This window comes from Oreochromis niloticus, linkage group LG18, assembly GCF_001858045.2.
Source record: "Oreochromis niloticus isolate F11D_XX linkage group LG18, O_niloticus_UMD_NMBU, whole genome shotgun sequence".
NCBI lineage: Eukaryota > Metazoa > Chordata > Actinopteri > Cichliformes > Cichlidae > Oreochromis > Oreochromis niloticus.
In genome coordinates this window covers 13,912,311-14,156,103 of record NC_031982.2, presented here as the reverse complement: position 1 = coordinate 14,156,103, position 243,793 = coordinate 13,912,311, and the positions used below count along the sequence as shown (strand labels likewise).

Below are 243,793 nucleotides of genomic sequence, written 5' to 3'. Positions count from 1 at the left end.
GGACAGAGACAATATAGTTTAACATTTAAAAAATGTTTTAAATAGCGTTATTGTTTTTCCCTGTTGCATATGCTACGCCTCTCTGTCCTCATCTTGTCCTCAGAGCATATGGTATCTTAGAGAGAGCTACAACAGTGATCTGACAGAAGGATTATTTTTGCACCAAACCTGTTTCAGCAACTCGGGCCAGCTGACCTATCTATAAAGAGCCAATAACCTTTCATCTTTTTTTAGCAGCCTGTCTGCATAACTGACCAGTTTGAGGTGCCAGCTGACAGTCTTGAGGTGAGTGGTGCTGGCGAGGCACCTTTGGGGATAAGACGTGGAATGACCACAGAGTGAAAATTAGCTCAGAGCGTCTGGCAGGACCACATAACCACATGCAAAATATATTACTGAGCTCTGAGAACATTTCTTTATACTAATAAAACATGCAGCCAAGCTCTTTGGAGCCAGATTCAATCCAAACACTCGTCTTTCCCTGATGGCAAAAAAAGCAGTCACAAAGGCCCCGGGAAAAAGTTGCAAGTGACCGAGAAGACATACAGTGCAGCATGCATATCTGCAAGTAATTATCCTCAAATATGTGATTGTGATTTTTCTCTTGCACTCTGTGAATCAGAGATCATAAATCTGCCGCTCGGTCGCGATGTAATTCCTCAGGGATGACTCACAAAGCTCCTCCTGCCCAATAAACTGCAGCCTCCAGCTGTCAACAGGCAGAGTTGTTAATTCACGGGTTCAAGCGAGGGCCAGGGATTTCACATGATGTCATCAGTTGGCGACAGATTTGGAGGCTTTAGGGGAAAATCTGGCCTGCTAACCCACATAGTACCAGGTGATGCTTCATGTTCTCAATTTAGGGCAGGAACATGCATATGTTTTACAAACTGGCACGCTTCCCTTTATTGCTTTCCCCCCTTATTGATGCACTGCCTTGTACGCACCATTAAACCCTTCTCAGTTATGTGCAGAAACTCTTCATTTGACCTATCTCTGTTTAACGCAATTGATCTTTGTCTGTGGTGTGGTGTCTCCTCCCCCTGCCCCGTTCTTTCCCTCTTCTCGGGCTTGTTAGGAGGCAGCGGTTCTCAGTGATTTGGCTCACTCAGTCAGTCTCATTTCTGACAAGTGTGCCCACCCTTAAGAAGCACTGCTCCAAATTACAAATGAATCACCGTGCTGAGTCACTCACCCCCTCCCCATCTTTCCCCTTGAGGAGACTGAGCTCTGCTGAACTTGCGCGCACACACACACACACAAAGTATATACACACTTTGTTCACTAGGAACACTAGCTGAGGAAAAACAGCAATAACAAGCCTAGAGCTGAGAGCTAGGATCAATTCAGCTCTTAGGATTTGTGTTTGTGTGTGTGTGTGTACTCGCCTCCTAGCTGGGGACAAATTGTTCCCATCATGTAAAGCACTACATTTAAGGTGTAAGACTTTGTGTGAGGTCAGGATGGACAACAGCAATGATCTTTGTGATCTTTAGAGTAGATTTTTTAAAAGAAATAATATAAGTCAATGAAAGTGAAGTGATGGAAATATGACTCCCTGCATGTGTGTGAGGGAGCAGGTGCATCTTTCAGGAAAGCTTAAAATGTAGCTTCGAGGACCAGCAGAAAGAAAAGCCATACACACACCATCTGCACTCGCTGACCGAGGGAAACCGCTGTGTGTCCCTGCACTCCTCATCATGAAGATTAATGCTGTTTGTTTTCCTGCATAAATATGCTCCAGTAGATTGCAGGAGCATTGGCAGGGCTCCTGCCCTTGGATCAGCGAGTACACAGCTGAAACAGAAAGGTTCACAGCTGTCGAGTGCAGCACGCTGGAGCCACAGATGCAGCGCTGCACTCCTTGCCGCCACCACACCTCATCTACATACAGAGGTGAAAGCTTAATCACAAGTCTATGTTTCATGTTGTTTAGTACTGTGTGTTGTTTCATAATCATTACTTCATCTAATGTTGAGTGTGTGCCCCCTTACCAAACATCTTCTTGGAATCTAGCACACTCTTACTACGCTCAACAACGTCATTTCTGATCTTAACAGTTTTAAAATTATTTTCATGTTCAAGAAAACAGTTTGAGATGATTTGAGCTTTGTGATGTGGTGTGTTGTCCTGCTGGATGCAGTCATTAGAAGATGGGTACACTGTGGTCATAACGAGATGAACGTGGCCAGCACCGATACTACGATTAAACGATGCTCAGCTGGAACTAAGGGGCCTAAAGCGTGCTAAGAAAATATTCCCCCAAACATTACACACATTACATCACCGCCAGCATCCTCAACCTTTGATACACGGCAGGTATAATGCTTTCATGTTGTTTACGCCAAATTCTGACCCTGCCATCCAAATTTAGCAGCAGAAAGTGAGACTATCAGGAGATCTTTTCCAGTCTTGTGGTGAGCCTATGTGAAAAGTAGCCTCAGTTTCCGGTTCTTAGCGGACAGGAGTGCCACCTAGTGTGTGGTCTTCTCACGCTGTAGCCCATCTGCATTAAGTGTGAAAACTGTGTTGTGCAATCAGAGATGCTCCTCTTCTCAGATGGTTGTGTGTGAAAATTCCAATAGTTCAGCATTTTTCTCCCCATTCTGATGCTCAGTTTGAACTTCACCAGGTCATCTTCACCAACGGTGATGAGACGGCCTACAGGGAGGAGGTCAGCGCCCTGACCCACTGGTGTCAAGACAACCATCTCACCCTCAACGTCGCAAAGACAAAGGAGCTGATAGTGGACTTCCGGAGGTGCAGAGGAGTACACACCCCCATCACCATCAACGGCGCCGCTGTGGAGAGAGTGAGCAGCTTCCGCTTCCTTGGTGTACATCTGGCTGAGGATCTTACGTGGTCAGTACACATAAATAAAACAGTGAAGAAGGCGCAGCAGCGCCTCTTCTTTCTCAGGAGACTGAAAAGATTCGGCATGAGCCCCCGCATCCTCAGGACTTTCTATCGCTGTGCCATTGAGAGCATCCTCACTGGATGCATCACCACCTGGTATGGCAACAGCACCGCTTACAACCGCAAAGCTCTCCAGAGAGTAGTGCGGTGTGCTGAACGGATAATTGGAGGTGAGCTTCCCTCCCTCCAAGACATCTACAGGAAGCGGTGCCTGAGGAAAGCGGGGAGGATCATCAAGGACTCCAGTCACCCCAGCCATAAACTCTTCAGACTACTTCCATCAGGAAGGAGGTTCTGCAGCATCCGGTCCCGAACCAGCAGACTGAGAGACAGCTTTTTCCACCAGGCCATCAGACTGCTGAACACGTCATAGACACCTCACCCTCACTACTGGAACTTCAACATTATGCACTCCATACTGTACATTAATGCCACTGTTTTGCACATACCAACCTCTGTACATTTTATATTTTATATATCTTATTTTATTGTTTACTCTATTTCATTTGTAAAACATGTATATACACACTCACACACACACGTAGAAAAACATATTTAGTATACACATTCAGTAATGTATATACCTTTATATATGGTACATATATTTATTACTTTTTAGATTAACCATTTTTATATTTTGCTTGTTGCACGTTATTGTATTTTGCACAACTCTGTTGCTTGTGAAGCTTGCACACAAGAATTTCACTCGCATGTACTGTACCAGTGTACCTGCACATGTGACGTGACAATAAAGGTGATTTGATTTGATTTGATTTGATTTTGACCATGTCTACATACCTAAATGCATTTAGTTCCTGCCATGTGATTGGCTGGTTGCATTAACAAGCAGCTGATCATTTGACAGAACAGTAAATGGCTTTATAATGTTTAATTTGCTGCGGTATTTATTTTCGATTGTACTGTAATGACCAGCAGGACTCTCACAGAAATATTTATTAAACCTGAGGAAAATGCAACTACAGGTAACAAAGTTAGCATAAAAAAAACAAAGAAAATGGGAATGCAGTACTTTACTCTTATGTGAATGAGTTCGGTTAAACCAGTGTTAAATACCCTAACTCTTTAATCTTTGGGCTGAAGGAAGAACAACACTCGGTGTTTAATGCTCAATCAACAATCTCTTTATTCCATACAACAGTTTGAGCATTACGTCCGGACGGGAGATTTGCACAGGAGGGTGTCCGGCAAAATCTCGAAGTGCCTGACCGTTTCTCACATTCTTATAGCTTTGGCCCCCCTCCAAACTAAGCATTCACATTCTTTCTCTCTCTCAGTGAGCGTAAGTTATGACCTTGGCTTCCTGTGCAGTATGTTTTGTTCTGTCTACAATCAGAAAAGGAAGGCCATGATTCTCTGCAATTAATCAGGAGTAGAATGCAACCTAAAACTATATGATGGTTTCACAATCTTTAATCAGAGGTATAATGTGGCCTATGGCCGTATAATGATTCAACAACTCTTTGATTAGAAGTATAATGTAGCATAAGATAGTGTAGCATAAGACAGTGTAATAATCTCACACCAGACAGCAAAGTTACACTTTATCCATATCTGTTTCATCAGAGAAGATCAAATGATCTCACTTCAGTTATTTATTTATTTTTTTTGCTGCAAAATAAGATTGTCAAACATAATGTTTCCATAAGACAGTCAGTCTGCTATCAGTCTTGATATTGTCTTAAATTGAATGAGGTCAAGTTGGCAATTACATGCAGTCTGTTTCTGATAATGTAGCAATCAACTTTGATAAATCATTGAAAATTGCACATCGGTTGATGTCTACATAGACAGAAATTAACTTGACTCAGCTGACAGCCAGTCAGTTTTATATTAGGAGGACGCTTTGTCATGCTGAGTGTTCAGTGTTGGATGTTTTTTTGACTGAGTTGATTTATTTTAAATCTTTCAGTTAACATTATCTCAGGCTGCTGGTGCATGAGATGAGCCCCCTTGTTCATAGTATTCTTAGAGTACTTTAATGCATTTTAATCACTATTTCGCTGGGCAAGATATCATGACACTTTTTTTACCCCTCTAAAAACCAGTGTAATCCTCTCAAACTAAAACTTTAAAGTAAACCAGTGTTTTCTATCGGCCCAGTTTGTATTTTCCTATGATACCATCCCTGTCCTCCTCTCCTCGGGGAGAGAGCACTCGGTTTGTTGATGTGAGGAGAAGTTCTGCAGTCACACTACTGTCAGAAAATAGGTCACTTATCCCACGTTTCACTGCATGCCCAAAGCAGATGGGTGACAGCAGTAATTGGCATCAGGGACTACAGCATGCTGTGGTGGCTCTCTCTCTCCTGAGATACTGCATCTCTACCGTTCCCCTGCTGTCTGTTGGAGTGTCTGCTAAAATCTCGCTGGCACCACTAAAACAGAAATAATTTTTTTTTTTTAAAACAGCCCCCAACCCTACCTGTTCTTATGTGAAGCACAGCCACATAAGGTCATAGTGTATTGGGATTTTTAAAGATCTATCAAAACTTTGGTCTTCAGAGCTGGAGGTTTGCCATTTTACATTCTATTGTGCTCAATGCAGCACTTGTCTCCATCTGCTGTGGTCTGAACGCTTTCTGAGAGAAATCCAAAGCATTTCATTGTACAAACGAACGATGAATGCGAACCACAAAGAAAACCCAACACTGGTATGCTGCATACCACAAACTGCAAGGCTGGTGCTGTATTACCTTGTAAGGTTCTTCACTGTAAATCAAACACAAACACTGAATGAACCGAAGATTTGACATGAAGGTGTTAGATGAGAAGTCAGGTGGACACTCTGAGTGAAGTCATCACATCTGCTCCTAGGTGGGAGACACATCTGAGCTCCAAATTTGAAAGCAGCTGTGAAGTCATTTCCCTCAAGACCACGTATGTCAACCTCATTTGGCTGGATCGTCTGCCCTCTGTGAAAGTCTGAAGCAAATTTGACAGAAATCCATTTTTATAGTAAAATAATTTTGGCCTGTAGTGGATCAACAGGATGGATGATTGTTTGATTATATATAGTCATGATAGCTGAGATAATGCTGAAAAGGGTTTCACTTGCCTGAACCACCTCCATGTACCACCCTCACCATCGCCACCAACCGACATTAACACCCATGAAGAAGAGCCAATTAGAGAACAATAATATGATGTAAATTGTTTGTCAGCTATCAGAATGGATTAAACAGGATCTTGCAGTGTACAATAATTGCATTTGACTTGGAAAGCCTCTACTAAAATGAGTGTCTCGGGCAGCACCTCAAATGAAGAAAGAGTGACACCTAGTGGTCGAAGCAATGACTGGAAATAAAAGAAACCAAAATGACTCGTATTGACAGGTGGGTGAGCTCTGCACAACTTGCAGCAAATGAATATATTTTCATACAATAAATGACAGTTTTCCTATCAACAATTTCGCTCTGAAGTCTTGCTATCCTCTGTTAAACATCTGGTTCTATTGAACCACAGCTGCCATTCTGCTGAGAGAGCTTTTTATTTGTCCAGCTTATGACCACTGAAGAAGATTTATGGGATCCACCTGCCCTGTTTCTTCTTTGACTTGAGCCTGATGCTGCACTTTTCATCTTGCACATGCCCTCCTCCACCTCTTTATTCAAACACACACTTGTTAACATTTCTCTTTCTGTGGCAATGCTTGGGAAAAAAGAAAAAGGTTGGAGGTGGCGTGTCACAGACGCTGCTGGTTAGGGGTGACAGAAGTAGTGTGCTTGATGACTCACTATATGCGAGTCTTTTCAGACACCAGGTGCTGTCAAAAAGCATTTATGTTTTTAAAAAAACCCAACATGAACCTCTACCCAGGGCAGGGCAATATGGCCAAAAATATTTATCACGATATACATTTGATAATTTGCGATAATGATATAACTGACGATATTATTGACATTAGACAAAATACTTTACAACTCCACAAGTTTATTAGTGCAAAAATCCCATCGATGCATTTTCACTTAAACAAGCAGCTGTTTTTTATGTGCATTAAAGCTATATAAAAATTTAACAGTGCAAATTCCTTGCTGACAGTTTAACCAAAAGGCATTTCCAGTGGAAATTGGCGGACTTATCCTGAGCATAACCATGTATAATATCCACAAAACACCTGGACACAGTTGTAGCATGATGACTGGCAGGAGGAGATCTCACCTGTGTTTCTCTGCCGGTGGTAGAGGTGGAACCAGATCAAGTGGCGCTGATTCTTGAACAGTCTCAAGTCAGAGCTGGATTGACTTTTTGTCACCAGGTACTGATGAGCCCGCTGTCGAGAAAGATCACTGATGATGTTCATGAATTCCAACCTGACTCTGGTAACCTTAATACAGTACAGAAAAAAATGTCACATTAATAATGTTATGTTGTTATTATTATGATAATAACATAAACCAGGCGTCGGCAACCCTGGGCACGCGTGGCACAGCTGGCACGCGAAGGCTTAACTGATGGCACTACCATAGCTAGACTGGCCATCAGTCAGCTACCAGTCCCAGAGACCACATATCAATAGGGATGGGTATTGATAAGATTTTCACGATTCCGATTCCATTTTCGATTCTGTTTAACGATTCGATTCTTTATCGATTCTTTTTTAAAAAGGAGAACACACAGGTCGATTAGCTTAGAACTTTGTTTTATATTTTCTCTTTGAACAAGATAGAAATTTAGGAGTAACATGGCCTTACAAACCCAACAGTGAGATCTTAAGAGATCCACAGCCTACGGCTCTTCAATGGGGTGTCACAGGGTCCCCAGGAAAAAAAAATTGTAAATGTAAAATAATAAAATAAATATTCTTAACATAACATACATTATTCTGTAGCAATTACACAAGAATATCCAGTAATGTCCCTGCCTACAATTAAACACATTCACTTACCGAAAATTGGGGGCATCTGCTGTGGCAAATGGGTGCAAGCCTTTGACCACAAACTTAGTCACTGCTCGGTGACATTTGTCTATCCTGGCCTGAAAGGAGACACTACCGGTAGACTGCAGCGAGAACTGCCAGCATCTGAACCAGCCAGACTCTGTCTGTCTCTCTCATCACGGTCACCTAAATGCAGCGCACAGTAATGGCAGGTTTTGTAATAAGGCAGATCGCGCTAACATAATATGCACTGTTAGTTGATTATTTACCTGCCGTATTAACGGGAGAGGACGTGCAAATGTTACCGCTGCTGCTGTGTTGAGATTCACGAGTCCGGAGCGGAATTAAAAACACGACATTCATTTAAGGTTATCGCCTGTTTTGTGAGCAAATGCTTTTGCATATTCGTAGTGTTTCCTCCCTTAAATGAAATATCTATTTTGCAAGTATTGCAAGTTGCCCTGTTGTCATCCGTTCTCGTAAAGTATAACCAAACTTTTGAGCGTTTGAGCCGCTTAGGCGCCCTGCCAGGTAAATGACGCTCCGCAACGTGGTGACGTCATTCGGGGCGACTGGAATCGATAAGGGAATCGTTTGCAAAAATGGCAAACAATTCCAAAGAATTGAAGCAGTGGGAACCGGTTCTCAACAAGAACCGGGTTTCGATACCCATCCCTACATATCAATGTCCAGCAAAACCTCTGGAGTCGTGTCTGTCTGGTAGAGAGTAGAATTCAAAAGGGCCAGAGCCTCATTTTAAGAAATATCACTTGACATCTGCAGCATTCATTCTGCTGTGGCTAGTGTGCTGCTCCAGTCTGTTACGAGGGTGGGGGGCATCATCAGAAACAACACGCGCACGCGCACGCGCACACACACACACACACACACACACACACAAACACAGGACTCAGATCAACACATGATCTGCTCTACAATCTGTGCCACAGTTAATCTCATGCAGTGCTAATTTGAAAACTCTCACATATTTGGACAATCTATAATCTTCTATAACAAAAACATACAAGTGATCACTGAAGTAAATACACAGAGCAGTAGTGGATTTTTTTTAAATGTGTATTCTTTATTTTGATTTGCCACTAACTGCAGGGTTTTTATTTGTAGTTTTTGTAGTAGGAAACACTACAAAAACTACAAATAAAAAAGTGCAGTTACCAAATGTAGTGCTCTCCACTATGTGAACCCATCACCTGAATTTTTAGGTTTTTCAGTTCAAGCCAATTAAATCAAATCCAAAAATTCAACCCCAACAATCAAGTGACCCCCTATGAGCAAGCACTAAGCAACGATGGAAAGGAAAACTCCCTTTTAACAGGAAGAAACCTTTGACAGAACCAGGCTCAGGGAGGGGCAAGTCTTCTGCCATGACTGGTTGGGGGGTGAGGGGCAAAATAAAACTGAACATAAAGGAGAGCACAGCATATTTATGACAAGTTGGTGGACCGTGGCTGGAAAACATTATTACTGTTTTTAAAAGGTAACTGGTCCACATCCACAATTACAGTAGGGCTGAAGTAGATAATAAGCATGATCCCACAGAGAACAGCGGGACATTCACTTCAGCCGAAAAGCTTTGAGATGGCCCAGCAAGCTGCAGGAACAACAATGGCCGCTGTGGCAAGACCTAAACCTGCCTGAAGTAGGCGTTTGACATCATGATACCATGAACCATGGGTCTCAACCTCCTCAGGTTCAGGAGCATTTCTAGTTATTACATTATCTGCCAGTTCCACTTTTGGCTGATGATTTTCCAAAGTTTTCCTGAGTTCTGCAATCTCTTCTCTAATAATTTCATACCCTCTTGTGCTGGTGTGCAGGGGCTTTATATGTCTTGTGGGGGATGCTGACATATTATAAACTGTTATGTCTATATAAAGCTTTTAGCCAAATATAAGCAGAGATATTTGTATCTTTCTTAAAAATTCAGATCCTTAGAGATTATTTGAGAAATGCGTCAACAGCTACTTGCTTCACTACTTGAAGCACTCTAAATCATGCAGTGGAAACATATCCCTTATTTCACCTTTGATCACACTTTGGTTTTCCAGTGCAGAGCAATGGCCAAGAAAAGGAAAGACTTCCCCGAGTGAAAAAAAGATGAAGATACAAGTTGGTGATGATCCAGAGCAGCTGGTCTCAGGAAATGAAGAAAAACCCTGATCGCCTTATCTACAAAAACAAGGTGAGTTTAATGTTGTGATTGATTTAGTTTTTCAAGGTATGTATGGTACTTTGATTATAAACTGCTTTTGTTGCAACAGAATGCTGATGATATGATTCTTGTGTAGGTGGTTAAAGAGGTTTTTGAGTGGTGGTGGGGACCAGTTTGTGGCATAATTTGCATAGTACAGTTTTCTGGGCCGTGTCAGACTTTTCATAACCAAACCATGTCCATGCTACAGAGGTAGCCCCTCGTTTAGCAATAAGGTCCTCGATTTGTTTTGACTGGTCCTTCTGTTTGGAGCTAGCTGGTTCTGCCTCATCCTTGCTGGCCATGCTGGTATTCTCTGTGCATTCATCCGCGTGGTGACTGTAAGCACCATTAATAGTTACTTGAGGTTTTCATTTGAGGTCATTTGTTTGATGCATATTCAGAAGTTTTATGATTGAGAATAATGTATATCATTTCAGTTTATTTTGAAAAGTCTCAACAGAAGCTTGAGCTTTATTGTGAAAGGTTTATGTGGAAAATAAACAAGTGGACAGCAGAGCCACACAATGGTTTTGCCGTCATTGTTGGTAACGAAAGTAGGCGTAAAAACAGTCGCTTGTCCGTCCATAGTGTGGTTATTTTAAGTATAACAAAAGGAAAGGAGAGAACTTTAAGAAATTAACATAGCAACTACAGTGACCATCAAAACCATGAAAAAAATATTGCCGTAAACAGTTTATTTTGCAACACCACAAAACAAACAATAGCGTAGTATGAAACGATAGACATTTTTATATCGTCATCTGATATATATCGTCATATCGCACAGCCCTAATCCTTTTTTTGTTTCTGTTGTTTATGTTCAAGATTAAAAAAATTATAAAAATACAAACTTTTTAAAAATGTCTTGTTGTTTTTCTTTTTTTCCTCAGAATAAATTGCGTCTAGTCTCAATGGCTGAGACGGAGGAGCAACACAGCGACACGTTAACCAGACTGCTGCAGTTCCTGTATGAACTGAGCAACTCTGAAAATCCAAGGAAAAGCTGAGTGTATTTTATTTAAAGCTCAGATGGACCTTGATGGACTAACATGCAGGCTGCATTCAGGACTTTGTCACACTGGTATATGAAGAGTGGTAACAAGAGAAATTGTGCACACACAACGTGTCACTTTATGCTTGCTCTTCTCCAGCCTCTGGTGTCACTTCATAATCATTTGTCTTACTATTGTCTAATTATTTGTGATTTAGGGTCTGTGCGCACAAGCAGAGGTTTTTGTTTGGGAAGAAACCATGACCTCGTTTTCAGAGCCTTGTCTAACATTTAATGGCTGTAAAATATGTCAGACTTTTTACTCTACTTAAACACCTAAGAGCATTTGAACACAGTGGAGAGAAAGGTGTGCATTAAGGATTTTGAGCTACGATCTTTAAGTGTTGTCACTGCTGAGGATTCGTGGACACAGATCCTTATTCACCACGCTGCTGTTTACAGTTTAACTTTTCATCAGAACAAGCACTTCTAATTGTACTTTGCTCCTCTCTGACAAAACAAGTCCAGTAAATGCACTTTTATCTTTAAGTTTGGGACAGTAATCTGTCTTAATTTATTTTGTGTTTTAGTTATCATATGGGGAAAATTCCTGTGGTTATCTAACCGTCCTGTTCGCATAAATCCAAAGTTCAGAAACACCTTCTTTAGATCTGTTCAGTTTTATTCATGTAGCACCACTTAAACAGTCAACAAATTTTGACTCAAAGTATGTCATACTGTAAGGTAAAGACCCCAAAGAGTTAATCTCGGACAAATGTTCACACAAATGTGAATTACATTCACTTCATTAATGAAGTAAATGCAATTCAGTAATCAAAGGTGTTTGGCTATAACTGACTACATGTGTATACTGTATCATAAGTGGACAGACATGGATGTAAACCACACCTTAACCATTTGGCTGAGGCAAAACTACCACAAGGCAGTGATTCTAACTTAAAGGTACTCTGGATATTATTAAATGTGAACATATCGTTAAATATGACATTTTTTTTGTCAGGTGTCCTGTTTGAAGAAAACACTTGGGAGCCAATTGAATGAATGTAAATAAACACATTTACATGAGGGCAACCTGATTTCAAGGAAATAAAAATCCTCAAATTCGAAAGCTTGTGAGTTATTTTGTTCATGTATCAGCTGTTTAGTCGTTTTATGACAAGATGGATGCTGTCGTTGTATTTTAGTATAGTTTTTGAGTTGAGGAGAAAAACAGAATATTTAACATTAATTGTACCAATGTTGTTGTGTACGAAGCACAAATTAATTTTAAAAGTTTTAATTTATGAATTTTTGAGCACATGGTGTACTGGTTCTTCTTCCTGTTAAAAGGGAGTTTTTCCTTCCCACTGTCGCCAAAGTGCTTGCTCATAGGGGGTCATATGATTGTTGGGTTTTTCTCTGTATTTATTATTGTGCTATCTACTGTACAATATAAAGCGCCTTGAGGCGACTTTTGTTGTGATTTGGCGCTATATAAATAAAATTGAATTGAATTGAATTGAATTGAATTGAATTGAATTGAATTGGTTATAATTGCACAGAAATGTACGTTTAAGGGTATAAAGAACTATATTTAATGAGTTACAGTGAAAAGAAGTGCTTGGAAATAGTAATATAAACAGAAATTTACATTTTTCTATTAACGGAAAATATCAGTTAATGATACAGAAAATATACTGTGAATAAACTGAATTTTCTGTTTTATAGCTGAAGGAAATGTCCGTAAATAGTACAGAGAGTATGCTGTAAATCTACAGAATTTTCCATTTTATCTTTTACAGAAAAGTCTGTCAAACTTCCGTAAAAAACAGAAAATGTAGTGGCAGAAAATTACCAGGACATTTTCCATTTTTCTTTTTACAGTGAACAAAGACGTCTGGAACAATGTCCTTTGGACAGACAAAACCAAAGTGGACATGTTTGTCCATAAAGCACCGCAGCACGTTTGGACAAAACGAAACACCTCAGACCAGCTGTCAGCACGTTGGTGGAGGGAGGATGATCTGGGCTCCGTGCAGTGACTCAGTAAACCATTAACTCCTCTATATATAAATGTATTCTAGAGTCAGATGTGAGGCCATCAGCCCCACAGCTAAAGCTCAGACCAAACTAGGTCACCCACAGGACAATGATACAAAGAACAGTGCCAAATCTCAAAAAGAATGGCTGAAAAAGAAAAGAATCAAAGTGGTGCAATGGTCCAGTCAGTCCAGACCTCAGCCGAACTGAGAAGCTGTGGTGGGACCTTCAGAGAACGGTGCTGTAACTGAGAGGGAGGAAATTCCAACACAGTGATGTGACTCATAACATCTACAGGCCACACACATTGACAGCGACGTGACCATGAGCAGAGACAAACTGAGGAAGTGTGCTTACCAACTCTCACCACCTGGGGCCTGTTTGTGAGGAAGTAGAGAATCCATCTGCCGATAGATGTTCCCACACCAAGGACAGATTCAGTGTGAAGCCTGTCTGTATTATATTTTCTGATCTATCACACTGGTTAAACTTATTCCTGGTTATATTCTGCTCAGTGCTGAGCAGTTAAACATAATTAACTATCAGTAAAATCATATATGAATTAGGATTCTGTGATTAACAATAAATACACTTAATACCACTTCTCTTATTCAAAATCATGTTGTTTAGCTTTGAGATCTCTGCATTTTTAAATAAAACATTTTCTTAGTAATCTATCTGAGACAATAACCAGGGCCGGACCGTTTCTGACACCTCCATCATTTTTATTGTGCAACAACATGATCTGATCTATGATCTGTGCCCCAGTTAATCTCATGCAGTGCTAATTTGAAAACTCTCACATATTTGGACAATCTTCTGTAACAAAAACATACAAGTTTTCATTGAAGTAAACCCACAGAGCATTTTTCCCCCATGCCCTGAGAGATCGCAGTAATAATCTGGTCCTGTTGAACCACAGCTGCCATCTGCTGAGAGAGCTGTGTTTTTGTCCAGCTTATGACCACTGAAGAAGATTTATGGGATCCACCTGCCCTGTTTCTTCTTTGACCTGAGCCTGATGCTGCACTTTTCATCTTGCACATGCCGTCTTCCACCTCAAACACACACTAGTTAACATTTCTCTTTCTGTGGCAATGCTTGGGAAAAAAGAAAAAGGTTGGAGGTGGCATGTCACAGACGCTGCTGGTTAGGGGTGACAGAAGTAGTGTGCTTGATAACTCACTATATGCGAGTCTTTTCAGACACCAGGTGCTGTCAAAAAGCATTTATGTTTTTAGAAAACCCAGCATGAACCCCTACCATCTTTAGAGTTCTGTGAAATGTGTGCCTGTTCAGGCCAACACAAAACTACTTTCCTGATGTTTAAGACGAGCAGGTGGTCACCAAGTCTTATATAAGATGATGCGATCTGTACATACTTGAGCTTAATCCCGTGTGTCCCAGAGCTTTGAATCAGTCAACTTGATCAAGTGGAAATATGTAATGGGAAACTCCTATAGGAGGCTTAATTCAGCATGTGGTTGACCGAAGCCTCCAGGGGAATAACTCTTAGTTTTCCTGTAGCACTGACTTGGATCCCCTTTAGCTTTCAGAGCTACTTCAATTCTACATGGCATAGATTCAACACGGTGCTGGAAACATTCCTTAGAGATTTTGGTCTAATGATGTGAGAGGATCCTGCAGGTGCTGCAGATTTATATTCCCCACACTATTATAGCATCAGCAGGAGCCTGAGTAGCTGATATAAGGCAGGGTGGATCCACGCTTTCATGTTGTTTACACCAAATTCTGACCCTACCATCTGAATGTCGCAGCAAATATCACAGCTCATCAGATTAACTCTTTTTCCTTCTCTTGTCCTGCGTTGGTTGTTTCCTGCTCCCTTGTTATTTGTTCATAGAAGGTGCACCCAGTGTGGTCTTCTGCCGCTGTAGCCCATCTGCTTCAAGGTTGGATGTGTCCATTCAGATGCTCTTCTGTATAATTTGGTTCTAAGGAGTTGTTTTACAAGTTACTTTGGCCTTCCTATCAGCTCCAAGCAGTACGGCCATGTATGAACATCTAAATGCATTGAGTGTCTGTCATGTAATCAGCTGATAAGATATTTGCATTAAGGAGAAGTCAAACAAACATAATACATAATAAACTGGGTGTGAGTGTACACGCTGTGAGTGTGCATGCACACATTAAAAGTGACACTACGGAATCTCAAATATGTGTTAAATACACTTAAATACACTTTAAGGGTAAAACTTCTCGACATTAGATTTATTTGGGTTTCAGTAAATTTCCGATACAAACAAGAATGGAAATTAAACTGTCTGAACTCTGCTCCAGTCTGCATGCCAAATATCCCCGAGCAAGATACTAACCCCAAGTTCCTCTGATTCATCCATCAGAGTACGAATGACTGTAACTGTTAGGTAGAAAGAACCTATGTAGAAAAATCACAGCAAAAAAGTGCTTGAACCAGTGAATGAAAGAAGTTGTGTAATAGGGCTGTTCGATATAACGATATATATCGGATGACGATATAAAAACGTCTATCGTTTCATTTTACGCTATCGTTTGTTTCGTGGTGTCGCAAAATAAACTGTTTACGGCAATATTTTTTCATTATTTTGATGGTCACTGTAGTGGCTATATTAATTTCCTAAAGTTCTCTCTTTCTCTTATAGTTAATATAACCACACTACAGACGGACAAGCGCTTGTTTTTATGCGTTGTCGTTAGCAACAACGACGGTAAAACCACCGCATGTCTGCTTGTTTATTTTCCACATAAACCTTTCACAATAAAGCTCAAGATCCTGTTGAGACTTTTCAAAATAAACTGAATCACGTGAAAGATGCAGAGTATTTACGGATGAGAAGCAAAAATGAGCCATCAGGTGCTAAAAAATAAACCTTAGACTCAAACGTTAGAACAGGCTTTTCCCCGCAGCACGCTGTGTAATAAATACTCACAAAGAAAACAGCGGCCGTTACAACCTATGTCTAAAAATGTATAGTTTCATGCATCAGTTAAAACACTCGACTCCAGGTACGCGACGCCCAGCTGGAAACACTTCACGCAAGTCGAGCTGCCCGAGATTCACAGAATTTACAGAAAATGTTACATTTTTGTGATTTATATCGTTATCGGACGATAGATGTCTTAATATCGGGATATGAGATTTTGGTCATATCGCACAGCCCTATTGTGTAAAGTGCTTTGAGTGCTCAGGTAGGGTAGGAAAGCACTATAAAATAATCACTCTATTTACTTTAAAGTACCATCACTCGGCAGAAAATGCTAAAATAAGGCACATGAGCACTGAGCAAAACAAACATCTGTATTGCACAAGTTTACACATTTTTTCGAATTGCTTTATATCCCCATATTTCCCACAACAAATCTCCGTTACGGACAAAATGTTTTCACAACATGACTCACATTTAATTTTGAATTTAATAAGTCAAGCCATTTAGATGTGAAGCTTCTACTGAAGTGACCTGCTTCCACAAATACGTCAGACTTGATATAGAGGTAGCACTCTTACAATCCTCTGTCTACAAATAGGGCAATATTGCTGTGGCAGAGCCTGGTAGCAGGTGTGGCAGCAGCACACGTGTCCACAGTCCAACAGGACACAGTTACGGGGCTGACTGAGGCAAATAACACACATGGCCACGTCTTGAAGGTTGTCCTGGTCTGGTACATTATTTTGCAGTCTGTTAAATTCCCTTCTTTCCCATTCCTGCTCCCTGAGAGCCTTAAGGTGGCGGTAGTAGCGTAACCCGGCCCAGAAAATGATTGCTGCCCCTGCCAAAGCAGAAGTAATGGCCAACACTTTCCACCAAAAAGCAATGTTTTCATTCTCCCCTTGCAGGGTGTCGAAGTCCGCTGGGGTCAGGAAGTACTGTGAACCGTTAGAAGGGGGTCGGAGACTCAGAGTGCCATCTGCATCCAGATTCAACTCGCCTACACCTGTAAGATTTGTCCCCACCTTGAAAAAAAAGGTGCGGCACTTATCAATAAGAATATATTTTTAATATTGACAACAAATTGGGCTTTATGAAGTGAACACTAATTCATTCAAGTTTGAATAGAATGACTTACTTTGAGCATTTCCTCGATCTCCAGTTGACCTTTTGGCTTCTCCCCAGTAAAGTACTGTCCCATGAGGTCACCCAAACTGTGACTGATCTGGTGAAATTTCTCATATGTGACCTCCATGTCCAGCCCAGCGGCCTGTAAAGGCGACAAGACTCTGATTTCGGTATTATCCAGTCCCACTAATAAAAAGGGCACCGCCTCTATGTTTTCGTGCAAGAGTCGTTCATTATCTGTCCTGCAAAGGTAACGTGAGAAACAGTTTGCATATCTGATAATAAGGAGAAAATGTTAGATGTACTGGAACTTCAGCTTGATCTGATGATGTTCTCACCATGTACGTAAAAATCCGTTCCACAACAGCCTGTGTTCTTTCACCATGAATCTACGCAGCACACCAACATTTTCTTTGTTGTACCAACTAATGAGAGGCTTTCCAGCTGGTTTTACACCACCTAAAATGTATACGAGCACACATACAGTAACAGGTAATGAGAGGCAGGCCGGTATACAACTTTTCAGATTAAAAAAATAAATAAATCTACTAGTCCTTATCAAAAACAAACAAAAGACCGATTACCTTCAATGACGACATACCGTAGACACGCTCCTGGAGTAACTTTCAAGATGTCCTTGAGTTTTTTATCTATGGTTAACCGTGGAGCATTCTGGAAATGTGGGGCACACACAGTAAATAAGACTGACTAATTAATAAGTCATGCATTTGCTTTTCCAGTGGTTTTATGTCTTTGGTGTGTGTTAATCAGCTCGCTGTAAATGGGTACTTTTCTGTGCAGTGCTAGCAATCACAGTGTTGCTATTAATTCTATAAATGACTGGTTGTAATAGTAAATCTTTCAAAAGAACCAGTTTAGTTTGAGAAAAAGAAAAAATATGTCCCTAAAAGATCCTCATGGATTTACATCAAGACAGATGCAAATGGCATGAGCTAAAAGAACAATCAGGATGTAATCAAGAAACACAGAAAGACTAAAAGTGCACAACATAAACAGCTAAAAACTGAATAAATTGTCACTATTTCTTCTTGCACAAATGGAGCCAACACTTCCAAGTTTGATTTTTTTCCTTCAAAATACTATTTCAGTTTTATTCTTGACATTTTGTTTTTATTCTCAGAATGCCAAATTTTTGCATTTTTGTCCAAATTCTTCATCTTAACTTTTTAGTGTAATATATCCACAGATGTGGTCACTGTTCTCACCTACAGCTTTATAACAGCGATGCAAGTTTGTTTTTACAGTGTGTAATGCAATATGGTGAAGATAAACTAAATGTTACTGTGATATATGGCTCACCTTATACATTTAAACACATCCTGTTGTGTTATTTCTCTACCCAGATTAATTCTTCACATCTCTGAAAAAATTACTAACATCTGAGAAGGGACCTTAACTCTTCCATCAAAAACATATGAGCCGTAATCTCTAATGAGGGGTTTGAAGTAGAAGCTTCTTAGAGGTTTAGTCTTCCAATAAAGCTAATTACACAAAATTAACAACTCACGTTGAGTTTGTCTATTGTTGTTCGGCTCTTCTTATATAGGTAGAAGGAGAAGCCTGAGAGAGCAAGGCTCACTCCAAGACACGCTGCCTCTGAAATTGTCACAGAGAATCCTTCCATTGGCCCTGTGTCTCCTGTAACGGCTCCAAGAGCACCTGCACAAACATAAAAGAAGAATAATAATAATCACCTGTTTGTAAACCCACAGCTGCGGGGCTCATGGCTATGTTGTGACATGCTTTGATGTGCCTACACTATGTGGCAGTGATTACTGGCTGATTTGAGGTACGTGTGGGACATAACAAAGGAACTGATAATATAGCCTCTAACTATGTACAGTGTTAATTATCTGCCATACATTTTGCACTGCAGCCTTTTGTGATAAAGAGGAACATTATTTTTCTTCTAATACAGACTTACCAGCATGTCTTTTGTTTTCACACTGCAAAATAAAAAATATGGGATTAATGTTGATAAAAAGCTAGCAACAGATAGTCTTCCTCGTTTTTCAGCTTCTCCCTTTAGGGGTTACCACAGCAGATTAGCTACCTCCCTAGATCCTTATCTGTTACATCAGCCCTGTGCATGTCCTCCTTTACTACACCTGTGCATCTTTACTGTGTGCTTCCTCTACATATTTTTTACATAGGACGAAGTGTGTTACATAAACCAGGCATTCATAGCCCAAGCTGGTTAGCAATGCCCATCCCAATGACATACACAATCTATATCATACATACACAAATTATAATACAAAAATCAAACACAACAAAATGCCACCAGGCACAGACTAGAGTATGTTGAAATACCATAACAAACAACAAATTATTAACAGCTGCATAACTGCTTCGATTGAATTTTAAAATGTTGCCAATGAGACTGCTAAATTTCTCTCAGGTCTGATCAAAGACACAGGACAACAATTTCTCTGTGAAATTTATTTCTGGCGTCCAGCAGCAAAAACATCAAGATGCAGAGTACAGCAAAGTGACTCAGGAGCTCAAAAAATATAATAGAATATGACAGAAAAGACAAACCAGCTTATTAAGGTAAGAGTTAGAGAAGGTTGGAGAACAAATAAAAAATGGGAAAAGCAAACAAACAAATGTGACTCTATAATATGAAGGAAAATGATTTTGGGCACTTAAGCTGTTCTTGATCACTCTGACATTAAAATCAAAACTTCAACAAGCTGCAGTCACGCGTTATTTGTTGGAAAGCTTGAATAAAATGTATTTCCATTGTCTGAAGTTTCATTTCTTTGTTGTGCCTTTTAAAACACAGTGTGTTTACATGCTGTTATTCTCCTGATCGTTTTCCCTACAGCAAAGTTAGCTGCTAGCCAGCTAGCGTTGCCATGGCTCCAGTGACCTCTAAAGATTTTTTTTAAACAGTCATATAAGAAACACTTATAAGTTTATAAAACACATATATTTCAACAAGAATTAGAACTAATAATAAGTTTGTTTTTTATACCTGTAAAGGAAACGAAACCTTCCCAGTATTCACTCTGCAGCACCGTGTTTCTGACGTGCGGTGACAGAATTGTCACGTGACGAAGTCTGTGCGCATGCGTCAGTTACGGCCTCCGTGTACACGTCGCTACGCCGCGGACATGGCAGGAGTTGGAGGTGTGCGGAGAAAGTCTCCCGTTTCCCCGTCCCCGCTGTGGGGGAAACTCCATACGCTTTGGCAGGACAAGCATTTGCTCTTGTTCAAGACGGAATACACCTTGCTGGTGGTTTCAGTTTTGTGGTTCCTGGAGATCGGCATCAATGTGTGGGTCATACAGAAAGTAGCCTGTAAGTAGCTGGTCGACTAGTTAGCACGCTATTGTATTTTGACGTTTATCTGAACGCGGCTGAAGGCTAAGTAGCTAGCGCCAGAAAAGTATTAGCTTAGCCTCCCACCTGTCAAAGGGAATTTACTGTCACTGCATGACCAAATACAATGGTTTACTCTCTCCCAACATCAAATAACGTCCATTACTTATAAGACTATATACAACCAAAGGTAGCTGTTTCAATAGTAAATACAAGAAGTAAACTTCTAAAGGCATAGTAACTGCTCACTTTTTACACGTCCACATACAAGACTTATGGAACTGCAACAGAAAAATACCAATAATATTTTCTCCTTCTTAACCTGATTGTTTGTTCTGGGTGAGTTGTCTTTTCCAGAACCTATAGTCATCACTGAGCATGACTATTGAGCATGCATCAAGATCATCATTATTATTAATATTATTATGTACTGCAGACACTGAGATCGACTGGAAAGCATACATGGATGAAGTGGAAGGAGTTATCAATGGCACCTATGACTACACCCAGCTGAAAGGGGACACAGGCCCTTTGGTGTGAGTTTCAAAATGATGTAGTTCTCTCCATACCACGCTTTTCAGAGCAGGTCTCCTAGATAATTTGGAACACTGTTGTTGTAGGTACCCAGCTGGGTTCGTCTACATCTTCACAGCTCTCTACTACATTACCGGCCATGGGGTGAACATCCGTCTGGGCCAGTACATTTTTGCTTTTTTCTACCTCGTCACACTGCTGCTTGTCTTCAGAATATACTATCGCACCAAAAAGGTGAGCCTAATGTTAATACTAATGTGCCAGGAATCCCATATATTAAGCAGCATGTCATTTTGCTAAAACGCACATTGAAACATGGGCGTGTCCTTGTGTGCAATTCAACTTTTATACCCTACAGAAACAAAATTTAATGTTATTTTCAGAATATTCTCACACATTAATTCATTAGTTTTCTGTTGCATATCTGGTTCTGGGTTGCAGGGCCAGTCTAACAGAAATACTGAGACCTCCCTTTTCCTCTGCTTGCAGCTCTTCTTTTTCTGAGCCACTTGCAGAATTATTCTCTTTAGCGTTTCTTCTAATAATTAATCTCACAAATAATTAAATCTCCTTTTTTTCTCCAGGTTCCTCCCTATGTGTTCTTCTTTGTGTGCTGTGCATCCTATCGGATCCACTCCATCTTTGTGCTCCGTCTCTTTAATGACCCAGTGGCCATGATGCTGCTGTTTGCAGCTGTCAATCTCTTCATAGATGGATACTGGACTCTGGGCTGTGGCCTCTACAGGCAAGTGTGCACTCTTCTTTAAAGCGGATACTCATTTATTGGCTTTCCCTAAATCAACAAGTGGCACCTGTACATCTTTAATGTGTTACATACCTTGTACATTGTCATTGTTAATTTTTCCTGAGAGTAGCAAGATGAAATTACAACTCAATCTTTTCCTCTTTCTGACAGTTTAGCAGTATCTGTGAAAATGAACGTGCTTCTCTTTGCCCCTGGATTACTTTTCCTCCTCCTGTCAGAGTTTGGTCTAATGAAGACGATCCCCAAGTTATCGCTGTGTGCAGGCATACAGGTAAATATACACATAAAGACAGGTACAGCTTGACTGTAGTACTCTGTCCAAAGTAAATTTTAGCAAATGACTGTATTTTGCTGACATCATCTCTTTCTTTATCTTATGTGGCAGGTTGTGTTGGGGCTCCCTTTCCTCCTAGAGAATCCGATTGGTTACATGAGCCGTGCCTTTGATCTTGGCCGCCAGTTCATGTTCAAGTGGACGGTCAACTGGCGCTTCCTGCCAGAATGGCTCTTTTTGAATCGCTACTTCCACTTACTCCTGCTGGCCGCTCATCTGCTCACCCTGCTGCTCTTTGCCTTCCGCCGCTGGAAGAGGTGAGATAGACTTTGAATGTGCCAGGGATACACTGGGAACAAAACCAGGGATTCTGGGGGGAAAAAACAAAACTGAGGGTTACAGTCACAGTACCACATGCTTTAGCTTGTAAGCAACTAGAGGACCCTTGAAAAAACAGTTTGTTTTCTTTTTACATTTATAAATGCTTTGCATGATAACATACTGATCAAAACCACATCATTATGACAATGCAACAAGGGGTCATGAAAAAATGGGAGGCGATTTCAGCAGGATTGTCACTACTTTATAATCTGCAGAGACATTTAGGCCGCAAGGAAATGCAATTGATTTCTAGTAACAGCACTAAATGGTTTTTGGTATTTCAGGGTTTTCATCAGTCAGCAGCAGAAACCTTTTTTTAAAGTTATATGTTTTACTAATACACACGTACCTCCTAGATCTCTAAAATGGCAAATAACCATATTCTCTCTGTGGCACCAGACCAGGAGAAAGCATCTTTGAACTTCTAAAGGAACCAGGCAAGAGGAAAATCCCAGCTCAGAAAAGCACTGTGGATCATATCCTTTTGTTCCATTTCAATCTACTCCTGTCTTTAGTGTGAAAAATATTTTTCTGTAAGTCTGTTATTAGATGTTAATATGAATCTGCAGGCCTTGTTGACAGAATGAAAAAAAAATTCATACAGAAAACTCCTCTCAGCAAGATTCGTGAATCTTAATTATTTTGAGTAACTGGGTCAAGATTTCTGGACAGAGAACCAAAAACTTAGCGCTTAAAGTTCCACTGTATTCAAGAGGAGACGGACAAAGAGTCACAGGAAAAAGAAGGGTTTCTCTTCCAAAACTGTGCAAAATCAAAAAAACTTGTGGTGATACCTGTTGTGGGAAACCTGGTGACAAGTGAGCACCTGAAATTAGCTTTGCTTTGAACATTCTCTTTGCAGGACACAGGACATGGTAAAACAATGCTTAGCAGATTTTTTCATATGATCTTCCAGATATGCCTTTTTTTGTCCTTATCTGAAAATCACAGATTGTGCTGATTCTGTTCACCTCTAACTTCATCGGCATGTGCTTCAGTCGCTCATTGCACTACCAGTTTTACGTCTGGTACTTCCATTCACTGCCTTACCTGCTGTGGAGTGGAGGTGTCAAGAAGCTGGCCCATCTGCTCAGGTGAGACAGAATCATAAGTCCTGAAGCATAGCACCTCCCTGAACACTCTGCCACATCTTAATGAAAAACTGTTTTATTTTTGCATGCAGGGTCCTGATCCTGGGTCTGATCGAGCTTTCGTGGAACACCTATCCCTCTACTAACAGCAGCTCAGCTGCCCTTCACGTCTGTCACCTCATCATCCTCTTATGTCTCTGGCTAGCTTCACCTTTGCTTTCAGCTGCAGCAGAAACACAAGAGCAGAAAGCTGTTAAGGACAAACGCCACTGAGCCCCGGCCTGATCGGACCAGAAGTATTATTCGGCCGAATCAGCTGACGACAAGCCCGCTCCATCCTCCTGTCTTTGATCCTGACAGCACCGGTGCAAAGGGCGGTCGCTGTGGTGGACTGTTTATAAGTGAATTAAAGGAGCCATTTAAAGCTTCTCACTGCTTAAAGTGAAGAAAGCATCGTGTGTGCAGACTGATGCCCACATGATGGAATAATATGCAGTTGCAGAGATAAGAAGAGAAAATAAGAATTCTCAGGTTTAGTTTTAGATAGAAAATAAGAAGAGTGGAGGCTATGAGAATGTCATGAATGTTATGCTGTGTGGAAAGAATTGATTACATGGGCTATATTCCTACTTACTGTGGTACAACTACACTCAGTTCATAATTCCTCTGGTCTAGTCATGTAGGCTGATATCATCTCAAGTTTTTATTTACTGGTGCTCAGATGATCGTATATTGAAAGTGTCAATAATGTGCATAAGAACTTGAACACCAAGCTTTAAAATAACTGCATAGCAAGCATAAGCTTGTGGCATTTCCTCTGCCACAGTTATGAAACATAAGTATTCTCTATCGAAGGGGATTTTTTTTTGTATTGTTACACAAATGTGTAAAAGTCAGCTGTGGACAATCAGTCTGTTTGTCTGATTTCTGTAACTTGTCATCCTCTGGTGTGAGTGGCCGCACTCATAGATGGATTTAATGTGAGAAACATGCAGTAGACTGAAACTGCAAATGGATTTTACTAAACGCGTGTGGTCTTCATTGTTACACAATACAACAAATGGTTGAATTTTAGTGTGTTTTTTATTATTTTTAACCAATAATCATTTCACTGTTTAAAGCTCATCTTTGTTTAATTTATCAAATAATCATCTTGATAATCAAAATCTTCATTTGACAGTAACTGTGATTACATATTTGGTATAGTAGTATATTATACTGGCTGCAAACTAAAAGCTAGACTACAAAAAGCCCATTCAGATGGTAAAGGCATATTTGTGATTGCATAAAGCACACAGATCATAAAAGGCCCCCTGGTCTATGCCATGTAGTATTAGAATGAACTTGGCACTGCCTAAGTTAATAAAACAGGATTTTTCCATGTAAAGGCATTTAGAGTCACTATCATTGGGAAATGGTGAGAATGCTAACAATCAGAGTTGGCTTGGTTTCCTCTGAGATGATTGTCTCACATATTATTGGGGTTATAACACAGCATGTTCAGCTGAATGTTCTCATCCCAGTGGCGCAGCAGCAGGAACAGCTGTCTGGCTGCTCCCTTAAGCCCTGCCATGTCCAGTCCCTCGGGCAGCTTCTGACAGCGCAGCCATGAGTCTGCTTTTGCTGCTACCAGTTCCCACTCCATAAAGTAGCCAGCACACCGGTGCTCTAGCCACGCTAGGGCCACAGCTGTGGCCCAAGTTGAGCCCTCCAGATCCTCTTGTGCCAACTGGCTGCTCCCTTGGAGGTAAGCTTGCTCAGGTGTAGCGCCTTCATATATATCTGTCTCTGACCCACGGCCACTGTCTGCTTGGCCGAGGTTCTGGTTCTGAAAGGGGCTGACGGATAACTCCAAAGAACCCTCTTCAGAGCTGGGGAGGTCAGTGGGAGAGGTGACAGGGTCTTGGTCAGAGAGGTATCTTCGGCGAAGCTTCGATTCCAAAATTAGGGGAGTATCATCTGGAGTGTGGTGGAAAGGTGGAATGGCTGGTCTGACAAAGGAGCAAGCGGAAGGAGAGAAGGTAACGTGGTGACCAGAGGGAGCACCAGGAGGTTTGGCAGTAGTGGACAAGGATGGAGCACTGGGAGATGTGCAGCGTAAGGCTGGGCTGAGACTACGGCGGTGGAGACTGTATGGCGATGCTCTTTTAAGGCGGTCCAGAGGAATCTGGACACAGTCAGAGTAGATCTCAGTCAGAAGAAAAGCTCCTGATGCCAGCTGCAGACGAACCTGAGGAGCCATAACAGACATGGGTAATGAGCACACTTGAAGATGAGTGCACAGTATTACGATGCTGCAAATGCACTTTGCCTTTAACATGGCTGTGTTTCTCTTTTGCACACTATTTATCATAGCACATGGTTTAACTTTCCAAAGTTGTTCTGCCTTTAAATGTCGACTGACTCCAGGAGTTTGCAGAATGAATTTGGGAGCTGATGGTATGTATTGTGTGCTGGGTAAACAAATAAAGTGGACACAACTTTAGCACTTCACTGTTTTCCATGTTGGCACAGCTCACCAGGGGCAGGTAGTCTGGAGCTTCACTTTCAGGTTGTTTCTCGGTCTCGGCAGATAAGCAGTGGGACTTGAGAGGCACCTGCTTTCCTGATGAAATGGAGGACCTGAGCCTGCCCAGGGGGAACCTGGAATTTAAAAAAAACAAAACAAAACAGGTATGCTAAAAAATATATATCTAACATTTAAAGAGAGTGCAATTTGCCAGTGGAGATGTGGGAGTTGTGTGTACACTCTTCTGGTCTACATGTCATTATAACACTGTTGTTTCAGTGTGAAAACTACAGCTAACTAAAGAAAAGACAAATTACATGGATTCAGAGTGTCAGATTTAACAGGAGCCTCACAAAAAACAAATCCTATGAATACTTCCTTATCATCTACATCAGAATGTAGATGATGAGTTTTGCAACAACTTTTGACAATTTGCGGTTAGAAACCTTTGTTGTGAAGAGAGTCTCTAAAGAAATGTCACGTGTAAGGGTTGCTGGGTTTGCATTAGCGTGCAGCTGCGGTGAACAGCCATATGCCTGCGTGGAAAGATGAACCCTGACCTGATTCACTGCATCAATCACAGTTAGAACCCACGGTCTGTGCCGTATGAGTTCCAGGGCCGAGTTGTTTTCACATATTTATTAACTCTTAAACTTCAGTAAATGGACCATCATTCACTCTCAGGGCATTTACAGATGTGGGTAAACAGAGTGGCGATGCTGTGGCTCATTTCTTACATTTAAGTAACATGTGCACAAACAGGAGTGTATACATGAACAACTTTAAAGTAGGAGCTTTTCAAGAAACTACAGTATTTGTTTTTGTGTCTTACTTCTTGAGGGTTTTTAGTAGGGCTGTTCGATATAACGATATATATCGGATGACGATAGAAAAACATCTATCGTTTCATTTTACGCTATCGTTTGTTTCGTGGTGTCGCAAAATAAACTGTTTACGGCAATATTTTTTCATTATTTTGATGGTCACTGTAGTGGCTATATTAATTTCCTAAAGTTCTCTCTTTCTCTTATATTTAATATAACCACACTACAGACGGACAAGCGCTTGTTTTTATGCGTTGTCGTTAGCAACAACGACGGTAAAACCACCTCGTGTCCACTTGTTTATTTTCCACATAAACCTTTCACAATAAAGCTCAAGATCCTGTTGAGACTTTTCAAAATAAACTGAATCACGTGAAAGATGCAGAGTATTTACGGATGAGAAGCAAAAATGAGCCATCAGGTGCTAAAAAATAAACCTTAGACTCAAACGTTAGAACAGGCTTTTCCCCGCAGCACGCTGTGTAATAAATACTCACAAAGAAAACGGCGCTGTTACAACCTATGTCTAAAAATGTATCGTTTCATGCATCAGTTAAAACACTCGACTCCAGGTACGCGACGCCCAGCTGGAAACACTTCACGCAAGTCGAGCTGCCCGAGATTCACAGAATTTACAGAAAATGTTACATTTTTGTGATTTATATCGTTATCGGACGATAGATGTCTTAATATCGGGATATGTGATTTTGGTCATATCGCACAGCCCTAGTTTTTAGCGCCTTTTAGTCCTTTCATGCTGTTTATTTTATTGCATCTTTGTCAGTCTCACACAAACTGTTGAAAGAGTTTAATATGAAAGTCTTACCTGGTGCCAAAGAAGCTCTCCATTGACTTGCTCTCTATAGATCGCTGTGAGCGAGTGCTCGAGGTGCCTGTTGCCATGGCTGTAGTGTAGTAGGAGCTGCCCCCTACACCTGGGATGACATTAAAACATTAAATCGTATTGTTTTATCAGCTCAGTGATAAAAGTGGTGTTTTCTGATTGTGCTTAAAGGCTCAGCTCATCCAGATTAAACATAACTGGTCACAGGTCTTTTACATGGATCTGGAACTAAATGAATAAAAGCAAATATGTCTGTGTGATTGGATACCAATAAAGTTAAGGAAGATTTATTTAGATGAACTGATCCTTTAAGAGCTTCTTCACAAGTTGTGTGTGTAGTGGCGTCGGGGGAGAGGGGTCCTCCTTTTTCTCCTTCTCACCACAGCTTTCTCTTCAGAAGCCTCGATCCTCGAGACTACTTACACCAGAGTTTTCACTGAGCGAACGGACAGCAGTACTTACTAGAGTCCCAGGATGTTACACTACAGGGTGAGGCAGGAGTGTCATCTCTGTCTGAGAGATACAAAGATTGTTGATGACCTAAAGTCTTGATAACAGAAATGGGTGCTGGCATCATTCGGTCGTTCTTACCTGTAGAGTTCCAGGTGTCTTCCACCTCTGCACTGCCTCCAGTGGTGTGCCGTCTGCCCAGACCTACAGAATAAGTCCTCTGCCTACGAATGCCTGACTGAAAAGTCTGCCTGTTTCCCAAATGTAGCCCTGCAGACACACACAAATAAACAGAACACAATGTGGACCTTTAAAAATATCGACTGAATCCAACAATAAATAAAAATCACATTTAAAATGGTGCTTCTGTAATTCACTTAGCACTGTTTTCCTTAAGTTAGAGAATTCAGAAGAGCTATTGATTTTCCTTCCGTCTGTCCGTCCATCCCTACTTTATCCAATTCAAGGTCAGGGGGATCAGACACAAATACAGAATTATACAGACCTGTTACTGCCAAAGTCTTTCAAGCTGCACGCTCTAAACTTACATACACATAAAACCAGGCTTCAAAGAGAAGACAAATTCTAATGCTTGATTCCTCATAACACCAATGAAAAGATCAGGATTGTTCTTTACAGATATCTTATTATCATTGACAAGTAAACAAAACTTCCTGGATGAAAGTTGAGCTGAGAGTTTATTCTGTGTATGTGTGTTGGTGGGTGGCACACCTGTGGTTTGCACATCCGTGTCAGCCAAGCCTTTGTTGGGATTGCTGTCAGTGGTAGTGAAGGCTGTGTACATACAGATGATGTTACAGTGCTTACTTGTCTGGATAGCCTTTGTACGATATCGCTTCGCTGAGCCTAAGAAGCCATCAAACAGAGGAATAGTAAGAGATGCACAGTAGTTGGGAGATAACGGCACATTAATCAGTAAGAAAAAGGAACCTGTAAACCGCCCACCATGTCCAATGTCGCTCTCTTTCTCTGCCATTTTCTCAAAGTCTCTTATAACTGAGCGAGCGGTCAGTTGGTGAATGATCTCCTGCCACGATTTCCCTCCTCTTCCTTCTTCACCTCCCCTTCCATATACCCCACTTACTTCAATGTCCTGACTCTCAGGGGTCCAGAGGTGCCCCAGGTCTACAGTGACCTCCCAGGACACAGGCCTGCCACCCAGGACACCATGAATAAGGGAACGGCACTGGCCTGGGGGAGGACTGTCAGGTGGGACAGCAGTGAAGAGATACTCTGGATCTGTGAAGCTGTCCCAGTCCAGAGGGGAGGCAGGAAACAAGAGTCCATCTAAGGGGCAGAGAGAAAAATAGGATAGAAATTTTACAGAACTGAATAAATAAAGATGATCCTATTTTCTTCGCAGTGAAACTTACTGGAGTCGGTGAGGCTTCTGTGGGACACTGTTCCTCGTGGTGTTGGCTTTGTCTCCCCGTCACTTTCTTCCAGCTTCCCTCCCAGTGTTTGGTCAAAGGAGACCCTCTCCAGAGCCCTTCTCAGCCGATGCATCTCTAATTCACCCTGGGGGGACGAAAAACTTCGCGCTGCCATCGTCGAACGTGCTAGAGCTTTTTGTCTCCTACGAGACTCCTCAGCTCCATCCAGACACCCGTTCTGGTTGTAAAAGGGGGACAAGCAAAGAGAAGTAGGTTTGGGTATCATTTTGCTTTTCTCTGCAGTATATATAAAAATGTTCAGTATGTTTTTTTTATTAGATTGAAATGTATCTGCCATGTTGCAAGAATAACTTTGCAGCGACTTCCTGTGATATACTGACTGTGTGCTTCAGCTGTACATGACTCAAATAAGCAGTCTTTTAAATGAATGTGACCTTTTTTCCAAAGGAAAGATAGAAGTTTATAGCTATATAAAGTTGTTATATTATTATGTCTTGTTTTGTCTGTGTGTTCCCAATTACTTACTAAATTACAAAAAACCCATCTTTCAGGCTTTAGTCTTACTTTTTTGGTCCCACTGTCTGGGGTTTTGCCTGAAAGGTCTTGCTGCCATGATGAGTCTGCCCAGCGAGACAGGGATGATCTCTGTTCTGGAGGGGGCATCTTCTCGAGGCCTTGGGGCAGAGACCCTGTATCGAGCACTGGACCAGAACAGTGAGAGCTGGAGAGAAAGGCCCCGTCAGAATTTGAGGCATGTATGTGTGAGTGGGACTGCGTTTGTAGACTTCGTTCACTGCTGAGTGAGCAGCGAGTGAGGACGTACTGCTCCTGAATGTAAGAGCTCTCCTGGATCCTCTTCCTCACATCGCTGGACCAGTCCAACTCCACACCTATAGTGGACAAAAGCCTGTTGTTAGCCACTGTGGTTTAAAGTGTGCTGGCAAATGTAAATGTTCGTGATGAGTGACCAACCTGGACTGGTGCCTGTGTCTGTGTCTTTGGCACAGGAGAACTCAGAGGAGATCTCTCTAGAAATTTCCCTCAGTGCTTCCTCCAACTCAGTGCCATCTGCACATGTCACCACAGGCATGAGCTCAGAGGCAGGGGGAGGTGAAAGCTCATCGTTCGACTGGCCAAAAACTGAACCCGTAGAACCACGAAGTAAATCTTTGTAGCTCTGTTCCTGACGCAACAAAATAAAATGCAAAGATCACATAAAATTGGTTAAAAACACAAAGTATGGGGCCAACCCTCCCTTCTGCATATTTTGGTTGAAAAACAGGAAATGGGTTCAGCAATGTATTGAAATATCCATGCACAAAAATACAGCATATAAAGCAAAAAGAAAGAGTTTGTAAAATTCTAATGAGCTTCAAAGTCAATATTTGCGATGACGATCTTTTTTCTCCAACATAGCCTGAACTGTCTTAGGCAGCGTTCTCATAAGTTCTCTAAGTAATCTTCAGGAATAGGTTTCCAGGTGCAAAAATAATACTTTATCCCTGCCAAACTGTGTTATCTTTGACATTTCTCATAGACTCAATTAAAGGAATGGGAACAAAGTGCCTAAAGATACAATTTAAAATTAGTTCTTTGCTAAGTTGTCTGTTATGTGGAGACATAAGACTGGTTCATCCATTTAGTTTGGTGTGTTATTTATGATTGAATGATTCATTAATCAGTTATAGCTCTAAAGTTGGTCAGCTACAAGGACTGGACTAACAATGAGCGAAAAATCAGCAAATGTCCAAAGATGAACTTTGCAAGAGTTTCAGAAACCCTGGAGAACTCTTGCTCAAGACCACTGGAAAAATTACAATAATATTTGACTCACTTGAAGCAAAATAAACAAAAAAGTGGTGACTTAATATTTTGCATGGTAATGTACACAGAGTAATACCTCTGCCTTTTTTGCTTTGAAACTGGTCATGTCGTAAAGCGTGCAGTATCCTATGAGGCGATTCCCGGGGTAGAGTGGAGGGATTTCATTGGGCGTAAGAAGAGCCTCCATGTTTTCTGGCAGATACCAGTCGATCCGTACGTCAGTCAGAACAGGTTCAAAGGCCTTCTTCAGGGACTTGATTAACTGTTGCAGAAATGGGGAGAAGTAAACTTATCAGACTAATTAAAAAACACTTTTTCAGTGATTTGTCATAAGCTGAAAAACTTGGTAAACTTAAACTTATACATGTATATCTTCAATGGCTAACAGTTGTTAAACTAACTATAAAAGCCATACTATGAAACTAGTTAAATAAATAGTTAAGTTAAATAACTCTAAATTATACTTAAATGCTTGAGTAATTATTACACTTTATGACTGCTAGTTGCTTTTCTCTATGCTGAAATGCTAATGTAATGCCCCAAGGTTTCCATATGTATTCTTTCAAGACTTTGCCTTTAATTAATTTGCAATTCTTTTTACTCCAATAGGTGGCAGTGCTGCAGCGCTGCTGACCTTGGGCTGGAGTCTCTCCTCATCATCCAAGAACTCTGTAGTCCCTCCTGTCAGTTTGGCAACGCCCTGCAGGAGTCTCCTGCAGGCTCGTGGACCAAGGCCTAGGCCAAAGCATCTGCAAAGGTGATACAGTGTGTACATTACATTTTTATCACGTCACAAGAGAAAATTTAATTATGATATCAAATTGTGGATGATTTTCACTGTTTGTGTTATAATAGTTTATTTTTTATGTATATTGTGGAGATCACCAGCCATTTGGCTAGCTAAGAGTTTAAATGGCTCAGGGGACGGAATAATTGAAAAAGGCTGAATTCTTGAGCAGCAGTCTGGCTGGCTAAATATGGAAACAGAAGCTCAAAATGATGTACAACACCTTCTCAGCCGCAGACTGCAGTAAGATGGCAATCTAATTAACATTAGCAGAATTAGATGTTTTTCATAAGAATAAAGAAACGAACAAACATGTTCTTAGTTTGCTAAAGGACAGACAAAAATTACAGTGGAGAAAGTCAGTCCGACAGGCGAATACTAATAAGGCATAAATGGAGTCATTCTGCATCTGGGGAAAACCAGAGGGGCGTGACTCTTACTGCAGAGGAGAGCACTTAACGGGATTACTGGGCGGGGCTGAAAAATACTTCAAGCCTTTCTTTTCTTTCTTCCACAGAGCTTTGCTCTCAGGTCTTTATGATCAGTGTTTGCTTGGGTCCACGCTCTGTTTCTCTTGCTGTCCTCCCCCATATACTGTCTCTGTCATGTTATTCACCTGGTTCTGCCTCCATTCACTCTCCTTTACTTATCTCCTGCTTCCTAACCTCACTGATTTAATGGTTTATTTAATAATGCATTTTTATTAACCAGCTGTTGCAACTATTGTCAGTTTTATCTGTTTCTTGTCATGATAGATAACCAGCTGCTCCCTCTGTACCCTCCTTCGCACATGATATCCATACCTGCCAGCACACGCGTTTCTGCGTACTAGCTCCAGCATTCTAGCTACATTGCTGATGGATCCATCTGTAATAATAAAGACCTGGCGAGGGTACGAGCGCTGCATGGGCTGTTGATAGACCCAGAAGAGCGCCCCCAGCAGGTTGGTGCCTCGCATGTCAGCTCTCATCCTCTGGACGTACTCGTAGGCCTGAGTTAGTGTGACCTGCACGCAAACACACAAGTGATTAAAGTGGGGATGCAATCAGATCCTGGGTAAAGGAGGGAGAAGCAAACAACACCTGTCGAACCGCAGCGCCTGTGCAAACATGTTGCCAGGATAAATTTACTGTTTGTTATCAGATGCACTAATTAGCCTGTGAGGGAAGCAACAAATTAAATCAACCCTTCTCTAATAAAGACAGCACAAACAAACACACATTAGCACCTGCCTTAAAATGACCTCAGTTCACACGGTGGACAAACATAGCTGTCATAGCAGGAGATGGAGGGACACGTCCTGCCTAAGTGAAAATGCATGAAAGGCCACCATATGGCGAGGAGAATGTGGAAAGACTGTTTGTGCTTGCAGCCCCAGGTCTGGATAAAACCTGATACTCTGCTACTAAGGCAACCCAAGAACTGACCTATTGCCTGATTAGAGAGTAGAAAACAGAACAGATAGTCCTGAACGACTGAATGACATTTTGTGTTCAGAAAAACATCATCCAAAAGCTCCGTGTGTTCTCGTTTACTGGAAGGAATTCACAGATATCATGAAAAACACTGAAAATCTTTTAAAAGTGCTCAATTCAGGGACTTTCCTAATCTAACAAAGCTCACTAGGTAATACTGACATCAGTGCAAAGCTTGCTGGAGGTGAACAGGGGCTTGATGGTGGTACCAAATCCCACAATGTTGAGCATTGTGCCAGAAGGTAGACTCTTGAGTGCCACCACCATGGCTTCCTGTCAGAATAAGAAAGCATATACAGGATGGAGCCAGAGTCATATACATATATATACATTCTCAAATCTTAACTTCATGTTTTATTTGCATGTTTCTGACTACTGCTCACTTTCACACGCTGGATGTTGGCGCCACTCATGCTGCCACTGCGATCAATGAGAAACAGCAGCTCCCTGGTGGCTTTGTGCACTTCCAGAGGTTCACGCAGCAAGTCGGGGCAGAAATTGAGCATCAACACTGGGCTGCACAGAATGTCTTTGTGGTATCGCTTCCTGACAAACTCCAGCTGCAGGCCAAGAAGGAAAATCAGCAATGAAAGCTTAACGTCTTGAGAAAGATGTATTTAAATGCTTGACAGCAGGAAAAAAAACCCCAAACCTTTCTTTCAGGTTCTGAATCCTTGCGGGTGCATCGGATGAAATCTCGACGGGAGCAGATTTGCTGTTCATATTGGCTGAAGGAGAGCCTGCCTCTCTCTAAGATGACCAATGGGCTGTGAGGTTCTGAGGAAGGGTTTAAAAGTCAGAACAACAAAAAAAAAAAAATCACAGCAATGAAAAGTTCAAACCTTCTCAAACCACTTTGTCATTGCTCACCGCTGAGGTGCAAAATAATCTCTATGTGTCTGTCATAGGGATGCTCCTGTGCCAAGGTGATGTAGGTGGCAGAGGCACTTTGGGCACTTGGATCTGCATCTGCCCTCAGAGCGTGAGTAGGGCTCTCCAGTCCTATCAATAAAGAGAGGCAAAAAATGAAAATCAGTAAACATATTGCAATACTTTGAATGAGTTAATTTTTCTTTACAGCACACACTAGTGAAGATTAAATCTGTTTCATCGTCTGGCTGTGTTTGGACTGAGATTGCCTATGAAGCTATTCATTTTATTCAGTAATGAGATTGCCTGCTGTTCTCATATATCATAATGGTTGAGATGAAAACCACTGAATCAGCCTTATTTGAGGAGACGGGCAGTACCAGCCAGCAGACAGGCCCCTTTGACCAGCAGCTGGAAGTTCAGCTCATAAGGTGCCAGGTTGACAGCTGGGCTGGTGAAGATGGCGTGCGCACACTGCTGCTGAGAGTGCACGATCCGATCTTGTTTTCCTGAGGTGGCACCAAAACAACTGGTCGCCCTACAAAAACAATGGGGAGTTTTTTAGGAAAATAATATGAAAGAAGTGGGGGAAAAAATAAGGAGTCCACTTCTGACAAATACCCAGTTTCATCAGACTTCCCCCCACTTTCACTCTTGCTTGGAGTCATTTTCCCAGTGACAAGCGGGGTAAGGAGTGTGGGGTAGACGATCCGAATGGCTCCGTTTTCTAATGTGGGAAGTTCTAGTGTCGTGCTTATGATGATCGACACTATATCCATGGGGCCAATGACTCCGGTGCCCACGATGAAAGTGGTTCTCTCCAGGTCCTCATCCAGGATCAGATGTCCTAAAGCCCAAAATACAACATTGTGTTAGAACCTTATGTAAAATTTTAAAGACTGTCTGTGACATCATTAATAAATATGAAAATACATGTAGATGAATGTGAAAAGAACACATGATTAAAAACCTAGCACACAAACGCACATTAATTGCTGGTATTTACTCAGAATAATCCATCACCATCAGCTGAATTGAATAAACCGTTCTGTGGCCTGCAGTTAAGTAGATATGTTTCTACTAAGTGAATGCCGTTACAGCATTAGGCAGGGATCCAGATCAGATGGCCTTCCTCATCTGACTCCGAAGGGACTTACTGTACTGAAGCCACATTGTTACTGCAGCATCAGTGCACAAATGTTTTGCAGTTATATAAAACATTTTTATTATAAGCTAAATGCAGATTTTATTGCTGTAGTGTCATGCATCATCAGCATCAGCATCAAGGGCTGTTCAAAATAAATATGCATTTCACAAGTGTAAAGATGGCTTTTTCAGATAGCCCTCTCTACGTCTGAGCTAGACTGTCTGGAAGGAGAGAAGCAATGAATCATGTCTGCAGCAGTATCCATAAATAATATTATATATTATTTATAATATTATATATATTTAAATGCAAGCTGGTATAACTCTAATGTTTAATTCCTTACAATTCTGAAATTGTATCAGAGAAAAATGTAACAACTTCGACATAACATTTTTTTCTTCACAGCATTCTTCCATCCTCCCCCTCACCGTTGGTGCATTGCATGTCTAGACTGGGGCTCCCACAGCAGCCCCACTCCAGGCCATTCCCTTCAAGACCGACTCCAGGGCAGCAATCCAAACAGCAGTCCTTTAACTTTCCTCGGCTTTGGATCTGGACCCCAACCAACCGGCCTGCGATCACGGCTTCAAAGCCCACCACAACCTCCTTTTCACCGAGAGGGTATATGAACACACCTGGATGAAGGTTGCAGACACACAAGCTGCTAAGACACATAAAACTGAAACACGCTTTTGCTAAAGAAATGTTCATAAGTAAAATAAGTACAGTAGATATTTCTAAGATTGGGGGATCTGGAGCCAGTTGCATACCTTAAGTTCTCTTCTTAGGTAAGACATAATATGGAAAACCTTAATACGTTTCCTTTGTCAGGGTGCTAGTGTAGCTTGCTGGGTTGAATAGGTGACTGGGCTGTTGTAAGGCTTATGGAAGAGCCTGGGTTCAAATCTACCCTTGAGATTGGTCACTGTGTGTCTTTCTCCCAAATTTCCTTCAAATAACAGGCTATTTTTTTTTTCACTGAAAGATATTTTTCAGCAGTAAAATAAACAACAATTGCTTTGCTTTTTACCTTACATTTTGTGCTAAGTTTACTCTGTCGTTAAGGACTGAATCCCACAAACACATTTGGTTTTTTTTAATTTCCTCACTTATTGTAATAAATCTGGCTATATTGTTAAGTCAGAGTCAGGGTTACCTTAGGTCTTTTCTTCTTCTTACTTGGTAAGTTAGGTCTTTTGTGCATCACTTTGACTGGCTGTAAGGTATTCATTAAGTAGAAGATAAGCAGAAAAGTAAACACTTCAAGGAAACCTTAGGGAGAAGACTTAAAGTTGTTTTGTGCCATCAGCTCCTGCTGCGCTGCCTTCGTGGCATAGAATGTGTAAGACAGTGGCAGCTTTCTGAACAAATTTAATCGGGGCAAAGCAAATACTATGTTCAGTCTTCTGGAACATTCATACAGGGGCTCCTGATTATTAAAGGAAGTAAAAAACTTGTCAGTTATTCTGAACATACAGAAAATTAATAGTCATACAACTATTGTATGTTTGCTTGTTTATTTCATCAAATGGCCAGTTTTGGTCATGTTGGTTTTAGATGTCTTTGATAATGATAAAGTGCAAATAAACATGAAAGAGATTTGTTGATTTTTACTCTTCAGCTTTACTTCAAAGTATCTGGTGTTCCTCACGGGCCAAGTCTTGTCCCACTCCCATTTTTAATCTGGGATTATCATTATCTTTTGCACTCAAAAACTCTTTTTCTTATGTCTCGTGGTATATTATGATATCACAGTTTAGCTACACTAAACTTGGCAGTTAGTACTCACCTTCTACAGACTCTATGTCAGCATTGGCATAGGTAAGGTGCGCAGTGACGCCCATGGAGCAACCATTAGCACAAGATTTGATGCAGGAGGCTTTGAGTAGCAGTGGTTCCCATGTAGAGCGGTTTCTCAGCCCCACCATCTTTTCTGTAAAATTAAGCCTCTGCCCTGCTGGTTGGATCAAAACACAGGTACACAGGTCAGAGAAATGGCCAGCACAGACAGGAAGGGGAACATGTGAGTGTGCATTTAAATTCTCTCATTTTCTATTCAGAGCACAATCACAATGATCCTTGTAAATCAGACCTGATTTTTGCTGCACAAATTAACACAAAACAAAAACACATAAGTTCACAATTTTATGTGTATACACAATGCAGGCCATATATTTCTTGTTTATATGTGCAGGCATATCAGTTATTGGCAATCTAACATCCTATCGTGTCTCCTCAAGCTCTTAGCAACCAACTGTGATAGCTGGAGTATAACAGGCTTGGTCAATCATTAGCACTGCAGGTCAGCACTTGCTCCATTATGCATCATGCCTGGCATTTGCAATCAGCTGCTAATCTCTATGCAAAGCCACATGTTCTTAAAACTGCGGTGCCATACTTACTTCAGTCTTTTCTAACTGCAGAAAGAAATAATACAGTATTAAAACTTGTTAGGATATTTCCCAATTTTCATGTATGTAATTAAAACTGTACTCAATAAGTCTTCATGACTGATCACTTAATAACTGTAAGTGCAACAGGTGCTGAAACCTGTGTATAGCTCACTTAGTGAGTGGTAGGGTGAACTAAACTCTCTGTGTGTGTATGTACGTGTGTTTGAGTATGCACACATGGGTGCATTTGTGTGCGTGCGTCTGTGTGTGTGTGTGTGTTTGCTGTGATCAAGGTAATGGTCTTTTCACATCTACCTTTCTAACAAGATCAACAGCCTCCATCTGGCTACTGTGCTCTCAGAGCATAACAAGCAAATAAATGCCTGGTTTGTCAAAGTAGGGCAAAGTAATACTGCTAGAACACACGTGAAAGTACAACAGCGGCCCTCTTTGGGCTATTCAGAACAAGATCTCTGACAAAGCTAATGAATAATCTTGATAGAAGATCTGTTTAGGTTTATTGCTGACAAAAAAATTAAGACACAGGTAATGACATCTTTACACAGTAAGTGTGTGCATGCATATAATACATATTGTAGAATAAAGATGAAAATTATGTATGCATGTACATATTAACCTTCAACAGTTTTGCCTGAAACAACTTTATATATATAATATATAAAAAATATTATATCCATATATCTATATCTATATATATATCAATATCTATCTATCTATCTATCTATCTATCTATCTATCTATCTATCTATATATCTATATATATATAACAAATACTGCAACATCCAGTACCATATTCAGATATTCAGGTGCATGAAAAGGTCGTCATGGCAGCCACTATTCAAACTGTATGCATTAAAAGTAGACTGAAATCTTAGAAAGTGATGATTCTGTGTTTGTTTGGCAAGATTTAATCAAGCAGTCCGGTGTTTGCAGTAGCAGAGGTGGTTACGAGTTGGCTCTGGGCAACACTGCAGTCTCCTCATGACAGTTACAATCCCCAGATAACAAGCAAAATAATCGTCCAGGAACACTTACTGTGCTGTGTCTGCTAATTTGCCTCTCTGTCCAGTCCCTGCATCACTCCGCCACCACATCTGCTTGCGGGTTTCCCAAGTGATACGTTAGGAGTTTTCCTGTTAACAGATACTGCTTTCTGCTCTCCCTCCCTCCCTCTCTGTCTCTCTCTCTCCCTCCTTCTGTCTCTCCTTGCCTCTGTCCATAAATCCACCAGTTGCCCTATAAAGAAAGTCAAGTCACAAAGCAGTGTCATAAATGCATATGCATGAATGAACAACAAATATGGTACAAAGCTAATTGCTGATAAAAACATCTTCATGTACAACTGATTATTTGGCCCATTCATGTATCTACTGTAGCTACATAAAGTCTGTACAAATTTGTTTTCATTGCCTGGCAACGCATTAAAATGACTCTTTCAGATTAACAACAGGTCTCACTGCTGCTATCAATCACCAGCATGCATCTCCACACGAACCCACATTTCCTGTTATGTGAAATGTCATTTGCTTACCTGCTTTGACCTGAGCCAAGGGGATGATCGGAAACTATGATCGGGAACCTGCTGTTGAGGCAAAAGCTCAGATCGGTAAGTGAGGCAGAGCCTGCTTTTCATCCAGACAATTGGCCGTGATGGTAGCAGCACCATAATTCATGGCTAATGGTTTGGCTAGGGAGAGGAAAGGGGGGGTGATGTGTTCTGCCTCTCCCAACAGGTCAGTCAGAAGCAGCAGCAGCAGCAGCAGCAGCAGTAGGCATGGGGAGGTGACACCAAGGAAGGAACAGGTTTTTGTCCTCCAGTCTACATTTCAGTGGGTCTAACACCGCAAAGAATTAAAAAATTAATTCAATCTGTCATCTGAGACCATGGTTTGAAATATGAATTTTACAGAATTTGAAAAAGTATTAAAAATGTGTTAAAACAGCATCATAGTTGGGTTCATATCTAGTTAAGACAGTTACATCCACCAGAGTGGATTTATGGTGAAGCAGTAAAAGTTCTGGAGTTTTGAATTTGACAGAAACTCTAGCTATGCAAATTAAGCTCATTGTTAGATAAGTATGAGAGGCGTCTTCATGAATGTAAAGAGGTTTTAGTTCAGGATGCAAACCTGTAACTCAAGAACAGAAAGGCCTGATTAAACTGCCAGGTGAAAACGGATGAACTTTAACTAAAAATAGTGAGAAGAGTGTGCAGAGTGAAAGAATGACTGCAAATGGAACTGGGTCACTAATGTTTACTAATGATGCAAATTCTAATATTCATGAAACTAAATTTAGGGCATTAATCGCTGATCAGATTCAGTCAACTGCTGCAAAAGTGATAGTGTGGTGCCACACAACACAGGGGGATAGTGACAAACTGAACCAGGGGCTTCCTGAAGCAAAGAAATGTAACAATCTTAAAGGTCTTAAAGGTCTCACTAACAAGCAGCAAAAAAACAGCTGCAGAAAAGGCCTGGCAGAGCATCACAAAGAAAACACGTTGATTAAAGAAACTTAAACAATGAAAACATTTCTGTCACTGCTAAACTTAATGTCACATATGTAAGCAGATATATAGATAGAACATTTTGCAAGACAAGTAACTGTATTCGTTTTATTGATTATTTGTTTATTTGCTTAGTTTAATCCACTACTTTTTGGCAGTTCAATGTGCTACAGGTGTATGTGTGTGTGTTTGTGTGTGTTTGTGTGTATGAGACAGAAAAGCAGATACAAACAAAGAGAAAGGAAGCAGGTAAGGTCAGCATAGTAGAGTACCATCTCCTGATAGTTCACCTGAAGAGCACTCTGTTTGTTTTTGATGTTCGTGGGAAGACATGAGACACTGTACAATACTGTCTGTTTTTCATATTGCATCAGATTCTTTATCATTAAATTAATTAACTGGTGCATCCAATAAGCACATATTAAACTGCCGTATTTGGATATATTTATGATGAATACGAGTACATCACTAAAACTCATTTTTTGTTTGTGAATTGTTGTACAACAGAAACACAAAGGCAGATATAGGGAGAGAGCATGGGGTGATCTGGCTGACCTTTCTTCCCTGTGCCTTTAAATCCAGTATAACTGTAATTGTGTAAAAATGTAAATGTAAAAATGTTATTTATATGTTGCATTTGAAATAAATGGTCACACTTGACCAACCAAACAGTAATTAAAAAATCCCTATGATGTTCCTGCAGCTAGCTAGCATATTAGCTAGGCTAGCTTAGCTACTTAGCTGTGATGATTCTCGTTGTTCCTTTAGCTGACCGATATAGACTATATTCAGCCATTCAAATAAGATATTGAGTCCACCTAAACTGAATTAGAAAAAGAATTATTTTATTGAAATTGAAAAACATGAAGTATGAAATGTCTGAATATAATAACCCTTTCATATTAACTGTCAAGCTAAGTCCATTTTATTAATACAGCAGATCTAAAACAACAGAAGTTAATCCAGCCTAAAGTGCTGGATCAGAAGAAGCTGAAAGCTTTGTGGAGTCCAAAGATGGCCGAAGCTGGAGGAAAGCATACAAGCTACCAGCTTAAGCTAGTTAGCTTTAGAAGTAAAGCTGGATTTCTTTGGAGAAGCTTAAAATAAGAATAATGACACTGGCCAGTTAAGTAACTTTGTATTAACAATTTACAGCAAAAGCAGTGTCTTTCTTTATTATTTTTATCAATATAGTCTAAGGAACACAGTCACTTACTACAGGCTTTAAATATCTAACATGATCTTATATAAGTAGTTTTTTCAGTTTCTGTTATATAAAAACTGAAGATTATAAATTGAATTGAGGGAAGGTTAATACTCTACCAGACTGAACTGCAGAGCTATTAAAACAGGAGGTTTCACTGCTGTGACACTAGATGTCAGTCTTTACAAAGCTGCTGCTTGTGGATTCTCTTCATGCAGCCTGTCTCCTTTTTCAGCTGGCTGCTAGTCTTTTTTTGTTTTTGATGCAACAAAGTGTGTGGCCTTATCTCAGTGATCAGGAGCCCAAAGCATGCAGCACAGAGAAATACACATTTTAGAGACAGACTGCCCATTCCCTGCAGGTACATGAACCAGAAGTAGTTTCAAAACATTTAGCAAGTGGTGACTGAAAGAAAAAGCTTTTCACCCTCCACATGTGGCTCCAAAGTCAAAGATACAGATTCAGAGTATCCAATTTCAAACCATAGCTAAGAACAGTTTTATATCTCCGTGCCACTCTTTTAACAACTCCATTTATTTCCCTAAAAATGCAATATTTTATGAAAAGATCATGGGTGCGTGGTTGAATTATTATCAGGAAAAATGATCAGAGCTGTGTTTCCACATAAACTTAATCAGCCATGTCATCATTCTCACTCCATTTACGTAAATTGGAGATTTCATTATCGAACAGTTGGTGGTTAATGTGAACTTAATGGCAGTTAATGTGATTGTTGAGGTCATAATAGATCTAATTAACAACATGTCTAACAATGACAGGCCTGTGCAGACGAGCTGCTTCTGCTTGACTATTGTCATGAGGTTCAAGTGTCTGTCTGTGCTGAAATGTTGGGAACCTCTTCTCCCTTGCGTACCCCACTGACCTAGATTTCAATTGTTTTCGGCCCGAGACAATGGGGGGGAAATGGTTTCATAACTGAACACAATACCTGGGTGTTTTTCAACACGATTGTTGTTAATGTCGCATTGTAGTGTGAGTTGGTGCTGTGCATTGTGCGTCTTCTCGATGTAACCTGCTCAAGCAGCCAGCCGCAGACAAGCCTGTGGACCCCTCAGTAAATCATTTGTGAACCGTTCAGCAGAGGATGTGCATCCATGTGAATTTCTGCAGAGAAGCTAGTATATTCCTTGCTGCTTCTAACAGACCTCTCATATTTCCTCAATAAAACATTACTCTCCTGAGGAGTGTGGTGCTTTTAGTATCGATGGCAGAGAAATATATTTTAGTCAGTGCTTCACTGAAGGCCTCAGACAGAGACGTAGACCACTGAATAACCTTAGATGCCAACAGGTCCTAAAACTGTACCAGCTACACTGATCTGTCCTGAAAACTGGGGAAGCTGACAATCTTGAAGTGGTCATTTATTCACTAGATCACAATCTGATCTTAATTTTGTTTGTTAGGTGAGAAGAAAAGTAGTTTTAAAAATACTGTTTAAATCCTGTCTTTATTGTGTCACAGAAAAGTGAACTTTCTGTGCACTGTCTGTTTGAGTGCTGGAGTTTTAATTTAATTAAATTAATTTAATTAAAGCCAGGAGCTGCTAGTCAAATGCTCTTGATTCACTGTTCATCAGCTTAGGTGAACACCTCTATAAAAGCAGAGGCAGTTTGCTGGTCTGAAATATTCAAGTGTGTGTTAACACAACACCGAGTAGGAAATACATCATGAAGGATCTTAAATAGGAAGGGTTATAAGGCCATTTCCAAGCCATCTGAAGGCCATGATTCTATAGTGAGAAATATTATTCACAAATGGAAAACATTCAAGAGAGTGGCCAGTTTTTCCAGGAGTGGACATCTCAGCAAATTCACCCACGCGGTGTTCAGAGAAACTTCAAAACATGAGCCATATCTCAGACTCTACATGCCTCAGTTAGAATGTTAAACGATAAAGTTCATGACAGCAGTTAGAAAAAGCCTGAACAAGCATGGCCTGTTTGGAAGGATTGTCAGCAGAAAGCCTCTTAAAGAGAAAAAAACGTCTTATAGATAGATGAGATCAAAGTGAAGATGTTTGGTCATGGTGCACAGTGCCACATTTGGAAAAGAAATCAAATACAGCGTACCAGCACAAATCATATCAGCTGTCAAGCACAGTAGTGGAGGGATGTTGATTTGGGCTTATTTGCAGCCACAGCACTTTACAGTCATTGAGTCTTAAACGAAAATATTCTAGAGTCAAATGTGAGGCGTTCTGTCTGAGAGCTAAAGTTTGGCCCAAATTAAAATATAAAGGACAACGATCCCATGCACAGAAGCAAATCAGACCTCAGCCTGATTGAAATACTGTTGTGGGACCGGAGATCTGTACATCGGTGAAACTCAATGCAAAGAAGCAACACTGAAAGGCTCAGTGGGAAAAATTTCTACACAACCATGTGAGAGACTGATAGACACACAGTGAATGATTACTTCAAGTTGCTCATGAAGCTGGGGTGTGCTTAGTTTCTCACATGACTACACAGAGTCCTGCAAAGCTTCTGTCTGTCTTTCTTTCACACTTTCACACTCCCAGTAACAACAAGCAGAATGACAAAACCTTTTGCCTTAAACTGAAGATCCTGAAATGTGTCAAAGGAACCGTCGGAGAACAGAACATCACAGATGTAGAAGTTGGCAGGGGGAAAAAAGAGAGTGCTCCATGTTTGGTAGATAGATGCAGGAAGATTCATCAAAAGGCAAATTAATCAAAGGACATCAACAGCAAATGGGGAAGGGATGAAAGAGTGCCGCCCGTTTGTTCACTCCCGCTCTGCTCCTCCCGAACCTGCTCTCTGATCTCATCATGCCGCACGAGTGCATACAGGGGGCTGGAGCACAATGAGTACCACAAAACATATGCACATTAACAAATCTCTAAGCAAAGCTTGAAAAAGAAGAAATGCAATTAACGCGGTTTGTTTAACTCAGAGTGGTTTTTAAAGTCTCATGTTTTCATATTTGACTGTTTGCGGTTTTCCAGTATCAAAGTGTTTGAACTTACGTGAGCAGAAGCTTTGAAACATAAACACACAGTCACACACTAACACATACTGTATGATGCTGTTAGTGTGAACTGTCAGGGCTGGGTTGTGGCAGCAGTGGACGGCCCTCTTTGATAATGCTCTGCTAGATTGGGCAGCCGCTCTTTTTATCGTTCAGCCGGTTAGTTGGCTCAGAGTTGACTCCAATTTGTACTCTTCCTTTGGGTTTGTCAGCACAGACCACTTTGTCCGTCCATCTAGACTGTGGCCCCATGTTGTCAGAACATGTTGAATTTTGTTTTTATTCAATATAATCACTCTTAAAAACTGCTAAAGTTGGTTGTTATACCCCAGGAAGCTAAGGTAATGGGGGGAAAGCAACACAACTTGTTCAGTTTGAAAAAGGACACATGAGGGTAAATTAGCCAATTAAATACATTTTTCTTACTAAGTAATCAAACAAAAGGAAAGAGCTGAGCTGCTATGACGATCAAAAGAAGAAAAGCCCAACAAAACCTAGAAGCTGATCAAAAGAATAAGTCAAAACAGTTGAAAATTGCCAAAACACCCTCCTTGCCAAAACACACACACAGCTCACAAGCTGCAACACAAAGGCTCTCTAGTACTGGAGCTCGCCTCTCTGTGGCCTTAAGTACTCTGGCCTAATGGCTGTGTAGTCAGCTGTATAGTCACTGGTGGCACCTAAGGCTGGAAAGGCCTCATTCACAACCAGAAGTTAAAGCAGGCAACTCAGGCGGTAGGCTACATGTGCAGTAGCTGGGGGTGGGTGAGAAATTAGCTCAATCAGTGGACCTTAACAGATTTGAGGTAAAAGGTTAATAAATAAATAAATGACTAAAATAAAACACAGACCACTAAAATAAATACATATCTGATTTAAAATGATCGGCAACGGTCAAGACAAGTTATAGAAACAGCTGAAACAGCCCACTTAAAGTGTGGCAATCAGTTGAAATTGTTGATGGGATGGAAACTGCTATAAGCATTTAAACTAGCTTAACAGCTAGCTGTTAAATTGATTAGCCTAGTAACAACAATTAGTAGACAAATGGTTTAAATCAAGCCAGTAGTTATGGATAAGTGGTTGAAGCAGTTTTCTAACCACAACTGATAAATTGTAAGCTGATTATTTATTTCTAAACATAAAGTGTAAGTTAAAAGTAGACCAGATCCATCTTAAAAATAGATTAAATTAGCGAGCATGTTAGCTCCACTACAGGAATTTGGGACTAGGCCTACATCAGATGAAACAGTATAGCTGCTTTTTCCAGATTTTAACAGCTGTAATAGCCTTAAAATGATTGTTCACATCTTTAGATATCAGTTAGCCCACAGTTAACATTTATTTTTTATGCTCCTGAGTCTACACTGTACAACTGCAACTAATGACATCACTCAACCGCTAGCTTTATGCTGCATTAACCTTGTTTTTTTAATAGGGGGCATAGTCCTATTGATTTATTCATCTAATATTTTTAAATAACAGTTTTATCCCTTACATTTCACAAAATCTTATTGCTTGCCCTGTGTGGCATTTTCTCAAAAAACCTATAAATATTCATTTTAAAAAAAAAGTTTATAATGAAACATTTCTGTGTAGTAGGAAATTGTCCTGACTTAACGTGCCCGTCTTGTTTTGGCAGGTGAGAATATCACCAAAATCTACAACAAAATTCAAGTTGTGGTCTCAATCAAGGATTTCTCTTTTTCTTTAAAAAATACATCATGTTCCTGAGCAGTCTTTTACTGTATCTTTATGTAACAAAAGCAAAGTTCAGCAGAGAAAGACAAAAGTGATGTGAACTGACAATATTTTAATGGGGGGGATAAAAGACTGTAAGTGATCAATGGAGGCGGCATCCAAGTGATGCCCGGAGGACGGCTTTGATGTGGCCATCCTCAGAGGGACGCCTGGGACAATGCCCTCTTTGAGGGGCATGGGCAATGGCAGACACTTCCCTCTCCCTCGCTCCTGCTCTCTCACACTCAGCCTCCCTCCGTTTCCTGCTTCCTCCTGCAGTCCTATGACTCTTTGGTTTAGATGTTTACACTCTGCATCATTTACTATCCTTAACTGTATAACTTTCTCCCTCTTTCTATCGCATTAATTCAGACAACACCCCCTTCCTCAAAGCCCAGCCAATCGTTCTTCTTCCCCCCCCTCCTCTGTATCTCTCTCTCGCTCCCTCACTCGGTCTTCTTTCATAGAACCAAGCCTCTTTGTAATGTCCAGCCTTGGCAAGTTGCGCCCGATTTGCTGTCACAGTCTTAATGAATTCATCTGTTTGTGTATTGGCCATGGGAGCATTTCTCCCTCCCTCTCCCTCTCTCTTTCCTATCCTCCACCCCCTCCCTCTTGCTTGTGGTCCCCTGAGGGCTCTATATATACCAGGGACCACTCCAGGCATCTATTGTTCCTCTAAGTAAACTTACAGACAGATGCCCTGCACCACAGTTTGGGAGAGAGCCCAGAGAGTCAGGAGGAGGGAGACAGTTAGTGAATGCATAGAGCTGCCAGACAACAAGGACCTGGAAACACTGCAGACTCATCTCCAGCTCATCTGCATCCTCTTCAGTCATTCTGTGTGTCTCTTGCCTGCCTGCTTCTTGCCACTGTGGAGTGGAGGTCTGATGCTCTGACAGCATGCCGCTGCTGGTGTCACTGCTGCTTATGGGGCTGGACTGCTTGCTGGGAGCCCCAACAGGAAGAGAGGTCTACAGGATGCCCCAGAGTGCTCTTAAAGGTAAAACTGACCCATCATTTCTCATTTATGGCAGTTTATGTTAAGACTGGTCACAGCTGTAGCTATCTGTGACTATATTTGGGAGAGCTTATGTCAAATGTCTTCAGTAGCAAATGAGTCTCTTGCAGAAAACAAATAGTAATGCTTAAAGCATCAATACCTCTAAGTGAGTCAAACACCAGAAGAAACATCTGGTGATATTGCAAGTCTGAGTGAGATTCACCTACAGTTTGGCACATATACACAGCTAATAAAAAAATCTAAAGTTTTGCTTTCATGGATTTTTAACTTTAATGCTTGAAAACAACACATTGTAAAAGAGCCGAAACACAAATGTAAACAATGAGTACTGACCAATTTCAGCACTACTCCTCAGGACCTGTTTGAAGCAGCAAACAGTTGTTTAAATTAATTTCATTTAGTGCTGTGTGACCTTTAAATCCTACAGTAGAGCACAGTGTTGAGGGGCCTCTGGCCTTCTCTGGTTGAGGTGCTGAGTACAGCAGAGCCTTCATGCAAGTGACTGGTGATGGCAGTGTGTTTGGAACAAGGGACTATGGGTCCCAGCCGCCCCGGGGCTGCCAGCCTGTGCCCTTAGGGCCTGTCCCTGCCCACCAGCCTCTGCCCGCTCAGCCTTGGCCTTCTAATTAAATCTTCAATCAGTATTGTTGTTGTTACTGGCGTATCCTGTGATGTTTTGCGGCACAGAGGGGGGCAGCAGGGTCGGCGGCCCGATTGAAGCGTGTCTGTAGAAGACTCACCAGGGCGCTGAGCGTGAGCTAGCTTCCCCAAAATGCTGCCAATGAGCTCAAAGAGCAGCATGAGAAAAAAGGGGGCTACGCACACACATACCAGAAAGCTGCACCAATTCATGTTAATGCTTACATACACTGTGTTCCCACAGCAAATGACTGTCTTCCTTATTATGACCTAGATGTCCTTCTTTTTTAAATCACTGCCACAAATTTCTCCTCAAAACAAAAATTGGGTCATTTTATTGATAATAATTCAAACAAGTCTCTGCATATGTGTTCAGGAAACAAAATCTCACAGTAGAACTGATTGAGTTTGAATTTCATCCCAGTGCAGTGCTGGAGCTTGGAGGCAAATATCAGCGTATGTCATTCTGTACTGCAGTTTCTGCACATCGGCTTGGCTGATTTATATTGCTCATCTGTGTTTTCTTCTCTTTTCTTGCACCTTTCCTTTCTCTTCTTTTCTTTTTCTTCCTGTCATTCCTGCAGCTCTGTCTGATCGGGGCACTGTTGTGCTGGAAGCAGCCATGGCCAGTGCTCTGTCCACTCTTGAGCGTGCAACGTCTGAGAGAAGCCGGGCTGAAGCCAGCTGCTGGGGTTGTGTTCCCTGTCTGTTTCAGAACTGCGGACAGCTGTCAGGGTCCTGCTGTGAGTGCAACATCGTGCTTACTTGCCTGTTCAATCCTGATCACCTTTTAGTCACATCGAATCACTGCTCCACCACCGCTACATCTTGGTGTGTCTTAGATGTCCCCTTCTTGTCAACAGCGTCTTCTTCCAATGCTCTATCAGAGCCCAGCTGTGAGGTCATCGGTAAGGCCCAGAAGCTTCAGGGTGAGGCGGAGAGGAGCTGGGCTCTGAGTCAGGCCTGTGCGTACTATCAGCATCGCTGCCCACCTGGTGAGGTGGACACGGAGAACTGCATCAGGATCATGGGGGAGAGCTGCAGCGCTCGCGTCCTCCAGTGCAGCCTGCTCAACACAATGCAGAACCTGGAACCGGCTATGCAGACGCACGCACAGGGTGAGGGGAGACATCTTTTTACACATGCAGAGGCATTGGATTTAATTGCTTTGCATCGTTTTTCACCAGCGGTGCCTGTTCTCTGTCCCAGCAGCAGTGTGCGGTCAGAGGTCAGCCACAGTGCAAAATGTTACGCAGCCTCGCTCCAGGATTGTGGGCGGCTCTCCTGCACCTCCAGGCAGCTGGCCCTGGCTGGTTAACCTGCAGCTGGATGGTGCCTTGATGTGTGGAGGGGTTCTGGTGGACAGCTCCTGGGTGGTTACCGCCGCACATTGTTTTGCTGGGTTAGTGTGCATGTGTGACTATTTTCTTTGCAAAGACAGATGAGATAGTAGTCAAATTCACAGCATTTAGCATTTGTTAAAACTGTCTTTTGACCTCCGCAGCAGCCGTAGCGAGAGCTACTGGACGGCCGTCGTAGGCGAGTTCGACATCACCAAGACTGACCCCGACGAACAGGTTCTCAAAGTGAATCGCGTCATCCCCCATCCGAAGGTAAAAACCCAAAACCTTTTAGTATTTTAATTAATCACCGATTTATTGATCAGAGGCAATAACAGTTCTGTCATCTGTCTGCAGTTCAACCCAAAGACATTTAACAATGATATAGCGCTGGTGGAGCTCACTTCTCCAGTGGTCCTGTCTCAACACGTCACCCCAGTGTGTCTTCCTTCTGGTATGGAGCCCCCCACTGGCAGCCCGTGTCTGGTGGCAGGCTGGGGCTCCCTCTATGAAGGTGAGTTCAGTATCCTATAGACACACACGGTGTCATGCTAGCCTCATGAAAATCCAACTTATTTATTATCCTACCAAATCAATAATGGTGTATTTTTCTCCACAGATGGCCCATCTGCTGATGTGGTGATGGAGGCCAAGGTGCCCCTGCTGCCTCAAAGCACCTGTAAGAGTGCTCTGGGCAAAGAACTGGTCACCAACACTATGCTTTGTGCTGGTTATCTTTCTGGAGGCATAGACTCTTGTCAGGTGGGCACATTAGAATTTCTGGATTTATTTTTGAATGATCTTTATCAGTTACTGAAGTGGCACCACTTTAATTCATTGCAAACCATGAACTATCACCTGCAGGGAGATTCTGGCGGCCCCCTGATCTACCAGGACCGAATATCTGGTCGATTTCAGCTCCATGGCATCACCTCCTGGGGAGACGGCTGTGGAGAGAAAGGCAAGCCTGGCGTTTATACGCGGGTGTCTGCTTTCTCTGACTGGATTCAGGCAGAGATACAAAGTAAGTTGTGTATTTATATCGATATAAAGTAATCTGACATAACCTCGCTTTACCGTAAAAGTAAACTCATCTGAGTAATCTGAAAAATATTATCAGTGGCTACTCCGTAATACTGACATACTGCACTTCATCATGAAATCATCACTTCTACTTCTTCTTTTTAGAGTCATTTGGGAGCCGTGAGCCTACATGTCCAGAGCTTCTAAAGACAACTGAAATGACAGAAGAAGAACAGAGGTCAGAGTTCGGCTCTCTGTGTCGCTTCTATAAACTGACCTGTCCTTCTGGTCAGTCTGCCGGTGCTTGCAGCCGACTGGCCGAGGAGAAATGCCTCACCCGCTTCAAGAAATGCCGTGAGTACTTTTATTTGAAACGCCTGGCTTCATGAATGTACAACAAATACCTGATATATTGTTTACGCTGAGTTTTCTGATCTTTCGTTCTCTCCATCATCTAGAGTTGCACTCATTCTTGCAGACCCTGCTGGACTTGCTCCAGAGGGCCGAGGACTACATCAGGGACAAAGTGGACTTGACTTTCTTCACCCAGACTCTGCCTCAGCTTGTGGAGCATATCTACAGCACAGCTTTCACTCACACCAGAGAGAGGCGGGACCTAGGCCTGAGCCACAGTCTTAAACAGATTGAAGGTACATGACTGACAGAGGATGCTTTTCATCATTTGTCCAAGCTCAAACTGTCATGTTTTGCTGCTTGCTGCTGTAACAGGTGTTTTATTACTTGCAGAACAGCTAGGTGGTGCTGTGGTGCCAGCAGAGGAAGGCCCTTCTCCAGTTCCCCCAGCCTTATTCACAGATGTCGGGGCCTTGGTGGATGACTGGGAGAAATATCTGAGAAGCATGGCGGATGATGTGGATGAACAAAACCCTGACACATCCACAGACATCTCCTCCAAAACCAGGAGGCAGGAGGACAACCTTTTCTTGCAGGTGCGCTGTTTAATGCTTAAGAATGAAGTGATGCATGGTTTATCTTACACATTTGAATTGTATTTGTGTTTAATTTAATGAATAACTGCATGTGTACAAAGTAAACTGTGGTTAAATACAGCACAAAACAAATCCTAGTAAGATAAAACAATGAAAATCAAAACTAGGGAGGGTTAATGTGAGTTTCTTTCAGTTACAGAGACGGTTTCACTTTGTTTCCATGTGTTTTTATTTCAGCTTGATCTGAACATCAAAATCTATTTTTAATGTCTCCAGACACAGGACTCCTTTCTGCAGCAGCTTGAGGGAGAATATCAATCCATCATCTCAGCTCTGCGTTCCAAACTGGACTCCAGAGCTGCTCCTCCCATCCTGCACTTGGACACAGTCTACCTTCAGGAGGAGTCTCCCAGAAGTCCGTCTGTCTTTACTCCATCCACTGGAGCACCGGACCACACCCACTCACCCTCCTCTTCCTGGGTATCACAGAAGCCTTGGTCACTTCTGACAGCGTTCATAAATGATGTTAAGAATTTAAAGGCGCAAAGTAGGATTGCCACAGACGCAGGATCGCAGAGTGAAAGCTCATTTAGTGAAGGAGCTACTGCTAATGAAAGACAGAGAGCCGCGTCAGAGGGTTTGACATTTTCTGAGAATGGAGACGGCACAGAGTCAACAACTGTTCTCCAGCCAGTCACTGAGAGCGCGCCCACAGAGACTGCTGACCTCAGACAGGCTGCTGTCAAGCCTTTAATTCTTCACAGAAAATACAGGAGCCTTGTTCACAGGAGGCAAACGACCGGCGCCAACATGAAAAGTGTGTGCCACGTCTTTATTCAGACAAGTTTCATTACATATATTCCAAAATAATGCATGTGCTCAAGTGTGTTTGTTTCCCCCCTGTAGTTTGTCCTGGAGTGAGAGAGTCTTCACAGAAAGTCAGCCAAGTCAGAGACTCTTACAGCTGGGTGTTAAACATCCCGAGCAAGAATCTCCACATGAACTTCCAGGAGGTAAGTCCCAGTAACATGCATGCAATATTCTTTTTGAAACAGCCTTTTTAATGAGCTCTCTTTTCTTTAGGTGTTAGTTGATCTGGGCTCCAAGAATGACCGAGGACTTTACCAAGCGCGGGTCAGAGCTGTAGTTGGAGGACGACCTTTGACCTTCTACAGTCTTGTGGGCCTAGAAAACGATTCTTTCTACCGCAGCGTGCCGAGGATCATCGCTTTGGCACTGGAGGCTTTCAAGTCATAACTGCTAACAACGCTAAAAAGGAGAGATGATGGCAGAAAGCCTCTCCAAGTCAACTGAGAAACTTTTAACAGACAGATGCGTTGAAAGCGCGCACAGACTTTACTTCTTGCCTCTGCTGTTTCCTGACTCTAAACGAAAAACATGAATGTATCAACCCACTTACAGACCACCAGTCACACCACAAGCTTTTGTATGTGGTTGTAGATGCAGCCTTGTCTAACTTATGAACCCGAACAAAAATGATAAGTTATTCATATTGTCTTTTACAAAGGTTGAGCCTCTTGTAAAGCACATACGCGATATATATATTATGTTTATTCTTGTAATATTTATTTGTATAGAGAAAAGTATTTGTATTTTTGTAAAAAACAAAAACTAAGGTCTATAAATAAAAAAGTTATTAATGTTATGGGATGCTGTGTTTATTGTAAGGAAAGACTGAGTTAGCAGTAATGCAGCTTCTGATCTTCCCGTCTTTGTGACCCCACATTCATTGGTTTCACCCTTTGAGCAGAGCTTTACGGTCAGTGCAGCAGCTGTTACTGTGATGACAAGAACCTCCATGATTTCTTTTCTTAAGATGGGTAATTTTAACAGGATCCAGAAATACACCACCCTCTAGAGTCTCTTATTGTCTGTCATTATCCACAACTGGCAAATTTAAAGGAGGTGGCACTCTTTGAGCAGCAAACAAGCCCTCATTATTGCTTTGTGTTGACTTTTGCTTCTCTAGTCCTGTATTTGAGTCTTTAAATGATCGGCTGAATTAAGCCAGTACTTAACGTTGTGATCACAGACAGGTAATTTCCCAGAAAAGGAACACACAGGGGCAAGACAGCTGAGTAAACACAGATACATACCTCTGTTACATCACATTAACTCCTGCTTTTGGCTTGCGTGCTTAAGTGTGTGTATTTTTGTGACAAACATGCACGTACACACACACACACACACACACACACACACACACACACACACACACACAAGTAATGACAGGACACAAATGTGCTGGCATCCAGGGCCTGGCCACTCATCACAGACGCTGTGCTGTAAATGGACAAGACTTCCCACCTGTTGTCTTCTCTGCTGTTTGTCAGTTTTTTTTAGTTTCTGGCTTGTTGTGCTCTTTCTCTCTTTAACACCAGATCTGTCTAATCCCTCTGTTGTAAAGAATATATTTAACTGAGACTATAAAACTGAGAGTTTTAGATATCAGTGGTGTGCTGAGTGTGGTCTGAGTTCATTACAGAGAATTACATTCATGTAACTGAGCAACAATAGACAGGTGCACCGAACAGAATTATAATGTGACATGTTTAACACTGGAGGGCAGCCATGGACAGAGTACAATGCTCAGACTATGGGTGTGTGTCTGTGTGACAGCTGGCTATGCCGTGCTGGAAATCCACTTTTGGATTTTACCCTAACAATCACCCAGTCACCAACCCCCAACCTTCAGCCTTCCCGTCAACCCGAGCTTCGACCTCTGGTGGGAAGCACACACGGGTGCCCGAGTCCATGCGTGTCACATTAGTGGTTGAGGGATTGTCTCGGACAGCACTGCTCAAAGACACGCTGATGGATTTTGGACCTCCGTGCACTCTGCCACTCTTTATAGGAGTGTTGGTGTTTTGTGCCACAGGTAGGAACACTAAGGAGCCACTGCACAGTTTGAGTGAAGCAGTTTGGGTTTCTTGTTGATATTAAGTGATTTGCATGCTGTTGTTTTTGAAGACCAAAGATGCTGAGTGTTGCTTAGAAACAATATGCTTTTTTTTAGCAGTCTATTATTTTCACTAATTCTTACTGTATTTGCATTCAAACAAAATGCAGTACACTGAAAAGCACTGATCACCAGACTGTACAAAACATGTGTTGTTGGCATTTTCACCGGTAAATCTCAAAACATCTCTTCTATCTAAAAGATCTAATATATATTTGTATATATATTTTAGTGGAGACATTACTAGACATTACTAAACAAATATTTTTATAATGTAGTTGTCTCTTCATTGTTTATTTGATTATTATGACAAAGTTTCTCTGGGAAATTAAACTCAAATTTTATTTCAAAGTATTCATGAGAGACTGTTTTTACCCGTGCACATCAGCAGTTTTCACTTAGGCTTCCATAACTTTGGGGAGATGAAAGAAGTAAGTAGAGAAACCTAATCTTCTGGCTTAACAAGTTCTGAAGCCTACATTTCCCATCATGCAGCTCAATAGCATTTTTAATCAAATGCCCATACCTCCTATATACTAACTTCTTTCATCCAGTTTTTAAAGCAGGCTATTTGTTAATAATTTTGCCACAAATCGAAACCATGGTAACCATGTTGTAATCTCAAACGTCACAGTAGAGCTGATGCAACTCCTTTTCACAACTGGAGCAAATATTCCTTATGACGAGCAGACTATGCAAGAGATACGATCGAAAAGCTGCGGGGATCGTCGCATAAACATACAAATCTATGCAAGACTTCTGGACTTATTTCAGCACGGATGCTATATCTGCTTCACTTCATAGAAGTTCCATTGTGTCCCCTGTCATGTGTCTCTAACAAGTTAAAAAAAATCAGATGTACTGGAAGACATCTGAACGTGTCTGAGAGGATCTTGACCAGAAGATCAGTCGAATTCAAATCTTTTACAACTTAATATCTTTATTTGCTGATTCCCACAGCTTTTTGGATTGTCTGGGTATTTTACCTGCTATAAAAATGCACAGATCGACCCTTTAAATCAAACTGCTTTGCCGTGGCTGTTCATGTTCTTGTGCGCAGCCTCGGCAGCCAACCTTGAAAGGGAGCTGTTTAAGGATTTGATGAAGGGCTACAACAAGAACGTTCGGCCCATGGAGAAGAGTGGAGACATTACTAAAGTCTCCATCAAGATGACACTCACCAACCTCATCTCTCTGGTGAGTAGAGCTTGTCCTGGTGCGTATGATTAGCCAGTGATGACCCTCACCAAAATCATAATTCTCACATTAGACAATCAGAATACATCATTTTTATTTTTATTAAATTATTCTCGCAAGCTATGAGCAAAGTCTAACTGACACACATCAAAAATGTAATATTTTTGCCTTCTTCAAAACATAGGACAGGCTGGGGTTAGAGTTGGGTTATCATCTATAATGACCTCAGAGGGTTATTGTCTATGGTTGCAATGTTTACCAAACTGTGTCCTCAGAATGAAAAGGAGGAGGCCCTGACCACCAACGTCTGGATAGAAATGGTAACTTTTGGAGGTCTTTTTTTAGCTTCTTTCTTTGTAAACTTTACCCAGTTTACACATTTGAAAGGAAGTCAAACCTGCAGTGTGTCTGTGTGTAGCAATGGTGCGACTACAGGCTGAGATGGGACCAGCCACCCAGGTCAGCTCTGTATGGGAACATCACCTCTAGTCTGCGTGTCCCCTCCAAAAGCATCTGGTTGCCTGACATTGTACTGGAGAACAAGTGAGTGAATCCACCTTCAGATATGAATTTTCCATTGAGATATGAGTTTCATGGTTAGGCAGCCATCATGATACGTCTCTGAGGACTTTTTTGGGCTGTTAGTTGAAGCATTCTAAAATATTAATTAACAATAAATTCATTTTCAGGATAAATGGGAACACAAAAAGTGCATTTCTACAATCATCCATCAAATCATAGTTGATTCTGATATTTGTTTATTCAGAAGACCAGTGGATTAAATCAGGTTTCTCTGGACTAACTAGTCTGCTTAAAGCGTTGTAAATGCACCTAAAGTACTTTGAAAGTAAACCAAACAATGTGTGTGAAGCAAAGAAAGCATTCACCAAAGATAAAGATGTAGCAGGCTTTTTTTCCAATCAAAACTTTGGTTCTGTTTTCTTTGAGCTGCACCAACCCTAGTGAAAGGTAAACATTACATAGTGTTTCTAAAATCTCCTTTCCTCTGTGCTCGCTGAGGAGGAGCACAGTGCTGCAAAAATGGAAGCAAAGGGCAGAGTTTAGGTAAAAGAAGTCATGAGTGAACTTCAGATAGCGCTTTCAGGTTCTGCACTCTCACACTGTTAGAGGCAGATTTAGTTTTTAATACTATTGCAACCTGCCACCATTTAAAAACACATATTATCACATTATGACGACAGATGCATTTGTTTCCAGGTAAAGTTTCTCCTATCTAAGCTAAATCTACAAGTCTGTACGTGTGAAATTTACATGAATGAGGCCTGATGTGTGCATGCATGCACGAATGTATGCAATAAACTGCAGATGAACCATACACCATCTTTCTCATCTTTCTTCTGGTCCGTAGCATTGATGGACAATTTGAGGTAGCTCTTTACTGCAATGCACTGGTGTCTCCTGATGGCTGTGTGTACTGGCTGCCTCCTGCTATTTACCACAGCGCCTGTGCCATCACTGTGAACTATTTTCCCTTCGACTGGCAGAACTGCACCATGGTCTTCCGGTAAGAGATCAGATGGGACTTGGTGATCTGTACAAAACACAAGCAATCACAAGTCTGTCACCCCCAATCGGTCAAGGGAGATGGTTGTCCCTCCCTCAGCCTGGTGCTGCTGGAGGTATTTTCCTGTTAAAAGGGAGTTTTGCCTTCGAACTGTCACCAAGTGCTTGCTCATTGGGGGTTTTCTCATTGCTGGGGTTTACTCTGTATTATTGTAGGATCAACTGTTGTTGTAATTTCTTCTGATATGAATAAAATTGAATTGAATTGAACTGTAAATGAATTTGGAGGAAATGTGTAGGCCTCTGTGATCCCTGGCATGTTGTCTGGGATTGTTCCATGTTAAAGAGAAGCATGAATGATTCAAGTTGATGTTTAAAAGGCCGATGCACGACATGTAAAAAGAATCCAGAGTGTCTAAATCAACAGCAATCAGCTTCCTTCAGTCATGTTACCTTCTTGCCCTTCCGATGAAAGTGTTGACTGGTCGACTCTGACCGCATGTTTTCTGCCATGTGTTCAGCTCGCAGACTTACAGCGCCAATGAGATCGAGCTGGTTCTCACAAAAGAAGATGACATCACATTAGAGTGGGTGGATATCGACCCAGAGGCCTTTACAGGTATTTGAAGAATAGATTTGAAATTAGTGAACATCCACAAGACATCCATTGGTTCATATAAAGAACAAGAAACTGTTTTTCTTGTGATAAAAGACTATTAAAGACTTTTATTTTGTGTTTTTTAGAGAATGGAGAGTGGGTTATCAGACACAGACCAGCCAAGAAGGTGATCAACACTCAGTACACCAAAGATGACCTGGAGTATCAGGAGCTGGTCTTCTTTCTTATCATTCAGAGGAAGCCTGTCTTCTACATTATTAACATTATTGCTCCCTGTGTCCTCTTCTCCTCCCTCGGGCTGCTAGTCTACTACTTACCTGCCAAAGGTTCTTCTTCTTACTTTGTGTAAAGTGTGATCATAAACCCATCAGGCATAACATCATGACTATCTGCCTAGTACTGTGGTGGTGCATCTTTTGCTGGACTCCACTAGAGCCCTGAAGGTGGTGCTCTGGTATCTGGCACCAAGATGTTAGCAACAGATCCTTCAAGTCCTGTAAGTTTCATGGCAGGGCCTCCATGAATTGGACTTGTTTGTCCAGTACATCCTGCAGATCCTCGACTGGACTGAGATCTGGGGAATTTGGAGGCCAAGTCAACACCTCAAACCTGTTCTTGTGCTCCTCAAACTATTCCTGAAACATTTTTACTTTGTGTCAGGAAGCACTATCCTGCTGAACGAGGCCACAGCCATCAGGGGATACTGTTTCCATGAAAGCTTTTTCATGGTCTGCAACAATCTTTACATAGGCGGTATATGTCAAAGTAACATCCACATGGATGGCAGGTCCCAAAGTTTCCCAGCAGAACGTTGCTCAAAGCATAACAATGCCTCCACTGGCTCACCTTCTTCCCATAGTGCATCTTGGTGCCAGGTGTTTCCCAGGTAAATGATGCACACACACCCGGCCATCCACGTGATGCAAAAGTAAAAGTGATTCAACACACCTGGCAACCTTTTTCTATTGCTCTGTGGTCCAGTTCTGATGTGCATCATCCCATTAGACTGGGGGCATCATGCAGCTATGCAATGCTTCTTCCTGTTAAAAGGGAGTTTTGCCTTCCCACTGGCACCAAGTGCTCGCTCATTGGGCGTTGTCTGATTGTTGGGGTTTTCTTTGTATTATTGCAGGACCTTTACAATTAAAGCACATTGAGGCGACTGTTGCTGTAATTGCAATATAAATAAAATTTATTTGAATTGAACTGTAAGGAATTTTGGAGTGAATATGTAGGACTGAAGCTCCATATGCAACAAGCTACAATAGACTGTGCATTCTAAGACTTTTTTTTATCAGAACCAACATGAACTTTTTCTGCAATTTGAACTCCAGGAGCTCGTCTGCTGGATCGGACCCCATGAGCTAGCCTTTGCTACCCATGTGTCAGTGAGCCTTGGCTGCCTATGACCTTGTTGCTGGTTCACCACTGTTTCTTCCCTGGACCACTTTTGGTTTGCAGACCAGTAACAACCCATAAGAGCTGCAAAATATGAGATGCTCTGACCCAGCTGTCTAGCCATCACAATTTGGCCCTTGTCAAACTTGCTCAAATCCTCATGCTTGCACATTTTTCCTGCTTCTAACCTCAACTTTGAGGACAAAAAGTTTACTTGGTCCCTAATATAGCCCATCCACTAACAGGTGCCATGATGAAGAGATAATCAGTGTTATTCACTTTACCTGTCATAATGTTGTGCCTGTTGATGTATGTAGACAGTGAGTCAGGGTTTTATTCATACTTTGACCTATGATCATGGCAATACAGTGACGATCTAGCCGTTGATGCATACATTAGGTCAAAACTGCACCACCCTGAGTGAGTACTGGTTTTGGTTTTACAGCTGGTGGTCAGAAGTGCACCATGTCTATTGTGACTCTTCTGGGCCAGACTGTGTTCCTCTTCCTCATTGCTAAGAAGGTTCCAGAGACTTCGCAAGCGGTGCCTCTTATTGGAAAGTAAGCAGCTCACTTTCAGATTTTGGCTCAGAGTTTTAGGTTTGTGTTGAAAATGATACGAACATTTGACTGCAGGTATCTTATGTTTGTGATGTCGGTGACCACCATGGTAGTGATGAACAGTGTCGTAGTCCTCAACGTATCCCTGAGAACCCCAAACACTCACAAAATGGCAGACAAAGTTCGGAAGGTGAGGCTGTGTCTGAATCATTTGAATATCTTTTAAAGCTGCTCAATGAAGGGAACACAAGTCTATTCAGCTGTGATGTCATCTTAAACCCTGTGTCACCCTCAGATCTTCCTAAACATCCTGCCTCGCCTACTTAGGATGCAGATGCAACCCTGGACACAAAACGCCAGCAATGCATCAGAAATGAGAAATGGAACTGTGTCTGCAGGCAGGAATGGTGTCCACCTGGTTCCCTGCCGTCGCCGCAGCTCTATCACTGTCATCACTAAGGCGGAGGAATACGTAATGAAAACAGCTCGGTCTGAGCTCATGTTTGACAAACTCAGAGGGAGAAATGGATTGATGAAATCAGTGCTGGAGAAGCTGCGTAAGTATTTGAAAGAGTTTGTTACACATGTTAAAAAAACAAACAACTTTTGACAGTTTAGGTTATCCTTTGAAATGCATCAATATAACACATAAATATATGGCTTTTTTTTTTGAATATATGACTCCAGATGACGGGCTGGAGGGGGGTACAGCACACCACCTTGTTAATAGTCTAGCAAAGGCCAGTCCAGAGCTGAAGCAGTGTGTGGCCTCCTGCAAACACATCGCTGAGACTACAAGACAGCAGAATGACTTCCAGAGTGTATGCTTAACCATTTTACTCTTTGCACATTTACAATGGACATTTTAATGAGTTCTTAGTTGGGAATGCCAGAGCTAATAGCAATGTATCATCTCACTCAACCTCAGGAAAATGAAGAATGGTTCCTGGTTGCCCGTGTCATCGACAGGGTCTGCTTTATTGTCATGGTGTTGGTTTTTTTTATCGGCACTATTGGCATCTTCTTGATGGGCCACTTCAACCAGCCGCCCGCTACACCTTTTCCTGGGGATCCAAAGAAGTATCTCCCTCCACTACACAACATTACTGCTGTAGCAGGAATGGAAACAAACGCCTTGGGGTGAACCAGGGGGAAATGTTTAATGTTATCACTTTACCTAGAGTGAGAATCTGACAGCCTTCATTAGTGATCTTTCACTAATGACTACGATACAAAGAATGGAGAAGATGCAGCTGTATGTGTTTTGTGCACAGGTGTCTGCTGTGGGGCTGCGGACTATCACAGAAGCAATCCGCTGCACTGTTCTGTGAATGCATACTGTATCAGCTGTCCTGGCTGTTGAGATTGTTTGTGTTGCATTTAATGCTGTAGAAGAAGGTCTCCTTACTTACGTCTCAGTGTTTGCTCTAAGTGCGTTTCATTTTTAACAAAACTATGGGCACAAGCCACGAGACATGGCGTTGACCACAGATTTCATTCGTTGTAATCTACGAGAATCAATAAAAGCATTTTAATTGCATGATTTTTGTGACTGAGTCATTTTTGAGGCCAGTGGAAAGTTTCTGCCCCCACCCCTCCACTCCCAACCCTACCACTGAAGCACAAATATCCTGCACAGCCCCCCTCCTCTGGAAGCATTTCAATTACATGACTGAGTGGTGCCTTTCTACCCCAACAAAAGGCAGATCCGGCTGGTTGGGATGGAAACAGAGTCGTTTTGAGATGGAGCTGAAGTGAGAAGTCCGAAAACACTCACAAAGCCAAACACTGCTATGTGAATAGCCACACAAGCACGCGGGGGGTAAGAAGGCTTAGCCCCTCCAGATAATGATAACTCATGAAGGCTCGCCTGGTTTCTTGCTCGTAACACTTAGATGATTCGAGTCTGTGGAGGGTGAACACTGATGGTAAGCAGGCCTGTGATGGTCTTTTGTGCTGTTTTCTTTCTTTCTAATCTCTTATTGGAAATACATGATAAGTAAAGGCTCCAGGAAGATTTTAGCCAGTTTAGAAACTCTTGAGCTATCAATGTTTATACAAGGGAGCTTCGGATTAATGCTGTGAGCTGCTACATGCAGCTGCAGGCTGGGTGAGACAGGAATATTAGCGTGTGATCTAAATGTGAAAAAGTATTATGCTGGCTACTATTGCAAGGAGGATGTTAATATTGATACCAGGGAAGAAACGCAGTACAGGAGAAGGAAAGCTCCTTTTTTTCCCCATCAAACTTTTGATCACAACATAAAAATTAATTACACTTTAAATTACAAGCTTACATGATCTATTTGTAGTTTTATTTATGCACTTTTTGCAATGATTTTGAGACTGTTTTAGTGGATGTTTTATCATTTTTTTTGTCAGATTAATATTTAGTATTTAAGGCACAACACCAGTTCCAAAAAGTTGTGATGCAATTGTTTGAAAATCTGATAAACCTACATTTTCTTAACAATAGAACACTGAAAACATATCAAATGCTTAAACTGAGAAAATGGCTCAGAAAATTGGGGTTGGCAAAAGGCTGGGAAAGTAAGTGGTACTCAAAGGAAACAGCTGGAGGAACATTTTACAACTAATTAGGTTAATTGCACCATTAAACAAAAATATGACAAAGATCCAGCAGTGCTGAGCAGATATAATCGTAGCTTTTCTAAAAGTGCAGCAGGTGGTCTTCTCAGTACCCAGATGTCTACAGGCTGTTATTAAAAGAAGGGGGGATGCTACACAGGGTAAACATGGCCCTGCTCACAGCTTTTTTAATACATACGGCCGCTATGTTCTGTTTTTATTTACATTTTACACACTTTCACAACTTTTGGGGGAATTTGGTTTGTAAATAATGAAAGATGTGTGTGGATTTTCTTCTTTAAGCACCTACTATACTTTATTTAAGTAAGTTGCTTGCAGCCTATAGACCGGGTGTGAGTTAAAGCATCCATCCTTCAAATGTTTTCTTGAAGGTTTTGGTATGATTCATTTTTCAGTTTGAGACCATGTCAGCGGTGATCAATCAGCCTCTTCCCTTTGGACGACTTGAGCGAGAGAAGCACATTCACATGGTCTTCAGGGCTTTTCACAACCGCTGTGGGCCCTCCTGTGAGTGCCAGACTAAAAGCACTCCACCCAAATCCCACCAAACGCCTCCTGACCTGGAATTTGAAGAACAGCTTTCGGGCCAGACTGCTGAGAATGGCTTGATGCAGCCACCGGTGATCATGAACAGGTCAGAGAAGAAGTGGGAGAAGACTGGTAGAGCAGTGAGATCATGCTTTATGTCTGTGCTGGAAACTGCTAGTGAGATTCATATCACTGCCAAGCCAGAGCTGCAAGGTGAGGAGGACTACTTATTTCTTTTATATAAAACAGGACTCTTGCTTAGATGTGTGTGTGTTAAGAAAATACCACATCCTGACTGCAGGTCCTCAGTGTGTTTCTAGGAGGATCTATAACATCACTACAGAAGGCAACAGGTCACTGTCATTTGTAGCTGTGGAAGGTATTTGTCCTGTTCCATCACGTGTCTTACTCTTATAACTACTGATGTTTTTCAGCATATTCTCAGCATTTGTTGGCTTCTCCCTCCTTTTAGAGAGCTCCTGTGTGTGTCTGCAGTGCTGTGGTCCAGCTCGGGCCTACACCCTGAAAGGCTTTGACAGTGAGGGCAGTCAGGTCTTTTATTTTGAAAGGCCCCTTAGGGTGGACGCCTGTTGCCTCGGCTGCTGCCTGATGGAGATGAGAGCGTACACACCTCAAAACCATCTCATGGGCACCGTACATCAGAGGTAGGAAAATTGTTCATTCCTTGGTGTATATGTTCCTACTAAACGCTGATGAGTTTGTTTCCTTATGTTGCTCAGTAGTTATAAATTACATGTGATCAAGCCACACTGAAGCTTATATAGCTCACTTCTGTTGTTATAAGTAGAGTGAATATATAAAGTAGGTAAAGTTAGTGGTGAAGATTTATATTAAGGAGACATACTTCATACATCAACCTCTACTAATTTGACCAATTAATTGCCTTTGGTTAATGGGTTAACAAAAATTATAAACATAAATATAATTATGTCTGAAGGAGTCCACAGAGGTCTTTAGTCTGCACTCATTCATTTCAGTTTTATTTATATAGTGCCAATTTACAACCACAGTCACCTCAAAGCACTTTACACTGTAGGGTAAAGACCCAACAATATTAGAAAGAAACCCTAACGAACAGATGACCCCCTTGTGACGAAAAGCTCTCTCCAAAAGGAAGAAACCTCTGGCAAAACCCGGCTCAGGGTCCAGCCCTGACTATAAGTTGATTAGAAAGGAAAGTTTTAAACTTCAATCTGCTCTATTAGGGTTATATGGTACTATGAGGTCTTTCAGATAAAAGGGGGCCTGATTATTCAAGATCTTGTATGTGATCAGAAAGATTTTAAATTTGATTCAGAATTTAACAGGGAGCCAATGGAGAGAAACCAGCATGGGAGAAATACGGTTTCTCTTTCTAGTCCCTGTCATCATTTTAGATCAACTGAAGACTTTTCTGGGAACTTTTAGAAGAATCTGATAATAATGGGTTACAGCAGTCCAGCCTAGAGTTAAGGAACTAGTCTGGATAACCTTCATATAGCATATTTTTTCTAATTATTATTGCTATAATTTTACATTTTTAATTTGGGTGAATAAACACCAGTAGCATTTTATACTGTCAGGCAAAACACTTCACGTGTGAGCCTTTTTCCATGTCACTCAAGGCCTGGGACCACACTGGCCCACCCTAGATGCTCAGGCCTGTCTGTAAATAGCAGTCGGGGCCTTTACTGTTCTGAACAGCCTGAGTGTAATATAAACCTGGGATGGTTAATGCACAGCACAGCTGTCTGCACACCAGAACACACCAACAGAGCTGGCGTGGGCTCATAGGGGAAGGAATGCGACATCCTTCCTAATGGGAATGTTGGCCAATGGGAGGCATGGCAGGCTCACGGCTCTTCTGTCGTCAACCCAAAATACCCAAAATCTGACTCCAGGGTTAGCGAGGGTGTCTTTGTGTGTCGAATTTAGTTTCCAGAAGCAACAGTCGGCGAAGTTGTGCCCAATTAGGACTGGCCTGGCAGAGGTTTCAGTGACCAGAGTTCGACTTGGTATAAATATTCTCTCAGTTGTGCTCTAATAAAGCATGCCCCAAATTGAACTCTTCTGACACCGAGCAAACAATTGCTTTGGTGCTGCAGAATCATGACAGCTGAAAATGCAATCATCCAACCATCAAGACTGGGCTGCGCCTCTGTGTGAAGCACTGGCCAGTCTATTTGCCAGGAGGCTTAGTGCACGGTTACTGAGTTGCTGTGTGTTGGTGACCATGTTTTCAGGTGGAGTATGTTTACACCCCTCCTGGAGGTCTGCACTTCAGCAGGAGCGTCTACCGTCAGAATCCAGGGCTCCTGCTGTCCATGCCGTTGCTTCTCCAACCAACAATTCCAGGTAGGAATATTTATAACTCATAAAAGTATATGTGTGACTGAAAAGTGTAACATTGCAGCAGTGCTTTCATGTGGTTTTAAATTATACACTAGATTGTCTCCAACATTGGTGAGGAAATAGGCACGATATGGAAGAAATGGCCTGGCTTCAACGAAGAACACAACATGGACCATGAATATTTTGGACTGGAGGGTGAGTTCTACCTCAGTAAATTACATTCCTCATTTCTCTTTGACAGGATGCTAGAGAACATTTACCTTTCCCAAAGTTTAGTTTTGGACCAAGTTTAATTTAATCGACCTCTTCAGATCTGATACTTTTATTTACTGAACAGATAAGAAAAGTGACAAAGAAAAACAACAGACCAATATAATAAAGCACACTCACCGGATACCTTATTAGGTACACCTTGCTAGTGCTAAACTGCAGTATATTTTGCCTTCAGAGCTGCTTTAAGTCTTTGTGCCATTTGACAAGTTGCTGCAAACACCCCTCAGAGACTTTGGTCTATCGTGACATGACAGTATCACACAGATGCAAAGAAGTTTTGGCTGCACATTCATGATGTGAATCTCCTTTTCCATTACATCCTGAAGTTACTCCATTACATTGAGGCCTGGTGACTGGAGGCCATTGGAGCACAGTGAGCTCACTGTCACATTAAAAAAAAACAACAAAAAAACAGTTTGAGCTTCCAGACATGGTGCCATCAGAAGATGTGTACACTGTGATTATAAAGGGATGGACGCAGTCAGAAACAATACTCAGGCAGGCTGTGGTGTTTAAATGCTGTTCATACTAAGACCAAAGAGTGCCAAGAAAATCTGACACACCATTACACCACCAGGAGCCTGAACCATTTATACAAGGCAAGATGGATCGATGACTCCATGCTTCAATTTCTGAAACTATTAACTGAATGTTGCAGCAGAAATCGACAACATTCAGTTTTATTCATAGCACCAAACCTCAACAACAGTCACCTCAGTGCGCTTCTGGTTCATAGCTGACAGGAGTGGTACCCAGTGTGGTCTGCTGTAGCTCTGCTAGGTATGCAAGAGCATGCCTGATGTATTGTGCATTGAGACACGCTCTTCTGCATACTTGGCTGAAACTCCGTTTAGAAAAGTGCTACATAACTTCAATAATAAAGTTAGTATCATCTGACTTGGTGCTGCCTTCCTATCAGCTTGAAGCAATCTGCTCATTCTCCTCTGACATCTTGCATCAACAAGGCACTTTTACCTTTAACTTCAGTGGGTTGTCTTCATCACAGCCACATGCCTTAAAGCTTCGAGCTGCTGGCATGTGATTAGCTGGTCAGATTTGTGTTAACAAGCAGCCAAACAGGTGTAACTAATAAAGTCACCAGTGAATGCTTTTAATTTATAAAAAATAAATGAAAAAAGACTGTTCCATGATATTTACAGGGACATCAACTAACACAATTAGATCGTTTCTAAAAAAAAGAAAAAAAATAGTTGCCAAACATTAACTGCATCTCTCTGGCTAGTGTCAGACTTTAACATTTCTAAGTATACCAAAGTCATAAACATAGTTTATTATTTAATCACAGCTTTGTTCCGGCAGTTAAAGCACAGAAAAGTACAACTGTATGTATTCTATTTTCATCTTCTAGTTCCACTCAGTATGGAGTCACACACCAAACTCCTTCTCCTGGCAGCCACTTTCCTGTTGGTAAGCACATATGTTTCTAGTGTCCATCGGTGGGAAGATGTTTTGTCATACACAATATAATTAAACTTTTCCCAAAGCTTCTACCTCAGCACATTAGACTTTGAAGACTTAGTTGCAACTATGTGTTACGAGTAAATTAACTTACTAATGAATAAACCTTCAGCAACAGTTTTATCTGTTCATTCATACTTTTACATAATCATTTCAAACAGCGGCTAACAATTTTAATTTCACTCCATAATTTCAGTGAATAACTTTTATGTTTGTAATTTTAGGTAACGATTTCAACTGTTAATCATATTAATATAAAAGTACATTTAGCTGACAGTATCATTAGTCCATCTGTACTGGTGGTTGCTTTGAAGACAAGGACCAGGTCTGCAACCACTTGCAGTCAGCTGCTGATGTCAAAATGACTTTTGTGCATTAATACATAAATAAAACCGCAATAAGACGGAATCTGCATATTCTCTGTTTGTGACTGAATGGAGGTCAAATTGGCAATGAGATGCAATATTTCTATAAGACAAGTTCCTTCCCACCCGGCAATCTTTGCAATCGTCTCATGATCACGGACACGCTCCATCTCTTGGTAACCAGCTGGTCATTACAACTACCTTTAATCCTTTTTTTAAATGCTTTGAAAAAGGTTTAAAAAAAAAAAAAAAAAAAAAAAAATGTTGCAAGGAGGTTTCTGTCCTATTTTCACTCTAGTTTGACTAAGCAATTATTAAACATATTTTAAGTTCATGCCCTCCTTATTTGATGTTTTTTTCTTTTTAATTTTCCTAATTGCACTTGGTCTGGATTGGATCCTTTGGTAGGCCCAATCTGGCCCCCAGGTATGCATGTTTGACATCCCTGCCTTGGGATCATTGTACACTAACTGGAAATCAGCGGTTCAGTATAAAAAAAAATAATAATTAAAAAAAAAATAAAAAAAAAAATCAGGACACGATATTAAGATGATCCCAGATAGTTGCACTGTAATATTAGAATATAATTTTTGATGTATTGGCTCGTAAGGAGCCTTTCACGAGTTGGTTTAATTGGAACTTGCATTACATCTGGAGATCATAACTTATATTGAGGTTTTTGTATATAAAAAAAACCCAAAATGTTTGTTTACATGTAACAAAAGCAACATTTTGATGTGTGGGATCTTCCTCAGGTATCAATCGCAAGCATCAAAAATCTGCTTATGTAAAAATTCTTTAAGGAGTAAATTACTACTTTGAGCCAAAAAGTGTTCAGACCGTTCCTCCTTTCTTTTGTTTTTCCCTTGTTTGCCAGGGACACTTGTGTGCACACTTGCTTTCTTTCTCTAAAAAAAAAGCCATAAAAAGCATACATGAAGAAGACATTTTAATAGAAAGAAAAACTAACATCGTTTCTAACCTGTCTGAATGATTTCTCTGCAGAATCATATGTTCTTTGAAATGAGCTGACCAGCATCATCACATGATTTACAGACCAACGGGCACCAAAGCTTCCCGGTCCGGGAAGAAAGAAGAGCGGATAAAGAGGAATCTCGGCTTCTTGCAAACTCCACAGCTTCAGTTCCAGCGTTTATGAAAGAAAAATGGCACTAAACCATCTTTAGCAGCAGATGCATATTTACCATTTATTGCTATAATCCATCAGGTGTACATCCAACAGTGTTTCCTCGCTTTCCACACACTCACACACACCTGCATCCATTGTCACACTAACAAATAAGGGCAGCATTACAGTTTTTCAACAAACTGTAGGCTCTTTCTTAACATATTTAAAAAAACAAAACAAAACAAAAAAAGCTCCCCAGGATAAAAACTGTAACAGACCCTGGGCCCCGTTTTCTTTCGTGGACTACAAAATGGAAAAGGAGTGAATATCAGTGTTTCAGGACTCCTATACACCTTTGACATTAAAGCAGAGCCCTTCCCTTGGATTCTTTAAAGGTGGGGTAAAAAAAGGAAAAGGCAGGGAAGGGAAACCCGGTTCAGGTCGAACTTGAGGCCAGGCACAGTGATTTAGGCAGCTTGGCAGTTCATTCTAAAGATGCCGGTTATAGAAACCTGCCCAATACAGGATCCTCATCCTTTGGGATACAACTTAATTTTTTTTTATCCTATTAAGTGATCTTTGATGTGGATTGCATTTAAACAACATTAATATTTGTTCTAGTTCAAAATGACCAGAGGAATTGTAGTTAAAATACAGCACTGTGTTATAATAACCCTGTTTGAGTCCCAATAAAACTGATTAGCACACCTATTTTAACAGCAGGTGAAATGTCACGTTAAGCAATAAAATCATATAGAGTACAACTGATTCTGTTGTATTTAAAGCACACTTTGTCGAGCGTTCATGACCAGAACAGCCCACACCAGTCACTCACTGGTTAAAAGATGTTACAACTTGCATTACTAAAAAAACCCAAAACTGTAATTTCCTCTTCCAGTTGATTAAAATCACCTCTTTCATAGACCTGTTTCAGTGTTCTGTTGAAAGACTTTTCTGTTCATTTCCATTTTGACACAAAGACCCAACGGTCTCCTGGCCTCGGTCCCCGACTTTTGCTCTGTCTTCGCATTACGCAGTGCCAATCCACGCAGAGCTGCCCTTCTCTGGACTCGGCTTCCCCCAACACATCCCGTATGCACACACCTGCACACCGCAAACAGAGACCACATCAGTAGAGCCTAACTACATCACAGAGGTTGTGTTGTTGTTCATGTGAAATCCCACAGCAGGAGTTCTTACTCTTCGCTGAGCATCTCTGTGAGGGGGGGGCTAACGTCCTCCGCTAGCATTCACCAGACCATGGAAGTCTTCCCATGCTCTGCAAACAGAGGAGGATGCAGTAAATTATAATTCGCAGTAAAATGCATTAAAAAAATATAATTATTTTCCTGGAAGAATTGTAAGTCCATTAGTTAACTGAATGAGAGCTTTAGTAATAGTTGTACTCACAGTTACCAAAAACTAATGATGAAAATAAAAAAAATTTATTTTTAGCTTTATGAGCTAAAGCTGCCAAAATAAAGAAATAAGCAACTGTAAAATACTAACAGAGGTCATTTCAATATTATAAAGATGTATACAGGCCATTTTAGAATGAATGATATTGGTATTTTTAGACTTTACTAGAGAAGCTTTGCACGATTCAGAGCTCAAAATAATCCCTATGCATCTTTTCTGTGCCTTTGTGCATAAGAAGTTGGTCTTTTAGCTCTTTATGCTTTCTTTGGACTGGCTGGCCATTATAAACGGACGTTTTTAACAACATGTGTGTCAAGAACATCCCATCTCATTAATATCAAGCGCCATTAGTAAAAAACAAAAGAAAAAAAAAATGGAGCAACAACATCTACATGATGATATACAGATTGTGTAAAAGGACTTGAAAGCCATCACACTAGGCATTCAAAGCTACAAAGGACAACCATGGACACAGAACTAGTCGTTTTTTTCCCCCACTTGGTTTTTGAAAAGCATGAAAATGGGAACAAAAGGCAGAATTGAGTTCTCGTATACTGAAGGAATACTGACTCAAGGTTAAGACTGCAATGGAAAACCATTATAATCAGTTAAATGGGCATTTGTTTCACACTCTTTTTAATAATGAACTAATAGAAAAATATGGGAGTTTGTAAAATTATATTAGCATATAGATATGCACAAGGGATATGTGGTTGTGTGTACAGTTATACATTTCAATTTGGAATAATACTTCAAACAATAAAATAAAATATTTTGATAACTGTGTTTTCTGTTATTTCTCCCTTAAAATCCAAACATACTGTCAAAATAAAAATCTAACTTATAAAAAAAACCCCATCATCTTTCACCTGAGCATGTTAAAAACAAGCCATTGAAAAGGCAACATGTAAGTGTACTCTCTCATCGCCTCTTTGGTTGGAAAATATGTGTGAGCATGCAGGTTTATGGAAGAGCTGAAGAGAAAGAAAAGCTGGAGAAGAAAATAAAAAAAGGAGAAGACATACATACTTAATGCTGTCTGTGTGTGTCTTGTACTCCATGATGGTGTTGGGGGGCAGGTTGAGGACTCTGCGCAGGGTGTCTCTGATGCGGGCGGTGGTCGCCTGGTCACTGGCCGTTTTGTTCCAGATGGAGATGATGTCCTCCTGGGGAGAAGCAGCATGAAGAGGAGGCATGTGTGAGCATTAGGTCAGGCAGTTGGTGACCATGTGCAGCCAGTGTGTGTCTGCTTTTGGCTTTACCTGGAAACGTACTGACACCACAGCCCCACAGATCTCCTCTCCTACCATGAACTGTTCTCCCAGCATAGCCAGGATCAGGTTCTCCCAGCATCGAGACGCCAGGCCTTTCCTTAGACGAATGATCCACTTCCCACCCATCTTATTGGCATCATCCTAAACATACATGATTTCAGATCAGGCCTTTAACGCATAACCAAACAACCAGAGCAAATAGAAGATATCAGCCAGTTTGCTCACCTCCCACATGGGTTTAATGCCTTCTTTGAAGAGGTGGAAGTCACTATGACCTGTCAAATCGCCAGGTCGGATCATGTGACTATAGAAACGCCAGAATTGCTCCACCTATGATGGACAAATGTAATAATTAGTTGAAAACGAGTCAAACTGCGGAGTGTGCAGTTCTGCATGGGCAGATAAACAAAAGGAAAAGTGCACTAGCTCCTGTTTTAAGCCATATAAAGATGTGATGAGGAGCAACAGACCGAAGCAAAGCTGCCAATTTGTTTGATGTTCTGTTCGTAGCTCTGAGTGCTGGCTGGTCTCCCTGGGGTGCGTCTCGAGTACCAAAAGGTGTAATTGTACTGGAGAGGGTGTTCTCCTGCTCCTGGCACCACCATCTGCCGGAAACGAGAGAGTAACTTGTACAGCTCATTGACATATTAACTTCATACAAACTCAGAGCCATAATTGCCATATTGTCATTTTTCCTCAGTACACCACCAAATTGGATTTTAAATCTAATAATCAACATGTGATTAAAGTGCAGACTTTTTGCTTTAATTTAAGAGGTTCTTCAAAAATTATATTTACTGTTTAATTCATTTCCAGAGGTTCAAAATTTTATAGTTTAACAAACAAAACAAAACTAAAGAAACTGTACCTTTGTTCAACAAATAGTAGCACAATCTGCAAATACATCTGTGTAAGACTTTAGCGGCCTCACTTTTTTCTTGGAAGTGTTCTGCTCCTTCTCTTCATCTTCGTTTTTTTCCTTCTCACCGTCTTTCGGTGAGCCTTGGTCCTGGTCGTGGTCTCCGCTGTCATCATCTTTCAGACTACAATCGAGGGAAATGCAGAATACATTTGTATCATGCAATCAATAGTTGAAATCAAAAGGGACTTTACACCTGTTGTAAAGGGCTGTTACCTGACAGAGTGTTTTAAATCAAATCTTTTGTCATTTTGTTACCCATTCTGTTGGCGTTATACTGTCTTACAGCAACCAGTATCTAAATTATTTAGGTGTGCCCTCATCCTGGTCAAAACAACAGAAATACAAGGAAAAAAAAGAACACAAACTATAACCTCGACAAATGGAAGATTTGCAGCATGGCTGCTGTATTCATTTAAGGCAAGTTAACCCAATAAACCTGCAACTGATGCATTTGAAAGTTGTGGCCTGCAAACATGCGCTCTGACTATTGTGCTAATCTTAAACTACGCTCGCTATTAATATGAGCTCTCTGCGTGTCACAGTCTCTCTCCAGCTTCCCGTATTTAAATGCCACGCGAGTCTAATTAGTGACCAGCCTCTACGCGCCTCTCCCCGCCTCTCAGTTAACTACCACACCGAGGATTCGAGGCCTATCCGCCTTCCTCCAGGCTAAGCTAACAGCTAACAGCACTGAAATTCTTCATCAAAACGCACCATTTATTCGCAGATATTGCTCCCTTTCTTTTTAAAAGCGCTTCTACGTGGTGCACTCGCACTCATGTGAGCTAATAAAAGCACATAATTCATGCAAAAACATATATAATAAAGCTGACACACCTCTCACACACGCAAACCACGGTCAGCTTACGTTACCCTCCCCGGTGAATTCACAGCAGCGACCGAGGAGACCGCTCTCTGCACATTCAGCTAAATGTTTTAAATACTCACGCGTCAAATTTGTTGTTCATTATTTTGTAGGTAGGAGTCTTTTCGGAGTCCGACCACAGCCTCCTGAATTCCGCAGCAAGTGACGGCGACGCGCACGGCAGCGGTTTAGTGGACGCGCATGCCGTGTATTGATCTTGGTGATGAGCACGAAAAGGTCAGAGGTGAGCCACGTCTTTGCTATCCAGCATGCTCATTATACTTAATTGAAATGTGCATTAAGTAAAAATAAATACACAAAATAAGTAAATAAGAAATATGCATACATGAAGCAAAAGTCCCAATAATTTTATTTTATTCTCCACATTTCAGAACTTTCAGATATAATAAATACACAGTAGTACCACTGTGATCTGTTAATTGTAGTTTTTCAGAGTCTGATGACTCTGTTGATTAATCAGAAACCCTGTGACTTCAGCGCAGACGTATGTGCAGGCCGACATACACCGTCACACAAGAACAGCCTCACACAGGCTCAACACAGCGGCTTCATCAGAGCAAGCGGCTTCCTCTGATACGCCGCAACCCTCGTTTCATCGCTTTCCATCCCTCTGCTTGTAATCTGTTCTCGCGGCGCCTTCAAACAGTAGCTGTGCTCAGGTCCAAGCAGAGCTGTGGACCGAGTTTTGAGGGGGGGCGGCAAAAAAAAATCACAAACAAAGGGAGCTGGAGGGTGAGGATGGAGTTGGGACTTCTTTTGGTCCAAATCGGTTTAGGCATTATACAGAATTATGGGAGCTTATTGGCTACAAGACCATGAAAACCCCTGTGTTTGTGTATTTGAAACAAACAATTAAAGCCAGATAAAAAGCAGAATGTCTGGGGGTGAGGGACAGCAGGAAAGCTCCGGGGTGGTATATCACGGTATGGTGTGGTGTGGTTCGGTTGGCGCTGCTTCTGCAGACCATCCCCTCGCCCCTTGCCCCCTGTGCCTCCGCGAGGACCTTCATGAGAGGGCCCTTTGTTCTGGGCCGGCAGGCGCACCAGTGAGTGAATGAGCAAGAGCAGCGGCGGCCTTCTTCAGTGGCGGCTGTTTGTTTACACCAGCCAGTCCCGTCATACTTCATTAGCAGCCCAGCCCACCGACAACCTCTGATGTCCTAATCGCCGACAAGCATGTAGCTGCCCATCAACCCAGAGCCTCGGCGGTTCAGGATAAAGGCTTTTTTTTGGGATTCCCACTAAGCCTGCTTGCCTTCTCATCCACAGGGAGCGTGTACATGTATGCTCACACAAACACACACACGATATCTGTGGTCTGGCTGGTTCTTTCATCGCGGGCCAAGAGGCAAATGGAGGTAAGTCGATGTTAGTGGAGCAGCAACGGTCCCAGAGATCTAGCTCTGCATCACAGAGACGTGAGAAACCTGCCGTCCAGACAGAGACAGACAAGACAGAGGGATTATTGAGTGCTGCCATCTTCTGACCACAATCATTACACAGTTAACTACGCAGTAAGTCACGCAAATATGCGGCATGCTAACAAGTCATAATTGTACTAGCGTGTGTTCCAGTGCGAGTTGTCAGGCCTTCATAATTGGCACAGACACTTACCTGAACCTCGGGACAAATGATTAGAATTTGGTGGTTAAAGGTCACCTTTATTTTACAAAAAGCTCACAATGCAAGAATTCATGTCAATTATAAGAAAATTATCACAAAAGTCTAATAGGATAAAATGGAGAAGCAATGACATCAAACAATTAAAATAGTCAAAGGTCAACATCACTGTGATGTCATAATGTTCGTCAGTAACTACATTTGTGGCCATTATTCAAGTTCATAACACAGGAAAGGATGGAGAGGACTGGGACAATATTACACGTTCACCCGGACACTAAATCCCTTGGTTCCACCTGATGAATTCCTCGTGTTACATAGTACAATGCATAATTCAAATTCACTAACCTCCTGAACGGCTTTCCCGAGTCTTTCCTGGCTTTTCACTACTTTCCTGAAAGACACACACAGATCCACCATCATTAGCACCAAGAAATTGTCACCTATTAAAAAAAACATCCGCTTGATGACAGAGCTAACCTTTGTATTCTGCGAGCGAGGCTTAGAGTGAAGCCTGCAGAGCAGTCGGGCTGATAAGTGGACGGCACTATGGAGTAAACCCCGGGAGGAAGTGAACAGGCCAGACTGACGTCCTGCGTGTAACAGTGAGGGACACAGCTGGCCACAGGCTCCTCATCCCTGGATAGCATCTGCTCAGATTGCCCTTCTAGTACCTAGTTATATTGTTAAAAGCAGATATTTTGACTTAAAGCAATACCGGATAAAGAGAAGCAAAATAATGTTAAGCTACTCAGAGGCGATGTGAAATCTATCCTAGTGTATAGACTGAACTGCAGAAGGACGGATGTCACATAATCTAAGCTAACAGTGATGCTCTCGCTTTGTATTTTACTGACCTTATAAATGTGGAAGCCAATAGGGTGCAAATCCGTGTCAGGCCGGCTCTGGTGCAGGGTAACCCTGACGTTAACTCCTGATGTCACTGCTGGATCATCAGAAACTGTAAAAGGGAAGCAGGGGTTCTGCCAGTGAGACAGGAAGTTCCTGCTTCCTCCGGCCGTCTTTCCCTCAACCCACGAGCCGCAGAAGTAGCTGGTCTCCCACTCACTGTCTGCTGTTAAAGGCAGTGGGGGTGCTGGGCTTTTCATGGCACTGAGGATGAGATTTTTTTTTTTTATTGGCGCAAATAAAATCAGAAACATTGAATAACTTTGTGAAAAATTTGATCATTTTACCTGAGGGAGATGGAAGAGGAGGAAAAGACCCTGATGAGAAAGCGGGCCTCGGCTCCTGGCTGGTAGGTGCTGGGGATGAGAAGGTAGAATCCGGGCTCCAGCTGCCCGTGGAGAACCACCTCTCTCTCGTAGGCATGGCAGTGAGTAGAAGCGCGAGGAGGTTTGTTCAACATCCGGCTCAGATTGAAACGCTTCTTTTCCACCTGGTGCAAACATACTTTCAGTAAAGCGATGGAAAGCCACACGAGCGCACACCAACACTAAAAGAGAGAACAAACCTTCCACAAGTGCAGCGCGATGGCCTGGTAATGCTGGTGCTTCGTGTTGTTGCTGTCCTCGACTGGGGTTTGTGCATATTTCTCTGTGTTTCTCCATTTCCGGCACTGCAGCAGGGACACCACCACCTCTCCTCTCTCGCACACTTTAAGCCAAAACTTGGGGTTGCTGCCGTAGCTGCCGCAGTTTCGGCTGCCGCCAGCAGAGTGCCCTTTTACCCAGCGACCAGCCAGCTGATGACTGTGTGTCAGCAGGTTTCCTGTCAGAGCAGAGAGGCGTCAAGTTAAAACAAGGGTACCAAAAAAGTAACACCTGAAACAAGAAAACCTCTTTAACAAAATAAGGCAATACCAGTATAAATGCTCTTCAAGTATCCTTCCTCACTGATGGGATAGCCCACTGTGACGTCATCAAACTGGGACATAAATTCAGCCTCGTCCAACCAGAATTCGCCCTCTGCCACCCTGGCTTGTAGCTCCGAAGCACAATCAGGGGCAACAGAATCCCAACCTGCACCTCTGCAGAGAGAAGCAAAGAAACATCATCTGGATTTCCCTAAATTTACAAATTTCTTGATGTAGGCGTGAATTCCAGAAATGCACTCCAAATTCCGTATAATAACTGTGAGTGTGAGATAAAATCATAACTTCATAACAAAGACATCAGTTATACTTAATGGCTGCAACTAAAGTCTGAAATCTTAAAGCCAGTGCTGTCAAACCTAATGAATCTCTTTATAGATTGAGTAACTTTTGAGTAGAGCCTGGCCAATTTATTTATTGACAGGCTGATATGAGCTAGTTGCCAATCTATCAACCAAAACTAAGAGATATAGAAGAGGTGAGGCTGTGTTGATGTTGCATAGTTCGTCCACCAGATGGCACTCTGCAACTTCCCTGTTGGGAACACTAACACTCCAAACACAATAAAGCAGCTGATCCAAACAGAGTCGAACATAAATGAGTAAATAAATAACTAAACAACGAAGACAAAATATTGGTTGATATATCAGAATATCTGACTTTTAAGTCACCAAATATCAGCAGAACTCTACCTTTAAGAGCTGTCACCAGAACTATGTGAATATGCTCCTGTGTGGAGCATCAATTAACAGCTAACAGATTAGCAGCTAACAGATCAGCTGTTTCGTTTTGCCTTCTTTTTTTTGTTGTGACTTATTTAACTTTACAATTTAAATCAATGTTCAAATGCATTATCTGATACATCTGATCAAATACATCAAAATGCCCACAAGAGTCATCAAAGTGTTACTAATGCCATCCAGAATATTAGGTAAATAAAAAGTAAATGGACTGGTTCTTGTATAGTACTTTTCTGAGCACTCAAAAAGCTTTAATCTTAAGAACATTTGTAATCTGTAATTTGAAGCATCTGGTTTAACAACCTTCAACTCCACACATCTGGGTGTCAGATATACTCCACAATAGACAAGTCTGACACACACCTCCATACCCAGGCTCCTCCCCAGTAGCGTCTTCCCCAAGGATTTCTGATCCTTAGCAGTCGTACTTCACCCCCTGACACCGTCTTCACATCCAGCCACTCCATGACAGTCAGAGCGTGGTACTGATCCAGTTCAGTGAGTCCTGAAACAGAGAAGGCCAGCAATGGATGTGGCACAGCATCACTCACTGTATTATCTGTGAGCAGACACTTTTCTGACCTCCGGGCGTGCTGTGAGTGGAGCAGCTGAGCGCGCAGTCATCCTTCACAGGGTCCAGAAGGTTCAGGTCCAGCCTTTTCCTTCTGACTTGGTCACTGTCCTGTGCTGTTCGCTGCTCCTCCTCTGAGCCAAAGTCACCCAGGCTCCATCGCTCGGCTAGACCACCTGTCAAGTCCACCAGGGCCTCGGACACCTGACCTGCCCACAGTCGCTCGTATGAACCATGAAGCCTGCAGAAGATCAAAGGGAAAGGAAAGGGGGGGTTCAAACTTTTCCTTATGATTAGGTCTTGTTTGAAAAATACATGTTAATCTCAAGGAATCAACTGACTTGGCATAGGCCTTCTCCAAGAGGGCAACCCAAAAGGCAGTGGGGGAGTGGCAGCGTGAGAAGCAGAGAGCTGAATTAATGCAGGGCAGGCGATCGTCAATGGTCACCTCTGTCCAGTGTCCCTGCTGCCAAAAGCGAAAATGAAAGCAGCCTCTGTACCTGCTGTCACCCCACTGTGGCTGGTCTTCAGGCAGAACCTACACAGGATCCAACGACAATGCGAGTGACAACAGGAAACACACGATGAACATTCTCCACATTTAGAACAAAACCAGCGCTGGGGCTCACACAATCAAACTGATGAGACAACCAGCCTGTGTTACCTTGTTTAAAAGCTGTTTGTTCTTGAGCAGGAAGGTGCACGCACAGAGGAACCAGCAGTCTCCTAACAGGCCTTGCTTTGCATGCCCCAGGCTGATGTTGCTTGGGAAGAGAGCTGGTGACGGGCAGATCTCCTTGAGATGTGAAATGGAAATAATAATTGGGACTGAGACAGTGATATGGCTGGAAACAGCAGAGCAGATTAATTTAATTGCACATATTTATTTTTGTGAGATACAGAGCAGTAACTTTAAGAGTCCTTCATAATCAGGTCAACCACCAGAAAAGGGAAATCCCCTCATCTTGTGAGAGGCGGCACAAGCTAATAGGCCACAAATGTTAAGCCCTATGTGGCAGGATCTTAACAATAACAACACCCGATCAATGGGAAGATAACCAATATGGAATTTTCTGGGCATTTCCACTTGACAGGCTTACTTGGGGCCGTAGCCAGGTGATGTCTCCCTGCAGTCTGGCCAGAGGCGTGGAGCTGCCAGAGAACAGGGAGGCGTCCACACAGCGGAAGTCCGGGTCCTCATACAGAGCAGGACCTCCGCACTCTGCCCTGCCCTCTTCTTTCATGGCTCCTGCTGCTTTCAGCCTGGAAACCTGCTGGACCAAAGGCCACCTTCACTGCATGTACCTACATATAACACTTGCATTACACCTTAACTACGTTATGCATTCGTGAAGTCTGCACGGATCTGAGAGAAAGCTGCCGTTACAGAGCATCACTGACTTTTATGGCATATTCACCTTCACGTTTTAGCTTTCACTTACTCAATAACAATGACATACTAACATAAATATACAAAGAGATGTTGGAAACATAATGTCAGAAACAGCATGCGTGTATTTATCTTACCTTGCTCCTCTTTTAAGCTCATTTCGCCACGTAGCTGTCACTGTATATAATAGCATCGTTAGCTCGAGCTAGCTTGCACAGCACAGACACACACAGCAGGTACGCTAGCATCTCCATATCGCTTCATCTTATCGTGGTTTTAAATCCATAACCACAGCGGTTTTCTCTCACTGTGACATATTTAGCGATGAGTAAAAGTTATATCGACAGCAGACATAGCGTGATGGTGAAAATAAAACAGACACGGGGTCTTCCGGTGATGCAGTGAATCCTTCCTGTGCTGCGGGCACTGCCGCCCACTGCTGGGATCTCTGAACTGCAGGAACACCGTGTTTCAGATTTCATGGATACATCAAGCTTAAAGCAGAAAAAAAATCTAAACGTGTAGAATGTTTTTGTAGAGATTTACTAAAATACATTATGAATTAGGTAAAGGTTTTACCAGTTGATTACAGAAAAAATGTATATAATTATTTTTTGCTGTCATTGAGGGAAACAATGTAAATAATAGTCTATTCTCTGCAAATCAGCCAGACTTGCGGCTCCCAGAGACTGGCTGTGTGCCATGTGACATTCAGTCAGTCTCAAACCTCCTTTCCTCAGCCACAACCCTGAAGATGGGTGATTCCAGCATGACAGCGACCCAAACATACCACCAAGGAAACAAAGGAAAAAGCACATGGAGGTCATGGAGTGGTCTGGCAACTCTGCAGATCTAAGTCCTGCAGAAAATCTGTGCAGGGAGCTGAAGTTTTGTGAGACAACCAAGAAATCTAAAGGGTTTATGTAAAGAGGAGTGGACCAAAATCCCTCCTGAGATGTGTGCAAACCTGGTGACTACAAGAGAAACGTCTTACCAACAAGGGTTTCTCCACCAAATACTAAATTGTGTTTTGCTTAGGGATCAAATACTTCTTTCACTCAGCAGCGTACAAATATTTTTATAACTTTTTTTCTTTGGTTGTTTTTTGATTTTTGGTTGATATTCTGTCTCTCTCTGTTAAACTGAAACTACCATAAAAATTACACTGTTCATTTTCTGTAAGTGCTCAAACTTACAAAATCAGCAGGAGCTCAAATAATTATTTCCCTCACTGTAAATGTAGAAGCAGTAAATGCGGAATACCACCTTCTCTGTGTGAATTGATAATTATGTAGAAATCTGTAGGTTATTAATCTGCCTTTTTTTAATCTGATGGTTATCTGCACTGTGTGGACTGTGTGGGTGCTGTAATAAATTTCTTCATTTCTTTTGTTGGTTTGAGTGCCTGGCTGTGGGCATGCAGGACACGCCACACTCCTAGGAAGGAGAAAGACACCTACTTGTGGTTGTCTGTCTCTCTCACATCACTCATTAGTCATTTTACATTTTTGTTTTACCTTTATACACAGTTCATGAGGACATTTGGCATCATTTTTGTCTATACCAGTCATCCTGCACCCCTTTGTGACCAAATCTTTGGCTCTCTTTAACATTTGTTTGAAATGCAGTCCTTTTGTACTTTACACTTTGGTTGTATTATGCATCTTTATTGTGTCTCTTGTAATTAGTTTTTGCTGTATTTATATCTATTGTTGCTTTTAGTATCATCCTATTTCCACATTTTATTGTTTTAAGTCTCTGTCTTACTTCTATCTCATAAAATGAAATTCTTGTTTATGTTTACTCCATTACTGTATTGAAGTGCTATTTTTTTAAAGTGTTAGTTTCTCACTTTTAATCTTTCGCTGTTTTCTGATACTCCCTTCTGTTTGTAAAATGGATTTCTTTTCTTGCTGTAAACGTGTACTCATGCTGTGTCAGTAAGCTTTACTGCTAAACAGTAATGCAGAATAGTAGTGTTTTTTCATGAGGTCAATAAAAAGCAACGGATGCAATTATTAATATATTTTTAAAAAAATATACTGTATTTATTAGCTTTGAATCATGTTATACAAATGAAGTATAAAAAATATAAAAAAGAACATAAAATACAATACTATGCTATTTAACTCTTACAGAACTAGTCAATAAACTGATGCCCTCAAGTGAGCTCCGTGAATGCCGATTGTCCTCAGTGTCCTCTGTTTAAAAAGAAAAAAAAGGAAAGGATTAGAAATCAGAAACACAAGACTAATCTTGAATCAGTGTTTTTTTTTCTTCTGGTGTTTGATAGCTACAGATAGGGCAAGGAATTGATCTTACCGTGGCAGTAACGGAATGGCAATATTCACCCACTTGTCTTCAGGATTGGCACAGATATGTCTGTTTTTCACAGTCTTGAAACTGATGATTAAAAAAGTTTGGACATTAGTATCACATCAGAGCTGGCAGTCAGTGTTGATTATGTGTTTTAGTTGCAGTTATGATTTTTTTCCTTACATTATTGCCCTGAGTTTGCAGTTATCATCTTGGACTGTGTAGCTTTTCAGCCATTTTACTGGGACAGGTTTTTGTTGGTACCGTGTGCAGCAATATTTCTTGGAACCTTTAAAGGAAAGAATGAGACATTTCAGTGAAAACAGCATTTTATATGACAATATGACAAAAAAACAGTATAATAACGTCTCAGTGAATAATCGTGGAAGCCATACTCACTGCTTTCATTCAGTGCCACCAGCAGCAACACCAGCAGTACGGAGACACGCACGGCGAACTTTGCCATCCTCAGTAAATGAGCAGTGAATCAGTTTTCTGATCAGGATTCTCAGGGAGTCAGTGATGAAATGATTGTAACCGCCTGTGGCAGTGAAGTTTAAATACTGTGAGATGGAAGGGAAATGTCCCACGAGAGGTCAGGGAGGTGGAAAACCCTGTCTGAGTCATACGGGAAATGTGACTCGTCTTTTTTTCTACCACCGAAACCCCCTCCTCTATGTGTACATTATGCAAAATTGCTTACTTTCATGATACTAAGATTTTAAAATAATAATGTGAACATGTAACACCTTTTAAAAGTTGCTATGTAATAATAGTTAGCATATGTTTGTTATTCTACTTGTGTTAAAACATTTAATCACATAGCCAGCTGTATGTTGTAGTCCATGACTGAATGGTACAAAAGTCCCCTCCTCCATCTCCATTTCCTTGGAGTTTGGTGGCGAGGTCACTGAGGCAGTTAAACAACTCCTTGGTAGCAGGACCCCTGGGGTGGACGAGGTTTGCCTTGAGTTCCTGAAGGCTCTGGATACTGTAGGGCCGTTAGCTGATACACCTCTGCAACATCGCATGGAGATCTGGGGCGGTGCCTCTGGATTGGCAGACTGGATTGGTTCTCATCTTTAAGAAGGGGGACTAGAAGGTATGCTCAAAATACAGAGGGGTCACACTCCATGGTTTCCCTGAGAAGGTCTATGGTACTGAAAAAGAGAGCGACTGTGGTTGAACCTCAGATACAGGAGGAACAATTCGGTTTTCGTCCTGGTCGTGCAACAGTGGACGAAAGATCCTACCAAAGATATTTGAGGGTGCGTGGGAGTTTGCCCAACCAGTCTACATGTGTTTTGTGGACTGAGAAAAGGAAACCATGTTCCTCAGAATGTCCTGTGGGCGGTGCTTCGGTGGTATGTGGTGTCTGGCCCTTTGCTACGAACCATTCGCTCCCTATGTAACTGTTGAAGAAGCTTGGTCCGCATTGCCGGTAATAAGTCGGTCTCATTCCTGATCTCAGTTTTTTTGCATCCTCTGCAAAAAAACTGAGAAAAAGAAACCCAAAACAAAACAATGCAACACTGATGCATAATGAATATTCTACTTTGACTTTGGGTGCTTTATTATGATGCTGGAAATTTTACCCCGTAAATACTAAATAGAAGATGTTCTGTCATAATATTTCTAAAATGTACAATATCTAGCTAGGTCATCACTGTAAATAAGTTAGATCTAATTGAGAAGATGGGACATGATGTACAGAAACCCCAAACCTCATAACTAAACATCCTGCTGATGTTACTGCTAGACAGATAACATCAGAAACCCATGTAAACAAGACATGGGCTTCTATCTCTAAGTATAACCGCAAGCTGTTTTCATCTTAGCTGTTGACCTTCACTGAAAGTTCTCAGCGCTTGTTTTGTAATTTGAAAGTCTTTATTGTAGATGTATTGCCATGTCTTACTCGAATATGATTAGAAAGCAAACAGTGTCATTAGTTACACTTGATCCTCTCCTGCTATGACAGACATCGCACTGTTCTCTTTTGTAGTACCGGTAGATTCAACAACATACAGTGCTAGCTGTACAGTTTAATACTAAAGCAAAGTTCCAGTCTGTAAAAAATGGCTGTTTTTTTCTTTCATGTGATTTATTTGACATGTAGCTGAAGAGCATCTGTTTGATCTATGATGTCACAAGGACAGATAGAGGAGCTTCACCACCTGATGCAACAATAGTTGAAATTGTTTTAGATTGTAGCTCATTATTTTGTCACATTCATATTAAGATTTATTGAGATCTTCACATTTCTGTATTTTCTGTTTAATCTTTCTATTTAATTAAACAGTTTATCTTATGTCATCTCATCTTATGTAATGTTATGTTATGTTATCTAATCTCATCTAATCTCATTTTATCTTATGTTATCGCTTATCATTTTATCTCATCTCATCTCCTCTCAGTCTCATCTCTTCTTATCTTATCTTATCTTATCTCTGCTCATTTTATGTAATCTTATTTTATCTAATCTCATTTAATCTCATTTTATCTTATGTTATCTCTTCTCATCTCATCTCATCTCATCTCTTCTTATCTTCTTATCTCATCTCTTCTTATCTTATCTTAGATAAGATATCTTATCTTATCTGATCTTATCTTATCTCTGCTCATTTTATGTAATCTTATTTTATCTAATCTCATTTTATCTTATGTTATCTCTTCTCTTCTCTTCTCATCTCATCTCTTATCTTATCTTTTCTTATCTTATCTCTGCTCATTTTATGTAATCTTATTTTATCTAATCTCATTTAATCTCATTTTATCTTATGTTATCTCTTCTCATCTCATCTCATCTCTTCTTATCTTCTTATCTCATCTCATCTCTTCTTATCTTATCTTAGATAAGATATCTTATCTTATCTGATCTTATCTTATCTTATCTCTGCTCATTTTATGTAATCTTATTTTATCTAATCTCATTTTATCTTATGTTATCTCTTCTCATCTCATCTCATCTCATCTCTTCTTATCTTATCTTAGATAAGATATCTTATCTTATCTTATCTGATCTTATCTTATCTTATCTCTGCTCATTTTATGTAATCTTATTTTATCTAATCTCATTTTATCTTATGTTATCTCATCTCATCTCATCTTATTTGAACAGGGTTGAACAGGGACTCTTTCATCTGGGGAACATGAGGGACATTTACAATGACACTCTCTCACAGAATTTCGTTGAATTAAGATCGTCTTGAAAAATCAGAAAATATATTTACTTTTTTTGTATTTTCTGTTTAAATGAGTTTGTTTTATTGATTTTTTTCAGTTTCCCCATCCATTTTCTTTTGTGATATCACATTTATTTTATTGAATTGATAAGCTGATTTTTAATTTTTTGGCTTCTGTAAGTAACGCAGTAATCTCCCATTTTTTGGGGGATGAATAAAGTATATCTTATCTAAAGATATCATTGTTGAGAATATTATAAGTAAAGTAAAAGCATTAGAAAGATATATATATATATATATGGTTTTCAATGATGTTTGACTATGAGATTGCAAAGTGCAGGAAATCGGTGATGTGGTTTTGTTGGAAACTTCATGATAAGCAATTACACTTACAATAAGCGCATCATGACCTATTTCAGTGCTCCAGATGCACAGCTTTTCCTTTGTTGCATGGGTCTTGGGTATAAAATAAGTTCCTCTGACCTAGAAAAGAACCTTAGTACAACCTCAAAGCAACCCACTTGTAGCGGCCCACATGAATTCAGAGCACGGAGGTCTTCAGTGAAACTTTCATCCTTTTTTAACTCTTATCTCCACTTGTATTTAAATGTCACATACTTTATATATATCTATATATATATAATTATTTTTATGTCTCTTATCTTTTAAGTTTATTCCAAGAGTCACAAAGAGGAATAACGCTTTATAAAACTATAAAACGTCCCATGTTGCACGGCTGGCTCTGTAAGGGTTTTGTCTTATCGGGGTATGTTAACGCAGGTCACACTGGTCACATGCCTAACATGTGTGACCCAATATGTCTCTTTTCAGTTTTCCTATAATTACAACTTCTTGTTTATATTTGGTCAACATATGGCGTAATGAGCACTGAATAATATAAAAAGCTTTTCCAAAAAGCATCTGTATTTTGCCTTTATATAAATTCAGTTCAGCGAGCAATACTTTTTAACCACACAGTTTTTTATGTGAGTTTTAATAATTTTGTACTTTACACATTTCTTTGTCTAAATACAATATATAATATGATGCTTAATTATTGTGCCCGAAATACAAGCAAAGTTGTAACAACTTTATTTGATTTATAGAAAGTACATTTTTAATTAGCCTTTTAATTAAAAAGGGTTTCCCCCCCTTGTGTAAGGATTTACCATTAAGAAGTTTCCTTGGTTGGACAGAACTTTGGGTTCTTTAAAAAAAAAAAAAATTAGGGCTGTTTTCGTGACAGTCTAGCACCACTGATGTGGGCAGAGCTGAGGTATAAATGAAGCTGCTTAACAGTGCACCCCCTTTCACTCCACTTGAAGATAGGCGAGACCACTTTATCATCAGAATCACTGTTGTCAACGGAAACAAAGACATGGTGACAATCAAGGCCGTGGTGATAGTGATCACACTCACTATTTGTCTGACTGCAAACACTTCTGACGGTATGTACTTGCTGCCTTTCTGTTTTTCGTCTTTAATTTTAATTATTTATACACAAGTTTTGCTCCTCAGCTGTCGAATCAAAATTTCTTTCCTTTTTTCACAGGTTATCGTTACTGCTGTCGAAGGTATATGATAGGCCGATTACGAGATTTTGAAATCAAGGGGTACTCAGTCCAGACTATTAAGGAGATGTGTCCCATCGATGCCATCATGTGAGCATCATTAAAATCATTTTAAAGGTTAAAGACAGCATTGATGATTACCGTGGGTGTATAAACATTTACATATTGCTTTCTTTTATTGCAGTTTCCACACAAAGAAGGGGAAAGCATGCACCAATCCAGCTCTGAAGTGGGTGATGGACGCTGTTGATCGTTTAAGGTGAGATTTTTAGAAAGAAAATAAAGAACAAATGTTCTGATTTGAAACAAACAACAAGAGAAGTAACTCCATCTATCCTCATTTTAGGACTAAAGCGCAGAAGGTCCACCAGAACAACTCACAGTAGCAGAAATAGAGGATCATCTAAGCTGTTAAGGATGCCAGCAACAGCAAACTGTTTTCTATGTGAGCTTTGCAGCCTGCAGCGTGCAGCCAGCAACCAGCAATGCATCACCAGTTTTAAATCCAGTGAACTCCAGCTTGAAGAGCCTGCTGTAAATGGCAAATGTGTTGTTCAACAATGCACATCTCAGCCTACTTGTAAGAGCTTGTATCATATTATGTCTTTATCCTCTTTGTAAATATTGTTTTTTTGCTTTTGTATGTTTATAAAATATTTTATAAAAAGAGTCATTTGTTTTATTAATGGTTTTGTAGTTTCATCTAATAATTCAAATAAAATGAGTACCTGTTCCAAGTCTAAAACAACTTCTGCTTGTGTGCTGTCGAATTATTATCTTTAGGCTGTGTACACCAGAAATAATTCTAACTTTGACTATATTTATATATATTTATTCAATCTCCTTATTGCATCAGACTTTGATTGCATCACTTTTTTGTATTTTTCTATTTAATCAGCTGCTGTAACACAGTAACTTCCCAACTTTTGTCATAAACAAAGTATTTCTCATTATATTCTAATTACATTATCACAAACTGAGAATGCAGAATTCTAACTTATTGTAAATGCGGTGATTTAAATGTTCAAACAAGGCATCCACATTTTTTTGGCCACAAGGCACCACGAATGGACATTTTTAAAGTAATTTACACAAATTTCCCATAGTCTAAGTCGATATATTTGATGTGGAAAAGCACAGAATTCGATGGGCATTCATCCATCACGTCTCCGCCAAGTAAAAGAAAAAAAATCTTTCCTTGCTTGGAAGCAAGGTTCACTCAGAAAAAAGCAATCTACATGTAGCAGACATGATATAAGGGCATATTACAGATGATATATTTTATTATGCTTTCTATTTATTATGATAAAATAAGATAGATATTGTTACGTTCCCCTAAAAGGGTCAAAGTGAAAGAAATTCATGGACTGACAGTCACACAGTCTCAAAAAATGTAAACAAAGTGCCTGAAAATCCCTAACCCAAACACATAAAACCCAAAACGCCATAGTCAAGCGTTTTACAGATTCATCCAACAAGTAAAAGAGCAGACTGAGTCGAAAGCAGACACTGTTAATGCCATTAGTATCACAGATAAAAACAAAAAGGCTGGTTAAAAACACCTGCCACAGTCCCCTATCAGTCAGAGGAAGCCGTACAATTAAATCGGTATCTCTTATTTTCTCCACTTTGCTTTTCTCCACACTGAAGAATCTGCTCACATCTATAATCCCATATTCTTTTTATCATTTTATGTCTCCTGATGGCCTGTTGTCACAGAAACATGGTATGTTTTGAAGCCATAATTAAAATATACCCGGACACATCTGTTTATGTCCAGAGAGGCCATAAATAGAGGATTTTTTTTAATGCCAACTTAAGTTTGACTCGGGTCAGACCAACAAGTACTCTGGATTTGATCTTGTAGAACATGAGGAACGCTTACACTGACACTCTCAAACATAATAAAGTCAGTGCTGTACAGTACAAACACATCAATATGATGATATACAGAACATAGAAATAGAGAAACAGTTAAAAACAGTTACACAGGATTTTTTCTGAAGTTTACTGTAAAATTTGAACAATCATACAACAATCATACAATCATAATCATACCAATGATTGCAAACACTATCACTGTTTTGTTCATGATGTAATGCTTCTTCTGCTGTGGGCTGAGCTGAAGTATTTATGAAGCTGCTGTGATCAGCACATTACCAGCACAGCCTCACTGACTCAACCTGAAGAGCCACCAGATACAGTGAGATAGCTTCATCATCACTGCTGCCACCACAAACACAAAGGACATGCTGCCAATCAAGGCTGTGGTGGTGATCGCACTTACTGTTTGTCTGACTGCAAGCACATTTGCTGGTAAGTACTTGTCTTCGTTTCTTTTTTTTCTCCCTTAATCACATACGCGTACACATCAGCATTTCCACTGCTGGGATCTGGCAGATACAGACATTATATTATACTCTTTCACAGCTTATCCTCACTGCTGTCGAAGGTACATGATAGGCAGGTTACAGGACTCCATCATCAAGGGGTACTCAGTCCAGACTGACACAGAGATGTGTCGCATCAATGCCATCATGTGAGCATCTTTAAAATTATTTTAACAAACTGCTTTAAAGATCAAAAAATACTTGAGAAGAAGTTAGTTTTTACTGTGGGTGTATAAACATTTACATATTGCTTTATTTTAACGTAGTTTCCACACAAAGAAGGGGAAAGCATGCGCTGATCCAGCTCTGAAGTGGGTGATGGACGCTGTCGATCGCATAAGGTGAGATTTTTAGAAACAGAATAAAGAGCAAATGTTTTGATTTTCTAAAACAAACAGCAAGAGAAGTAACTCCATCTATCTTTATTTTAGGAATAAAGCACAGAAAATCCACCAGCGCAGCTCACAGGGGCGGAAAAAGAAGACCATCTGAGCTTTTTACGCACACGGTAGATGCCAGCTAAAGAAACACTTCACTCTTTTATATTCCACTGACGTCCGTCTCGTGCAGCCTGCTGCAAATGATAAATATGTCGTTAAACAACAGCAATATCAACTTAGTTTTAAAAGCTTGTGTAATATTTTAATTTCATATTCTTTGTAAATGTAAAATACGATTTTGTAGTTTCATATAAATGCTGAAATAAAATGAGCACATGTGCCAGATCTGCTTGTGTGCTGTTGTTTTCTGTGGTGAAAACATCCAGCTTTGGAAGTTCTGTGCTGCTAATAGTTAAACAGTGACAGATGAGAGTCCTGTGACATGAGTAGGAGGAAGTCATGGGAGCTGTAGAAGGAACAGGTATTTCTGTTGACATGGTGCCATTAACTCTCACTTAACTAACAAAGTAACATTCATGTAATATTCAAGTAATACAACAATAATGGTTTGAACTGCATAATATTAAATTGCAGTTTATTTATTTGAGTAATATGGGGTCATAAACTGGATGTAATAAAGTCTGTGAAGCAATGCAAATCAGAAATATTATAATATATTAATAAGAATATATAACTGCTAGGAATAAAACAGTGATATCTATGCATGTACATTTTTATATACTAACTTTAAAGTGGTTGTAACTTCATAATAATAAAGTAATATTGGTTGATGCTTTAACGTTTTAGAAAAGTTATGATGATGAAATTAAACTTACTGTCATGAAACGCTGTGTGGCAGGCAGGAGTAGGACCCAAGGTGCAGACACTCAGACTCGAAGGATGAACTCAAAACTCAGCTTTATTGCTGGCAGGGGGAAAGCATACAAAACTAAACTGGGAAATATAAACTTACATTTGACGGGGAGGCACACAAGGAAACACACAGCTTGAGGGACGACGCGACAGTGAGCACAGGAAAACACAGGGCTAAATACACAGAGGGAGTCATCAAGGAATTAGAGACAGAAGGAGAACACAGCTGGGAGGAATAAGACCTAACGAGACAGGGAGAGCAAAGCTGGAACACTGACATCAGACAGGGACATGAACCTTCAAAGTAAAACAGGAAACAGAACACACTTAAGACATGGACTAGACAGAGGCAGACTAGACGCTGCACCACACCGGCAATAATAACAAAATACAACCCGAACCTAAGTCATAATGCAGAAACATACCAGAATAACTGAAACACCGATCCATAATAAAAATCAAAGCACCAGAGAAAACATAAAGAACAATCATTCAAAACCAAAACATAAGGAACTCAAAATGCTGGGTCGAACCGACCCCGGACCGTGACACTTACCTTGCATCCCCAGCATGTGTTTGAAGGTAACTGTGTAAATATTCTGTCAATTGCTGCGGTTTAAAACCTGGAAACACCTGAGATAGTTTCTATGCAATAACCAGGAATCCGGGCTGCAGAATGCATAACTCCCTGTTTTCTCTCCATGTTAATAACCTATGAAAGCAATCTCAAGTAATGTGTTACTTTGTGTATCATCACATTACTTTATCATATAGCCAAGTGAGTTTATTTGCAGTGCTCATGAACGCAAATCATACAGTCTCGATTTACAAGGTCCTTTGGAGAGGAAAGTCCATTAATGAGCTCTGAGCTTCAATCGCACATGAACAGGAACAGAATCTCCTCCATCCATCGCTCTCACACAGATTTCTCTCAGCAGGAAAACGCAATGGCTTCTCCACAGAAGAGAGGAACAGATAAATAATCGTCGACAAACATAAGCGGCAGACTGACTCGCGCAGGTTTCAATTTTAAAGATTAAAGGATCTCTCCCAGTGTAAGTAGTGGCAGGTTGATCAGCACATGACAAACAGGTGAGCTTGATTGCGTCAGGTGTGCCCGGGTGGAGGGTGGGAATTCTGGAAGGATCAAACCCGTGCAAGACAAAGCATGGTTAGGCACACACATGCAACGCATCCACACACTCATACTGATAAAGAAGGAGAGAGAGAACGGCAGCGATGCACAGGAGGACCATGACAGTCTTGTCAGGTGGCTGTTATGATGGGTAGACGCCTGACCTGATGGATACAGACTATTTGCTCACTCACGCAGAAATGCACTGATTTACTGACTTTTCTGTCTTTGTCTTTTGTCAGTCAACACCTAATATACTTGTGTGGACTTCTTCTTCTGTATTAAGCTATAGCCACTTGCCACTTGTGGTAGTTTATGTGTAATAACCAGAAATGAGAAATGAGAAATATGTAACCAAGACATGAGGTGGTTTTGGTGGAAAGTTTATAGTAAGCAATTGCATTTATAGTCCGTGCATCGTGACCTAGTTCAGTGGTTCAAATGCACAGCTTTTCCTTTGTTGCGTCGGTCTTCGGTATAAAATAAGCCCCTTTGACCTAAAACCTTCGTATAACCTCAAAACAAACCCACGTGTAGCGCCCACATTCAGCAAGAGCACGAAGGTCTTCAGTGAAATACATGATCCTCTTCAAACACTTATCCCCACGTGCTTCTAAATGTCACACACTGTATTAGTTATTTTTAGGTATTTTACGGTTTAAGTGCATGTTGAGATTCACAAAGAGGAACAATACCTTATATAACTTTTGCTAACACGTGTCTTTTTTAATATTCGCTAGTGGCTGAATATAAATAAAAGTTCTTCTTAAAAAATACCCAAATACTAAGCTTATGTAGACATTTAAAGTTTCTGTATTTTACTGCAGTTTAGTCCATTATAATTCAGAAGGAAATGCTTTTTTTGCTGGTTTTTGCTGTGGAGGTTTTGTTGTGGTTTTTTGTTGTGGTTTTCTAATCAACGCAGGATCAAAAATACAGCCTTTGCGTAAGTCTTGTTGCAAGCTGCAGCTTAACCAGACACTTTTGGTCACCGTTGACAAGCTTCAGGCATTCTGGCTGGAAATTTCCCAGCACTGACTCTGCCACAAATTTTTTGATTACTATCAAAAGTGTAGGCCATTGGTGTCCAACTCCAGGCCTCAAGGGCCGGTGTCCTGGAGGTTTTAGATATCACCCTGGGTCAACACACCAGAATCAAATGATTAGTTCATTACCAGACCTCTGGAGAACTTCAAGACATGTTGAGGAGGTCAATTAGCCATTTAAATCAGCCGTGTTGAATCAAGGACACATCTACAACCTGCAGGACACCGGCCCTTGAGGCCTGGAGTTGGACACCCCTGGTGTAGGCTACCAAAACATTTAATAGGCATGTATCTATACTTTTGTTCCTGTGTGGGTTACACTACCGGCATTCATTTTATATTTAATCTCCTAGTTGTACCAGATTTGGAATTACTAAGGTGTAAATCTTTTTGTATTTTCTGTTTAATCGGCTGCTGTAACACAGTAATTTCTTCTTCTTCTTCTTTTTTGCTGCACATAGAAAACACATATTTTCCATAGCCCAGGATGACATCATTGATGTGGAAAAAGCATACAATTTTATGGACACTGGTTCATCAAATCTCCACCAATGAAAAATCTTTCCTTGCTTGAAAGCAAGGCTCATTCAGAAAATCTACCTGTAGCAGATATGAAATAACAGTTAATTACACAACGGTAAGAAAAATCTGTCATAACACAGGAAAAGGTAGGCCTGAAGCAAACCCACTCCCACAGACAGGGTGGGTTTGCTAGTTTCAGTTTAGTTTTTATTATATTTTGTATTTATGATGATAAGATGATAAAGAATAGAATAAATATTAGAGATCTAGTAGTGTGATCTCAGTCTCAAAAGCACATTTGACCTTGTCCACGGAGTGTCCTGTGGGAGGTGCTCTGGGAGTATGGGGCATCTAAGAGCCAATCAATGCTTATACTTCCATTGCAAGACCTTTGTCCACACAGCCAGCAATAAGTCAGATTTGTTCCTGGTGGGTGTTGGACTGCACCAGGGCTGATTCTGATCATAAATTTTATGGACAGAATTTCTAGCAGTAGTCAAGTGGCAAAAGGCTTCCACTTTGCTCTCTGAATCTCGTATCTGCTTTAATGATGTGGTTCATCAGCACCTCCAAGTCTGAGGTCATAGTCCTCAGCCAGAAAAGGGTGGAATTACCACTCTGGGTCAGGGGTGAGTTACTGCCCCAAGTTGATGAGTTTAAGTATCTCGTCTTGTTCACGAGTGAAGGGTGAGGGCAGCCGGAGATCGACAGACAGATTGGTTCTGCAGCTACAGTGATGCAGACGCTGTACATGTCTGTCGTAGTGAAGAGAGAATGTAAAAGCGAAGCTCTCATTATACCGGTCGATCTACATCCCTAACTTCACCTATGGTCACGAGCTGAGGGTAGTGACCGAAAAAACAAGATCGCGGGTACAAACGGCAGAAATGAGCTTCCTCCAAAGGGTAGCTGGCCTCTCCCTTAGAGATAGGGTGAGGAGTTTGGCTATCTTTGAGAAGCTCAAAGTAGAGCTGCTGCTCCTCCACATTGAAAGGAGGTGGTCTGGTGGTCTGGGTATCTGACAAGGATGCCTCCTGAATGCCTCCTGGGTGAGATGTTCCAGGCATGTCCCACCGGGAGGAGGTCTTGGGGCAGACACAGGACATGCTGGAGAGATTATATCTCTCAGATGGACAGTTTAGCATGTTTGGTGACGTTAACAGCAATGAATGGCTGCCAATGATTAGTTTCATCCTTTTACTTGATCAATGTACATTTTTATTGCAACAATCCAAAACAGTGAAAAATACAATGACAAGTCCAGAATATTCTTCAGTAAAACCTCAAAGGTACTGAATGCTCAAAAATATGCTGAAAGGAAACTTAAGCACATACTCCCACACAATGTAACTCTTTAATTTAACATTAAACACAGTTAAGGCTCACAAATCACATTCCAATCTAAGTGGGAATAAATAAAATACATATGCAACAGTGGGGAGTGTAATACATAAGCCTATAAAGTGCTGTTAGGCTATAGTTTATACTTCCAGTGTCTTTGAATGAAACAGTTTGGCTATACTTCTATTTACTCTCCAGTAAAAAAGCATGAACATGGAAACACCACAAAGGAGAAACAAAGGTGTTCTTTGTTTCTCCTTTACACTAAGTAATATCCTAAACACTGATACATCTTACACCAAATTGTTCGTTTTCTTAAAACAGACACTTATGTGCCCTTTGTATTTGAATACAAACACCATATATAAAATATCACACTTGGGTAATAAAATAGTGACAGGTTTATAATTGAATTTTTGTCTCTGCCTTTTAGATTATCACCAGTAAAAATCAATGGTTGTATCTATGTTTAAACCAGTGACATAGACATTTTCCTAATTTAAGAATGACGGTTTTGTGTTGTCCATGCTGACAGTTACAAAAAGGAGCAACACCTTATAAAATTTCCCACATTGCACTGCTGGCTCTACAAGAGTCTTTGTCAGGTCAGGGTGTGTTAATGCAACAATAAACATGTATGATGCAATGTTTTTCTTTTCAATTGCCCATAATTATAATTCCTTGCTTCAAACTGAGCTGTGTTTGAATATGAAATCAATTCTTCCCAAAAGTTACACTTTTTTACACATTTAATGAATAACCACGCTACCTTTGTGTGACAGGTGTGTGTATGTGCATAAACACTGTAAGACTGGAAAAGTGTTAAATAAAAGTTGTTCCATAAATTTCCATAATCAAAACAAATGTTTCCAAACACTGCCATTGTGTGGATCCATGTGGATTCAACGCCCCTCCTACTTGTGCGTCTGCTGGGACTTTTTGTGATGATGTCACATGTCTTGATGCGTTTAGAGCTGAGGTATAAATGAGGCTGCTGTGATTAGCAGGTTACCAGCACAACCTCTCTGACTCCACCTGAAAAGGCAAGACAGTTTCATCATCAGAGTCACTGCTGCCAACACAAACTAAGAAGACATGCTGCCAATCCGAGCTGTGGTGGTGATCGCACTCCTTACTGTTTGTCTGACTGCAAACACATCAGCAGGTTTGTATTTGTTGCTTTCTTGTCCTTTCTTGCCTTTCTTTGATCTGTTTCTTGTTTAGTCACAAATTGTCTTTCCTTCTTTCACAGCTCATCCTCACTGCTGTCGAGGGTACATGACAGGCAGATTACCATTTGCAGCCATCAAGGGGTACTCAGTCCAGACTGACACAGAGATGTGTCCCATCAATGCCATCATGTGAGCATCATTACAATTACTTTAACAAACTGCTTGAAAGAAATTAGTGTTTACTGTGGGTGTATAAATATTAACATACTGCTTTATTTTAATGTAGTTTCCACACAAAGAAGGGGAAAGCATGTGCCGATCCAGCTCTGAAGTGGGTGATTGATGCTATCGATCGCATAAGGTGAGATTTTTAGAAACAGAATAAGGAGCAAATGTTCTGATTTTCTAATAAACAGCAAGAGAAGTAACTCCATTTATCATCATTTTAGGAATAAAGCACAGAAGATCCACCAGCGCAGCTCACGGCAGAAGAAATAGAAGATCATTGGAGCTTTTTAAAGAGACAGCTGATGCCAGCTACAGAAAACAAACAGTTTTTTATGTGATCTTTGCATCCAGCAACTGTTTTATAGTCCAGTGAACTCCATCATGTGGAGCCTGCTGTAAATAAGAAAGATGTTGTCAAACAATGGACATATTAGCTCAGTTTTAAGAGGTCTATAATATTAATTTATACTTTGTAATTGTAATATTTTTGTTTTGTGCATGTACTGTTGTGTTAAAAAAGAGTAATTTATGCAATTGTTTTTGTGGTTTTATACATACATTGAAATAAAATGAGTACCTGTTGTGGGTCTAAAACTATTACCACTTATGCGCTTTTGAATTTTTTCACACCAAACACGTGACACTGCATTCCTCCTTTTATCTTCTTTCCAGAGTTCCAGCTCTAGACATTTGTGTCATAACATGAAACCTAGAAAACGGCTAAACAATAACTGACGAAACCTCTCATAGGAGGAAGTTGTGGGAGCTGTTTATGTAAAACATGTAGTAGAACAGGTATTTCATCAGCTATAATGAAGTGGAAGGCTTAGAAGGCTTAAATTAGAGCTGCAAAATGCATAACTGCCTGTTTTCTATCCACTTTAGTGTTAATACCCTATTCAACTTTAAACTTGAAGTAATGTGATGATTAACTGGTGTGATGACCCGCCTCAGTTTGTCTTTGTCGGTCACATGATTCTGGAGTGAAGCCAAGGAAGCCCAGCCAGGTAGCAGGTGGCAACTGAGCTGATGGTTACAGACTCTTTGCTCACTCATTCAAAAATACACTGATTTACTGACTTTTCTCTTTGTGTTTTGTCAATAAAAGTCAATACTAAATACAGTGGCTTGCAAAAGTATTCGGCCCCCTTGAACTTTTCCACATTTTGTCACATTACAGCCACAAACATGAATCAGTTTTATTGGAATTCCACGTGAAAGACCAATACAAAGTGGTGTACACGTGAGAAGTGGAACGAAAATCATACATGATTCCAAACATTTTTTACAAATAAATAACTGAAAAGTGGGGTGTGCGTAATTATTCAGCCCCCTTTGGTCTGAGTGCAGTCAGTTGCCCATAGACATTGCCTGATGAGTGCTAATGACTAAATAGAGTGCACCTGTGTGTAATCTAATGTCAGTACAAATACAGCTGCTCTGTGACAGCCTCAGAGGTTGTCTAAGAGAATATTGGGAGCAACAACACCATGAAGTCCAAAGAACACACCAGACAGGTCAGGGATAAAGTTATTGAGAAATTTAAAGCAGGCTTAGGCTACAAAAAGATTTCCCAAGCCTTGAACATCCCACGGAGCACTGTTCAAGCGATCATTCAGAAATGGAAGGAGTATGGCACAACTGTAAACCTACCAAGACAAGGCCGTCCACCTAAACTCACAGGCCAAACAAGGAGAGCGCTGATCAGAAATGCAGCCAAGAGGCCCATGGTGACTCTGGACGAGCTGCAGAGATCTACAGCTCAGGTGGGGGAATCTGTCCATAGGACAACTATTAGTCGTGCATTGCACAAAGTTGGCCTTTATGGAAGAGCGGCAAGAAGAAAGCCATTGTTAACAGAAAACCATAAGAAGTCCCGTTTGCAGTTTGCCATAAGCCATGTGGGGGACACAGCAAACATGTGGAAGAAGGTGCTCTGGTCAGATGAGACCAAAATGGAACTTTTTGGCCAAAATGCAAAACGCTATGTGTGGCGGAAAACTAACACTGCACATCACTCTGAACACACCATCCCCACTGTCAAATATGGTGGTGGCAGCATCATGCTCTGGGGGTGCTTCTCTTCAGCAGGGACAGGGAAGCTGGTCAGAGTTGATGGGAAGATGGATGGAGCCAAATACAGGGCAATCTTGGAAGAAAACCTCTTGGAGTCTGCAAAAGACTTGAGACTGGGGCGGAGGTTCACCTTCCAGCAGGACAACGACCCTAAACATAAAGCCAGGGCAACAATGGAATGGTTTAAAACAAAACATATCCATGTGTTAGAATGGCCCAGTCAAAGTCCAGATCTAAATCCAATCGAGAATCTGTGGCAAGATCTGAAAACTGCTGTTCACAAACGCTGTCCATCTAATCTGACTGAGCTGGAGCTGTTTTGCAAAGAAGAATGGGCAAGGATTTCAGTCTCTAGATGTGCAAAGCTGGTAGAGACATACCCTAAAAGACTGGCAGCTGGAATTGCAGCAAAAGGTGGTTCTACAAAGTATTGACTCAGGGGGCTGAATAATTACGCACACCCCACTTTTCAGTTATTTATTTGTAAAAAATGTTTGGAATCATTTCTGATTTTTGTTCCACTTCTCACGTCTACAACACTTTGTATTGGTCTTTCACGTGGAATTCCAATAAAATTGATTCATGTTTGTGGCTGTAATGTGACAAAATGTGGAAAAGTTCAAGGGGGCCGAATACTTTTGCAAGCCACTGTACATGTGTGTGTGGCTTTCCTCTTTTATTATAACACTGGAAACATCTGTGGCAGTTTATGTGTAATAAGGAGAAATCAGGGCTACAAAATTCAAAATCACAAATTTCTCCTTAATTTTCTATAATTAAAAACAAGAAAAAACTTGTCTGTACTTTCAAACAGAAAAGGTTAAAATATTCACATGACCTTGACAACAACACCTGATTAATGGCAGATAACCATCAAGGAAGTTGCTGAGACATTTCCACTTTACAGTCCTACCTGCGGGCAAAGATAGGTGAAATTTTCCGGCGGCCCTGCCAGAACCACAGAGCTGTCAGAGAACAGGGAGGAGTCTACAATAGGGGAAGTCCAGGTCCTCAGACAGAGCTGCACCTCCACACTCTGCTTGGCCGGTTCAGCTACCTGTGACCATCTTTGCTGCATTCCTGTACATTTCACTTTTGCATTATATTTAAAAACAAAAGACTAGCTACATTATGTACTCATGAAACTTGGAGAAAGGAAAGCTGCTGCAGCTGTGTGCAGAGGGAACTCTGTTTCAATTTGGGCAAATTTCCTCCCTCAAGTACTTAAACATTGTTGCTTTACACTTTAATAATATTATTTAACATTACATCACAAAAGTATGTGAATAAAATTCATTTTTAGAAGGTAATCATGCTTCATCTGATATCCTGTTTCACATTTTAACAATTACTTAACTCAACACAATGATGTGGATATGATCATGTGGGGCTGCTGGTACACTGAGGGGACACACTGCAGGGATTCTATGCATTATAAGTTCATTATTACACACATCCAGCTCAAAAATAAAGTAATGAAAAAATTGTGGCAGTGCAAGCATTTTTCTAAAGATTTACTAGGTAAACTTTATGCACAAAATTAAAAGATAGGTTTGCTTTTCACTCTAAAAAAAGAAAACATTGATAAACCTTAAGATATCAGAACAACATGATGCAATGCCTTTTTGAAAATTCTCAGCTTTTGACTCTTGTTGCTGACTTTAAAGAGCTCCTCGTTTAGTCAAGAATTCTAGCAACCTGAACTTTCTTGTTCATCTAATTACAATATTCCTGTGTGGTTGAAAATAAACTAGTAGCTTCAGTGGTATGTATTTCCCCATTCTCAGAGGCTTGGCTTGTATTGCTCCCAGCTGCCGACCTGGGACTTTTCATCTGTTTGGCTGCTGTACTAACCACTACACCGTGGCAACACATGGAACCTTCCTTTACAAATCATTTAGCTGATAAAACTACATTTATTTATTTTATTTATTTATTTATTTTTTCTTTTTCTTTTTTTTCTTTCTTTTTTTTTTTTTTTTTTTTGCCTGTCCCATTTGGTTCTTTAGCCGTCAGAATTGTTGTCTGAAGACCAACAAGGATACCAAATGGATTTATTCTGCCAAATGAATCATCATGGCATTGCCGTATTGGTCCATTTGATCAAACTTTGTTGTTATTATTTATTTTATTTTCAGTTGTTACAGATGGGACAGACATGACTGGGGGATAGGAAAGGGAGAAAGAAAGAGAAGAAGGAAAAACAGAAGGGAAAAGGGACAGTGAGAAAGGGCACTTACAAAGACAAAGAGAAAAAGAAAAAAAAAAATCTCCTGGATCACCTGTTGAGAGAAAAAGAAGAGAAGACAAGCAAAAAAAAAAAACCAAACAAAAACAAAGCAACATACTAAACACAACACCATCACGTTAATCTAGCTAAGTGTGAACAGCAGTAAATACTAAATATTGAAAGTTGTTGTGCAGCACGCAGGACAGACAGCGCACAATGTGCTTTGAAGTAGCAGCTAAGAAAGGTGTAGTTTATGTCTATGAACAGTGAACACCCGTGTGCACACCTGTGTGGATCAACGCGCTTGTATACAAAAGGTTTCCCCATGTAACGGTCTGCTAGAGGGTGTGGAGGCCCATAGCCCCGTCCCCCAGGGCATGAAGCAGGCATGGAGGAGATCCAGGCTCCAGACATCCAGAGGCCCCAGAGTGCGAGAGCCCAAGGAGTACCACCGGAGGGGCATCCGTGCCACCCTCCTGGGAAGGGCTGAGGAGATCCCCAGACGAGGGGGTCACCCAGTAGCCACGGAGCAGAAGCCAGAGGGGGCTGTCTTTCTATAATTAAAAACAAGAAAAAACTTGTCTGTACTTTCAAACAGAAAAGGTTAAAATATTCACATGACCTTGACAACAACACCTGATTAATGGCAGATAACCATCAAGGAAGTTGCTGAGACATTTCCACTTTACAGTCCTACCTGCGGGCAAAGATAGGTGAAATTTTCCGGCGGCCCTGCCAGAACCACAGAGCTGTCAGAGAACAGGGAGGAGTCTACAATAGGGGAAGTCCAGGTCCTCAGACAGAGCTGCACCTCCACACTCTGCTTGGCCGGTTCAGCTACCTGTGACCATCTTTGCTGCATTCCTGTACATTTCACTTTTGCATTATATTTAAAAACAAAAGACTAGCTACATTATGTACTCATGAAACTTGGAGAAAGGAAAGCTGCTGCAGCTGTGTGCAGAGGGAACTCTGTTTCAATTTGGGCAAATTTCCTCCCTCAAGTACTTAAACATTGTTGCTTTACACTTTAATAATATTATTTAACATTACATCACAAAAGTATGTGAATAAAATTCATTTTTAGAAGGTAATCATGCTTCATCTGATATCCTGTTTCACATTTTAACAATTACTTAACTCAACACAATGATGTGGATATGATGATGAGGGGCTGCTGGTACACTGAGGGGACACACTGCAGGGATTCTATGCATTATAAGTTCATTATTACACACATCCAGCTCAAAAATAAAGTAATGAAAAAATTGTGGCAGTGCAAGCATTTTTCTAAAGATTTACTAGGTAAACTTTATGCACAAAATTAAAAGATAGGTTTGCTTTTCACTCTAAAAAAAGAAAACATTGATAAACCTTAAGATATCAGAACAACATGATGCAATGCCTTTTTGAAAATTCTCAGCTTTTGACTCTTGTTGCTGACTTTAAAGAGCTCCTCGTTTAGTCAAGAATTCTAGCAACCTGAACTTTCTTGTTCATCTAATTACAATATTCCTGTGTGGTTGAAAATAAACTAGTAGCTTCAGTGGTATGTATTTCCCCATTCTCAGAGGCTTGGCTTGTATTGCTCCCAGCTGCCGACCTGGGACTTTTCATCTGTTTGGCTGCTGTACTAACCACTACACCGTGGCAACACATGGAACCTTCCTTTACAAATCATTTAGCTGATAAAACTACATTTATTTAATGTAGAATAAATAAAATGAAGAGGACACAGCAGAAGGTTAGCCGAATCACTGTTTCTTCTGAATAGGTAAACCACACTAGTTTGGTTAAAGCCACAATCTCTGCAGGTAACAAGTGAACTGGAAATGCATCCCAATCATTCTATGAATGAATTATGACATACTTGGTTTGGTTGAATTGTTAGTTGTTTGGTTTGTATGGTTGGTTGGTTTGATGATGGGTTGGATGGTTGGTTGGTTGGTTGATTGGTTTGATGATGGGTTGGTTGGTTGGTTGGTTGGATTGTTAGTTGTTTGGTTGGATGATTGGTTGGATAGTTGGTTGATTGGTTTGATGATGGGTTGGATGGTTGGTTTCATGATAGGTTGGTTGGTCGGATGTTTGGAGGGTCAGTATCTCTTTTACTGTTAAGAAACTGTGTCCTTTAGGCTCATTTACTTATCAGAATTTTGTCTACCTTTGTTGATTTGGCACGGTGGTTAGCACTGGGCACGGTGGTTAGCACTGTTGCCGCACAGCAAGAAGGTCCTGAGTTCAATTCCAGCATCAGGCCGGGGTCTTTCTGTGTGGAGTTTGCATGTTCTCCGCGTGTTTGCGTGGGTTCTCTCCGGGCACTCCGGCTTCCTCCCACCGTCCAAAGACATGCAGCTTGTGGGGATAGGTTAATTGGATAATCCAAATTGCCACTAGGTGTAAATGTACGAGTGAATGTGAGTGCGAATGGTTGTCTGTCCCTGTGTGTCAGCCCTGCGACAGACTGGCGACCTGTCCAGGGCGTACCCCACCTGTTGCCCTATGACAGCTGGGATAGGCTCCAGCGCCCCCCGCAACCCTGAAAAGGATAAGCGGAAGCGAATGGATGGATGGATGGATTTGTTGATTTAAAACTCAGTAGTTTAGTGTTCTTCTTAAAAACACAACTAAAAAGTTTTCAGCAAGACTAAAAAAATGAAATCAGATCTATTGAGTTCAATATAGTTTGTTACTTTTATTTAAAAAACTTTAAATGTAGTGTATATTTACCCTGGTACACTTGAGTTTTTCATAAGCTTGTCTTTTATTGAGTACTTTACATCAGGTGCTGTATGGCTTGTTGCTGCTGGATCTGTGGTCATTTTCCTGGAATAAGAAGAAAAATTTGACCTCACCTACTTTATCTTTAAATAGTTTTGAAACAGACATTTAAATGTACCTGGGAGTTTTTCAAACTGATATTATCTGTGAAATAGTAAGCATCTGCACATATTTGGTTGCAATCTATTTGGTTAGCGGTTTTAGTTGGCAGAAGGACCAGAAAAGTGATCTATAAATATCACAACATTCCATAATCAGTGCAATTTTGGAAGCCTGTAGATCCATGGATCCATGTGTATTTATAGGTCCCTCCCACATGTTCCACCTGTTTTGTTTTTGTTTTTATTTCTAACTTGGAAAGCTGGGATTTTTCTAGTTCGCGCAGAGCTGAGGTATAAATGAGGCTGCTGTGAGCAGCACATTACCAGCACAACCTCGCTGACTCCACCTGAAGAGCCACCTGAAAATTCATCATCAGAGTCACTGCTGCCAACACAAACTAAGAAGACATGCTGCCAATCCGAGCTGTGGTGGTGATCGCACTTACTGTTTGTCTGACTGCAAACACATCAGCAGGTTTGTATTTGTTTCCTTCTTGTCCTTTCTTGCCTTTCATTGATTTGTTTCTTGTTTAGTCACAAATTGTCTTTCCTTCTTTCACAGCTTATCCTCACTGCTGTCGAGGGTACATAACAAGCAGATTACCATATTCAACCATCAAGGGGTACTCAGTCCAGATTGACACAGAGATGTGTCCCATCAATGCCATCATGTGAGCATCATTACAATTATTTTAACAAACTGCTTGAAAGAAATTAGTGTTTACTGTGGGTTTATAATGATTTACATATTGCTTTATTTAATGTAGTTTCCACACAAAGAAGGGGAAAGTATGCGCCAATCCAGCTCTGAAGTGGGTGATTGACGCTATCGATCAGATAAGGTGAGATTTTTAGAAACAGAATAAAGAGCAAATGTTCTGATTTTCTAATAAACAGCAAGAGAAGTAACTCCATTTATCATCATTTTAGGAATAAAGCACAGAAGATCCACCAGCGCAGCTCACAGCTGCAGATATAGAAGATCGTCTGAGGTTTTTAAACAGACCACTGATACCAGCTACAGAAAACAAACTAAGAGCTTGTATAATATTTATTTATACTTTGTAAATATCAGATTTTGGTTTTTGCATCTAGTTTTGTGGTAAAAAGAAAAAAAAAAGAAAAAAAAAGAGCAATTTATGAATATGTTTTTGTGATTTTATACATACATTTAAATAAAATGAGTACCTGTTGCAGGTCTAAAACTATTACCAGTTATGTGCTGTTGAATTTTTTCACATTTAACACGTGAAACTGTATTCCTTCTTTTATCTTGTTTCCTAGTTTATAACAGTGAAAAATTCCAGCTTGGAAGTTCCGTGCTGCAATCTAATTGTTAAACAATAACCGATGAAAGTCCTGTGACATCAGCAGGAGGAAGTCACAGGCGCTGTTTATTTAAAGCATGTAGCAGAACAGGTATTTCTGTGCAGACAAGATATCATCAGCTGTAATGATGGTGTTTAGTTGCACTTTTCACTACAGGCTGGTAATAATGATGCAATAGTGGGGTAATGAGGTGGAAGGAACCCGGTAATAACACAGAAAGAGGACATTATTACTAATTACTAAAGTAATATCAAGGTCATATCATGAATTACAATTGTTTGACAAAACCAATATTAGACTAATTGGGTGATAAGAGGCCAGAAAGTGGGAATAATAATGTAGAAACAACATATCCCAATAAAACAATGCCAGTTAGTACAGCAGTATATTGAGGACAATATGATGCTAGCAATAAAATGGTAACAACTGTGCATTTGAATTTTTATATATTGACTTTAAAGTGGTTGTAACCTCATAACAATAAGGTAATATGGGTTAATGTTTTAACATATTAGAATAGTATTACCATATTATGATGCTAAAATGAATCTTACCTTACATCCGCAGCATTTGTAACAGTGGAAATATTAATGTTTACTTATGTGGCCTGTCAACTGGAAACATCTGAGATCTTTCTGAGCATGTATACGACACTTTAATAATCAAATGTAGCTTTAGGCCACATCAGTATGCGAGTGGAAGTGATTTTTAGATGGCATAGATACACAGTGGTCATGTGGCAAGTCCTTCATGTGCTGCTGTGCACTGCCACCCACCGCTGGTACTCTGCACTACACACCGAAGGGTCCCCCTGTGATTTTATATGATTTCATTATTATATACACCCAGCTTAAAGTCATAAATTATGACAGTGTAAAAAAGTTTTTTCAGATTTGCTAAGTCAACTTTCTGTGGGAAGAAAATGATGGCTGTGGAGAAATATGTCCATTGGCTGTTCAGCATGTTTGTGCTCTTATGGTCACTTTACATTTTGCTTGATCATTATTTACAGTTTCATAATTGCTTTATTGGGAAATATTGTTTCTACATTATTATTCCAATTTTCTGGCTTCTTATCACCCAATTTACGGTTTCTGAGGACAGTTTGTTGTCTTTTCTGGTCATTTTGTGTATAATTGATTTAATTAATTTTCATTTTAAATCTCATTGTGGTCCCTGAATCTCTGGCTCCTTGGTTGTTCTATGTCTCTTCATTCCTGTTTGTGGCATTTTGTTTGTTGCCTTCTAGCTTTACACGTCTTTGTAATAGTTTTAAATGCTTATGTCCACAAGGCTGCAGGTCCTGATGGTATCCCCGGGCGTGTTCTCAGAGCGTGTTCTGGGGAGCTTGCAGGAGTCCTGACAGACATATTCAACCTGTCCTTGGCCCACGCTGTGGTACCGGCCTGCTTCAAATCCACCTCCATCGTCCCGATACCCAAAAACTCCAACCCATCTAGCCTCAATGACTACCGCCCAGTAGCCCTCACCCCCATCATCACTAAGTGCTTAGAGCAGCTGGTCTTAGCACACTTCAAATCCTGTCTCCCCCCACCCTGGACCCCCACCAATTTGCATACCGCCAGAACAGGAGCACAGAGAATGCAGTCTCCATCGCACTGCACTCTGTCCTCTCACACCTGGACAACAACAACACCTACGCCAGAATGCTGTTTATAGACTTCAGTTCAGCATTCAACACAATCCACCCCTCACAACTCATCAGGAAACTGACAGACCTGGGCAGTTCCCTCATCTGCAAATGGTTACTGGACTTCCTGACCAACCGCCCCCAACATGTCCGACTGGATAACCGCTGCTCATCAACAATCACAATGAACACCGGTGTACCACAGGGCTGTGTGATGAGCCCTTTCCTCTACTCCCTCTTCACCCACGACTGCAGACCTGCTGATGGTTCCAACACCATCATTAAGTTTGCAGATGACACCACGGTGATTGGCCTCATCAGTGACAACGACGAGGCCGCCTACAGGGAGGAGGTGGATCGTCTGGCTGAGTGGTGCGACACAAACAACCTGCTGCTTAACACCGAGAAGACTAAGGAGCTCATCGTGGACTACAGGAGGAATGCTGACCCACATCCACCCATCCACATTAAGGGGATGGCTGTGGAGCGTGTGAGCAGCTTCAAGTTCCTGGGAGTCCACATCTCCGAGGATCTCACCTGGACGACCAACTGCTCCAAGCTGGTCAAGAAGGCTCACCAGCGCCTCTTCTTCTTGAGGACTCTGAGGAAGAACCACCTGTCCTCAGACATCCTGGTGAACTTCTATCGCTGCACCATCGAGAGCATCCTGACCAACTGTATAACAGTCTGGTACGGGAACTGCTCTGCCTCGGACCGGAAGGCGTTGCAGAGGGTCGTGAAAACTGCCCAGCGCATCGCCGGAGCACCACTTCCTGCCATAAAGGACATCTACAGGAAGCGGTGTCTGAAAAGGGCTGGGAAAATCATCAGAGACCCCAGTCACCCATCACATAGACTCTTCACCCTCCTGCCCTCTGGGAGGCGCTACAGGAGCCTCCGGACTAAGACCACCAGGTACCGGAACAGCTTCTTCCCCACAGCTGTCAGACTCCTGAACTCTGCCTCCTGACATCTGACCCACGTTAAACTCATGGACTGAACATACACACACCCACAACCACTAGCACTTTACCACTACTGTATAGTTCTGTGTAGATAATCATTCTGTACATACGATAATTTTTAATCCCACAACTGTTTATAACTTACATAGTTCACATTCTGTATAACTGTATATCTCAGATTTCTGTATAGTTTTTATTTCATATTTATATCCTGTTCATAGCCTGTACATAGCTTGTACTCACTACAGCCTGTACATACTTATAGAATATTCATAACATACTTCACACTGTGTACATTATAACATACCATAATAGACCCATTTCTGTAATATACTTACACATCTCTATTATTGCTAATTTATATTGTAATATATCTATATCACGACTAAAGCACTTTCTGGATGGATGCAAACTGCATTTCGTTGCCCTGTACCTGTGACATGTGCACTGACAATAAAGTTGAATTCTATTCTATTCTATTCTATTATCTTTTTTTTCCTAGTAGCTTTTTCTTTTATGTATTTATGTATTTGTTTGATTGTTTGTTTATATGTGTTTTAGTAATCACTTGCAAGAAATTGTACCATTCACACTAAATTGTGGTCACATTAAACCTCTGGCCTGTGCCCTGTACACCCCTTCCCTGCTCTATCCTGCTTGTTTTAGTACAAATAGTGTAGACTTGCTCTTAAAATACAAACAAAAAGGATTCCAGCTTGAGGTGGAAACATTATAAAATGATGACAGATCCATTAACTGGAAGTTTACTCCATCTATTTGAAAAACTGGAAATACAGTGTATATTTACTTTAGTACTGTCCTCAAGTCAGGGCTGGACTGGGACAAAAAATCGGCCCGGGCATTTTGACTAGAGACTGGCCCACCAGGTATTATGGTAAAAACCATAAAGCCTTTGAATGAAAACAAACGTCGTTGTGACAGTGATGTACACTGTCTTGTTGGTATATATGTATCAATCTAGAACTTAACTTAAACCTACACCATCCTCCCTATTCTGGTATTCTAAACAGTACTTAGCCGAAACCCAAAGACTGCTTAGTTTACCTCCTGAACTATCTACAACACATGGTGGAAACCTGAAATTAAGACAGAGAAGACTAGAGGTGAGACATGATCATTATTGAATATTAAAAATAATAAATGACAGATTTAGTGATATTTTCATAAACTATTTATTTACCACATCAATAAACAGCATGGCAGGGCAAAATATTTTTTTCTAACATGGCAACCTTTAAAAAGTGAAAGGAGACAGAAAGAAAGGTGAGAAAGAATAAAACTTCCTCACTCAAAACTTACCATCAAAACTTAATTTTGATGGTATTTTACACACAGTACTGGTACAGTATCTAGAAAATGTGGGAAAATACTGGCATCATATACAGTACTGACTTCTGAAGAAATTATGTTGGGACCCTGAAAAAAATTACTATGTACAATAATGGATTTCTGTACATTTGACATCAGATGAATACTTTGGTTGTATGATTCAGATAATTATTTGTTAAAAGCTAGAAATTTTAAATGAGAATGAGAAAGAAAAGTATTTCTTTGTTCCCCCCTTTCCCTGTTAATGCCCTACCTGCCCCCCTGGCATAACTTTGCTAGACCCGCCCCTGCACAGTTACCAGCTGTCAGCTACTTAGAAAAGGATCCTGGTGTTATTTGTCTCTCAGAAACAGTTCATAACTTCCCTTCAACTCTTCATCCCTCCAGCAAACATCAGCTGATACTAGCAATTAATATTAAATAAATTCTAACAACAGCTCATCAAGTTTAAAGGTGCTTCTGTTGTTTAGCGCGACCTCCGCTAGTTTGCTCTTTCTGACGCAGAGAGAAGAGCCGATCAGCTGATCGATCAGCTATGCCTCAAGTACTAGAATTCCAACTGTGGTTTTCCATAAGCTACATTTCCTTTCTACCTTTTAGTACTTTAACAGGTGCGGCAAGACAAAAAAGAAAGACTAGACATTAGTCACACAAGACAGACAAATCGTGAATATTTTTCCCCCAGTGTTTTACTATAGACACAGATGACAGTGACCCCTGTACCCACTGGAGAATCTGCTCACAGCTCAAATCTCATCTACTTTTAGCCATTACCTGTCTCCTGATGGCTTGTTGTCACAGCAACCTGGCACTGTTTCTTCCATTATCCTCATTTATTTATTCCCTGATTTGAAATGAGTCTAAATTTGAATTTGTTTTGATACCCAGTCTTAGGTTTGATTGATTCTGGTCACTGAAGCATCAGCTAAATGAGGACTCAGTGAAAATATTAGTATAATAAGTACTTCTGATATAACTATGTAAGACATCATAATCAATTACTATTACAATATGTGCATCGTGACCTTTTCCAGCTCTCCAAATCCACAGGTTTTCATTTTGTAAATTTTGCATTAGTTGGTAATTTATCCTCTTTAAACACTTTATCCCCACGTGCTTCTGAATGTCTCATACTGTATTAATTTTATTTTTGCATCTTTTATGTTTTAATTGCTTTAACTGCCTGGTGAGTCACAAAGACACTCCTTATAAAACTTCCCATGTTGCAGAGCTGGCTTTGCAGGAGTTTTTGTCTTGTCAGGGTGTGTTAACCTAACCTGTACACCTAACATGTGACCCTAATATATATATATATAGTTTAAGATCAACATACACATACACGTACACATATATGTGTATATATATATACACATATATGTGTGTATATATATATACACAGGAACAGAATCAAGAGCATGAATGAATGAATGAATTTAAAGCACAGCACAGCACAGCACAGCACAGCACAGCACAGCACAGCACAGCACAGCACAGCACAGCGAGGAAGTGGACGTCAACGACCCAACACAGAGCAGGGGAAAACGCAGGGCTTAAATACACACTGGGAAATAATCAGGGAATGGGCACAGGAGGGAGACACAGCTGGGAGAAATTAGGCTAACGAGACAGGGGAGAGGTAAAACTGAACACACTGACATGACACATGAACACGACCCTTCAAAGTAAAACAGGAAACAAGACTCACTTTACCAAGACACGGACTAGACAGAGAGACAGACTTGACACTGAACAAAACCTACTATAATAATAAACACAGTATCACAAAGTAATCAGCATATAAATAATAATCCCGAGAAATACCAAAAACATAATAACTAATCCCTTAACAAGAATAACCGAAACATAGCTTATCATAATAATCAATAAAGCACCAGAGAAAGAAGACAGTAGATCATTCTAAAATAAACCAAAACATAAGAACTCAAAATGCTGGGTCGAACCCACCCAGAATTGTGACATTCTGGACAGACGTTTGAAGCCTAGAAATGAAAAAAAAAAAACTAAAAATGATCATAGATATACGTACATATAGAACAGTGAGACAGAACATTTTTTCGCACTGATATTAAATTTTTAACATTTAATAATTTTGCCGGAATAAGAACACAATCTTTTCCTCACCTGCTTGGAAATATGTCATCATGAATGTTTTTTTTTCTAAACTGATATCATCTGTGAAATAAACATGTGCACACATATTTGCATGTTTACTAAAGTCAATACAAAGGTGTGGAGGCACTAACACAGTGTAATTTGCATTTATAGCCCCTCCCACCTGTTCCACCTGTTCCACCTGTTCCACCTTGTGATTAGCAGGTTACCAGCACAACCTCTCTGACTCCACCTGAAAAGGCGAGACAGTTTCATCATCAGAGTCACTGCTGCCAACACAAACGAAGAAGACATGCTGCCAATCCGAGCTGTGGTGGTGATCGCACTTACTGTTTGTCTGACTGCAAACACATCAGCAGGTTTGTATTTGTTGCTTTCGTGTCTTATTTTCTTAGATTTTTTTCTGTTTAATCACATTTACACATACTCCACTACCTGGATGTGGTAGACGCATATTTTAATTTAACACGTTTTCTTTCCTTCTTTCACAGCTTATCGTTACTGCTGTCGAAGGTACATGATAGGCAGATTACCATGTTCGGCCATCAAGGGGTACTCAGTCCCGACTGTCACAGAGATGTGTCCCATCAATGCCATCATGTGAGCATCATTACAATTATTTTAACAAACTGCTTGAAAGATTTAAAAAAAAAACTTGACACAACATTAGTGTTTACTGTGGGTGTATAAATGTTAACATATTGCTTTGTTTTAATGTAGTATCCACACAAAGAAGGGGAAAGCATGCACCAATCCAGCTCTGAAGTGGGTGATGGACTGTGTCGATCGCATAAGGTGAGATTTTTAGAAACAGAATAAAGAGCAAACGCTGTGATTTTCTAATAAACAGCAAGAGAAGTAACTCCATCTATCATCATTTTAGGAATAAAGCATGGAAGATCCACCAGCGCAGCAGCCAATGATTCCTCACTGTTTTATAGTGAACGCCGTCTTGTGGAGCCTGCTGCAAATGACAAATATGCTGTAGATATCAGCTCAGTTTTAAGAGATTCTGTAATATTTAAATGTTTGTAATCGTTGTAAATATAAGAGTTGTCCATGAATTAAGCTGTGGTGAGAAAGAGTAACCAGTTCTATTAGTGGTTGTGTGGTTTCAGGGAAACACTGAGTACCTGTTCCAGGTCTGTGCTGTTGAATTTGTCCACATTAACACGTGACACTGCATACCTCCTTTTATCTTTGTTCTTTGTTTATCTTCTCACGCTGAAAGATTCCAGCTCTGAGAGTTCTCACTCTGAGAAGTTTTCTGGAAGTTCTGTGCCATGTGATAAAAAACCTAGGAAGTCATTAAACATTAATAGATGAATTTCCAGTGACATCAGCAGAAAGACAATGTGGGAACTGTTTATTTAAAGCACCTTGCAGAGCAGGTATTTTCTCTTTGTTGACAGTTAGATGAGAAATCTGACCTGATTTTTATCTGTATCTTTTCTGTGGTTAAGCTAGTTTGACCTTTGACTCAGTATAATACTTCTTAACACATTACCTGCATTCATTTTGTATTTAATCTTATTGTATTATATTCTGATTTATGAAGATCTTCATTTTTTTTGTATTTTCCATTTAATTTGCTGCTTAAACACAGTCATTTCCCAGCTGTTGGGATAAATAAAGTATTTCTCGTCTTATCTTAATTATATTTTGCTGGATTCTGTGTATGCAAGGAACCGAGGCTCATTCAGAAACAGCCTATAGGCAGCAGAGAGTTATCAAAATTAGATTTTTAAATTTTTTTTTATTGGTTTTAGTGTTTAGTTTTACTCACTACGATAAACTTGGCTGCAGTGGTAAGCGTCTGTGGGTAAGACATGGAGCAAATATTAAAGAACGGCAATTTTCAATCTTTTTAATGGTAATAATGTAATATGGCAATGAGGGAAAGATTTTTAAGTAGACAAAATAAGAAATATAAAAGGACTGTACAGCTGGAAAGCGCTGTCAGGAACACATTTTCAATACAATACTGTGCAAAAGTCTTGATCCAACCCTCATTTCTTTACAATTAGCTAGAAAAGTGAGAAATATATGCAATGATTTATTGAAACATGTACAGAAATAAATAGAAATAGAGTCTATATAAAGTATACAAAACAAAAACAGTATGTACAATTCTAAAGAGCTTGAAAGTCAGTATTTGGTGTGACCGGCTTTATTCTTCAACAGACGCTCAACTCTCTTCATGGAGCTTTCTCTTAATCTCTAAGTAGTCTGCAGGAATAATTCTCCAGGCTTGAAGGACATTCAAAGCTCTTCTTTGGATGTTGGCCGTCTTTTATTCTGTTCTCTATCACGGTGAGGTCTGGGCTCTGAGGAGGCCAAAATCTTAATTCCCAACACCACTTACCATCATCATTGAGTCTTTTAAAGAAAGCAGCTTATAACAAAGTGCGTAAAGATAATTTTTAACCGTTGTTCTTTAACAAGTTGTCCGTTATGTGTCGACACAACACTGGGTCATCCCTGGAGTTCGCTGCCCTTTTTATGCTTGAATGCTTCATAGTTAAACATTCCTCTGAACACGGTCAGAAGTGAAAAAGCAGCCAATGTCCAAAGAAAAAAAACTACTGTTTGAGACCACTTTAGTCTAGTCCATGAAAGAGAACTGTAAAGACATGAGGGCGGGCTCAAGGCTTTTATACAGTACTATAATAATGAGAATGAGAATAATGAGAATAATGAGAATAACAACATATTTAACTGACAATCAATCCAAAGTTCGCCTGTTTAGCCCACTGAAATTACACATATGCTGTCTGCTTTTGAGCACATTATTAATTTCTCAATACTAATGTGATGTAGAAATTATTTATCTCAACAAATTGATAATTCTCAATTTATGTAGCACTTTAATTACACCGAACCAAAGCCAGGGTTGGAAATGATTTAACTGTAACACTGTAATGTTGTTGCTTTTTCTGTAATGCTCCAAAGCATTTTAAAATGTTAAAAATTAATGACAAGAGAAAGAAACGCAGAATCCACTTCTGTAAAAAAAAAATACAAAAAACAAGATCAATTAAAAATTAAAGCTAAACAAAATACTCGGCTGTGGTTGGTCAGTTTCCCTCAACTACTCTATGCTAAATAAATGATACATGATTTCCACAGTCCTTACAGAGGAAGGCTGTGTGTACAGCTCAGCACTAGATGGGGGTAGTGTCACTTTGAGGTGCTGTGAAACAACGTTTCAATAACACTTGGACTTGTTTTCCAGTTCAAGTCTGTTCCTGAGTTTCTTCTCGTGTCTCTCAGCATCCCAGCTTCTTACACACTGGTTCACACCATGATGTGGGCTTTCACACTATTCCCTTTATACATTTTAAGGTTTGGATAACTTTCCGAGTTTAATTTCAACAAAACTGTAATGACACTTTTACTTATTTATTTTTTTAAACCCCACTTTTATCGTGGATGCGCATCATGTCCCGTCTCTTGCCATCAGCTGCACCTTTTGGCGACGCCAACAAGGCTGAACAAACCGAGCGTTTTCTCCTGTCGCATGAATCCATCCCAAATGACAGTCCGAAGCCAAGCTCACGGCCACTATTACATCACCCCCACTCTTCTGCACCACTGCACAGAGTGCTTTTCTATGAATAATACAGAGAGACTTGGGAGGCGGGGGTACACGGACACGGGGCTTGGTGACTAAATGACACAGATGACAAAGATCGTTCTTACGTGAAACACGAGTTAATCCGAACAGTAAATAATCACATCAGCCTAATGAACTGATTCAACTTTATTAGTTTAATTGACAAATCAGTGACACAAACATATTCCTACACCCATACATCACACGTGTGAGCTTTGCGTTCACCTTACTTGAATTACAGAAGTCGTTGCAGGCGGCTACAATGAGAAATGGCAGCGGTGTGGCCGGTCCCAGACTGTGAAGGAAGACAAGGTTATAGACTGCTTTTTTCTCCTCCCCATGAGACAGCAGGCTTTAGCATAGAAGGAAAATGACATATTGCACCGTGAGATCACCAGACAGGTCCTCTATCTTAGCCAGCGCACACACACAGACACAAACAGGGGCAGGCAGGAAACCTCTCATGAAACTCAAACACAGATAATGAGACATCCTCGGTGAGAAAGGTGGAAACAATCGACTTTATACAGCCGGAATTTCCTTCCTTCTCCCAGCACGTTTGCATGAAGGGGAACATCGAGCAAAATCTAGTGAAAACTAGATAATCGTTTATCTACTGCTGTAAGCTTTCTGCCGTTTTTGTTCTCCCTGTCCTCCCTCTCCATCGGCCCGTCTCTCTTGCCAGCACAGGCGCACAGTTAACGCAGAGTTAACTCAGCTCAGTGTATAATTAGACAAACAAAAAAGAGAGGGATGAAACATCTAAAGGAGAAGAGACTCCAAATGATTACACATTCACTCTGCTTCCTTCCCCCTTGCTGCACACATAACCATCAATTAGAGGAGAGGAGAGGAGGATGAGGACAAGCAAGCAGCCAGGAGTCTATTTGTGTCTCTCTATCTCTCTTTCTCTTTCCCCTTAAGACTCCCAGCGCCGGGGAGGGAGGAAGGGGGGAGAAAATAGAAGTGAAAAACAAGAAGTATATAAATAAAATAATCAGAGTGCCTCACATCCGGCCGGCTGATTGGCTGAGACGCGAGTCAGGCAGATCTGGGCCACAGTTGCACTCATTGTTCAGTGAGCTTTTCTACACAGTCCAACCCAGCGACAGCAATGAATGTTGATTGTGACCTTAGGTCTTCGGGTACAGTGGAAACAGAGTGTCACTTTTGTGCGCGGCGCGTCTGTGTGCGTCTGTTCTCGTCACCGGATTTGCATGCAGCCACTTTGCCCCTTTGTTCGTTTTTTTTTCTTCTTCTTCCTTCGCTCGTTCCTGACGTCGTCGGAGCGAACCACGGGGCACAGTCAACGGTCGATGGTTTTTTGTGTCCATACCAAACTCACCGACAGCGTTGAATGTTCACCGAGGCAAGCAAGGCGAGGAAGGACGGCAGCTGTGACCGTGAGCCGAGCTGACACGGGAGGCAGGGTGTGGAGGAGGAAGAGGAGGGAGGAGAGCCAGTCAGACAGGCATGGGACAGGGACTGAGCCGGGGACGATGCTCAGAACCACAGAGGTCAGGTTGCGTAACGAGAGGACATAACGACACAAGACAGTGGCAGAATGAGTCCGCTGTCCTCAGGGCAATGACAGTTCTGGTTATGTTCCCCGCACACACACACACACACACACACACACACACAAAAGCATCACGAAGCATACTTAAGCTCGAGCATAAGCTGAGAGGCTCTGCTTTAGAGCTTTACTACCACCTCATTAATCAGAGGAACATGAAGTCTTTCATCTTCAGATGAAAATTGCTCGTAACAGCATCTGAAACACAGATGAAGAAAAAGTTGTTAGTGCTGATATCCCACTGTCTTCTTCTCTTTAAAGACTGATTTCACACACATGAAAAAAGAAGAAAAAAAAACACACGCAGACAAACATTTTCTCCATTTCCTCCTGTGGTGTGTAGCCATGAGGATAAATTTGGCTTCTTTTGCGTAGATTTTGTGAGATCTGTCTGAGCTCTTTGATTTATGCCGTTTTCTTTTTTTTGTTTTTCTTGATCACAGCATTGAGAAAAAAAAACATTTAAAACTTTACATACCGAAACCATCTTTCCAGAAACAAAGTCCCAGCTTCTATAAATAACCCACATATCATTCTGTCAGCGGTGTTCATTAGAGCCATTTCTTCACTACAAAGTAGTGCTTCCATTCATCTTCAGTCTTTTTGTGGTGGAAGCATTAAAAAAATCTCAGAGACAAATATCTCGGCACTGGGGAGAAAATGGATTTCTGTAATTTGGCTGAATTCTACTAAAATATAATAAGTGTATGCTTGTATTTCTACTCTTTAAAGACCCTGTGAGCAGTACTGCTTAACCATCTTCAATCCTGACACAGTTCTTATGGACACAGAGTCCAGAGAACAATGCTGACGTCCTGCTGTGAGCTCCCTTTGTCCGAAGCGGGCCAGTATCTGGGGGAACAACTGCCGGCGGTGTCAGTGCACTGCTGCACAGAGCAGGGGCTGACGTCAGGGTGGTAAACGCTGATCTATGGTCATTCATCGCCCCATTTCATCGGCTTAGGGTACTGATGTCATCGCGCGAGCTCGACCTGCATCCATTACTCTGCTGGGGCTGCTGGGAGGCCAGCATGAGGCTAGCGTGATAACGCCCCGGCTGCAGCGGATGAGTAATGCGCCATATTACTGCCGCTGTAATTCAGTCATAAAACAGACAATTTGTTTTTTGGATTTTTGTCCCGTGCATACGCCGCGTCTTTGAATTACTGCCTCTGCATTCTGGCATGGCATGCTCTCCTCTGTGTACATGCAAAGATGTTCAAGTCATTTTTATTTATTTATTTTTTAAACGAGAGGAATACATTAACTGCTAAATAAAATGCAATAACGCACCATAATATTTAATGATACTCAGCGGATAGCAGGTCTGTAACAAATCTGTAACCTGCCCGCCTGAAAAATAAATAAATAAAATCACGTGTTCGGATGTTTCTCTTGTTTCTGACTGAAGCAGAGGTCTCTTTTTCTCCCAGGGTGAAGCAGGGCAGCTTCTGATAAGAGCCTAAATTCATATGTCGAATTAGATCGTCCCTACTCCATCACAGTCACACACACACACACACTTATACCTCGCCCCCACAATGAGACCTAAAATGAAAAATAGGCGGAGGGTCGAAGGGAGAGGAGAAAAAGGGGGCTTTGCCATGGCAACCCCAGTGTCAGCCAGCCATTTCTACTTAATCCCCCCCACCCACCCCCAGTTCAATGTCGCGCCCTCTGAGAGACCCCCTCTCTACAGCTGAATATTTCTTTTGTGCTGGTAGACTTTGTGTGTGTGTGTGTGTGTGTGTGTGTGTGTGTGTGTGTGTGTGTGTGTGTGTGTTAGGGAAGGAGGGGGTGACAGAGGGAGGAGGGATTGGGGTTAGAGGTGGGGAGATCATAGCTATCCCAGCTTAAATGGGGGGCCAAGCTGCAGGTCACAGAATCTCAACATTACACCGGGGGCACAAACCAGAGATCAAATCACACACACACACACACACACACAGATATATACATTTAAACACTGTATTGATGGAGAGTGATAATCATTTCAAATAGCTGATAATTGCGCCATATGGCAAACAGCCGCGCCTTTCCTCCCCGAGCCTATCAACAGCTAACTCCACTTCTTTTTCTTTTTTTCCTTTCCACTCTGAAACTCTCATGGTCTCTCGCTCTTGCCCGAGCAGGCCACTCTACATTACTGACAAAAGCGGTTATGGAGGAGTGGGTGGGGAGAGGCGTCAGCTGCTAGACAAAATAAAAAGGCCTCTATTTGTTCCTGACAATAAACGTCCCCATCTTTGGAGCTCCTCCACAGCTGCAGCCAAGATAGGCTTTCATTTCTAACTGCAGACTAATAGAGAGCGGTGTCTCCTTCCTCCACTGTATAAGCGGATTTGGCATGCAGGATAAAATTCAAGAGGTTTATAGCCATCTTTCTGTGACGCACTGTGAATATTTTTGCAAGAAAGTGAGTATTTGAATGCTGTGGTGAAGTATACCTGACTGAAATCATCTTCACGGAGCCGGGTGAGAAAACCTAGAAGACAAGAAAACACAGGAGGTGTTTGTTTTAACGCACAGAACAACAAACACGAAAAAAAAGATGAAAAAGAGTACAACGTTTTCTTACGATTAATTGGATTTTCACTAGAAAGTTTCCTAATCAACCCACGATTAACTGCCCCGAGTTTCCTCAGGAAATCCCTAAACGCGCTTCCCTTGAGGCTGAGCGATGGAAGCGGGCAGAGGAAGTGCCAGCGGTGTGTCTCTGGGGTGGTCCAATGTGGCCGTGGGTGAGGCTTTAATGTAGCTACGTGTCCACTCCAGTGTATACTGTACATTCAGTCATAATGACTAACAGACCTGCAGTCTCCCCGTAGGGGCCTCACATGCCACTCCATGCCTACACATGCATACGCTCCACTTTAATGACGGCTCGCAGACTTTATTTGAAGTCTGCTGTGCTGTTTGCAAAAAAAAAAGAAGAAGAAGAAGAAGGAGGGGGAAAAAAAGCGAAGCTGGATTTTTCATGAGGAAGGAAAAATACAACTTTGAGCATCTACGTTGCCTATGTTGGACTAATAAGTGACCCGGGTGGGCTGATTATATAAAATGGGCATAAATCAATAGAAAATATGGACAATAATTACAGCTTGGCTGCTTTGCCGTGGTTCCTTTTGCTCCCATATATAGATGTGGGCTTGCCAAACATCTGGCTGGGTTATAGTATGCGCCATAGGCTACAGACATAATATTAAAAAGTATACTGCCAAGCAAACCTGGCCAAAGCTTTTTAAAGTCAATGTGCACATTTTGCAACCTCGGGCTAATGTGTTTTCTTTCTCCATGTTCTGTTTTGCATTTAAGCCTCTGAACCCCGAAGCTGCAACAATGAAACACTGCTACGCTCTCCTTCTTCGCTGCCCCCTCCCTGTTTTTTAAAAACTATTATTATCTAAGCCAAAACTGACTTAACAGACGTAAAAGTGCTCCGTGCCAATCCAGTCTATTAGAGAGCAAAGGGCACATTGTAACATAAGGCTCAGAGTCTGTTCAACAAGTGCGAAGACATAAAGCAAAAACAAAGGCCCCGAGTTAGTGCCCTGGAACTGATTGGCAGGGTGGGGTCACTGGGTGACCCCTGACCTTTTTAACCTCCAGGAATGTTGTCATGCTGGTGTGTGTATTGTTCGAGCCTCCCTGAGACCAGCCGAGCTGAGCGTCAGATTAATGTGAACGCTGAGTGTTTCTGGGCCCCCCTTCCCTCCAAAAAAAAGGAAAAAAAACCCTTGTCTTTCTTCCCCTAATCCCTTCTTTTCTGCTGTTCATCCTCAGATTTCAGCAAACAAAAGGTATCAACAGGTCTGAGAGTGGGAGTGGGTTGTTGTTGACGGTCTGAAGAGCACATGCACGCAGAGAGGCCTCTATAATGTGGGTGCCAGGCTGACTCTCGTTGCTAATCTAAATGAACTAGAAACAAGCTTTTTTCTTTCTTCTTCTCTCTCACGCTTTTTTTTTCTGATCACTCAACAAATAAACTACAGTTTGTATTGGTCCACGGTGCAGATCTAAGAGATCTCCGTATCCTCAGGCAGTCTGAGAGTCTAGCTCTGGAGGAGGTCACCAGCAGCATAATCTGACAGATGAGAGGGCCAGACAGACAATTACTGGCCAGGTACGTCCTTTATACCCACCTAGGGCTGGTCAGAGGAAATGGAGGAATTTATGATGTCATAAAAAAGTGCCAGGAGAGAAGTGCCTGAGAACAGGTTGTCTCTGGACCTGGAGCCATAAAAGACTCCTGCGGCTTCCGCTCCCACCCCCCGCCCCTCCTGACAACCACCCGAGATGACAACACTACACTGAGGACCAATATAGAAGATTTAATGAAAAAAAAATATCATTTGTTCATAAAATAAAAGACATTTTCACATAATATCGTATGTTTTTAGGTTTTTAGACTCACCGACGCCTAAATGTCCTACAGCGTTTATCGAGCCTTAAATGTAACACTGTGAAGTTGAACAGATTTTGTTGCTTTTAATATCTTAAAAGTTGCTTTTATTTCTTTTCTTTTTTTTTCTTACTGCTGAGGTATCATGACTAAAATGTAAGTAGGTAATTCCTTCAATTTTGAAGAAAACAAAACACCCAATGTCCGTGTCCCCTGTTACTAAAGACAGGATCCAGCAACATTTTTAAATGGCATACGTATTTATTTTCTGCCGTCTCCCTTAAATTTCCCCCACCCATCTTTTAACAATTTCAACCTCGGTTGTTGGTTCATCTTTTAAGAGCGAAGCACCATCTGTCAGCTGAGCAGGTGTAAGGAAGCGAAAGCTCAAAAAGCACTCTGCGCAGAGACAAAGGATATCCCTTCCTCCTTTACACGCGCACACAAACTCACATCTATAGGTATATACGCGGCGCTGCCCCTCCTACTACAAAAAGAAAAAAAGATAGAGACACGCTCTCAGTCTCGGTGCTTGTTAAAGAAAAGGAAGAGAGAAGGTGGTTATTTGCCCTACAGCCTCGCTAAGGAGGTTTCCCATTGTAAAAATGAGTGGCTGCACAGCCCCGTTTCCTTTCATCCCTATACTTGAGGCACACTGCCTTTGTCTCACAGAGGACACAACAACCAGCCTCCCTGCTACGCTAGACTGGTCAAATACCTGGGAACTACCCCTGGCCCGGTGGGAAAAACAACAAGAGGAGTTTGAGGAGGAGGGTAAGGTGTGAGTGTCAATCTGTGGAGTGGAGAGGCTGATCGTCTGAGAAAAACAGCCTGTTTAGTATTAAATCAAAGCAGTGAGAGAGAGCTATGAACACTTTTAGCCAAAATACACAAGAAAAAAAAAACGAGGCTAAACTTTGTGCAGCTGAAGTGACGAATTAGTTCAATTAACATCTGCTTTTAATCTTCTTTCAGTTTTTCCCTTCAAAGGTAGCAACTGCATGTGTTCAACTACGAGCTCCGAGGTTAAAGTGTTTTTTTTCTCTCTCCCCGCTCTCCCCTCCTTCCAGTTCTGCACTTTCATGCCAGCTCAGCAGAATGAAGGCAGTTCCTGTATACGAGGTACTGTATAGGGGTGAAGTGAGTTTAAGTCCTCCACAAACCCGGCTGCAGCCGGCTGAATGTAAAGCTTTACGTTCCAGTCCACGCGGCCTGCCTCGGCAACCAGACTTCAACTGTCACACCTCATAAAGCAGAGCCCAAGCAGCGGGGTTGTGTTTAAAGACAGGCGGGGGGAAGATAAGGCAAAATAAGGACAAATACTGAGGGAAAAGGAAAAGTAAAAAAAGACAGAGAGAGAGAATGCGTCCATTCAAGAAACTGTCGAGAAGTGAGTGCAAAGCTCTCGACAAAAAGCGGAAACTGCGATGGCGCGTCTGCAGTAGAAGAAAATATACGTTTGGGGACAAATTACAGCACAAAACACAAGAAAGAGGGAATTGTTAACACCATGACCCTCGCTTCTAATTTCTAGTTTTGTGCTTGGCTGTTGAGAGAGAAGTGAGGACCCACAAGTTTATTTTCAAATTGTCCACAAAGAATGCCAGTCATTTCCTGGCGTTCCCCACTTCCATATGAAAGCCCCCTTTCCTTTAGGAACAATGGGAAAGATTCCCAAATTTCCAATGGGGAGTTTCTTGCGCAGAGATACAATAGAGAGCATGTAGTGACAGAATGGAGACGGGCTGTTTCTCTCAGCAGCGACAGGTTCAAGGCTAGTTTGTGTCTTACGATAGTTTGAGATTAAACACCGCAACCACAATGTGGGAAAAACGAGCAGATTAGCCGACCTGCGTCTGGATTTTTAAATCTGTTGTTTCTCATATCTGTGTTGGTCAACTACACTTTGACCCCTTAAGATAAAAGTAGAAGAAGAATCAGGCTGTTTGGGGGGAAAAATATATGTAGGCATGGGAGGGACGGGTAAAATCTGATTATTCCAGAGATGTTTAACTTGTTTTCTTAGCCCCATAATCAGCATTTCCCACGACTACTACTCTATAAATTTACCTGTAACACAAAGCCAGACAACCATTTTCTTTGTCTCCTCTCGTCTTTGTCTCCTCTCAGAACCATAAGAAGAGCAAAATAATAAATCAAGCTAAGACCAATTATTCTGCCCAGTTGGATAATAGCAGGAGAAACACAAGAAAAGCAGGAGATAAAATGCACAGAGACTCAAAGGCTCGATTTCGATCACTGAGACTGATTTCTGATATTGTGCAGGCCAATCATATATATGTGATTGGTTCTTGCTTTTTTCTTGGGTTAGTCATTTCAGATAAACAAACAGCCAGTGCAGTGAGAAGAAAAAGAGCATTTTAAGATCTTAATTTGGGATTTTGAGCTGCTGCGAGAGAAAGGCCATTTCTCGGGAGCTGAATTTAAGAAGTAAGGAAAAGGCTGAACCAAGAAGATCTTATTTTGGACTGTTTCGTTCCTCTGAGATGTGCATTGATCTGCATATCAAACCCCTCCGAATATGGTCATAGATCAAGTGTACCTACCACAGCGAGGGTATTCCCTGATAGCCGCGGCGTCCACCACAACGCGGCAAAAACTCCTCAGGAACAGCTTGAGAAACACGACAAAGGTCCAACCTCGACAATCCTGGAGGCCCACCCATCAAGAGGTGCTATATCGGTGCAGTACAAGGTGGGTGTTCACAATGTTATGGCAGGTGGCTTTAATGTTGCTGCTGATCAGTGTACTATCACATACATGGGCTGTGAGGGTTTCCTAATTAACCAAAAGCGTGCATTTGGTCCCGACGTGGAAAGAGTTTAAATGTCATCTGCTTCTGAACGGGCCAGTAGGCTTTTGAAAGCCACCTGGCTTGACCCAAGCGGACCTGAGCCATTGGCTAGACAAGAGGTTAGAGGTCATCCACTCATCTAGACACGCAGTATGTCACAATGCCTGAGGCAGGGTGCAGGGGTCTCCATTACCTAACCTTTCCATTTACCCATTACCCAATCAGACACACACACGGGGGAAGAACAAACACACACAGGATCCTGTTGATATGAACACATTCAGGCCTAAACTTCCATTTAGCTGAGATGCATGGACATACCGCAAGGTTTCTTCACAGGAGTTGTGAGATTGGATTGCATTGGCTGTTTTGGATCCTTAGACAGAGACGGATTTATAAAAATATACAAGATGTAACTATTTTTTTGCTATTTAAAAAAAAGCATTTGTGCTGAATGAGTGCAGCTGAACTGAGCTGTGCTATCCACAACATTTTACGTCATCCAGGAGTTGAATTTGAACCAGAATGAACGAATCGGTGAACCCCAGCTGCTGTCGCTGATGATGATCCCCTGTGCCATCGCTGCATTTCCACCGACAGAGACAAACTAAAGCAACAATAATGTTTAATTGGAACTGTTCTGCGGACTCTGTTGAGAAATAGATGCCGTGTAATGGAGGAACAACAGTGATCTGCGGCTGAGAGCCTCTCCGCTGTGATAGCAGGTTGCTTCTCGACATAATTGCAGGGTGCAGCTGATGAAACTCATCATATGTGATAATGAGCTACGCAGGAATGATGATCATAGATCCAAGCAGGAGATAAGATAAGCCAACATCCAAACCGCCCCTGCGTCCACATTACAGCGGCAGGAAGACGCTGGCTTTGCTCCGTTCACTTATCCCACCCCGATAACTCTCTGAAACCGAATTAAACAGCTATGCACTCGGACATTGGCTGCTCTGTAATGTGAGGGAGCAGCTTTTTCTACTTCACAGGGGACACGGCTAAAGTGAATTATATGTAACTCAGTCCTGACAGGGATGGAAGCGAGGCCATCACAGCTGATCACATCAGTGCCTATCAGGAGTGTTCTTCCAACACACGGCTTACTGAGACAGATTTTCCCACTAATTTATGTAAAAGAAATTAAAGTACAAGCAGTTAAATGGCTCTCGGCAGTAGGTAAATGTTTTTTCTTCAATTCCATTGATTTTCTTTTTTTTTTTTTTCATCAAATCACTCTGTGAGTAATCTATAGTGGGTAAAATGTAGTGCTGCACTAAGCGTCTAGACCTACTATATCCAGATGGCAAAAGAATTTATGGAGACTGCCTCATTAACCTTAAGGCATATTAGTGCTTGGCACCACATGTCTATAAGCTAAGCAGTGCAGTTTCTGAAGTCTCCTGGCCTCAGCTGCATTCAGCTAACTGGAGGGTCAAAGCTGTGCGGCTTACCAGGCCTCTACACCCCAAACTGAGTGTGCAGTGCTCTTGATGGAGTGTGTTTATTTGAATCTCTGCGTGTGTGTGTGTGTGTGTGTGTGTGTGCCCACCCTGAAAATGGCAGTCTGGCTGTTTTGTTTTTTTGTTTTTTTCGCCATGTGCCGAAGGCCCAAAAATTCCGGGAGGAAGTCAGATGCGCAAAAAGCTGTTTCCGAGAATTCAGGATGCGCAAAAACAGCAAACGCTTTTCATCTACTTGCACTATTCCGGTCCCAGCGTACATCTGAGGATAAACAACACTTCAGCAGACACGCGTGCATTATGTGGAATCCCTTCCCCAAAAACAAATCATGTTTCAGTTGCAACACTTTGTTCCAGCGCCTGTTTATTTTGTGGCCGCGTTACGCACCCATCCACTCAGACGGACCACACCATGAGTCACGGCTTGGCGAGAGACGGGTGGCGGCTCTGAACGATCGCTGTCTGCTGTCTGCGCTTCAGGTGTCTCCCACTCAGGATTCTTTGTGGGGCAGGAGGGCTGGCTGTAATGTCGATATAATGACAGATGGTCCAAACAAAGCCGGTGCGCATTGTTCGGCTGGGAAAAAATAATAGACACCATTTATCAGCCGACTTTCAGGCCTCAGTGTGAACGAGAGACTGTCTGCTGAGTGAAAGCAGTCAAAGTTATGCTGCCCTGAAGCCTCTCGGCGTGATTCTTTTGAGCTCTTTTAAACACACCGTTAAAACTTTCCGAGAAGGGAGGGCAGCGTTTATCTGCCCACCGTGTGCCATCGACGCGTCTGCGAGAGCGTTTATTTTTTTTAACTGAAGTGCGCTTTAAAAGGATTCATACTTGCCAAAGCAATCGGAAATCGCAAAGCAATCGGAAATCACACGGATGCCCAGAAAAAGAAATGAGTGGCATGGAGCTAAAGCCGCCTCGTTAGTACCGAGCGACAACCCGGAGCACATCACACACCGCCACAGAGTTTCACATCCAGCCCGTGTGCACATATTCATCAGCTCATTCATACTTTATTATAAAAACACATATATGTAATAAAGATGCATCATCTCTTTCTAACTAAAGCGCCGGTTTTGCGCAGACTGCACCGGATTAACCAAAAAAAACACCGCATCCCCGTTTTAGGTTATGCATTTGACATGATGGCATACTCACAAGATTTCCCTTCACCCTGCTGGTGAAGCAGCAGGACTCATTCTCGTGTCGCGGGGGCGCTGATCGCAGTTTCTTCTGATTCTGCAGCGGGGAGTATTTCTTTTCTTTCTTTTTTTTTTAATTTTTATTTTTACTCCCATCTTCTCCATCCGACACCAAGTCCAAGCACTGACTGGGCGCCTGCCTCTCTGATCCACAGATTACGTCTGTTTGAGGGGCAGAAGGGAGGGCATCCGGTTTACAGGGATCACTGAGTGGACTGGGATTGGCTCAGAGGAGATAGCTTGATAAAATGCGCGTCGGCTATTGGACACAGGGCCGGCGCGGAGGAGGGGGCTGAAGGGAGGAAGCGAGGGAGGGGGTGTCCATCGTGCATTATTCAGGAGAAACCGGGTGGGGAGTAGAGGAGGAGGATACTCAGGGCAAAGAGGCATATGCAGACAATGCCCCGTGTCTCAGAAATTCAGATTTCATTGGTGGGACTTATCCACCACAGTTTTATGGCTTCCCATAATCTCTTCATATGGACTCAGAGTGAAACTGGAGCACCCAAGTGCGTGTTATTAGTGTTTATAAAGACCTCAGCGCACTTTATGTAGGCTCAGAGACCGCTATAATAACCCACATTACGACATAACTTAATATGGGAAAAATGATGTAGCAGCCTATAGAGAAAATCCTAAATTTTACAGCTTTACAGCAGCGTGCTTCTGCAGGGTTTTTTTTAATCCGTCTGCTTGTCCTATTTTAAGATTAATTTAACAAAAAAATATGCAGAGCCATTCAGATGGAAGGGAATGACTATAAATAAATCAAACAACTATTATTCTGCAACATCAAACCTCAACGCAGTGTGTGTGTGTCGCTCTCTCTTGCTGTGTGTGTCCCTAAGCACAATGTTTATGGGGCCCTGAGTGTGTGTGTGTTTCTGCTGTATGTAGGCTACGACAAAGCTGGAACTGCAGAATTTTCCACACAGGAGCAGGGGAGGAAATGGTGCATGGATAATTCTCTCTTCAGATCCTCTGGTACTCACTCCGAGAGTACTCGGCTGAATCAATACAGCTTAAAGCTTTCTCATGTTCCCTCTTCTCACATACTGTTGAGAGGCAGCGCGGTCCGAGCTGATCCATTTTAGGTGAGATCCTGCTTTAAAAAACCCACCAGTCTGGCTCTATAATTATAATATTAAATCACCTCTTGACCTGTAACCCTCCTGAACACACTCACATTCGCATCCGTAACACAGACAGTGAGTGGTTAACCTGTGCAAGCAGACAGAGAAATCCTAATAACCACAGCAGGGGTCTGTCCAGTAGCCATGGTGATTGAACACATTTCTCCACACAGCAGAAAGGCGGCGTGTCTGTGGCGCACCACACAGGCCTTTATAAGGCCCAGACCCATGCTAGAAGGAAGGAAGCACCAAGTGGAGGATCACACCCCGTTTCATTGTAGCTCTACGATTTTACGACAGCCACGAAGAAGCCGCAAAATGAGGAGGCGCCGCTCTCGTCCCTGTTAAACCTATAAAATAAGCACGCTCAAAGCTCCAAACAAAGCGCCACATCATTCGATTATTGTGTGCATTTTGAAGGCTAATTTGCATAACTGGTGGGAACGGTGCTCTCGAAAGTAAAGCACCTAGATTTATTCGCTATTCGGTCTAATTTCCAACATCCAAATGAGAGCAACAGCCTTGGCTTGATTTCCGTTAAGCTTCTAATCTGTCTTTCCTCTTAATTTAGCCCCAGCTTCAATCACAGCTCTTTCACAAATCTAACCACGTGGGTGTTTATGCGTGCGGCTGCTATGGTGTGAAAACCTTATAATTCCTTAGTCGGTGCAATTCATGTTTCCTTTTAAACCAAAGCGTCACATGGTTCTCGGTGACTTTAAAGAATCTGGGTGCCCCTTTTTGACAAGGTCCCTGTATAGTGAAATCTAAAGTTCAGGGTTACCTTTTAGCTGACCTTCCTTTTGTATTTGATCTGATATGACATGGAATTCATCAGAAATGTAAATGACACTGAATTCACAGAATTACACGCCATTAATTGTTTACGATTGGTTTAGTGGTCCATTTTTAGCGAACACCACTCCTGTGTTCTACAAGCACATTGTGTTAATTGAGCTTTGGGGGGAAAACAGTCATGCAGTTATGTTAGCACAGCTGAAAACCGATGTGCTGTAAAAAGAATGATTAAGTCTGACTAGCTGATGGTCTGCATCAGCTTCTTTAAATGTCCCCCAAAAAGGAACTTCCTTCTGAGACTTACTAGAGTATTTATGCTCTGAGAGCTAAACCGAACCCAACACCAAACAAGACAAGATATCACACAACAGCACTGCTATTTAATGAAACGTCCTCCTGAGGACCTGTGTGGTGTCTGATGTGCTTGTCCTCTTCATCAGTTTTGCACTGGGGCCCCCCACTTGTCTTTCTGCTTTGGTTAGGGTCAGCTCTGTTCTGTGAGAGGGGTAGTACATGTGTGAAATCTTGGGGTTTCGGGGTGGGTGGGTTAGTTTTTTTGCATGAAAGTCCTTTTCAGTTCTGCTGACTTCACCAGGAAAGAGTGTTTTCGGTGATTAATAAATGCAGGTTTAACATTATAAACTTGCACGGTGATAGTAGCCGAAAACAGCCTTGTTGTAAAAGACAAATTGAAAAGAATCCTTTTTGTCAGCGCTTCATTCGATGAACCACTCCTGGAACAGAACGACCCGTTTATCACGGAGCTCTCCACTTGGTTGGAATGTTCTTACTAGCGTCTTAACATTTATAACTACAGATAAAAATTTAAAGCCTCATTTAAAAGAAGAAAAAACACCCCACATTTACTCATTGCATACATCACATAATAACTCCAAACTTAAGGCTTCTTTGTTTGCTTGTGTTTTTACACTGGTAGAAAGTGCACACTAATGCGAGAGCAGTTTTATAATCAGTTGATTTTTTAAGGTATTTCTTATTTCCTTGAGCACTTTCATTTTATTCTGCTTTGTACTTCTAGTTAAGCACATTTAAGCTTCTTAAAAGCTAGTCTAGGTTGACAATCTACCACAGAGAGATGACTAATTTAGAATCACAACTTAACTAACAACATGTCTTCTAACTGTGGAGGGAGGGGAAGCCAGAGCACCTGGAGAGAGCAAGTAAACTCACAGAAAGACCCCAACGAGCTGGTGGATTCAAACCCTGGACCTCACTGCTGTGAGATGACAGCACTAAACACCACTCGGTGTTTTCGGTTAGCTCCAACTTCCTCAAACAAAACAATGCTCGATGCCGTACAAAATCCTTCGATAATTTTACGTCACCATGTGGATATTTTGAGCACGAGTTCACTGAGCGGTGCTTTGATGAGTGGTCTTATGTTTTGTTTGTGTCTCATTAGGAGACATACATGCAAGCAGCGGGACGACTGCCATACATTTTGCGGTGGCTGGCTTTCATGTTATTCTACTGATACGTAGTGATGTGCCAAGAAGCACTGAAATCCAATGCGGACGCATAATCACATCTGATGTAAATAATGCACATTTTAAATTATGCAGAATACAAAGTACGTCAGCTTTGCATATGGGGAGGAAAAGCTAAGTTTGGCAAATATCAAGCGTGTACGCTGTGCATTTGGAGAAAAACACTCACTGTAAAGAAATAAAAAAAGAATATTAAAAGGATTCCTTTGGATTGTTTGGAGTATTTGTTATAGTGTGGTGTTTCTTTAAATAATGCATCAGTCGTTACTAAAATCCATTTATAAAGTGATACACATAATCATTCAACTGTTCTGGATGATTTCATCTCCTGCAGATGAATCTAATAAACTCCAAATGTGTTTTCGTCTGTGTGACAACATGCTTGTCTGCTGAGTTTATAAAAAGCTGGCTTTTTTTTTCCTTTTTTCTGAGGACAATGAGGCTCAATTGCAGCTGCGACCGCGTAAGCTCGACTGATGTACATATTTACACTTACTTCCACGTGCCGCGTGATCCGGGAAACGAGCCGGCGCCGGACTCAAGGCAAGATGATAAGAGTCCAATGTGTTACTGTTAATTTTCATGACAAGCTGAGGCTTAAAGCCGTGGATGTTCCATACTGTGCCTAGTAAGAGTGACATCTCCAACTGCTTCAGTAATGAGCTGTCTAACATGCTGTCATCCACTACAGATGGAGAACATACAGTGGGCCACCCAACACTTTTGATAATCATCCAATCAGAGACGTCTTAAAGGAATAGTTTGACATTTTGAAGAATGTGCCCATTTCCTCGCAGAGATTTGAAAAGATTGACGCTTCATATCTGTAAACTGAGAGTGTTAACTTTGCTTAGGGCAAGAAGTATAAACACAGGGAGTCTAAATGTACCAACATCTCCAGAGTACAAGTGAAGGGTAGAAATAACACACAGTAGTACAGATCAGCATCATTTAGGTTGGAAAGGTTGTTTTAGATTCCTGCTTTTATCTTAAGTTAAACAGTTCCTTTAAAATGTCTTTACATACAAGATACATCTACAGCTAAACAATATAAAAAGCTTTAGTGGATTTCGGTGATTTCAGGAATCTGGATTCCAGGTTTCTCAGAGCGCGGGGGATAATACCAATATCCGTAAGTACCTATAAAATCCGTGTTATCATTAGACACACACAGGTTTTGTTTACTTGATGGGTCAGAAAATCTTCACATAGCTGTTTTCTAGTAACTCTTCTCATACCGATAATTGCGAACCAACAGCGTGAGCGCCTCATCTAACACCATCGACACTATGTTAAAGTCCCCGCCAACTCTGGACCGCAATCCCGCGCGCGGCTCTGCCATCATGGATGCCTCCTGTTGGGTTTCATACGTGCTCGATGCCAGAAGCGAATTCGCCGTCTCAATTAATCACTGAGTTTCTAATGGAATGCTTCCCTTCAGGATGAGGCCCATCACAGAGGGGGCTGCAGTCAGTGCTGTCGGTGAAGCTGCTCTGATTGCCTGAATACACTCCCAGCTTTGGAGTCACTGCAGATGTCTGCTAATTGTGGTGATTATGGTGAACGGAGGGGGGTAGGAATATGTAATGAATTTCCCATTGCTTTCACGCCTCACATCCTTTGGTTCTGTGCATCTGCTATAAAAGCAGAGCATCCGCAGGGTTTGGAGACGGACAAAAGTGACATGGTGGATTGGGCATGGGCTTTTGGATGGGCAGCCATTCTAGCACCAAGTGCAGCCAGATTGGGTCCATTTATTCTTTTAGTTTTCTTCATTGCCGATACAAAGCAAGTTTTAATTCCTCTCCTCTTCACCATGTTCTTATTCTTTCACTTCCTTTCTCCCCTGCTTTGGGTGGGTGACTTTAATAACATTTAACAACCTTTTTTCATTGGATAGAATTAGAGCCATCAATTTGACCATCACTATAAACTGGGGGGCGGGGGGATTCTCACACTAAAAAGAGGATGAATGAAGGGGGAAAAGAGGAGAAATAGAGGAGGGAAGAAATTAGCTCTCATATAGGCTATATCATAGATTATATAAATGGGGGGAATCCCCTCATCGGAGCTTCCTGTTTCACTTAGAGGTTATAGTGAAGCAGTCCAGAATAGAAGGGGTTAAATTTAGGTGCTAAAATAGTCCCGAATGTGCTGGCGTCTTCGGCTAATGAGCATTTAAAGCAGATAGATTAATACTTAATACTGTGGAGTGAGCACATTTTCGTGCGCTGCAGCTTGGTGGTGCTTTCAGCTGACAGCATGGAGATGCTAGTTCTGTAATAAGAATGTAACGACACCCCACGACCTCACACACTCTCAGGGTTGTGTGAGTTTGACTATGTGAGCAGGTACAAATTTCCCTTTTTTGGGATGAATAAAGTCATCTGAACATGAATCTGGATCCCTCCACCCTTTCCTTCTTCTGACAGTACAGCTGTCATTAAGTTCCCACAAGCTGTACTTTAGCATCTATAGTTTTTTTAAGAGCAATTTTTTTAGATGCAACTTTTCGAACAGGTTAACAAACACATACTGCATCCTGTTTCTGTTCTGTGCACAGTGAGTCTGCTAGCTCACTGACAATGCTCCACACTCTGAGATGAAGACATAAGAGAGAGGACAGAACAAATGATTTCCAAAGTTAAGCACTGACGTGTGATAAACTAATTCTGGTCTAATTCTATATTTTTTTTTACTGTTTTAATTGGCTGTTGAATGTGTTGCTATAGGGGTTTTTTTCATGCTGTGAATATCTTGCAAAACAAACTGAACCATACTAATTTTGTGTTGCTCAAAGGTTACCTGAAAATATGAGGCAGTTAGTGCAGGCTAAACTGGTTACATTTATGGTAATGTACTATGTTGAACTGGTGCAGAGCAGATTGTGGTGTTCGTGCTCAATGCTAGATTAAATCAAGGGCAGCAGACAGCAATTTAAATTTAAGATGATGATGCTGATTAGATTCACTCACCGAATTCATCCTTTTGTACAAGCTTTAAACTGTACAGGGTTGGAAAACCAGCATGATTATGTAACCTCTGCTTATATCGTGTTGAATTTCTTTGGCTAAACAACAGTGACTCTCAGAGCAGCTGCAGCAGCACAGGTCACATATAAGGATGTAATATAATTTCACACAGCCTGAAAAGAAATTTAACTTCACTGCAGCTCAATATACAAATTATTGTGACATATTTCTAAGTGACCCTGTCATAAGGCCTTTACACAACTGACGCATAAAAATATGTTTTGGACTCACCTATTCATAATGCAGCCTGATTTCGCTGGATGATTTTTTTGTGGCATTTAGCTCGATTTATCAGATCTGAATAAATAGAGCTGACCAGTCAGATCAGTGTATTTGGCAGCAAGTAACCTACTAGTGCAAAACATACACTGGTACTGAATAAACAATGATACTTACCTCTGACACACAGCTAGACACTGCTTGGTGTCAATCGGCTGCCTGAAATTATTTCTCTGCCTCCTCAGATGTGGTCCCAACTCTCCCAACAAGAGCTCAAACTGCTGGACCGACATCCTGAAATATGTACGAAACTGCCTTCTATTTTGAATTATATGAACCTGTTTCTTACTTTTCTTGTTTAGAAACCAGCTCATCATGGTTTGATGTTAAGTTCATTTTTTTTTTCATTACACAGGAAGTTCAGATCTCATGTTGCTTTTTCACAGCATGCTTTTTGTGTAAAGGCCTTTAGGGTTATCCTAGCTGCCAAATCCTACTTTATCCCCTAATTAGAGCTCATAGCTAGTTCTTTTTTAATTTCTTTTAACGCAAGCATGAACATATTAATGAATCATGTGGTACAATTATACAAAAATGTTGACTTCCTACACCAATAAGACGTAGCAGAGAATTTGAAGCAGCGGCTACTGTATTGCTAATTGTCACTGCCAACCACCACAACCTTCTGATGTACATTTCTGTAAGTTTATTTAAAGTTTTTGTTTTAACTATGCTGTTACCATCTGCTGTAGTTAGCATCCCGTCATAGATCCATAACCAAAGAATAGCCAGGTGTTAGCATGTTTCCTGTTGGAAATCCAATTGTATTTCAAAAGTATAACACAATGCTATACTGCAAAAAATAAAATGCTTATCAATCAAAGGCTAACTGCCAACAAAAATCAAAATTTCAAGTTAGTATCTCCAAATGCAATATATAATATAATAATATAATTAAATATTTACTTTGTTTACTATAACTAGATAGAAAGATTGAAAACAGCTAAGCTATAGTCAGGCGGAAGCTAGCTTAGCTTAGCTGAGAGTAGAGAAAATATTTAGCCTTGCCCATTCTCATAGGTGTGTAATTTACAAATAATAATATGCTTGTTTATGTTATATATATAAATTATGAACTGGAAAAAAAAATGAAAAGTGATGGTTATGAGGTATTCTTCCTTTTTTTAAAAAAAAGTTTTTATGCTAACTTAAACAAAACTAAACAGCTCCAGACCGTAGCCTTAAATCTAAGTGACAAACATGAATGTTGTAATCTTATTATTAACATTAAGCAACAAAATCTAAGTATCAAACTGTTCCTAATTAATTATCTTCAATTTTATATTCTAAGAGGAAATATGACATCACCTTAACCGTATCTTATATCGGTGAAGTGCTCCATCAAGCAAAAATAAACAAAATTGGGGGTTCTTTTAAAAGTATTCTTCGTGTCAGGACATATTTTTTTAGGAGAAATAAAAGTGGTACTAATATAAGAGCTGTATGTAAATTGCTTGTGCAGAGTAACAGGCTGTTAAACTGAGCGGATTATACATGCAACCTGAATTTCTGCATATTCTGCTTTTTATGGTTATCATGGCACTATGGACATGCAACTCTGGACAGTGAACTGGAACAAATCATATTCATACATTTAGCATATTAATGAAGCTAAATATCAAACGTTCTCTCCCCTCTGTTGCAAATGCAAGCACGCCTGATTTATTGTGGATGTGCTTTTTTTTTTGTGCAAGGCAGGAGAGTTAGCTAATTCCTTTGGGGCGAGTGCCCTTCCTGTCACGCTGATCAAAGACTTTCTTTTGATATGAGCATAAACTGCTCCATGCCGCATCACCGTCAATGTCTGTGCATGCGTGTGAGTTTGTGCGCGTGCGCTTGCACGAGTGAATGTCTGCGTGTTGTGTGCGCATGAGGTAAGGTGGGAGCGCTGTGTGTGTTCGTATCCATCCCCCCATCACCAGAGGCTGTATTATGCATTGTTGTTGGCATGGCCTACATGCTCATCCAAGCATGGTCCAGTGTGGTACAGTACACACGTCTTCCCATCCCCGCTGCACTCCCCTGTCGTGTCCGCAGGCCCGCTTCATTTACTTTTGCTCCTGAATTAATGCTAGTTAACTGTCACATTAGCTCAGATCTGTTGGCTCGCTTTGTCAACAGCATAAACTAGCCTCAGTATGTGATAGTTTATTTTTGCCTTGATACACAGAACACGCCTGAATGTGTGTAGGCTACCTAAAGCTGCACCCATCCATCCATAACCTTTATCTTAATCTGAACAAAATAAACTGTTGCGTAAGCTTTTAAAGCTGTATTCTGCTTTAAACAAAAACTGCAGAAAAATGCAAAACTTCCCTTCAGAGTGGAGCACTGGCTGTAACGCAGGTGTTTCTTTCAGTGTTCAAGCAGAGGCCAAAAACAGTGGGTGGGCAGTTGTGGGGTGCTTGTTTGAATGAGTGCATGGCTTTGTATGCGCACGTCTTCACATGTACATGTGTGCGGAGAATATATTTGCTCGCCAGGAGCAAGTGTGTTAAATTCTCTTAGCATGTGTGACGAATCAAGTGGCTGGGAAAAAGAGCCGTGCATTGCGCGGCCTCTCCTCGGTCTCTCGCAAACTGAATTCTAAAGAGCCTATCGATCAGTCAGGGTCTCACTTTGTCTTTCGCTAGGCACCTATCTCGCTATCTTATCTCTCTTCTACTTCCTGCTCATTTTGAATGGCCCGTGTGAGAGATGCAGCAGTGGGTGAGACATAAAAAATAGAGGCACCCCCACCAACCCCCCCAACCCGCTCCATACACACTCATATGTCTTTCATCCTAATCTTTAGTCTCTGTCCAAGGAAGGGCCCCCTTTTCACTTGTCTGCCGTAAAGCCTCTTATATGTGACCCTTCTGTGTGTCCCCCGGGGCCTCTCTCTCTCCCACGGCCAGAAAACACACTCACAAACACGCAGACATACACATGTTTGCATTTCAGCTTTGATAAAGGGAGAGTTGCATGTGTGGCGAACCACGTCATGTTTCCTGTACGATGTCGGGATTCGCAGAACTGACACAGCCTCTTACTACATGATTTTGCCTGCAGGTGAAAGCAAATTTACTGGCAGGCTGACTAACACAGCTGCTGGGAGAGCGTGTCTCTCGTTAGAAGAATTGTCCTCAATAAAGATGGACGTTTGGCAGTGTGTTACGTAACAGACTGAGGATGATCCCGAGGCTGTGTGCGTGTGTGTGTGTGTGTGCGTGTGTGTGTGTGTGTGTGCGTGTGTGTGTGTGTGCGTGTGTGTGTGTGTGCGTGTGTGTGCATAGCAAACCTTGCGTGCAAATCTTATACAAGGGCATTTAATGGTGTGTGAGAGTTTATAAGAAAATATATATATAACATATGTGTGAAAAGGATCCTAAGGGCGTCCAGCTTTTTTTAATACTTTCTTCGGATTCTTTCTGTGACATTAAAAACACTATGGCTACCTTTTTCCTCCCTCAGTATCCTAAATATGTGAATTAACAGTATTTAATCAACATTTTCTAATTATTACATACCTCAGTTAAAACTTGAATTGCACCTGAAACCGGAAAAGATTTGTTTAATTGTCACAAAATGTTTCATATTTCAGCATAAAGAACACATATTTGTTAATTATTGTTGCTAACCTTAAATCAAGTCACAACTCCAAGAGTCAGGTATGCTGCTAACTATACACTAGATGATGTTATAGCATGTACAGCGTACACTGACTTGTCTCTCACGTATAAAGATGGCTTCTGAAAGGCAGTCTCAGTTGGGCGCACTTCCAGCTAAAATCATCATATTCATGAGCTCTGTGGACAACAAATCCCTCACTGAATCTTTCATTTATTAACTCTATTACAGAGTCTCTTTTGTTTCTTCATGGCAAAGCTGGTAATGTACACAGAAGCAACAAAGCTGTTAACAAGTCTGACGGATTGGCTTTAGTCAACTAAACCACTTTCTGATGCTGTATTTGCATCACGGTACGCACAATACGCAGGTTGCTTAAATATTTATCTGCCCATCTTTGTGTTTAAGTAAGAACTTTGGGGCATTATCTTTCTAAAGCTCCACCTCACCTGTCTGCTGGTGTTACACTATATTCTGTGTGACCCATCAGTTTATGTAACCTGCACCAAATATTCCACATTCACCTAATATTAAATGTAATGTATTAAATGTATTGCACATACAGAAAATCCTGTGATTTCCTCCATGTTTAGTCTGTCTCTCAGGATCCTTTCAGTAGCTAGATCGCTGCGGTGAAATAAAGGAGATGTCCTGATTAAAACTTGCTTCAGTTTTGATTCTAAACACGATTCAGAATCAGGAAAATGTTACAAAACCCATCTCGTATTACATAATCAATACAATTGAGTCTCACTGATTCTTTTGCCATTTATTAGTATCTTTGGGCTTTTTGATGTTCAAGACAACCTTCTAAAGTTCAAACTGAGCATCAGAATAAGGGAGAGATGTGATTTAAGTGACTTTGACGGTGGCATGGATATTGGCTGCTGTGAGTATTTCCGAAATTACTGATGTAATGAGACTGTCCCACACAAGCACCTCTACAGTTTGCAGAGAATGGTGCAAACAAGAGCTCACCTGCATACAGTTCTCTGTATGCAGGTGAGCATCTCTGAACACACAACATGTAAAACCTTGAAGCAGACTGGGCCACAGCAACAGAAGACCACACTTCACATGGGCTCAGCAAAGTTGGACACTAGAAAACTGGAAAACCATTTCCTGGTCTGATGGGTCTCAACTTCTGTTACAGCATTTAGATGGTAGGTTCTGAACTTGCTGTAAACAGCATGAAAACATGGATCCATCCTGTCTTGATCCATGTGGTGGCGGTGTAATGGTGTGGGAGCATCTTTTAAACACCACAGTCTGACTGTTTCTGCTAACCATGTCCATCCTTTTATGACTGCAGTGTACCCATTTTCCGATGGCTTCTTCTCAAACTGGTTTCAGTGAGTTCACTGTACTCAAAAGGCCTCCACAGTAACCACACTTCAGTCCTGCGGTGGATCTCTGAGGACTATTTCTAGGACATTGTTGACCCTGTATCATGAAGAATAAACGCTGTTCTTAAGGCAAAAGAGGGCCCAGCCCAGTACTAGCAAAGTGTACCTAATAAAGTGGCCAGTGAGTGTAGATTAAATGTATCATTCATATGGTTTCTTGGTTTTCTTGGCTTGCTGTCAGTTACAGAGGAGGTTATGTGTGTGTGTGTGTGTGCTTTATGTCTTATTCCATAAAGAAACTGAAATTCCAGTCTTGAGATATTTAAGGAAGGCATAAAAACCACACTTCCTATAGAGTCACATTAATCCTTCAGAAATGGTTACGTGCAGTAAACATATCACATACCGCTCTCAGCACTCAGAACAGAGAGGCTCTGTGTCTGCGCTGCATTGAAGGACTTGATCTTGGTTTTCAGTGTGCCTGGTGTGACCCCACCCCTGGTAAATACAGGGTTGGAGGTTTCCTCTGTGGATAAAAATACACTTGCCTCTCAGCCGAGAGGGGAAAATGCCAGAATTCCTCCTCTCTTGTACGCCCATTGTGCTCAAGACTTCCACACTTCCCCACAAGAAGAGATTTTTTTTCTTTGTCTTCTTGGCAGATTCAAATTGTATGAAAAAGTTACCATACTATATGAAAATACATGTTAAAGTGTTAAATGTTTACATGATAAATAGAGTCTCTTAAGCATGGTAAACTCTGTAATATGGAGAACCCACGGGAGAGCTGTAATCTCGGTTGGGATTGAGGCTTCTTCCTGCTTCAGTCTTTTGTCCCTCGTGAGCTCCTGTACTTCGCAAGCTGTGACATCATCAGTATGTCCTCCAAAATTACTTCAGGCTGGCAGAGGCCTACAACTTCAGCAGGTACGTTCACTGGAAAAGTTTAGTGTAGAAGTTTGACGAGACTTATTGAGGCTAGGGTTACTAATCATCGGTCTCTCAGAGCCTTGTTTTTGGATTTTAAGATAAAAAAGTTTCTATCTGAAAACTTAGCTGAAGCAGAAAAACAGTCTTTGGGACTTCCTTATTTTGAGCTAGAAACACACACATAGCTCAGTCATAGCTTTTGGAGCATGATGCTGGTGCTGATTTCCGTTGTTTTAGTCCAAAATGATCAGATGAAAGTTTATTTTGCCTCTACAGAACATAATCCAAAGACGAATAATGAAAGATCACAAGAGGGAGACAAAATGCTAAGCTTGATGTATTAAAATTCATTGAAGTTACTTTTTGCATACAGCTGAAGCACATCATGTTGTGACCACGTGTTAGCTCTGTGATTTCTGACACGTTTTCTTTTTTTTATTCCTAAAGAAAGAGGAACATACAGGAAACGGCACTTCTTCAGCAACTCAAGTCCCTGAAGAACTGAGAATGGTTATGCTCGACAGTCACATGTGATCCTATCGACTTCTGTTACACGCTGGCTCACAAGTGAAGTTGAAAATGAGTCTCGAGAGCCAAGCCAACCATGGGACAGGACTGAGGGATGTCTTTGACCTTCTTGTTAAGGCACCTTCAGAACGACTCCTTAGTCTGACATTCCAGTTGGGTGAGTCTCCCGAAGATAAAATCATACACGCCTTGTGTCTCATCGTCCTCCACAGGGAGGCGGAAGCTCTCGACAAACTCCAGATGTTGACGGACAGCTCCCTCGCTAAGCATGTGGCCGAGAAGTGTCAGATGAGAGGACGCAATTTAGAAGATTTTGGAGCTCATTGCGGTCTTTTTGAAGCCTTAACGGGAGAATCGTTGGCAGAGCTGGCTCATGTTTTTAAAGTTTTGACAGAGCAGAGGCTGTGTGACCCACTGCAGAGAAATCTGGCATACAAGCGAGCTCTTTCTAGTGACTGTGTGAAAACAAGAAATGGTAATGACCTGGAACACAACTATAAATTCCTGGAGGAAGCTAAAAATGTCTGTGGGCCTGAGTTTGCAGAGTGGATGTCCTCCTCCAGTGATCAGAGAGCAGAGCCTGACTCCAATCTTCTCAGTAGCGTGGAAAAATCTCAAGTTTCGTCAGCTTCATCTCTACCCAGCCCCCTCAGTGCAAATCTCCCCTCAATGCCCTCTTACCCTACTCATCTGGAGATAAGTATGCCCTCAACAGTCTTGTTTCAAGCACCCAGAACTTCTCCAGAGACCCCAGGAAACCCCAAATCGAATCCTCCCGTCCTCAGCGTTAAAGAAAACAGAGCACAAAATGTGACCGAGCCACCTCAGTCATCTGAAGCTCAGCCTAAGACCACTGGATCTCCTCCGTTTGACCCAAAACAAGACTCAAGTAAGTATGGCACACCAGCAGCAGCAGCATCACTAGTGAGCAATGAGAGTGACACAAAATCAGACAATCAAACAAAAACGCCAAGTCCTAAACTACCGAAGATGAGTGTTCCTGGAGAAATACACGAAAGCAAAGCTGTGGAAGAAGAGGAAGAAGAAATATTTTATGCATTTGTTATCTTCCATGCGCCAGATGATTCAGATATGGCCGAAAGCATGAAGGAGAAAATAGAAGCAGCCATCGGTGGTGAATTTGAAGGTGCGACTTTCTCTGACTTTTCCATCCCCGGAAAGACCACTATAAAGAGCATGGAGGACGCCATCAACAACTCAGCCTTCACCCTGTTGCTGCTCACCCGCAACTTCAACACTTGCATGCTGGATCTAAAGGCGAACGCTGCCTTCGTCAACTCTATAAACAAGGCACACAAGTACAACACCGTGATCCCTCTGCTGCCACGAGAGAACTGCATGCCCAAACAGGATATGCCTATGGTGCTGCAGGGAGTGAACCCACTTGAAGAGAGAAAGAACTTTGAGAAAAAGATCCAAAAGTCATTGTTGCCTGCAAAAATTGAAAAACAGAGACGGATCTGGAAACAGGAGAAAGCTCAGAAACAGACAATGAAGCATTTAAATAAAATAAGCAACGTGACAATTTCAGTAGAACCAAACCTTCGACCAGGGCCCCCGACGGCTGCGTGGCACCCACAGCCAAACATTCACATTGAAAATGCTAACTACATTATGATTGGTAACGACTCTCGAATGAATGTGGATTTGGTTGGAAATGCAAACAGGGAGGATTCCGTTTAAACAAAGGGGGAGCAGTGAAGCTAGACATTTCATGGCACGTGTGGCATCAGTTTATATGCTGAGAACGAAAGAAGTATTCATGTTTTTCCTGAACACTAAAGTGTTAAAGCTGTAACGACCACTATGAGGAATTTATTTGCTGCAGTTTACGTCAGTGCAATCAAACCTGTCAGCGAAAGAAATGCCAATAGAGCAGCAAAAGAGCCATTAAGTACATGAAAACAGTGTAGTAGTGATCAAGTATGCTGAACTGAGCAGGGCCATTTTATGGTATAATTGGCATAGGAGTGCCATCTACTGACCGATAAGAGAGGCTTCCTTTTTAACCTCTTCAGCTGTATGAGCTCTTTGCAGACACTAGGGTGCAGCACTCTTACACACTTCCCATCCATTCCCATGACTGCAGTCATCTAACAGAGTCACTGGAAAAAAAGTAATTTTAATATAATTTCCATATTCATCTCAAGTGCTGATTTGAGTATGGCCAAATGTAATCCGTTCAATTCAATTCAGTTTTACTTATATAGCGCCAAAACACAACAACAGCCACCTCGAGGTGCTTTATACAGTAAGGTAAAGACCCTACAATAACAGAGAGAAAACCCCGACAATCAGACGACCCCCTCTGAGCAAGCACTTGGTGACTGTGAGAAGAAAAAACTCACTTTTTACAGGAAGAAACCTCCAGCAGAACCAGGCTCAGGGAAGGTGCAGCCACCTGTTAGGACCGGTTGGTGGGGAGGGGAGGAAATTGCTGTGTAAACTTTGGAACAGATGTGTAACATTTGGATGATGATTAAGTTGAAATGAAGGGAAAAAAATGCAACAAGAAGCAACTTGTTGACAAACGGTGGTTGGTTGGAAAGATGATTTTAAAGAACTTGCTGATCGGGTCATATTCATGTCAAAACAAACTACCAGGGAAAACTTTAAAAACCTTTCAAAAGAAACGTACATTTCCAGATGTCTTTTTAGTTCTGCTGAGTCTTCTTTTTTGGGATAAATTTACTGTAAGTGTCATTGATATTTCATTTAGGTTCTCCTTCTTTTGTGTGGCATTTTCTGATGTAATATCAAAGAGTTTACTGATGATGATGATGATGTCTTTGTCAAACACGTCTGTGCTTTATTTCATGGTACTTTTGTCTTCTGTGACTGATCCTCAGTCTCAAATGCTAAGAAAACTTCTCAAGTTGTTATGACCTGAACTTGTCAGCGACTCTTCTGTCATGTAAGAATTGAACCACTGACATACTTCAGAAGGTTATGAGAAACATTTGCTTTTTGCACTTTATTGTGATATAAATTTATTTTAAATAAATTAAAGATAATGGTAGTTCTCACATTATTTCCACACAGTCAAAATCAAAATGTTGATTATTAGCATGTGAGTTGTGTCGCATCACGTATACTCACCGGGCACTGAAATCCAATGCAACATGTCTGCTATTAATTCTATTTATATGTTCTCTATTTTCAGTTTTCAAACAAAATGTTGAAAAGCTGATCATTCTTCTTCACGTTTATTATGAGGTAGCAGACGTTGGTGGTGGTGTACTGGGACTGTCTTCTTTCTTCTGTACAATATTGTCAAAGTTATGAGCATCCTGTCTCAGAGTGATGCTGAAAAACCCACATTTATTTCCTCCAGGCTGGACTATTGTAGTTTCTTATTACTGTGAGGTCCCAATAACTCTCTTAACAATCATCCATCTGGTTTCAAACGCTGCAGTAAGACTGCTGACAGAAACTAGAAAGAGAGATCATATGTTTTTCATGTTAGGATCTCTTTATCTGCCTTTGTAATATCCAGAGGTAGCTTTGAAGTCCTTCTCCTCACATACAGAGTCCTGAATGGTAAGGTCACATCATATCTTAAAGACTTCATTCTATCACATAAGTCTAATAGAGCACTTTGCTTTCAGACTGCGGGCTTACTTGTGGTTCCTAGAGTTTCTAAAAGTAGAATGGGAGGCAGAGCCTTAAGCTTTCAGGCTGCTATGGAATCAGCTCCCAGTTTGTATGTTGCCTGAGGATACTTAGGTATGTGGACTGGAGAAGCAACAGATCAGTCCACCGACCTTTCAACTGTTAGATGACCCAATCTACCCACTGAGCCAACTGAGAAGAAGGCCAGAGTCTTCTTCTGATTATAAATTTTCTTCCACATCACATTGTCAGGTTTTTGTGTACATTTTGTAAGGATGCCAACAGTATGTAACATGATACTATGTCTGTAGTGACAGACGGTCGTACTGTAACATCACACTGTGGGAGACTCTGTGCACACCACTGATTGAATATTTTAAGCACATTTTTGAGGTGGGAGGCTAATAATTCTGTCCTCATCTGCATATATTTAGGGAAAGTTACATTCAAAGGAATCACGTTCAGTCCGAAGTTTTATCCTAACACTTCAGTGAACTGCGGATCGCCTTCCTATAAACTGGCCTCACAGCATTAGGAGAACATGTTGAACTAGCTGGAAGTGTATTTCTCCTTGGAAACAACATTTGGGATTTAGTTAACTCCACCTTGGTTTATATTACACTGTGGCGACTCCTGTCAGGACGGAGCAGACTGGGTGGGTGGATCGCGCGTGCGCAGTGCGCTCCATCCTCCGATCAGTGCGGCAGGAAAAGCGCAGGGGAGACGCCGCCGAGATACAGAGGGAGAGAAAACAGTTAGGAAAGGGGAAAAAAAGAAGAAGGAGAGCGGCATGAACAAAAACAGCCTGCTCGGTGTGACCGGGAAAGTGTCCCGTGGTGCCGGGCTCTAGCGCTGCTCCCGTGCCAAACAGCTGCTCCGTTATGTCGGGAGACCGGAGGATAGTAATGTCAGGGAATGGAGGAAATCTTCAGAAATCCTGCCACTAAACTGCGCCGTGCTGCCAGGGTTTAAGGCTATCACGGAAACATAAGGACGTAACGCTGAGGATGGAGCTCATATAAACCGAGGGGCGCCGTTTCATTTCCAACTCGTCGTGCTCTCAGAAACCAGGCCAAAGTTGTTGGGTTTTTCCCCCTTTGATTTTTTTCGGTTTTTTAGGAGAAGGAAATTTTGGTGCATTGAATTCCTCTGGACGGGATGTTATCCGCAGTCAGGAGGAACTCCTGCTGACTGAGCCTCCAGCAGCAGCAGTAAAGCAGCGGGTCCCTCATAGTGAAACGATGGGAGATGCGGCAGATGACAGAGGGATGAGACGGACCTTCATCGTCCCTGCCATCAAGAGCTTCGATCACTACGACTTCACCAGGGCCAAGATATCATGCAGCCTGACGTGGCTGGTGGCCAAGGCTTTCGGCTCGGGTAGGTGGTGCCTCGCTCCTCCTTTCCCATTTTTCTTTTTGAATTTTTTGGATGAGAATAGTGGAAAATGCTGTTAAGATAATTATCTAACATGTGTAATAATAAGGCCTGCTGTCGTGTCGGACCAGAGGGTGTGCAAGTGAGACTGTTTTGTAAACAGCATCCTGTAATCAGACTCTCACTGTGACAGACAAACACAATTAAACCTCGTTATTAGGGCAAGAAATCTTCCCATTATTTCCCATTCAAAGTCCTATTTAACCATTCACTAACGTGGAGCCTATATGACGGCTTAAACTAGCTGGAGGCCATAAAAATCTCTCTTCTGGTTACATTAGGCTGGGTTTCTAAAGTCAGTCCATATGTCATATCAGCCTCACTGTATCCCTCCACTATTGGTTCAGGATTATTGGTTTAACCTTTTGCTGACCTGCTGCTAATTATTCCCAGTAGCAGAAGTCAGGTTGGACAGATCGGATCAGCTTCTGGCTCATAACTTCAGTTTAGGACTGTAACTTGTTGGTATATTAAGAGAATAATAGTTTGGTCTTTAAAAAAAAAGAAACAAGAATTCAAAAGACTCCCTGCAAGAATAGATTATAAATAAAATGCACACGTGCATTTATTCACATGCATAAAATATGATCATTGAAGTAATCAGTGGGCTGAACCATGCACAGACGTCTCTTCTGCTTTGGCTAATTGTGTTTTTAATAATGGCAGACTTGCTTTTCTCTGCATCAGGTCATCTGATAAATGTTGACTAATGATTATTAAACCCAGAGGTTGTGCCAAAACTTTCAGTTTATCATTAAATAAAGTGAAGAAAAATGGCAAAGAGACTATAAACACATGAGTTTCATCACATTTACTTAGTGGAAAAAACATTTAAATGATTATAATGAAGTTTTTTCATATCTAAAATAGTATGATATAGCCAAAAAATCTGGTTCTTAAAAGTTATAAGGAGCCCATTTAAATCAATATTCAGTGGCTTAGCTAAATGAGTGACTCACAATTAAGTGTAGAAGTGCTTGAGGAGAAGACTTATGCAGTGGTCAGGGGTATGATTTGAGTGGATGCAAACAAGTTTGAGCATATGAGTATAACTATAAGTAATGGAGAAGTAGTAGAAATTCCTAATGAAGACATGTGAACATGTGGGATTATGCTAATGAATTGGTTATTGAGCTTATCGAACAGCACTTTGGCAGCATGTCAGAGGAAAAGGGCTGGAAACCATTGGCATAAACACAGTATCTGATCACTGCGGCTCTCCTGAAATGATTCTCTGTGTATCTAACAGCTGCTTACAGCTCACAGCTTCCAGGCAGCCCAGTGTTAGCTTTAGCTTCTTCTGTCACTGTTGTGTTTTCATGTGGATCTCTGTCTGTATATGTGACAGCATGTGTGTGTACCTCAGAGTTATCCTGTCTCTTGTCCTCTGTGAAACATCTCGGCCTCATAAAGACGGAGTAATTCCAGCCTCGTCTGAGCCCAGAGGTTCACTCCAGCTGTTAATGAAATATTTTAACATCTGCGTGGACACTACACAGACAGACAAACCTAGAAAGAGACAGATAATAGGGCAGACCTCATTGATCTTACAGCGTCTACCGACGTGAGCACTACGTTACTTTTTCTTCAACCTCAGGAGCCATGAAATTGTGGAGAGACATGCAGGATAGTAGTGTGTGAGAAGGCCAAGCTTGGTTGTGCAGGACCCTGCGGCTGTTGCAGCATGCTGCTGCTGCCACTTTGGTGGGTTTTGTTTTTTTTCCCTCCGTGCCTCCGGTGACACAGTTTCAGCTCCCAGCACCGGCGAGAACTGTGGCCCAATTCACAACCGGTCCTCAGAGTCCTGTTTGGCCTAGATAGGAAGCATGAGCTATGGCTTGAGTCCGGTGGTGCTCAGTGGGAACAGCTCTGTTCCCATCAGTTTAAAGTTTGTGCCCCAACTTCAGAGAAATGGATCTGCATGCCATATATGTGTTTAAATATATACAAGCCTGAAAATCTATCCTTTTTAAAGCTTCAGACTAGGGCTGTGCGATATGACCAAAATCTCATATCCCGATATTAAGACATCTATCGTCCGATAACGATATAAATCACAAAAATGTAACATTTTCTGTAAATTCTGTGAATCTCGGGCAGCTCGACTTGCGTGAAGTGTTTCCAGCTGGGCGTCGCGTACCTGGAGTCGAGTGTTTTAACTGATGCATGAAACTATACATTTTTAGACATAGGTTGTAACGGCCGCTGTTTTCTTTGTGAGTATTTATTACACAGCGTGCTGCGGGGAAAAGCCTGTTCTAACGTTTGAGTCTAAGGTTTATTTTTTAGCACCTGATGGCTCATTTTTGCTTCTCATCCGTAAATACTCTGCATCTTTCACGTGATTCAGTTTATTTTGAAAAGTCTCAACAGGATCTTGAGCTTTATTGTGAAAGGTTTATGTGGAAAATAAACAAGCAGACATGCGGTGGTTTTACCGTCGTTGTTGCTAACGACAACGCATAAAAACAAGCGCTTGTCCGTCTGTAGTGTGGTTATATTAAATATAAGAGAAAGAGAGAACTTTAGGAAATTAATATAGCCACTACAGTGACCATCAAAATAATGAAAAAATATTGCCGTAAACAGTTTATTTTGCGACACCACGAAACAAACGATAGCGTAAAATGAAACGATAGACGTTTTTATATCGTCATCCGATATATATCGTTATATCGAACAGCCCTACTTCAGACTGATATCACATGAGCTGAAAAGATCAGCAACAGAGTTGTGATTAGTTTGTGTGTGAAATAAATCTTAGAGCACTTTAGAGAGCTCCATGTTGGCATCAGATGAACTTAAAACAACAAAGGTCGCCTGAGTTTTTCAGCAGCACGGCCACAGTGCTAACTATTAATAGAATCAAGTATTCAAAGATGTTCCGGATAATGAGAAGTACCGAGCTTGGTTCTCTAGGTGCTCGTGTACTGGCCTTTAGTTGACCTTATTTTAGGTGCTCCAATGTAAATGCACTCCCCAGCTACTACATCAGAAACCTCGATCGACAGGAACATAACTTGAGTGTTCTTGGTGCTTATGCATAGGACAACAGTTTTCAAACAAGATGTCAGTGTTGTTTTCACGCAAATGGCCAACGAAGTCTTTAAAGGTTTAAAGGGAATAATAATGATCAAGATGAGCACTAAACGAGACCCAATAAAACTAATATGTATTCTATTTAAACGTACAGCTGTAAGCCAGCAGATATAAACGCTGCTGAGCGGTAATCCCAGAGGTCTCCAGGGGAGCAGTCTTCTCCATGTGGACTTCCTGTGGCAGCTACTTCCTGTCTGTTTCCTCTTTGATGGCCAACACAAAGGAGAGAGTTTTTACTTGACCAGGCAAATTTTCATGAACTCTACAAAAGCGGGGCTCTTTGTCCTCTCGTAGCCTGCTGTAGCTCCTTGTTTAATTGTTTTATTGACCTTTAAGTATAAAAGGTCATGTGATTTCTTTAGTACTTTAAAGTGACACAGAAAGCATTATTATCCAAGGCTTTACGTCGTTGTGACAGCTCTTTGTGGGGAGTGTAACTAAACAGTTCAAACAAAAGTATAATTATCAGACACCAAAGTCACAGCGATGTGAGCTCCTCTCTGCTAATCAACTTTATACTTCTTACAAAACCTCGACTGATTTCTGAACGCTGAGGCTGGATGCAGCAGGGCTTGTTATGGAGCCGTTTAACATCTGCCTGTTGCTTTAAATATCTCTTTTCATCACCCACTGTCGAAGCACAGGGAGGCTTGTGCTAACCACAGCCACTGGAAAACTGCTGAGGTTTGATCACAAGCCTAATAGAGTTTTTTTTTCCCTGCACTGAGCTTTACATATTTGATTTTTTTTTTAAGTTGTTTGGTAAAGCTTTTTCTTCAACACTATTTTTCTTGTTTCGAAGAGGAAAGCTGTACCTTTAAGATGGATTCCTTCACTGTCCTTTGTTTTCCTCAGGGTGATTCAGACGCAGGCAGAGAGGAAATGACCCTACACACCAGGAATACACACGTATTGAAGCACACAGTCTTTTAAAAGTGTGTCACACACATACACACACATTCTTATACAGGCGTTTTGTCTGAAAGTCATGCCTGTGGGATGGAAGTTCATATGCGCAGTATGTATGTCATTCAGCGATAGATTAATGACTAGTTCAGCTCTGAGTCACAACCTGTGGTTAACAACAGCATAGTAGGATGAAAAGGATCCGGAGTGAGCGAGTTCTAGAAGCTGTTTTCTGTGTGTGTGTCTGTTTGGCTATTTTCTTCAAATCAGATTTACAGGATGAGGTAACGGGATTAGAAGGTGCTTCATGCTTTGTAACACACACTTCCACCAACACTAACACAGGCTAGAGCGCTCTTGGCAAATCAAACACCTCGACTCTTTGCTCTCAAATTAGCTCTGCATGTACGGGTCTTCAGTAAGAGGAGCACTCTGGATGACAGTTTTCTGGCTTACACTAATTCATTTACCTCTGAACTGGACATGCAGTATTGCTCCTGACATATGTGTTGATCACATTCTGAAAGTTTGTGAGTGTCGGTGTGTTAGAGTGTATTGAATTGTAGCAAAGACAGGAAAAGCAGAGCGTAAACTTCAGAAGGTTTCATTTTTATTATCTCTTTGATTCTCTGTGTGATTGTTTCTTAGCATTGATGCCTTCAGGAGTGTTCAAATCCTTCATGGCGTAGATTCAACAAGGTTAAAGGTGAAAGTTGGACAGAAACGTTCCTCAGATTTCGCTCCATGTTGACACAATAGCGTCACACAGTGTTTCGCTGCACATCCATGATGTGAATCTCCAGTTGCAGCACATTCCGAAGGCGCTCTGTTGGGTAGAGAACGGTGACTGTGGAGGTCGTTTGAGTACAGGGAGGTCATTGTCGTGTTCAAGAAGCCAGTTTGAGATGAGTTTTGTTATCGTGCTGGAAACAGTCGTCAGAAGATGGGTTCACTGTGGTCAAAAGAGGGACATGCCTCGTTCAGGGTCTCTTAAATCACCTTTCTTCCATATTCCGGTGCTCGGACCATGTCTGCATGGCTAAATGCATTGAGTTGTTGCCATGATTACATATTTGTGTTAACGAGCAGTTGAACAGGTGTGCCTAATGAAGTAGCAGGTGAGTGTTTTTGTGGCCACAGCGTTGAGTTTAGCATGTTGTCCATCGTCGTCTTGTTTTTTGGGTTAACAAGGCACATCAGTAGCCTGTATGGGTGCATCGCACAGACACAGAGCTACTAGGTATTCACTATTTAAAAAACAAACCCGGAGCACAGACTTCCTGAATGGCCTGTTAGTGGAATGAACCACATGGGATGCTATAATTTGTGAGGCACTGACACAGAACAGAGAGAGCTGAGAGGTCCTGTTCAGTGAGCGTCATTAGCAGACAGCTAGTGGCTCCAGTCACCTGTTTCCACACTGACCTGTCTCTTTAGGTGGCTATGGCCTTAATTATATTAGCATAATATAATTTAAATGAGTAAGATCTGTGGAAATAAAATGAAATAACCGTCCTGTGCAGCTGTCATGAAGACCAAAACTGAATTTGATTTGTTTATTTCTGCTGTAAAAGTAGACTGGTCTCAAGTGGCCATAAGAGGAACTGCAGGTGCGAACTTTGACCTGTCTCATTTTCTGTTTCTGTATTTCCCCTCAGATGCAGTGCCAGAGGAGCTGGCTGAGCCTTTCTACAGGGACCAATACAACCAGGAGCACCTGAAGCCTCCGGTCGCCTGCCTTCTTCAGTCTGCAGAGCTCTACTGCCGGGCGGGAAGCCTGATCCTCCGCAGCGATGCTGTCAAACCGTTACTGGGACACAACGCTGTCATTCAGGCGCTGGCCCAGAAAGGCCTGTACGTCACAGACAAGGACAGACTGGTCACAGAGAGGGATCTGACCAGCACACCCATAAACATGGTGAGTGGAGATGTTTTTGGCAGAATGCACGACTGAATTCAGTGAAAAAGTAGGTGACGCAGAAGGATTTCTCTGCCTCATTGAGCATTTATACGTTAGATGTTTTTCACGTGCGTGGACAGCGACATCTTTTGGATTTCAAAGCATGTGTGGATTCACATTTAAAATCCAAAGATCCACATATGGTATTATCCTTGTAGGCGTTACGTGTGAAACGTGTGATGACGTCAATTAAATCTCTGCAAGTGTACGCATGTGCTCACATGTGCCAATGTATTATCATACTTTGTTTATAGTGACTGTTTACTCACTTATTTTCACAAATCCTTCATAAAATGTTCAAACAGCACAGAAACGGTGCCACCGTTTCCCAGACCCCAGTTTATTTTCACATTGTTTGGTTTATCTGACAAACTTTCCCAAACTATTCACAACAGAGAAACCTGCAAACCCTCACTGCTCACTTTGAGGAACTGGAAGCAGAAATGTGTGACTTTAAACATCATTTTAATCAAATAACCCGACAGCAGCTTTATTTGATTACACAGTTAGAAATAATTATACTGGTACTAATATGACAATGGATTTTGCTGTGTGCTTTGCTGTGTGCCACCCTCATATGGAATACGTATGAGTCGTAGTGTTAAACCATCCTCACAGATCCGTCCTCTTGCAAGTAAAACAACGGCTAATGATGGGTTTCCTCTAGCAAACCGTTCCTCACTGTTCAGTCACTGAATACAGCGCAAACATGACTCAGGTCACCTCACTAAGAGATATTACACGTATAGTAGTGTGCTGTCAAAACTACATTCAGGACTGGATGGAAAAGATTATAGTCTAGCGGCATTACATCATCGAATAAATGCTCATTGTGAGGTTTGTGTAAAGAATGTCAGAAAATGGTAAATTTTAAAAAAGTTTTAGGTTCTTTATCTTAAAGTATAAAACACCCTGAGGTGACTGTAGTTGTCATTTGATGCTATATAACTGAAATTGAATTGAAATTGAAAAAGCAACTTGGCTGTCTAGCTCACCGATGTTGTTTTATTGCTTGTTGGTCCAACCAAACCAAAGGTGGAAAAAAACAAAGATGATCAGTTTGCTGTCGTATAAAACAGTCAGACCAGATTTCTCACTCGCTCAAATAAAAAAAGGCTTCATCTTTGATTGAAATATAACTTAAACAGTTACAGTAACTATTGATAATTTCCGATTGATCTACAAATTGATTGTTTCATATAAAGCCGTAATAATGTTGTCACCTTTTTAAGAGGTGTGAGAGGTATTTTGCTTTAGTTCTGATAGGATGGTGAGTTGATGCCTGCAGATCCACACACACTGCTAACACATGCACGGCTGGAGCCCGGGCACTGCTGCTGACGCCAAAAGGTGTCTGCATTGCAGTGCACCGTTTCCTTCTCCTCCCTCCCTCTCTCTCTCTCTCCACCCCTCTCCATCCTTCTTCCACCCTCACTCACTCGGCCTCTCTCAGCGTTTCTCGTCTTTCTCTGTCTTGCCTCATGTTAACTCTACTTAATGCGTGAAATGAAGCCAGAAAATTATTTTCTCCTGAATTTTGGTGCAGTTAGCACTTTTCATTAAGCCTGCCTGTGCTGCTGCATTTTTCTCAGGCTGTAGCTGTATTTTATTAGCCCGCATTTTCAGCTCCAAGAGGTAATTCAAAGTTACGCAGCCAATTGAATTTTCGTGTCTATGTTTGGCTGTACTCTTTGCCTCCTTCAGCGTGTGAGTGAGGTTGTCTTGAAGGTTGACACAGGGCTAAATGACCCCATGTCCTTGCACACCTGTAGAAGTGCACGTGAGGACCAGTGTGTGTCCACACGCCTCCATCTTTGTGTGCTTCAGGTGATTTAGTGACAGTTGTTAAGTAAACAAATGGAGCCTATCGACTCTCTAACTCATCGACCTTCATTTGTCTGACACGCCGGCAGGCTATTAGTTAATCTGTCTGGTCTTATTGTTACTCTGTGCCCTTGCGATTTCATTAGATTGCCTCTGCAAAGCAGAGGAGCTGTATGTATTTATGGACTCAGCAGGATCATTTCGGTCACACTAGAGTTGAGGCTTTTCATTTTGGGTTATGGTATATCTGCAGAGAAAATGATGAGCTCATGGTTTTCTCAGTGCTGTGCTACAGAAGAATAACTCATGTCAGGAAGGCGGAGGAGAGGGAGGAGGAAGGGAGGGGAGCGTGGCAGTTTGTCAGAGACCGAATGGATATATAGAGAGAGCGAGAGGAAAAAGTGGGGGAGATGTAGTTTGGCAGCTGCCATTTGGTTGCTGTCCAGGAGGAAAAGCAGGAAAGTAGAGCAAGAGAAGAGGGGAAAGGGTGAGTGTGGGAAGAGCTTTGGAAAAGATGTGAAGGAGGTATTGCCTCTCTGGCGGTCATGAGGACACGTGTGTGCCAGAGTATGTGTGGAAAAGGCCCCGTGTTAATATGGCCATCTGGAAAGACGGGAGAGGAGGAGGAGGAGGGGGAGGAGGGGGAAAAAGGGGGCATGACGGAGGAGCGGCATACGTGGGGAAGAGGGAGGGTTAGAGGAGAGGAGGGAGGAAGACGTGATGTGCACTACTGCAGCACTGTGGAGGGTGGGGCTCACACTGAGTCAAAGAACGTCTGACGCACAAATTAGAGCTCCTTTAATTGCCCGTCTTCAAATTCACACCTCCGTGGAGCCGATGGAGTCAGATGTCCGGTAGTGTGTACAAGGCCTGCTTTATTTTCTCATTCCTCTTTGACTCGTCGCCCTCCGAGTGTTAAAACACTGAAACGAGAAAGTGACAGATGAGAGATCGAGAGACGGAGCCTGAGCAGTAACTGATTTTTCTCTGCAGAGGGGCGTGTCCCTCCATCAGCTCTCTGTTGAATAACGCGGAAAGATTTGGAGATTTTTACAGATGTTTGCGAAAGAAAGATGGCTATCAGTCTCCACATCTGAGTAGAGGCAGGCGTGTAGGTGTAAAGTTGTGCAGTAGAAACACTTGTGGGGCTCAGATGTCCCTGCACTTGTCATGTTTGTGGAGAATGACTTTTATTGTCTGTTTGCTCGGCTGTATTTTGTGCTTTACTATAAATGCCTTTGATCAAGGACACACACGTGCACGCACACAGCTGTGGGAATGAATACCGATGAATTCCTGTTAGAAAATGTGCACGAGCGTACTGCAGCGCTTTTCATGACAGGCGTCTGCCATCTCCACGGCCTTATAAGGCGTGTCTGTCACCGTGAGTGCTTTCTGTGCACAGACACGCACCACAAAGGTCTTTGTGAAGGCATAATAGACGGCACATGGCTCTTAAAATCTTGTTGTATTATCAACAGTAGCGTCTTTTTTTGTCCCTGTGGATATCTGACCAGTCTGTAGATATGTAAGCAGGGACTTTGAAAACTGCCCGTCCTGCTTGTCCTCATCTCTCAGGCTCACACTTTATGTTCAACCCCATTACTCCAACATACATGCACGTGGACATCCTGGACTATAATGTCTGCAAAGCCTTTGAGTACATAGACTATATATTCTTTTTTTAAAGGCATCGCATGATAGCTCGACTATTATTCTTGCAGCATTAGTGGGCACTCAGACAAAAAACCAGCCCTGCTTTAAAACAATGTTAAGTGGCTGTGTAGGTGCGAGCACATTGTGTCAGGTACTCTCTAGTGCAGTTTGAGTACCGGAGCCATTCATTTGAGTTGAATGTCAAACACTGCAGTGGGTTTTACTGGATACAACTCAGGATTTTACAAGTCTGGAAAGTTATCAGGGCAGCGCGCTACTATCTTTCATCGCTCAGGCTGCAGGGTAAACAGCAGAAATTGCCCTTCATCTAATCTGCCAGGAATGTGCCTGTGTGGGCCTATGCTGGTACTGTAAAGACTCTGAAAACCACTGGAGGGGAAAAAGGTCATCCCCATGTTATGCAACGGAGGACTGAAATGCATTAAACAAAATGCATTTTGCCTGATAATGTATTTTATTATATTTATATATACTAAATATTATTAACTTTTTAAAAAGCTTTTTATCTGTTACAAAGCTAATATATATATATATATAGAAAACAAAAGTTGGGTCAACCGCACTGCACTGAGACTTATTGTCCCCCTAAAATCACAAATTTCTTTGTGTTTTTTGCACTTTTACGATTTTATTTTTTTCTATTTTCTGGTGTTTTCTTAAGTTACAGTCCTCTCAGGGCCACCATACTTTTGCTATGGCGAGGCTTCCATCCGTCCATTTCACAGGTTACTGTCAGTAACTTTGTGAATAATGATGTAAATGCGATTTGCCTTTCTTTCTTTTTCTTTTTTGTTTTACTTTGACCCACAAAGTCAGTGGAAAACTGAATTGTTTTCCATCCACAGTGGGAGGGACTTAATTAGCTTCTGTTTCTCTGCATAGACCATAGAGCTGTTTCAGTATGGGCAGTCTTACATTACCACAAAGAATAAAGGGGGCTGCAGTAACAGTCCTACCAGTACCTACCAAAACATACTAAATAACCTGATCATCTAATGAATCCCAACAGGTTACAGAGAGTTATGTGCCTCAACTAATATTCCCCATAAAATATGACAAATAAAATGGCCGATGTCAGTGCATTTTTTTCCCCTAATTTAAACAAATGTCAGCTTACAAACATCCTTATTTAAAAAATAAACACAAGTGATTTGTCACAATCATTTAAATTCATGTGGCTTCTCTGCTCAGAGCCCTGCACACACTCATGCACACACCTACACAAGCCTCTTACCAATATTAAAGATTTAGTAGTTTTATGTAAATGACTTAAGAAAAGCTTCAATCACAGAAAAAGCTCAGCGAGTTTCATTTAAATCACGGTATTTGACTCTTTAGCTTCGCTTTAAGCTGCTTGGCGTCTCTCTCAGTCAGTCTGTCCAGCCGTCAGCCAGACGTCCTGCAGCACATCTGGAGGAGAATGCACACAATGTCAGACATCTGGCAATATCCTGAAGCTGCAGGAATTGAAAACGGTGTCTGTCTGCAGACGTTTTCATAAACAGCTCAATAAGTTTGGTAAGAATCATAAATTGGAGCTGTCCAAACAATCCTGGGCACCCGTGTAATACGCTGCAGGTGAAACATGCTGCATTTCAGCCACCATCCTCAGACGCACCAGCTTACACAACATATTTGTTTATATAAACAACTTAATAACTGATGTTTGTCAAGTCATGGTAAGCGTGAGAAGAACCTGCTGCTTCTTCTGTTTTTCTGTTTGTTTGCATAGCTTCTGGTTTTGATGTGTTGGTTGGGATTCATATTAAATAATAAACTAACTCAAAAACAGAGCTTACACTGGATAAGTATGAGCACTTGGTCTACATAACAGTATTTAATGTGTGCAACGTAAGCACAGCTAACTTCAGTAGCATTTACTCACATCAGGTACAGCTGATCAAAGCATCTCAGCACTTATTTCCATGAGGTCTTTGTTTCCAGAGCTCATTTTACTCCTGCACGCTCTCTGCATGCTTAGACTGGCAGGACGACATGCCGTGATGACTCTGAGAACCAGTGGAAGTGTAAACTCATAGCACTGAAGCGGGAGTTTGTTTCTTTGGAAAAGACTTGGTCACACTGGCTGTTGCATGTGGCTCTGTGGTTATGAATAGAGGCCTGTGCTAGACACAACGCCTCACTGCTTGTTTTTGTCAGTTTGAGTCACCTCGATCATGGAGCTCCAGATTTTAGATGTTTGTTTAGTTAGGCTGGACACACAGCAATGCTGAGGTAAGCAGCAGGCAAATATGCGTACACACACTGTAGTGTGACAGGAAAGGGAAGGGGAGGTCTGTTGCTCTGACCGGCCTGGAATGGGACTAGGAAGGCTGGGAGAATGTCAAGCTTTGTGTAGGTGTTGATGTTGCTTTTTTACAACCACTCAGATAAAGCAAATGACTCAAAATTGGACGAAATGTGCCTAATAAAAGTATTTTTCCAACGTTTAACAGTGAAGCAGTTTTACATGGCTTAAGGCAAGACGGATGGTGATCAGAAGGTAGCTGAGCAGCTGGTCTGGTTTGACAGACTGTGTGAAAGTGAGGTGGATTTTTTAAAAACAGATGTGCCATTTATATAAATGACTTTCATGGTTTGTTTTTTTCCCACACTCTTTTTGGCAACTTTGCACTTGAAAATTCCCACTTGTCAGTCTGTTGCTTTTGGGAAAAACTTTCAAAGAAAAAGATAAAATAAAAATTTAAAATCTGTAGCTGACTTTACCTTTTTAACTTGATCTGGCTGCTGTGTGTCTGTGCAGAGTTCCCACCTGGCGCTCATAGACACCCTGATGATGGCGTACACCGTAGAGATGGTGAGCGTGGAGAGGGTGATGTCCTGCATCAACAGGTACTCCACAGCCGAACCATCGAACGGCGACGGACACATCCAGGAGCTGCCTTACGACACAGAGGATGCAATAACCACCTGGATCAACAAGGTATTCATATGCACAAACACAGGGAGATGTTGTCTCCACGAGCTAAATGAAGCCTTAAGCCGTTTACAAAGGTGGCTTTTTATTGTTCCACTCTACTTACTTTGTGTTCTCTGGATTTAGTAGACACTCGAGCTCTTGGAAAGTGTGTCAGTTCTTAATTCCTCCACTGTTGGTAAGAAATCTAATATGTTTGCAAGAGGAGAAGATGGAAAAATTGGCACCGTGCACATGTGATAATGCCAGAGAGATTCCTAGTCTCTGTTAAAGCAGGATTAGGAAGAATAGTCAGACCTCAGTGGGGCTTTAAAGGCTTTAAACCCCCACTGAGGTACGACTATTCTAACCTTGTAGACTGTATATAAAAGAGTGACAGAGCCACTGTGATGGTGGTTAGCAAGTCCAGTTGTGAAGCCTCAATCTGAGCATTTTTCACTGATGTTTTGAAATCGGATGTGATAAGCAAATAACCGAATGATGGATCATAGAGTAGCCATTTCTTTCTGCTTTGTTCTCCTCTCTCACTGCAATCGGGAGCATAATTTAGAAAACAAGCTTTGTTGTGTTCAGTGAGTCTTATAAGTAGCAGTTGTCACTATGAGCTCACCAGGAAAATATCTGCTGAAGTCACAGGGTGGATTTCTATAAAACCGAACTTCTTTCTTCAGTCAGAGGAGGCGCCACCTGCTGACCACTAAAAGAATACAGGTTTGAAGAGCTTTCACATTGGCTTCAACTTTCAGATCTCCATCCATCTTCTACATACAGTCAGTATTTTTAACAATTTGATAGTCTCACCTGTTTCAGCTACACCCGACCGATACAGGTTTGTTTTTGTTTTTTTAAACCAATACTGATACTGATTTGGTGATTTAAAAATCTAATATTTAAAAAATATTGCATGATGTTACTGTTCGCTTTAGACATAAACATGAACAGATTTCCTAAAACGTGCTTGCACTCTGCCTAACTTTGCTGAGAAGTAGTGCCATCTGGTGTACAAACTACGCAACAACAACACTCGTAACATCTGAAGGGTGTTTCTCCTGTCTTTACTTAATTTTTTAAAAATTTTCATCCATAGCCAGACTCATTCATAGCCTGTTCTTGCTGTCTATCAGAAACAGAGGCTGGGCTTTGATTGCAAAGGTCAACCTGAAAACACAGAACATCAGCCAGTCTTTGTTTATTGATTGCAAATCAGTGTTAAAGTTCCCACAATTGGGAGCTGCAGTGGCTCAGGAGGTAGAGCATGTAATCTGCTAATCAGGAGGTTGGTGGATGGATCCCCAGCTCCTCCAGTCTACATCCCAAAGTGCTGTTGGGAAAGACACTGAACCCCAAATTGCTCCCGATCCATCAAAGTGTGATGGCGTGTGTGATACTTAGAAAGTGCTTAAGGCATAGAATAAAGGGCTGTATGTATGAGTGTGAATGAAGCGTGTGGTAAAAGCACTTTGAATGCTCAGTTAGAAAAGAAAAGCACTAATAAGTACCACTCCATTTACCATGTGCAATCTCTCTTACTGTTTCTCTCAGCATTACAGTTTCAGGATGGCTCTGGCCTGTGGAGAGACAATCAAAGCTAATGGTAACATTAGCATTACAGCTGCAGGACGCACTAAAACTTAGGATTTTCTCATTGTTGTGGAACATCACATATCAAAAGTCAATTTAATCTAACTGGTCTTCAGCTCCTCGAATGACTGCCAGACTCTTGTGTTTGGTTTTACATCCATGCACCAACCAGCGTTGTACATGTGGCTGAGAGATTTTAGATGCTACAGTGTTAAACTTCAAATTACCAAAAAAAGAATAAATAAATTACACAGGCGCTAGTGGGCTGTGCTGGGGGCATGGCTGTGTTTTAGCAGATTGCAAAAAATGACCTAATTTATACCCTTTTTTTATTTAATATTTTTGGGGTGCCATGCAGACGGTTCTCTAGCAAAGGGTAAAACTTAGCTCCTGGGTCAGTCCACCACCTGGATCCAGCTGAAAGCACGAACACGTACCCAACATGAACCCCGTTAACTCCAGCCAACTCTGTAAAGTAGAAGGTTAAGCACATTCCTGGAGGGAAATTACACTCACAAAGCTTGTTCACATAAAATTGTGTATTAAAGAGTGAGCCAACACTTTATAGTCCATCTCAACGAAAGGCCGACAAATAAGCACCAAAATAATAAGAAAAATCCATAATTCAACAAAAAACTACAGTTTCCAGGAAAACAAACAACACAGTATTTCAGTTCAATTCAAATTAAACAACTAGGCAAGTTTTACCCTTTACCAGGGAACCTTCTGGCTAGCACCCCAAAAATATAAAACAATAAGAAATAAGGTAATTCTTGGTAATTCTTAAGTATTTTGAGACTAGACTTATTTGCAGTGTGTATTTATATTAAAAATCCATTAAAATTTACCTTCAAGATGACAGCAGTTTGATCTCTGTTATCGCAGCACTTTGGTTTAAAGATTGCTTGGTCACATGAAGTGGTTTTTACTGTCCTTGATGAGTGTTTGAGGAGTACGATGGGTGTGAAACAGCCTCATCTCAAAGATGAATTTGTTTCTTTCTCCTTGAAATAATAAAACAAGCCTCAGTACAGAGTTCATCAAATGTCAGATCTTCTTATCATCAGCCATAATCCATTCTGGAAGAACTCATGTGCTGTCTGCTTCCAGGCCAAAGGCGGAAAGATGCACACTTTGCAGGATTTATTTACAGACGCACACTTGGAAAAACATTGACAATTGTGTCTCTGCGTAGCCCCGAGGCGTGGAAAGCAGTGGCGGGGGGAATGGCTGATGTGACCATGTGTGTCCTCATGCAGTGTCAGTTCTCAGCGTGCTTGGGCAGATCCTCTGAAAACAACAAAAAAAACCCCCTTAAACCTGCACTTGCATCAGAATTTAGCTGAGTTCTGTATATTGGTACGATGGTATATTTATATTTAGCTTCAGTAGTTGATGGGTGGAGGTGGTGGTGACAAACTTCTATTTGATGTGGGCCTTCTTACTATCACTGCCCGGTTTTTCAAGTCTTCAGCACAGGCTCACTATTCACTTTCAGTGTGCACCAGATGCTCGTCTGACTTTTGACCTCATTGCCTCTCTTGTTCTTTCTCTGAAGGTGAATGAACACCTGAGGGACATCCTTGTAGAGGAGCAGAAGTTGAGAGAGGCTTCACTGCAGGAGTCAAACGCCACAGCGCTCAAAGTAAGAATGCACGCATAGACTGAAATAAAAGTGCCACGAATGATCCAAATAACAGGGTGTTCAACATCGTGCTGATGCCTGTGCTCTAAAACTCCTGTCATTAGAACTGCAAACATGGGGAGACTGTTTGCTCTTTTTATCAGCACCTCTAAATAAAACTCAGAAATTAACTGTGGTGTCTTGTGAAACAACAGATTGCAGTTTTTTGATCCTTGTTCCAGCTTTTGACTTTACACACGGAGTTGCATAAATCTTCTAATTTGACTTCCAGCAGCAAAGTAGCTGAGAAGTTTGTATGCAGTGGTTGCAAAAAAAGAAAAGAAAATCTATTAAATCTATTTTTGAATTCTTTCAATTACTTCTCTTTTGTCACCAATCGCGTTCATATTATTGGATTTTAAATGTGTGGAGATACACATGAAGACCCGCACATATGCAGTCACATGCAGCTCAGTACACGGGGCTCTGTGAATCAGAGGAACAGATGAGCTCAGTCTCAGACCAGCTGCAGAGAAATGTTGGCAAGAGTTGCCACACTGCTGTTAAAGGAGACAAAGAAATGTGCGGGGAAGCCAACGAGAGAAAGGGTGACAGACAGAGGGGTGGAAAAAAAGAGAGAGAAGAAGAGGGAGGAGGGATAATCAGAGATGGAGGAAAGGGAGAAATGACACCACAGTGAGAGACATTCAGGAACTTTGTCAGCTGTAGCAGAAGAGAGGCAGTGTCATCCTGCAGGCCTCGTAGTTATGCAACGCTTCGAGCCAGTCTACTGGCACAAACACACAGCAGTCAGATACCATCCTCTGCTGCTCACTTAACCGTGAAGCTACAGTGCGGTGCTTTGTCGGGCCTCGAGTTCTAAAACAGGCACAAGATGGCGAACGTTTAAAAATGGAAAAAAGATTTTTATCTCACCAAGATGGAGTACAAACGGGGGAGGGGGGGATCACTTGTGTCAGGTGGAAATGATTAGCTATACTCTCTGCAATACTGTGCTAACTCAGAGAGGTAAACACTGAATGGAGTGAAAGGACTAATTTCAGAGATGCAAGTCAAGGAACTTGCCTTTGTTTAGGATCTAGAACCTTCTCCAGGCCTGTGTGCCTCTGTGAGGAATATTGGTCAGAGCCCAAAACTTAGAAATTGAAGTTGATGATGACAGCAGAGAAAGTGCAGTGTCCTCTAAAGCCAGTGGGGTACATCCTCTGGGAAACATGAATGTCTTTTTCTAGCAACCCACAGCGTGGACAAAGCGGCGAACTGACAGATAGTTAGCCCAGGTAACAGACACAAAATGTTGATTTGACCTCTTTCATGCAGTGAATTAAAGGGGCATTCATACAGGAAGTGAGTAAGCAGCAGTGACAGGATGTTTAATACGGTAGGTTACCTAGGCAACCGGAGTATGGAATGTCCACCAGCAGCGAGTGAATCACTTCCTGAGTGGACACCTTAACTCTAAAACATGCTCACTGGTTTGTTAAGCAGCCCAGCAGTAACAGTATCTTCTTATTAGATGTGCAACATGTATCAGTCCAATATTTTTCAGCGATTAACACAAATATGAACCTTATAATGGCCACAGAAAGTGAGGGCATCGCCAGAGTCGGCTGGATTCCTCCTCTGGGGAGCATGAATGTGCGATGCACCCACAAAGTTCACAGCTGAAAACACACAGTGTCGTGAATGAACCTGTTCACAGGCAACAGGTTGTAAGTTTCCTGCACAGTGTCACTGTGAGTGTGTTTCCTCATATGGAGCAGAATTAACTGGCTCTTCAAAGAACTGCAGGACGTCACGAGTGGTTAAGTCAGTTAGACGAGAGCTTTTATCTGCTGTGGGAGTTTCTTGGCCTGTTTTCTATTGCTTACTGTCTGTTTTGTGTTAATATAGTGAGAGAGAGAGATCAGTGCCTATCTGCGATTGCGCTGTGGTAACACACACGCAGGGTGTGTGACCTATCAAGGCTTTGTTAAAACAAGTTAGAACAAAGGAAGAAGACAGCCTTTTTAAGGTTTTGAGAAATAGCTGGACGCTCAGTCAGTCAGCTGCTCTCCTCCATGCTCCATCACACAGCTCCTTCTTTGCAGTGTCAGATAGATAGAAGTCTATTCACTTATTAGGAGACAGTTTTACATGTACACACACACACACACACACGCCTGTGCAAACACACACTCTCACACCAGAGGATGAGCACAAGACACTTCTCAGTGGGGCTTGTTTATTCTGGGATTGTGTGAAAAGTCGTTAACTATGGTCTTATGACCAAGCACTCAGCGTTTCTTTGTGTGGACTGAGATTTTAGGTCTTAATCATATTATTGAGCAGAAAGTTAGAAAACAAACAATGTTGGATTGTTACACAAGACTCAGGATCTTAGTTATAAAAATGAGGTCATGTTTGTGGCTCTGTAAAGTATGTTTAGCTTATTAGTTTGCAGCGTATCTCAAAAACTTATCAAAAGGCTGCAATCTTAAGTTTAATGGAACAAACTAAGAGAGGCCAAGAAATGAGGGATTAGACTTTGGGTGCAGGTCTGACTTTGAAACAGACCTGTGCACATTTAAACAACAGTTAACAGTTAAGTGTTAAATAAAACTGCAAGTCCTGCTTGGGCACAAATAGACTGGGAAGGTGAAATCAGCAGTTTGACATATTCATTCATGGTCCCCAGACTAACTCGCTGACTGTTTTTATTCTGCCCAATCAGTTATTCCCATTAGCTCTCTGTACATTGTGTTAATAACTGGTTTGGAATTGAAAAGGAGCTGAAATTAGACAAAAAACATTATATCTAAATACTAAAAATATAAATCACCTCGAACCTAAACTACAGCCTTCTATTTCAAAACACGTTGCTGCGTTGTATTTGTGACTTATCAGTGCTGAATGGTCTCTTATGTATGGTACACATTATGATTACTTATTAAAAATAAACATCCTCAATAACATTCAATCAGTTACATTACTTAAAGACACAGTAGGTTTTTTGACAAAGAGGAATAACTGTTTATTTTGATGATTGTGATTTATTGGTAAGGTACACTGCTAAAAAAAAAAACCCTACAGTTGATTGGATGAATGAGAATTATGCAAAATTGGAACATAAGGCGCTTGAAGCCAGTCGTTTAAGAAATACTTGGCAGCGGGTTGGTTGAGCAATCTGACTCTTGTCACACCTATGAAACACAGACAGACCCAGACAGCTGTGACCTTATTGGCCAGTATCTTCTCAGAGGTTGCTGATTGGTCCAAACCAACTTTGTTTGGTTATAGATGCTTAAATTAAACTAGCTTAAAGTTGTAATAATGCAGGTAAATAATAATTACATTTTTTATTTGTATTAAATCACAAGATAATGGAGGCTCCATTTCTTGAGTTATATCACAAGAAATGAGTGTAGCAAAAATAAGTGGTATACATAAAGTTCAGGGTCATTTGTAAACATGGGCACCTATGGATGTATGACACAACTAAACTTCTGCTTTAGCAGATATATCCCGCTATTCTTTCTGTGTATTTTGATGCTGATTTCAAATGTGTGAAGAAAGTAAGTAAGTAGCTTTTGTAGAGGTATTAAGATGGCGTTTGTTCACGAGTCCTAGCAGCTGTAGCATATTTTTCCCTGCTGTTGTTTGGGAAACACCTAACACCTAACATTCTCTCCTGTTGTTGTCCGATCATCATCCACCATCAAGTCTCCTAGCAAATGGTACTGGAGATTAGTACCTGTAAGTCGACTCATACTGAAAAACGCCTCTTCAACAAACCCACCAACTTCCTCCTTTCCCAAAAATCCCCCCGTCCCTTCACAGCCACCTCCCGACTTGCCTTGTCAGTCACTGCATGCAGCCCTGACCCTCGTCATGGTTTGGTCAGACACCCCCGACCCTTCAAACCCAACCATCGTTTTCACATCTTAGACAAAAATCATAGTGACCATTTATGACCTGTCATTAGGGAGCCACAGATACTACTCGGCTATGGTTAGTCCTTATGAGCACATGAACATGAGATCTTCCACTGAGCAATTTTACTGAACATAATCGCTCTGTTGTATCTGACAATCTTTTTGTCTTCATGGGCAAACTAAGAATACCGATGCCCTGAATGCGTATAATAATATGTTGTAAAGTTGTTTCTGTGGTTTTTTTTAGTCCCAGAGGGACATGGAGAAAATTTGCAGACAGGAAGGATGCACTCACACACATTATTATTTAACTCTAAATCACACACATTGTCTGCAGCAGCACCAGAGCTTCAGACTGCCTCAGTGCCACTGAGTTCTCAGGAGATGTTGAAATGGTGCAAACCGTTCATTTGCTAGCATGCATGCAGGGAACTAACCACGCCTCACAACCAGTCGCAGAGAGCAGGGTTGTGAGGGTTATGAATATGCGTCCTACTTTGGTTTTAACATGATAAATCTTATTGAGATGTGACTTAACTGAATGTTTGTTTGCATGAAGATGTTAATCTGTATTATTTCAGGTGTGTGTGTGTGTGTGTGTGTGCGTGCTTGAAGATCCTCAAATTAACACTTCTACCTTGCCCGTGTGTGTGACTGACTGGAGCATGGAGATGTGGTTGCATCGATAATCAGAGAGCCGGCTGTACACACCCACCCCGATGACACATGTAGGTGATGTCTCTGTGCCGTTGCCATGGTTTCAGGCTCGCTACAGGAAGGAGCATGCCCAGAGGAGCGCGCCGTCGCTCCCCCTGGTGGAAAACCTGCTGAAGGACAACACAGATGGCTGCGCCCTGACTGCGCTGCTGCACTTCTACTGCCCGCAGGCCATCAGACTGGAAGGTCTGCAACCATCCCCCTCTTCTGTTAGCCATCCACACTTTAGTGTGTTACCTTTACTACACACGAGACTGCAAGACTAAACTCAGTTCAGTTCAAACACACATATTAAAGGACAGAATAGCACACATCAAACTAACCACAGTGACTTTTAGTCAGAGCACAAAAAAGTCACTGTTCTCACTGCCAGTCTCTTACAATAGATTAACAAAGAGTGTATTAATAATACTTGCATTGTGCATAAGCGAGTGTTATAAATGCAAAACCTAATCCTCATAGTTCACCATCTGCATTTGTTGATAGTGGTATAAATAGAGGGATAGAGGAAGAATAAAGGTAGTAGGATTCATGGAGAACAAAGCCTTGTTTCCTCTGAGCTTGCCCAGACTGTCGTTTTTGAAAATGCCCCGGGTTGGAATGTGATTGGTCACGAGGGCTGTGTGAGGGAGAGGTGGAGCCGGCTGCTATTTCAAAGACAAACAACTCTGGTGTTTGACTGTAGTTCGCAGGAAGATCTCAGGCATGTGAACCAGATGTGAAAACAAGCTGTGCTTCGTTAAGGTTTCTTGCTGGCAGCTTGATTTACTCTACTGTCTTCGCTTATTTATTTTTTTTAAGTAACGCACAGGATGACATCACAGCAGAGAAACCAGCTGCTGTAGTCTTCTGTTGCCTTGTCAGACCTCCTACACATACACGGGCCGTCCTTATAGTAACGTCAGGGGATAAAAATCCAGATGATTCATCTAGAAGGACTTGAAGAGGGTTTGAACATTTTCGTCACAAATTATTTCAAGGAGCTTAAGTGATTCAAATGAGAGGCTTCTTATGACAAATGCAGGGAAATGAAGAGTCATTTCCTCCTCCTCTAGTCTTTTTTTAAACATAAACTAACTCTTATCGTGTCCTCGGCTTCCTGTGTGGCCCGTTACCCTTTCCTTGTGTCTCTGTGTTTGACCCCTCCCCTTTGCTGAACAGATATCTGCCTCAAGGAGACCATGTCCCTGGCTGACAGTCTGTACAACCTACAACTGGTGCAGGAGTTTTGCAGGAACAACCTCAACCACTGCTGCCACTTCACCCTGGAGGACCTGCTCTACGCCCATGCTTCTGTAAAGGTTGGTCAAACTAGATGTAGACAGTTCTGCTTTCACGGTGAAAGGAGATGGAGAAATGGTGAGACGTTTTTGGAGGGGGAAGAGCAAGAGTGGGAAATTATGCATGGGCAAAAATGAGTCATTCAAGGAAAAGTTTGAATGTGAGTAGGCTTGGCTCTTACAGGGATTGCTATTGTGTGTATGTTTCTGTGTGTGTGTCTATGTATGTATATGTTAGAGAGAGACAGATTACAACAGACCGTGTGTGCTGGTGCTTTCAGAGTGCAGTGTCTGTACTTTTGAGTGACTCCCTTCACTCCATCCCACTCCCTTCTCCAACAGAGGACAGATTCACATCTCTGCCCGCCTCTCTTGTTCTTCTCTCTTCATGTCTCTTTTGTTCTTGTGAAAAAACAAACAAAAAAAACATGGCTTTTATAGACACAGAGCTCCACCTTTCATGCTCATTTGGTTATGGTTAGTAGACCTACTTTAAGAGCATCCCTGTGCCATCCAAACACCCGTGCAGCAGTGGCAGTGTGGGTAAATAGTATGCAGAGAGTGTGGGAAGGAACATTAAGATTCAAGCCGTGATCCGAGCACGCTGGGACTTTCCATTCCTCAAAAAAAAAAAAAAAAAAAAAACCAGCAGAAAGTTTTCATATTTGCACACTGTTTTCCTTCATTTCTCATCCACTACATAAATTATAGTGTGTGTGTGTGCATGTTGCCTTTTAGTGGTACAGTACTACAACAGTGGGGTGGATCACGAAGGCCAGCTAAAGGCTCTGGCACACTGCCCGTCCACCGCAGACTCACTGCGCACAGAATCTTAACAAGTGTTTGTCTGCATGTGTCTGTTCATTTTCAGTACATTACTTTAAGTAAACACAGAGGAGTAGAGATCACAGCTTTCAGCACTCTTTCTTTCCTTGTTAGAGGAGAAATGAAAGCAGCCCTCAGTACAGCAGGTAGTTCTGCAGATTTTCACCCAGGATGCCCTTCTTGACACAACCTCGGAGGGATTTGGGTCTCCTCCCGGGATCAATATCAGGATCTTTTGCTTGTTAGGTGAACGTGTAAACCATTACACTAAAGACCCACCTTGTTGGAGAAGAAATAAACTGACAAATTAGTTTTCTACGGATCATCGTCTTTGCAGACCTCCTGAGCCTATCTGGTTATTACACGAACACATTCCCGACTCGTGCTGCTTTCTGCATCCCTCCGTGCACATGTTAAATTAAACTCCAGATGGTGTTTTTTGGCAGTTTTCAAAAGGTGTATGGATTTGATATTAAGTAAATCAGACAGTCAAACATTTGGAAGTACGTGCACACAAACAAACCCCAGAGTGAGACAGACTGCTGACTTGCTGTGACCTCATTAATCCATCCAGATGTTATCTGTTATGATTGGTAGCACCTTTACAGAGACATGGAGGGAGAAGTCAAGTGTTGTGCTCATTGTCATTTACTATTAACTCCAAATTAACCGTTAAGCTGGTGTGGTCTTGCAGAGTAACTACCTGGTGTTTATGGCTGAGCTTTTCTGGTGGTTTGAAGTGGTTAAACCGTCATTTGTACAGCCCAGAATCTTCGACCCGAACGGTATAGTACAGCTTTACAACAATATTAGCACACTGTTGGTAAATTATTGAAAAGCTGAATATTGACTGTATGTTTTTGTATGCAGCCTGTGAGCCTGTATCCTGTAGAAACATGGCTCCTGTGTCCAGTCCAGTCAAACAGAGCTATGCAGACAGACCTTTGAGCCCAGAGAAAATTCCTGCTGAAGGTAACGATCCATCATCTGCTGTGATACAGATGCTTTAGAGCGGCGGTCCCCAACCCCCGGGCCACAGACCGGTGCTGGTCCGTGAGTCGTTTGGTACCGGGCCGCGAGAGTTGAGGCTCGGGTGTGAAATTGATGGTTTTCAGGGTTTTCATCGTTAACTTGGTTTCCCTGGGACTTTTCCCGTGTGTTATGAATACATTTTCTATATATTTTCATGTACTTTATGTGTGTTTTGTTGTTGTGTTACTTATTTTGAAAGAAATGTTTATGCGTTACCATAGCGACGAGATAGGAGGATGTTACTCCCAATGTTGTTGGTGCACGTCAGGAGCACGCTGCTAATAAAGTTACACAATTACACAGTGAATTCGCATTTATTATTATATTTACAAAATACCACAATTTTTGTTTTGGCCTTATCATTTTATTTTGTTGTATTTATCCACGACACCTTAAAGGCCGGTCTGTGAAAATATTGTCTGACATAAAACCAGTCTGTGGCGCAAAAAAGGTTGGGGACCACTGCTTTAGAGTATTTTTGATGATTCGTTGTTCAGTAGTGTGTAAATAAGTGTGGAAAAGAGGCAAGAACTTAAAAAAAACCCCCAAAAGCTTTATTTGACTCAGACAATAAAATAATGTACTCTGAAAGTCACTGAGGGGCGTTAATACTAAACAGTGCATGGTTTTGTTTTGAATCAAGATGCCCTCTAGTGGCTGATTTGCAGCACTAGAAACAATCTAAACATAGCACTGTAAAAGTAAACACTTACTACGCACACAGTGTGTGTAAATATTTTCATACAGCCAATAAGTCTCTTAAACAAATATACTCTGCGTCTCTGACAGGTGTAATGAAGAGATCTACCTCCATGTCTTATGTTGATGGCTGTGTCGGGACTTGGCCCAAAGAAAAACAGTGAGTGCTTGAAATCCAACAGCCCTGCTAAACTGTGCCTTCTTTGGCCTACATTTCTTAATTGGACCTTTTTTTTTTCCCTTATTAAACTAACAATTCTTCTCCTTTCCTTCTCTCCTTTAGGTCCTCCTCTCGAGGAATCTCTTTTGAGATTCCTCTGGATGGAGATCCAACCTTCCCGCTCGATGAGGCTCCCTCCCTGCGCGGCATGACGCGCTCGGCCAGCAGTGACGGCCTTGGGTTCAAAGTTCACTACGCGTCCCGAGGAGGCATGAAACGCCACCTCTCCATGATGCCTGTCAGTGTAAACGGCCAGAGCAGACACATACCAGAGGAGGATGACGACTTCACCTCACACAAGCCTCTGGGACGGAACAACACATTCACAGTCAAGAGCCAAAGCAGGTAGAGTAGAGCAGGCTTGTAATGGCCCCTGCCAGCTTTAAATGATGTCAGGGATTCAAAAAATAATGTTTTTTTTAATTGGTTTTACACATGTAGGTGTTGATTAAATGTAATTAATGCTCTTTCTAGAAAACAATTATTTGTAGCATCTTCACATGGTGACATCAGATGGACTGATGGATGGTAGCTGGGTAGATGATGGTTGAAAGTTGAGATATAAACCTGCTTCACTGAGCAGGAAGTTAAGATTCCTCTAACCTGCACTGTGACTGTAATCGGTTAATTTACCTGTCTCTGTTCTCAGGTATTCTAACGGGGTCCTGCCAGACAGAAACAGCCCCAGCCACACCGGCCACATCAGCCCGTCAACTCCCCCGAGCATTGAGGAGGCCTTGAAGATTATCCATGACACTGAAAGACCGCACGCTAGCTTGGGGATGGGGGATGGAGATAATGCCTTCTTTCTCCATGGTGCAGAACCTTCAGACCTTCCAGGAGCCCAAGGTAGAGGAGATGACCTGAGTTCAGCAAAGGCCCGACTCAATGACCACGATCCTAACTCCGTATCCACTGATGAAGTCGACACAGGCATCCATGTGAGGACCGAAGACATCCAGAGCTTGGATGAGGACTCGTCCTCGCTTAGAGACTATTCAGATATGGACCCAGACTGTGATGCCATGACCCGGTCGTGTCCTCTGCCGGACAGGCCAGAAGGGGAAAGAAGCAGGGAAGGAGGACGCAAAGGGGTCGGTGGCCCTAACCCTGAGAGTGAACGGGGAGATGGAGGTGACAGAAACAGCCCCTGTCCCAGTTCAGCACCCACACTGCCCAGATCACACACAGTCAGCCCTGTCTCATCCTCCGGTGGCTCCGGAGGTGGCTTGGTGCGGATGACGAGCTTCGCGGAGCAGAAGATCAGGAAGCTGGAGGGAAGGAGCAGTGGAGGGACCACGCCAGAGAGTTCAGACCTCAATGTGCCCTATACGCACTCACCAAAAAACATTTCATCTCAGGTTTGTGATTCGTTCTGAGCAACTCGCACAAATCTTTCTGTATTACACCTCAGGCTGAAAAAGCATTGAATCAGTGTCGCTGATGTTTGCATTTTGTTCTAGATCTCTACACCTCCTCTGCCAATCACATCACCCTCTCCAGTATCTCCTTCACCCAGAGATCCCTCGCACCTCATCGCCTCAGAGATGATTCAGCTGAGGATGAAGCTGGAAGAGAAACGCAGAGCGATCGAAGCCCAAAAGAAAAAGGTAAACGGACTTAAAGAGATTCATAGCAACATAGCATCACATATAAGTGTGTAAACATCACGTCTCGCTCTTTAGGTGGAAGCTGCTTTCACGCGACATCGACAGAGAATGGGCAGAACGGCCTTCCTGAACGTAGTGAGGAGGAAGGGAGTGACGGCCCCCCCCAGCTCCAGCTCAGGAGGAGCAGAAACAGCTTCACCAGAGCCGCTCACTTCATCCAAGGACATCAGGCAGGGCAACATGGAGCGGGCCGAGAGGTGCAAGCCAGACGGGGCAGCTCCTAAATCTCCATGTGAAGATGGTGGCGGTATGTAGGCACAGCACATGATGGTTTTTCTTTGGGTTTTTTTAATGAGTCTTTCAAATATTTTGATAAAATGTCTGCATTGTTCTGTTAGTTGCTAATGTTTCACTGTGTGCATCACTCTTCAGCCTGGATCTTAGCAAGCTGTCTGAATAGATTTATTTATGTACATAATTCATGTCATTGCTCATGTTTGCGGTGACGCAGGTGTGACGCCAGGAGAAACCGATATTGCAGAATACACACGCTCGATTGAGAGGCTGAACACGTCGCTGAGCTTCCTGCAGACAGAGATGCAGCGTTTGGCCCAGCAGCAGGAGAAGATCATGGCCATGAGAGAGCAGCAGCAACAAGCCTGGGTCATCCCACCTCCTGCACCATCTCCACACAGGTACCACCTAATTCAAACCACTTATTTGAATTGGTCACTTACCATCACCTTGCTAACATGTCACATGTATGTTGTGGGTATTTCTTCCACTCAGGCAGCTCCGTGAGTTGCGTAGCAGCAGTGTAACAGGCCGGGGATCAGGGAGAGGCTCGGTGGGGTCCTTATCGCCGATCCTGTCCTCCTCTGGTTCTCCACACGCACCCAATCGTTCCCCTGCCGGCATCAAACGACGACCGGCCTCCTTCCACGCCAGAACCCCTCGGACTCCGCGTCCAAATGATTTGAAGGTCACGCCCTTTAGCCGAATGCTCAACACACCAACTTCAGTGGACAGCCTGCCCAGACTGAGGCGTTTCACCCCCAGCCAAACACAGATCAGTTCTTTTGCTTACTTGGGCCACGATGAGGGTTCTGGGGAAAGCAAGCACCCACACACCAGGGACAACAAAGAAAACACTAAAAACGAAAAGCAAGCCGTGGCAAAGGCGAGTGCTGACACTCCTCCTACTAAAGAAGCAGCCAAAGAAAAGGACGATGAGCGACGGGAGAAGAAGACGGAGTTGAAGGGAGAATCCAAACAATCGAAAACATCACAGGTGCTCTCTCAGCCAGTGTCAGAGATCCAAGGGACGACAGACAGCCGGGTCAGAGGAGACCCAGAGGATCGGAAAGACCTGGTGGAGGTGCCTCTGTCGAACCTGAAGCCTCCAGAGAGCCAAGGCCAGGAGATGGCAGGAGAGGGAGAAACGGGAGAAGACCAAAAGATGTGCTGTGGCTTCTTTTTCACGGTGAGTTACAGCGTCAGACCTCAGATCTTTAAAAACTTTTAGCTCAAAACAAACCTCCAGTTTTTTTGTTTTTTAGCTTTTACAAAAAAAATGATTCAAATCATTCAAACATGGCCTAACATTTCTAACATTAGCATAACCGCTAGTTGAGATGTGTATGTAGTACCTGCCATGAAACGGCTGTTCAGTATTCACCCCACATTTTTCACTCTCTTCCCTCAACTGTAATCGTAACTGGTGCACGGCTCACCAACTTCTCATTAATAACACAGACTGCATGCCCTGATGGTGAAGGAAGAGTTTCACACTGTGTGAGCCTGGAACAGCATGTGCGGTGATGAGCCTGTTGAGCCATGAGCTGATCAGAGACAATACGCCACGGGCGAATGTGGGCCGAGAATAATGGGCCCGAACACAAACTCGCGTTAGTCCAGTACACTCTGATAATCTCAGAGCTGCCATCGTTACAAAGAGTCCGTTTTCTTACCCTTCATCCTGAGTTAGTAACACGTTTTCACACTTTATTTGCACAAATCACACTTTCTTCAGCCAGCTTTCATTTCTTGTGCTTATAATCGGAGGTCTGTTATACATCTGTGTGTTTCTGTCCATGAAACACCAGGATGATGTGAAAGGGGAAGAGGACATGGCGGCCAAGAAAGCAGCTCTGCTGGAGAAGAGGCTGCGGAGAGAGAAGGAAGCTCAGGAGAGGAAACAACAGCAGGAGCTGGACCAGGAGCAGAAGAGGGAGGCTGCACGGTCCGTATGTCTTTCTCACTTTCTGCCTGTGTTCACCATCCAACTACAGTTTGCATTTACCTACTTGTCTCTTGGTTTCCTTCTTTAGGTTGAAAGCGGAAGAGGAACAGCAGAAGAAGGATGACGAGAGGGCGAGGAGGGACTACATCAAGAATGAGTATCTGAGGAGGAAGCAGCTCAAACTGATGGAGGACATGGACGAGGTCATCAAGCCTCGATCTGGAAGTCTCAAGAAAAAGCCGCGGCCCAAGTCCATCCACAGAGACGTCATGGAGTCGTCGACTCCTCCCGCGAGAGCAACAGGTGAGCAACGCGCCAAACCCCGCAAGCAAAAGCACCCAAACTTTGTGATGCATGTTAAAACTGCACCTGTCTGCTGTCGTCATGCAGGTGTGCGTCCTCGAGGCTTCTCGGTGTCCAGCGTTTCTCTGGCATCTCTCAATCTGGCCGACAATGACAGAGACGCCGATAACAGGAAGAATAACAGGTAAGGCGCAGCCTGTCTGCCTGACGATCACATTTTAGACCCAAAAAGATCCAGAAGAAGGAACGCAAACATCTGTCAACACCTGTCCATGTCAATGAAATCAGCCCAGGAATAAAGAATAAAACTCTTAATTTCAAAAGCAGTTTATTACTTGGTTTGTGGGTTTGTGTCCTCCCAATTGTGACCTTCCAGCTGTGATTTTAATTCAAGGAAATGTTTCTTTTTTTCTTTTCTCCCTGTGAGGATCTGCAGTCTGCATCTTGATTCTCTCTTGTCCCTCTCTCCTTTTCTCCCTCTGTTTTGCATGCTTCCCTCAGAGGCCACAAACTAGCTTCTGCCAATATCCCGTTTTATTTAAGCTCTCCCAAAGAAAGAAAGGGAAGGTTAGTAACGCTGCGACGAGGAGCGCCTCAGCATAGAGAGTGCATTAAACCAAAGTAGATGTGGTTCTGTGTTGATTTACTGTATAGACCTCATGTCATTGGCAAACGCATAAAAGCAGATGGATGTGTCGACACTGAATAGCTGCTTCTGCAATAAGTTTCCTGAGACTCGCGTGGCTGAGCTGTTTCCACCTTTCTTTTTTCTCGTTTTCCCATCTTCCCGTCCTTTGCAGTGCTGCTCTCAGGCTGTTGTTTGCTCTCTCCTCTCTGCTGGCTGCTCTCTGCTTCACCAGTGTATTTGCTCTTTCCTTCATAAGTACTTGAGCTCATCCCTCGCAGCACCCATAAAGACAGCAGCGAGACTTTGCTTTTGCTTGGATGAACGTGCCGTTTCTGCCCCTCGCTGCTCCGTTTCATCTGACTATGACAGTACGATGATGTAATGCGGGACAACAGGCAGGGCTTGGAGATTTGTGTCACGGTGTCTGACCTTATTTTGCCACATCTGTGTGTGTGCATGTCTGTGTGTGTGCATTGTGTTGGCGTACGTGTTGGTAACGTGTCCACGCTTGTCTGTCGTCTTCGTGGTGGTTATGTTTGCGTGTGTCATTTGTTGGTTTGTGTTGCGATCACCTCCAGGCCGGACTCCGCAGAAGGCTTTTCTTCTTGTCCTTCGGCCGGCAGCCGTAACGGAGAGAAGGACTGGGAAAACGACTCCACCACCTCCTCCACCCCCTCCAACACTGAGTACACAGGTAGACACAGGCATTTAGATTTGCATAGCTGCTGAACAATGGAGGATTTTTTTTTTTTTTTTTTTTTTTTGTCTGCAGTCTCACGCTTGTGCGTTGTTCCCACAGGACCTAAACTTTATAAGGAGCCCAGTGCCAAGTCCAACAAGCACATCATCCAGAATGCCCTGGCTCACTGCTGCCTGGCTGGCAAAGTCAATGAAGGGCAGAAAAACAAGATACTTGATGTATGTTTTGTATCTGTGTGTATAAATATATTTTTCCTGAAAAAGAGCGTAACAAACCGTAATGAGATGGTTTTTTTGTTTTTGTTTTATTAATTTGCCACCACAGGAAATGGAGAAATCTGAAGCCAACAACTTCCTGGTGTTGTTTCGCGACGCCGGCTGCCAGTTCCGGTCCGTTTACACCTACTGCCCCGAAACCGAGGAGATCACCAAACTGGCCGGCATCGGCCCGAAAAATATTACAACAAAGATGATCGAAGCTCTGTACAAGTACAACTCCGATAGGAAGCAGTTCAGCCAGATCCCTGCCAAAACTATGTCCGCCAGCGTGGATGCCATTACCATCGCCAGCCATCTGTGGCAGACCAAGAAGCAGGGCACACCCAAAAAACACCCCAAGTAGTGCCCAGATTGGGTTGGGCAGCATCTGGACGTGCTCCGTCGGAGCAAAAACACAGGACTTTGCGGATTTTGCTCTTTTATTGACATTCCCACTTTTAGAAATTACAACTGGAATGTAAGAACACGGGTGGGCCTCAGATTTACTGTCACAAAATCAGAGCTGGCTGTAACCATTTGGACAGCTTCAAACGAGCCCCAAGTGTGTACTCGTCAGCACGTGCATCAATGTTCTCATGTGCCAAAAAGAGAGAGAGAAGGAATAAAATATTAAGAGGCGAACCAATGCCTTATCTAGTTGAACCACTGAAGCACTGAATGTCACGCCTCTGACAGAGGCCGTTTGGTTTCTCTGAGTTGATCATGTGTGGCCTTATGCTTGTTTTGTGTCATACGAACACACCGTGAGTGTTAGCGTCATTTTGTCACCGCCTGTTGCGGCACAGATGAGGGATCAGCTTACCCCCCCCTCCACCTCCCCATCTTTGATCAGAGGCATGTACTTGTTTTTGTTTGTTTGTTTTTTTGTACACGTGACTGAAAAACTTCTAGACAGTTAAATTTAGTGTCTGTGTGTGTTTGAATGAGCGTGTGTGTGTGTGTGTGTGTATAGTGAAGTGCCATGAAGAGTGAGGGTTCAAAATACCTCAGCTGGTGATTGCACTTACTTTCCGAATAAAATGATGAGATTATCGAGCATGTGCAGTACCATCAAACTGTTCTGGAAAGCACCTGCAATAGGCTCTTAATTTATTTCAGTGCGATTTCGATGCTTTGAAGATGATTTTTAAAAAAGGCGTCTTAGATTTTATTCAGAGAAACATAATATGCTGTACCTGTATAAGTTAAATTAGTTTGTATATAATGGCAGTTCCATTAAAGATGAACGAGTCAGCTTGTGGTAGCTTTTTGAGTAGCTTTTATAATTTATCACGTGCGTGTCGGTATGTTGTCGTTCGGGGGCCTTTTATCGTGCTACAGATGCAAAAAGTGTGATCGCTCAGCAGCGTCGCTGGCGAGACTATCGTGAGTATTAGATTAGACAGACATCCCATACTGTGTCATCAGTTTGTGCAATTTAAGAGTGATTTCAAATGCTCGCCGTTGACCATGTTGCATTTGGATCTAACAAACACTACAAATGTCACTTTAATGTGGATAAACTGTTAAAGAGCGTGATCGCCCTCGAGGTCGTCCACAGTTGTAAATAGCACTTGAGGACCCTGTCCACTGTTGTCGAGTCTAATCAAAGATGCTCCCTCTTCAGGACATGCTTATTACTTTACTTTTACATTACTGTTACATCTTCTTTTTTTAAATCATATGTTCCTTCAGTATGTGTTTACACTGTACAGATATATTTTGGCATATAGAAGTATTTTTTGTAACGACATTTAACTGATGGAAGTGTGTACTAATGGAAGCAGTGCAGATGTTGAAGGAAGTGTGCTGAATGCAAAGTGTAGCTGAGGGTGCGTAAAGTCTCACACAGGCTTTAGTGTGGTATTGTATAAAACACAGTAAGTATACAGAGAAAACCATAGTATTTTTTTTTCCAACTCTGAACTCATTTTCTTTTCAATTAACAAACTATGCTCAACTGTTCATGGATCTCTTTTTTTTTTGTCGTTGTTGTTGTTTTTTCTATTCCTTTGAGCTTTATTAAAATGCCAGCTATCAATAATACGTATGGTGTCTCATTACATGTCTCTGTCATAAAATGTGCTTTTTTTAATAAACTATTTGTGCTTGTTTTTGTGAAGACTTAAGTAAAGTAAGAGCTGTAAAAATGCTCCTGTCCACAGTGTGATAATGATGAAAGTGCTGTTTGGGATCATTTAAATAAGAATGCACTGCTTTGAAAACAAAACAAAATCCATTGGCAGCCAATTCTTTTGCTCCAGTTTGTGAAAAGAATGGAGTACTACTGGTGGACTCGCTAACTCTGGTACTCTTGGGCAAATCCCAATTCAGCTTCATTGTTCTGGGCTTTGAGCACAGGTCTCACTAAAGGATGTTGAGCCCTCGAAGCTCATGTTTCTGACATTTTGCTCAGAAACATGCACGACTAGTCTGCACGAAGTACTCATTCTAGTAGTGCTGCACTGTTGATGCCCTTATATGGCCCTGTCCACTCTCCCTGTGTGTAATGGTCCACCTCATGGTTTCTCCTCCATCTTTGAGGAGCTAAATAAGCTGCATGTATTATCTCATTTAGCCAGTAGTAGCATGGAAACTAGCAAAAAGCAAAAGTAGAGAAAAATCCTTCAGGATAGATGAGGAGAAAAGGAAATGTCTGTGGCCAGCACCTGCAAATCCATTCTCTTTTTGGGGGGGTGTCTTGTTATAACTTTAATTTGCACCAAAGCAGGTGAAATTCACAATTCACAGCAGATTCATAATGGTTTATGCTTCCTAACTGGATAGATCGATATCTCTGAAGTATATCTGTGTCTTGATGCAGGGCCTTCCTGCAATATTTGGATGGACTTTGTATTTACAGCATGCAATAAAAGAAAAAAAGAAGACAGACCAATCTTGCAGGACAAACAGGCCAACTTACATTAAAGGTACAATACAGAGAATTAATAGTAATTATATAGAGTAAAACGTGGAATCAGTCTTCTTCTACCTTTATGTTTGTGAACTTACCTGGAATCTGAATCAGTGAGGCTTTTTAACAGATAGACCTCAGAAAGTGAAAGTCAACAATATCAGATATACTTTACCTTCCACTGGTTCCCCTCAGGTGTGTGTCTCCACTTTTATTTGTTCTTTATACAAATGAGAGTCAGAGCCTCAGTCAGGGCTGACATATAATCAAATTTGCAGACGACTTAGTGATCATCTCTCTGCTCCATGATGCAGATCGTGACCCAGTTATAGATGAATCTCAAGCATGGTGTGGACAGTCCTTTCTTAACATTTAATGTGTTTAAATTAAAGGAAATAGTTACTGATTTTTGCGTAGATAAGTTGGAGAAGAGGTTGGAGCATAGTTAAATTGTGTAGCAAAGTGGCAGGTACTGTATAAAGCCAACTGATCCTCACCTCCTGTATAGAGGGAGGGCGACCCTGAAGACAGAAAGGATTTGGGGTGATGGCACTCATCCTTTGTTTCAGAGTATCAGCTGTTACCTTCAGGGAGGAGGCATTTTCTTTCCCCTCGGTGCAGAAAAAATCGATTTAAATTCTCATTTGTTCCTACCACTATTACATTTTTTAATTATGTGATTTGTGTTTTTTTGGCTTTATGCTTTATGTGTGTTATTTATGCTGCTGGCTACAAATCAAATGCCCCCCTCGGGGATAATAAAGCTTGACTTGATCTTGAAAGCCATCTCAACCTTAAGCACTGCATGTCATGCATGTTGCACAAACAGACCACCAGAGGAACTCAAACACATCATCTTAAAGCAGCTGCTGTTAATTTCCGCCTAAAGTAAAATAAAACCTCGTACCTGAAGACACTAAGCAGTTATTCCGAAATTCTTTTATTTTTTAATTAATAGATTGATTTATTATAGTATTATTATTATTACAGGTTTATTCATGCATTTATGAAAACGATTTATTTTGTGCATTTGATCTGATTTAATGGATGTATACAGACAAATACGTCCCAGTATACTTAAGGGTCACACAGTATGGTTCATTTATTCTTTTTCCTTTAAATATGTGTCATTACGTTCAAGAAGGCAACAATAAAAAAGCCTCCAATTTCATCCAGCACACAATCACTGTATGCACACTTTCCCTTCACAAAATGCCATTATGTCTATAATACAGAGTTTAATGCTGCTGATTGTGTGAAGTTTGGCTGTTTGCTGGGTGGATGGATGGGTGGGTGGAGGCGGTGCCCCTGCAGGCAGCAGACAGGCAGGCAGGCTGGGCAGCAAACAGACCGCAGAGAAAGATCCAGCAAGGAGGGGACACCGTCAGAGACCAGGAGGAGGAGGGAGGGACCGACAGACACCGAAACAAACGGCGCTGACAATACCGCACCGGCACCGTCGTGACAGCGGCTGTGGGCAGCACGGAGCGGCGTTGAGGGCCAGCGTTTTCATCCCCTGTATGTTCAGAAACAGGTGAGGGTAATGGCAGCACGGCGGAGAGTTACTGTGGTCGGTGGGGACGCTGTCAGTGAGCACCCCGCCCGCCCAGCTAACTAGCGGATGATGCCTCTCTCCCCTCGGCCTGGCTATAGCTAGTCAGCCAGTGAAATTAGTCAGCTTTGTATGAGCTCTGTCACTAACTAGCTGTTTGATGGTTTTGCCATAATCCGGAGGCTGGATCCAGGACCTATATAAAGCTAACAAGTAGCCTAAGCTTCTTATGCTGTTTGACTTGTGGCTTAGTGCCAGTGTTATTAGCTAGCCATCTCTCAGGCTAGCTTAGCGGTACTGCAGTGCGTGTGTGTGTTTGTGTGCCTGGCTGTGATTATCTGGAGTTTTATAAATGAAATCTCGCCGATCTCGACGACAGATAGCCATCAGTACACCAGAGGCTACATAGTATCACGACAGTCATATAACGTGTTGTTTTCTCCAGTGTAAACACAACCTCTGAGGCTACACCTTAATGTTTTGACTTCAAACCTCTGTTTTGCCTGGCTTGTTGTATGTTTTTAGCATGTTTAACACATTTACACAGACTGGCACACAATGACCTCTTTTTTTTTTTGGAAGGCTTAATGCAAACCTGTAATCTCAGTCTTAAAATCTACTTTTGATAAGCTTCTGCATTTGTTTTCCCTGCTAAAAAAAGGCCCTAAATTTGTTTCATGTTTCATCCTGAAGTCACAGTGCCTGGTGATGCTTTAAAACTAATCCTACTATTTTATCCTCAGGAGGTGGACAGTGTTACCCAGAATCCAGTTAATATAATATTCAAAGCAGTGAGATTGGTTCTTTTCAAAGAGAATGAATCTTCTTCTTTTGGCTGCTCCCTTTAGCAGCTCCTCTTCCTCCATCTCATCCTGTCGCCACCATCTCCTCTATCACGCCTACTCTGCATGTCCTCAGTTACGGTACTATATCCGTGACTACACTACATCCTGTAGTCTTCCTCTTTTCCTCCTTTGTCCGATATAGCCACGATCCCTCCTCCACACATGTCCAAACCATCTCAGCCTTGCCTCTAACTTTGTCCATGGTTTTCACTCCCAACATTTTTTAATCATTTGCTTTTTTCATCCTGTAACTGGCAGCCCGTCGTCACAATGACAGCAGAGGAAACCATAAATGTGAAGGAGGTGGAGATCATCAAGGTGATCCTGGACTTTCTCAACTCCAGGAAGCTGCACATCAGCATGCTCGCTCTGGAGAAAGAGAGCGGCGTCATCAACGGGCTCTACTCAGACGACATGCTCTTCCTCAGGTAAGTGAACTCAATGGTCACTCTGTACAGACTAGATACAGGTGTGTGAGAATTACTGTTAAGTAGGAGCAATGGGAAACTGCTCCAGTCAGTCCAGTAAGTTTAGTGTTTCTGATAGCATCTTCTACAGTGAGGATAGTGTAACACTGCACCTCCGCACTGGATGTTTGAGTGCTGCTTTGGAAGTAAGCCAGTCTGCTGAATCTGAGTATTAAAATACATTTTAGTGGTTCACCAAATAGTGTCAAGTTTCTGTTATATGCTGTCATTTTGCTGTAGTAAACACAAGATATTCAAAAAACCCTTGCTCCCTTATGTTACTGTGAGTCTTCTCATTCATAGGTCATATAAATATTTTGTTTCAGGCAACTGGTCCTCGACGGGCAGTGGGATGAGGTCCTGCAGTTCATTCAGCCTCTGGAGTGCATGGACAAGTTTGACAGAAAAAGGTTAGGCTGCCTATGGTTTTTTTTGTTGCAGCTTTTCACATATTCAGTTCATTTTACCTATTTGACACTTTGTTGCTGATAACTAAAACAAACAGATGATATAATGTTTTCCTAAGTGTATGTAAAAATATTTAAAGGACAAAATTTTGCCACCAGGTTTCGTTACATCATCCTCAAGCAGAAGTTTCTGGAGGCTCTGTGTGTGAATAACGCCATGTCTGCAGAAGACGAGCCACAGCACGTAAGTCAGAAAACTACAGACTGTCATTCAAACCTCCCAAACAAAATCTGAATGTCCAACCTTTATAACAGTCACGTGTTGTTAGGCTGTAAACAAGGTGGGTCACTCTCAAAGATAAAAACAGGTGCAAACTGTTTGTAATGTGTATTGTTTGAAAAGGAAACAGTGGAAGTCCGCTTAAAAGCTCTCTGCTTATAAGTGGGTGGGTTATGTCTGTGGGTCTGTGTTTAATGGTGGTGGCAGTGACATTTAAGGAGTGACTGATGGCCACACTGCGGTCAGAGATTATCTGGATTAAGGTCTTTATTTGCTCCTTTGATGAAGTTGTTTGCTGTTGTGGATAAAACACTTAACAAAAATCATCTGTCCACCTGTGACAGCTGATTATGACGGTTTTCTCCCTCCTTGTTCTGGATCTCGTACACCAGTAGGACAGCGTTAGGAACAAGGATCAGGAACACATTCTTTAAAGCCTAATGCTACGGTGGTACAGTGGTTAGCACTGTTGCCCCACAGCAAGAATGTTCAGGGTTTGACTCTGCCGGCCGGCCAGGGGCTTTCTGTGTGGAGTTTGCATGTTCTCCCTGTGGCTGTGTGGGTACCTCGGCTTCCTCCGACATCATGTTTGGTTAATTGGTGATTCTAAATAGGTCGTAGGTGGAAATGAGAGCATGAATGGTGGTCCTGCCATGGACTGGCAGCCTGTCCAGTGAGTACCCCACGTTTTGCCCAGTGACAGCTGGGATAGACTAAACTCCCCCTGAATTGGGTAAAAGGAAAATAGATGGCTGGATTTCTTGGTAATAGATGGGTTATTACATGTACCAGACCAAAAGAGTCCAGACATATTTAACTTTCAGAGCCTTTTTAAATGTTTTGCAGAAATAATATGTACATAATAAAATATTCACATTGTCATAAACCCCTGCTGAGGCTATAAAAGATTCATATGAGAGATGATTCTAATTTCTCTGTTAGTCCTAATTGCTAATAATTTGAAGTCAAACACACACTATATGGTATAATCAGACAACCAGACTTGCGTGAAAACCCCATCTATCCCCTTAAATTAGGCTAGCAATGAGTCTGCTGTAACATGACGTAGTTGTGGATGCTGCCTGTGATGCTTTGTCGGAGCCATCATGTCCTGTTAAACTGGATTAGCTCACACTTCTTTGGACATCTGTGCATATCGTGTACTAGTGAGCATGCTCACAGTTAATATTGTAGCTGGGGGTGTGTATTACTTGCTGTGATACGGGCCTGATTGTGTGCTGGTGGTGATTTTTCAGCGTGTGGCAGTGCGAGAGGGCAAAAAACAAAACAATAGTGTGCTGTCTGAGAGAAGCTTGATTCTGTTTTTTAGAGAGAATCGTCTCCTTGATCATCTGTTACATAAAAATATATATTTCATGTGTTTTCAGCTGGAGTTCACCATGCAGGAAGCTGTCAAATGCCTCCACGCCCTGGAGGAGTTCTGTCCGTCTAAAGACGACTACAGCAAGCTGTGTCTGCTCCTCACACTCCCTCGCCTCACAAACCATGCTGAGTTCAAGGCACGCAGTCTGCTGTTACAGAATAAGACTTGCATAATATCGAAGCAGCAGGAGGAAACTGTGTATGTGTTTTCTTTTGTGTCTTATTTCTCTGTTTGCGTCCCCTCAGGACTGGAACCCGAGCACGGCCAGAGTTCAGTGTTTCGAGGAGGCCTGCACCATGGTGGCCGAGTTCATCCCCGCAGACAGGAAGCTGAGTGAGGCGGGATTCAAGGCCAGCAGGGATCGACTATTTCAGCTGCTTCTCAAGGGAGTCCTCTATGAGTGCTGTGTCGAGTTCTGCCAGGTGTGAAACGCTAAAACTAAACATAAAGACTGCGGCCTGAGTGAGTTTGTGCCTCTAACCGGTCTTTCTCGGACGCTTATGTGCAGAGCAAAGCGACGGGCGAGGAGATCACAGAGAGTGAGGTCCTCCTGGGTGTCGACATGCTGTGCGGTAACGGCTGCGACGACCTGGACCTGTCGCTGCTCTCCTGGATGCAGAACCTCGCCCAGACCGTCTTCTCCTGTGCCTTCGAACAGAAGCAGCTCAACATCCACATAGACCGCTTGGTCAAGCCTGCTAAGACCGGCTACGCTGACCTCCTCACCCCGCTCATCAGCAAACTGTCGCCATACCCCTCCTCCCCGCTTCGTCGCCCGCAGTCCGCTGACACCTACATGTCGCGCTCCTTGAACCCAGCGCTGGACGGGCTGTCCTACGGGCTCTCCGGCCAGGATAAGCGAGCGAGCGCTGGGGAAATAGCGCCGGGTAAAGGGGTCTCTCCGATGTCCCACTCATTTGCCAACTTTCACTACCCCGGAGCAGGAGGGCAGAGCTTGAGCAGGAGTCTCATGATGGAGAGCTCCGACTGCCACAGCATCTTCGAGGAATCCCCTGAAACGTAAGAGCTTAGATTTGGAGCTTAAACAGAATTCCTGTCTGTAAATCTTTTCCTAGAGATACAAAAAGGGAGCAAGATCCATTATTGATGTTGATTTATTTGATTGATTTTCTGAGGTTTGTGTTTTCTCGGTGAAGGTCGAGGACAGACACACCTGTGGATAAGATGATGGGCTCAGCTGGAGCCCAGAACGCCCGTCCTGCCTCAGCTCCGGGCGAAGACGCTCCGTCAGCTGGCTCCGCTGACAGGAATGAGGTAAACATCAGCGACTTTTGCTTTTTGAACTGGTTAAGCCTGTTGCATGCGAACACATTTCCAAACAAGTGCTGTGTTTTATTAAACTTCTCTAATTGTTTTCTTTCGTTAATGGGTGTTGCCTACAGTACCAGTTCCGATTAGTCTTTAGTTGGTATTTTAGTCTTTCTTCACTTCTGATTGGCAGCCCAGGCTTTGTTGTTTAGTCTGGATGAGAGTGCATTAAGGAAATCATACATACACATTTGCATTATGCTTTCTAAAGTCATCACTAGCTATTTAAACATTAATAATATGCTCCTGTAATGATTGCTTTTGTAACCAATGAGGCTGGTGGATCCAGGTCATGATCCGGGGTCAGTGGGGACGTGTGGCTCGAGGGCCTAGGAGCGCAGCCACAAAAATGATTCATCAATGCCCTCGTGTTGCCCGTAAACACAGCGAGAACACAGTATCTGTGTCTGTCTGTCACATGGTTTCTATTCTGGGGCCTCTTGTGCAGCTCAGTGTGAAGCTGGTGCTTTCCTCTGCCTTCCCCGTCACCTTGGAGACACACAAAGAGGCCAGAAACAGAAGCAGACTTTGGGACCTCTGTGATCTCACAGTCACGTCCCTGCCCTCTCTTCCTCTCTGTTCTCTATCCCTTTTCCAAGCTGGCGCGATGCCAGCGTCTCTGCCCTCCCCCCGACACGCGGTAGGTCTGTTCCCATCAGATTGCGAGGACAGGAAGCAGAGGACAGAGAGGGGAAATGATCTGTCCTCAGCTCCCTGTCTGACCCCTCCTTCCTCCGCTGATACCTGAACTGGCAAGGAGCAGGGGTCACATGATCGCACTTCTGCCTTTGAGCAGTGTTGAAGCTGCCTGGTGTGGCTTGGTCTGTGCAGCTTTTTCTTTTAAAGCATTAGAACAGTTTGCATTGTTTCTGCGTGAGTTTGGATGTCCACTGTAGAGATGCATTATGTTGAATATAATGGAAAGTACATGTGAGAAAAAAGTCATTTGTTTTTGGCTGATATTACGACCCAGTTACTAGTTTTTAGATCAAACTGCTCTCAACAAGTTTTGTAATTTCATTTTTTTCTTTAAATTTTTTTTCTTTAAATTTTTTTTTCTTTTACCCCTCAGTTGTTAAAGGCTGCTGGCGTATTATTGTCACCTCACTGGGTGGGGGGCATAGTCACCCAAGTTTGTGAATACGGTAACTTGAGGATAAGGTGACGTAGGATTTTCAAATTCATACCCTAGAATCTCAGTGACCTTTTCAGTCAGAGGTCATGATTTCTGGAGCACATGGCTGCATAGTTTTCACAAATTCAGTATACTTGAGAAGGCAGACATCTGTGACATCAGCTGATCTACAAAACTGTGCAATTCACAGCGAAACAATCTGGAGGGAAATCTGATTTCACGGTGAACTGAACCTTTGAAATGAAGAAGCAGTAGAATAAAATCACGGTTGATGAGTAACTTCATGAAAGCCCCAATCATCCTTCTATGTAAACTTCATTATGGTGATCCTCTGCGACGGCAGGCCAGGCCAGGTCAGGTCTGGTGGAAACACATTTTGATTTCATGGTCGGTTGCACACTACGCCGCCTGTTTTACAGGTTAGCCCTTCAATTGTGTGCAACATGATGCAGCTCAATAAAAAGAAAGGTATAAGATATAAAGTATAAATAATGTGCTTCTAATATTAAATATTTATGCTTCATTCCCAGCTTCGTGACTCAACAGAGAAGTATGAGGAGTATTATCGCCAGCGCCTCCGCGTGCAGCAGCACCTGGAGCAGAAGCAGCAGCAGAGGCAGATGTACCAGCAGATGTTGCTGGAGGGAGGGGTCCAGCAGGAGCCCCCTCCCAGCGACATGCACCACAGCCTCACAGAGAAGTTCCTCAACAGGTACGGACGCAGCAAACGAAATGACTTAAATGCTCTTTGCAAGATGAGGAATGTGCATTCTCTGTTTCCTCAAATAAAAATAACAGCCAGAGGTGTGGTTCACACAAAGAAACAAAAGCAGGCTCATAGACATGGGCGGGTAGCGTCTACTTCAGCACTATAATCATGCTGTTTACAAGATCCTTTATTTGTTGAAGCTCATCCTTTCATTCACATAAACTTTCTTACTCTAAAGTCCCGTCCTGCTTTTTTGTATCAACTCAGCTGAGTCAGCTAAACTGCAGAGTTAGCCTCCGCAGGTAACGGCCTGATTTTCAGGGCTTCCTGTTGGGTTTTTGGATATTCAGGCCAAGACTTCCTGTTTAGTCTGCCGGTCATTGTTTTCAAATGTGGATAAAGTGATAAAAGTTATTAAAGCAGATTCTCCATTAAGCATTAGTCAAGTTTGAATTTGAGCAAATGCAGTCTGCCTTTAGCTCGACTTTATGCCTGCACATGACCCAAACCTTCAAATGTCATCGGTCATTAGAGCCTAACAGATGATAAATGGAAACCAGAAAGCTTCCAATACTAAAAATTTTGCTTGCTTACAGATTCTTCTTATTCATATACAGATGTCTGTCTGTAGACTGCACGACCAAAGCATTTTAAAAACTGAATTCTTCTTATTTGCATTTGATTTATTCATTTAATCTCATCCAGCAGCTGTATATTTATATAGCCCTGCAGATGTTTCACTGTTAACACGTGAAGGTTTTTTGATCACAGAACATCTGGAAGGCTTTGAACTCCCCGTGGTTATCTGAATTGTTGGGTTGTACCAACAGTGCAATGCATTAGCTTAAACTGGGGAGAATGGACCAGATCCCCAAAATGAGACTTCATCTCACCGTTCGGGGAAGTATGGTACAGACAGCTGTTCAGTGGTATGGTGCACTTGTCATGGTAGTTGTGGGACAGCTTGCTGAAGTGAAGCCTGCATGACATTGACCGTCGTATAACAGCAGAGGAGCAGCTGTCAGAAAAGGTTAACATATTAAGGCTCTAAAAATGACGAGTCCCATGTGGATTCGCTTGCATGGCACACCCCCTCCTGTCTATACTGCACCATCTGCTCTAATCAGCTACAACATAACACATGGGACCACCACCTCATGTGTGTTTGTGTTGTACACAATATTAGACCCAGATTCCTCTCAAAACTGCAGTAGCATTATATTATATGTATGTTTTTACTGTATGTCCTCTAACCACAAAACCACTTCAGTTAGCTTCAGCTCAGTGATTAAAAATGAGGTGACAAAATGATTTGTTTTTTTTCTTCTAGAGGGACAAAAGCTCTTTGATTTGCCCTCAGAGACATCCTCCCCATCCTCCCCATCCTCCCTCTCCCAGTCTACGTAGCACTCTACATTATTCACAAGGCTAGCTGTGCATAATTACATTAATATTTGAGTTTTCCTTTATCATCTTCCCTTTGTAGTTCTAACCAGGCTGTCGGCCTGCGGGTAAAAGTCTTTAGTAGAAAGAGAAAAACAAGTTTCCTCTTTGGAGACAGAACTTGTGTGTTTGGTTGTTGCAGGTCCATCCAGAAGCTGGAAGAGCTCAACGTGGGGATGGAGAATTTGGGAGAGGAGGTAAAGTCTCTGACGCAGCAGTGTAATGGCAACGGGAACACGCCCGCCTCCGAGGACAATAACAACCCTCCGTCTGTAACCCCCGAGCAGAGCCGGACCCAAGGGGGAGGGGTGCTCAGCAGCACCCCGCAACGCACCGTAGGGGGTCGGCCTGTGCCGCCTCCAAATGAGTCCCCTGTCGTCACAATGAGGTTTGTGTGAGTTTGCTTTTGTTTGTTTTTGTTTTTTAGACCTGCTTGTTGATTTATTGACCCCTGTTTTTTGTTTGTTTGTTTTTTACAGTGGGCAACAACCAAAAGGAGGCCAACAAGGTGACTCTCCAGGCTCTTTATCCCGAATTAAAGAGGTAGGGACGGACACACACACACACACACACACACACACACACACACACACACACACACACACACACACACACACGGTGACAGCAGAATGACAGCCGTCACTAAAAATAACAGTTATGACAGACCTGGTGTTAATAATCAGTTTCAGGTTGTTACTCAGGTGTTACCCATAGTTTAGCTCTGACCTTGTGTGGTGTGTTTTAAAGTTCATGTTGTTTACATTGTACTTTAAAATGATCCAGTGTAATGCTAATTTGGCTAAGCGGATTATAACAGTTTTATCTGAATGGCAGTGATGTCACAGCAGTATGCATGTCATAGGGTAGAGACGATCAGGTGAGATTACGGTGGTGTAATCTCATTGCTAATGTGTGTTTTTCGTATATGGCGTGTTTTCAGGGTGACAAACCAAAAAGCCTGTTTGTACCGGTGCATTCTTTGGAAGACACTCAGGCTATTCGAGCCGTTGCCTTTCACCCATCTGGAGCGCTGTACGCTGTGGGCTCCAACTCCAAAACGCTACGCGTGTGCGCTTATCCAGAGGCGCTCGACACGAGGTAACAAAAATCAAAAAACAGAACACATTACAGCTAATACAGGGTCAGATCGCTATAGCACACACTCTGTAGGTACACAGTGAATGTTAACTGTTAACAGATGTTCTTTTTTCCATTTTTTTGTTTAGTATGATCCATCACATCACTGTTAAAATCCATCTTTTTGCTTCTGTTCCTTGAAAATATGAGTGAAAAGTAGACTTTTTAGTACCTTTTAATGGCCACATAACAGCCAGCAACTAGATGTGCAATACACAGTTTCCCATAGCGACTGGTGGTTGCCATGTGGTCACTGATCTGTCAGTTAGCTTATAAACTTCTCTTCCATATTAGTTAAAGTTAGTGTGTAAATAGCTGGAAAGTTCAAACCAGTAACTGTTTATTTTCATCTCTGCATACAGTAGCTGACCACCTTTTCCTCTCCTCAGTGGTTCAAGTCCAACAAAGCAGCCGGTGGTTCGTTTTAAAAGGAACAAACACCACAAAGGGTCCATCTACTGCGTGGCCTGGAGCCACTGTGGGCAGCTGCTGGCTACAGGCTCCAATGACAAATATGTCAAAGTCCTGCCTTTCAGCGCAGAGACATGCAACGCCACAGGTAAGCGTTCTCAGCGTGAATGTGTGGCGGTCGTCCCGTTTGTTGGCGTTGCCAGTATTCTCATTTTTGTTTATTTTTGTGCATCCTAGGCCCAGACCTGGAGTTTAGCATGCATGACGGTACCATACGAGACCTGGCCTTCATGGAGGGGCCTGAAAGTGGAGGAGCCATCTTGATCAGTGCCGGGGCCGGAGACTGTAACATCTACACCACAGACTGCCAGAGAGGACAGGGTCTGCACGCCCTCAGTGGACATACAGGTAACTGCTCCATCCCTCCATCTGTCCAGCACAAATCAAAGTGGAAGTCAGAGAGAGAAAGGATGATGCTGAAAGTGGACAATGTGTCTCTCTCTCTTCAGGACACATCCTGTCTCTGTACACGTGGGGCGGCTGGATGATCGCTTCCGGCTCTCAAGATAAGACGGTGCGTTTCTGGGACCTCAGAGTGCCCAGCTGTGTGCGGGTAGTGGGAACTGCTTTCCATGGCTCAGGTTTGGCTCGCATCATGTGTTTCAAATGTTAATACAGCAAGTGTTTGGGAATTGTGAGCCAAGATACCAGAAATAGTAAATGTTATCATTGGTTCTGTTGTTCTCGATTTGAAAATAATGACAGTTATCAGTTCATACAACTACACCCCTTCTTCTTTACTACACAGGCAGTCCAGTTGCCTCAGTCGCAGTTGATCCTAGTGGCCGTCTCCTAGCAACAGGACAGGAAGATAGTGCATGCATGCTGTATGACATCAGAGGAGGACGCATCGTCCAGGTGTACCGGCCGCACACCAGTGACGTTCGGTCCGTTAGGTTTTCCCCCGGAGCGCACTACCTGCTCACCGGTTCCTATGACACAAAGGTCGTGGTCACCAACCTCCAAGGTATGTCTACCTTCAGAGCGCATAAAGTGGTTGCATCTGGTTACGATGTGGTATAGCTACAATAGATAAAAACATCTGAAACAGCACTTAACTCAATAGAATCACTTCAAAGTTTAAAAATGTTTCATTAAAAAGACACTCTTGTTTGATCACTAACATCTAGGGAAAAAAACCAATCTTTTGAGTCCTAATAATCATAAGTAATTGTAATAATAATAATAACAATAATGATGATGATGATGATAAGTATGCCTGTTTTATTGACGGTTTCCTCACCTCCCCTCTTCCCCACCTCCTTTAAATAAATATATAAATTAAATTGTGAGATTGGCACCAGGTCTGCCACTAGAGGGGACTGAGTTACATCATAGGTACATCACATTTGGACAATCTGTGCTGTCTGTGAGGCTAAAGCAGAAAATAAAATAATAAAACAGGTCATGTTGATTCACAAAGACGGTATATGCTGACAGAAAGCAGTACAGCTACCATTATTTGCAGATTTGCCCACAGTCTAATATACCCAGAGATAAACTGGATAAACTGACCACATTCTGCAGTTTTTGCATATACAATGGTTTTGATTGTCATGTACTTTAATGTTAGTGGGTTTTTGGAGCATTTTGTAATGTAACATGCCAAGGGCGTGTTCAAGTTTTAACCATTGAGCTGTAGATTCGAGGTGAAGTTGAAGAATTTGGAGGTAGTACTCCTTTATCATTATTCCATCCACTTTGTGCAATGTCCCAACATTAAACAACCCAGAGCAGGATGCTACAACCAGCATGTTTGACAGCTGGCAGTGTTCTTAGGGTTCAACGCCTCACCTTTATGCCTCCAAATATACTGCAGCTCTTGTCACTGTGGCCAAATAACAACCTTTGTCTCGTGTGACGATAAAGCATTTGGCTTGTCCATGTGGGCAGCTAATTAAGATGTCGCAGATCCTTTAACACTACATATTAAAAGATTTAAGAGTGTATGTATATATTTGAGGCCACATGTTTAATGCTGTGTAAATTAGAGAAAATCCAGAATCCACACCCTTAGCACGTGTCTGATGGTTTTCTGCCTCCTCCTCCGTCTCTCTAGGTGACCTGACCAAACAGCTGCCTCTGACCGTGGTGGGAGAACACGGTGACAAAGTGATCCAGTGCCGATGGCACACACAAGACCTGTCCTTCCTCTCATCCTCTGCTGATCGCACTGTCACACTTTGGACACACAATCCATAACACACACACACTTGTATGCCCACACACACACACACACACACACACACACACACACACACACACACAGAACCAGTTGTTTCTATCTGAAGGAGACACATTCCCTTAAAATATTACTGCTCCTCTGCATTGTAAACACTGTCCCACCCTTACACACACACACACACACACACACACACACACACTTGTAGGTACACAAACTGGTGAACAAGCCTTTCCCTCCTGTCTGTAGTAAAGCAAATGGGACTCGCACCTGGAACACATCAAAAGCACACTTGTTGCATGTTCTCCTTTCTTGATCACCACACTGAGGAGTAAAACTGCAGGATTCTTCGTCGTTCTTCATCCTGTAATTCGCCCTGCGTTTTTGCTCTCTGCTCACACCAATCAGTTGCTGCATGTCCTTTTTCCTAAAGGGTTGAGTAGGAGAGACAGGACAGGAGTGCTTTGTTCATGATGGTGCCTTCCTTGAGTTCTCAGTTTCCATAACAAAAACAAAAGCAAAAATCAAAAAATTGTCCTTTTTTTAAGATCAAATTTTGTTAAGTCATTTTGAGAATCATACATTCCTCTTTTTGCATATCATTATTTTTACAGCTGGTGTGACGCTGCTATTGTTTAAGAAAAACAAAAATTTGATGTAAAATGTAGTTTTTCCAGTGTTTCAGTAGTGAGCTTTTCCTCTCGGGAGGCCGAATCTGTGGAAGTCAGGCTATCTTGTGCTTCCCCGTGGGGTGTCTAACATTACTGTATGCACTGCATTACTGCAGCTTCAACCGTGTAAACGAGCTAGTGTGTTTAAATTTAAAATCCGTGTTTGTTGTTTTGTTTTCTTTCTTTTTTTGTGCTGAAGCTGTTCCGGTGTCTTTGCAGTGGCTTGCTCGTTACTATGTTAGTATCAAAGGGAAGTACAGCATGTGATTATTGGTTGGGCGCCCTTGCATTCAGTTTGGATTTGGCTGTGCTCAAAAGCTTTGGCTTGTCTACTGCTCTATGTGTGTAACATCAGTAGATGGCAGTCTTTTCCCCAAACAAGGGTCTGACCGTATGCACAATGAAATCTGGATGGAAGCACGGGTGTTTTGATATTTATTTAGAACCAGTGTTTGGGGCATATGCATATTATTTTATTTTTTATTTTAACCTGCGCACTTTGTCCTTTTAACATCGTCTTCTAATATTGACTTACTTGCAGAGATGCATATTTAAGTTTATATGTTAATGTATAGTATATATTATTTTAACAACGAAGGCCAAACTAATACGTACATAGATGTATTTATTTCAGTTGTGTTTATGTATGTACAGTTAGTTTTTGAAATGCTAGTGGCTCTTGTATTAAGCCTTGTTTTTAAAAGTGACAGATGAATTCAAGCTAACTGAAGTCTGACTGCTGGTACGTTCAATAAAGTGTCTTTTACACAAACTCTGCATTTTGTGTTTTGCTTTTCTTCTTTGGATTAAATACTTGATGCTGAGCATTTTAAAACAAGTCACGATGGCTACATGAACAGACATGTTTTATTCCTCTGATCTCACTCAGAATATTTAGTACAAAAGGGTAAGAGAAACAGACTGTACATGGGTTAAATGCATACTTTATCAGTTTGCTCATAGTAGCTTTTGTAAGTGCCTCCTGTGTGACTTCAGGAAATTAACTCAAACAAAAACCCTTTTCAGACACACACTCTTTTCAATGAGATTCATAAAGCACCATGGTCACTTTTTCATGAAAAGTTTCCACAGAAATCAGAACAGATCACACCTTCAAACATTTACATTTTACTTTCAACATGGCACAACTCAGAAACTCCATGAAATCACATCAAACAGGCACGCACAAGACACGCACACTCACAATTCTGAAAAGGACTTTCTAAGTGCCTGTGTTAAAGGGGCAGTTCTTGACAAAAGACTAATTGCCACAAGTGTAACAGACACCTGCGGCAAACACTGTGCGCTCTCTCCATAACTGCTGCGAGCTGAGGCCAAGTGACCTGTCGGAGAACTGATGAAGCCACTGATGCCATGTATGCCATATCTGTAAAGGGCTGTAATACATGAAAAGAGTGATTTAAAACACCACTATGAGTATACCTCTACTACCTCATAGCAGTGGGACGGCAGTTCATGGGACAAGAACAATAAATACAAACATACCTGCAGTGGTGTATTTAAAAATACACAGGGTGAAGTGAGAGTATGCAGCAGTACAGAATTATTAAAAACAATTATTAAAAAAAACCCCTTTTGTCCCTGATGCTACTCTGAGTTCATCTTTGTACAAGCTGTGCGAAAAGTCCTTGTTAATCTGAGTTCCCCCAGCCCCCATACTGTCAACTGCATACAGTGCTGATAATGCTATGTGTTGTCCTAAAGGACAAGGAAGTGATCACTGGTCCATCACGATATTGTCCACACCTTCATTAAACAAAAGACCTCACAGTCCCTTTAGTGCTTTGTTTAGCTGGAGCTTGGCCTAGATGCAGCGTTTGCAGCAGAAGGCAGGGTGACACGTTGTTCGTCCATTCGTTTGGCCTGCGACCGCATGATGAGGCTGAAGAAGTCCTCATCTGGTACGGTGGGCCCTCGGACTGGAGGAGGGGGAGGAGCACACCGCTGGTCATCCAAACGGGAGCCCTGGAAGGAATACGGTGAAAGCAAAGAGTATGACTTTGATGTCTGAGTAACAGGATGTTTATAATCTTGTTTCTAACTTGTTTTTTTTTTTTTTGTAATATACTTTGGTCCTTTGTGCAGCTGATCTCTTTCAAGGTAATAAGAATCCTGCCTCCTGACCTCTGGCTACAACAAACAGACATCACTCCTCTACTTATGTTACACCGGCTTCATGTTACCTTCAGCATCCACTTCAAAAACATCATTCTTGTATAGAATGGATGCCACTGCTGGGACTCTAACCGGTGTTTGAATATCAAGTGTTCCCACCCAGCACTATATAAATGTGTATTAGCAAACTATTCAGTAAACTATGCTCTTTCTGTTACCTGGCACTTGACAAGCATATCAAAGAAGTCATCATCAGGCTCAGCGCTGTCAGCGTTGGCCATCAGGTGGCTGAGCACGGCCTGGTTGCTGTTTTGGTTGAGCCTGAGTCCTGGCAGGCTCCCCCCTGCTGCTGATGACTCCTCTAAGCGCCTGCCCTGAGCGCCTGACACATTGGCAGACTCTGACATGGCTACAAATTAAAATAAATAAGTATGCAAATCATAAATTATTTTAACAGTGGTTATATTTTGTGTGTGGGTGGACTGCATGGACCTACATTTCCTGATGGTCCTGGGAGGCGACTCTGGGCCGCTGTTTAGCGATAACCTGCTGCCTCGGTCCTGTATCGAACATCGCTGGTCATCCATGCGGTTGCTCTGGAATCGGCTCAGCAGGTCAAAGAAACCATCATCTCCGAGCATGTCGGGGCTGAGTCGCTGGAAAACAAAAACAAACAACTTGAAAAAAAAAATAAAACAGCAAAAGTTGTTTGATCTTGAATACACGAGTGCTGTCTGTGTGATCTTCAAATGAATTTCCCAGGTCTGCATACTTTTTGTGGTCCCTGTGCAGGTGGCTGACTGGTATCCAGGGTATTGCTGGTGTCCTGGAGGACCTTACTGGAGCCACCAGACTTGTACTTCTTCCCTCGCAGACGGCCAACAAAGAAGAGCTTGGAGGAACTCTTAGCAAGGGAGGGTTTGGACTGTTTGGTCAAGATGTCGCTGTTCCACTTTTGACCCTTCAGCACAGAAACGGATCACAATCACCACAAGTTCAATAGCAAAGGGTGATGTAACAAGAAGCACTTCTTGTAGATGAGGTGTGAGCAGAGCGGTACAGTGGAGCAGTTCTTACATTTACTTTGTCTGGAGTGAGTTTCACCAGCTCCAGGTTCTCCATGCTGTGTCGTTTGCTCATCCTCGGCCTGGCTCCTGTAAAACAATAACAATGTTACGTAATCTACACATTCAAAGCATCTGAAATATTATAGCAAGGGGCATAGGGAAGGTTACACAGTTTTTACCGTGCAGGCTGTAGTCGATATCCTTATTTTCGGAAACAGTGGAGGTATTTGTGCTGTAGCTCAAACCCAAAAGTGTCTGGAGATCAGATACATTCATACGAGCTGTCAGCTCCCCGCTCCTGTCTCCAGTCTGAAAAAAACAACAACAACAACAACAACAAAAAACAGAAGGAACAAACCAACTGTTAATTTTACTGCTGAAGGATTTCTGTATCTGTTCTTAACAAGTTTGCTTTGAGTACTTCTGAAATGATTTGCTGTGAAGATAGTATGAGCAGTGCATACCTCTCTGCAGATCTCCAGGTGTTTCTCAGCAAAGTGCATGGCTTGGTCATGGTTTCCCAGTGCAGTGTAGGCATTTCCAAGACTCCAGCACGCACGGCCCTCACCAATCCTACAGAATGAAACCATACATAAGCAAATACTATTTAACTGTGGCATAGTTACGTCAAAAGAAGCATCATAAAACCTTGTGTTTGCATCTGTACCTGTCATTGAGGTCTTGAGCTATGATGAGATGTTTGAGGTGATAGTCTATGGCTCTCTCATAGTCCTGCAGAAGTGTGTAGGTGTTGCCGAGACTGTAGCAGGCCTGAGCTTCCACGGCTCGGTCCTTTAACTGCCTCGCCAGCTGCAGTGTCTTCCTAACAAGCAACCAGACAAGATGCTTCAAACAATGCACACTGGCTTTATCCTTTCTTCATACAATACAGGCCTGCTTTCCCAGAAGAAGCTCACAGGAACATAATATGATGCATAAATACAATGATAGAATTTTAGATATTTCCACTATTGTGTAAGGAAAAGTGTCTAAAAATGTTACAGTTATTTGATAATTCAATTTCCTCTTCTTTTTTTTGGGGGGGGGGGGGGGGCATGAGACAATCATGGTGACAATATAGGATCAAGTGATTAAGGATCCAGTCACACAGGCCTAGAGACAAAATGCGGCCAACAACAACAAACATTAATACACATATGTAGGTGTGGCTTACTTGTAATGTTCAGCTGCCACTTCAAATTCCCCCAAAAAGATATACGCATTCCCCAAGTTGCAGTAAGCCCGCCTCTCTGCTGATCGATCCCCAAACTCCTTAGCAATGAGCAAACGCTGAAACAGAAACACTGAATTTTAACATTGTATTTGAAATGGTGTAATAAGTAACTTACTAAAAGAAAACATCATCATGGATGCTTGTGAACTCTTTATCAAAAGACACTTTTCAGAGTTCACGCTCACCTGTTCATGAGAAGCTACGGCTTTGCGAAAGTTTCCCAGCAGGTAGTGTGTGTTGCCAAGGTTGCCATAAGTTCGACCCTGAGCAGCTCGATCTCCAAGCTCCTTCACTATCGCCAAATTTGCCCTGACAATGCATATGCAATCAAACGGTCACCCAGCAGCTCGCTTTATAAAATACTGGATACTTGACACAACAGTCAAAGTAACAGGAACTTGTTATTTCTAATGTTAAATTACTCTGATTAAATCACATGCTCTCCTTCTTACTCATAGTACTCTGCTGCCTTCCTCAGGGCCATCATGACATCTTCAGGGAAATCTCCGGGCTCAGCTCCGCTCCAGCAGATACTTTTGCCTTTGGCATGGTACACATTCCCAAAATTATAGAGTGCCCTCGCTTGCCCCACCTAACCGGAAACATGAGTGGTGAAGATCACTTCCTTCTGAAACTCTCAAATACATGAATACAAATATCTGACTTTTATTCTTTATTGCTTATGTTCTCTAATACGTTGCCTCACCTTGTCATTCATGTCTCTGGCTATGTCCAAGTGCCTCTGACAGCAAACCACAGCCTCATCGAACCGACCAAGCACCTTCAATGTGTTGCCGAGGTTACCGCTGGCTTTGGCCTCTCCGACCAGGTCGCCAATTGTCCTGAACAAGACACGTCAAGCTGTTAATAAATAAACATTGTACTGCACTCAGCAGGGCCTTTTACAGAGCTGTTTCTCATGTGTCCAACCTCGTCAAGGTGAGATCATGCCGGTGGAACTCCAAGGCCTTGGCATAGTCGTGCAGGTGGAAGTAGGCATTTCCAAGCTGGCTGTAGATGGCACTGAGCACCTGGAGGTCCTCTGTGCCCACTTGGATGGCAGCTTCAAAAAAGGAGACGCCTGCTTTGTAGTCACCCACCTTACAGAGGCGCTCACCCTCCAGTGCCAGCTCCAGGCAGGACACCTCCATCCTAAAGCAGAGAGGAGCACAATCTGGACTTCTCTTCTTCAAAAACATTAAACTCTAAAATCTCCTCGTCCTCTAATCGACAGCCAAATGACTCCGTTCACGACTGAAAAACAAAACGTCCTTCGAAGCAAAGGCTTTCAGCAAGTGGGAATGTTTAGCCACTTCCTTCCATCTACAGAAAACAATAGAGCTTGTTTATTATAGTAGATCTCACATCCTTTTGACCTACCCCAGAAAGCCAAACAGGTTCCTTTTTCAATCAGCTGAACCAAAACTGAACCTTTGATATTCAGTATTTCTAATGTTTACTGTTGTTGCTTTAGAACTTTAAACACCTTATAACAGATCGTTTAAAAGATCTGTGCTGGCAAAGATTAAAAAAATCATCGTAAATTTCCTAAAATATTGCTTGTGAAAGCAAAATGTTTGATTCCCAGCAACCAACACTGGACATCTGTGTACCTCTTCAAAAATAAAATCAAAAGACCCAATGAATTTGTTTTTAAAGTACAGCAAATCATACATGAATAACAAACACTGATGGGGTTTAAATGTTTTAAGCCAGATGAAAAGAGTGTCAGTCAGTGGCTGTGAAGGCAAATTTAGTGGCATATTTGTGCTTAGCAAAAACTGTCAGATAAACCAACTTTGTTTTTCAGGAAACTGTACTGTTAGTGACATAATGGCTTAACAAAAAAATCTATTCAGTTTGTATAACAAGATTTCCTCCTGTAAACACCCTATGGTTATCTGAAAGCTCGCAAAAACAGACCCAGAAATGACGCAAAAACACCAAACAGCTTGTCTCACCATTCAGCTAGGCTATAATTTGAGAACAAAGGCAAACATGGTGTAAGAACAATAAAGTTCAATCGAGCTCAGCTCAGCGGCCTTAGGCCTTATATTAAAGAGCTTACTTTGTGTTTACTGCCACGTTAACACTATATCATTTAACACTCTAGCTGAGGCAAATGCTAGCCTACCTGCTGGCTTTTTGTGTCTTACAACAACAGCAGCAGCACATGGAACATCTGAGAGGCATCTACTGAGGTATCCACTGGAAAAACCTCCAGGCTGCAGCTCCTTCTCTTTCTCCGAAGCATGGAGAGATTACCTTAAACCAACTTCGTGTTGAAAAGATTTTTTTTTCTCTTTTAAATACAAAAATGCCCCAAAAACTAAACTGCATTCGTCCTAGGTAATATCAAAACCATAATTCATCTGACGTCACAGAGATAATTTACCATCACGCACTGGAAAACCTTCAAGGAGACGCGTGTGATGTTGTCACAGCATTAACTTCCAATGCCTGCCAGCAAGGAAACTGCTCTATCAGCGTTTTCTCGGCTAATCTGCTTGTCTTTCGTCCAAGCCCCGCTCTCCTGGTGACCTGGTCACCTGAGATTACGGCTGTAGAGTATGCACCTGACAGATTACAAAGCCGGTGAGTGCTGTACAGATTGATTAGATTTGTCAGACAAACAGAGTCTGTAGTGACGTGTAATGGAATTAGGGATGCACTGATGAACGGGTGAAATTCTGCGCTGATACCAGTGTTTAAAATAACAATTTCACCACTACCAAGTAAAAATGTTTATTTTGCTTTTGATATCTATACCCCTTTTTGTTCCAAGCACACAAATAATTCATTATGGCAAATAAAATCTGTATCTGAATAATGTCTTATTCGCTGATTAGCCAATGGCAGTCAACAAAGCCGTTTGTTCGACATATATTTGTGCACCTCTGGACGGAATAAATTTACTGATGTCAACAATCTAGCCAGTATTGTAAAAATAATCCACCCTCTTACCAAACACACGCCTAGCTATCTAAATAAAATGGACACGCATGTGGACATAAACACAGGGAGCAATGATGAATATTTCAGGGCTTGTTTAAATATTGAAGCTGGCGGGCGCAGGTCTTTGTGTGGTTGGCAGGTCACACCTGCTGCCCGAGTGCTTTACCTGGGAATGTAAGGACAGCTGGCAGATGCCCCCTTCTTTTTTTTTTTTATAGAAAACTTACCTGCCTTTGTCAACAAAGTCCCAGACCACACTGTGAAATTATTCCTTCACTCTATCATTTAACTTAAGCTTCAAAACTAAACATAGCGTCACTTCTTCAACTGAGTACGTGAAACATCTTACATTACAAATATTTTAATGACTATAAATAGCATTGCTCCTCTTAGGCATCAACAAAACACTTCACCAACGCTCCATCTGAAACTAGAGACTGGGAAAGCGATCACACTTTCTACGCTCTAACTACACTTTAGTGAAAAGACAAAAAAGTCCTACCTGTAGCGGACGTGAAAGGACTGCTCCTCAGCTCGCGTGCTAACCACTGAGCCACCTGTATCCATTGAAGTGCATAATATGAGGGAAAATCCCAGTTTCGTTCCCGAAAAAATGGTTGCGTTTAGCACCAAGACTCTGAGAGGAAAAAAAAAACCCTAAAAAACTCTTCGGTGAACCGAATGGTCACCCAATGTGTTCGAGTCTGCAGCAGTCCCTCTGCTGAATGTTGACAGGGGAAGGTAAACCCACGACTGTTAAAGCTGCAGAATCCTGAGCGTCAGTCCACACAGCTGCTTTCGTGTAATGTGTGTTTTGCGTCACTGGCCCTCAATCGCTTGTTAGCGGCCCTCTGTGAAGAGAACACAAGATGCTGCATGTGAAGCCTCTTTCTGGCTGCACGGTGCCATGGCAACACCAACCAAACAGCAGCGTGAACAAGCGGGGTAAGCAAGAAGCGGGAGAGCGGGGCGGAAATGAATGCACAGGGCCAGCCAAACTGTCAATCTTCTAGGATGGACGGGGACTTCACCCAGGCTTGGAGAGGTTGTGTGCTCCACAGGTATAGCAAAGCAGGAGGAAAAAATATCTACAGTGTGTGTGAATGGAAATCATGGCCTAGGAAGTAGCTGAAAAGAAAGAAAAAGCAACCAGAAACCTGCTGCATGATTGGTTTAAAACAAAAAAAACAAACAAACAAACAAAAAATCTCCCCCCAAAAACAAGGTAAACTGAGAATCTGGGAAAAAGCAGAGAGACTTGCTGCATGTACGCTACTTCCACCAAAGGAAAGGACAGCAATAAGCGTGCTACATGGAAAGTAGAGACTGCTTCAAGTAAAAATCTAAACCAGCCATTACCTAATTTCAGCATGAGGTTATTCTTGCCACACCCATTAGTTCCCCAAGTTTAAACCGTCAGCTCCTCCCCTGAACGCGCGCACACACACACAGACACACACAACCACAATATGGGAAATGGGGCAGGCCAGTTATTTGCAAACTGGGTTACATCTTTATGTTAAATAGCAACTAAATTACAAGACAGACATGCAGTAGGTGGCCTAATGAGCCATAATGAGTGATTATTTGTTTCCAACAGAGCATTTGTTCAGCTACATCAAAGATAAGCTGGCTCAAATTAAAAACCCCAAAATGAAGAAGTGATCAGGATGGTAGTAACAACTGAGAATGGTCATGATTATAATTAGATTATGTGATTGATGAGTGCTATTTTACAGTCAATGAAACATTATATTATATTAGGTAATATTGCTTACTAAATTTACAAATCCATACATAACAAGAAAGCCAATATTCACAAAAACCTAATATCAGGAACTTTGATTAATAAACTGTTCCTCTTGTTAAGTATTAGAGTTAATCATTAGACCCACAGCAGCACAAAAAGGTGCTTTGATAACAAGAAACATCACTTCAATTCAATTTTCATTTGAGATTAAAGACAAAAATCTCTAAGGCACAACGCAGTAGAAACTGAAAAAATCTATGCTGCACATACAGTGCTTAACAAACGTATCCAACCACAACCCAATGGAAGGTTCATGCCACACTGCCCTTAATTAAATTGTTAGTTACCAAAACATTTTTATATTTCTATTATATTAAATCCACTACTATGTGCAAAGTCTTTTTTTTTCTTTTTTTTTAGCTTTTCTAGCTAAAATGTACTTTTTGTTATTATCCAAGAATATTCAAATTTACTATTTTGCAAAAAACCTGAAAAAAATAGTGAAGGACAATAATTATATATTGTTTTTTATATAAACTGTAATTTGAGTGTACAATAGCAAATTTTGTTTGTTTGTTATTTGTCTACTAAATAACAACATAATAACAATATAATTTTTATTTTTAAACAAGTTTTTGAGAGATTTCAATTTTTTGCAGTTTTTAATGACATTTGAATAACAGCAAATCTCTCTCAAACTCTGCCCTGAGTGTGTACATATACACATACAACCTGTATGTTGTATGTGTATATACACACACACACACACACACATATATATGTATGTATATATATATATATATATATATATATACATAGTTGGTGGAGTCAACTTTTTGACAATCCTGTTATTCCTGCTGCTCTGTAAATGATTGTAAATGGTTGTGATTAATGCCCAGAGCTTTGGGAGCTTTACCGTACATGTTCCTGCACATTAATATAATGATCGACTGTTGTGTGCCAACATCCTTGCAGCTTTTTCCAACACCATATGCCATCTGGGTGTGTTTCTGAGAACTCTGTCTGGCTCATAAAACTACAGTGTGCATGAACAAAAGTGAAACAGAGAAAAGTTACTGATGCATAAAGGTCCAAAGAAAGAAAAATAAAGATGCCGTTTTTAATGACAGCTTCACGGGAGCTAATCGCCGACTCCTTTTTGAGTCACAAACAAGAACATGATTTCATCCTTAACACACAACCGATATGAGCTATTTTCTATGTTTTGATGCTCTAAAATGACTACTGCCTCTGACAACAAAACCTAAATATGGAAGCACCACTTGGCATCACACCATGAGGCAGCAAAAAAACCCCACACCAAAACAAAAGTTAAGTACTGGGATACTGACCGGTAATTCTTCCACACAGGAACAGGAAATCTGGGAAGCCTGGAAGAAACAATGTTACAACCATAAATAACCTCAAAGTTCATAAACATGTGTTGCAATGCTGGCTATTCAGGGGTTTTTTTTATATTAAAACAGGGCTTAATACAGACTACATTAAATATTGAATTACATTACACTTGATGACATACACACAGCTACACCTACCTAAAGGATAGACTAAATAAACAAAAAGCCGGTTGCACTAGTTACAGTTAAGTGGAGCTAATATGCTGGCAACTGGGTATATTGTGTACACCGTATAGTAATAACAATACAATCAGATGTAGAGGTATACAAGACTGTGCGTTTGAGTGCATGCTCTCATGACCATTACTACACTAACATGAGTGCAACTACGGTAAGAAATGAATTACGTACGATAAAAGTGGTCATAATCATGCAATATAAACCAACTGCACAAGTATAACACTTGTTAGCAATACACTATAGCCTATACCAAACTATATACTATATACCAAACAGTAAAGCTATGCCCTACACTACACTAATGGTGACAATTCATCTATAGATTTTTAATATCAGCTCCAGTGATAACTACTTTAAAGTGAAGAAATTACTTCGCATTATGGACACCACTGTCAGAGCTATGGTGTCCCAGATTAGTTAATCTTATGGCTGTCTCTTTAGCTTTATTCATAACCAGTTAATTCATTCACACATCACCACCAACATCCAGCTAAAGACTAGCACCGTTAGCCTGTTAGCTGCTAAACTTACGTTAGGCGATCCAGCTCGAACAGAGGTGACTTGTCTTCTTTTCTTTAGTGTCTCACGAGATTAAAAACATGGGTGCGTTTACGGGGGAGAAAAAAAGTGGACGCCTGTAATATAACAACAAGCTGTACTATATTCAGCCTACGGCTACATTATCCTCCAACTTCGGTAAAAACTTCGATTTAACTTCGATAAATACGAAGAAACCCCTTGCGGGTGCACTAGCTTTATGTGTTTTCGCCAAGTAGCCAATCAGAGAGCGGCATTCAAATTTAGTCACGCCCCTGCATAAAATTCATTGGACGAACCGATTTGAATGGTGAAGGGTGACGTTTTTGTGATAACGTAGCTGAGACAAGCACGAGCTTTATTATGTTTGAAAGTTTGACACGCCTTGCACACTTGTGGGGCTTCGGCACTGTGTTAATACACATTATTTAGGAAGGTGAAAGTCTACACATTCCCATACTTATTTTTAAAGAGAGAATAAGTATGTAATGGCCAATAGCCCAAAACTGTCACTTGCTAGCAGCCTTTTGGAGGACGTTTCAGCACCGTTACCTAGCAACGAGACCCCGCTAGTGTCATGCACGCTGCTGTCACCGCGGGTCCAGACGTTCAGCGCTGCCTTGTATCCATTATTAATGATGCCACAAAAACGAAACCTGTTCAGGAAGGCATATGTCAAGAAAGAAGGGGGGAGATATTAAACCATCGCTGCTAGTTTCAAGACCGGGATCAACTTAAAGGTAATGGCACACTGCTGAAGAAGAACCAGCTGGCTAAACACAACCAAGGTAAGTGACCACCGCCAGCAAAGCATTTCAGTGGCACTATGTCACTGAAATGCAGCTCAGACTTACATGCAGAAACAGTACAGAAGCTTAAACGTGTTTGGTAACACTCACATGTAACTTGTAGTAGGAGATATATGTACTTTATATACTTTTGCTCCACCGCTCTTATGAAATGTAGTTATTACGGTTATGGTAACAAGTACCTGAATACATATATCACATGACAGATTTTGTTAACATACATGCAAAAACTTATGATCTATTGAAATATCATATCAGGCTATTATATAGGTATAATTAACTCTATATTAATGATGTGCAATATTAACAGATTCCTATGTGTTGCAAAATGTATTTTACAATTTGTTTTTGTATAGATAATAGTTTTATATTATGACACAGACACTTTTCTTTTAGCATAGTGGTTTTTTCTTGGTTCAGAGGGTCAGGGGCTACACAGCAGAGTCGTTATGATATTGTATTTTCTAATTGGGGTTTTATTTAATTTGATTTTGTGTTTTTAATTCAGTTTAGTTCACAGAGTGTATTTATATAGTTTAGCTTTTAATAGTTTCAGTGTTAGATTTAGTCTTTTAAATTATTATTATTGTATGGAGGGCATGTGTCAGATGTAAGATTTAGGAAAATCAGTACAGGTTTTATATTGAAAACACAGCTTTTAGAAAGCAGTTGACTGACAGTCTTGTGCACATCTAAAAATCTTAGTATTCACGTCCATCAGTGCCTCATCAGTCACATTGTGTCTAAATTTTTAGCAAAGTCACAGATACTAAAACTAAGGATTATTTCTATTCTATGAAGGAAGAACCCATTTAAAACAAATTATTTATTTCTGAATGAAATAGATGAATTACTTTTTAAAAAATATTTATCTATATATTTATTCATAAGCCTTCTGCTGCTGTCAGACACTCAAAACAGACACAATGCGTTTCATCCAAGCACATAATTAACTCAAAAACTTTACACCCTTGCGGCACGCAATCTTCTGTGCACACATTGTATTGATTGTTGAATAATTGACACCTTAGTGCTTTTTGATCCAGTGTTGTCACTCTGTAGGTTGCGTTGCTAAGAGATGAATGGTGCTTCGTTCAGTTTTCTCACCCTCCTTTTTTCTTAACAGAGGTGAGGAGATATTGAACAGTGCATCCATTTTTCTGTTGCAGAGTCCATGGAGGGAGACCTGGGAGAGTCGGATGAGGATGTTCAGGGGGAGGACAGATCCGTAGTGCTGTGGGAAAAATGCATCGAGCAGAGCTTCTTTGTTGATCTCAGTGAGGATGAAAGTCTCCACTTCAGTGATCTGGAGAGTTCTTTGGCCTTGCATCTGTCCCAGGCAGAGTCTGCTGCCTCTGAAGCAAGCATCCATCTTAGTGGTAAGACATGCAAGCACTGTTGTTTATTGTGTCAGGTTTCTTGTATACTACGGTGAATTACTGCGTATGTGATGAAAAGTTTAGATAAAACAAATTTTTTAATAATACATCATTATAAATATGTTGGCATGCAGGATGTTAAACATCTGCTATGTTTTTTTGCTCACTTCAGGTGTGACAAAACAAATGCAATGACATATATTTTTTGCAAAGTCATGAGCTAGTTTTCACTCTCATCATTAGCCTTAAAAATCACAACAAGCTAATTTAATGGAATCAACATGACCCTGTAATTAGGTTTTCATGGTATTTGGGTTTTTAATTTGCAGGGGACGCGGAGCTGTCTGGGTTGGATGACTCCTCCTCAGAGAGCAGTGTGGGCAGTCAGAGCGGGAGGGTTCTAGAGAGCAGTTCCAAGAGAAACCTCTTACATGTGTCTTCCCAAAGATCAAAAACCATCCAAGATGAGCTGCCCATAAACCAGGGAAGTGAGGACACTGGACAAAATACCAGTGATGAGGATCAGGAGGACTTGCCATATGATGGGAACATTGGAAGCCCTTACTTCAACAAGAAAGATTCCTCTGAGGGAAACATTAGCTCTGATGGAGGACACACTGTTCATACAAGTCCTGATCTTTCTGGTCAGCTTGAATTATTGCAAGACGATATCAGCACAAAGCAGGACAACGTTTTTGATGCTTTCAAGCAAAGTGAGCTTGGTGGACCGCATCCTGGTGCTGCAGACATTAACCAGTTATTGCTGCGGCACTTCTCCCAGGAGGAATTGCTGCGGCTGGGTAGGCTGATCGAGGCAGAGACCCTGCCAGAGGTGTCCCTGTTGGAGAGTGCAGACGACAGTGTTTTTAGCTGGGCTCCAACACACAACAGCAAAGCAGTGAATAATAACCACACAGAGAGCTCAGATGAAAAGAGTAATGCTGCATCAAAAAAAGCAAGTTCAGAAGAGCAGATACAAAAGAAGACTCCTACTTTCACATCTGGTGCTTATGCAAACAGCACATCCAACTCTGAAAGTACAGATTCTAAGCAGAGCAGTGAGGATTTCAGTGCAGATGAAGTAAAGCAGGACAAAGCAGATGAGGAGGAAGAGCAGGTTCAGAGAGTTCCTCTGGTGCGTACAAGATCCTTCAGCGAGATGAAGTATGGCCAAGGCCAAGTCCATTACCCGCTCCCTGACTTCTCCAAGGTTGCCCCTAAAGTGAAAATCCCCAAAACCCCAGCCAGATCACTTCCTCAGTGCCCTAGCACCATTCACAGAGCTCAGTCTTCCCCAGGCATGTTAGAGGTGATCAGCAGAGTCTTGGAGGACTCAGTCCTGCCAGCCGGGAAAGCTAATGTCTTTAAAGATGAAGAAAAGCACACTCCTCCTGCACTGGTGCACCATCTGCAGGTAGAAAGCATTCAGATCATATCTTTGCATTGCAAATGAACGTTAGACTTTCATTTTCTTTAGCTGATATTTTCTGTCATCATTGCATTACTGTTTTCTTAGATAGAGCTGTAACATCCATCCTCTCTATTTTCTTTAGGCTGAATATGATAAATTACTCACCAAATACGCAGAGGCAGAGAACCTCATTGATCAGATGAGACTAGGAACCAGTGTAAGTTCTAAGGTTTCTTCCTGGTGTAATTCACACAGGCCTGTGTTAATTAGTTACATTTCAAATGTAAGATACAAAGGTATTTATTGCTTTTCACAGAATCATCCCTCCTCAGAACTCATGCCTTATTTAGAGGATGATGATGAAGATCAGGGGCAGTTAGCTGAGCTGAGCCATCTTGGATACAAAGCTCCTCATCTTCCCTCATCAGGTACGGCTCCGTGTCCGACATCTGATATCATGAAAGGTTAACTTCCTTCTACTACATGAAGATAAAGTCTGACTGGATTCCTCAGAGAGTGATCAGTTTAGATGCCACATTTTTTAATGAAACTTTTTAATGAAATTGAAAAAGTAACTGAATATTTATGACAAACCAGGCCTGTGTATCTTTATTTAAACACCGAATGATCAGAAAGTCGAGTTAAACACTACGTTAAAGGCATGTTGTGCTCAGGCCGGCAGCTGCTCTCCAGTTTTTTGTCATTTTAGCTGGAAAATAGATTGAGTATTTTATTGAATCCAGTATTTTGTCTTAGTTTTGTGGTGCCTCACAAATATTTTGCATACATAGAAGAGGAAAATGCTTCACATTCATTGTGATCCCTCCATACAGTCGGTGTGTGGCTCCTGTCCAGCTATAAGACGCAGACAGTTAAGGGTTAATACTACAGAAATGAAATGTGCCATGATGTGTTTGCGCTTTTTATTCATTTTAAAAGGCCATTCTGTTAGAGTAACCAGCTGCTGGCTGTGAGCACGGCTGCAGCTGCTCAGCCTTGCTGTGGTGATTGAAGCTGTTTACGGACACTGTTGTTGTCCTCCAGCTGCCAGTGTGGTTTAACTTGCACTGCTGTAGACAGCTACAGTAGCATCTGAGCCTGCGGAGCATCACTGACGGGGACTTGGACAGTGAATCCATCACTGGGTGCACATAAAAATTGGTGTATAATGTTACAGCAAATAAAAACAGTCATGTTAAATTCAGAGTTAAGGTGGCATGTCATTCTGCTGCAGTAATCACAGCTACAGTCTGTCTCTACGGCTGTTATAATAAAGCTGCAGAACCAGTTAATCCAGCACCCTTTGTAAACACAGTGGTGCAGATTTAAACCTCAGCATGCAGCAGCAGCGAGGGCTATACTGACTAACTGCAGTTAATAATTTAAATAATACTTTATAGTAATGCAGAAAAGCCTTTCTCCATAGGTGATACTAGATAGGGGAGAGGTAACACACAAGTTTTTGTGAGGGACTCTAAAGTTAGTGTTGCCATGATCCTTGAGGGCCTCTGTTATAATGTTATTCCCAGCCTAGTGGTTTGAGCTACATCAGCTCTGACCCAACCCACCCTAACCCTAACAACTAATCACAGCAGAGCGTCCCTCACACTGCCACGCCTCTGGCTGAGCTAATGATTTGGCCTGCATGCATTTTGTGCTTGGCAGCATTATTTATAAAAATAAGTAAATAAAGCTACAAATAAAGATATATTGGCAGTACAAATCCCAGAGGATGTGTCAGGAACATTTTACTCATAATTTATTACCTTAATTATGTTGAGTGTGTATGACTCCCATGTTGGCTTGTTTTCAGAAAGCTTAAATGAAAAAGATGAATCAGCTCTCATCAGCACCATTAAGGAGGCGACCACAGCTTCCCCCAGCGAGCTTCAGGATAATCCCAGTGACGGGGAAAGGATGACCGCTGAGCTGAGAGACATCATCAGCCAGTTCATGCAGAAGGTGTGTTTGAAAATGACTACCGCTACTGTACAATTAAACACACACATATTTTAAACATTTACAAACCTTCTGCTCTTCAGGTGGATGAATTCAGATTTACTGTGAGCAACATGGCTGTAAGCACAGAAGAAAAGCAAATGGTAAGGATCCTTTACCTCCTACATGTAAGGTAAACTACTTTAGGGTTTCAAGCACAATTTGGGGCCTGCTTTTTTTGTGCATGTGCATTAGTATAGACTGATCCTTTTGCAGATGTTGAGGAGCATGATGGAGGCTCAAGACCAGTTGGAAAGAAAATATATCAGTAAGAAGGAGGAGCACAGAGCTCTGGAGATGCAAAACTACATGGGCTTATCCAGGAACACTGGCACTTTTGATGCTAACAGGTCAGAGAGACCCCGGGGTGGCAGCTGTAAGTGTCAGTATCATGTTTGTGCACCCATTTATGTGTGTGTGTGTGTGTGCGTGTGTGTGTGTGTGTGTGCAGACTAGTGGAAGGAGACATATTCAGGATAGGCATGCATCTTGAGGACATTAAGGAGATCATAGACAAAAACGTGTGTGATCAGATTTCTCCTCCTCACTCAACATCCACTCCCACGTCCACCACTGTACCCACTCCTGTCTGCATGTTCACACCTTCACCTCCACCTTCCCTGCACGAGGTAAAAGACACACAGAAAATTCATGTTTGAATGTATTTGCCACACTATTCATATTCTCTGATTTGGGGCCTTTTATAGTCAGAATACGCTGTGACTAGTAAAAATGCAATGCTGCATATCAACAGTTCAAATTCATACTAGTAGCAATGCAATTGTAGGTTTCCAAAAATTGTGTTGTTATGGTTAATTATTTATCTGCAAAAAATGACATTGTGAATATTTTAAATGCTCGTTTTGAATAAAAAGGTCTTTGCAACATGAGGTGTGATCAGAAAGTTCTGAAAAGCCTTTTCTGACTTAGATTTAGTCTGGATCGTTTTCAGCGTAGCTGCTATTTTCAGATCTGTCAGTGGAACTTCTGTTATGCTTTCTGTTGGATGCTGGAGGAGCTCCAGTGTTTTCTTTGTGCTCGTTACCTGAGGCAACACATTAAAACTTGTAAACTGCAATCTTCAGCTGAAAACTGCTGTTGGCCGTTTCCTTATTGAATTTCTCCACAGAATTGAGCTTCTGTGGAGCATCATTTGAGCATCTTTCATTCTTTTACATCTTTCGCCTCTTCACAGAAAGCCTCTGTCACCTTGATTGCCTTGAGTTTCTCAGGCTCTTCTGGGCCTACAATTCATTTTCTTTTCAGAGCATTTGTTTCAGCTCCAGGGTTTCTTGGATGAGACCCTCCACCTTTGCAGATGACTGCTGACTGCTAGTTTGTGTATCCATTCATCTACAAATTAAACAGGCTCATCTGCTTTGGCCTCCGGAGCTGGTGGTTAAACTCCATGATTTTTTAAGAGGGTTTTTCCTCTCTTCTTCTCCTTTTTCTTCTTCTTCTTCTTCTTCTTCTTCTTCTTCTTCTTCTTCTTCTCCAAATTAAGCTCAGCTACAAGCCTCTTATAAGTAGCTAAATGTTTGCCTTTCATGTTTTGAACAGTTGCCTTCACAGTGGTCACCTTATCTACATTTTTATTTCTTGGAGTGCAGTTTTATATCTGCTTTTTCATGGTGGCTGCTTTCTGTCTTTTAGAATCAGAAATATAAATTGAGAAGAAATTATAATAATCTCCCGTGCTCATGCTGCCTTTAAGGCTTAAATATATCCGCTCAGCCCTGTTGATATGATAGGGATGCTTATTTGCATCCATGCCCTGCATCTTCATTTGTGACAAATCCTTTCCTGGTACAGATGCTAAGTATGTGCATATGTTTGCATTAACTTTTATGTTTCAGGGGCAAAGTTATAAGATGGACACAGAAGAAGAAGAAGAAGCAGAGGGGGGCAGTGACCTTCAGATAAATGGTGGATCAGACCAAAGTAGTGAGCTCGTAGCTGCTGACCGTCTAGTGAAAAACTCTGGACATGGCAGCTGCCAGTCACGGTACCAATAAATTTCTTCTTTGCAGTCTAATGTTTAGGTTTTAAACTTAAAACTTAAATTTTAAATCTTTCTTTTGTGAATATAACATCTTTATAGTTTCTGATATGCAGCTAATATACAGCTCAGTGGCAAATGTGCTGAAAAATTAAAGATGACTTGGATGGATATAAGTATACTGTAACAAACCACCTTATCCTGGCTAGCTGTTTATGCTGTGAGCAGTGCATACGTGTGTGTTTGTGCACGTTCTCAGCCTTCCTGTGGGCAGGTAGTGTTTCTTGTACACAGCTGGTGTTGGGTTGCACAGTACGGAGGGAAGGGAGTGCTTGGGTCTGTGTGCAGGTATTCTTCTCTGGCCTGTTTTAGGGACTCAACGGGCTCTTTGGTTGGACTTGATGTCTGTAAAGCTGAGGAGGAGGACAGGAGCTCTGGTTTGTCAGAGGTGGCAGATCACAGTGACATCTTAGCTTACCTGTGTGGAAACAAGACCACCTCACACGAGCAGTGGACAGTCAGCAGGTCAGTGTTGTGACTGTGAGGTGACTGACTCTCTGTTATGGCTTCTTATTGCTGTTTTTTAATTTTATATTTAAGTCTTCATAATGCAAGAGATCTGTTTTTGCATAATATATATATTATCATGCTCAATATAGAAAACAGGCATTGTCTTTTTCTCATAATGCTTTTCATATCCTACTGTTAAAATCTAAGTTTTGAAACAAAACCACTGCTGTTTATTACACTTAGACTTTATACAGTAAACACTTGCTCTTTCTGCAGCCAGAGCATCAAGGATAGAGGCTCCAGACAAAAGGATGAATGTGATCTGGGTGATTGTGTTAGTCTGGCAGTGGAGGTCTCCTGTTCCTCTGATGCACCAAGAGGCTCGGAGAGCCACAGCCTCTCAGAGCCGGATGTCAACACCTCATGTGCCTCCCAGGTCAGTTGCAGATACAAGCTAGCCTGTTTGACCGCTGCTGTCTCTTCCACACAATTAAAATGCAATGCAAATTTTCATGCATGTCTTTTGGTTAAAACCTTGTTATTGATGCACAGAAGATGGTGAGTTCAGAAACAGACAGCGGATTTGGGAGCTCTTACTTGAATCATTCGGGCTCGGGATCATTTCAACCAAATCTGCTTCCAGAAAGGTGTGAGTGAGAGTATTTTAATGACTGGTACACCATCATAAACATATCACATGAGCCTAACATGAGAATACCTTAAGCTGAGCTTTTGCTTCTGCAGTGTGCTGTCCCAGAAAGAAGGTTTAAGTAGCTCAGACAGTGAAGACTCGTGCTCCCACCTGCAAACAGCCATCCATCCTGCCATCACTGGCTACCAGTGGGCCAGCCCCCACCCATCTGTCTTAACACAACACTGTGGAGCAACAGCTGCAGTGGACCTGTGGGTGGACAGTACCACTAAGAAACCTTCAGCAATGCTGCAAGGTGAGTAATCTCCATCACTGCATGTTCACTTTTTATGTCATGTTTTCTGGTCAGTGCTAAAGTTCCTCGTGTCCACCACTGACCAAACAGGATCTGACCAAAGCCTGTCTGCTCAGCACCATCAGCTCGTATCTCAACCTCTGCTTGGCACCTCCATGGATACTGATGGCAGAGGCAGCCCTCTGCGCTCCTGCTCTTGTAATAGGTCGGTATGCTGAAAACAAACACCAGTGTTAGTGAATAATCACTGCACTGCTGTGAATTCAAATGTTAAACCACTGTGGGTAAAATTATAAAGAGTGTGTATAATTAACATTAAAATAGCAGCAAAATAAACTGGCACTTTATGGGAGTGGGACTTTCACCCTTTGAAAGTGTTGGTGCTCAACCCCTTTAAGAAGAAATAATTGTTAAAGCCAGGGGGCAGTGTAGGACGCAAATTTGGTCTTGCACCTTAAAAGTGGCAGCAGACTACTGGTTATAAGGCTTATAGGAATAAATCTACTGCAAATAATTACAGTTGAAGGCCACTTTTGAAACCTTTGAATTCTTAGAGCTCTCCCTTGAAAAACAGCGCATCTGAGATTCACCCTTTTGGTTTCAATCTCTCTGTGTCTTTGCCTTTGTTACCTTGACCGACAATTGTTCTTTCTTTTGTTTTGAAGGGGTTTCACAAGTATGTGGCTTTGTACTAGCAGTCAGCATTTAAGCTAAATATTTGCCCGTATCTACTGGAACTTTATCATGACCTTTTTTTCCCGTTTTGTGAACATTTCTGTGTCGCTCGTGTGTGACCAGTGAGGCTATCCTGGCCTTGCAGTCGGAGGTGTCTAGGCTAAAGAAGGACCTGGAGGTGGGCTTAGTGCAATTACCTCACTTAGCTCAGAAGATGGACTATCTCACCTCAAAATACAGACAAGAGCGCAAGGAGCGCCGGTCCAGAACCAGGACTTACCAAAGTTCAGCCTGCAACAGGTGGGACTCATGGTCAATGAATGAAAGATGGACATTTTGTAAGGTGTTATCATGTTGATAGTGACGTGTTATATCTAGTAAACTAACAAGTAAGAATTTCAGTTTCATGATAAACATTTAAACAGAAATAACCATTCAGAGTCCAAATATCTTCTCATATTGATTATTTGTATAATAACATGTAGAGTGGGGAATAACAGCAGAGATGTGAGTAACTTCAGTTTCAGTCAGGCAAGGCTGGAGGACTGGATCTCATCAGACATGGACCCCAGCCAGAGCAAAGGTAGACCCCCACCAGCCATAAAATTGTGTAAACTCCAATTGTCTGGCTCTAAGTTCCCTTCCCTGCATTGATATAAGCGCATGCAGATGTTACTTCATCCTTTTAATGTAATTTGTTTGTTTGCTCTTCAGGCACAGACAGCAGTGGAACAAGCTCTGAGATAATGCTGCAGTTACACAGTTCACCAGCAGGGAGCAGAAAAGGTGGCAGAGGCGTACATTCAGTTTCTCCTGCTGCGTGGACAGAGGGAGGCCGCTCACTGGAAACCTCTGGGTTGAAAAGCTGCAGTTTAAAAGGAGAGAACCACATGATGTCTGACTTCAGACCACAGAGTGAGAAACTGCTTCATGTCAGGTTTTGTCCATCAAGGTTTTGATTTAATGAGTTATGAAACTGACCTCAGTAAACAATCATGTATTAGTGTTATCTGGTTGAATAGTGTACAGGCTGTAATACTGTAAGGTGAAAAGGAAAATCACTGCTGTCAATACGTACTAATTCTTACTGAGCACACTGTTTGTCATGTTTCTGTGATCTACAGTCGTCACAAATAGTTTATACTCCAAGGACAGATGGTCTCTTCTCTCCAGCTCGTTTCTCCAGAAGCCGCTGCTGCAGGTCAGCTACGGCTCCTCCTGCAGTCTGCCGGCCAGGTAAAATACAAGCGTTAACTGCATTGATAGAGATATTTATCAGCTGTACGCCTCATAGTTTTTTCTTGGGATACATCATTCTTTTTTGCTACATGTTGTCAAATCCAGCTATAAATTCAGTGAGCCACCGCTGCAGTCCATGTCCCATCACAGAAAACGGTCCACTCAGTCAGACACAGCACTCCTGCCCAGCGATGTGTACTTTCAGCGGACACCGTCTCCATCATCGGTGCCTTTCAAGACTGGCAGCAGGACAAGCAGACGTAGCAGGAGCAAGGTCAAATGTCTCACACTTTAACGCAAATCAAATAAACCAGTTTTCTTTATATACAGGAACATCTGCTGTATATCATAAAAAAAGATCAGGTCTTTACTGTGACATACACGAGTCTTACGTGGCATAAGGGACAAGTTTCTTTGGTTTTCTAGGAAGAAGACGTGAACAGGACTCTGGACCAGGCGATTGAGATGGCTCGCAGCATGAAGAGGACCACTGACCGCATGGCCAGGAGGCTGTCTGCAGATCTGGCTAAGGCTCAGCTACACAGGAAACTGCACCACATGCAGTCGCAAGGTGGAAGGAAACACCAGGACACTGGCTATGGATGAGTTTATATTCTCATCTCTTTGCCTTTATAAAATATATTTTAATTACAGTATATCTGATTCACAGATGTGATCTGTGATAAGTTTGTTTTTGTTTTCTTTTGTTTTAAACAGTATCGGCTATAGTAGAAACATGTATAGTACGTTTTTAAAGTTACTGATATTTTTTATGAATGGGCAACATTTTTTAAATATGAAATGTCTTCATGTTTTGATTTGATCTCAAGGCCTCTGAAGAACATTTTTATCCATCCATCTTAACTGTATCCTCACCAGTGTCCAAAATAAATTCAAAATGAATGCTGTGAGACACAATGTGGTGAAGACAACATTAGACATAGAGTACATTGTGACAAGTTGAAGCAATAAATGTAAACTTTGTTTTCACAATGCTCCATGCCACTGAACACCCTGGTAATCTTTTTTTAATGTCAGGTGAAATATAAGGAGTGAAACTACAGTGAATGTATGATTTACAGACGGAAAATGTAGGAAGAAAACACATAAAAAATATAAAGTGACCTAAAATTCAGCTTGATCCTCTTTGGGTGCTGCAAGTGAAAATACATCCTTAACCATCCTTAGACATCAGGTGACTCACTCTGATATTTCACCTCTTTACTTTGCCTGCTTCAGTTGTATGTTTGTGATCATTGTCCTGCAGAATCATGCAGTGAGTTTGATGTGTTTGGCATTTCAGGTGTTTCCTGTTTGTACCTACTTTGTTTTTTTCTTTTAGCTGTGATGTCAGTGCACAGATTTGGAGACAATACCTCAGTCTTACAACTCTCAGTAAATGATAAGAAACAGCAGCACAGTGCAAAGATTCATACATGTCATAGACTCTGAAATGCATCTTAAGGTCCCCACACAAAGGTACAGGCACACACCTGTCCTCGTGATTAAAGCTGATGTTATTGCAGGTAAAGATGACGAAACTGTCCGCCGAAATTCAAATACACTTTGATGTGATGGCCTTTCTCAGTCATGCACTGGATTCTAAAACTTCTTGTAATTTCAGCCAGGTTGTGCTGTGCAGTGAAGAGTGCGGTAGTCAAGGTTATCTAAAACCAACTAGTTTAATTGGTTTAACCTTAATATTTTAAAACAAAAAATATTCTGGCATCTCTTGAAGAAAGTTCATTAGCTGTCTTCCAGCAAACTGACTAAACCAGCTGATCTCCTCTGCACATCTAAGCAGAAAATGCAGAGATCATCCTTTTTTTAATCAACATAAATAATAAAACTATAAAAAAGATGAATGAAAGACTGGGCCAGGTGGTTAACAAGATGACAGAAGGATGATAACTAGCAGGAAAAAAAAGACATCACATTTAATACAATCACATTTTAAAAATTTTATTTCAACAAATTTTAAAATGTGACAGAAAAATAGTGATGCAAAAAACTTCACAGTAGTAGAAACTAAAGTCGAAGCAAAGCTATAGCCTTTTACTGATCATGAGCATTACTGCAGCCGAACAAACTTTATTTAACACAGAAATAAAAGCACAAATATTTAATGTACTAACAGGAAATAAAGCCGCTAATTAAGATTCTCTGTGACAGCAGTCCTACTAGCTGTGTTGATCTTGGACAGCAGGGGGCACAGCTTTACCAACTTATATAAATCTGGGACTTTCCACCATTTGATCCTAGAACAGAAGAAGCTTCTCGGATGAGAGGTGAAACGTCTTCAAGCAACTTAAAGAACCATCACAGTGGTCAGAGAGCTCAACAGTAGAGTACAGCAAGTACAGCAAAAGATGTTGTTCGGTGGGAACATGGTGTGAAAAATTTCACTGATCCTAGCTGAGCTGTGTCAGTATTACTCATCACATTACAGCCACATGTTGGATCAGTGGTGTCTGACATGCTCTCAGAAATCAGAATATTTTCCTTGACTTTGTATCTTCACAGATGGGTGAATGAAAACACTACATATGTCCCACAAAAACTTGTTAGCCACAAGGACGGAGTCAAAGACAGGCCTGATTAAATCTGCGGGGGTCTAGTCGGTCCTACTGAAATAATCCAGCCTAATGTGACCAGATCCCAACAAAGTAAATGTGGGTCAGTGAGTGTTTTTGTTTGGGACATGTTACTGATGGTGAGAGGTGGTTTGAAATTTTCATACATTTAGATATCAAACATGTGAAGGAGCTGACATTAATGTTAGAGATATTTTTGGTCTTTCTAAACTTGTGGACTCCACTTTTCTGTTGCAATAAAAGGCTGACAGTTTAGCTTAGTTCAAGAAATCTTCAAACGTCACACAACCACAACATCTCAGGTTTATTAGCCTCTCATACCCTTATCTTTCTCACTGACTTCCTGTGTCTCTGCTGTCAGCTCTGTTCGCACATTTTATATATTTTAAGCTATAAGCTGCATGGATGTGAGTCTTGAGTCACCCCTGTTTTCCTTATATTCGCTATTTCTTAATGACATGACTTTCAGACACTGTTCATCAGCTGTAGTTTCTGACTCCTGTCATGTCTTCCCTGCAAACTGCAAACCACACTGAGATATACAAGCTAAAAACTGTTGGATGATGTCATTCATTTAACCCCCCCTGGCTCCGGCTGCATACTTCTCCTTCTCATCACTGTCATACATTCCTGCTGGTAGTGCAACAGGATAGGAGGCTATAAATAAGGGAACTTGTTTTTTTAAAGTGGCAAATAATTTCAAACATTCAAGAGTACAAAGACATCACAAACTGACACATATTCTGTCAGCTAGCTAAAGATAGAGGTTATTGAGGGGAAAAATACTGAATCTGTAAAAACTTCACTTGTAGAAACAGAGAAAGATGTAAAAACAAAAACGAGAGAGAGAGAACTGGAGAGAGAGAGAGTGAGAGAGAGATAGAAACACACACAAGTTTGAAGTCCTCTATGTGTTTCTATTCTATTTCTTGGACTGTTTCCTCCTCGGCCTCCACTTCTTCATCTCTGGAAACATCCGTCTCATCGTTCTCCTTTTTGTCTGATTTCTGCTTTTTGATGACCTGGAGAGACGGGACACAATCCATGTTACTGTTCCTACACTTCTCAGCTACTACTATGTTTAATATATGCTTTTATTTACTCTGATGTACCTTATAGTAGAAATGAAGGGCAATGTTCTCCAAAAGAAGAATCAGTGGCAGGAAAACATATCTCAGGATTGGAGTTCTTGAATCTGTGGAAAGAGATCAGTCATCATCACTTACCACAAAATCTTGTGAAAAATCTCCTCATAAATCATTTATGTTACCATCCAGAGATTATGAAACAATGGGCTCCCAGTGAATGAAAAGACCCTCTCCACCTATCTCCCAACTGTCCTCAACACGATATTACCCAGACACACATGGTTTAGGAGGTGTGGCTCCATCTGACCAATACAGTGACGACATTGCAACATTGTAGACTGAACAGCAGCCACTAATGAAACACCTAAAGTTTGAAAAGCTTTAGGTCGTCGAACAATTTGTGTTTTTTTATGTGTGTATCCACAGTTATTCAGTGAATATGTTCTTAAAGTGAGAGTCTGAATGTGATGTTGAGAGATTCAACAAAAGTATTCAATGTGCTGTGAAGGAATTAACATTTTATAACCACAATTTTCAGGGGCTCAGCAGGTGTGGGCTATTTCTTTGTTCAAGAAATAAATTCCAGGTATTTTTTAAATCCTTTTTCTGTGTCGATGAAAACATTTCAACATGATGCAGTCAAACTATCACTGCCATGATCAGTAGATGCTACTGACTGTGTGGATTGTAGATGGAGGATCTATAAGCAGATGCTAAAACAGGGTTGAAATGAAAGCGACCCATTTATTTTGGCTAATGACAAGCATTAGCAAGACAAAGGCAAAAAAGAGAAACTGAAACCTTTAACATGGAAAACACACTAGAGCAAGATAAAGACCTGCTCTGTCAAATGGAAAAAGAAGACGATGACTTTATACAGTACAGACACACACGGGCAATCAGGGAAGCAGAGACAGCCGGGGAGAACGAGTCACAGCTGAATTAAATCACAGAAAACTAAACAATGGAAGCAAAAGTAAAAGCAAAGCACAAGGAACACTCGCTCTCAAAATAAAACACGAAGTGCGATAACTAAATGTGGAAAACAGACACATGAATGAATGAGCAGAGAACACTGAGCGAGGAATTAAACTTTAAAGCAACGAGGAACTGAAAACAAGACTAAATAGACTAAGAACAAGTGCAAATGCAAAACGAGACTTGAAAGTTTAAAAACTCAAAACATTCCGTAAACTGACCCTTGACACTCACAGCAAACAGAAATGTTGAGTTCTGTTGTCTCCTTAACTTACATATAACGGAGACATAAATCCACTCCCCCTGAGAAGTGAATGTTCCTGCTGACACAGTTATCTCATACACACAGCTGTAGCGGCCCTCGTGTTCAAAGTCAGCTGCAGGGAAACTAAAGGAGGCTGAGCTGCTGTCAGATGTCTTATTGTGTTTGATGTGTTTCATGTTGGAGTCATTGTAGATGAGACTGAAAACTCCTCTTGAATAGTCTTCATTATTTGAGCAGGTGAAGATGAAGCTGTAGCCCTTCATGATTTCTCTACCTTCAGGAACCTCAGCCAGTCCTCCATTTGGAGATGTCACAGAGATGCTGGGCTGTTGCAGCGATACTGAGAACAAAAGAAACAACAAATAAAGAAGCTGTAGTGAAAAAGAGGCACCACCTGGTGGCTGAAAAAACTCTATGTCATAGTTTTAATGTGTGTACCATGTTTGAAAAGTGATCCAGAAATGCTGGTGTCTTCTCTGGACCAAAGCTCATTTAAAATACACTGAGTCTCTAAAATGGAAACTGTTTTGTCGTCAGATGAGTCCAAATTTGGAAAACATGAACGTTTTCAACATTCCAGAATACAGAGGAGAGGGTCCATGCAACTTGTTATAAGCGCTCAGAACAAATCCTGCATCTTTGCTGGTATGGAGGTGCACTAGTAAAGCAACATATACAACATACACCATCCAGACAACATCTTTTTCAGGGACTAGTTTTCATATTTCAACAAGACAACGCTAAACTGCATACTGGATCTATTAAATCAGCATATATATATATATATATACATACATATATATACATATATATATGTATGCTTTATAATTATATAAATTATAAAGCTATTCTTATTTCTGTTAATGATAAGAGACAATAATGATTTGGGGCATCAAAAACACCCAGGCCTTGGAAACTGCCAAGCAAAGACTCACAGCCTTGGCCAGCCGCTTGAGGAGGTACACCAGAGAGATAGAAGGCAGGAGAATAAACCAGCTGTTCTCCACAGAACCAGCAAAGGTGTACTCTCAGTGGCAAGGGAACAATAATAACAGAACAGCACCACCAAGGCTGGAGACGGAGCAATACTGGAAGAGCATATGGGAGAAAGACACAACCCATAACGGCAATGCTCAGTGGCTAGTGGATCTGAGGGCAGACCATAGCGACCTCCCTGAACAGGGTCCAGTAACCATCACAGTGGCAGACATCCAAGAAAAGGTCTCCAGTATGAAGAATTGGACAGCACCAGGCCCCGACATGGTTCACGCCTACTGGCTGAAGAAGCTGACTGCACTCCACGAGCGTCTGGCAGCACAAATGAACCAGCTGCTAGTTAACGAGAGACACCCGGAATGGCTAACTGAAGGTCGGACGGTCCTGATCCCCAAGGACCCCAAGAAGGGACCGGTCCCATCCAACTACCGACCAATAACCTGCCTCAGTACTACATGGAAGCTCCTGTCAGGCATCATATCGGCTAAGATGAACAGGCACATGGGTCAATACATGAGCGGGGCACAGAAAGGGATTGGCAAGAATACCAGAGGCGCAAAACACCAGCTACTGGTAGACAGAACAGTCAGCCGAGACTGCAAGACCAGACTGACCAACCTGTGCACAGCCTGGATTGATTACAAGAAGGCCTATGACTCAATGCCCCACAGCTGGATACTGGAATGCCTAGAATTGTATAAGATCAACAGGACCCTAAGAGCCTTCATCAGGAACTCAATGGGGATGTGGCACACAACACTAGAGGCCAACTCCAAGCCCATAGCACAAGTCACCATCAAGTGCGGGATCTACCAAGGAGATGCTCTGTCCCCACTGCTGTTCTGCATAGGCCTGAACCCCCTCAGTGAGATCATTAACAAGACTGGCTACGGATACCAACTACGGAACGGAGCAGTTGTCAGCCACCTCCTGTACATGGATGACATCAAGCTGTATGCCAAGAGTGAACGAGACATCGATTCACTGATACACACTACCAGGCTATACAGCAATGACATTGGAATGTCATTCGGACTGGAGAAGTGTAGTCGGATGGTAACAAAGAGAGGGAAGGTAGTCAGAACTGAGGGGATTGAACTACCAGAAGGCAACATTGCAGACATAGAGGACAGTTACAAGTACCTGGGGATCCCGCAAGCGAATGGGAACCATGAAGAGACCGCTAGGAAAGCTGCAACCACCAAGTACCTGCAGAGGGTCAGGCAAGTCCTGAGGAGTCAGCTGAACGGTAAGAACAAGATCCGGGCCATCAACACCTACGCCCTGCCCGTGATCAGGTACCCTGCTGGGGTAATACGCTGGCCAAAGGAGGAGATAGAAGCCACTGACATAAAGACAAGAAAGCTCCTTACCATGCATGGAGGGTTTCACCCCAAGTCCAGCACCCTGAGGTTGTACGCTAAGCGGAAGGAAGGGGGCCGGGGACTGGTGAGTGTCAGCACCACAGTCCAGGATGAGACAAGAAACATCCACGAATACATCACGAAGATGGCCCCAACTGACAGCGTGCTCAGTGAATACCTCAGGCAGCAGAAACCCAAGAAAGAGGAGGAAGGCGAGGAACCATCATGGAAGGACAGGCCCCTGCACGTTATGTACCACCGGCAGATAGAGGAGGTGGCTGATATCCAGAAATCCTACAAGTGGCTGGACAAAGCTGGACTGAAAGACAGCACAGAGGCACTAATCATGGCAGCACAAGAACAAGCTCTGAGCACAAGATCCATAGAGGCTGGGGTCTATCACACCAGGCAAGACCCCAGGTGCAGGCTGTGTAAAGATGCCCCAGAGACAATCCAGCACATAACAGCATGGTGCAAGATGCTAGCAGGCAAGGCATACATGGAACGCCATAACCAAGTGGCCGGCATAGTGTACAGGAACATCTGTGCCGAGTATAACCTGGAAGTCCCGAGGTCAAAATGGGAGACGCCCCCAAGGGTGATGGAGAATGACCGAGCTAAGATCCTGTGGGACTTCCAGATGCAGACGGACAAAATGGTGGTGGCTAACCAACCGGACATAGTGGTGGTAGACAAACAGAAGAAGACGGCCGTAGTGATCGATGTAGCGGTTCCGAATGACAGCAATATCAGGAAGAAGGAACACGAGAAGCTGGAGAAATACCAAGGGCTCAGAGAAGAGCTCGAGAGGATGTGGAGGGTGAAGGTAACGGTGGTCCCCGTGGTAATCGGAGCACTAGGTGCGGTGACTCCCAAGCTAGGCGAGTGGCTCCAGCAGATCCCGGGAACAACATCGGAGATCTCTGTCCAGAAGAGCGCAGTCCTGGGAACAGCTAAGATACTGCGCAGGACCCTCAAGCTCCCAGGCCTCTGGTAGAGGACCCGAGCTTGAAGGATAAACCGCCCGCAGGGGCGTGCTGGGTGTTTTTTATATATACATACACACATATATATATATATATATATATATATATGTATATATGTATATATGTATACACCTCAAGGTGCTTTACATTATTAAGATAAGATAAGTCATTATTATTAAGATAAGTCATTAAGATAAAGACTGAACAGTTTTAAAAATAAACCACGCCTGTCACATAACCCCCTATGAATTAGCACTTGGCAACATTGGGAAAGAAAGGCTCCCTTTTAACAGGAAGAAACCTTTGGTCAAACCAAGGATTTCGATTCTAGATTTAACAGGGAGTTAATGAAGAAATGCCAACATGAGAGAAATATGCTTTCTCTTTCTCTCAGTCTCTCGCAGCTGCATTTTGGATCAACGGAAAACTTTTCTGGGAGTTTTTAGGACAGCATGATAAAAATAAATTACAGTAGTCCAGCCTAGTAATAAATCCATGAACTAGTTTTTCATCATCACTCTGAGACAGGATACTTCTCATTAATAGATATTGTGCAAATGGAAGAAAGCAGTCCTACATATTTGTTTAGTAACAGCATTGAAGGAATGTTTTGCCATTTGAGATTTGCAAATAATTATATTCCAATTTTTACTTAGATTTTACACATCAGGCCAACTTTTTTTGGAAATGGTTTTATTCTTGCTTTTTCCTTTAGCAACTGCCAGGTCAAACCCCAGTCAGACACAAAAAGCAAAACTCCTACATAGATGGCTATTTTCATGGTTTGCAGTAAAAATTAGGAAAATGTTTTTATTCACATAGGGGGTATTTTAATTTATTGATTGAAGTGAACACTGGCATACAATGAAGTTAGGTTTCTGCAATCTCAGAGATAAGTGGGGAGTGACTATTAAGTGTTGCCGTTATTCGATGAACTGCTAAAATTAAGACTTCTTATCTTAATGGATGTTATATTTTCATGCTAAAAACCTGTAGTGGGCGTAACAAATAAGCACACTATTTTCACTGTCACTTAATCACTGTAATATAAACAATAGTACATTTTATTACCAATAACAGAGAGGTTAGCAGAGTCACTTGTGGAGATGCTGGAGTCGTATGAATATTCACACTGGTACAATCCGTCCTTGTCAAAATCTACTTTGAGCATCTTGAATGTAGCAGAGTTGGTAGTTGATAGTTTTTTCTGACTGAATGAGCCTGAAATCTGCTTCAGAGTAAATTCTCCTTGTAGAAGCTGTTGGCTTTGAGGTGATATTGAACAAGTGATGCTGACGTCGCTTCTCCACTCAACTTCACCAGCAGGAATCATGGAGATTCTGGGCTTTGGGAGGATCACTGAGAAAATAGCAGTCACTGTGAGACAGCGTGTGCAACTATAATGACAAAAGTCTCACTTGATTATATTCATGATTTTCATTGTTTATTATTAAAAAAAATCACTTCTCACCTGAGCAGACAACACCAGCATCCTTACTGTGTGTACAGTCATGTGTCCCAAATCCTCTGTGTCGACACTCAGTCAGAGATCTCTCACTTCCTGAACAGTCCACATCATCAAGCCAGATGGATCCACTTCCCTCACCAAAGCGGGTTGATACAGCACCACTCTGTGCCGTTCCACAGCCCAGCTCTCTGCAAACCACCTCAGCATCATTCATGTCCCAGTTATCATGACAGACTGTTCCCCAAGTGTTGTTGTAAAAGATTTCGACTCTTCCAGAGCACAAAGTGCTTCCAGATAATCTGACTGGCACACCTAGGTACAGTAAACAAACACAATTAATTTCAGAAATTAAAACAATCCAAACCTGCAGTCCTTTGCTCAGTCTACACACCGAACTGATTATGGATTATAAAAAAATACTGATGGGACAGATTCAATGAATTGCTTCATGCTAACACTTGTTCAGCATTGCCAGAGATTTAGTATGAATCACAATGAGGACTGTGCATGCAGTATGTTCATATCTGAAGTTAAATAAAAAATCCCACACAAATGGAGGGGTAGATATAAACATAGACTATATGAGACAATGGCTCAAATCTAAAACTGTACAAATATTGTAACCTTAATTATTATATATTTACCTTTAATCAGTAATGTTTCTTACCTGAGCAGACAACACCAGCATCCTTACTGTGTGTACAGTCATGTGTCCCAAATCCTCCGTGCTGACACTCAGTCAGAGATCTCTCACTTCCTGAACAGGACACATCATCAAGCCAGATTTGTCCTCTTCCTTCACCAAAATGAGCGGACTTAGTGGCATTCAGAGCTGTTCCACAGTTTAACTCTCTGCAGACCACCTGAGCATCATTTAGGTCCCAGCTATCATCACAGACTGTTCCCCAGCTGTTACTGTGATTGATTTCAACTCTTCCAGAGCAACGAGCTGACTCAGACTTATCTGGATTAAATAATCTTATCTGATCACCTAACACAAAAAAGACAAGATTAGACTGTGTGTTTCTAATTTTTTTATTACTTAAAGTCAAAGAAGCAAATAATGGTGTGTTTGGGTCACTGAAAAGAAAAAAGTAGAATAAATGAGCTTGTGATATAGTTCAACTCTTTAAGAGCAAATGCCATGTTTTTTCTATTCATAGTTTAGAACAGCAACTATTTGAACATCTTTGTGAGACTCATCTGAAGCGCACTCAAACTCACAGTGGAGAAATAAATGGTAAGAGCTCAGACGCACAGCCCTTTTTTTTTTTAAGTATTAGCAGTTTGAAAAGATGATGGAAAAAACATATTTCTCTGTAGATTACAGGTACATTTATTGGAGATAAAGTATCTGAATTTCAGAAGCAGGACCACGCCTCCAAACACACCCTTCCAGTTCTTATCTATATATGATCCCCACTCCTACAAGCTGTTCATTCTCATTTTCCTTCCCACCCTTTTTCAGTTCTTTCACTTCTTTCACATCTCGTTCATACATGAGTCTTCCTGAGTTTCTCTGATAAAGCTACATGTTTTTCCGTTTGTCATTCTGTTTCTTCCTAGTTTGTGTTCGACCTTCTTTTCTGTGCATCTTTGCCAGTTTGATGAAAGCCCAGTTGGGATAACCACGTTTTTTAAGAGTACTGACTGACACAAATGGAAAGGTCCAGAAACTTACACTGGATCCAAAGAATCCAGATGAAACCTGATGTGGTCTCACTCTTCACTTCTTCAAGACTCTTAAGTACGGTGGCCCCAAGAGGTCAAACGGACTGCAACTTCAGAAAACACTTGGCCTCTCAGGGCCACCGTACTTAAGGGATAAATCCCACTAGAACTTAAAAACCTGGACTCTCCATTATTTGGTCATAGAACAGAAAAAGCTTCTCGATTGAGAGGCAGAACATCTTCAAGAACCTTCCAGTCACTTTTCTTTTCAAGCTCATTAGGTGGCACAGTTTGGTTACTTTAAGAGTTGATTTCCACTGCTCACCCTGAATGTTGATACTAAACACACACTGGCAAAACTATTGTGAGTTAATGATAAATCTGTTGATGATTAAAGACGTACCTGAACAGATGACACCAGCATCTTTATTGTGTGTACAGCTGTTTTTCCCAAATCTTCTGTGCTGACACTGGATTATAGATCTTTCATTTCCAGAACAGGACACATCATCAAGCCAGATCGGTCCACTTCCATCACCAAAATGAGACTCTTTAGGAGCTGCCAGAGCTGTCCCACAGTCTAACTGTCTGCAGACCACCTCAGCGTCATTTAAGTCCCAGCCATCATCACAGACTGTTCCCCATCTTTTTTGATGGGGGATTTCAACTCTTCCAGAGCAACGAGCTGAACCAGAACCAGTTAATTTGATGCTTTCACCTAAACACATAAAAGAATGACATCCACTTTAAACAGAATACACAGTATTTTTTGATGATATCAAATGCACTTGAACACACAATTAATGATGCAAGTGACAAAAGCTGCACATAGTCCAACTTTAGTTTTTCAGACAAATCTATTGGAAGGTTTAAAGTACGATTTATCTTTGAATTACAGCTGCATTCATAGTAGAACATGTTAGTACTTAATGCTACACTGTATGGTTACTTCAAGAAGTCAGTTGGTGCTCACCATGAATTTTAGTTGAAAAACTCACTGACAAATGAATAATAATGATGAAGTTGTAAAAGAAAAGAACAAAAATGTTTAACTACATTTGATATTGTAGATGGTTTTGTATGTATCTCACCTGAACAGATGACACCAGCGTCCTTTTGGTGTGTGCAGTCGTGTGTCCCAAATCCTTTGTGCTGACATTTAGTTAGAGAACTTTCACTTCCTGAACAGGACACATCATCCAGCCAGATTTGTCCTGTTCCTTCACCAAAGTGAGATGATCGAGGAGCACTCAGCGCTTTCCCACAGTCTAACTGTTTGCAGACCACCTCAGCATCGTTAAGGTCCCAATCATGATCACAGACTGTTCCCCATCTGTTGTTGTGATAGATTTCAACTCTTCCAGAGCAACGAGCTGACTCAGACTTATCAGGATTAACTAATCTTATCTGAGCATCTGACAAAAGAAAGAGCAGATTAAATTGTGTGTTTCTTATTTTATTTTATTTTATTTTATTTTATTATTCATTTATTTTATTTTAAGTCAAAGAAGCAATAATGGTGTAAATGTGTCACTAAATGAGCCACAATTTAGAAATGTGGAAACGTAGAAATGTGTGGAGTATCAGGATGAGAAAGCAAATCTAATGAATAATTGAGGAAGGAAACGCAGTGAGGAAATGAAAAAAATGAAATTACATTTTTTTTAAAACAATCATTTTGTAAAATTCTGAATTCTGATTTTCAAAGATAGTTTTTGAGTGTTTAGTTTTCTTCATTAAATCTTTTCCACTGACTTTATTTAGTCATGCTTTCATAGTTCAGTTAGAAATGCTTATTTTACTTTACTAGAATATTTAATATTATCATATTATTAATTGCTAATTAATCAAATGAATTATTGATTTATTTTCCATGTCAAAACAGAGGGTGGAGGTGTAAAGTGTCTGTAATTGATAACTGTGTGGTACAAACATTAAGGTGCACAGATTTAGTTAGCAATCTGAGAGAAGATACTCAGGGTATTGTGCCAAACTGATATCATTTTATTTTATTCCATTCTATTGTGTACAGTATCTACTGTGTTTTTCAAATTTTCCTATGTAACTTTGCACTGTCCACTTTCTGCTGTAACAAAACAAATTTCCCACATGTGGGACCAATAAAGGTTATCTTATCTTATCTTATCTGCACCTATTTTTTACCTTTTATTACATATGATCTGGACATTATGTTCATTTATGTTCATGGTTGAACTGTGACAAATGTGTATTTGTCTCTGGTGATGCTGAGGGCTACAAAAAGGCCAGATACGACCTAGGTAGAGCCATCAGAGAAGCCAATAGGGGTGTGTATTGGCAAGAATCTGGCGATACAATATGTATCATAATACAGGGTAGACGATACAATATATTGCGATGCTAAAAGCCAGATGATATTTGTGTTTAGTCGGACTAAATTTAATTAGGAAAACTCACAGTAAACAGTCCAAACTGGTAAATGCCTGACATGAGCCATCTGAAACGAAAACACTCTCTCTCTAACTTCAAAATGAATGGAGAAATTAACATCTGCCTTATTACAAGTCATGTCAAATAAACAAACAAAAACTACTTTACTGAAATATCAACTATTTTTTTAACATGAAAAAAGGAAACAATGTAACACCGAGGTCTTACTTGCTAAGTACTATGATTGTAAAATACTTATCCAAAAACTGCTCTATGGAGCATCAAAACAAAGCACTTTTTATGTGACCTTAACATAAACAAATATAAATCAAAAATGAAATTGCTTGAAGAATCCAACCAAGTAAACATTAACAAATAATGTAAAGTGCTATTAAAATTAAGTGTTAATAAAATAAAGTACAGCTCCTCAATGTCCATCAATGGAACACTTTTAGTACAACCTGAAAAAGGGAATTTACTCATCTAAATAAAAGTGCTTATGAGACTCAACCAAAATATCAAACATTCTCAAATCTGAGATTTTACATGTTATAGTGTTTTCTCAGTGGTTATTTTTCAATTTCCAGATTTTTGTGCAGGAATACAAGCTGGTCGACATGGTCAGCTCTCAGGACACTTCTCTGTGCATTTACTATGCCTCCTGCAGAGGAGAAAACTCTCTCTGCAGACACACTTGTTCCAGGAATGCATAGGAAACTCCTTGCTACTTTGGATAGCTGAGGGTATTCCTGTTCATGGTCCTTCCACCAAGGGCTGCCTCTCACAGCCCTTTGCCTGTGAGAGGCAAAGGGCTCTCATCTCTGCAGCAAAATCATGTTCTGATTTTGGTGCAGCATTGTCACTAGTAGAGGTAAACGTAGCTCCAAGCAAGTCCACCAATGCACATGAGGTCCTCTGTCTCTTTAGGGGTGGCCGAGGGATGGAGTCAAAGCTGTTTTTGATATGTGGGTGATAAGCCTCCTCTGTGGCATTCTCTTCCTCCACCTGTTTGTCAGTCTCCTTATTCTTTTGCTGCTGAAAAACATTAAATTCAAATAGTTTTAATGTCACAAAGTCAAAATTCAAATCCAAGATTCACCCTGTTTTGCACTAATATTTGATGACAAATGTCATCAATATACTTTAAAAAAAAAAAAACTTTATTCACTTGCTTATAACTTCAGTTGAACTTTTCCAAGTAAATTCATTCATTTATTTACTTACATTTTTTTTTCCTTCTTTATCACAGCCACCACAGTGTCCAACAGTGTGGAATAGCTCTCACTGGTCTCTGCTTCAGACAGAAGGGCAGGTCCTTAAACCGAGGATCAACAGTTGATGCCATCCATAGTGTCTCCCTCTTATTTACATATCTCTTTCTCAGATCTTCTGCTATGGCAGTCTTAATGTCCCTTACTGTCGGTGTATCATCAACACTTTCTTGTGCACCCATCACAAGCTTGGCATGAAGAGGAGCAATGATGGACAGGCATGCTCTCCTCTCACATCACCAAGGTGGCGTCCTTCATAGGCTTGAGTGCCCTGCACTTCTTCTGCACATGTGATGTCAGACTCACTTAATGTGAAAATTTCTTTTTCACTCTTCCTAACTTCTGCAGAAAACAGAGCTGCACAGATGGCTGGTTGCTGTTCTAAAAATTGTTCTATCATATCATAGGAGCTGTTCCATTTTGTAATTACGTCCTTGATCAATCTGTGAGCTGGTAGCTGAAGGAGGCACTGTTTCTGCTTTGACTGATTGCTGGCTGTGGTGCTGCACCTGAAAAAGGCTGTTACACGTTGGATCCTCCCGAGAAGTCGCACCACGGATTGTATTTTCAGTGCTTTCTGTGAGGCGAGATTCAGACTGTGTGCAAAACGTTGTACGTGCGTCATGCCTGCAAGTCTAGCCGCGAGAGCCATGTTTGGTGCATTATCGGTAACAACAACAAGGTCCTTTGCGTTCAGTCCCCATTCAGCCACAGCATCAGTTAGTAACGCTGCAATGTGTTCACCTGTGTGACTGTCATGCATGGCTCGGGTTTGTAGTACATGAGACTGAAGGTTCCACTGGTCCGTTATGTGATGTGCTGTAACAGTTACGTACGATTCAGTGGCTCTCGAAGTCCAAGCGTTGCATGTCAAAGCAACTGTCTCTGCCGAGCTGAGAGAGTCCAGCAATTGAATTGCAACATACAAAAGAAATAAACAGTAAATGCATGTAATTTTTCAATTTAAAAAATCGATAACACTGATTTTGAATATCGATTCAGTATCATTGCACGAAATATTGCGATATTTTGATATATATATATTGATATTTTCTTACATCCCTAGAAGCCAAGAGGCAGTACAGACTAAAGCTGGAAGGAAAGGATACTACAACAACTCAGATTCCCGATGCATGTGGCAGGGCCTGCAACACATCACTGATATCCAGCAGAGGAGCAGAAGGGTCACAGTCATCTGCAACACGGTACCAGACGAGCTGAATGAGTTCTACGCTCGCTTTGACACCCTCAACACCAACCAACACAGAGGGACTCTACCAGCAGAGGCAGCACAGAGCTCTTCACTCACAGTGACTTCGACTGAGGTATGCAAGGTTCTGAGGAGGACCAACCCCCGAAAAGCCGCCATCCCTGACAGCATCCCCAGTTGTGCTTTGAGAGTCTGCCCTTCAGAGCTGGCCGAGGTGTTTACAGACATTTTCCCTCACCCAGCCAGCTGTGCCCACATGCTTCAAGTCCACCACCATAGTGCCCCTCCCCAAGAAAAACAACATAACCTGTTTGAATGACTATCGCCCCATCGCACTCCCTTCAATTGTAATGAAGTGTTTTGAGAGGATAGTTATGCCCCATATCAAAGAAGCCATCTCAGTCACATTAGACCCTCTGCAATTTGCATATCGAAAGAATCATACTACTAAACAATTAATGCAGCCATCCACACAGCCCTTGTCACAGTCTGGCGGAGGCAGACTGTATGGAGTGACGTAGAGGACCCAAAATGCAGATAAAATGGAAAGTGGAACAAAACTTGAATTAACAAAAAGCGAGCAGTTTAATGAGGCTGGTAAAAAAGGTACAAACAAAGGGCAAGGCAAATTTAAGTAAAACTAACATAAACCTAAACTGGGAGAACTAAACAAATAACATGAAAAACCTGGACATGAAACCTAGAAACATGGCGTGGAGAACATGACATGAACAACAGACGACCTGACCAAGAAAGAACAGAAACACACGGACTAAATACACACAAGGGTGATTAGGGGAAGTAGAAACACATGGGGAAACAACTGACACTAATCTGACATAACGAGACAAAGGAAGCAAAGCTGACTACACTGACATAGGACACAGACCTTCAAAATAAAACAGGAAACAGAATGGAAAGTATACATGACAATACAACTTCACAACATGGACAAGAAGACAAGAAACATGACAGACTAACACAGAGGACCAAAGAGAGGAGTCTCAGCTGGTGTCCTGGTGCCTGGAAAATAATCTCTCCTTAAATGCTGAGAAGACCAAGGAGATGATTATTGACCCAAGAATGCACGCCCCACTACACATCAACGGGACTCAGGTGGAGAGGGTGAAGACCTTCAAATTCCTTGGCCCCCCCATCAGTGAGGATCTCACCTGGACCCAAAACAAATGGCAGATCATCAAGAAGGCTCAACAACAACTCTTCTTTCTAAGGAAGCTGAGAAAATTTGGATTAACCTCAAAACCTCTCAGCAACTTTTACAGATGCACAGTGGAGAGTATCCTGACATCAACTCCATCACAGTGTGGTACAGGAACAGCACCACTCAGGACAGGAAGGCTTTCCAGTGTATCATTAAAACGGCACAACTCATCTGTGGAGTACCCCTCCCACCACTACAGGACATTTACAATACCCGGGTCTGGAAAAGGGCACACAATATCATTAAGGACAGCACCCACCCACAGCGCACACTGTTTACACTCCTACCATCTGGCAGACACTACAGGAGTGTGAAAGCAAAGACAACCAGACTTAAAAACAGCTTCTATCCACAGGCCATCAGGCTACTGAATCACTGACTACTGTCGAACTGTGATTTAACTGGAAATTTGCAATTTTCTACAAGTATACACAACATAATAAAACTGTAATTACCCTTAACCTGTAAATTTACAATTCTGTACATTTATATTAGCCTGTAAATTTGCAATTTTTGTACGTCTCTACACATACACTTTAATATTACATACTTTGCATATATATCACTGTGAAAGTGTTGCAACTACTTCCACTTTAAATTCTGATTATATCCACACATAAGCTACAAGATCTACAAAGCACTGTTTTACTTATTATTACTTTCTTTTTAGTCATGCGAAGGGAACCTACAAAGTAAGAATTTCATTGCTCTTTGTCTTTTGCCATGTACATGACAATAAACTTCTTGAATCTTGAATTCAAATATAATGAGCCCTGAATTTAGGTTTTTGTGATCAGTTGTGAGAACCTCTGCTTACTTCTTTTTCTCAATGACACAAACATATGTTTGGATTGAATATGTGCTAACTTGATAGTACAGACCTGATTTTAAAACTTTTCTTTCCAGTTTTTGTAGTGAAAACTTCATTAAACACAACATACAAGTACATATATTATGGAGGGAGAGCCTTCAGTTTTCAGGCCCCTCTTCTGTGGAACCAGCTTCCAGTTTGGATTCGGGAGACAGACACTATCTCTACTTTTAAGATTAGGCTTAAAACTTTCCTTTTTTGCTAAAGCATATAGTTAAGGCTGGATCAGGTGACACTGAATCCTCCCTTAGTTATGCTGCAATAGATGTAGGCTGCCGGAGGATTCCCATGATGCACTGAGTTTTTCCTTTCCAGTCACCTTTCTCACTCACTATGTGTTAATAGACCTCTCTGCATTGAATCATACCTGTTATTAATCTCTGTCTCTCTTCCACAGCATGTCTTTATCCTGTTTTCCTTCTCTCACCCCAACCGGTCGCAGCAGATGGCCCCGCCCCTCCCTGAGCCTGGTTCTGCCGGAGGTTTCTTCCTGTTAAAAGGGAGTTTTTTCTTCCCACTGTCGCCAAAGTGCTTGCTCATAGGGGGTCATATGACTGTGGGGTTTTTCTCTGCATCTATTATTATAGGGTCTACCTTACAATATAAAGCACCTTGAGGTGACTGTTGTTGTGATTTGGCGCTATATACCTTGATCTTCCAGCCTCTGTCCTCTGCCTCAGCTGCCAAGTTGGCATACCGCAGCTTCTTATGCTCAAACGCTTCCTCAGTTGCTTCCTCCCATAGTACCGTCAGCTCAATGACGTACGCAAGCTTTGGGGAGTTAGACCAAGGGACGAGGTCTGGTCACAAAGTTGTTGTTACGATCTCTGTGGGAAAAATTAGCCTCTGATCCAAGTCCACTTCCATCTGCCAATCCCTGGCAACCTTCAGCGGGCCCAGGTCTGGGGTTGAGGGGCTTGTCCTCGGCTTGTCTCCATCCCGGACAAATGTTGATGAAAACTGACGCCCCTCTTGGTTCGTGAAAGGTTGAGCGTTGATGGATTTTCTTTTGCACTCAACTTTCTCGGCTAGACACCTGAGAACCTGGTTGTGTCTCCATGTGTATCTGCCCTGAGTAAGGCTAGTCCTACAACCAACCAAGATGTGCTTGAGTGTTGCTGGGACTGTACACAGGGGGCAGGATGGTTCCATTCCAAACCACAGCTGCAGCTTTATTGGGGAAGGTAGCACATCGTATGTTGCTCGGATGATGAAACTTAGTCTATTAGACTCCATGCCCCAGATTTCACTCCATGAGAGTTTCCTCTTTTCCACACTCTCCCAATTCACCCAGTGACCCTGTTTGGCCAGTGCCATGGCTCTGGCAAGTCTGGCTGTTTCCTCCTGTCGACGCACCTCCTCCACCACCACTTTTTGACGTTCGGTTACAGATGCCTGTTGCCACCGAGGTGTTACTGCGCCAAGACCAAATCCTCCTCTGCCCTGTTGGACGTGACCCACCACGTCACAATGCCGAAGAGCGGATTTCGCCTGTAGCACAGATGTGGCTGGGGTCCACTTCCTCCCCGTTGCTAGGGTGGGAGCAGTGCCTCTCACTATGGGGTCCCGGGAGTCCGTGAGTGACATCTCAAGCCTCACTTTTGCACATTTAAACTCCTCAACCAGGCTAGGGATAGACAATGACAGTATCCCGACGCTGTAGAGTCCAACGCTGCTGAGGCATTTGGGAAGTCCGAGCCACTTCTTAACGTAGGAGCTCACTAGCTCCAACTCGGGAAGCTTTGCTCTGCATGTCGGACCGTTGTTACGCTGGCCAGTGCTGGACGCCTGTCCCCAGGTATGAATCAGGCCATGGAGTTTGGCTTGCTGCCTAGGACATTACAATCAAAGCCTTGTCACACAAACTTGCACCCTGTTTCATTGGCCCTTTTGAGATTGAAACTGTCATCAGCCCTCTAGCCGTTCAACTCAAACTGCTGTCAGCTCTCAACATTCATCCTACGTTTCATGCCTCACAAATAAACATCATTAGCTGCTGATCTCAACCTCAGGATTACTCACTTGTCTGGCATCACACGTCTCTGGATTTTCACTATCTCGCCTGCCTGTCCTCATGTCTCGCTCCTGGGAAACATGTTGGAAATGGCTTGCCCCTGGACACTCACTCAGATCCCCGCCTGTCACAACCGCTCGCCTCCATACTCAAGTAAGACACTCACCATGCCAGGGTTACTCTGTCTGACTTCTTCTCACTCTGATAAGTAACCGATATTCCATATTGCTTTCCAGCCACCTGGACGTGAGAGTACGATTCTATTTAAACCTTTTAATTGCTATTTAATTTAAGCACAGTGTAGTTTTAAATAAGTAAAAAAATGTAAATTAAGTCATTGAACAGCAGTAGACTTTTTCCTTTAAATTTTAAAACATTTAAAATATTTAAAATAACAACATAATTAAATGAAAACTAGTAATGCTCTATTGTAATTTTATTATGTTAAGTTAATAGGTTATTAATGTTTTATTAAGTATAACTTCTTTATGTTAATACATTAAATACAGAAGATGTTATGTCATATCATATGTAATCAACCTGAACTTGGTAAAATATGTAATTAAAAATATTACTATAGAAAATATGTAAATCTATTAACTTCATGTCAGAATATCTTTTAGCAGTAAAGAATGAAGAGTTTTATTTACAATACGTAAACTACATAAAAATCCATCATGGGGCTAATAATCTAAATAATATATATCGATAATATATCAATAATAATTGATATAATTTTAAATCCTGTTACTGGTTTCAAAATGATATTTTCACTTTTTTCTGAGTGGCATATTATTTTATTAAAATAAACATGCATCAAAGACACTATAAACTAATATTTTTCATATAAAATTACTGAATAAAACCTAACTCCGTAATATTAAGGTTGATCCATTGTATAACAGCAGTGTGTGATGTAAATCATTATTATTTAACATCAAAATAGATATCAAAAAGATTTCATACAAATTTAAAAGAACAAAAATAAATCTCTACAGGATTATACTTGTAAACTGGAAAAGTTAGACTAACAGATAGACTTTGTTACTGTACATGTGACAACTAAAAAACTAGACTTTTCAATATGTTTTGTTTTATTTCTGGTGCCCCGGCTTCCTGAGTGTTATTCTTTTTTATGTCAGTATTTTCTGTGCAACTGTACTACATCACGTATTTTCTTAAAATCAGCAAATAAAATTGAGCCGATAATGTTTATGTATATGTATTCAATTATTTAAATTAATGAATTTGACCTGGAGGACAGCACATTTATTGGGTTAATAACATTTATCTGTTGGCAAGTCATTTAGCTCATATTTTAGCAGCATTACATTGCAGAGTAAAGACTATCCTGTTTTTTATGAGTTTCTATAATGAATCATATTTTAATAGTGGTGAAATTAAACTTATTGCTACATTTCTGGGAGATTTTTATTTTGAACGTTTCAGGCAATGCAGTCTACAGTTATTAAATCTAATTTTATGTTAAGTAAAAAAAAAATCATATTTTAATAAATCATTTTCATTTTTGAATACGTTTTTAAATTGTTTTTGTAATGTTTAGATTGTTGCTAATAATTTAGTTTTCTTTTAAAAGCTCAAAGACATTTACCTTCATAAAATATGAACGCTGCAGACTGCAGCTGTTTTCTATTCTTTTTATTATTTTTTTTGCTATTTCTGTTTTATATGGTCTTCTTGGTTTGTTTCTTTTTCTTGTTGAATTTGCGCATTAATAAAGTTTCTGAGATAAGTATTAAATTAAAAAAAACAAACCTCCAGCAACTTGAATCCGTATAAGATGATTTTTTCTATGAGTTCTGAGTTTTATGAGATTTTACAACTAATAATATAATTTAATAATAATTTGATTTTTCTTTAATTATTTATTCTTTTTCTTTTGTTTTGTTGTCTTTTTTAGCTTAGTTATGCATCGAGTACTGTGCTGTGTGCTATGCTTTCAACAAAATCAAGGTGTAAAATATTATTGCATTAGAATTAGGTTAATATGTAGCTATCAACATACTACAAAATACAATATTTTAAAATATTCACTGGGTTTTATATTTTTAAAAATTAATTTAATCATTAAAAAATAATAAAAGAAATATAAATAAAAACAGAATTAATCTAATAAAAAAAATTAGATAAACATGAGGCACTGCATGTATCAAAAGAACAAAACAGAAGAGAAAAAAATTGATTTAATGTAATTTAATGTTGCAAAACTATTTATATGTTGGTTGGTAGAACAGTTATCAGACTGGTGCTTTCATCCATGCACAGTTTAATTTAAATACATATTATTCACAGAAAAATTGACTGACCCGCAGCAGCTGAAGATGCAGACAGATATGAAACTGTAGAAAAGAAAATATAAGTTATCATGCTGAAATAATGAGCTGTTCTTGTTTCTAATTTGGATACAATAAATAACAGAAAACCTTTAAGGAACTGAACACTGATTGCCAGAGTCCTCTGACAAACTCTGTTAGTATAGCAAAGAATGAAAATAATTAAGTGATATAAAGTTCATCTCACCGATGGCCAAATAGAAGTTGTTTCTCTGTTGTGTCCACATGGCTGAGACTCAAAATGTGTTCTGTGTAAATAACAAATGTGAAAATATGCGTCTTATAAGCTTAATCAATACAGATACTAAAATTCTCTGTAAAATTCTCTCCAAAAGATTAGAAAATGTTCTTCCAGTTATTATAGGAGATGATCAAAATGGATGTGTTAAACATAGACAGGGTTTTCATAATGTAAGACGAGTCCTCAACATTCTTCATAATCAAAGTGAACAGGAAGATACAGCCATTCTTTCGCTCAACGCGGAGAAGGCTTTTGATAGAACTGAACGGCCATATCTCTTTGATAGATTTGGGTCTGGTAAATCATTTTTGCATTGGATCAAGCTACTACACTCTCATTCTGTTGCTCAGGTTGTGACTAATGAGATAATTTCTGAACCATTTGACATTAAAAGAGGGTGCCCGCAGGGTTCACCATTATCTCAACTTTTATTCCTTTTAGCTATTGAACCTTTGGCAATAGCTGTTAGAACCAGTGGACAAATAAAAGGTGTTAAGATTGGTAGAAAGGAGCATAGAATCGCTTTATTTGCTGATGATGTCATATTATTTTTAGCGAGCTTCGTTCTTCGTACCTCGCTTACTACATCCAAGATCAAATGACACATCCAAGATCAAATCATCGCGCCAACTTTGAGCTCGCTAATCCGGTTCTCCGAACACACCTGTTGTTGACGATTAGTATAGCTGGATGAAGTAATCTGAGATCACTGGGTGGCTTAAAAGGGGCTACGCATCGATAGTAGAAACATTGATCGGCAACCCTGTGATTGGTCGGCGAAGATGTCGAAGGAGCGCGCTCAGTATTTTACGGCAGCAGAGCAAGAACTCTTGATTGAGGGATATCAGGAGTTTCAGAGTTTAATTAAAACGCAAGGGAACACTGCAAAGGCTGCAAAATCAAGGAGAGAGGGCTGGCAGAAAGTTGCTGACAAATCAAACTCGTAAGTAATTTATTATATTATATTATCCTCTTTCACATTAGAGCCACAACAGGACCCACTAGAACATGGGAACAAGTAAAAGTGAAATATAAGAATATTCTACAGAATGGTAATATTTATCACTTATATTGCTTTTAGTCTCTTGAAAAGAGACCCTGAAATAATCTGTTTGTTTGTTTATAACAGCAACCAAGAAAAGGGCAGAGCAAATAAAGACAGGTGGCGGTCCTGCACCCCCTCGTCACACCCCGGCAGAGGAGCTGGCCCTAGGGTTAAATGCCACCAGACCCATTGTTGAGGGCATCCCTGGGGGCAGCTCTTCCTTAGACCAGCAGCCGGGGTGCAGTAGCAGCAGCGCCTTCATAACTGGTAAATGAGCTCATAATTCTATTTGTACAATGTAAAATATTTGGTTGTTGCCTTAATTAAAATGCTTTTTGTACTGTGACATTTATTGACATTGTGGGGTTTTTTGTGTGTAGTTTCACATAACGCTCCATCACTTTTACCTGTTCCCATGCAAGGGGTGACTGAAGCATGCACAGTAAGTCGGGAGATATATATATATATAAAATCTTTTTTTTAATTATTTAATTATTTATCGCTTTTATAGCCGTGGTCTCTCATCTTGATTACACGAAGTAATTTACTGTTACTACTCTAACATATGAATTACATCTGAAATAATCAAATAGAATGATTAATAGTACATTTCCCTTTTTTTTAGGAAATGACCTGTATGTATCTGTATGAAATCAATAAAAGAATCAAATACTGCATTATCTTTAGTTACATTGATAATATTTATTTATGGAAAAACAGTGGAGAAATATCGCTGTTGCTTTCGTATAAATGAAGCGTACATATGTACGCCGCGAGTGGCCGCGATCTAATCCTGTTTACATAAAGTAAGCCTGCTCCCAAGCAGGTTTACGCTTACGGATCTGTTGCTATGACAGCAAATCCCGGATGAGCTTCGGAGAACCGAACGATCCAAGATCACGCGAAATCGTCAACAATCAAATCCAGCTAACTTACTTAGCGAGGTACGAAGAACGGACCCCTGGACTCACAAACGCAGAAACAAAAGGGGGAACTTTAAGCAGCTTTATTGCTGTGCACAAACTGAACTGAACTGAACTGGGAATACAAAACTAAACTAGCAAGCAGGCAGGTAGGCAAACTGAACACACAGGGGAGGTATGAGGGTACGACGCAACAACGAGCAGGCAAAGACGCAGACACTAAATACAAGAGGTGAACAGAGCTAAGAGGAAACAGCTGGGAGACACGGCTGATGCTGATTACACTGACGAGACAGGGAAAGCACAAAGCTGAACGCACAGACATAAGGGACAGACCTACAAAGTAAAACAGGAAGTACACGACAGGCAGCGAGATCCAGACGAGACACATACGCAGACTCATGAGGAGACAAAATAACACGATGGACAGACAGAAGGAACACAGAAGAGGGAGCACAGAATAAACCCTGGAAGACCAAATAACAAAACCTAAAAACAAGAACTCGGGAAGTACTGCCAAACTAGGAAGCTGAAATACTAAGACAGAAACCAACACAAACAGTCATACTTTGTAATAAAATTTTTAAAAAAGTACAAAACCAAAAACACTGGGTCACCGACCCAGGACCGTGACAATAATGGTCTATTTTTCATCCCAAAATACCCCTTCTTGGGTGGGGATGGAAGCAAATTCTCTTAAAATGCCATTAAACTTTACTTATACTCTGCACAGCCAAAACAATTAAAGAAAGAAACAAATAAACCTATAGTCCAAAATATGATTGAAGTTTGGTTTACAGTAAAAGAAATGATGAATATTAAGAATAGTCTCTCTCAGTTTAGTCCTATTTGGGGAAATGCTTTATTTGCACCAGGAAATTTGGACGCAGGGTTCCAGGATTGGACAGAAAAAGGTGTTAGGAAAGTGGGTGATCTTATTTGTGATGGAAAAATGGTTTGATATGAGGATTTAGTCTCAAAATTTCAAATCCCCAAAAAACATTTCTTTAAGTATTTACAGATTAGAAGCTTCATTTCTTCCATGCAAAATCAATCTCTTAATGTTCCCCAGTTAACTAATTTAGAGGAGTTAATGGTGAAAAAATGTTTTAACAAAGGCTTAATTTCAACATTCTATAACTGGATTGTCTCTGCCTCTCCAGAAACATCAGCTTCTAAGTTAGAATCTTGGAGAAATGACTTAAATATTAATATTTCTGAGGAGACGTGAAAGTCAATTTGCTTAAAATCACAAAAACAATTGAGTAATAGTAACCTAAAGCTATTACAATACCGCTGGATCATTCAAACATATTTAACACCGGTGAAATTGAACAAATATAACAACAGAATTCCAGATACATGTTTTAAATGTGGAGAAGCCCGTGGGTCATTTTTCCACTGTATATGGGAATGCAGAATTGTCCGTGCATTTTGGCAGGAAGTGATGAACAAAATAAACCAAATTTTAACTACAAAGATTGCTTTAGATGCAGAAATGTTGTTACTACATATTTATCCTAAAAATCTTAAACTAAGAGCCCATCAAATTAAGTTTATGGATTATTGTACATTACAGGCAAAACAAATAATTGCATTAAACTGGAAAAAATCAGATCCTCCTGCTATTGGTGCTTGGATAAATTCTTTGGCACAATGTATGGCAGTGGAAAGGATAACTTATTTTCTCAAAGACAAGTTAACATATTTTGATGATATTTGGAAGCCACTTAAAAACTTTATAAAAGAAGCAAACATTGGACTACTCCTGCAGAAGTGTGGATGAGGTGAAAATTGTTTAGTTTGTGCTAGCTATTTCTATTTTGTTTTTTGTTTCCTTCAATATGTATAAATGCCACGTACTGTACTAATGTATGCATATTTCATGTGCTTTTATTTGATGCAGGTTTGGGAGAGAGCAAGGATGGGAGGTGAGGGGGGGAAAGTGTTCTTATTACTGCGGCATATTACTGTGAAAACAAATCTTTGTATGCTGTTGCAAAAGCAATAAAAAATATTGTTAAAAAAGTGTTCTCTGTAAAATGGGTCATCAGTGACAAATTGGTTTATTTCAAAGTAAAATATAATCATTTTAGATTTGTGTATGTAGAACAGCAGCCCTGTGCAGTGTCATGTGAACCTTTATCTAAACAAACACAAAGCGAATCAAAACAGAAGTTTCATTTGGCACCTAAATGAAATGAGAGAAATATGTATGTGCAGCATTAGAGTGAGTTGAACACCTGAATCTAGATGAAATGAAGGATTATGTTTCAAACTTTTTTCATCTCTGAAAGTTACTGAGACACGGTTTGTTTTGTTAGTGCAAAAATTCATGAAAACAGCTGCAGCTACAACCTGCAGGAACTGCTGCGAATAAAATACTGGTGTGTTCATAAACTGTTCTTATATATCTAGAATTCAGAAACTGTTCAAATAAACTGAGGTTTTTTTTTACAAAGTAAATGTTTCATATGTTTTCTAAACTTGTACATGGACGACTTATCTGTACAGTATGTAGTTGGTTTTTTTTAAGTTCTGTAATTTGCATGACCATAATAAATGAAGCTAATATTTGAAGTTCCATTTTACTGTGATGCAGATGGAATAAAATGAATTAGTTATTCTTACCAGTTCTGTAATCCACAACAGTTAGAAAGCTAAAGTGAAGGTTACTTCTTGATAGTTGCAGGTCTCTGTAGACGTCTGAAGGCTGCAGGTATTTGTTCCACCTGCAGTCTCAAACTGATGTGATGTTGCTGTTAAACCACAGTTACATAGATTAACATGCCAGATCCTCTGATTGATATTTCTGGCACTCTGCTGTAAAATAACCACAGAAACCTCAGTGTTTGATGTAGCTCAGTACATCAAGTATTTTCCCACACTGAAAACACTTTAATCTGAACCATGCAAATGTGCAGCTTACTTAAAGCTTCTTTCTAAACCAAGTCCCTCAGGAGCATCTGTTTCTCTTTTTTCTCTGCCAGTCCCAAAAAGGAAACTAGTTTCCCCCAACAATATATTCACAAATGAAACATTTGAATGTAACCTACCAAAAAAAATCTGTTTGGATCATTGCAAAGCATGCACAGAAAACACGATGACCACAGGATATTTAACATTTTCAACAACAATATGAGAGCTCAAACTGTGGCCTTCACATGTTTCCTGCACTCTGCTTTCTGAAACACCTGCAATCAAACTTCACTTACCTCCTGTTTAAAATATCTGCCTCAGATTGTTCTGCCTGCTTATGTGTTAGTGGCACTCAGGCTCTTAGTTACCTCAGTGATTTAAAGTTCATGTTGATGTCGTTCGTGCTCAGTGTATCAGTCAGTGTCTCAGTACTATCCAGGGACTCGTTGCCTGCCGATCTTCCTCAATCACTATTGGATACAAATTCTACCTGGATTCCCCCCATTCAAATTATTTTACTTCGTTAATGATTTATTAATGAAGTAAAATAAGTGGCCACATCCTGCATTTGTCAGCACTGATTTAGACAAACTTGAAACACTCAGAAGGGAGATCGGCCCACTTTAAATCAGGTATGGTTTGACTTCTATGAGTCGAGTCCTTGTAAACTCTCCACAGTGTCAGTGGTGAGGACAGCTCAGTGTTTCATGGTATTAAAAATAATGAAAGCATTTACACATATGCACATATTTTTCTTCTTTTTTTTGTGTGAAAACTGGTGAAAAAAAATCCAAAGGCTCACAGCAGAATTTGCATCAAAAGAGATAAAGAGATATACAATGAGGGTAAAGCACATGAAGAGGAAGTCAACATTTCATAACTGTTGACAGTTTGTTCCAACCTCAGTGATACTTGTTGGTGATAGGTGAAAAAAAGTTCTCTGAAACCAGTTTTATCAAATGTCTCATCAGATGTTGCCATCCTACTTAAGTACATATTTATGAAAGCAAAGCTCTGCAGGGGCAAACACTGCTAACTGTTTTGGGAACAGATATCTTTTTCTTTTACTTAACTACCAACTTAGTAAGGAACTCATACTGTAAATATTTCTATTTAGCATTTAATTTGATATATTTATTTTCTTTTATCCAACATAGGTTAGAACCAAGGGGTGTTAAAATGAGCATCACACCCAAATGAAACAGTGAGGAAAGCAACAGGCTGAAACACGTCCATGTCTTTCTGAGGTCATGTAATATTAAAAACATACCATACTTCAATTTGAGTTCTGACATTTTCATGAATATTTTCTGGGTAGTTGTTAGACAAAGATCAGCCTGTGCTTTCATTAGTTCAGTGAAAAATGTACCAGTGACAACTTCACTATCGATATTTCATGAAAGGTTATTTTCATATTGTAACCCTGAAGGATCCGACACAACTCAGGAATCTCACTTTCACCATTTTTATTTTGTTCACACCGTTTCTGTGATTAATACTCTGTGGTTTGGTACTTTGCAGTGCTCCCAGCTCTGACTCTCTGCTACAGCCGCTACTGAAATAGGGAAGGCATGATTAGAAGATGTTCACCAGCTGCAAAACCCAGCCTTCCCTACCAGTACATCTGAATCCACTGCTCCACTGTGGCTGAGCACTCCTTGATGTGGGATTGTTGAGTTAGACTCCACGTTTGTGTTTCTATTTACCATCATTGACATTTCAACATTTACATGAATCCATTGATCCACTGGTGAACAGGAAACAGCAGAAATATGCCAACAGGAGAGTGGGCATATAGTGCTGAGAAGAAGGTTTTTTCTTATTTTTGCATATTTGTCTGTTTGATACATAATAAGACTTGTTTTCATTTTAGACAAAGATAATAAAGATAATACAAAAAGTATTGTTTAAATGACAATTTCATTTATAAAGGGAAAAACACTCTCCAAACCACCTGCAGAAGGTGGAATGTTGTTCCACCCTCTGCAGCAGGAACTGCAGTCACGTGTTTGTGATCCTTCAGTGAGTCTTTCACTGAATCTTGGTCCACTATTATTTGGAGGATTGTTTGAATTCAGACACATTGGGGGTTTTTTCAGCATGAACAGCTGTTTAAGGTCACGCTGACGCACCTCAGTCTGATTTAAGTCCAGACTTTGGCTTGGCTACTCCAAATCCTTCATTTGTTTTTTGACTCATTGAGAAGTGGACTTGCTGCTGATCACGGTCCTGCTGCATAACTACAGTGCTTTTAAACTTCAGGGCACAAACTGATGGTCAGACATTCTCCTTCAGGACTGTCTGGTAGAGAGTAGAATTCAAAAGGGCCAGAGCCTCATTTTAAGAAATATCACTTGACATCTGCAGCATTTTTTTTTTTTTTTAATTTGTTCATTTCAGGCACAACAAAATACATATATTGAACATAAAGTGCACAAACCCCCCCCCAAAACCCAAAATGTACCTGAAAAGGAGTGGGATGAAGAAAACTTATTAAATCCCACCCCTATATTCAGTCATCAACAAAAAACAATAAGCTTCCCGCAGCTACGCCCATCGTTGCAAACCAAACAAACCAAACCAAGCAAAACAAATAGAACCTTCATAACTGAATACAGAATATATTAATTATAAATTGCGTTACCACAGGTAACAGGCAATAATAATTACAAAGTAACAAACACATTAACAATGAATACACTTAATACCACTTCTCTCATTCAAAATTATGTCGTTTAGCTTTGAGATCTCTGCATTCGTAAATAAAACATTTTCTTAGTAATCTATCTGAGACAATAACCAGGGCCGGACCGTTTCTGACACCTCCATCATTTTTATTGTCCAACAACACGGTAGCATAGGATTTGATTTTGTCTTGGTAATAAATCACTACTGGAAATCACAGGACTCAGATCAACACATGATCTGCTCTACGATCTGTGCCACAGTTAATCTCATGCATTGCTAATTTGAAAACTCCCACATATTTGGACAATCTATAATCTTCTATAACAAAAACATACAAGTGATCACTGAAGTAAATACACAGAGCAGTAGTGGATTTTTAAAAAAATGTGTATTCTTTATTTTGATTTGCCACTAACTGCAAGGTTTTTATTTGTAGTTTTTGTAGTAGGAAGCACTACAAAAACTACAAATAAAAAAATTGCAGTTACCAAATGTAGTGCTCTCCACTATGTGAACCCATCACCTGAATTTTTAGGTTTTTCAGTTCAAGCCAATTAAATCAAATCCAAAAATTCAACCCCAACAATCATGTGACCCCCTATGAGCAAGCACTAAGCAACGATGGAAAGGAAAAACTCCCTTTTAACAGGAAGAAACCTTTGACAGAACCAGGCTCAGGGAGGGGCAAGTCTTCTGCCATGACTGGTTGGGGGGTGAGGGGCAAA

At 41.5% G+C, this 243,793-nt stretch overlaps 18 protein-coding genes and 5 long non-coding RNA genes across 41 annotated transcripts in view; 13 read left to right on the top strand and 10 right to left on the bottom strand.

Moving 5' to 3' along the window:
• Positions 1-6,929: 6,929 nt before the first annotated feature.
• On the bottom strand, positions 6,930-7,878 carry LOC112842948 (uncharacterized). The gene is made up of 2 exons (XR_003215026.1): positions 7,822-7,878; positions 6,930-7,260 (listed from the first exon to the last, which is right to left on the bottom strand). It is a non-coding gene; the product is annotated as an uncharacterized LOC112842948 (long non-coding RNA).
• Positions 7,879-16,338: 8,460 nt separating this feature from the next.
• On the bottom strand, positions 16,339-20,213 carry mul2 (mitochondrial E3 ubiquitin protein ligase 2). 2 transcript variants are annotated; one of them, XM_005476218.2, is made up of 7 exons: positions 20,115-20,211; positions 19,059-19,080; positions 18,642-18,793; positions 17,698-17,785; positions 17,452-17,572; positions 17,124-17,355; positions 16,339-17,010 (listed from the first exon to the last, which is right to left on the bottom strand). In XM_005476218.2, the coding sequence occupies exons 3-7, from the start codon at positions 18,756-18,758 to the stop codon at positions 16,534-16,536; spliced, it is 1,035 nt and encodes a 344-aa protein (XP_005476275.1). In that variant the 5' UTR covers positions 18,759-18,793; positions 19,059-19,080; positions 20,115-20,211; the 3' UTR covers positions 16,339-16,533. The 2 variants fall into 2 exon arrangements, with proteins under 2 accessions (XP_005476275.1, XP_003437991.1); XM_003437943.5 differs by lacking the exon at positions 19,059-19,080 and having other exon boundaries at positions 20,115-20,213.
• Positions 20,182-24,581, top strand: alg3 (ALG3 alpha-1,3- mannosyltransferase). The gene is made up of 9 exons (XM_003437944.5): positions 20,182-20,440; positions 20,898-20,997; positions 21,082-21,229; positions 21,580-21,740; positions 21,912-22,032; positions 22,147-22,352; positions 22,816-22,892; positions 23,366-23,510; positions 23,600-24,581. Exons 1-9 carry the CDS (start codon positions 20,209-20,211, stop codon positions 23,778-23,780), a joined length of 1,371 nt encoding a protein of 456 aa, XP_003437992.2. The 5' UTR covers positions 20,182-20,208; the 3' UTR covers positions 23,781-24,581.
• On the bottom strand, positions 24,269-41,930 carry vwa5b2 (von Willebrand factor A domain containing 5B2). 4 transcript variants are annotated; one of them, XM_025900456.1, is made up of 24 exons: positions 41,899-41,930; positions 39,598-39,648; positions 39,102-39,302; positions 37,442-37,609; positions 36,081-36,287; positions 35,127-35,352; positions 34,886-35,043; positions 34,506-34,637; positions 34,288-34,412; positions 34,019-34,195; positions 33,798-33,908; positions 32,964-33,166; positions 32,008-32,122; positions 31,450-31,635; positions 30,522-30,732; positions 30,114-30,439; positions 29,529-29,766; positions 29,101-29,442; positions 28,867-29,001; positions 28,276-28,404; positions 28,147-28,197; positions 27,667-27,775; positions 26,027-26,150; positions 24,269-25,737 (listed from the first exon to the last, which is right to left on the bottom strand). In XM_025900456.1, exons 4-24 carry the CDS (start codon positions 37,578-37,580, stop codon positions 24,976-24,978), a joined length of 4,206 nt encoding a protein of 1,401 aa, XP_025756241.1. In that variant the 5' UTR covers positions 37,581-37,609; positions 39,102-39,302; positions 39,598-39,648; positions 41,899-41,930; the 3' UTR covers positions 24,269-24,975. The 4 variants fall into 4 exon arrangements, with proteins under 4 accessions (XP_025756241.1, XP_005476277.1, XP_025756242.1 ...); XM_005476220.4 differs by lacking the exon at positions 41,899-41,930 and having other exon boundaries at positions 39,598-40,238; XM_025900457.1 differs by lacking the exon at positions 41,899-41,930 and having other exon boundaries at positions 37,442-37,606; positions 39,598-40,238.
• LOC112842913 (uncharacterized) lies at positions 32,021-36,111 on the top strand. Its single transcript, XR_003214955.1, has 3 exons — positions 32,021-32,130; positions 32,916-33,103; positions 36,058-36,111. It is a non-coding gene; the product is annotated as an uncharacterized LOC112842913 (long non-coding RNA).
• A 4,524-nt stretch (positions 41,931-46,454) lies between the features above and the next one.
• On the top strand, positions 46,455-53,125 carry prss56 (serine protease 56). The gene is made up of 14 exons (XM_005476217.4): positions 46,455-47,530; positions 48,775-48,933; positions 49,054-49,308; positions 49,403-49,592; positions 49,695-49,803; positions 49,888-50,044; positions 50,150-50,292; positions 50,395-50,554; positions 50,719-50,907; positions 51,012-51,203; positions 51,301-51,503; positions 51,780-52,320; positions 52,410-52,516; positions 52,587-53,125. Exons 1-14 carry the CDS (start codon positions 47,431-47,433, stop codon positions 52,758-52,760), a joined length of 2,679 nt encoding a protein of 892 aa, XP_005476274.1. The 5' UTR covers positions 46,455-47,430; the 3' UTR covers positions 52,761-53,125.
• A 1,044-nt stretch (positions 53,126-54,169) lies between these two features.
• Positions 54,170-61,312, top strand: chrng (cholinergic receptor, nicotinic, gamma). The gene is made up of 12 exons (XM_005476216.4): positions 54,170-54,402; positions 55,544-55,680; positions 55,956-56,000; positions 56,099-56,223; positions 57,050-57,205; positions 57,726-57,823; positions 57,949-58,149; positions 59,667-59,781; positions 59,857-59,971; positions 60,077-60,338; positions 60,469-60,602; positions 60,710-61,312. Exons 1-12 carry the CDS (start codon positions 54,279-54,281, stop codon positions 60,923-60,925), a joined length of 1,728 nt encoding a protein of 575 aa, XP_005476273.2. The 5' UTR covers positions 54,170-54,278; the 3' UTR covers positions 60,926-61,312.
• A 173-nt stretch (positions 61,313-61,485) lies between these two features.
• LOC100692580 (phospholipid scramblase 2) lies at positions 61,486-69,065 on the top strand. Of its 3 annotated transcripts, XM_025900258.1 has the most exons (9): positions 61,486-61,709; positions 62,787-63,132; positions 63,221-63,298; positions 63,392-63,584; positions 65,163-65,274; positions 65,367-65,466; positions 66,914-66,972; positions 67,797-67,814; positions 68,394-69,065. In XM_025900258.1, exons 1-9 carry the CDS (start codon positions 61,707-61,709, stop codon positions 68,418-68,420), a joined length of 936 nt encoding a protein of 311 aa, XP_025756043.1. In that variant the 5' UTR covers positions 61,486-61,706; the 3' UTR covers positions 68,421-69,065. The 3 variants fall into 3 exon arrangements, with proteins under 3 accessions (XP_025756043.1, XP_003438224.1, XP_005476270.1); XM_003438176.5 differs by lacking the exon at positions 67,797-67,814; XM_005476213.4 differs by lacking the exon at positions 68,394-69,065 and having other exon boundaries at positions 66,914-67,814.
• Positions 68,325-73,235, bottom strand: eif4e2 (eukaryotic translation initiation factor 4E family member 2). 3 transcript variants are annotated; one of them, XM_005476214.4, is made up of 8 exons: positions 73,081-73,235; positions 72,142-72,253; positions 71,681-71,815; positions 71,436-71,540; positions 71,199-71,351; positions 70,962-71,102; positions 69,718-69,796; positions 68,325-69,621 (listed from the first exon to the last, which is right to left on the bottom strand). In XM_005476214.4, exons 1-7 carry the CDS (start codon positions 73,098-73,100, stop codon positions 69,761-69,763), a joined length of 702 nt encoding a protein of 233 aa, XP_005476271.1. In that variant the 5' UTR covers positions 73,101-73,235; the 3' UTR covers positions 68,325-69,621; positions 69,718-69,760. The 3 variants fall into 3 exon arrangements, with proteins under 3 accessions (XP_005476271.1, XP_003438223.1, XP_025756044.1); XM_003438175.5 differs by having other exon boundaries at positions 70,966-71,102; XM_025900259.1 differs by lacking the exon at positions 73,081-73,235 and adding an exon at positions 72,346-72,364 and having other exon boundaries at positions 70,966-71,102; positions 72,079-72,253.
• Positions 73,236-73,355: 120 nt separating this feature from the next.
• capn10 (calpain 10) lies at positions 73,356-79,618 on the bottom strand. Of its 2 annotated transcripts, none has more exons than XM_005476212.3 (13): positions 79,310-79,618; positions 78,883-79,056; positions 78,447-78,578; positions 78,124-78,320; positions 77,794-78,023; positions 77,575-77,716; positions 76,461-76,627; positions 76,112-76,368; positions 75,834-76,036; positions 75,495-75,750; positions 75,118-75,311; positions 74,986-75,031; positions 73,356-74,444 (listed from the first exon to the last, which is right to left on the bottom strand). In XM_005476212.3, exons 2-13 carry the CDS (start codon positions 79,024-79,026, stop codon positions 74,415-74,417), a joined length of 1,998 nt encoding a protein of 665 aa, XP_005476269.1. In that variant the 5' UTR covers positions 79,027-79,056; positions 79,310-79,618; the 3' UTR covers positions 73,356-74,414. The 2 variants fall into 2 exon arrangements, with proteins under 2 accessions (XP_005476269.1, XP_003437996.1); XM_003437948.4 differs by having other exon boundaries at positions 78,883-79,053; positions 79,310-79,617.
• Positions 79,619-81,193: 1,575 nt separating this feature from the next.
• ccl20a.4 (chemokine (C-C motif) ligand 20a, duplicate 4) lies at positions 81,194-82,029 on the bottom strand. Its single transcript, XM_003438177.5, has 4 exons — positions 81,888-82,029; positions 81,672-81,777; positions 81,495-81,575; positions 81,194-81,373 (listed from the first exon to the last, which is right to left on the bottom strand). The coding sequence occupies exons 1-4, from the start codon at positions 81,952-81,954 to the stop codon at positions 81,364-81,366; spliced, it is 264 nt and encodes an 87-aa protein (XP_003438225.1). The 5' UTR covers positions 81,955-82,029; the 3' UTR covers positions 81,194-81,363.
• A 3,911-nt stretch (positions 82,030-85,940) lies between these two features.
• Positions 85,941-95,651, top strand: LOC100700963 (uncharacterized). The gene is made up of 12 exons (XM_013268812.2): positions 85,941-86,121; positions 86,226-86,334; positions 86,429-86,503; positions 86,591-86,626; positions 88,697-88,783; positions 88,901-88,975; positions 94,365-94,374; positions 94,467-94,536; positions 95,022-95,096; positions 95,184-95,292; positions 95,390-95,464; positions 95,553-95,651. Exons 1-12 carry the CDS (start codon positions 85,956-85,958, stop codon positions 95,599-95,601), a joined length of 936 nt encoding a protein of 311 aa, XP_013124266.2. The 5' UTR covers positions 85,941-85,955; the 3' UTR covers positions 95,602-95,651.
• On the top strand, positions 88,351-89,359 carry LOC100700696 (C-C motif chemokine 20). Its single transcript, XM_003437949.5, has 4 exons — positions 88,351-88,560; positions 88,675-88,783; positions 88,901-88,975; positions 89,066-89,359. The coding sequence occupies exons 1-4, from the start codon at positions 88,494-88,496 to the stop codon at positions 89,124-89,126; spliced, it is 312 nt and encodes a 103-aa protein (XP_003437997.2). The 5' UTR covers positions 88,351-88,493; the 3' UTR covers positions 89,127-89,359.
• Positions 95,652-102,858: 7,207 nt separating the features above from the next.
• Positions 102,859-103,551, top strand: LOC109195725 (C-C motif chemokine 20-like). The gene is made up of 4 exons (XM_019348445.2): positions 102,859-102,994; positions 103,082-103,190; positions 103,287-103,361; positions 103,450-103,551. The coding sequence occupies exons 1-4, from the start codon at positions 102,928-102,930 to the stop codon at positions 103,496-103,498; spliced, it is 300 nt and encodes a 99-aa protein (XP_019203990.1). The 5' UTR covers positions 102,859-102,927; the 3' UTR covers positions 103,499-103,551.
• A 6,615-nt stretch (positions 103,552-110,166) lies between these two features.
• On the top strand, positions 110,167-111,356 carry LOC100693396 (C-C motif chemokine 20). Its single transcript, XM_005476210.3, has 4 exons — positions 110,167-110,306; positions 110,439-110,547; positions 110,668-110,742; positions 110,831-111,356. The coding sequence occupies exons 1-4, from the start codon at positions 110,240-110,242 to the stop codon at positions 110,868-110,870; spliced, it is 291 nt and encodes a 96-aa protein (XP_005476267.1). The 5' UTR covers positions 110,167-110,239; the 3' UTR covers positions 110,871-111,356.
• A 2,338-nt stretch (positions 111,357-113,694) lies between these two features.
• On the bottom strand, positions 113,695-125,208 carry LOC102079349 (uncharacterized). Its single transcript, XR_270030.3, has 3 exons — positions 124,988-125,208; positions 117,587-117,624; positions 113,695-115,337 (listed from the first exon to the last, which is right to left on the bottom strand). It is a non-coding gene; the product is annotated as an uncharacterized LOC102079349 (long non-coding RNA).
• A 12,346-nt stretch (positions 125,209-137,554) lies between these two features.
• Positions 137,555-141,234, top strand: ticam1 (TIR domain containing adaptor molecule 1). The gene is made up of 2 exons (XM_005476208.4): positions 137,555-137,663; positions 138,114-141,234. Exon 2 carries the CDS (start codon positions 138,246-138,248, stop codon positions 139,896-139,898), a length of 1,653 nt encoding a protein of 550 aa, XP_005476265.1. The 5' UTR covers positions 137,555-137,663; positions 138,114-138,245; the 3' UTR covers positions 139,899-141,234.
• A 1,259-nt stretch (positions 141,235-142,493) lies between these two features.
• camsap2b (calmodulin regulated spectrin-associated protein family, member 2b) lies at positions 142,494-175,432 on the top strand. Of its 4 annotated transcripts, XM_025900580.1 has the most exons (23): positions 142,494-143,207; positions 148,928-149,187; positions 155,495-155,674; positions 158,808-158,894; positions 162,597-162,629; positions 163,573-163,711; positions 164,687-164,826; positions 166,325-166,415; positions 166,501-166,602; positions 167,452-167,521; positions 167,645-167,926; positions 168,231-168,942; positions 169,045-169,191; positions 169,267-169,498; positions 169,703-169,886; positions 169,981-170,674; positions 171,297-171,433; positions 171,522-171,736; positions 171,824-171,920; positions 172,238-172,303; positions 172,943-173,058; positions 173,164-173,282; positions 173,389-175,432. In XM_025900580.1, exons 1-23 carry the CDS (start codon positions 143,069-143,071, stop codon positions 173,683-173,685), a joined length of 4,539 nt encoding a protein of 1,512 aa, XP_025756365.1. In that variant the 5' UTR covers positions 142,494-143,068; the 3' UTR covers positions 173,686-175,432. The 4 variants fall into 4 exon arrangements, with proteins under 4 accessions (XP_025756365.1, XP_005476263.1, XP_025756366.1 ...); XM_005476206.4 differs by lacking the exon at positions 162,597-162,629 and having other exon boundaries at positions 142,495-143,207; XM_025900581.1 differs by lacking the exon at positions 172,238-172,303 and having other exon boundaries at positions 142,495-143,207.
• Positions 175,433-177,544: 2,112 nt separating this feature from the next.
• Positions 177,545-191,019, top strand: wdr47a (WD repeat domain 47a). Of its 4 annotated transcripts, none has more exons than XM_025900579.1 (18): positions 177,545-177,769; positions 178,891-179,060; positions 179,426-179,509; positions 179,666-179,750; positions 181,175-181,306; positions 181,416-181,592; positions 181,679-182,190; positions 182,328-182,445; positions 184,165-184,346; positions 185,929-186,174; positions 186,266-186,329; positions 186,727-186,884; positions 187,313-187,482; positions 187,572-187,742; positions 187,844-187,975; positions 188,143-188,361; positions 189,454-189,616; positions 189,651-191,019. In XM_025900579.1, the coding sequence occupies exons 2-17, from the start codon at positions 178,903-178,905 to the stop codon at positions 189,594-189,596; spliced, it is 2,751 nt and encodes a 916-aa protein (XP_025756364.1). In that variant the 5' UTR covers positions 177,545-177,769; positions 178,891-178,902; the 3' UTR covers positions 189,597-189,616; positions 189,651-191,019. The 4 variants fall into 4 exon arrangements, with proteins under 4 accessions (XP_025756364.1, XP_025756363.1, XP_003438001.1 ...); XM_025900578.1 differs by having other exon boundaries at positions 189,454-189,628; positions 189,663-191,019; XM_003437953.5 differs by having other exon boundaries at positions 189,454-191,019.
• A 77-nt stretch (positions 191,020-191,096) lies between these two features.
• On the bottom strand, positions 191,097-201,728 carry gpsm2 (G protein signaling modulator 2). 3 transcript variants are annotated; one of them, XM_005476199.4, is made up of 17 exons: positions 201,519-201,708; positions 200,742-200,780; positions 198,999-199,067; positions 198,142-198,490; positions 195,615-195,836; positions 195,391-195,526; positions 195,137-195,276; positions 194,870-194,993; positions 194,625-194,740; positions 194,118-194,273; positions 193,915-194,023; positions 193,630-193,759; positions 193,461-193,537; positions 193,156-193,344; positions 192,880-193,039; positions 192,602-192,792; positions 191,097-192,233 (listed from the first exon to the last, which is right to left on the bottom strand). In XM_005476199.4, the coding sequence occupies exons 4-17, from the start codon at positions 198,204-198,206 to the stop codon at positions 192,057-192,059; spliced, it is 1,992 nt and encodes a 663-aa protein (XP_005476256.1). In that variant the 5' UTR covers positions 198,207-198,490; positions 198,999-199,067; positions 200,742-200,780; positions 201,519-201,708; the 3' UTR covers positions 191,097-192,056. The 3 variants fall into 3 exon arrangements, with proteins under 3 accessions (XP_005476256.1, XP_005476255.1, XP_005476258.1); XM_005476198.4 differs by lacking the exon at positions 198,999-199,067; XM_005476201.3 differs by lacking the exons at positions 198,142-198,490; positions 198,999-199,067 and having other exon boundaries at positions 201,519-201,728.
• A 171-nt stretch (positions 201,729-201,899) lies between these two features.
• On the top strand, positions 201,900-213,980 carry aknad1 (AKNA domain containing 1). Of its 2 annotated transcripts, none has more exons than XM_005476204.4 (21): positions 201,900-202,312; positions 203,503-203,712; positions 204,042-205,126; positions 205,266-205,340; positions 205,440-205,551; positions 206,937-207,085; positions 207,166-207,225; positions 207,338-207,471; positions 207,573-207,750; positions 208,978-209,126; positions 209,493-209,645; positions 209,907-210,066; positions 210,186-210,277; positions 210,375-210,577; positions 210,668-210,782; positions 211,376-211,552; positions 211,738-211,835; positions 211,967-212,167; positions 212,377-212,488; positions 212,597-212,765; positions 212,918-213,980. In XM_005476204.4, the coding sequence occupies exons 2-21, from the start codon at positions 203,508-203,510 to the stop codon at positions 213,095-213,097; spliced, it is 3,807 nt and encodes a 1,268-aa protein (XP_005476261.1). In that variant the 5' UTR covers positions 201,900-202,312; positions 203,503-203,507; the 3' UTR covers positions 213,098-213,980. The 2 variants fall into 2 exon arrangements, with proteins under 2 accessions (XP_005476261.1, XP_005476260.1); XM_005476203.4 differs by having other exon boundaries at positions 210,183-210,277; positions 212,918-213,978.
• A 1,533-nt stretch (positions 213,981-215,513) lies between these two features.
• Positions 215,514-225,320, bottom strand: LOC106097939 (uncharacterized). Its single transcript, XR_002057277.2, has 7 exons — positions 224,993-225,320; positions 222,898-223,221; positions 222,234-222,542; positions 221,834-222,121; positions 217,427-217,756; positions 216,198-216,280; positions 215,514-216,107 (listed from the first exon to the last, which is right to left on the bottom strand). It is a non-coding gene; the product is annotated as an uncharacterized LOC106097939 (long non-coding RNA).
• A 10,124-nt stretch (positions 225,321-235,444) lies between these two features.
• Positions 235,445-243,793, bottom strand: part of LOC109195724 (uncharacterized) — a 9,726-nt gene continuing 1,377 nt past the window's right edge. The window contains exons 2-3 of the long non-coding RNA XR_002057279.2: positions 240,093-240,220; positions 235,445-235,500 (exon numbers count right to left, since the gene is read on the bottom strand). This is a non-coding gene — a long non-coding RNA (uncharacterized LOC109195724). The remainder of the gene's footprint in view (positions 235,501-240,092; positions 240,221-243,793) is intronic.

Excerpts from the sequence above, each read along its gene's own strand:
- LOC100700963 (XM_013268812.2), top strand. The coding sequence starts at position 85,956 with ATGAAGCTGCTTAACAGTGCACCCCCTTTCACTCCACTTGAAGATAGG. Across the intron at positions 86,627-88,696 it reads GTCCACCAGAACAACTCACA|GTACATGATAGGCAGGTTAC; the intron begins GTAGCAGAAATA and ends CTGCTGTCGAAG. Across the intron at positions 95,465-95,552 it reads GATGCTATCGATCGCATAAG|GAATAAAGCACAGAAGATCC; the intron begins GTGAGATTTTTA and ends TCATCATTTTAG.
- ccl20a.4 (XM_003438177.5), bottom strand. The coding sequence starts at position 81,954 with ATGGCAAAGTTCGCCGTGCGTGTCTCCGTACTGCTGGTGTTGCTGCTG. Across the intron at positions 81,778-81,887 it reads GGTGGCACTGAATGAAAGCA|GTTCCAAGAAATATTGCTGC; the intron begins GTGAGTATGGCT and ends TTTCCTTTAAAG. Across the intron at positions 81,576-81,671 it reads TGCAAACTCAGGGCAATAAT|TTTCAAGACTGTGAAAAACA; the intron begins GTAAGGAAAAAA and ends TTTAATCATCAG.
- capn10 (XM_005476212.3), bottom strand. The coding sequence starts at position 79,026 with ATGAAAGAAGAGGGCAGGGCAGAGTGCGGAGGTCCTGCTCTGTATGAG. Across the intron at positions 77,717-77,793 it reads CACTCACAGCACGCCCGGAG|GACTCACTGAACTGGATCAG; the intron begins GTCAGAAAAGTG and ends TCTCTGTTTCAG. Across the intron at positions 76,628-77,574 it reads GGAGGAGCCTGGGTATGGAG|AGGTGCAGGTTGGGATTCTG; the intron begins GTGTGTGTCAGA and ends TTCTCTCTGCAG.
- ticam1 (XM_005476208.4), top strand. The coding sequence starts at position 138,246 with ATGAGTCTCGAGAGCCAAGCCAACCATGGGACAGGACTGAGGGATGTC.
- prss56 (XM_005476217.4), top strand. The coding sequence starts at position 47,431 with ATGCCGCTGCTGGTGTCACTGCTGCTTATGGGGCTGGACTGCTTGCTG. Across the intron at positions 49,593-49,694 it reads GCCGCACATTGTTTTGCTGG|CAGCCGTAGCGAGAGCTACT; the intron begins GTTAGTGTGCAT and ends TGACCTCCGCAG. Across the intron at positions 51,504-51,779 it reads AGGACAACCTTTTCTTGCAG|ACACAGGACTCCTTTCTGCA; the intron begins GTGCGCTGTTTA and ends TAATGTCTCCAG.
- LOC100700696 (XM_003437949.5), top strand. The coding sequence starts at position 88,494 with ATGCTGCCAATCAAGGCTGTGGTGGTGATCGCACTTACTGTTTGTCTG. Across the intron at positions 88,561-88,674 it reads GACTGCAAGCACATTTGCTG|CTTATCCTCACTGCTGTCGA; the intron begins GTAAGTACTTGT and ends ACTCTTTCACAG. Across the intron at positions 88,976-89,065 it reads GACGCTGTCGATCGCATAAG|GAATAAAGCACAGAAAATCC; the intron begins GTGAGATTTTTA and ends TCTTTATTTTAG.
- gpsm2 (XM_005476199.4), bottom strand. The coding sequence starts at position 198,206 with ATGGATACAGGTGGCTCAGTGGTTAGCACGCGAGCTGAGGAGCAGTCC. Across the intron at positions 194,741-194,869 it reads CCGTAGCTTCTCATGAACAG|CGTTTGCTCATTGCTAAGGA; the intron begins GTGAGCGTGAAC and ends TTTCTGTTTCAG. Across the intron at positions 193,760-193,914 it reads ACCTGGAGATCTGCAGAGAG|ACTGGAGACAGGAGCGGGGA; the intron begins GTATGCACTGCT and ends TGTTTTTTTCAG.
- mul2 (XM_003437943.5), bottom strand. The coding sequence starts at position 18,758 with ATGGAAGGATTCTCTGTGACAATTTCAGAGGCAGCGTGTCTTGGAGTG. Across the intron at positions 17,786-18,641 it reads CAACAATAGACAAACTCAAC|AATGCTCCACGGTTAACCAT; the intron begins GTGAGTTGTTAA and ends CCACATTTCCAG. Across the intron at positions 17,573-17,697 it reads ACGGTATGTCGTCATTGAAG|GTGGTGTAAAACCAGCTGGA; the intron begins GTAATCGGTCTT and ends TATACATTTTAG.
- LOC100692580 (XM_005476213.4), top strand. Across the intron at positions 63,299-63,391 it reads GTCATTTGTAGCTGTGGAAG|AGAGCTCCTGTGTGTGTCTG; the intron begins GTATTTGTCCTG and ends CCCTCCTTTTAG. Across the intron at positions 65,467-66,913 it reads TGAATATTTTGGACTGGAGG|TTCCACTCAGTATGGAGTCA; the intron begins GTGAGTTCTACC and ends TTCATCTTCTAG.
- alg3 (XM_003437944.5), top strand. The coding sequence starts at position 20,209 with ATGCGTCAGTTACGGCCTCCGTGTACACGTCGCTACGCCGCGGACATG. Across the intron at positions 20,998-21,081 it reads GGGGACACAGGCCCTTTGGT|GTACCCAGCTGGGTTCGTCT; the intron begins GTGAGTTTCAAA and ends CTGTTGTTGTAG. Across the intron at positions 23,511-23,599 it reads AAGCTGGCCCATCTGCTCAG|GGTCCTGATCCTGGGTCTGA; the intron begins GTGAGACAGAAT and ends TTTTGCATGCAG.
- vwa5b2 (XM_025900456.1), bottom strand. The coding sequence starts at position 37,580 with ATGGTGGGGCTGAGAAACCGCTCTACATGGGAACCACTGCTACTCAAA. Across the intron at positions 36,288-37,441 it reads TGACATAGAGTCTGTAGAAG|GTGTGTTCATATACCCTCTC; the intron begins GTGAGTACTAAC and ends ACCTTCATCCAG. Across the intron at positions 35,044-35,126 it reads GGGAAGTCTGATGAAACTGG|GGCGACCAGTTGTTTTGGTG; the intron begins GTATTTGTCAGA and ends TTGTTTTTGTAG.
- LOC100693396 (XM_005476210.3), top strand. The coding sequence starts at position 110,240 with ATGCTGCCAATCCGAGCTGTGGTGGTGATCGCACTTACTGTTTGTCTG. Across the intron at positions 110,548-110,667 it reads TGTCCCATCAATGCCATCAT|TATCCACACAAAGAAGGGGA; the intron begins GTGAGCATCATT and ends GTTTTAATGTAG. Across the intron at positions 110,743-110,830 it reads GACTGTGTCGATCGCATAAG|GAATAAAGCATGGAAGATCC; the intron begins GTGAGATTTTTA and ends TCATCATTTTAG.
- chrng (XM_005476216.4), top strand. The coding sequence starts at position 54,279 with ATGCGTGTCACATTAGTGGTTGAGGGATTGTCTCGGACAGCACTGCTC. Across the intron at positions 57,206-57,725 it reads AACTGCACCATGGTCTTCCG|CTCGCAGACTTACAGCGCCA; the intron begins GTAAGAGATCAG and ends CCATGTGTTCAG. Across the intron at positions 59,972-60,076 it reads TGGCAGACAAAGTTCGGAAG|ATCTTCCTAAACATCCTGCC; the intron begins GTGAGGCTGTGT and ends TGTCACCCTCAG.
- camsap2b (XM_025900580.1), top strand. The coding sequence starts at position 143,069 with ATGGGAGATGCGGCAGATGACAGAGGGATGAGACGGACCTTCATCGTC. Across the intron at positions 169,499-169,702 it reads TCCATGTGAAGATGGTGGCG|GTGTGACGCCAGGAGAAACC; the intron begins GTATGTAGGCAC and ends GCGGTGACGCAG. Across the intron at positions 169,887-169,980 it reads CCTGCACCATCTCCACACAG|GCAGCTCCGTGAGTTGCGTA; the intron begins GTACCACCTAAT and ends TCTTCCACTCAG.
- wdr47a (XM_025900579.1), top strand. The coding sequence starts at position 178,903 with ATGACAGCAGAGGAAACCATAAATGTGAAGGAGGTGGAGATCATCAAG. Across the intron at positions 184,347-185,928 it reads ACAGAGAAGTTCCTCAACAG|GTCCATCCAGAAGCTGGAAG; the intron begins GTACGGACGCAG and ends TGGTTGTTGCAG. Across the intron at positions 186,330-186,726 it reads CTTTATCCCGAATTAAAGAG|GGTGACAAACCAAAAAGCCT; the intron begins GTAGGGACGGAC and ends GCGTGTTTTCAG.
- LOC109195725 (XM_019348445.2), top strand. The coding sequence starts at position 102,928 with ATGCTGCCAATCCGAGCTGTGGTGGTGATCGCACTTACTGTTTGTCTG. Across the intron at positions 103,191-103,286 it reads TGTCCCATCAATGCCATCAT|TTTCCACACAAAGAAGGGGA; the intron begins GTGAGCATCATT and ends TATTTAATGTAG. Across the intron at positions 103,362-103,449 it reads GACGCTATCGATCAGATAAG|GAATAAAGCACAGAAGATCC; the intron begins GTGAGATTTTTA and ends TCATCATTTTAG.
- aknad1 (XM_005476203.4), top strand. The coding sequence starts at position 203,508 with ATGGAGGGAGACCTGGGAGAGTCGGATGAGGATGTTCAGGGGGAGGAC. Across the intron at positions 205,127-205,265 it reads CACTGGTGCACCATCTGCAG|GCTGAATATGATAAATTACT; the intron begins GTAGAAAGCATT and ends TATTTTCTTTAG. Across the intron at positions 210,783-211,375 it reads CGCTCCTGCTCTTGTAATAG|TGAGGCTATCCTGGCCTTGC; the intron begins GTCGGTATGCTG and ends GTGTGTGACCAG.
- eif4e2 (XM_003438175.5), bottom strand. The coding sequence starts at position 73,100 with ATGAACAACAAATTTGACGC. Across the intron at positions 71,816-72,141 it reads AGAACACTTCCAAGAAAAAA|ATGGTGGTGCCAGGAGCAGG; the intron begins GTGAGGCCGCTA and ends CGTTTCCGGCAG. Across the intron at positions 71,103-71,198 it reads TGGTGTCAGTACGTTTCCAG|GAGGACATCATCTCCATCTG; the intron begins GTAAAGCCAAAA and ends GCTTCTCCCCAG.